Consider the following 286085-nt stretch of genomic DNA (forward strand, 5'->3'; position numbering starts at 1 on the left):
AGCTTTATGGAGGTAATGATTGCCAAAATGTTGGTAACAATATAAATCACCGTAATTAGCCGATTCTAAATACAAATCTTCAGCATCAAAGGCAGCATAATATTTCAAATCAGAAAACAAAGCTTCTACGGCCTGAACATCCCAATCATCAGAACGTATATTTTGTTTAATTACATCCCCCATAGAAACTCTAAGCACATTAGGGACATTTATAACCTCAGTGGGCCCATGAATTTGAAATCGAACGGCATCCCATACAATCCCATCTAAGACAGGCCAAGAAGTAATGTTAACAAAGGCCAAATCTCTCTTCAATCTGTGCGATGAGGACTGGGGAGCCAATGTTCCATTGATATGTCGGATGCATGTTCTCCTCGACAGTGTCCATTCACGAGTCGGAAAAAATACACCACAAAGCCAATTGGCATAAAAAGGTAAATTGAAAAAAGCACCAGCCAAATGTAGGTCCAAGGGGGAAATCAAAAAATGTTTTTTAAACAGTCTTGCCAAAACAGAAATTCTTGAATGTTTCCCCGGTGTGTGTGAATCAGTGTTAAATGAAAATCTGGATTCTGTAGCCAAACGAGTTTGCAAATCGGGCATCGATAAGTCAGTTGGGTAAGTGTAGTCTGTTTCATTAAGTTGAGTACCAGGTAGTGTACTCCATAAAGGACTAGAAATTGTAGGCATCTCGATGGCAACATCAGGCATTGGATTAGAAGCCGGAGCCAAAACAGAATTTCTCAAAATCGAAGGACATGAGACCGCCGGTGTCATACTAAGAAGAATCGGCCACTCTGTGTATCTTGAAATTGTCAATGGAGATGTACCTGTTTTCCTTACGACCTGGAAGTGGTGGTAAAATGACTGTTCTAGTGCCCTTCACACCAAGCACTGGAACCGGCTCTCGATAAGAGGGACCAAATTCTTTCTTGTTTTCGATCTTCTCTCGAACCAGTTCTCCAACTTGGGGTAGCCAGCCAACTACCGGGATCTGCAACGCATCATCCGAGGTGGAGGGCAAATGTTCCTTTGCAAGACTGTCTCTTGTAGATTCTGTAAAACATTGCAATGTTCATCTACATCAAAGGATACAGCAACAGCTGCCTGGTCTAGACCATCAAGGTCCGGTACAAACATCTTGCTACCAAAGAACATTTCGTATGGGGTCCGCCCACCCTGAGACCTTCTAGGGAGATTATTAAGAGCACGCTGCTCGCCATTGAGGTGGGCCAGCCAGTACCTGCCAGTGCCTATAACTCTAGCTGTCAAAGACTGCTTTAAATTTCGGTTCATTCCTTCCACAACGCTATTACCCTCAGGTCTGTATGGAGACGAAAACTTGGCTTGGACCCCCAACGAAGTCATGGCATCCTTATACGCCTTAGAGGCGAAAGCCGGACCCTGATCCGAATGGAAGGTACCACAGGAAAAAAATCCCTACAAAGACACGCAAGTCTCTTATGACAGTTCGTGAATCAGCGCTGCGGTGTGGCCACACCCACACAAAGCATGTGCATGAATCAACTGCTACTAAGATGTACTTATACTCAGTATCAGAAGAAAAAGGACCGCTGTGATCTAAATAAACACATCCAAGTGGTTTATTAGAAATGAACAACTGTGTCTGGGGCAGACGCGTAGCAGTTGAAGGCTTAATCTGCTGGCAAATGTCACATTGAAGGACATAATCACGCATCTGTTTGTACAGTCCCTGCCATAAGAAACGTTGTTGTAACTGAGCTACAGTAGCCGAAACGCCCGCGTGCGCAGACGCAACACCTTCATGGGCTGCAGTAAGCAGTTTGGCCCTGCGGTCTGCTTTGGGAATTAACCTTTCACCAACGTCCGGTATTTTCACATTAGGAACTTTATCATGACTTAAGGGGTATGAATACTTCGAAGGGAACCCTTAAGGATATTTACTTCCCCTCTCAGTTGCAGCAACAGCTGGCAAGATATCATCGATCTTACTTTTGGAACGTGTAACTGCTGCAACCAAACATGTCGATACTGCTGATTTTGCGGCCTCATCAGCCAACGAATTGCCAACAGCGTGGACTCCTATGCGCTGATGACCGAGAGTGTGAATTACAAACACGAGTGGCAACTGTTCTTTAAGTTAAGCCACTCAAACCCAGATCATTTTATGTTTGATTGTGCTACCCTTGGAATCACAAAAATCATTCTGAATCCCAAAGAACAAGTTTTCATTGTAAGACTGGACAAAATAATAAGAATCACTCACAATAAGAGTTGTCACACTAGGATCAGATTACTCCAATGCAAGCATCAGAGCACGAAGCTCTGCCAATTGTGCGGTACAGACCCCTAAAGTCTGCGTGTGCACGACTCTGGACTTGAACTCATCATGGCACCTACCACAATGGCGCAAGCGGAAACGTATGCGTGCTTGGACCCATGCACAACTTGCGCTGAACCATCAGTGTATATGATACAATGGAAATCCTCCAAAGGCCGCATAGCCAAAGGTGCAGGATGAACAAATTCATACTGTAAAAATTCCTGCGACTGGAAGGAGGCATAAAAAATAAACGTGACATCCGGAGAGGTCAATGATGCTGCCCATTGTATCCACCTTGGGTGCAAAGCTTTAGAATTTGGTACACTGGTCATTGTCACTGCCTCTAGTGCAGGATACGGGGGTAACAACCAATATGCGTTTTCCCTGCGACAGCGCACGTTCCTTAAGAATCGCCATTTGCACTGCTGTCAACTTTTTCCACAGAAGAAAACCGCATTTCAGCCGAAGTGTTCAAGTGTGACTTGTAAGCAATAGGTACTGTCTCCTTCGTTAAAAGTAAGGTATGTGAAACCCACCGCCCCAAGGATGATTCTTATCACCAGGTTGGTGTGGTTTTCACAAGTCAGTAAGAATTTAGATTCTAGAAGATCAGCCTGCAAAGATTGCAAAATAGCTGAATGTTCTGGCAGTCAGCAAGATTTGGTAAAAGTAGGTTGTATCAAAGCATACAAAGGCTTGATACGCTGGGCATATTCAGGAATATATGTACGCCCGAAATTCAAAAATCCCAGCAAGGACTGTAATTTTTTCAGAGTTTTAAAAGTGCGCAGTTGTGCGCATTTCTCCAAGAATTGAGTAGCCAATCCTCGACCTTCATTGTTAAGCTCATAGCCCAGGAACAACACTGTGTACTCTGCAATGTGAGACTTCGCAAAGTTGGACTTGTAACCAAAGTCCGCAAAGTTACAAATTATGCGCTCAACGCAACACAGATGCGCCCAAAGCTTGTCGTCTGTGAGATATGTCATCCACATACAAACATGCATCCGTGTCCACTCTCTCCAAGAGAGAGACAATGCGGGCAGCAAACACGCCTGGACTATTCTTATAGCCCATCGCTAAGCGTTTAAATTGGTGCTGTTTCCCGCTAGAGGTAAAACTGGTCCTTTGGGAACTCAGTCCATCCAAATTATGGGCAAAAAAAACATTGGAAATGTCAAGTGTGGTTTTAAACCGCTTTCGCACAAGACCATCCACAAGAGCAGAGATGTGGGTATTCTGTACTGCACAGGTACGGCAACGCAAGTTCCAATGCCGGTAATCCAATACCAAACGGTACCAGCCGACTGGCTTGCTCACAGTAAAAAGAGGGTTATTCATCGGTGACACACAAGTTTCAATTACACCTTGATATTCCAATTGTTCAAGGATTTCTACGACGGAAGCCTTAGCTTCACGTCGGATGGGATATTGAGGTTGAGGCTGTGGCATAGACCGCAAAGGAATTTTGTGGTGTGGGGAAAATGTATCCCACTCCCAATGTGTACGGTACAAAGTCAGCGCAAGAGCCTCAGCCTACTCTTCTGCAAAATTCAGTGCAAGCTCTTTCGAGACTGTGCGCGCGAAACTAGGGAGGATTACCTCCACCCCTCTCAGAGCCGCGAGCACAAAAGGTGGGGGCCACTCACCCTCCGCTAACAAATTGTCACAGGTAGTTGTAAGATTTTCCCATAATACCCCTTTGATGGTACGCTGTATGTCACCTTCAATTAAAAGGACTATTTCATAAACTCTATCAGGGGGAGCTACTCTAGTATCAGCTGTTTCCACAACATATTGGTCAGTCGCTGTCACCTTCAGTAGTGGGCGCAGGGTCTCTCGCACTATTGTAATCTCCGCCGCGCTGTCCAACAACGTCCGCGCCCATGTCAGATTATGAAGCCGCGTTCTCACCATCTGTGGCATATCTCGTTAAAGTGGCAACTTTCTTTTTCTGAAACTGGGGTCTTTTCGGTGTCGAATCGTCCTGCTTGCCTTTACTGTCTTTCGGGCGGGGCTGGTCGCGTCCCTGCTGGCCACCCGACCTCTGCCGCCGCCTCCTCCTCCACCACCGGTCGACGAGGCTGAGTCCTGAAAAGAACGAGGAGAGCGTTGTTCAGATACCTGAAAACTATCGGGTGATATTAATGTCGCGCAAGTCATAAACATGTTCTGTAGGTGCAGGCACTGGTGATGCAGGACGTGACCCCTGTTTCTGTTGCTTACCCTGTTTTTGTTTTTTCGGCCAATTTTGCTTTTTAGCCTTGGGCTGGTCGTCCGTTTCAGACGTCTGCGCTTGGGGTTGTTTTTTCTCTTTTGTAGAGAAAGGCTTGACACCCAAACTATTACGGACTACGGTCTTATGAGCAGCCGTAATACTTGTCGGTAACTGATGGGGCTTATCGGTATGGGGAACAGCCTGCAAAGCATTAGACACCTGAAAGCTCACCGCATCTCCCTTGACATTTGCAAGTACGAGATCGGAAACTAAGTCAAAACTGCTTCTGGTATCAAGCCTTTCGGCGAACAAATTGTCAGAATCCTGTGTTTCTCAACAGGAGTCGTGTTAGGAAATACTGCTTCCAACTGGTCAAATTTCTCGGCAAGCCAGAAAGGCATATCATCCTTATCCTGGGGGTGCTTGTTCATCACTGCATGTAATTATAGGTAGGTGTATCCGACACCACTGTCTTCCGGAATTAATAGCGAAGGGTTGTTAAGGACTGAATGAAGTACAACTCAAGTGTCATGTAATAAGACCACCAACGATTGGGCGCCATGTTGCAGGGATTCTGCTCCTACACAGAACTGTGCATAGAGACTTGGAACCTCAGTGAATTAGGGTGTGCCAAAACTCACCTTAGTATCCAAAATCCCTTACCAGACTAGCAATCAGTGTCTCATTGGTTCTTACAAACCCCCAATGATTAGACAACCCAGAACATGAACTTAGAACACCTCAGGTCACGTGGAACACATGAACACTCTTTCGTTATACTAACATACCAGTCCAGAACGAGGAGTAAATGAGGACACGTGCAAGTTTGAAATATTTATTTCTAATGCCGTGTTCTCAGGCGCAGTATATTGGCTAATACAAGCAAACCTATTCTAAGCAACAAGGTTATCAGCATAGTTACTATTCTAAAAAATACAAAGGGAGAAAGCATGGTAAAATGCTAAAGGGAAGAAGGCTAAATTACACCCAAGTCTTACCCTCCCTTACTAGTATATTATATCTAAAGAAGGTCTCTTTGGGTTTTAGCAGGGAGACCCCATACCTCTGGTTTTAGTAGAAAGGGATCACATCATCTTCTACACCAACTCTCTGCATGCGAATATTCATCAAGTGTGTCTGCATGCTCTGCGCAGTACATTATTAAACGCGTCAAAAGCCAGAGTTGGCCACAGCTGTACATGTGTTATGTCTAAGACGTTATGATCAGACCGAACAGCAACCACTGTGTTGAAATAACCTTGAAGGCCTCGGCACTCACTGTACTGACATAGATTACCAAGCAAAGCTGATACTATAGGAAAAACATATTATTCTCGTGAGAAGCAAAATAGTCTACTAGGCTCAAAGCTCTAATAACAATATGTGCCGTGTGCAGAAGCAGCAGAAAGGAAAGATGACGTTTAAACTTCTAATAAGCTCATAACACAGTGTGAAGGCAAAGCCTATCTCCATGACACTACGTGTTTCTTTCAGATACACAAGTTTTACCTTTGGTAACGATATATCTGTAAGAAACAAACATACTGTGAGCCACATTGCAAGTAAACACAAAGACATTTGTTTACCATTGGAAACAGTAATGAAAGCACAAATTACTTACCATTGGTAACGATATATCTGTAAGAAACATTAGTAGTGATAGATTCCTTACCGCCCCACCCATCCTCCCCGTTCTGCGAACTGATTTCTACAGTTAAGGTAATCCCTTTCAGGGCCCTAGTTTCCTGGCACAGAAAGTCGTGTACAAAACTGATGTCTGCATGTCGAAGTAGCTCCAGCGATGTCATCCCGGCGCCAACGACGCACACGAAGCCACACGACGACAGCTACTGACGTGCAGGGATACTGCTGACGAAAAACTTTCCGGATCCAGTCTGACGCCTGGGGTAATTCTAAGGTAAGGAATCTATCACTACTAATGTTTCTTACAGATATATCGTTACCAAAGCAGACTGGAGTGTCCCTTCTGTTTTCATTTCCCCTCTTCTCATTCCTGGTGAAGAGACAACTGCAGAGCACCTGTAAGAACGAGCTGGTAAACAGCACCGCGTCCACCAAATGAACATGATGCAAGAGGGGCCAAGTGAAAGGACAGAAATGGGGATGGACCAGAGGCCCATATGAAAGCAAAAGTTACAGGGGTAAAGTAAGGAGCTTTAATAAAAGCCCTCAATAAGATAAGAGGTGAGAAGCGGGCCAGGGCTGTCTCAGAGGGGTTAGGAAGGGCAGACATAGGGTGCACAGGGAAGGCAAAGCATGAAGGGAAGGAGGGGCACGAGCTGCATAAGAAGGGAAAGCAAGGCACTTTACTGTAGGCCCAGGAGGCGAGGGTGACGAGGCATCTTGGGGCCATATGCGGCCCAAGGGTGGAACATAGAATAAAAGACTGAGATAGCCAGGGCCTAGAAGCAGATAAACCAGCCTCTTGCATGTCAGTTGTGAGTGTTCTTGAGCTGCAGTTCTCGAAGTGAATTAAGGAGCCTCGAGGAGAAAGTAAAATGCCTGTTACCTGGTAATGTGGGTGTACCACAAGGAGCTGCAACTACAAGCTCCACTCCAACATGTTGGTCTTACGTTCTGGGGAAATGAAAGCGTAGACCGAAACTTTTGCACTCACCCTTTCACTGCCAATAAACTGCTCAAAGTCCAGCCCGGACCAGGAGGCACTCACAGAAAGAAAGGTGTACCAGTGGGGCGAGCTAAGCCCCCCTCTCATCCAAAGCCATTAGTGACTGTACTGCATGCCATCAGTGCAATCAGAGGCCACAACATTTCAGCAGGTAGTGAGTGGCATGTACTTCTTTTAGACTTATTGACTGACTTTGACCAAATAGGTTCAAGAGCTGTGTATTGGATTACAGCTAGTCTTTGTCTACTTGTCCTTGGGACAAAATAGACAGTAAAACGTCTTGCCCTTTTGAGAAATCTAGATGTCTCGGGTGTCTGGAGATACGATTCCCCACCCCTGCGGCTATTTCATAGAGCTGGCAGACACCACCAACAAACCTTCCGTAAACAAACCAGTAACTTCAATCCGAAATCAAAGAATTGAGATCAGAAATTAAAGAGCTTCTTCAAAAGCAAGTGATAAAAACTGTGCCAAAGGAAGGACATTTCAAGGGAAACTACTCACCATACTTCCTAGTTCCCAAGCAAGACCTTACACTGAGGCCTATCTTAGACCCAAAGTTCATAAACAAGTTTATTCTAATGCAGCATTTCAAAATGACTACACTTCAAGAAATAATACTGCAAATTCAAAAAGGAGACAACATGGCAACAATAGACCTCAAAGACTCCTATTTGTACACCCCCATCAACAAAAGCCACAAAGTCTCTCTGACTCTTACGTAAAGGAACATATAACCAGTTCAAGGTACTTACTTTTGGAATAAAATCAGCACCACGTGTCTTCAAGTGCCTAGCTGCAGTGGCAGCACACCTGCGAAAGGAGGGAATACATGTTTAGCCTTATCTAGACAACTTGCTTATAAGAGCAAATACAAAACAAAAATGTCACAGCCATGTTCAAACAGTAATCCTCACACTCCAAAGACTAGATTCTCAATATATCACAAGAAGTCATCCACAAAGTCAGAGCAAGAAAAAACATCTTCGGTGCAAGACTTCATTCAAAACTCACGCAGGCTTATCCAACACAAAACAGGATACACTCCATCAAGCAGGAAACTTCACTGTACCAGAGGGGTTAATTTCTGATGGTGAGGAGTCATGAAACTCATTGGCATGATGGCATCCTGCATCCCACTCATCCTTCATGCCAGCCTCCATATGTTATGTTCTTCTGACATTTATATTGCACACGGATACTCAGGAGTGTCCCAGTGCATGAGCCAGATAGGCGCGGACCAAGGGCCTGGGACGCGGATGGATGTTAATTAAAAAGCAAGGTTTTTAACTGCTTTTTAAGCAGCCTGAGGTCCTGGGTGTTTCGCAGCGCATAAGGGAGTGCATTCCAGGCTTTGGCTGCACTGAATGAAAGGGAGCTGCCCCCTGTTCTAACAAGGCAGTAACTCAGGATAACAGCGAAGCATTGCCCTGTGGAGCTTAGATATCTTTGAGGCACATAGAAATTGAAGCGCCTTCTAAGTTAGTGGTGACCGGATTTATATAAGGCACCATGGGCAAGAGTGAGGGCCTTAAACAGAACACGCTGCCCCACTGGGAGCCAATGCAAATCCTGTAAATGTTGCGTTGTACTAGACCTACCAGGAATGCCTAATGGCACTCTCGCTGCCACATTCTGAATGGTCTGAAGCTTTTTCAGCTGATAACCGGGGAGACTAATAAATAGCGCATTGGCATAATCAATGTGCGACAAGATGAGGGCACGAGTCAACATTTCTTTCGCTCATCTGGGCAGTAATGGCAGGAATTTTCTGAGTAGTTTCAATGTGCTGAACCATACTCCTGCCAGCCTTTCTTTTTTTTACCTGTGAAGAAAGGCTGAGGTCCTCGCTGAACCAGACCCCCAATTCTTCACAGGACTGCCCATTGAGTTAAGCATGGAGTATCCCTCAGGCCAGAGATTCTCCCTGAAGTGTGGAGGGAAGGACCCATAGAGGAGAACCTCAGACTTGTCCTCATTGCATTTGAGCTGGGCTTCCGCAAGCCATGTAAAGACTGATGCAAGGCAGGGGACAAATCTTTTTCCTTCCACGTAAAGAGGAGCTGGGTATCATCAGCGTAGGCTAGGATCTTAGCACCCAGCTCCTCCGCCAGATAGATGAACAGCGTGATGTATATGTTGAAGAGGAGGGGGCTCAAACTAGACCCTTGAGGAACTCCTGTGGTCACATTTCTTGGTGCTGAAGAGAGCGGAGGCAGCCAAACCTGCTGTGTTCTGTTCTACAGAAAAGATTCAATCCAATCCCATGCCGAACCAGAGATTCCGATGTTAGAAAGTCAGGCCAAAAGTTGTCGGTGAGGCACCGTATTGAAGGTGGCAGACCCTTTGAGGAATGGCTTTCCAACAATTGGTCACAGGGAGTTGGGAGGATCTAGCGGTTGTTACACAAACTGCAGGCATAAATACAATGGTAGACATCCAGGAACATAGCATTAGGCAGACTGTTCAAAAGCCCAACTCCCTCTGCAGCAATCACAACAGATGAATTGCACAGCGGATGGGGAGAGCACCTCAGCCAATTGAAAATGCGAGGCCAATGGAACAAACTCTATTCCATAAAACACATCAACTACCTGGAGATGAAAACAGTCCTAGCACTCAAAGCGCTCCAGAAACCCATTTGCAAAAAGACTACCTTGATTCAAACAGACAGCACCACAACATGTTCTACCTCCCTAATGGGGAGGTACGAAGTCCATCCCAATCGGCAAGCTAGCACAACAGATCTGGGAATGGGCAATTTCACAAAGAATCTGCAAACAATACACCCACCAGGAATATACAACACAACAGCAGATCAACTGAGCTGGCAGAGCAGCTAATCCCACGAGTGGGAAATAAAACACAAGAGAATAAAATACATCTTCAAACTCTGGGGTACCCCAGAGATAGACCTATGTGCGACAATACAGAACAAGAAATGCCAGTTCTCTGCCTCCAGGTTTCACCCCCACCTATCAAAAAGGAATGCCCTCTAGCTAGATTGATGCAAAAAGAACAATTGATGGACAGAATACAGAACAATGTCATACATTCACCCCAGTAGAGAGATCTGGGCCTAAATCCATTGTATGCTTGCTCACCATGCCATTCCTGTTTGGACCCAGTCATATGCAAATCAGTCTTGACCCTGTGCCCAATAGGAACAGTCCAGCCCGAACTGCGAGGCCAGGTCCTCCCTGGACTGGAAACCAGCATCCTAGGACCGGTTTCAGGCTTTCAGCCCTCATCAGCTAGGATAGGTTGACTCCAGTGGCATGGAGAGCACAGGACCCACGTCTGGGCATATCTGTCCCACTCGGGGTGACAAATGCAAAAAGAACAATTGATGGGCAGAATGCAGAACAATGTCATACATTCACCCCAGTAAAGAGATCTGGGCCTAAATCCATGAGGCACAGGGTCAAGACTGATTTGCATATGGCTGGGTCCAAACTGGGGTGGCGTAGTGGGCAAAAGAACAATGTATTTAACACCGATCTTTTGACTGGGGGAGAATGTTTGCATTGTCAGCATTCTGTCCATCATTTGTTAGCTGTAACACTTTTCGCCCTAAGTGGGATGGGTATGCCCAGACATGGGTCCCTTGCTCACTGTGCCATGGGATTCAAGCTAGCCTGGCTGAAGAAGGGTGACCTACCCTGAAACCGGTTCCAGGGTGCTTGTTTCCGGTCCTGGGAGGACCTGGCCTGGCAGTTCGGTCTGGACTGTTCCCATGAGGGACACCACTTGGTGCACAGCAAACAACCTTATGGACGCAATCACCAAACAAACTGATTTCCCTAACACTACTCCTAGACAGCCACATCGACTACTCAAGCCTAAAAGTACACCTCGCAGCTATCGTTGCCTACACCAGAGGAACATCATGCAACAGTTTCTTCACTAGACTGGTCATAAAAATATTCCTAGAGGGATCTAAAAGTATTGCACCCCCAACGACAACTCCAGCTCCCATGTGGAGTTTATATACAGTCCTCTCACAACTTATGATAGAACCATTTGAGCCCATGCACAAAGCGGACCTCAAACACATTACCTTAAAGACGGCATTACTAATAGCCATCATATCCTTACGAAGAGTAAGTGAACATCTGATAGAGACTACTAGCCGCAGATTCCTTAACGTAGAATTAGCCCCAGGCATGAGACTGGATCCGGAAAACTTTGGTGCCACAGCATCCCTGCGCGCCAGGGGGACGGCACCACGTGACTCCACCCTGACGTCCACATTCGTGATGTCAGGAAGGATACACAAGTCCCACCCCGGCGCGCCTACGTCAGTTTTTCCTCTTTTCTGCGTGCAACGCGGAATCTGGATTGTGCCCTGGCCTGTTTTCAGGCCTTCTATCCCTTTCATGCTTGTCGTACACTGGAACAGTGTGCGAATGCCTTCAGGCTTCAAGACGTGTACCTCTTGTGCACGTCCCATGTCGGCGACGGACCCTCACCAGATTTGCATGTGGTGCCTGGGTGAGCACCACGACTCGGAAAGTTGTGACACCTGCCAGCTCCTTAAGCCTAAATCACGGCGGGGGTGCCGGATGAAGTTGCTGTTGGCGCGCTTGTCCAGGTCTGTTATAGCGTCCGTCCCCTACCTCGGAGGCAAGGAGTCGCCGCTTTCGTCTGCGACATAGTCTTTCGCTGCGGCCCCTTGGGCGTGGCTCACCGGCTGGTAGGTCCTTCAATTTGTCTCAGAGGCCCTGTCCTCCTTCCGCGGTGGGCCCAGTCTCCCCCTGGGACGTGGGGCCAAATGACAGCGTACCCTGTGGTTCTACAGGATTCTTTGGCCCTTCCTCCACCTCCTGAGACTTTTGCGGATCCCTTGCCTCGCGCGGGGACTTTCGCGGAGTAGCCGGCGCCAAAGGTTTCGGCTCCAGGTCGTAGGAGAGTGGCGTCGTCTGAGTGTGGTCCTTCGGGGCTCCCCTCTTCGGCGCCTCGCGTCCCTACCTCACGACAAATCCTTACTTGGCTCCCTCTGGTGTCGCAGGTGATCGCTGGTCCTCTGAGCAGGCGGCTACCTCAGCAGAGGTCGACCCGGCACCGGGAGCCTTCCTCCCTGGCTCCGGTGGAGTCGTGGGTGGAGGCCAGGGCCTGGGACACGTTCCCGAGTCACTCTCGGTCCTCGGCGTGGGCGGCTACCCCATCCGAGGCCGAGCCAGCACCTTTTCGGCGCCACACCTTTGCTGGTCCGGCATCTGCCTCGCCCCATCCTCCTGGAGAGCACGTGGTGGCAGGAGTCGGCCCAGGGCCTTGGAGGCCCATTCTGGTGCCAGTCGACGCTGATCAGGTGCCGATGGTGGACTCCACGAACCTGCCGTGTTCTCGATTAGTCTCCTGAGGTGCCTTTGTCTCCTGAGGTCCGTCATCTATTGGTGTGTTCCTCCCCTGAGACAGGGTGCTGTGTAGTTGCCTTTTCACCGGCATCTTCCAGGGAAGACTTCGCCGTCACGATGGCCAAAATCCTCGAACCCTTCTTTCCGTGGCTTGCGGCTGGCTTCTCCACCGACCTCTCCACCTTCCCCTGAGGGCCCTCAGGTCCCTCATTCATCTGTGGATCCTCCTCTATGCCAGGGCTGGCTGCTTCCTCCTGGACTTGGGGATGGATGGCTCAGTCTGCAATAGTCACCAACGGAGGAATTGCTTTCACCTCCGCGGCGCCCTACTGAGGCCGGTGTTGCCTTTGTTCGGGCTATTTCCAAGGCTGCTGGTATTCTGAGGATGGGTTAACCTGTCACTCCATTTACTACAGACAACTTCTCGGAGATCCTCCACCAGGGCTCTGGTGGACGGGAGTTGTTCCTTCCTTTTGAAGCGTCACTCCATAATTCTCTTCTGGGGGTTTGGGGGCACACTGCCACGGGCGATCCTGTGCCTCAGGCCAACTGCACCGCCATCGTCTTGCTCCACACGACCCGGTCTGTCTTTCTTTCCACCCTTCTACTCAAGGCGCTCCACTGTGAAATGCCTTTCCGTGTTTGGCTGTGTTGTTGTTCCCTCCTTCTTTGGAGGCCCAGTGGTTAGATTCATGGGGACGTAATGTATTTGCTTCTTCCAATGCTGCCTTGAGGGCACTTAACCCTTTGTGTGTGCTGACCAGGGCTACTTCTAGCCTGTGGGATTCTGTGGAGTTTCTTTTTTTTCCATGTCACTCATGAGGGTGCCTGTGCTGATCTGCGGGCCATGTGTTGGATGGTAGAGAGTTGGCCACGTTTATTCTTCGTGCAGCTTTGGATTTTGCTGATGCTATTGGCCATGCTATGGCCACTTCTGTTGCTCTCCGCTGCTATGCTTGGCTATGCGATGCTGTTTTTCCTGAAAATATTAGAGAGCATCTGGTCGACCTCCCTTTTGACGGGGTCCTGCTGTTTAATACTCATGCAGACTCCGCCATTCAGCGTCTTCTTGCGGGGCTCCGTCCTCCTCCTCCGTAAGTTAGTTGCTGATCCTCCGGGTCTTGGTGGGAGGTGTTATCCCACTTGCTCCTGGTATTTGGTTTTTGGAGTGGCTGTTACACTTTCTGTGAGGGTTACTGTTCCCTCTGGGTCATTGGTTGGCCCAGCTCTTCAGTTGGCTGCTGGTCCAGCCTCCTTTGTTGGTACGCCTGTGCTTTCTGGCTGATTACTAAGCCTGCTGTGGTTTCTGCTGCTGGTCTGATTTTGTCCTCTGATGCAGGATTGTTTTTTCCCTAAGAGTGGTTCCCATGCTTTCTTGGGATGCGTTCTACCCTATGTGGGGTACATGTAGCTATTGTATAGCCCTGTCTTACGCGGGGAGGGTGTGGACTCCTCTTTGCGGGTTTGTCGCCCTTCATGGTGTGGCTGTATTACGATGGTGCGGTCTCTGGCCGTTACTGGGGCATGGCTTGGCCGTCTGCGACGTTGTGCTGTGGTGTTTTGCCCTTGCCTGCCGTTTCCTTTGTTGACGGCCTGGTCCTTCCTACTTGTTTGTTCTCTTCTAGCTGAACACACTGCTTTGTGGATCGGTTCTGTCCGGAGTGGTACCCTTACGGGTCGTTCGGGACGGTTTACTGGCCTTGTCCTTGTTTTGAGACCGAACTGGTCTGGGCGTTTAGTTTCGTAGCGTTGTCAGCGGCTGGCTGCCCCCACCTGCTCTTCTGTTCTGTGGCTGGAGGCCTTGGCGTGGGCCCTGGCTCTCCTGCTTCTGTCCTGCGTGGCCATTGTGAGATTACGTTCTTATTCTTCTGCCTGCCTTATTGCTGAGGCGTCGTTCTGCTTGTCTTCAGGCTGTGATGGGCTCGGCTGCCCTCGTCACTGGGTATGTTTCCCGGTGGAGGGCTCTGCCGTGCTTCTTCGTCTTCTCTTTGGAGTCTGTAGGTGGTTCTTCTTCCTCTGCGTTGTTGGTACCTTGGGGCTTCCGGTGTAGGTCACTGGTACGTTGACTGGTCTTGAGGTGTTTTGGCCTCCTTCGTATTACCCTTGCTTCTCCTGTTGGTGAAGGCTCGGTTGCCTTTTTTGTCCTAATACATCCCCTGTGGGGCAGGTGTTCCTCCACAATGCTGAGGTTCTCTTCAGCTTAGGGCCTGTGACTCATCTCCTGTTGCGGTGGCTGGGCTATTTTTCCCTGTCCCCGTGTCTGATCCCCTGCTGGGGGTCTTGTGCTCGTCTGAGCTGGAGAGGTCTTCTCACAGACCCTCCTCCCCTTTGGGTATGGCCAGGGTACTGTGTTCCCATGAAGCCGCGCGTCTGCGCACCTCCGTGCCCTGGAGCGCGCACAGCGGAGTCTGTGGTGCGCACACATCACCAAGAGCATTCGCGCCACCGCTGCATTTAGCAAGTGCTTCCTCTTGCTAAATGTCTTTTGTTTTCTAGAGTGCGGCTGTGGGAGCACAAATCCCGCAGCGACGCTTCAGAAAACAAAGAAATGCAGCACCAAACACAGCTTGTGCTTTTAGAATCATTTAAAAGCGCACGCTGTGTTTCTAAGCTTACACCACAACTGTCAGGGCATGGATAGGGAGCAATTAGGTAGTGGATTCAGCCCTTGGAATTCAGGTTGGCACTGCGACGTGCGAGGTAACTAACACCAGTGCTCTTATTGTTAATGAAGATAGGGACAGCGATTGATGACTGGGCGACGCGGAAAGAACCAGGCCAGGGGTTAATTCACATTTCCCCTTCAACTGGGACCCGAACCTAAAAGGCAGACGATAATTTCCCAGCGGCAGGAGGATATGGTCCCCACACTAAACCACCCAGTGGTGCCGAGCTCAAGGGGGATGCACCTGTACAAGTTGGAGTAGAGTGAGAGGAGGGCCCCGTTGCAGTGCTGACTGAGGACGGTGTCCCTGTCCCATGCTCAGTAACGGCAAAGAACAAGAACTGCGGCCAAACAAAAGAGAAGACTCCGTAAGGTGGAAGGAAGAAAGTGCACTGTGGGAGGGAGAAAGAAGATGATGGATGGCACCGGGTATTGAGAAAAGGCAGACCCGCAAGGCATGTAGAGGATGGGTACACAGATAGGAGGCAAAAAGCAGTGAGGGATTGAGGTAAAGGAGAAAACGGCAGGGTACGTAGATGTGGTGACATAAGAAGCACAAGGATAAATCAGCAGGGCACAGAAATGACCCTGCAGGGCACTAAAAGCAACCAGCACCCTAAAGAAAGTACCCAGAGCAATCATCTTTACATAGCGCCACTATGTACAGTGCCCAAGAGACACAGAGCCTGTGTACAGTAATCAGCTCTGTGCCACCATGACCCATTCAGCACCTATACTCCAAAATATTGATCTACCAGCCCAGGCCACGATCATCACCTGTACAAAGGATAGCTGGAAGGATCGGCTCTGAAAATGTCTTTGGCAAAACCACATTTATTAAGTGGGACACTGAATACATTAGACTTCGTAGATGAAGTGCTGCAATTATATTTTTATTGAGCTTTCTTTCAGTATTTAAGGTAATGAGGGGGCTAAGGAGAGCCCCATGTCAAACTTGTGTCCGCTATCCATGATAACTCTGTCTTACAACTGCCCCAGGTGCACAGAGGGGATTCCTGGGAAACTGTTGCTGGTTCTGCTCCTGCTCATCAGAGACCCAGCGCAACTGCAACCACCGAGCTTTGTGAGGCCATAGCGCTCACCACACGCTACTTGAGGATTTCCCCGAACTTATGTGATCAGTAGCAAAGGACCCCTGCTGTCTGTTGGGGGAAACCAGCAGCTCTCCGTGCACGCTAGGTATGCCAAAGTGTTCCTCACGTTGTAATATGAAATCCAGATCTCGCTACGTGCTTGTTGCACCAATGAAGGGAGAGTATAAAGCGCTCCCCATTCACTATGTAAACACAACATTTTGCTGCTAAATCTTTGTAATAGACTTTTACGCACCACTCACATCACAACTAAATTAAAGAGAAACAGTATTTAAAACAATCTGTGATGAATTATTCAAGGTTGTCGATGAATTATTCAAAGTCGTCAGGGCAAGCCTTGCAGAACAGAGCTGGCTCTATCAGAGGGCCAGAGCCCACTTTGCCCATGCCTTAAAATGCCTCTGTCCAGGTGACATAAGCTTAAAAGAGGAAGCACAAACCATTTGTCTCCGAGCCTTGCAGCTTCTGTCATCGGCACTTCTCCTCCCTTTTTCAACAAGAGCAGTTCAAGCATGAATGGCAAAATATCCTAGTTTGCAAATGTTTTCTATATAATTCTAGTTTTGCAATATTTACCGCATAATGCATCATATGCAGCATAATTTGATGATTTTAACAAACACAAAATTGTAGCGCAAACGGATCAAATGTTACTAAAAAAAATGTGACTAGTGTTTCTGGGAAGTGGACGGCCGTTTGCAAAGGTTATCTGATCACCTTTGTCGCTGCTGGATTTGTATGTTACACTGGTACTAATAAGGCAAAATTTTTCCAGAGACTGTTACCATCAGTAAAAATAATAAAGTATTGGAAAATATACTGCATTACGCTGCAGTCTTCCTTTTGTTGCATAATTTAGTCAACACTGTGGTATCATTTTTTCCTCCATTGCTTCATAGTTCCAGTGCCCCGAAAGCAGGCAGCACATGTTAAAAGTGCTTGTGCATGAAGCAGAGAGACAGTGAAGTTTGTGAACTTAGTTTGGTGTGCGTGCTAGTCCTGCATTGCTGACCCCTGGTGATTTACAGCTACTACTGCTGAAACAAGGACAATGGAGGTTCCAATGGATGAGGCGGACTGGCCTCAAGGGCAGGGCCAGTTTTAGAGCTGGTGGAGCCCTGTGCGACAATGTTTGTTGGTGCCCCCCAATGACTCCTTCCGCCACTGATTCCCTCACTACCACCCTTTAACAGTGCCCCTCAAGTCTCCATAACAATACTCTCGCTCAGATGAATTTAACTTGATTTACAGCACCACTGATACCAGTGTAGGGTGTCGGAGCACTTTACATCACACTCATTACACAGAGACAATATTAATCATATGTGTGTAAATCTCTTTATAGGAAATGTGACATGCCATTTTTATTGTTGCCGTAAAATAGCTGGAGGCCAGGAAGGAGGCAGCAAGTGCTTTTAGAAACATAATATACATGCAAGCATGTCACCCCACCCGAAGTCAGCGCCCGGTGCAATCACACCGCCCTAGAGCCACCTGCTTCATAGGCCTGCCCGCTAGACAGGAGGTGAACTTCGGTATGGATTGTGGTTGACAGGCCTTTAAGGTTAACCTACAGTTGCCACCGTTAAAGTACACATGATGGTGCAAAGACACCAGAGCTTCTAAGGTCTATAAAGGGAATGTGCTCCCTCAGGAGAGTGGTCTGGTGGACTGGTCTTGAAGGCTGAACCTGGTTCCCCAGTTCCAAATTTGGCAGCTCTGACCATAGTGCCACATCCTTTCTTCCACTGAACACCATACTGCCCCATTGATAGAAACTTGCACTGCCTTCAGCTACAACCCAATTGTGGCCCTCTATAAACTCCTGGATGCGACACAATTCAAATTATGCATTAGACGAGTAATATGCTGCCTAAAAAAAGTAACAAAATCATGGAAAAAGCAAACACTCATAGGAAATGCAAGTTTAAGTAAAGAATGTGAAATGTAAGCAGGAACAACATGGTTACCTTGACGCTTTTATATGAATTATTCAGATATCAGTGAGTACTTTTGCCAGCGGCAGAGCAGAAGTGGACACTGTCTCTTTCTTCTTGTCCAGAGAAGACAAGGACAGAGTCCTTTTCCTTCTCTACCCGCCCTGCCACGAACGCCGAACCTTATCTGTGGGCCTTGGCCTTGGCTATTTCTGCCATCCTGGGACACATGTTTAAAATAAAAAAGCAGGTGAATGGAATCTTAGCAATTTTAGTGTGCTGATGCTGCCTCATTGGCAGTGTGCCTCAATTGCAGTATTTTCAGAGGAGCGCTAGAATACGTGACTAATGCATTTTAATGCGGTGATGCGGACACTAGCATTAAAATGTTAGTCGAAAGCCTGATGCGAGCCTACCCTAACCCAGCCCTGAAACTGCGAAAAGTAAAATTATAATAACGTTATTATAATTTTATATTTCCTGCTCATAGAGCGCATTGGTTAAAGATTTCATGTTAATCGCAGCGCCCATCATGAGCTGAAATCAATATGAAAACTTGAACACATGCACACAATCACCCGCAGCCCAGCTCGATTAAGAAAAGGAATGCAGCAATATAGCTGCTAAGGTTTCAAATTGCTATGTGGGACGGTTTCAAACCTGCCTTAACACCGTTCACATGGATCTGTATGTGAGGAAACGCTCTGTCTTTTCACTTTTTTAAGCAAACGTTTGGAGTGATATAGAGCGCTGCACCCACACGCCCGCATGGTTACTGGTGCACACAGCCTTGGTTGCAGCGCACATAGACCTTACACTGCCGCACACAGAGGAAAAAAATTAGAGGGAACATTGCCAGGGTATCTATTCTACGTTAAGGAATCTGCGGCTAATAGTCTCTATCAGATGTACGAGTTACGTGCAGGGATGCTGTGGCAGAAAAGTTTTCTGGATCCAGTCTGGAGGTAATTCTACGTTAAGGAATCTGTGGCTAGAATCGTCTCTACCAGATACATCTTAACCGGAGGCAAGTAACTTGTACTACAAGCATCAACCATAGAAGAACCATACATTCAAATCTATAAAGAAAGTTCTCCTAAGAACTAATGCTCAATTCTTACCAAAAGTTGTGTCCAAGAATCACTTGAATCAAAACATTCTACCAGTTTTTTTCAAAAACCCACAAACAAAAACGGAAGAAAAGCCTCCCTACCCTGGATGTAAGGAGGCTTTAACTTTACTATGTACAAAAACTGTACAAGCTTGCAAAAGCAAACAGCTGTTTGTTGCTTACTCACATACGAACACAGGGACGCCTGTCGAAGGCAACAATTGCATGATGGATAGTCCAAAACGTCCAACTATGTCATGCCTCTGTGAGAAAAACCCTAAGTGTACGACCAAGAGCTCACTCGATTGGACAGAAAGGAGCAACTCCAGCATTTATGGCCAATGTGCCAATGGACACTATGTGCTGCAGCAACATGGGCATCCCCACACACTTTCACCAAGCATTACTGTGTCGACATACAAATAAATAAGGAATGGCAAGTAGGACAGAAGGTACTTCAACACCTGTTCGCTGTCTTCCTCTCACCACAGCCTCCCCTAAAGGGAGAAACCGTTACGTAATCTGATGCACAGCATGTGAATCCAGAAAAGGATTCACTCTGCAAAACAAAATGGTTACTTACCAGTTGGAGTCGTTTTGCAGCTTAAATAGTTTTTCTGGATTCACATGCGACTCACCCAGCCTCTCCTACAAGAAATACAAGCAGGTGAGGACATTTTTTTTTTACATATTAGATTGATTTTAATTTGTCAGAATTGGATCTACATTTGCATATGTTCCAGTACAAGTAAAACAATTATCAATAAACTTCAAAGTGATGTAGTCCATCATTACTTGACTATTGTCCCCCCTTTTTGACATTTCCATTTCTACCGTTGGTGAAACACCTAGTCCCGCCCCCCCCTGCGCGTTCCACCCGCTCCACTTGTCCCACTTTTTGGGACAACCCCTGGATTTAGACATCTTTTTCAGCAATCATACACTTGTCCATTTCTGCTACCCAACCCTTCGTCAGTGGTCGTTCTGCCGCATCCCATTTCATTGCGATTGCTCTTTTCACCAAAGTGTAGCCCAATGTGGCTAATTGCTATTCTATTTCTGTTTGGTCAGTGGCCTGCCAGATATTGAGAATCCCCACTGGTGGTGTTAGGGTGAGTTGTTTCCCTAGTGTGTCTTGTATCTGTGTGTTGTAGCCCTCTCACACAGGGGCATACTTGGGGGGCAGCCCCATAGAATATGAAAAAATGTTGCCTCCTGGTGACACCCACATAGACCGAGTGCATCTTGTCTTGCCCCTATTTTAGCTAGGGTTACTCTGGGGGAAATGTATGTAACTATTTACTAAAGTTCCATCTAAAGAAGTATAAGACTGAAACACAGGATAAAATCCAAAGACGGCAACTATTCACAACAACCTCCGGGGCGCCATTGGACATCACACTGTGGACAGACCTATCACCAAATGGTGTTAGTTTCCCAAGAAGGAAAAAAGACAACAGACTATTCCGGACCCAACCACTAGATGGTTGAAAGATGCACAGCATGTCAATCCAGAAAACTCTTCAAGCTGTAAAACTACATTTACTGGTAAGTAACCATTTCCTTATAACACTCACTAACACACTGGTATATCTCCTACACAGAGATATCAACACAGTGCACACAATATTTCAAAAGGAAACCGGGAAGTAAGCCCACGTTGCAGTTTTGGAGAAGGACCCTTCGCAGGGGACCCTGAAGAAACCATGTGGAAGACGGAAGGTTGAAGAGTCACCCCACCCTTGGATACACCATTAACCAGGATACCTACACTAGGGAAGCCGGGTGCATTGCTGCAGCGTGGAAAGACCTACCCGTACTTCATGCAAGTCAATGGGGTAGATGCAGTCGCAGTTTTGAAGAAGGACCCTGAAGAAACCCGGTGAAAGGTTGGAGAGTCACCCCACCCTTGGATACCCCATGAACCAGAGAAGCCGGGTGCATTGGTGCGAAGTGACTTGGGGAAACCGCCATACACCACAATGGAGGACTTCAGTGAAGATGCCGCTGGCATAGGTGAAAGAATCGGGTGGAATCCAAGAATGGATTCTTGAAGAGAAGTACCTGCAATCAGAGGGGACCGAATCTATGCCACTGTGACCAGGATGCACAGAAGACCAATGAGGATGGAAGATGCTGGAGAGTGGATTCTGATCTTGTCGCTGTGACGGTGAGGACCAGGCGACTCTGTGGAAGACCAAGAGCCTCTCACAAGCTTTCCCATGTCGGAAGTCTGGAACCAGGGGGGTGGTGTCCGGTGGGAGCACCAACAAGCCTTGGTGGCAGCAGCAGACTTTGTAAACAAAGAAGGTGCAGTGTCAGGACCAGCAAGGCCCATGGTACTCCTCAAAGGCAGGAGAGTTGTAGCAGGCCCCGATAAAGCAGGAGAGCCCACTGAAGACCCTCAAGAAGACCCACAGGGCGTAGGCACAGGAGTCGCAAGAGGACCTCGAGCAGCACACCAATAATGTTAGCCCACAATGTAGAGGATGAGGTGAGGACCAAGATCTTGGTAGCAAGAGATGCTGGAGCTTCTCTTAGCCCAAAGATCTCTGGAAGAGGGTTAACGAGCTTTGGCGACAGCAAGTCCATTCAGTGCACAAGGGTTCTGTTCCAGAAGTTCCGACTAGGGATACTGACTTCAAACTTGCTGAGAAAGACAGTGCAGGCCTCAAGAGAGTTGCAGAACCACCACCTGTGTTGCTGAGCCTATCTGAAAGAGCCTGTTGGAAAATGAGGCAATATTTGTGAGGCCTGCACAAACAATATGTCCACATTTGTCCTTCACCGGGAACCAAATACCCCATTGTAGTGCTGGACTCCCAGAGGGTAGCATTGCCAAGCAGTCTAAGGCATACTCAAGGGAGGTGATGTGGGCTAGTAATTGCCATTTACAAGTATACAGAAATAACCCTCAATAATTGATTGTCCAGTCTATTCTTTGCTTTATAAAAAAGGAAGAGTGTATTTATTTCACATACACACTACTCGATACTATGCATCAATTTACTGATATACATAAGCTGTTCGAATTACTTTGTGACTTTGCATAACATTCCCACCGCTCCCGTGGGGTGGGGGGGGGAGGGGGGGTCTATTACCACCAGTCCCATGTATGCACATCATTTTGCCACCAAATGCAGCGGGTTCACCATAACCTGGAGTGCGGACCCCTACCACTGGCACCATCCCAGTGCCTGCCCACCCTATTATCTCACCAAGCATTTACAATGGGAACACCTGCAATAGGGACACATAACCCTGACTGAGCATCTCATACTGACAACAGCATATGCACCCTTGAATCACAGTGGCGGACAGTCTGGGTTGTTCTTCAACTAACTCAAAAGCAAGAATACATGTCTGAGCATTCCTTGTGGGTTACTTCCATCCATTCAGCTCCCCATGGATACGTTGAGTGCCGGCCCCTGTTCTCAGGGCTGTATTAAAGCCTGCCTCATTAATACCAGATCTCTGAGGAAGCATCATGCTGACATTGCAGACCTGGTCTTGGACAACGATCTAGATTTACTATTCATCACAGAGACATGGCTTGACACATTCTCTAATCTTATCGTTGCTTTGGCCACCCCCTCCGGTTGTAAAATCCACTGGATAGACCGCCCAGCTGGAAGAGGGGGGGTTTGGCCATCCTATATAGAGAACGCTGAGCTCTCCATAGTGAATCTTTCACAATTTGGGGAGGCTGCGAGGTCATGGATTTCAATCTCCAACTATCTCCTCACTTCACATTGGTGGGGGGGTCATTATTATATCGACCACCGGGCCCAGCGAGTGTCTTTTTGGATTTCTGCGGAGATGCTTTGGCAGATAGTTTTAAGGTTCTCCAACTACCTACTTCTGGGTAACTTCAATATACAGCTCGACTCCATGGAGTCGGCTGACTCCGCAGCTTTCCTGGATAACCTCCAGCTGGCCATGCTCTCCCAATGGGTGACAGATCTGACCCACAAAGGGGGGTCATATTCTGGATCCTAGCTGTTCTAATTTCCCTGTGCTGGTCAGGAAGCCACTTCCGATCACCTGGTCGGATCATTTCCCCATATTTTCTTCATGGGCCGCCCAGCACCAGCAGCAACCAGCCAACTGTTATCGCGCCCCCACGGCCAGGAAGCTGGATGCAGGACTACTTAGTGGTCATCTGGCGGCCTCGCGTCCTCCCCGCCTAGGTGATCTACAGGATAATGTTACCACATTTTCTAGTTGGATCAGGGGTTCAGTCAATGCCCTCTCGGCCCCGGATCATCGCAAGTTGGGGAGAGAGAGGCTTCTTCTAAGCCTTGGTTTACCTCGGAGCTGAAGACGCTAAAGCATGCCTGTAAGGTTTTGGAGAGAGCATGCCGGGTCAGCGGCTATTGCCCCATTGCCAAACAGGCTCTTAGAGTCAAACAGAAAATCTACTATTCAGCTATTGTGATAGCCAAAGGCCAGCATTTTGCCACCCGCATTGACCGGGCTAACAATAATTCTAAGGAAATCTTCGCCATTGTGCAGAGCTTCGTAACTCCTCGAGCCCAGGAGGCGGTGGTCCCCTCATCTGATAATTGGTGCAATACTTTAGCAAAACATTTCAGGGATAAGATCTTGGACATTCAAGAATCCTTTCTGAAAACCCCTAAGTTGCCCTCAATTGTCCCGTCGGGGAGTCTGGAGAGGGATTCGGTCCATCGTCTCTCGGCTTTTAGCCCGGTTGACTCATTGTCCTCGCTCAGAATTCTTGGAGCATTGAAATCGGGCTCCCCTAAGCACCCCTGTGCGGCTAGGCTTTTGGCCGAGCTGTCCACCACGATCAACCCGGAAGTCAATCTACTGGTTAATCAGTCGCTTCGTGAGGCCTGTGTCCCGCCTTCATGGAAGCAGGCTCTCATACTGCCTCTTCTTAAGAAGCCGACCCTGGACCCGTTGCTTCCTGCCAATTATCGACCTATCTCGCTCTTGCCTAGTTTGGCTAAAGTCTGCCAGAAGGCAGTTACATCTCAGCTTACCAACTATGTAGAGACGGTGGGCCTGCTGCATCCTGCGCAATTGGGGTTTTGTGCTTCTTACAGCACGGAGTCAGCATTGCTGGAGGTGGCGGAAGCTATACGCGACCGTCTGGATGCCGGCGGGGGAGCAGCCTTGTTGATGCTGAATCTCGATACGGTGCCCCACTCTCTCCTTCTCGATCGTCTAACAGCTATCGGCCTTGTGGGTTCAGCTTGGAGCTGGATTAGATCCTTTTTGGAGGATGGATCACAGCAAGTATGGCTGTCCCCCTGCACTTCGACGCCATTGTCCAACGGTGTTCCGCAAGGTTCCTCACTTAGCCCCCTATTGTGTTATATCTATGTGACTCCCCTGGTTTATCTGGCAGAGTCTTTGGGGGCTAAGGTGATGGCCTATGTGGATGACACGCAGCTTATGTTCTCCTGGAGACGGGGTGAGGACTCGGACAGCACGGTGCAGCGCTGTCTTTCAGTGGTGTTTCGCTGATTGGCAAATGCACAGCTAAATTGCAATGAAGAAAAATCGGAGGTTCTCCTGTTCGGCTTGTTTCCCGGGGATTTCAGAGCAAGGCTGTGGCCGCCTGACTTCCCGCCCCCTTTGAGAGAGAAGGGCCTTGCCAAAAATCTGGGGGTTTGGTTTGAGGAAAACTTAAACTTTGCGACACAGGTGAGGAAGCTAACCGGGACATGCTTTGGCACCCTGAAAATTCTGAGGAAGTTTCTCCCCCTCTTGCCAGGTGGTGCCAGAGAGACGGTCGTCAGGGCTCTGATCCTTTCCTGCCTGAACTATGCTAACGCTCTCCTGGTGGGATGTCTGGGCTATTTGACTAAGAAGCTGCAGGTAGTCCAGAATGCGGCAGCCAGACTACTCCTGGGACTATCTCCAAGACAGAGTGTGCGGATCCATCTACGTCACTTGCTCTGGCTCCCAATTGAGTCCCGTCTTAAATTCAAAATGATGTCCATTGTCCAACGTGCCCTGTATGGGTTGGGCCCGCTCTACCTTCAGAAGCGCTTTGCCTTCTACAAACCTACAAACCTTTTAGGCAACTGCATTCCTCTGATCAGTTCTTAATACAGAACCCTCGTTTCAACTGCCACAGGCTGGGCGGGTGTTCTTTCACCCGCAAAGCAGGCCTAGCCTGGAATGAGCTTCTCTTAGGAGGGTGTCTGACCCTGTAGCTTTTAAGAAGAAATTAAAAACTCTGCTTTTTTGAGTTTTTTCTCTTTTTAAATGGGAGTGTGGTGGGCTTTCTGCATAACATAGAATGACAGGTACTTATCATATCTGATAAGTTATAATGCAATGCAATTAAAGCCCCTAAAAGGCATCACAGTTATAATCACAGGATTAAGCATTTACAACCAGGCAACCTAGCAGGAAGGCCTATAACATAACCCCACTTCGCTCATGATTTCACAAATCGCATGTGACTTCCAGGCACCAAAAGGAAGACCATTCGTAAATGCACAACTTCACCTCTAGGGGATGTCTCTCCAAGGCATCCCCAGTTCAGCCTTTCACACCTTCGTGCAGTCCCAAACACCCACACCCAGCTGCAGAACAAAAGTTCCAGCCAAAGGTTGGTGTTACAGCAGGGCCTTGAGGGTTTTTTTGTTAAGTCACCAGATATCTAGGGGGATTTTCCTCTTGTGCTTGTGGAGTCTGTGCTGCTCTGGCAGCTCCCCCTGCACTTTGTCCCTCATCATTTCCAGGGGGGCGTGTTTTTGTCAGGGCCAGGTTGGGCTTCTGGCACTCCTGCAGGCCACTTCACGGGGAGCGCGTAGTGCTCCCCCCCTTGACTTCAAGGGGGGCCCAGGGTGGAGAGCCTGGGCCCATGGCATCTTCACCAGGGGGGAGGGGATGCAATGGTGTTCCCCCGGCTTCACTTTCCACCCCGGGGCACATCCAAGACCGGCGGCGGAGCCCCACATGCTTCGTCAGTCTGGTTAGCAATCAAAGGTCACCTACATTCTGGGGGGCATATCTCAGCCCCAGGGGACCGATTTTCTCCATTGTGGCCTCTTCTTGCTCCTGGTGGCCAGCCCTAGCCACCTGGAGCACTTTTCACCACCCTCCTGGCCTCCAGGGGGGCGGGGGGTGGGGGCTCGACAAGGAGCTGCTTTCACTGGCTCCCTGCGCCAGACTTTTACATAGCTCTCCTTCTGGGCCTCTTTCCTCCTTGCTCAGAGTCAGAAACGTCTCCTCACTGTTCCTGGACTCCCTCAAAGGCGCAGTCCAGAGTCCTGCGACAGTCAGGGGGTTCCTCCTTCCAGCTGCCCATTGCGCCAGGCTCCAGCACCATTCTTCCTCAGCAATACCCCACCCCAGAGAGAGTGCCTTTTCCTGTGCAAGACCATTTAAAAGAATTTGGAGGGGGCTGGCAGCAAGGCAATCGCACTCAATCCTTCAGCGACACATCACCTCTCTATCCCTGCTCACTCCTCCCGGCACAGACCTCTGGGATACTTCAAGATGGCAGCATCCAGGGGTCTCATGCCACATTGTCTCTGAAAAGCCCCCCCCCCCCCCCCTTGGCCCCTTCATGGCCCTGGTCCGAAGCAGGCCTGGTGCCTGGCACCAGCTGCTGATGGATTACTTGCAGCTTCACCACCATCTCGTCCTCCTGGTGAGGAGACCTTCGACCTTGGAATGCTTGCAGTGAATGGCTAGGCCTCTGATACTACAGCTTGGAAAGGAATGTAAATAATGTAGCCTAGCAGGGTCACACCTGGCCAGGCTCTGGTTACCAGCTGAGTCAGAGGAATATGGCATTTCTGGAGAACCTATAAGCAGTACAGATATGGCTTTGGACTCAGCAGAGTACTTATTTTTACACAACTTACAGTGCACTTTCGTGTGTCTGGAATTTGTAGGCCCTAGGGAAGTGAAAATACACCATGCGGCCCCTATTTTCATATAAGAGTAATGGAGTGTTCCTACAGTGAAAACAGTAAAGCACACTGACTTTACCTTACATATGTCTCCCCACATTATAAAGCCTATTCCATGTCACCACCCAACTCTGCATAATTCCTGCCCCACCATTCTATCTGTACCTGCTCCTGGGCTGCGTACGACAGGAATCTCCCTGCACAGCCCTTACATGGGTGCACATGTGTTTACATGTATCCAGTCGGGTGCCCCTTACACTGGGTGCAGCTCGCCAGCCTTCTCTCACAAGGCGGACACCGGTGCAATCCACATACAGTCTGTTCCATTATGAGTTTAATGTAGGTGAGTCCCAGCTTTTTAGGCTCTACAACAGTAAAAGCTAAAACATTTGTTGTTCAAAAAGCAAAACATCTGGACAGCACAGATAGTCAGAACCACCTTCTAACAGAGACAGTTAATTGTAGATTCCTTACCTTTAGAATATCCCCCAGACATCAGTCTGGATCCAGGGATTTTTGCTTTAGCAGTATCCCTGCGCGTTGGTAGGTGGCATTGGTCAACTGTCTGCGTCGTAGTCTCCAGGACTAGGTCGCGGTGCCTACTGAAGACGCCACCCCTGCACGCTGATGTCAGTTCTTTCTTTTTCTGTGCCAGCCTAGTGCAGTTCCGGAGAATTTTTGGCTAGCTTTTCGTGACTTTTTATCTACTTTTTTTGTCTTTGACTCCTGGTGCACCCATACGTCGGACTGGTTTCAAGCCCTGCGGCAACTGTCACAAGATGTCTGACTGATCTGCACCTTGTGTGCTTGTGGTGTCTGGACCATGACCCGAAGTACTGCTCAGACTGGCGTGCCATGAACCCAAACACTTTTCTGGAGCTGTCCCGAAAGTTGCTGGAGGCCTGGCGGTCGGCTCCGCGTCGCTCCCGATCTTGTTTGAGAGTAAGATCTCGGTCGTCGGTGTAGCCCCCCACCCCTCGTCGCACTACAAGTCGTCGGTCATCGGGTAAGTTCAAATACAAGAAGGCGAAGATGCACAAGCGGTCTTCACCTTCTCCCCAGTCGGTCGGCTAATGCGACGTGGGATTCGGAGCCAGACAGCCGTCCGAACAGATGCCAAAGGGTACATTTGTTTCCCTGTTCATCCCTGGTGTTCCCTACCGACTAGAGGGTGGTGATAAAGGACTGGGAGGGGTTGCTGGACCCTTTAACAGACCAGCTTGAAGACCTGGACTGGTGAGAGGACCAGGGTGATGCTAGTGGTCTGGACACTTCTCTAGATGCTCGTTTGCTTTCTCACCCTACCGTGGCTATGGAGGAGGGAGCGTCCTACACTGTGGTGGTGAGAAGGGTGGCTGAGGTCTTGGGATTCGAGTCCCCTCCAGTGGAAGTCAGGACTAACCTCCTGACAGAGGTGCTTCAGCTCCCCGTTCCTCTTCTGAACCCCTATTGTTGTTCAATGAGGCCCTCACTGACGTTCTCCTGGGTACTTGGTCCAAGCTTAGCACAGGGGCACCTGTGGAGAAGACAGTTGCTGGCTGCCACTGCCTGGTTCCAGGCGACCCAGTGTTCCTGACCCAACATACTTCCCAGAGAGCTTAGTAGTCCAAGCCTCTTCTTCAAAAGGCACTTTCCTTCTGTCCCTTCAGATAGAGAATCCATAAGCTGTACCATTATGAGAAGCGTATGTTCCCTTCCTCCAGCTTGGCACTGCAGTCTGAGAATACAGCGTGCCTCTTGCATATGGATACCATTTGGGATACGGTCACGCAGATGCTGCCTCAGGGCCTGGAGGAGGCCTGGACGGTTTACTCCCTGGCAGTGGCGGACGGGAGAGACGCAGCCAAATTCGCCATCAGGTGTTGACTGGAGCACACAAGAGGTGTGGTGCAGCGGCCAGGGCGGCTGACTCCGGAACACTGGGGCTCAGTTCGATCCCCAACGCCGGAGGCAGGTTAGCCCAGCACCATGCGACTCTGGGCAATAGCTTGTTTAATCTTCCCGACGGCCCCCAGCGCCTTGAAACCCTTGGGGGTAATTGTTTGTGCTTTACAAATACCAGTATTTATTATTTATTTCACTGACTCATTTTGTAAAACGATTGCCATGTCGGCAGCCCCTAGGTGCTACATCTGGTTGAGGTTATCTGGCTTTTTGGGGGATGTGCAGTCGACTTTGATGGACATGCCTTTTGATGGCCATCTCCTTTTTGGTAAAAAAGCATACTCTGCGCTGGAGCGCTTGAAAGAATTTAGGACTGCTGCTAGATCTTTGGGCCTCACTTCGCCTTCTTGCCCACTCCAGTCTGCCTACTGTCCCTTTCGTGGCTACGGAAGGGGCACCCAACCATGTCCGGCCCAGTCGCCACAGATTCACGCAAGCTGCCCAGCCTCTGCATGACTGTGGATGTGGGACCCAGTCACAGAGCCACAGGGCAGACCTGTTGCATGTCAGAGGATCATTTGGCACTTCTCTTCCAGGTAGTCTCAGCTCTCTTGGCCAAGGGAGCTATAGAGAGGGTCCCTGTGCCAGAAGTAGGTCATGGTTGCTGTTCCCGCTATATTCTGGTTTCCAAGAAGGACAAAGTCCTGTGTTCTATTCTAGAACTCCGGGCCCTCAACCGCTTCCTCTGGAATGAGAAGTACAAAATGCTCACGTTCGCCCAGGTCCTCTCTGGCCTTGACCCCGGAGACAGGATGGTGGCGTTGGACTTGCAGGACACCTATTTTCATATTCCCGTCTTGCCAGCCCAGACGCGATCTACAGTTCACGGTGGGCGACAGGCACTTTGTTTACCATGCTCCCCTTTGGCCTTACCAGTGCCCCTCAGGTGTTCACAAAGGTGAAGGCGGTGGTTGCAGCTTCATCTGCGCAGATCAGGGGTTTCAGTCTTCCACTATCTCGATGACTGGTGGCTGTTGAAGGTGGACTCGCCTCAGTCTGTTGTCTCCAACCTCCAGACTATGGTGGACCTCCTGCATTCACTGGGGTTCACTATAAACGTTCCGAAGTCACACCTGACTCCCTCTCAGATGCTCCCTTTCATCGTAGCTGTTCTGGACACTGTGGAGTTTTGGGCCTATCCTCCCAAACAGCGAGCCCGGAAATATTTGAGCTGTGATACTGATGTTTCAGCCTCTATCTCGGATTTCGGTGAGAATGATTCTATGGCTTGTTGGCCTCATGGCGTCCTGCTGGTGGATCATGCCCGATGGCATATGCAGGCTCATGGGAATCTTTCAGACTATGCTCAGATATCAGAGGGAACTGCACAGCATCTGCAGTGGTGGTTAATGAACCAAGCTTTGGTCAAAGGCAGATCCCTCTCCATTTCCCAACCACATGTGTCACTCCTGGAATGGGGAGGCCATCTTGGTGAGACAGAATTCAGAGGCGTCTGGTCTCGAGCGGAGTCCGGGCTTCATATCAGCCTGCTGGAACTCCAGACGATCCAACTGGCACTGAAGGCATTCCTTCCCTCTTTCAAAGGGAAAATGGTGCAGGTGTTCAGACACCACCGCCATGTGGTACTGCAGCAAACAGGGCGGGGTGGGGTCATAGACCCTCTGTCAGGAGGCTCTTTGCCTCTGGACATGGCTGGAACATCTGGGCATGACGCTGGTGGTTCCCCTGGCAGGTTCTCTGAACGCCAGGTCGGGCAAACTCCACTGTCAGTGCTTAGTTGATCACGAATGGTGTTTTCATTCTCAGATACTACAAGTTCACTTTCAGTGGTGGGGATAGCCTTGGTTAGATCTGTTTGACAACTAAGAGAATGCGCAATGTCCACAGTATTGCGTGTTGGAGTTTCCAAGGTGGCACTTACTTGACAAATCTTTTGGTCGCCAGTGGAACTGCGGCCTCTTGTGGGCCTTCCTGCCTGTACCACTTCTAACCCGAGTGCTCAAGAAAATCAAGCGCGACCGGGCCAAAGGTATTCTTGTGCCTCCAGATTGGGCATGGAGAGTCTAGTACCCCAAGCTCCTGAGCATGGCCATTAATCCTCCAATCAGACTGCAACTTAGGGAGGATCTTCTGTTGCAGCAGCAGGGGATGGGTCTTTACCCGAGCATGTCCAGCCTCCACCTCCTTGCAAGGCGATTACGCGGCGACAGTTGACCACTTTTGACCTTCCGCCTGTCTGGAATGTCATCTTGGCAGCCAGGAGTCCCTCCACTTAATCGGTGTACTCCTGTAGATGGAATACTTTTGTGGCATGATGCACAGCAAAGTCTGTGGATTCTTTTTCTGCCCCTCTTTCAGAGGTCCTTTTGTATATACTTTGGCCTAGCAGGGCTCTGCTCTGGGCACTCTCAAAGGCTATCTTGCTGCTATTTCTGCTTTTTTTCGGCTGCCACATCAGCCATCCTTATTCAAGTCTCATATTGGTAATAGATTCTTTAAGGGCATTACTCATCTATTACCTTCATCTCCTTTCATAATGCCCCAATGGAACTTGAATATTGTCCTCATATATTGTGTGCTCCCTTCGAGCCTCTTCATAACTGTCCTCTCAGGATCCTTACTCTCAAAACTGCCTTTCTTGTGGTCATCACCTCTGCTCACAGGGTGAGTGAGCTTCAAGCTCTGTCTTCCAAGCATCCTTTCTTCTCTGTGCATTTGAACAAAGTGATGCCTAGAACGAGCCCTTCGTCTCTCGCTAAAGTAGTTATGCCATTTCATGTAGGACAATCTATCACTTTACCCACCTTTTTCCCATCTCTGCACCCTTCCAAGGAGGAGGAGAGACTCCACCATCTGGAGCCTAAATGTGCGCTGTCATTCTACCTTGACTGCACCAAAGATTTCCGGCTGGATGATCAACACTTAATTGTGTATGTAGGTGCCAAGAAAGGCTGGGCTGTTCAAAAACGCGCCATTCTTGATGGGTTTTCCTGTGCATAAAGATCTTCTATGCTTTAGTGAAGAAGGATACACCAGTGGGGTTGCATGCTCATTCAGGGCTGCCTGACAATTACTCAATCAAGCTGTGGCAGGAATTGAGAGAGGGGTGTCATTCCTGGCGATTTTCCGTTTTAGCATTTGTTTTTAAAACTGTAATTGTTACTCTGTGCTGGGAACTTGTGGAGCTCTGTTTAAGGCTCCAGGGGGCTCATTTAAAATACCATCCTATGTTAGGAGGTTAGCGGTTCTGTTTTACCGCTTTACTGCTCGCTATCGCACACTCCCTGGATAAAAGGGGGTGGATGACACGAGCGTGCAGCGGACGCGCACCGCTGGCTCACCAAAGGCAAGCCTGTCTGCACCCGTCCGCGTCTGGAACACAGCCAGCTCAAGCCACGCTGCCCCGGAAGGCTCAATACTAATAATTATTTGGAGTAAGAAACAATTACTTGCTCTCTCTGCCGGAAACTGCGATAGGCCTGCATGCTTGGTACCAGGATCAAAAGGATATGAGGAAGGCAGGCCCCGTGAGCACCGATGCCGTACTTGTAACTTCAGGTTGGACGAGGCCAGGGAAGATAAAGACAGGCAAGGAGTTCATTCATATAGGTTATATATGGACCCCTCTGAGAACACCATTAAGGCATGCCTTATCAACTGTAGATCACTGCCAAAACATGCCGATGATATTTGGTTAATTTAAAGACTAATGCCTGGGATATTATGTTCCTTACCGAAACCTGGCTGCGAGATAGCTCTAATCCTTGTATAAAACTAGCTACTCCAGCAGGCTTCAGGATTTCTACGGTGAATCGGGCCGAAAATAAGGTTGGTGGGGGCCTTGCAATCATTATAAGAGATGATGGGAGATTACATTTAAGGGAATTGAGAACTTGGGGCAAATTGAGGCTATGTCTTACTGTGTTAGACCTGCCAAAGCTTCTCATGTGGCAGGATTATTGGTCTATATACCCCCCTAATGCCCCTCAAGCCCAGTTGCTGAAACTGTGTGACATCATTGCTGCCTTATCACTGAAATATATCAACCTGACAGTCTTTGGAGATTTTAATGTCCATATGGACGTCTCCAATTGCTCCTTAGCAATGCAGTTGGAAGATTCTCTAAAAGGTTTTAATCTGACGCGAAAGGTAACTGCACCCACACACATGGCAGTCCATATGCTTGATTTACTTTTTACTAATTTTCAAACATTACAGGCAGAGGATCCGCTCCCTATAACATGGTCAGATCATTGGTTGATTCCTTTCAGTATTTGTGGGCCTCACCGCAATGACTTGGCAAGCACTACCCAGGTAGTCAGGAGGAACTGGAGTAGGGTCTCCACTGACTCAATGGGCTTCTTATTGCAGTCCACATCCCCCGTGCTTACTGATGATCCTAACCATTATGCACTGATTTTTAACCAGTGGGTTACCTCCGCACTGGATATTAAAGCCTCAATGACCTTTTCTGACCTGGTCAGAAACGGTCGCTCCACCCGCTCCTGGGCGTCCTTGTACCGCATCAACACTCTGTGCCAGACTGTGCCCCCGATCTCGCCTGCATCCTGGGATATATCGTATCTGTGCCCCCGATCTCGCCCTGCTTGGTGTGGTATCGTATTTGCTGCTGTAATTAGTTTCTGTGCCAGACTGTGCTTCGCGTGGTATCGTATTTGCTGCCTTCATTAGTATCTGTGCCAGACTGTGCCCCGATCTCGCCCTGCATTGCTTTGTTTGGTGCCATTTTGTTGTCCCAGTGTGTCTCTCCTCCCCGCTCCCTGCCGCTGCTCCCACGCGGCCCCACCCCGCTCCCCACAGCATCTACAATCTATCCCCTCCTCACTCGCCACCCCGCTCCCGCCTCCCAGCTGCTCCTCCCTCGCTCCGCCCCCCTCCACCCTCCACTTATGGCAGATACACTTACGCACAGCGGTCACGCGCAGCAGACGCGCCCTAAGCGCGCCGAAGGCGCGCCAAAGGTAAGCCAGTCAACGCCCGACCGCGCCTGGACCGTGCCCGGTGCCAGAACGCCTGGACCCCCGCAAAGGCCACCTCTCACGCCGAACTTACGACGCCGACACTCTCACTGCACTCAACACTGGCCGACTCCCCGACTGCCACCAAGCCGCCCCAGGACACACCCACGTTCCCTTCACCTGCCAATCATGCACGTTCTGCTGCATCAGGACCCACACTACATCCACAAATGCCAAACAGAGCTCCGACAACAACCACCTGAAGTGCATCCTGCTTAACACCTGCTCTGTCCACAGACACGCCGTGGAACTATGGAACCTACTCGACACCACATCGCCGGACGTCGCCTTTATCACGGAAACCTGGATGAACGCCTCATCAGCACCCGACATCGCCATAGCCATCCCGGACGGATACAAGATTATCCTAAAGGACCGCATCAACCAAACAGGAGGAGGCATCGCCATCATCCACAGGAACACCATTCGCATCTCGACCAGCTCCGAAGACACCCTCATAGCCACCGAACACCTCCACTTCCAGATACACACCGATCCCAAGACCACACTCAGAGGCACCCTCATCTACAGACCTCCAGGACCCCGCACACAATTCAGCGAAGACATTGCTAAATTTGTCAGCCCACACGCCCTCCCGTCCAATGACTACATTCTCCTAGGGGACCTCAACTTCCACCTCGAATAACAACGACAACACCACCACCCTGCTGGACAACCTCGCCAATCTCGGACTCAAACAACTGGTGAATACCCCCACCCACTACGCCGGACACACGCTCGACCCAATCTTCTCCTCCAGCAAGCACATCTCATTCAATCACGCCACGGGACTCCACTGGACAGACCACAGCTGCGTCCACTTCAGCTTCAGAAAGAGCACGACCCACCACCACCTGCAGCAAGCTCCCCCCAGAAGCTGGAACAAAATTACCACCGACCAGCTCACCACATCACTGAACCAAAACCCTCCCGCCAGATCAACGGACCCAAATCAAGCAGCCATCAATCTCGCACAGTGGATCACCCACTGCGCTGACGAATTAGCACCCATGAAAAACCATTCCAACAAGCCCGGAAGCAAAAAAGCCTCCTGGTTCACTGACGACCTCAAGAACTCCAAAAAGAACTGCCGCACCCTCGAGAAAACCTTGCGAAGAAACCCAACTACAGACAACATGACCGCCCTCAAGAACGCCACCCGCAAACACCACCAGCTGATCCGCACCGCCAAGAAATCAGCATTCAAGGATCGACTAGACAAAAATGCCCACAACAGCAAGGAACTCTTCAGCATTGTCAAAGAACTCACCAATCCCAGCGCCGGCAACAACGACATCACTCCCTCTCAAGACTTCTGCGACTCTCTAGCCTCATTCTTCCACAGCAAGATCGCTGACATACATAACAGCTTCGGCGACCAGTCCACTCACCTCACCACTGAATTGAAGCCCCCCACCACCACCCTTCGCGCCTGGGCCCCGATCAGCACCGAAGACACCATCCGCTTGATGAACTCCATCCACTCCGGATCACCAACCGACCCATGCCCCCATCACATCTTCAACAAGGCCGACTCCGTCATCGCACCCCAACTCTGGGACATCATCAACTGCTCCCTCAACACCGCTACCTTCCCAGAAAGCTGGAAACATGCCGAACTCAGTGCCCTCCTGAAAAAACCTACAGCTGACCCCACCGAACTTAAGAACTACCGTCCCATCTCGCTCCTCCCATTCCCCACCAAAGTCATAGAAAAGACCGTCAACAGTCAGCTCGCCGCTTTTCTTGAGTCTAACGGCTCCCTCGACCCCTCACAGTCCAGCTTCCAAGCCAATCACAGCACCGAGACCTCCCTCATCGCAGCCACAGACGACATCCGGACTCTGCTCGACAACGGGGAAACAGCGGCCCTCATCTTCCTGGACCTCTCCGCAGCGTTCGACACGGTCTGCCACCGTACCCTTGTACAACGCCTCAGCAAAGTTGGAATACAAGATAAAGCATTGGATTGGATCATCTCGTTCCTCGCCGGAAGAACCCAAAGAGTTCGCCTCCCCCCTTTCAGATCAGAGGCCACCGAAGTCATCTGCGGCGTACCACAAGGATCTTCGCTCAGCCCCACCCTCTTCAACGTGTACATGAGTCCTCTCGCATCCATCGCACGCCAACACAACCTCAACATCATCTCCTACGCTGACGACACACAGCTGATCCTCCCCCTCACCAAAGACCCAAACACCGCCAAAACCAACCTACACGAAGGGATGAAAGACGTAGCCGAGTGGATGAAGAACAGCCGCCTGAATTCAGACAAGACGGAAGTCCTCATCCTAGGGTCATCCCCCTCTGCCTGGGATGACTCTTGGTGGCCCCCGGCCCTAGGCAACGCACCCAAACCAACGGACCATGCTCGCAACTTGGGATTCATCCTAGACTCCTCCCTCTCGATGACCAGACAAGTCAATGCCGTCTCATCATCATGTTTTAACATCCTACGCATGCTCCGAAAGATCTTCCGATGGATCTCCACCGAAACAAGGAAGACGGTCACCCAAGCACTTGTCACAAGCCGACTGGACTACGGAAACACCCTCTACGCCGGAACCACTGCCAAATTACAGAAAAGACTACAACGCATTCAGAACGCCTCCCTAGACATACCCCGCCACAACAACATATCCGGCCACCTGAGAGACCTACATTGGCTCCCCGTCAACAAGAGAATCACGTTCCGTCTCCTCACCCACGCACACAAGGCCCTCCACGACCTAGGACCAAGTTACCTCAACACCCGCCTGACCTTTTACACCCCTACCCATCAACTACGATCGTCCAACCAAGCCCTCGCCGCGATTCCACGCATCCGGAGAGACACCATAGGAGGAAGATCCTTCTCCTACTTAGCGGCCAAAACCTGGAACTCCCTCCCCACCCACCTCCGCCTTACACAGAACCACCTCTCCTTCAGAAAGCAACTCAAGACTTGGTTGTATTGATCAGTAATGAACCCCCCTCCCTCAAGCGCCTTGAGACCCTCTGGGTGAGTAGTGCGCTATACAAATTTTTGACTTGACTTGACTTGGATTAAACCCTCTGCGCCTTGGTTTACGGACGAGCTCCGGGTGGAGAAGAGTCTGTGCAAAAGGTTGGAGCGTGCCTGTCGCAAACACTATGAGCCGGAAGACAAGTGTACTTATAAAACAGCGCTAAAAAAAGTCATGCTTTAAAACATAAGTCCATTAGAACCTTCTTTGCTAATCAGATTGGCGCCTCAAACAAATCAGCGAAATATATTTTTAATATTGTACAGGGCTTCATAAAACCGGTCGCATTGGAAATATTCCATCCTGAAAAACTTTGTGAAAATCTAGATACCTGCTTCATGACAAAAATTCAGGACATTTATTCCTCCTTTCCACTTCCGGGACTACCAGATCTTCCATCTCAGACATTGGCAGTGACTAGTATGTGGGAAGAATTTCGTCCCTTAAAGTTGGAATTGTCGGCAGGGGAGCTTATTAAGATAAAATCAGGCTCTCCCATGGATCCATGCCTGGCTAGATTCTTTAAACTTCTTGCACCCTAGTTTCTGCCGCTATTGTATGAAATTTGGACTGCATCGCTGGTAACCGGGGTCTTTCCAGCTAGTTGGAAAAATGCATTTGTCCAGCCTATCTTAAAAAAGGTAAATGCAGATCCTCTGGAGCTTAAAGAGTTTAGACCAATTTCTCTCCTTCCTGCTCTGGAGAAAATCCTAGAAAAGGAAGTACAGAAACGGCTTAAAGACTTTCTAGAATTAAACCATCTTCTTCACGACTCTCAATCCGGCTTTAGATCCGGGTGTAGTACGGAAACGGCTTTGCTGGAAGTGGCAGAGACTATTCTGGAAACCGCTGATCAAGGGAGTTGTGCGATGCTGGTGCTGCTAGACTTGTATGCAGCTTTTGACACCGTGTCACACATGATCCTTTTAAACAGACTTGGGGATCTTGGGGTGTCAGGCACAGTCTGGGCATGGTTTTGTTCATTGTTAGAGGGACGCACGTAGCAAGTGGTTCTCCAACCCTACACTTCTGTTAGCCCCCTAAAGTGTGGGGTTCCGCAGGGCTCAGCCTTGAGCCCAACTCTCTTTAATGTGTACCTCACTTTTTGGGGTGAAGGTAGTCTTGTATGCGGACGACACACAATTAGTGTTCTCCTTTAAAGACAATAGTGAGACAGCCTTTGTCAATTTTAAGAAATGTCTTCTGAATATCTCCTCATGGATGACCGAGAACTGCTTGAGATTGAACACAGAAAAGAAGGAGGTTCTCTTCTTCAATCAATATACAAACCCACGGTCAGAGCTCTGGTGACCGGGTGAGTTAAATCCCCCGCCTCTTCCAGTTACCTGTGCCAGAAATTTGGGCTTTAAGTTTGACACACAATTGTCTAGCAAAGTGTAAATTGCCAATGTCTCGGGACAATGTTTTTGGAAGATGAAGGCTCTTCGGAGCTTTCTCCATTATCTTCCCTTGGAGTGTAGAAAGACCGTGGTGTATGCATTGGTTACTTCCTAACTTGAGTACGCGAACAGTCTGTATATGGGACTTCCGGAGTACTTATTAGGAAGACTGCAGACTGTTCAGAATGCAGCAGCAAGGCTTGTGCGTAACGTGCCAATGTCGCACCACATAACTCCCCCCACCTGATTAGTCTTCACTGGCTACCAGTGAAAAGAAGAGTAGAGTTTAAAGCCCTTACATTGGCCCACAGAACAATGAATAACATCGGTCCTCTATATTTGAGGCAAAGACTCGTACAATACAGTAATAAGAGAGCACTCGGATCTAATGAGAAGAACTTTCTGGTCATTCCACGGTTTGCAAAGGCCAGGACCGGAGGTCGCTCCTTCTCGGTTAAAACGGCAAAGTTGTCGAACACCATGCCTGACTATTTAAGGAAGATACACTCTGAACAGATCTTCAGGAGAGCATTAAAAACGTGGCTCTATAATCTTCCTTAACTCCTTGCAGATGTCACGCAACTAGTTCAGCAGCACTATCAGCGCCGGGACATCTCCGTTAGTGGTAGCCGTGCGCTTTATAAGCCCCCTATTATTATTATTCCACTAGGGCTACGGCAGCAACCACTACATTGGCACGCGGAGTCCCACTTCTTGATATATGCCAGGCCGCAACGTGGGCATCTTTGCACATGTTTACCAGACATTACTGCCTGGACAGCCAAGTACGGAGATATGGTATTTTGCCTGTTCTCTCCTCCAGGACTTTCTCGTCTAAACTTGGTTTGCAGACCCTTCTCCGGGGATGGTATTGCTGGGGTATCTATTCTGAAGGTAAGGAATCTACAACTATCTCTTTCAGATGAACAAGTTACTTACCTTAGGTAACAATGTATCTGTGAGAGACATATGTTAGTTGTAGATTCTTTACCGCCCAACCCATCCTCCGCACTCTGCAAACTGATCTCTAGGGATAGGGACACCCACACAGAGCCCTAGTTGTGAAGCACCAGTGGTCAGTTACTTGCATGGCTCTGTGCTTCTGGCATGGAAAGTTGTCAGAACTGGCGTTGGTGCACATGGGTGGCATCTAAGTAGGCACCGCAATGTCCTCCTGGCGTCCACAACGATGGACGCGGAGGCAACTGATGCGCAGAGGAACTGCTAAAGATAAATCTCCATATCACGACTGACACCTCGGGGAAAATCTAAAGGTAAGGAATCTACAACCAGCATATGTCTCTTAAAGATACATTGTTACCGAAGGTAAGTAACTTGTTCTTTGGAGTCTGTGGGACATCAGGAGCAGCAGAACGGTCCGCTTCTTTGCGGTGCCTGCAGATGCAAGGGAGATTACTTCTGGTGTATTTGATGCGCACAGGTGTGGAGAAGAACTTGGAAGAAGCACAGATGACGCAGAAGACTGGCTCGACGACGAGACCAGGAGCAGCAGAAGTCTTCCTTGTTGCAGTCTCTGTTTCAGACGAAGTCCACGGTGCCCAGATGGTTGGAGTGGTTTCTGATCTGAATCTTGTTCCACAACAAATCTGAAGAGCCCCACACAGATAAGCCCTTAAGTACCCTAAGGAAAGGGTCAGATGATTTAGAGGTCCCTCCCAGAGGAGGGGCCGGACAGTGGGGAGGATACTCCCATGTCATTTTTCCAGTTTCGTGTCAAAGCGGTAGCCAACTGCTCCCTGAACTAGTTTCAATTGGAGTATGCAAGGAGGGCACCAAATGTGCCCTTCAAAGCAGTCTGTTGGTACGGGCAAGTGCCCCAGCCCAATACAATACATCCTGTCTGGGATGTGATTACACCTCCCTGTAACAATAAACCTATTCTACCTTCCCCTGCTCAAGCTCAGTAGCAGGAGGGCAGAATTGTGTCTTTGGTCGGCAGCAGCACTAGCTTGCTGTTAGACACTGAAATGCTGGTACCTGGAATACTGGGGGCTTCCTCGTGGAGCCCCGAGTACATCGGATCCTACATCCAACACTGGAATCGGTGTTTTGGTAGGATTACAACATGTTTGATACCAAACATGACTGGTTTCGATGCAGCCAATATATCGTTTGACATCACGTAATTGACTTGATGTCCACTATATGTATAAAATGGCTGACTGCACTTACAAAGCCTGGAGAATTGATTCCTGGGTTTGTAGGGCACCCTCACATTTTATAACCTAGCACCCTGCCTTCAGGATTTAAAGGCCTACTTTAGGGGTGACATAGGTTTTAAATGCTGTGACCTCACATATAAGGAAGCTTATATCTGTTGTGAGTGGTGCTAACTCCAGCTCACACAGGCTGCAATGGCAGGCCTGTAGTCACAGTTTGAGTGGTCTCTCATGGGTGACATAATGCATGCTGCTGCCCATGGGAGGCCCCTGGTGTACCTTTACCCTGGGTGCCTTTGTACTATATACTAGGGAATTAGAATGATACACTAGTAGCACATTGGGAAGGTACCAAAGCACTTACCATACTCAAATGTAGGGAGAGAGCACAGTGACTGGGGCCCTGATTACCATGACCCCAGTCAGACTAGTCAGAAAACCGAATAAAACCATCAAAAAGCGGGGGTATCAATGATAGCAGATCCTACTTTCTGACAACAGGGGTTTGTAACAAGTGGGAAGTCAAGCAGCTTCAACACCAAATTCTTCTCAGCCTACCTCTATCGAGACAACACTTACACATTTTAAGTGAACTCTGTGAAATGAAGCTGTCCCAACAACGCACGCTTCAGAAAACAAATGAACAGCTTGAGCAGATTAATGACAGTATTCAACAACTTGCCTCTCGAATGACCCAGGTGGAACTGAAGGGTTCTTCTGGGGTGGATACAAAAATACAGGAGGGTGTCTACTCAAGAATGCAAACTGAGCTAGAAGACCTCCAACTAAAGCTAGATGATATTGTAAACTGAGCCGAGTGTCCTAATCTGAGGTTTGGTGGTATACCTGTGAGAACGTGCCCTCTTTCTTGCATGGTATGCCCCACTTTTTGCTGAATTTCTGATGTGCTTTGACTGGGTGTGCCCTGGGCTCCTGCCAATCAGGTACCCAGGGTATGTGTTCCTTCCCTAAAACTGCATTGAAGCCTAAACCCAATTGGCATCTCTGGCCACAGGTTAGTCACTGGTGAATGGTACCACAGGTACCCAAGGCACTGTGACCACAGAAGGCCCCTAAGGGCTGCAGGACTTATTGTGCCACCCTTAGAGGCCATGTACCCTGAAGCTCACACTGCCTTTGCAGGCTGCGTGTCTTGGTGCAGAACAAAGTGAAGAGTCGACATGTCACACATCCCTGTGTGTCATTCCCACAAAACACTGCCCTGGCACACATCAGTCACCCCTCTAGCTGGGTGCCCTATGCCAGTGCGGAGGGTACAGGTGCCTGAGCCCTGTACCCCTACAGTACCCAGATCCATTTCTGGGCACTGTAAGTGCAGTGCTGCCATTAAGAGTATATGGTGCTGGGAGTCTGTCATTACAAACTCCACAGGACCATAATGGCTGCACTGAAGACTGGGAAGTTTGGTATCAAACTTCTCAGCACATTAAACCCACACTGATGCCAGTGTGGGATTTAATGTAAAATGCATGACAGAGGGCATCTTAGAGATGCCCCCTGAAAGTCGACCAACTGCCAGAGACCTGACTGAGTGGCTGCCTGGGCTGTCATCACCAGATATGTTTCTGGACCCCTGGGTCGAGAGCTTGCTGCTCTTGGGGGCCTGAATCAATGCACATCCTGGGATGAGGTGCCAAGCCTCCTCCCCCAGGAGGGGAGGGTTCACGAAGGAGAAGCTTCAAAGGCATGCCGCCTTTCTGAGCCTCTACAGACCATTTGCTGCTTTCAGCAACTGGTCCCCACTGGTTCTACCCCCACTTGGGGTGGGAGACCTGAAGGGAAAAACAAAGTGAGGAAGAGAGGTCTGCCCACATCGACCAACTCCACCCCTAAGGTGGGGGGAGGTGAAGCACAACCTTGAGTCTCCCCCATCTTGAGGATGGGGGGACCCAGCCACCCAGGGACAGGCCCCTGCCCCCTGCCACTGGAGAGTGGCAGAATAGGGGGTGTACCCACCCCAGGGAAGGGACCCATTGATCCCTGCCCTTTACCAGACCCTCCAGCTTTTCGCGATTCACGAAAAAATCGCGAAATCGGCGGTAAAGAGCAATGGCTGCGATTTTTACCATTTTGGCCGCGAAAAAGGGTGTCCCTGCTGCTATTTAAAAATAATGGTGGCTTCTTATTGGATGTACGGAAACACGCACGTCACTACGTGTTTCCATACAGCATTAGAGATGGGGCAGAGTGAAAGGTACACAAGAGACGCAGGAGAGGAGCAGGCGAAAAGGCACATGGGATCAGAGGCGCAACTAGAGCATTTCTAAGAAATCGGCAGAGTGGAGCTGCAGGGGCCTAAGAAGAGGTTGTTTCACAACAAAGCCTCATTAACATGCAAATGGTCTTTTAAAGACCTGTGGAGTGCTCGGGTGCGGCTGTGTGTCCCCCTGGGAAGCAGGCTCATCCCGGGCTGACACAAGCGATGGGAGGAAGGGGTTTGGGGGGGGGGGGGGGGGGAGGATGGAGCTGAAGCCTTTTTTTGTTGAGTCCAACAGACGTTAGACGCCTGCATGGGGTCCACAAACATCAGAGGAGAAAGGAGGGGAAGAGTAGTGGGGAGCTGCGAGAATGAAAGATAGTCTATTGCTGTTTTTATTTTTATTATCGTTTCTTCTGCCCTCTTGAATGAACAACCCGTCGCTGTACCTTCTTTAGGACTGAAATGCCCTATTTTCTTAGGAATCTTGCAAAGTTTGAACAGAAGAAGGGTGGATGACCTGGCTGTCTTGTCAAGTTGGATGCTCGGCTCCATGTCTGAGAGTTATATATGGTGTAAGATGTGCTTGTGGTATACTCGATCCCTGCGGATTGGTTTTGCTAAATGTTCTGCATCGGTGAAAAACACCTTTCTTGTTCACTAATAATCCAAACAATGTCCCTTCTAAAACAATTCCATGGAATACATGGAGAGGAAGGATGTGTGACAGTGATTAAAAAAATTCTGCAGCAAAGTTTAGTACAAAACTGTAGAGCTGGGAAATGACCTTCCACTCGGCACATGCCTGCATGAAGTTTGCTGCCACAAGGCCTTTAGAGCAAAAAACAAAGAAGATAAGAAGGCAAGTGAGCATTCACGGGTGTGTTTACTTCCAGAAATGTACGTCACTAATGTGCACAGTGATAAGAAAAGAAAGTAAAAGGGAATTAATAAAAAAATTATTGGTGGGCCTGCCGCGTGCCCAGTGTGCGGCATGCCCTGGGGGGATTGCTTTTGGGGCATTTTTGTTGTTAAATAACTGAAAAAAATAAGAAATCTGTGTTTGTTGAAGGAAAAAACGCCAAATAACATGCCGCTAAATTTCCGCTAAATTTCCATATTTGTGGCGCTAAATTTCAATTTTTGTGCCGCTAAATATGCTAATCCAAGCCGCTATATCCTGGGGGGTCTGCTTTACCTACCTTTAACAACCCTAAATTTAATATTTAGGGTGCACCCTGAACCTTCCTTCCTTAGATCCAGCAACCACAAGAAAAGAAGAGAAGGATGAGAAGCCATGCAGAGCTAACAAGAACGACGCCCATTGACTTTGCCCCAGCCCTACAGGCCTGTCTCCCCTCGAACCTGCTCCTGCAAAACCCTAGCGTGTCCAGCGGCCAGCAACCTCAAAAACCCTGGAGGACCTGCCTGCCTTCACTTTACAAGCAGTTTTTCCGGTGAACACCGGACGTATTTAAACTTGTCCTGGTGCCAGCCAGGAACCGCTAATCCAACCCACTCTGCACCCACCTGCCCAAGCTAGAGTGGAAAAACACCACAAGGAGGTCCCCCCCCGGAAATCCTTACCCGAGAACATTTGACCCCTGACCTGCCTCAAGCCTCCAGACGATGCCTGCAGCCTCAATCCAGAGGATCCCCCCTACCGCGACCAGACCGGGTAAGAAAATCTGACGTCCAAAGGCACCCCTGCACCCGACGCCCCACAGCCTTGTATGCCCAACCCAGCGGTGCCTAACCATCCCACTACATCCCAACTTACCAATCAAAGTAGTGGTCACTTCTGGAAGATCCTCGTCCCCTAGCCTGCAGTGTTTCTTTGTCCCAGAGAATGTCCATTGAAATCAACAGGGCACCAAACCTCAAAACACCACCCTGCACCCGGCCGCCCTAGTGCCGCTGAGGGTGCCCCTTTTGTGCTAACTTTGTCCCCAACTTGCCCTGAGCTTAACCCTAGGAGTTTTGCTCCCACAACCCTGTGACCTGCTTGCCAGCAGCCAACAACCAGAGTCCCCCATCCTCCATAGGATAACATTGGGCCACAACACTCTGTACCCGGCCGCCCGAGTGCCGCTGAGGGTGTAACAACAGTGCATCACTGACCCTGGGAGACCCCTGAGTCTAACCCCAGGACCCTAACCCCAAAGACTGATTACCTTTCTGGAAACTGATAACCTATTTTCCTCATAGAAGAACATTGACACTTTTTCTCCCAAAAGGTTTTGAAGTGTCGACTTTTCAAAACCAAAAATATTCCTTAAAAATCAGCCGAATAACCAAAACGCATTTTCCCAACTGTTTTCAGGGAATGTCCCAGTGCTGAATCTAGGTATCCAGCACTGAGTAAGAAAAAGTATTGTTAACATAACTTACCTGCTATGTAAATTTCCTTCCATAGGATAACATTGGTGTTTCTATGTGAAAATGTTTGTCAACTTTTGAAATGCAATAATATTCTTTAAAAATCATACCTCTAACTAAAACACATTTACATACCTGTTTTCAGGAAGTGTCCCAGTGCTGAATCTAGGATCCATCCCTGTGTTAGCAAAAGTAATCTGAAAAGTAATTAACTGCATTTTACCTAAAAAGCCAATTCATTTGAATGTACTATACCTGCAATCTGTTGCAAACTGCAGACTTAAAACTGTAACTAAAACCAGTACAAGTTGCACTGCAATTTTGAACAGTGTTCATACAAGTAATTTACTACTGAAAAGTATTTTTTTGCTTACCTGTGCCAGGCTTGCTTTGTTCTAAAAATAAAACAGTATTTTTTTGCTTACCTGTGCCAGGCTTGCTTTGTTCTAAAAATAAAACAGTATTTTTTTTTATACAAAACAATTGGCCTAAAGTTTAGTTCTTGAGTGTGTGAATTCATTTGCTGACTGAGTGTGTACATCAAATGCTTAACACTGTGCTCTGATACATCCTTGCTGCTCGACCAAGCTACCACAAATAGAGAGTAAGGTTCTATGTAACTTTAACCTCTGCCAAACCTCTGGTGACCCTTGGACTCTATACACACTGTACCTCCCTTTAGTGCAGTATACATAGAGCCAGTTTCTTACATTGGTGGCTCAGAGTTGGGATACAAACTTGCATTTGTTAGAATACTTGGTTACCATCTGACCACATGAGACCACTCTTAAATTGCCTTTAGAATTCAGATTTTTATAAATTGCCATTTATTTTACCAAACTACTAAAAGTCTTGTTAGGGCCTTGCTTAAGTCCCTTTAGAATTTCAGAAAATTAGTCACTTTAGTCAAGGGAGAGGGGTTAGAACTTTTTGTTAGAATGTCTCAAAAGAACCTAGCTAGTAATGAAGATAACTTTGATAACATACAGGACATGGTTGAGGAGCTCGACCTCACCCCTTACCTTTGTAGTGAAGGCAGGGCTTTGTGTACACACATTGCTATGTTAACCTAAGCCTATTCGATGTTTAAACGCCATTTTGCAGCTTTTGGGCATGACACTGTATGTAACTGTTGTTGTAAATTAGACTGCTTGAAATTCTTCACATGAGAAAGGCTTGGTTTCAACATCCTTAGACTTACATTGCAACCTTAGTCTGTGCAGTGTGTGCAGAAGCCTCCAAGGTTACCATACCAATGTATGCTGTTATTCGGGCTGATCGGCCCACGCTCTAGACACAACATGCTCACAGCTGCAGCTAACTGAAATTCACTAGCACCTTTAATATTGCACTGCATGCATGATTAGAACACTTGGAGAAAATCCTTTTCCGGAGAGAGAGAGAGAGAGAGAGAAAGAGAGAGAGAGCTTTTGCTGATCCTGATGTGATTCACTTCTGCTGATCTTGGAGGTATGGGGTTCCCCATTCAAGCCTAAGAGACCTTCTATTATTATTATAAAACCTAGTTCCTAGCTGGGGAGGGCAGTACACAAGGCACTATAGGACCTATTTCTACTATCATTCTAATATGATTTCTCCCTTTGTGTTTTATGGAATTGTAACAATGATGATCGTATTATTTTTAATCACATTCCCGCTTATGTTAGCAAAAATACTGCATCTTAGAGCATATCGTTAAAATAAATTGAAGGTGACATACAGCGTACTGTAAGAGGGATTTTTTGGGAAAATCTGACCTACAGATGACATTTTGTTAGCGGAGGAAGACTGGCCTCCATCTTTCGTTATGGCCGCTCAGAGAGGGGAAGAGGTAATCCTCTCTAGTTTTTCACACAGTGTTGAAAGAGAAGGCGCTGAATTTTGCAGAAGAGTGGCCTAAGGTGCTTGCATCAGCTTTGTACCGTACTCAATGTGGATGGGACAAGCTTTCGCCCGGACATGAGATGCCATTGAGGTCAATGCCACAGCCACAACCCCAATATCCCATGCGGCGTGAAGCGAAAGCTCCCTTTGCAGAAATCCTTGAACAATTGGAATATCAAGGTGTGATTGAAATATGTGTGTCCCTGATGAATAATCCTCTTTTTACTGTGACCAAACCTGATGGTTCTTACCGCCTGGTATTGGATTACCAGCACTTGAACTCTCATTGTCGGACCTGCGTGGTACAGAATACTCACAGTTGCCCTTGTGGATAGTCTTGTGAGGAAACGATTTAAAACCACACTTGACCTATCCAATGGCTTTTTTAGCCCTAACCTTTCCTTTATTAGAAGTCAATGGACAGTGTTTACAATATCAGTTCAAAAGATTAGCCATGGGCTATTAAAATAGCCCAGGCGTCTTTGCCGCTCGCATTGTCTCTCTTTTGGAGAGACTCGACCCTGATGTGTGCTCGTATGTAGATGATATTTACCTCACAGACGTCGAAATATGGCCACATTTGTGTCGTTTTGACAGCATCATTTGTATGTTTGCGGACTTCGGTTACAAATTCAACTTTGCAAAACCACACATTGCAGAGTACACAGTGTTGTTTTTGGGTTATGAGCTCAACAATGCAGGTCTAGCACCTCACTTCCTGGAGAAATGTGCACAGCTGCGCGCTTCAACAAGTTTGAAAAAACTACAATCTTTACTGGTTTTTTTTTTAACTTCGGGCGTACTAATGTTCCCGATGATGCCCGACGTTTCAAGTCGCTTTATGCCTAGATACAACCTACTTTTACCAAATCTTGCTGGCTGCCAGAACATTCAGCTATACTGCAATCTTTGCAATCTGATCTACTTGAATCTAAATACTTACTGACTTGTGACAACCACAAAGACCTGGTAATAAGAATTGTGCCGGGCTCAGTTGGATTCACGTACATGACTTTTAATGAGCGTAACACAATCCCTATTGCTTACAAGTCACACTTGTACAGTTCGCCTGAAATGCGATTTTCCACTGTCGAAAAAGTTTTGACTGCGGTGCCGATGTTGATTCTAAAAGAAAGAGCGCTGTCGCAGGGGAAATGCTTGTTGGTTGTTACACTGTGTCCTGCCCTGGAGGCAGTAACGAAAGCCAGTGTACCTAATTCAAAAGTTTTGCATCCATGTTGGATACAATGGGCCACGTCCTTGACGTCTCCGGATGTCATGTTTATTTTTGATTCCTCTTTGCAAACTCAGGAGTACTTGCAGTATGAATTTGTTCATCCGGCTCCTCTGACCTTGCACCCGCTGGAGAATTTCCATTGTATCATTTACACTGACGGTTCGGCACAGCCGGCGTTGGTTTTAAAGCATGCTTATTCAGCAGCCTACTCAATAGTGGTGGGCACAATGGTAAATGGAGAGTTCAAGTCCGATGTAGTACACGCACAGACATTAGGGGACTGTACTGCCCAATTGGCAGAACTGCGTGCTCTGGTGCTTGCACTGGAGTACGCTGATCCTTGTGTGACTACTCTTATTGTAAGTGACTCTTATTATTGTGTTCAGTCGTACATTGGCAATTTATTCTTTTGGACTTAAAATGAATATAGAGATTCCAAAGGTAGCACAATTGAACACAAAATGTTATGGGTTAGAGTGGCTGAGCTTAAAGAACAGCTGCCGCTCGTATTTGTAATTCACACTCTTGGTCACCAGCACGTAGGAGTACACGTTGTTGGTAACTGTCTTGATGATAAAGCAGCAAAGACAGCAGTAGCAACATATGTAGTAGTAGAGGTTACATGTTCCAAAAGTAAGATTGATGATGACATCTTGGTAGCCATTGCTGCAACAGAGAAGGGAGGTAATTACCCTAGAGGTTTCCCTTCTAAATACTCTGATCATTTAAGGCCTGATGAAGTTCCCTATTTGAGAATTAACGATGTTGGTGACAGACTGATTCCCAACGCGGACTGTCGACTTTCCTTGATAACAGTCGCTCACGAAGGCATGGCCTCAGCTCATGCCAGCGTTTCAGCGACTGTATCTATCTTACAGCAGCGTTACTGGTGGCGCGGATTGTACAAACAAATGCGTGATCATGTCCTTCATTGTAACATTTGCCAGCAGATCAAACCTTCAACTGCTGTGCGGCCACCACAAACACAGTTGTACTTATCTATTTAACCCCTTGGTTGTGTTTATTTAGATCACTGGGGTCCTTTCTAGGCATGGGCGGAAAATCCGTTCCGCTCGCGGATTTTGCGGATTTTCGGGAAATCCGCAATCCGCGAGATTTGCGAATTTCCTGAAAAATCCGCAAATCCGCGAGCAGCGGATTTTGCTCGCACTGCTCGCACTGTTCGCGTGAGTTCGCGCCCCGCGAATAAGTGCGAAATTGCAGAAATACGATTTTAGCAAAACTGAAAGTAACTACTTACCAGGTTCAAAAGTTCAGGCTCATCATTAGTAGCCATTTCCTGTAGTGCTTCCTGAGGGGCCCCTCCAGAGTTCAGTTGCCAGTTGCAACTATTATGTGACCCTGCTCTGAACCTCAGAATAGTTACACATATGCCACAAAGGTCCTGAATTACAGCTAAGGGAGACAAGCAGGAGCCAGGCTGGAAGTTAAAATCCATTAATCAGCCCCTAATTCATTATTGTCAGTTGGGGCAGGGCAGGTGTTGTAACTAATTTTGCAACAATGAAAGCACTTAGCAAGTGCAAAAGATCACTAATCAGGGCGCACTAAGGAAGCAGGTGCCAGCTAAAAAAATATTCTGTGACACATTAATCAGCCCCAAATTAATTCAGGTCACTTGAGGCAGGGAAGGTGTGCTTTGCTTTGCCAAAAATAATGTACACTGGACAACCAGAGGGTGTGGTGATGAAACAGAGGGTGGCATGGGTGGGCCAGAGGGTGGCATGAGTAGTCAGAGAGTGGCAGTGGTGACAGAGAGTGGCAGTGATGAAGAAGAGTGTCCCAAACAGGTTGGACACGTAGAAACAACAAGTTCGCAAAACTTGCGACCCGACAGGTAAGTTCGCAAATTGCGAAATTGTAAAAACCCTCGCGAACTGGCAGAAACACGGGCGAACACAAAAAAAAAAAAAAATCCGCAAATTCGCGGGAATTCGCGGATTTTGCGGATTGCGAGTTTGCAAATCCGCAAATTCGCGGATTGCCAATCCGCAAAATCCGCTCATGCTTAGTCCTTTCTCCTCTGATACTGTTTATAAGTACATCTTAGTTGCAGTGGATTTGTGCACACTCTTTATTTAGCTTTGGCCGCAATGGAGTGCTGAGGCCCGAACTTTCATCGGATTTGCGTGTCTTTGTGGGAATTTTTGCACTTCACTCAGACCAGGGTCCAGCGTTCGCCTCTAAGGCGTTCAAGGATGCCATGGGTTCATTGGGGTCCAGGTCACATTTTCGTTTCCAATAGCGTTGTGGAGCACATGAACTGTGACTTAAAGCAAATCCTTGACAGCTAGGGTTTTAGGTACTGGTAGGAACTGGCTGACCCATCTCTATAGCGTTCAACATGTACTTAATAATCTCCCTAGAAGGTGTCTGGGTGGGCGGACCACATACGAAATGCTCTTTGGCATCAAAATGTTTGTTCCGGACCTTAAGGGTCTAGACATGGTGGCGTCTGTCGCACCCTTTGACGTAGATTATCATTCTGCTGTATTACAGAACCTACAAAAGACCTGTGATAGTCTTGCAAAGGAACATCTGCCAAACACAACTGATGCTACACTTCAGATTCCGGTAGTTGGCTGGCTACCCTGAGTCGGTGACCTGGTCCGTGAGAAGGTGGAGAACAAGGAGAAGTTTGGCACCTCAGTCATTTTACCTCCACTTCCTGGTCACAAGGAAAACCGGTACATCTCCATTGACAATGTGAAATTACAGCGAGTGGCCGATTCTTCTTAGTATGACTCCAGCGGTAACTTGTCCAGCAATGCTGAGAAATTCTGTTTTGGCTCCAGTGAGTACCAACAGGCCTGACGGAGCCATCGAGATGCCTACAGTTACTAATCCTTTATTGAATCCACAGGCTTGATGATACGGAGTATACTTACCCCACAGATGTGTCATTGCCTGGTGTACTCACAGACACTGTTAATCAGTAACGTTTTTCATTTGACACTGACTGTACAACATCAAAGTCCCCATTAAAAGTTTCTATTTTTGCTGCTGGGTTTAAAAGACATTTTATGATACCCCCTTGGACTTGCATTTGGCTGTTTTCAAGTTGTATTTTTCCGTCTTGTTAATGGACATTATGTTAAAGAAAGATCTACAATTCGGTTAATTGATGGAATTTTGGCACCCCCCTCCTCATCACACAGAAGGAAAAGGGACCAGACTTTTGTTATCATCACAGCTTGGCCTGTACTAGATGAGATTGTTTGGGATGCTGTCAAATTTCAGATTCACGGCCCTACAGAGGTTATAAATGTTCCCAATGTACTTCGTGTTTCAATGGGGGATGTTGTAAAACAGAACATACACTCTGATGATTGGGATGTCCAAGCCGTAGAGGCTGTTTTTTCTGATTTTAAATATTATGCTGCTTTTGATGCTGAAGATTTGTACTTAGATTTGACTAATTATGCAGACTTACTCTGCTACCAACACTATGGCACTCACTTTATCCATAAGGCAAACACATTTAGAAATGTGGTTAATTATACACAATGGGAACATTGTCCAGCACCAATTGAGGGAAGCTCGAACTCTTTTGAAAGTTTACTTATTTTACTGATTTTAATCAATCTAATCCGGATGCATTTTATTTTAAGATGACTGCTAAGTCCTCTTCCAAAGTTAGACTCCCCCACACCAAATTACTGTATTCGAAGTCCTTAATTGATCAATTCGCTATAGGGGGTTATGAGCTGTGGAAATATACTATTGATCTTAAATCTGTTTGGGGTTCTAAGAGTTAGCAAGTACAGGGCACTGAACCTTTGCATTGTGCGTGTCTCATCCCGAACTATATGTTTTTGAACTCGACTATTTCACAAACGACTTGCTTTGGATTGGCTACATCTAAGAAATGTAATGCTCCTTCAATTCTTAATTTGGGAGAATACCCTACGTGGTACAATCGAACCGATAGGTCCATTGTTGAATTGCAGTCCCTGATAGCAAATTCCTCCTTTAATATTTCCAGCTTGGATCCTGAGGGTTGGTTGTTATGGCCGAAAAGTTCAGATTCATGCCAACATCGTTTTCTGGGTCTGGCCCCTGGCTATACACAGGTTAGGGTGGATCCCCGTTTTGAAACCGCCCATTCTGTTACTACCTATTCAGTAGGCAAGTTATGTCAGAACTGGCTTAAACATTCCACATCTGAAAAAGACATGTTAGTGATAGATTCCTTACCTTAGAATATTCCCCAGGCGTCAGACTGGATCCGGACAATTTTGCTAAGCAGTACCCCTGCGCACCGGTAGGTGACGTTGTGCGGCTCCGCGTCCGTCACTGGCGACGTGAGTCTCACGGAGACTACTTAGGCGCCACCCATGCATGCTGACATCAGTTCTTCCTTTTTCCGCGCTGAGAGCGCGGATCCGGATTGAGCACGTACCTCGGTCTTTTTTTGACCACTTTTTTGAGACTCTTGTCTCCTGGTGCATGTAGGGATGCCCGGCTTAAAGTCTTGTGGGTCGTGCCGCCGTAATATGTTGGTGGCGGACCCCATGGTGTCTGCCTCTACTGCCTGAAGACCGACCATGACTCCCAGGACTGTCGAGACTGCCGTGCCATGGCCCTGATGCCTTGTGGGAGCGGCGCCGAAAGATGCTCGAGGTCCGGCACTCCTCTCCCCACCGCACCGGGTCTAGGGACGTTCGCAGGACCACTCGCGGGACCGAAGCCGTCGCTCCTTGGGCTCTAAGTCTTCACCTTCATATTCCGGTAAGTGATGCCATAAGAAGTCGAAGAAGCGTGTTCACTCTCCGACGTCCCCCCGTCGCTCCTCGGAGGTGGACGAGGGGTAACGGGGCTCTGCCCCTGCTTCCTCCCAGGCTTGGGAGTCCCAGGGCCTACCCGCTATACCCGGGTCTGTCGGTGAATCCTAAACAGATGCAAGTTTCTTGCTGCTACGGACCACCTGTTTAGGCCTCGGGCTCCCACTGGCGCGCCTGTGGGCCCTGCGGTCCCGTGTCCAGATCCTGTTGGCACAGCGGCACCGCCTCTGGTGCCGGCCCCGGAGCCACTAGTCTAGACTATTTCTCACGGAGGATAACAGAAAGCAAAAATTCTTCAAAAGAACTATTTAAAATAGTCAAAGAGCTATGCAGCCCGGCTAATCTATCAGTAGATCTTACCCCCTCGCAAGAAGGTTGCAATAAAATTAATGAATATTTCTGTGTATAATCGATACGATCTATGCCTCTTTTGCCAACATCGAACCAAAGCAACCACAACCTCGTGTAACATCCCCAGTTCTGGCTAGCTGTCCTAGATTCGGCCCTTTTTCAGAGGAGGAAGTGGGCAAAGCTATGTTGGAAGTAAAATCAGGCTCACTACTGGACCCATGCCCGCATCATATCTTCTCACGACTAACACCAATAATTTGCTCAGCTGTAACCAAAGTCTTTAATCAATCATTGAATTCTGCTGAATTCCCGAAGTATTGGAAAAACGCCATAGTTACTCCCTTACTAAAAAAAGCAGGGTCTGATATTTATAACCCGGCAAACTATCGGCCTATTTCCCAACTTCCTTATTTGTCTAAGGTGATGGAGAAGTTGGTCAACAGGCATCTTTCAAAATTCTTAGAGACCAATGATCTACTGGACAGTTCCCAAACAGGGTTCCGGGCCAACAATTGCACCGAGACAACACTCCTGGCAGTGCCAGACAATATCAGAACCAAGGTAGATCAGGGAAAGACAGTCGCCTTGATTTTACTAGACCTCTCGGCGGCATTTGATACCGTCCCACACCACCGACTTCTGGAAATCCTAGCAGCCAAGGGTATCCGGGAAAAGGCATTAGGATGGCTGCAGTCTTTCATGCAAGACAGAACACAGTCAGTACGGATGGGTGATTTTGTTTCCCCTCCCCGGAACATCAAATATGGGGTCCCACAAGGGGCCTCATTGAGTCCAACCCTATTCAACGTGTTTGTCTCATCACTAGCCGAAATAGGGAGAAAGTGGGGTGTTGGGATCTGCTCTTACGCAGACGACACCCAACTAATGATTTCATTAGATGAAGAAGACGACCCTAAGGATAGGCTACTGAACTGCCTGACTGAACTAGCCAATTGGATGCACAACCATTGTCTTAAACTAAACGCAGACAAGTCTGAGATTCTGCTGTTTGGTAGACATACACACCTATGGGACAACAGCTGGTGGCCCACCACTCTGGGCACCGCTCCTATCCCAGCATCAACGGACAAAAATTTAGGTGTGATCCTAGATAATACCTAGAGCATGAAAACCCATGTATCTACAATTTGCGGCAAAGGCTTCGCACTACTCAAGATGCTCTGGTGAGTTTTTCCATGGATCCCCACTGAGTGTAGGAAGATATTGGTCCAGTTTTTATTAATGAGCAGGCTGGATTACGGAAATTCCCTGTTTGTGGGAATGGCGGACTATCTGTTCGCGAAACTACAAGTCGTACAGAACGCTGCGGCAAAGGCAATTTGCAATAAAAGAAAGTACGACCCAGCCAAAAGCAGCCTGCGTGAGCTTCACTGGCTACGAATGAGACAGAGAGCTATCTTCAAGCTAATGTGCATAACGCATAAAGCATTGCACAACACTGGCCCTCGCATCCTAAAAAATAAAATCAGATTCTATGCTCTCACGAGGAACCTGCGTTCCTGTACGGCTGCTAGAGCAAGCAACACTCGTGTGAAAACAGCTAGGATGGGTGGACGGGCGTTCTCCCACCTGGCGCCAAACCACTGGAACAAGCTGCCGCAGGAACTCAGACTAACAGACTGTTATTTGTCCTTCAGGAAGCAATTAAAAACATTTCTTTTCCCAAAATCTGACTAAATACAATCCTTACTCTGTTATGTGTTAACTGCTCACTACTGTCAGGACAGCGCCGTGATATCCCATTGGGGATGAGTGTTTGCGCTCTATAAATACCATTGACATTGACATTGACACTAGATCCAGTGCCCTTGGTCTGGCGCCACAAGGTACAGCACTGCTGTATCCGGCACTGGCACTGCCCTTGGCTCCGGCCCCAGCGCCGCCACTAGCTCTGCCACAGGCGCCGCATTGGGTGCAGTTTATCCCGCCCCTGCCCCGGTTCTCGGACCATTTCGTTCTGACCTGGGATCCACATTGGGATGTGGCTCTGGTTTGGCCCCACCCAGTGCCATTCCCAGTGCCGCTGGCCCCTTCTCCGGTCCTGCCGCCACAGCCCGCTCCTACTCCAGAGCCGAATGAGGAGGGCGCTTCCTACACTATGGTGCTGCGTTGAGCTGCGGAGGCTCTCCATCTCTACGGTGACCCTTAAGACCAACCTCCTTACGGAGGTGCTCCAGACGACGTCTACATCGTCAGAACCGCTGCTCCCTTTCAATGAGCCCCTTACCGAAGTCCTCTTGGGCACTTGGTTGCTGCTGGCGTCTGGGCCACCAGTGGATAAGAACGTCACTAGGCGTCATCGCCGGCGCCTGGTGACCCTGCCTTCTTGACCACTCACCCCACGCCTGAGAGACTGGTTATTCAGGCCTCGATGTCGCAGAGTGCCTTTCCCACGGCTCGGCCGGATAAGGGCTCTAAGAAGCTGGACCAATATGGCAAGAGGTCAGTGGTGTGCTCCCAACTCCGGAATCCCTTTTGATGGCTCCCTGTAGCCATAATAGCTGACGAGCTAGTTGGAGATGCACCTGCGCGCCAGAGGGGCAACAAGGCCCGTGATGGGTGTTTGGCGACCTGTTCTGCAACCCCAAAACTATCTCTACTGATGAGGGAAACAATCCCGAAACACGAGCTAGGTTCGTGTCTAGAGATGATCTAAACACAAGTACTTACTTGCACCGATTGTGGTGAAAAAACTTTGAAAATTGAACTTTGAACCGTTCCTGACAATACTTGAACTGCACAGACCATGATGCAGTGGGGCGATATGGCGGAAGAGGTCAGTGGTGTGCTCCCAACTCCGGAATCCCTTTTGATGGCTCCCTGTAGCCATAATAGCTGACGAGCTAGTTGGAGATGCACCTGCGCGCCAGAGGGGCAACGAGGCCTGTGACGGGTGTTTGGCGACCTGTTCTGCAACCCCAAAACTATCTCTACTGATGAGGGAAACAATCCCGAAACACAAGCTAGGCTTGTGTCTAGAGATGATCTAAACACAAGTACTTACTTGCACCGATTGTGGTGAAAAAACTTTGAAAATTGAACTTTGAACCGTTCCTGACAATACTTGAACTGCACAGACCATGATGCAGTGGGGCGATACGGCGGAAGAGGTCAGTGGTGTGCTCCCAACTCCGGAATCCAATATGGCAAGAGGTTGTTCTCCTCGGCCAGCTTGGGGTTGCGATCGGTTAATACCGCCGGCTTATTGGGCCGTTACTCCCATGCCGTGTGGGATTCGATAGCAGAGGTCCTGTCTCAGTGTTCCCAAGAGGTCCAGGCCGTCCTTTCCCAAGTGAATACGGAGGGCATGGACGCAGCAAAGTTTGCCATCAGGTGTGGTCTGGATATGGCTGATTCGTTGGGCAGGGCAATTTCCCCGACTGTGCCTGGTTGCGGTCTACTGCGTTCTCGCTTGATGTCCAGAGCTCGCTCATGGACATGCCCTTTGATGGCTCTCACCTCTTTGGCGACAAGGCTGACAATGCCCTGGAGTGCTTTAAAGACTCACGGGCCTCAGCCAAGTCTTTGGGTCTTAACACGCGGAGCCCTGCCATGCCCGGGTTTAGTCCCTTTTGTGCCAGGGTAAAGGTGCCCAGGCGCGCTCCTCCACAAAGCCTGCGCAGAACCTGCCCTAGCGTGGCCGCGGCTTCCTCAGGGGGGTGGGTAACCAGCAGGTGTGTCAGTCTACCTCCACCCCCACTGCTTCCACCTCCAAGCCATCCTAATCAGAGCTTCAGGGGGCACCCCACGCCGGTAGGAGGCAGGGTTCGTCACCACCTCCGCCAGTGGCGCAAAATCACATTGGACAAGTGGGTGCTGCAGATACTCTGCCAAGGTTACTCGCTCCCCTTTCTGTCCTCTCCTCCGGCCATGCCACCTCGGTACCACCTCATGTCTGGGGCTCATTTGGTTCTTCTCCATTAGGAAGTCTCGGGAGTGGTTGTTATTCCCACTACTTTCTGGTTCCCAAGAAGGAAAAGAGGGTCTTGCGCCCCATCTTGGACCTACGGGACGTCAATCGCTTCTTCCGGGAGGAGAAGTTCAAGATGCTGACTCTGGCTCAGGTCCTGACTGCCCTGGACCCTGGAGACTGGATGGTAGCGTTGGACTTGCAGGACGCTTATTTTCGCATCCCTGTCCTGCCGGCCCACCGGCATTACCTGTGGTTCATGGTAGACCAGGAAGATTTTCAGTTTGCCATGCTCCCCTTCGGCCTTACCAGCACCCCTCGAGTGTTTACGAAAGTGATGGCGGTGGTCGCAGCTCATCTGCGCAGGTCAGGGGTGTCAGACTTCCCCTACCTCGACGACTGGCTGTTGAAGACGGGCTCGCCCCAGGCAGTCTCCTCCCACCTCCAGGCTATGGAAGACCTCCTGCAGAGGATCTTCTGTCGCAGCAGCAGGGGACGGTCCTCCACCCGAACCTGTCCAGCCTCCACCTCCATGCATGAAGATTGAGCGGCAGCAGTTGACACTTTTCGATCTTCTTTTCGAAGTCTGTGATGTCATTCTGGCAGCCAGGCGTCCCTCCACTAAAACAGTATACGCCTGCCGATGGAATAGATTTGTGGCATGGTGCACAGCAAATGCTGTAGACCCCCTTTCAGCCCCTCTTTCTGAGGTTCTTCTGTTTCTTCTGTCTTTGGCCCAGCTGAGCTCTGCTCTGGGCACTATCAAAGGTTATTTTTCTGCTGTGTCAGACTTCCTGAGGCTTCCTGATCAGCCTTCTCTTTTTAAGTCCCCGGTTGTTAACTGTTTCCTTAGAGGCATTACGCACACGTTCCCTCCCTTGCCTTCCATAATACCTCAATGGGACTTAAATTTGGACTTGACTCTTCTGATATGCGCTTCCTTTGAGCCTCTTAATACCTGTCCTTTACATCTTCTTACTTTAAAGACGGCTTTCCTGGTAGCCATCACCTCTGCCAGAAGAGTGAGTGAGCTCCGGGCTCTTTCTTCTAAACCTCCTTTCCTTTCTGTTCATCCGGACAAGGTGGTTTTGAGGACCCGTCCTTCTTTCTTGCTAAAGGTTGTCATGCCCTTCCACATCGGGCAGACCATCACTTTGCCCACCTTCTTTCCACCTCTGCATCCTTCCAGAGAAGAGGAGAGGCTCCACCGTCTGGACCCAAAACGTGTATTTGCTTTCTATCTGCAGCGTACACAACAGTTCCGGGTTGATGATCAGCTCTTTGTTGGCTACGTGAGTGCCAAAAAAGGTTGGGCTGTGCACAAACGAACCATTTCCAGGTGGGTTCTGTGCGTCAAAGCTTGTTACTCCTTGGCCAAGAAGGATGCTCCTGTAGGGTTGTGTGCCCATTCAACCAGGGCAACTGCAGCCACTACTGCCTTGGGACGCGGCGTTCCCTTGCAGGACATTTGTCAGGCAGTTAGGTGGGCCTCGCTGCACATGTTTACCAAACACTATCGCCTTGATAGTCAGGTCCAGAGAGACGGCTTCTTTGGCCGTTCTGTGCTCCGTGACGTTTTGGTGTAATCCTGTTCGCAGACCCACCACCGGAGTTAATATTGCTGTGTATCTATTCTAAGGTAAGAAATCTATCACTAACATGTCTTTCAGATGCACAAGTTACTACTTGTCTAACGATATATATGCAAGAGACATTAGTTAGTGATGGATTCCTTACCGCCCCACCCATGCTCCACGTTCTGCGAACTGATTACTAGGGTTAAGGTCATCCCCTTTTTAGGGCCTTAGTTTTATGTACCAACTGTCAGTCTCTTGCATGGCTCTGCATTTCGGCGAGGAAAGTAGTGTACAGAACTGACATCAGCGCGCATGGGTGGCGCCTAAGTAGTCTCAGTGACGTCATCTCAGCGCTCACGTCGCCAGTGGCGGACAAGGAGCCGCACAACGCCACCTACCGGCGGGCAGGGGTAATGCTAAGCAGAAAACTTTCTGGATCCAGTCTGACCCCTGGAAAATATTCTAAGCTAAGGAATCTATCACTAACTAATCTCTCTTACAGATGTATCATTAAACAAGTAGTAACTTGTGCTTTAGCATCAGTTAAACTTTATTTATCCAAATTATCTGACGATTTTGATTTGAATGACTTTGTTAAAGGCCCTGTTGGAGGCAGGTCTAAAAGATGGGTATATGCTGTTTAAAATGAAGTTTGGAAACGGTCTCAAATTGAAGCTGCTTCTAGATTGTGAGCTATTGATCAAGCAAATTTAGAAAAAGTGCTTGCAGTGGTTGAAAATAGCATTAATACTCTTTCTTCCAGAATTTATACATTAGATAATATTGTTTCATCTGTTGTTGATATTGTTCAGGATGAAGTCTGTTTTGTACCATGGTCAAAATCAATTACGTTCCATTATGCAGTTTGCTTGGACTTTGCAAACCTTAAAAGCTGGTAAAGTTCCATGGGACTACATGAACACGTCCTCTCTATTTTTACAGTTTAATTTGACTGAAAAACAGCAGTTTGTCCATGAATAATGCTGCACATTCACTTTTGCATATTGAAAAGTTGGAGCCTTTATCTTTTTCTGTTGCCGTAAGTAATTTAGCTGTATGGCTCATTCATGGGTTAATAACACTGCCTTTCCCCCTATTTAAATTCAGTTCAAGCATGAAACATTGTCATAGGCCGATATGAACCATTGGGTAGCGCCTATCTCCATGAAGTTTGGCCTCTACCATTTACTTATAGGTGCCTGAGGGAAGGTAAATAGGTTTATTTAAAGGGAGAAGAGTGCACTTCTACACCTGATTACTCACTGGTTTGCAAAAACATCCAATTGCACGGTTCGTGCAACACGATGGCACCAAATTTAGCAGGCATTTTAAAAGGTAATTCAGTCCCGGCTATTACACCAACATTCATGTTGTTAGCTAACGGTGACTATTTACTTTAAAATAATAAAGATTGCTGTGGTATGTTGGCAGAGATTCCGTACATTGTGACCGTCTCCCAACATGTAGTCTGCTGTAAGAATGTGCTATTCCCGCCTCTGCATGGGAAGCTCGATGTCTCCATTTGGCCTTCCATTCGGACCTTGAAAGCAGAGTTCAACAAGATGAGTCGAATAAGGGCTCTATTGTCACAAAAAGAAGTTGCCCTTACTTCATCCCGTGAAACATTTGTCCTTCACGTGGCAAACACCCGCACTGAGGTGCATGCGCTTTTAAATACTGATCTCCCACTACATTTCGGCACTTTGATTCACACTATATTCAATGCCTCATGCCTCTTCGACCACAGGCTTGGCTAATTTTTTTAAAGTAGTAAGCTCTGGGCTTGTGGATTCATTCCGAACTATATTTGGTGTGATACCAGCATTTTTTCATTTTATTTTTTCCAGCCTCTTCTGCGGTTTACCGTTAATTCTCGCCTTGGCTGCTGGTGTACTGCTAATTTGCTTGCTCAAAAATGGCTGCACACCTTGTATCACAAGACAAGTTGCCTCGCTTGCTCCAGCTTCGCAACCGGATGCTTGAATACTATGGATCACTACCCCTAGCCACCTTGAGTGTAGCCTATGGATTGTCCTTCCGTTTTTTATACTTTACATGCGTGCAACCTGTTTTCCATTGCCAGGATTACTGTTTTGAGTGGGCTCTGGATTTGTGTGTCTGCAATACGGTGTCTCCTAACCCAGATTATGATCTACTGATGAGTCCTTTAGTTGCTCATGAGTTAGACTATTCTGGTATTGGAATAATGGCCTGTGCAGATGCACATGGAGTCCTAGGCAATTGGAACATATGGGCTGCAGGCCATGACTTTCTGGCACGCAGTTATCTCGAAGAACAGCCGAGTTGTCCTCTGATGGTGCTAGAGGCTCCGGCTGTCAAAGAACATGTATGTTCCTTCACGTTATTGAATTTGATGGCTGAAATGTTTTCGGATGATAACAATGACTTCCTCTTGGAGGTGGTTGTAACGTACTGTGCCTATACTCTGTTGGATTGATTTGGCATTTATCCATCTTCACCGCTGCCTATGCTCGGACAATTTTTGTGTTTTTTTCCTTTTTAAGGTTGGGTGGTATGCTCTCCCTTTTTAAAAAAAAAAAATGTATCTGGCTATTCAGAACTTATCACTCCTATTTATACGTTTTGGCTAATTTTGAACTTGATTCTGTCTCACTGAAACTTGAACTCAGCGTTCCTAAATTATCCCCCTTTTTGTACGTGTTCCGATCAGGGAAGGGTGTAGTGAAGGCAGAGCCTTGGGTGCACATATTGCTATGTTAGCCTAAGCTTATTAGATGTTTTAACACCATTTTGCAGCTTTTGCGCATGACACTGTATGTAACTGTTGTTGTAAATTAGACTGCTTGAAATTCTTCACATGAGAAAGGCTTGGTTTCAACATCCCTAGATTTACATCGCAACCTCAGTCTGTGCAGTGTGTGCAGAAGCCTCCAAGGTTACCATAACAATGTAAGATGTTATTCGGGCTGATCGGCCCACGCTCTAGACACAACATGCTCACAGCTGCAGCTAACTGAAATTCTAGTGCCTTTAATATTGCACTGCATGCATGATTAGAACACTTAGAGAAAATCCTTTTCCGGAGAGAGAGAGATTTTCTGATCCTGATGCGATTCGCTTCTGCTGAGCTTGGAGGTATGGGGTTCCCCATTCAAGCCTAAGAGACCTTCTAATATTATTATAAAACCTAGTTCCTAGCTGGGAAGGGTGGTACACAAGGCACTATAGGACCTGTTTCCACTATCATTATAATATGATTTCTACCTTTGTGTTTTATGGAATTGTAACAATGCTGCTCGTATTATTTTTAATCATATGCCTGTTTATGTTAGCAAAAATACTGCATCTTAGAGCACGTCGTTAAAATAAAGATTTTAAACTTTTCCGTGTCTCTATTTACTCACGTTGTGGACTGGTATGAGAATGACAAACGAAAGTGTTCTTGATTCCCACCATTCCTGAGAGTAACCTTAGTAGCATGTTCTGGGTTGTCTAATCATTGGTAACTTGTCTATAGGACGAAGAGCTAATGAGACACAGATGCTAGTCCGTTAGGGGTTCTAGGTACTGAGGTAAGTTTTTTAGTACACCACAATTCACTGAGGTCCTTGGTCTCTGTGCACAGTTCTGTGTATGAGCAGAATACCCACAATACCTTCACATGTCTTTTCAGGAGTTAAGGTTCTTATGTAGAATTAGAAACATAGTCATGGGCCAGCATCCAACCAAACCAAAGACCTATTGGCTTTGCCTATGCTTGTCTTACTTCATTCTCCCTATTTAGTTTATTTGTTTTTTTGCCAACTCAATAACCCCTTTATCTTCGCTGTTAAACCGTTGCACACTCCAATTTCCTTCAGGGTGGTAGGCAGATTTACCCACTCCTGCTCATGTACTGTTAGAAGGTTTCACCTTTAAATTGCCTCCACTGTCACTTACTATGACTTTCAGTAAACCTTCCTTTCTGAATACAGCATCCACAAAGTTCCCATTTACTCCGATTTTGTAATCCATACATAAAAGTAGTACTTTTTAAACGTAACCGCTCGTGCTTGCAAACGGTTTGAAATAAAGTTTGTAATGTGAAGCTTTTCAAAGAAATGAGGACAGTTTAGGTATCAAACCTCAAGGTCTGAATACTAATGAGGCCATTGCATAACAGATTTTTCAATAATCTAACTAAAACGCATTAAATGTATCAACCGCCTAAGGATGACATGCTGCTTCAGCCTGCCTTAAATCGAACCGATGGTCTACAGCCCATTGAGCCGTCTGTCTAGACTAAGAGTCTCTCCTGGAACATTTGCAAACCTGAGGGGCCAGAGCAGATAACGTCTTTACTGGGGAACCAGGTGCCAATATCACATTTTTGATTGGACTTAAGGTCTGTCCAAGGTTGATAAAATAGGGATCAGCGAGTGTGGTAACAAGATCCCTTCCTATTTAAACATGCAAGAAAGCAATTCAGATGCGTGGCGACGGTAAAAGCATAAATATAATACACAACTAGTTTATTGTGAAAAATAATATAGCTATCGCAAAATGCAATGGAATGGGTAATAAACAAAGGAACAAAAGTGGAGGAAAGATTACTGTCCTGAAGAAAAAATAAATACAAATCTTTAATCATTACAGAAAAATCTAAATACCTCAGAGACGAAATTAATACTGCTAAACACTCTGCTAAGGAGGTATTCAAAACAATAAAAATCGTATCTACCTGTAACAATAATAATGCCATCAGTCTTGGCCAATCTTTGTGTAACAAACTAGCAAAATGTGTCCAGTCTAAAATTGTATCTTTATTGAATTTATTACTAATCAAAATGTTACATCCATGGAAGTCTATACTCAAATGGTCATTTTGTCAGACTTTTCCAATGCTAAAATCTGTATCGTATCTAATGTCTTCACGGTTTTCCCCCTCTCCAAGGAGAAAGTAACAAACCTTATTTAAACCACCAAATCTGCACATCCCCCGCCCCCCCAGACAGTATAACAAGCAAGCATGAGAAGCTAGTCGTGCCGGCTTTCAATCCAGAAGTGTAGCAGAGTTTATAAATACCTGTCACGCCTGATGCATTTTTAATAAAACAGTCACCAATGACGAAAATACTTTTTAAATTGGAGAATACGTTTTCGTTAACAGGAGAATAAACCTTTTGGCCTCAGAAACATACTTCAGGCCCATTTCAAATAGATAGCTAACAGAAGACCGTACGTTCTTTTGTTATGTCCTGAACAGTGCCTCCCACTGCCACCCATTAGATTTTACAGCCCACCTCTCAGCCCCACTGTGAAAGATGTCTGGATAAGCAAATGACTCTGCAGACACACCCCTGCTCTGATGACTTACAAAGCAGCTCACGCTGTGTCCTGGTGACGAGCTCCATTGATTGATTCCGTGACATGCTTGTTAAAGTTGCTGCCGTGGTATCAGTTGAGGGATGAAGGGAGCGCTGCTCGATGAAAGTCAGGTCCCCATGAGTACTGGTACTCTCTTCGTTCTAGAAAAAGTGCCGGTACTCAACGGGAGAAAATGAAGAAGTGCCGGTACTCAGTACCGGTGAGTACCGGCCCATTTAAAGCACAGGATGGAATGGTACGAGGTGGCAATTGCCCTCTCAGACCCTCGGACGCTCCAGGTTCGCACAACACTCTGCCCCAGAACGCCTCTCTCAAAGCACCCGGCTCACCTTCAGTTCACAGGGCCATCCGTCCTAAAAATACTTTCTTCCAGTCAGCTCCTTTCCAGTGAACGTGCTCACGCTTTAATGCGCATGCCTATGCAGACTTTCGAGGCAGACTAATAGGACGCACACACTTCCACCTGATCACCATAGCTTCTGGTTTTCAGAAGGTCTCCTCCTTATGGCTTTCCTAGCAACAGCACATCCTCATGTGAAAGTCTTAGTCAGGGAGGGTTATGCCTTTGTTAAAGTGCAGCAGCATCGCCAGTATGGATGCATAGGCGCTGCTGTTTCCATCACACTGGTGCCCCACAAACAGTCTCACTACTGACTTAGTTCACCCAGACTCAGTGCGCAGGTGGTCAAGGCACTAAAAATGCGTAATAATGCATTTTAATGTGGACCACCACATTAAAATGTGTTAGTCTAACACCTGATGCATGGTACTTGGCAGGGCTGGCCAAGGCCCCACCAGGGCACAGGTAAGCTGTAGGCTCTACATATGGCACAAAACAACAGGTGTCTTACACAGCAGTGCCCAAATGTCATACGGCTACTGACCTTGCTACTGGGCGGAGCCGCGGAATCAACGGCGATCGGTCGCGCAGTCAGAGTCTGCTCCTTGAGGCAGCTTCCAAGCTCTGGGTGATTCCTTGTCACTAATGTGGCGGTGGGGGCCTACTTAGTACTGTGCTCTTGCCACTGGCAGTCATACCCTCTGACACAGTGACCCACACATGCATACATGCTCTAAGACCCTTTTACTTATAACCTCTGGCTATGTCTGGCCAAAGGATGCGATGTGAAAACATCCAGAGTAGGAGCCACCTATGTAGAGTCTGGGTGGGCATTACAGGCATGATTGGCTGGATCTAGATTCTGAGCTTGAGCTTGATAATTCTGGAGCTAATATTCAAGAATCATTGTCTTCCAACAGTACTGCATACATTCCACTAGACCCGATTCAGGCAGGAGACTTATTTGCAGGCCAAGAATTTGTCGGATTATGTATGCGAGTTATTGTACTGACATTGTTTTAGTTATTTAACACTCGTTTAAAATAGTATTTTTTTCAAATTGTACATGCAATTTTCATTTGGTAATTATTATATGCTTTTTGTGGTTCATTTGGTTGCTGTTTTTAGGTCTCGCGACCTATTAACGCGCGCAAGCGCATTGAGCGAAGCGAGAATTCAAGTGCTCAAAATCCTCGTCAAACCAAGGGCTTCTTGGTGCGGTTTTCTTTAAGTTCACATGAATCACGTGGCCAAACAAGCACGCGCATCAGCCTCCCTCCCTCCTAATTGCATTTTTTCACGGCCGCACAGCACATTAAAGGGCTTCACCCAGCGTGTGCTGTGCGGCTTCTCCTCCCCCATCCGGCGCTGTGGACATTTTTCTTAGCCCCGTATGGCAGCGCATCTTCCTCAATCGAGGCAGCTCATCTCACCCTACCCATCCCATCCCTCGAGTCCCCTGCACATCTCCCCCCTGCCACTTCACAGATTCTCACTAGTGCGCAGGAGCCGGCACTGCACCCCCAGAGGAAATCAGAAGCCCATGCAGAGAGATGGACGACCCCAATAATGCAGCGGCGACCGCAGCCCCATCAGCCATGACACGATGTTAGTTACAAAGATCACAAGTTGTGTACGAGTCAGAACAGTGCTGCGTCGAGGACACAACCTATAAACACACACGGAGCAGCCTGTGTTCAGCAGCCAGAAGTTCCGCTGCAGGACAACACAAACGAAAACAAAACGGGAACACAAAAACAAACTTTGTGAATAGTAGGCGCGAACTGCCAGGTCCTTCTTGTCTGCCAATTGGCCAGTTCATCTTAGATGGGGTTTCAATGCTTAAGGTTGTGTCGTCTTTCTCTTCTAAATGAAAAAAACCTTTTTGAACAAAAAAAGCTTCCAACACAAACTTAACGGGTGTAATTCGTCTACTTTCTCTACTCCGGTGATTTTCTTATCAGCTGCCTCCCCTCGCTCGCATTCCCGCCCCCCCCACCAGGCTCTCCCGCCCCCATCCGGCTTCCCTCCGCGCACATAAAACATCTGCTGTGCCTTTAGTCACACCGAACATTCCTGTGAGACATAGTTCTTTAGCTGTGTGATGCTGCCAGCAAAGTCCACTTGAGATTTAAAAAAGCTTTGCACCCTTAGCAAAACCAGCCGTCAATATTCTACAGCACCAGCCTTCCCACTCATGTTATGATAGATCCTTTCTTTAATTGTAATGAAACAGTTTACACTTTGCCAATACTCTGAGTAATACTCGACAGTAATAAACGATTAGATCTGAGGGGTTCCAATGCTTAAGGTTGTTGTGTCTTTCTCTTCTAAATGAATAAAAACCTTTTTGAACAAAAAAAGCTTCCAACACAAACTTAACGGGTGTAATTTGTCTGCTTTCTCTACTCCGGTGATTTTCTTATCAGCTGAACCAATGATTTCCAAGCACATAGGCAGGCCCTACATGCCACATAATTACACTGCACTCAATGCAACATACACTCCAACTACCACTCAGTGCCAATTAGTTACATGCCACATAATTACACTCTATCGCATCACCACAGCATCACTCAGCACCACCAAGGGGCACCACCACATCACTCAGCGCCACCACAGCATCTGTGCAACCATTCAACAACAACTGGTTCAAATATGTTCTCTCAATGTTTCAAACTTTATTACAAATGTCACATAAAGATGTTAATATTTCACTTCTGTTCTTGGATTTTCGTCACAATAAAATACACTGAACATAATCTTCACAAAAGTTTAATCTATTGCCATTATAAATTACAATAACTTTTATTAATTAAAAAAATTAAAATCAATGGTTATTCGTAATATCAATACATCCAAGTCACGTAAATACAACACATATTACATTACAAATGCTATAGGTGTCACATTTGCGAAAGTTAAAAGTATTGTCTTTGTAAATGACAAAGCTATTAATTTCGCTAGTTTCAAAACCAACACATAAATAAACAAGCACTGGCGTTGCCAATAGGTCTCGCAGTAGGAAAGTTGGAGCTATTACAATTGCAAATAACAATGCCTTTTATTTTTGTTTTCATTTTAAAAACATAAAGGGCTTTGTTATTTACAAAACCAATAGCTCCAACTTTCCTACTGCGAGACCTGTTGGCAACGCCAGTGCTTGTTTTGTTATATTTTTTATTTACCGGTCCTGATGGCTTTTGCCACTTGGATTGATAACTGTAATTCTTTTTGCATGAAAGCACTACCTGCAATGCCGAACAACCCAGCAGTAAATTTAAAATGTAAAACATTTACCGAAAGGACCACATGTGGGGTTAATTAACAGAGTGCAGTGAGTGAAGGAGGAACCAAGTAATCTGAAAGTGTTTTTTGAAATATAGAGTGGCTTCGCAACTGCTGGGCCCTCCCAAAAAAGAAATAAAATATAAATATTTTATTTCATGGATCACAAGAGGTATGGTAGCAGGTAAAGGAACAAGCATTTGCACGGCCAATAGATTTTGCCTTTGTGACGAAACGGCTTTGCCAAGTTTTTTTTATCTTTGATGCTATCCAGCATGATTAAAGTTTTTTTTTAAAAAAAGCCTAATTTTGTTGGTGAGCACACCACATACGTACACAGAGGAGAGAAGGACTGTAGGTGAAACAAACACACCAGAAGGAAGACTGGGGAAATGGAGGCAACGCGGGGAGGGTGGGAGGTGGGCGTAAGCAACACAGAGGAGAGGAGGACTGTGGGTGAAACAAACACACGAAGGAACACGGGGAAAATTAAAGACCGGGTGTCATCCATTGTTGAAGCTAAACGTGGTAATAGCCAAAAATAGGCACTCAAATCTCTTAAAGCAGCGATCTCAACTGCTAATGCAGAGTACTTCTGGTGTCGTGTCTGCACAAGGCTGCTATTAAAAAAGCACTAAACATTCGCCATGAACAACGCGGGATCGGTCGTCTTTTATAATCATGTCTTGTTTGGAGCAGCTGAAGGTGTCACTAAAGTATGAAAAAAAGTTTATACCTCCACCCCTGTTGTGGTCTTTCAAGTTGAGAATAGTCAACGAACGTGTCAAATGAAAGCGCCTGGTCACGACACAAAAAGCATTCAAATTTCTCATTTGGTTGTCTTTATTTTGCTAGCGACATGTGGTCCTTGAAGATGTAGAAAACACTGGAAGCATCTGGGCAAAATTCGAGAGGTGGAGATGTATAGTTAGCCGAGTTTGTCGTTTTGAAAGCTGCCGGTGGCAAGATTTCTATTTCACAAGCAACAGGGGACCTAGAAGCAACACAACGGAAGATGGGGGAAATGGACGTAACGCGGGGAGTGTGGGAGGTGGGCTAAAGCAACGTAGGACTGTAGGTGTCAACCGTGTGCAGGGCGCACGGCAAGGCGGCACCGTAAAACAGGGTTTATTGACGTGCTCTTGCAATTCCAGTCAAGAGCCACCTCCCTTTGTGCCTCTCTCGTGCACCCCCTCCCCCACCTCCCCCCCATTGCAAAGCTCTTAGAGTAACAAACAACTGGGGGCTTGGATGATCTTATATGCAGCATTCTAAAAGTAAGGCAGCTCAGTTGGTCAATGCTCCTGCTACGATAATCTGCATTCAATTTGAAGATCCAGTGATCAGATACAAGCACGGTCAACCAACTCGTTCATCCTTCTGGAGTAGATACAATAAGCACTGTTGGCTAAGGTAGCAATGGCGCTTATTCAACTTCTCTGAAGATACCAGACTAGCAACAGAGGCTTTATTATTATTTTTTGTTAAAGAGGAGATCTAATGGGCAGAGCCTAACATCTTTAAGGCCATATAGGTTAGTGCAGCGGGAATCAGGTGCGATCTCGACTCCATTTCATTACAGACATTTTATTGGGGCCGTCTCTCTCTAAAGCAACCCTCTAACTCGCACCTCTCAAACATGTCTCTGAAGCCAACACATACCCCACTGAGAATGCACAGTGCCCCGCAAACAGTTCAAGAAACAAACGCGCAGCTATGGCAGCCCCTATGGAACTATAACTGCAAACACAGACCGGGAGTGCCCTTTCACCCCCGAGTGGGGAAAGAGCAAAAGAAAATTGCGTGTTCTGTCTCAAATCGCACCAACATTGATCTCAAAATCCCAGACTCCCAGCGCCGCAACGTGCCGCAGTGTGATCGTGTGCGGCTCCTGGAATTGTCTGGGGCTTGTCTTTAGCGGCACCTAGAGGGCTGTGGTGGGGCTCAGCCCTGCATTCTGTTCCTACAAATCCCGAAAACATGCCATAACACAGGTCCGCCTTCAGCTTTTAATTTACCATTCTGAAAGCCTAGGTTATGACTGGGGCGGTAAAGGGATTTGTTGCCCGGTACCCGCAAGTGGAAGTCAGTGAGATGGCGGTACACACAGCACCGCAAGCCCCCGGTCTAGGCAGGCCCCACCCAGCCTCACATACTCCTTCTTTTAGAAACCCTAAGTACTCGCTGTCCATAAAACATAATTGCGTGCTGGTGATGTAGTGTGACACACATGTGACTGTGCGGTGCGGCAGGTGGAGGGCTGCTGTGTGCAGGGCTACAGTACCATCAAGAAATGCACCGTATGGGCACAACTCACTGAGCTTTCAAGGGGTCGACATAAAACGAGTCTTGGAGACAACATCTCCTGAGTTGTCTTCAGGTCTTTACATCTCATGACGCTTACACGGAGCACAATGACATGGGGACACGTCTTCGAGACACAGGCACTGACCTTGACAGGGCCACCTGGACACTAGCACTCCTCTGAAGCTCCCCGAGCACAAATAATGATAAGAGTAAAACCTAAAGTAGAATCGAGTTTTAGAGGCCACATCTGCAGCATTGTCTCCAGCTCTGGAGGCTGCCATGCCTCAGTGAGCGAGTCTGCCCTGATCCCACTCTCTGCTAACGGGTGGTATGCGTACTGCGTAGCTGCTTAGGCAGGTTGAGACCTGCACAGGCAGCAAGCCCGTCCTGCCGGTGAAGACACTAGGAGACAGACAGCGCCTCCGAGGCACATCGGTCTACACACCAGGGAGGGCGACTGGGAAGTATGGATAAAGAAATTATAAGTGAAATGGAGGAAGGAAAAGAGGACAGAATGTAACAAATAAACGGTAGCAAGGAAGGTAGTGAAGCTTGGAGAGGTGTAGGGAAGCAGGAAGAAAAGCAGGACAAGGAAGGTGAGAAGTAAGGTAGGTGGGAATGTAGGTAGGGCAAAGAATGAACGAGAAGGAAGCAATATGCAAGAGAAGAAAGGTACAAAGGGCAGAGGAAAGGAAAAAAGGGAAGCGAACACAAGGGAAGAAAAGAAAGAAACAAAGATGAATGAAGGAATGGCGCTTGTAAGAAACATTGAGAAAGAAACAGTTTAAAAGTGTAAATGTAGGAAAAGAGAGGAGGATAGTGGAGGAGCGAGAAACGACATAAGAGAAGGAGAAGTATGAACTGCGGCTGCAGTATGAAACAAACACAAAAAGAACAAGTAAAGCATCAGGCACAGGAAACAGATTACTTGTGGAGTAGGGGTAAAAACATTGCAGAATAACAAGAGAAGCAAACTGAAAGCGCAGGCCGGCCATGAATAATTAGGGGAGGAGAAGCCCTTTGGGAAACTGAAAGTACGGCCGGCCGCCGGCCATGAATAATTAGGGGAGGAGAAGCCCTTTGATGTGCTGTGCGGCCGTGAATGCGCGTGCTTGTTTGGTCACGTGATTCACGTGAACTTAAACAAAACCGCACGAACGAAACCCTTGGTTTCACGAGCGTTTTGAGGACATGAATTCTCGCAGCGCTCAATGCGCTTGCGCGCATTGATAGGTCGCAAGACCTACAAATGTGTCATTTACTATACCAATAGCTCAAACTTTCCTAATGCGAGACCTATTGGCAACGCCAGTGCTTGTTTAATAAGTTGTTGTTAAGAGGGAAGAATCGGTAGTTTTTAGGTCTCGCCTGTTGTCGATGCGCATGCGCATCGAGCAAAGCAAGACTATTGCGAGTTATCCACTCTTTATCCACACTGCAAGGAATCGTGGCGATTCCTTGCAGTGCACGATAAATTTAAGGTCAATGCGCATGCGCATTGAGCTTATGCGCATGCGCATTGACCTTAAAAGTCACGGGCGCGTGCACGTCCGTCTTTGTTTACCCCTCCGCCCCCTCCCGCCGTGTCGCATTTCTCCTCCCCCTCCCCTCTCTTCCTTTCGTCTTCCTGCCGTGTCGCACCTCTCCCCTCTCCGCCCCCTCCCCTGCCCGCCCCCTCCCGCCGTGTCGCATTTCTCCTCCCCCTCCCCTCTCTTACTTGCGTCTTCCGGGCCGTGTCGCACCTCGCCTGCACGTTTTCGGCAAGGAACTTTGTCAGCGCTTGTCTCTTTTTGCCCACTGAAATAACCGTGTTTTATGTTCATCAGGCTACGTATGTGAGCGGAAAGAGCTGCTGGCAAATGGCTGCTGCAACATCAATGTGCCAAGTTCGCAGTTGCACAGCTGCAAGAGCTGCCTGCCAAATGGTTGTTGCAGTGTATATGAGTACTGTGTCTCCTGCTGTCTTCAACCCAATAAGGTTTGTGGGCTCCCGGCTTTTGATTGTTTTTCCCCTTTTCAAGGAGTTAGCTTGAATTAACTTGTGAGCACCTCTGCTCTTTGCCAGCAGGTTAGGTTGGAACAACATCTGAACCGGACATTTGTCATTCAGGTAGGTTAGGACTGGTTATGGCAGACTCTTCAGTAGGTTAAGTTAAAAATGTGTGTTCTTCCGACCAGCCTCAAGAGAAAGTGAGTCTACCATAGTTCTCTTTTGTCATCTAAGGGATTAGTTTAGAAACGTGTCTTGCTTTCTTTGTAACCGGCTAACTAGACCTGTGACTCTTTTATATATAAGATCTCACTGCACATAAGGAGAAAATCTCTTTTCTTTAAAATAAGGTTGGTGCAAACCCTTCTGCTGGCAATTATTAGTGTTCAGTTCTCTTCTCTTAATTGTTTTGTTTAAACAAAGTCTGATACAACACAGAGTAACTATTTCTCAATACCGACTAACGAATACTGAAAATTAATTTACGCCCGGGGAAAGTGGTGGCAGACCTCTCCGACTTACGTTTTCTCGATCTCCAGCTCCACTCAAGCTTCTGCTGCTACCTGTACTTCCCAGTAGGATAAACAGACAAAAGTCCGTGCGGTGCTGTCAATGCCGGTTCCGCTCATTGGCAATGACGGCATCCCAGAGCACTGAGCGTTGCCCTTTTGCAAATAACCCTTTTTTTATCTACTTTATTTTCCATTAAATTCTGAATGGAAACTAGCCTTTTTGGTTCTTATTACCTCACTGTAATATATGCACTTTTTGTGAAGTGCCCCTCTTGTGTGAACATGTAAAGGATAGATTTTGGACTGAGAAGGACCCACATTTTAAAGGACGTTCAGTACCTGGACTGTGAATTTACCTGTAAAAAGCAAACTATAGGTTTTCTTAGAAACTGTTTTATGGTATTTTGTGGTCTTTCTCCAGGCACCAAGAGGCTTAAATTAATATGGCTGGGAGGACAGGTGCTTGCAGGTCGTGGACTAATAACCTTAGATGAGTTCGAGCTCCTCAGAGGGTTCATATTCATTCCTACAGAACAAAGACTTCACTGGTCACTTTCCTAAGACGTGCTTCCATTTCAAATATTTGTAAACCGCAAAGTATGCCACTTACATTTCTTGAAATGATTACTCTCAGGATACACTATTCAGGGCAGATGCTGCATTCATCCAGGATGTGTTTTGCTCAGTTTATTTGTTTGAAGGCTAGGCAAACATATGCGGTCTTGCTTTTTCCCAGTTTTTAAGTAGGAGTCGTCAGTTGTGAATTTCAACAAGTTAGAAGGAGAATGATCCATTCTTCCAGCCATCTCCGCCTACTGACACTGGAGCGCTTCAAAAAGCAGAGCAAAACCTCCAAATACAAGTTAATTTTTTCTTTCTTTTTGTGTTTTTCCACAAAATGCATGAAGCATTGCCGTCTGTTTAGACTGGGTAATATATCCCCCGCCCCCATCATAATCCTAATCAGCCCTTACTGTAAAATTGTACTGGTAACCAGCCCACGTTCAAATTTAGAATGAATTATTGGCAGTCTGGATTGTCTGCCTCTGAGGTGTTCTTCCTTTCACTCTCCCGTTCATGTAAAAGAGGCCTGTCTGGCAACAGTAAACATCCAAATACAGGTGTTAATTGTATAATATTTTGACCTGTGTGTAATTTAAATGTTATATTATTGGCGGTCATATAATCTAATTAAATATCTGAGTACAAAACAGCGGCTATGATTAAGATTCCTAGTTTTCCATATTTTGTCACAAAAAGTGTAAATTCTAAAACTTTTTAAAGCTGAGATGGTAATTCATAGCCTGGCATGCCACGGTTCAATGCTAGAAGTGTTTGCAGTTCTAGCTTTGAATCGGGGTTATTCATCTAGCTTTGAATCGGGTTTAGCACAAGGGTTGTGCTTGCCAATGGCACTCTGTTCTGTGTTGGGATTACAAATGTGCAGCAGTTCACCAGTTGTTTCCCACGTCGAGTCTCTTTTCTGCCAGTGATCCATGCAGACTACACAGCCACACCATCAGTCCGATCCAGAACAGAAGGGTGCTCTGGGCTGACCTTGCCTTTACTCACAAGTCTTTAGTCTTCTGTCTTAGCGTGCAAGAGTAGATGGTGAATGTTTGGCCATGCCCTTGTAATCTTCCACTTAGTGTTCCATTTTTGTAATTCTAGAGGTGGAGGTAATCTGTGTGTGCGACAGTAAATCACTGCTAATAATCTTGGTAATATTCCCATACAGCAGTTGCGTATGTAAATCTGTTGTACACCTTTTAGACTTAGTGCCTCAGTGCCATTGGATGAGTTATCTCCTTTTATTAAAATCGAACACAGCTAGATATCAATGTTGTGCAGAAACTTTGCCTCACTCACCCTCACTCACCCTCACTCACCCTCACTCACCCTCACTCACCCTCACTCACCCTCACTCACCCTCACTCACCCTCACCCACCCTCACTCACCCTCACCCACCCTCACTCACCCTCACTCACCCTCACTCACCCTCACTCACCCTCACTCACCCTCACTCACCTCACCCTCACACAGTGCAATAGGTCTCGCAGGATTTTTAGTTAAAGCTTTTACATTTGCTTATTGCTTTTTTGATTTGTAATTCTTTTGCATTGCCTACAAAAAAATAAAATGCAAAAGATTTACAACAAAAAACCTATAAACAATTCTAAAAGCACTAACTCTAATGCTGCGAGACCTATTGCATTTCTAATGCTTGTTTCTATTTATTGTTATACCTTGATATCATATTCGCCAAGCCCTTGCCAAGAGAAGCATTATGCCTATAACGGTGCTTTGTTTTAAGTTTTAAAGATAATGAGCGGCACCAAGCTACTCTGTAATGGGCCATCACTAATGTTTTGTCATTTATATCCTAACTGGGAGAAGGTGTCAAAAGGGAAGGGACACCAAATATTCTTCAAACTCTCCACCCTACTTCTAATAATCACACTGTAGATACTTGTACACATTAGTAAGGCATGCCTGTCCAGAATAGTATGTTTGCCAATCATGCATTTGTTTGCATTTTTAAAACAGCAACAGAAGGTAACTGTAATGTCATATTTAAACATTGCCAATTTGATAAAATAACTGTGAAAGGGCTCCCGATTCGTTTTTCCAACTTTGGGTGGGAGGGAGTGGGGGCATTAAAAAGTTTGAAGACCGCTGCTCTAACTAGAGTTAAACGTTGGCAAGTATTAAGCAATACGGTGGTGGTCCCCTTCAATCTAGTCCAAGATGGCGGTCGCTAATGCTTATGACTTCCCCGATCCAAAATGGCTACATTGTTGTAGTGTTATGTGACGTAATCATACCGTGTCGGAAGTGTTGTGCTCCCTTTTCTAGCCGGTATCCTTAGCGACGAGAAGCTATTAGGCAGGAGGCAAGACGAGCGGCTGAAAGGTATTTATATGGAAAAGAAAAAGGGAATGTGTGGATTCCGGTACTTAGCTCCAGCACTTACTTCCCAGGCTGGGTCTACACGTGATATTGTCTCACTAAGTTCACACGGTCTCCTTGGTGAACAGCTGATAGCGTACAGTAAATCCAGGCCTGCCTGGGTTTCAGGGTTGCCTGATTGTGCTGGATTTGTGCATAAAATATTTACATTTGGATGTGGCAGCCACCTGCCTTATCATGAGGCTCACGGACGGCAGGCACACACCGCCAGAAACTGCTTGGGTGAGGTCCCTGCCTCAGCATAACAAACAGCAATCATAGCGCTAGTGCACTACCAATGACCAATTTAAAATGAATTATTAGCATGTCCCATTCCTCCTTGGTGCTGAATCGTCAAATTTTTCCTCGAGTTGCACACATTTTTTTTAGTGTCCCCACTTTTCGCCCACCCCAGCTTTTCTGCGCAGCTGCAGCGCTTGTCAGTCTGCTCAAGAAGCAAGCAGAATTTCGCTCAGTAGCAGGCATATCATTAATAGTTTTAAAACCTAAAGGCAGTCGGTAAGTAATGATTTAATTTTGGTAACATGCACTACTTGTGTGACGCAAGTATGTCTTGTTCAATAGTTGAAGTTGATGCCCGGAATACTGCAACCTGTAATTTCTTGCGCTTGTATTTATGTAAAAGTAGCATCGGTTCGTTTGCAAATTCCATTGCAGATGACCTCCTGTACAATCCTGATTGCCGGTCTACTGGAGTGATAATAAATAATGTGCCTGCATGTTATTATTACAGCAACCATGTTTCCAGCTGCCTGCCCTCTTTCATTTTTTGATCCTCACTGCGATGTGTTCTTTCTTACTGTATTATTCAGACATCTAAAAAAGGATGCTGAGCCGAGAGCTAGGGCTTATAAATATTAATAGAAAGTGAAACCAATGGTGATTGAGGACCAGGAGGATGAGTTTGCTTGAAATGTGGATGCTGGAGATTGCAGTGGTGGTGACAGAAGGATGTTCAAGTTCAAAGTTCAAAAATACTTTATTCGGATAAGGCCATATCCATAAAAGCACATCAGACATAACAATTAAAAAGCACAAGTACATAATCAAAATAAAAGTTCATTGGCATTAGGCAAAGATACCCAAAATTTAAATGTTTGAATAAAAGCACATACATAAAAGAAAGAAACATTTCAGGGGTTGCAAGTCATATTGCGGGCCCGCACGGCAATTCTCAAAAAAGTGCTTTTGCAGAAAACTAACTCTTCGTCTGCCAATGTAAGTATCCTCCTGTAAGCATCTACCAGACTGATAGGCATCTTTTTATTAAAAAAATGTTTTTGAATTAAAAGCCAATTATCATATTTTGTATAAAACTTGCAGATGAATAAAAAATGGTTTGGCCGCTCTGTCCATCACACGGGCAGGGTAGGGAGTCATAATTTGCGTTGTAACTGAGAGGGAAACAGCAAAAATGTTACAGTTCCTGCCCCTAAGCGGAAAAGGAGACCCCTCTCCCAGTGACTTAAGGGTAGGGTAGGGTAAGGTAACTGGCCAAAGGGTGTACAACATGTTCAATGGTCATAAAATGAGGACCAGAGCATTTTTTAGATTCCCTCTCCATCCTTTCCGTGCCATAGCGTGTGTAAAGTGCATTCTTGAGGACGTTTTTGTGTATAGTCTCAGCTGTGCTTGGGGTTAAAAAAAGCCTTCCTAGGTTAACACTGCACAAGCTCCAATTCACTCCAGGCAGCAACGGGATATCCTGCCCTTTCTCACAGCTAATGCAATCACCTATGATCTCTCTTGTGAGGGACGCTGCCGGATTTTACCATATGGAAAGCCAGAATAGGGCAGGTCGGGCCCTTATGAAATCCTCTATTTAATTTAAATTAAGTTCTATGTGGCAGACGTACTGAGCGCTGGAGATTGGTGCACCTAATAGTCTCCTACAAAAACTATTTTCTTCTTGGTGGATACTATGACGCTTAGCGATAACCCAAACATCTACACTGTAGATGGTTGTTGGTATGCACTGGGATTTAAATTTTTCTAAAATGACATCTGTTCTTTTGGGCCGTGGGAGACTAAGAATAGAATTGGAGGCCTTTGAGAACTTGCTCCTGCAGAACGCCATGTGTACGGACCAGGAGCCGTTCGCAGCAAAGACCAACCCAAGGTAAGAAAAAGTACTAGTACTTTTTAGTTTCTGATCTCCCACAGATATAAAATGTAATTTGTTTTTCCTTGGCCCACAGGACATTATAAAAGATTTTTTAAATTAGTACTTAGATCCAAGCTAACCAGGCTTGCGTAAGGCATTGGGTGTGCAGCCCATAAGGACCGCGTCATCGGTTTACAGTAGCACGGGAGTGTTTTGCCATGTACTTTGGGGACATCATTGCTCAGTGTGGACGATGATTTATGCAGGCCATTAATGTAAATGATGAAAAGGAGAGGGGCTAGGACACATCCCTGTCTCACCCCTCTGCTTACTCTAATGTCATCAGAGACTCCACCCCGCTGCTGATCTTAACCCAGGTCTTTATTTAAGTGCGCTAGGAAGTGCACCAGTGCCTTATCCAAGCCAAAGGTCAAGAGGATGGATCATAATCTTGACCTATTAAAGTCGAAGACAGAGATCACATCCATAAAGGCCAAGTATATTGGCGAGCACCGGGCTATGGTGTATTTGCCTATGATTAAGTTAAGGTTTAGGCATTGTTCTTTAGTTCCTACTTCGCTTCTAAAACCAAATTGGCAGGCCTCTAAAATGCCACTGTCCTCAGTCCAAGCTAAGATCTTATTATATAGGACTCTGCCCAGGATTTTCAAAGTGTTATCTATTAGGGAAATAGGCCTGTAGCACTTGGGTTGGGAGCAATCACCCTTTTTGAAAATCGGGACAATAATACTTGTTGTCCATGTGCTGGGTAACGGGGCATGCATTAAATTATTAAAAACATTTAAAAGAAGTGGCGCCCAAAAGTCTGGTTTGTATTTAATGAGATCAATAGGTATTCCATCTGGGTCCGGGGCTTTGTTGCCCACGCTCTGGTGGATGGATTCCTCAACCTCAGGCAGCGTTATCTGGATCCTAGTTAGAGGCCTATGCTTAAAATGATCTACTTCTTGTACAGGGGCACTAGAGATCTTTGAAAAATGATTTTCCCATGCCTCACTTATTATAGTGCAGCTTATGGGAGTTAATAACTGCCCTGTTGTTCTCAAATCCTTAACAGCTGCCCAAAAGGTGTTCCCCTTTTTTATACTTGCGCTTTGGCAAATGCTTCCCAGCGATCTTTTAATATTTCTCCTTTCCTATTAACAGTCGCTAGCTTATACCTCTGCCTTGCCAGATTCACTTCAGAGATACACCTTGGACTGGTTGACAGTGCCTTGCGTAACAGTCTATTGGCCTCAGAACACTCATGATCAAACCATCTAGGTCCACTTTGAACAGAGGAGATAGGCTTCGATAATAAGAATTTAATAGCCAAACAAAGTTTGGTAAAATCGTAAACTGCTCCAGGGTGCGGATCAAGGGCTGATAGACAGGAGTTAATAAGATGCAGATTAGCCTTAGCAAATATCTGGAACAGTTTGGTGTTGTTAATGCCAAATCAAGCTTAGGTTATCAGTGGAGGGTAACAAATTCTTGGCACCGCATTCTGAGGTGAACATGGGCCGAGGTGATAGTCTCAACACTATTTTAATTGGATTGTGGTCCCTATGAGTTGTGGCAATGACTTTAGCTTTCATTAGGTAGTCTTCAAGGACAGGGGGAAAAAAACATAATCTATAGTGAATGCACAACCCCTCCCTCTAAATGTCGGCTCAGGATGGTTATTGTCTAGTTTTACGCCAGCAATTTCCATGGCATTGATAAGATTGTGTGTATTCAAATGTACTGCCAATTCCGTGCCCCTGTGGCATATTTGCCCACTGCTACCGGGGCCTGTACTGTGCGTCGTGTCTAATAATTTTACATTAAAATCACCTCCCAGACAATTGCCTGTGGTTTTAATGGATTCTTTATGACAGTCTAAATAGGCAATAAAATAAAATCGTTTAAGAACATTTCCATTGGGTGTCGAATGGAAATCATTATTATAAAAAATTAATTAAATAGAAAGAGAGGCCCCTGTTATATAATAAGACTTATAAATTGTTGCTTTTGGACCATAGGACCTAAATACTGCCGCCTCCGGCAGGTATTTATTCAATTTGATAAGCCCCCCGAGGGTCGGCTAGACTTGGGGATTGGGGCTACAATGTTATGACATTCAAAACCATCAATATGGAGTTCCTGAGTCGCCAATGTCTCTTGGAACATAACTATGTCCTGCTGTCGTACCAGTTTTAACCAGTCTGTGCCCCCCAACCTAGAGTGGAGGCCAGCCATGTTCCAACTCAAGATGCTCAAATTTGTATCAACTAAGACCTTGAATGGTGCTTGTTGATCATCGGTCTTAGTTGCGGGGGATGGGAGCACAAGCCCAAAGGGAATATCAAGGAGTTCCAGAGAGCGCGCTAGTCAGTCCTGGGTATCAAGATCAGATAGGGCCTGAAACATGTTATGTAAAATGGGGAATACACGCTCATTTGCAGGGTGCCCCGAAATTGGTTTGTAAAAAGAATCCAGCGGTAGGAGACAGATGTAAGTGCTGTGGTTAAATGTTGACTCACAAGATCTCCGTACAGATCGCACCATGGATGGCTTGTGGAAATTAATCACAATGCAATATCCATCTATATTCTTGGGGGGCTTGCCAATCCACAGACTCTGCGGACCAAGATTATCTCATTCATGTCTGTCTGGTGGAACCTCCTGTTCTTTGTTAGCCAATCCACATATTTTATTGCGTAGGTTAGCCCAGGACTCCCACTGTTCCTTCTTGTGGGTTGGGACTCCAGCCAACACGAGCACATATGGGCCGGTGGCCGGGGGCCGGTGGCCGGGGGCCGGCTTAAAACATCTGGGTTATGCCTTAGGTGATTTCTACTCAGGGTATCTATTGTGCTCCTGCTTGGGTTGCCTGGCACTATTCCAGCATGTGTGAAGCCGAAATTATTACTACGCCTTCGGTTCTGGTCGGGGGCAAAATTATAGCTGGGCCATCTATGGGTAATATGCCGCTCTTCAGATTGAGGTTTGATACTGCACTGGACCTGGGTAGGAAACAATCCCTAACTTGTCTACATGTAAAGCATGCGCTGCTGCCGGGAGATTTGACAAGTGAGGGAGTAGTGGGGGCAGGGGTGGTAGCGAAGGCAATTGGGCATTAGCTGTCGCTAGCAATAGGTCCAGCCCCCGGGGCGGCCGTGGGTTGTGCTGTCACAGCTGGCAGGCTAAGCTTTCCCACAGCTATGTCTAACTGGTGTAAACGGTCGAAAAGGGAGGTAAGTTTGCAATCTAGCAAATCATTAATTTGCTTATGCATAAGTGTCAATAACAATATTAGCGATACTATCTCCAGCCCCCCATTGCTCGCGTTTTCTCAGCCTGTGTGCTGATGGAGCGGTGCGAAATCCCATTTAATCCTTCCTGTGTGATGCCAGTGCTTAGGGATGACTGCATCCATGCCGACAAACAGTTACGAGATGCGCCCATTCTGGGTGGTTGTTTCCTTTTGACGCAAACAGGGTTCCCGCCCTTCCACTTGCGTTTAGCAATCAGGTTTTCCACAATTGTAGGAGTGTTGGTGGTGGATTGAGGCTCGGGTATGTTATGGCCAGATGAACTTGCACTAACATGCAATGTATAAATAGTGCCAGAGTAATGGAGCTGCAGGGAGTCCTGTACAATTGCAGGGCCCAAATCAAATGCAAAGTCAAGAGAAGGTGGAGCCCCTGTGGGTTGTGAGTTAATCAGTGAGCTCTCATTACCCAAAGACAAGCTGCATTCAGTATGTTAGTTTTCCCCTGATAAGATGTTAACCACCCTTTTAAGCATGCTATTGATGCTGCTGGTAATGGGGCGTGCACTTGCTGACCCAATGCGCTTCCCCATAGTCTGTTTAAAACGAGTCGTAGCAGCCAGGGCAAGCCAAAAGACTAGGCCTGGAAAGCACTCACCTCGTTGCGGCTGACAACTTGAAAGGGATGTGGCCCTGCCCTGCTTCTTCTTGTTGCAGATGGGCCCACCCTTGGCCAGGCCCCGGCCGCGCCCGCGCCCATCTTGCGCTGAGCTAGTGCTGGCGGGCTTTTAAAGCACTTCCAGGCACAGCTGTGTCTCGTTGGCGGCAGCGGCCTCAAGGAAAGTTGGGACCCGTAGCCCTGGCCCCAGCAAGCAGTAAGGAAAAGCGTTCTGCAATGCGGGAGTGCTGGCAGGCTTTTAAAGCGCCTCCAGGTGCAGTTGTGTCTTGTTGGCAGCTGCAAGGAAAGCTGGGACCCGTAGTCCTGGCTCCAGCAAACAGGGCTAGAAGGAGGTTGTTTAGCTGTCTGATTGTGCTCTGCCATACAAGAACAGGGGGTTTCCCTTTTCAGGACAGTTCCCCTCACACGCCAGAGGTGTCAAGTTTCATCATAGGCGTGCCTCCTCACGTGATATACCTAGTATTCACTTGGGCTACAACCCCCTTTCTACAAAGAAGGAGCTCAGGGATGTTTTTATTGAGTCAGGCGGGATGTACTAAACCTCTATGTGAGACTGGCGTGTGTTTGTGATAAATTGCCGTGCTGTGATGTTATGGCTACATGGTTAGCTATATGTGACTTTATTCAGCTACCCGGTGTCAGGATTAAAAACAGTGAGAAGCAGATAACACAAGTGCCGACATTAGAGACAGATGTGTAAATCACTCGACCAACATGTTTTGGCCAAAAAAGACCTAGCTAGTGTCACGGCCTTTTCAGGGTCAGTTGTTCAGCTACTGCAATAAATAAGTGCAACTACTTGAAAAAAACATGAAAAACACTTGAATAAATCAAAAGTATGATACTGAACCAGTATTTACGGCATACAACCTATAAAAAAGACAAATAGTCATGTTGTCACAGATTGCATTTACTATGTATAGATAGCATGAATCAAACATACAGTTTTAAAACCTCCTGAGTGGGAATGTTCTCAAACACATGTACAAGTTAGAACAATGTGTTGTCGTGAAGGACGTGTGACTCACCACTGTCGGTTGCTGTATTCACCACGTCTGTCCCGGCATATTAGCCATGCGGTGCGTGCACCAAAACGTGCCGAAAGGAGGCATATGGTATTAAAAACAAGAGATCCCGAGAGAGGGAATCAGAGATAGAGCGCAAGTGCGACTAGGATGTCATATGGCCAATGATAGAAATGGCCAAAGGATGTGTGTAATGATTCACTGTCAATGAGAGGTTCTGGTGTAGTTGTGCACACAGACAAGCGTCCAAGCAGAAAACCCCAGGCGTTTGCCATCAACAAGCAAGATTCTCGTAATGGCTGTTTGGTAGCAGGCAGTAGGACTGACTTACAAAACTGCTGCAAGAAGAGGGCCAGTGCATTGAGTGGCTATGTGAGGCTGAAGCAGGAGATCCCTGCCTGTCATCAACTGGCTAGCCAGTTGTATGGGGGCTAGAAGGGGCTTGTGTGAGCCCGAAGTGAGGTATGCAGGGTCGCCATCTAGCTGAGTGATGCAGTCTGATGGCGCTGGAGAATTACCGCAGCACTCATCCTCCTAGACCTCTCTGCCGCCTTCGACACCGCCTGCCACCGCACACTACGCGCACGCCTCCACGCCGCAGGGATCTGAGACAAGACTCTGGATTGGACCACCTCCTCCCACTCCTGCAGAACCCAGAGCGTCCGCCTCACTCAGTTCCGTTCCAAAGCCTCCAAGATCATCTGCGGCGTACCCCAGGTATCCTCCCTCAGCACGACGCTGTTCAACATTTACATGGCCCACTCACACACGTAGCCCGACAGCACGACCGCAACACAATCTCCTACGCCGATGACACTCCGCTGATCCTCTCCCTCACCAAGGACCCCATCACTGCCAAAGTCAACCTCCACAAAGGAATGAAGGCCGTCGCGACTGGATGAAGACCAGCCGTCTGAAGCTGAACTCAGACAAGACGGAGGTCCTCATCCTCAGCTCCAAACCTTTAGCCTGGGACGACTCCTGGTGGCCGACGGCACTGGGGGCAGCTCAGACACCCATCGACCATGCACGCAACCTAGTAATCATCCTCGACTCAACGCTCTCGATGACCAAGCAAGTCAACGCCGTCTCGTCCTCCTGCTTCAACACCCTCCGCATGCTCCGCAAGATCTACAGATGGATCCCGACAGATACAAGAAAGACGGTCACCCAGGTCCTCGTCAGCAGCAGACTCGACTACGGAAACGCCCTCTACGCAGGAGCCCCGACCAAGCTCATCAAACAACTACAACGCATCCAAAACGCCTCGGCACGACTGATCCTCGACGTACCACGCCATGGCCGCATCACCCCCACCTGAGAAACCTGCACTGGCTCCCCGTCAACAAGAGGATATGCTTCAAGCTCCTCACCCACGCACACAAGGCACTCCACAAGACCGTCCCAGCCTACCTCAACAGACGGCTCTCCTTCTACATTCCCAACCGCCAGCTTCGCTCTGGTGACCTCTCACTCACCACCGTCCCGCGCATCCGAAGAACAACCACCGGTGGGGGATCCTTCTCCCACCTCGCCGCCAAGACATGGAACACCCTCCCACTGAGCCTACGACAGACCCAAGACCTGCTGACCTTCAGGAGGATACTCAAGACCTGGTTGTTCAATCAGTAGCGCCCCCCCCCCCCCCCAGCACCTTGAGACCCTCGCAGGTATGTAGTGCGCTTTACAAATGATTGATTGATTGGTGCCAGTCGCGGCAAAGGACTTGCAGGATGGAACAAGCACCATGGGGGAATAGGTGAGCCCTTGGAGCTATCTCACTTTCCTGGTTTTTGGACAGGGTCCACCTGGTCCGCTTATAAATTTCCAGCAACATCCACAAGCAGGGTACAGCCCGGTCCAGAGGCCGCTGATGCTTCCAACAACAGGTACACTGGAGCTCCCTGGTAACCCAACGAAACACGAAAAGCATGACCAAAACCAACCCACAAGCAGGCCCAAGCAGGGACCCAGTCTGATTGTTAACCTGAGTAAGCGAGTACTCACACCCGAAGAAACAACGGTACTCAACCCAGGCTTAGGTATTGTACCTACAAACAAAGGTGACCCTTTTCAAATACAACAAGAGATACATTGATTCTTCAGGAAAGTGAGACTGCACTTTTTCTTTGCAGACAAAGACCCGCTGACAGACAGCCACAGACTACCAACACAAATCTACGCCCAAAATCGAAATTCAATCCATCGATTGGCATGGTTCCCTCTGAGGTAGCAACGTTTGAGAAGGCTGTTCTGAAAGACCTGACCACCGGACTGTGTACGCCACCTAGGACCTTCAACAACACTCCAAAAAAGAAACTGACAGCATTATGTTCACTGACCACGGATAAAATTATTACCATCAAAGTTGCGGATAAGGCCGGGGCCACTGTAATACTAGATACAGATACCTACAGAGCCGAATGTCTGTGACAACTTAACAACAACACCGCCTACCGACGACTGGATCATGACCCCACAGAAAAGATCACGGAAACCATCTCCATCCTAACCAAGGAAGCATATTACAACGGCTGGATTACACAAAGGGAGGCAGAATTTCTTTGCACCAAGATACCGACGACCCCCTATTTTTATGTATTACCAAAAATACATAAGCCACAGAGGCCCCCACCAGAGAGACCCATTATCTCCGGGATAGGGTCCGCCCTCAAGCCACTGTCACAATTCGTTGACTTCTTCCTCCGTCCATTGGTCAGCCAAATACCAACGTATCTCAAAGATACGACTGATGTACTTAGCCTACTTGACAACATGGTCTTCAACCCATATACCGACTACCTGGTGTCATTCAACGTGGAGTCGCTGTATACTTGTATACCTCAGGACCAAACTCTTGAGACAATCAAGCAACTACTGACAGACCATCCACCCGACACGATCACACCGATCTCATTCATAATGAGCTGCACATGAATGGCCATGAAAGAGAATTTTTTCCAGTTCGAGTCCCAGTTATAATACAAATCTCTGGCACTTCCATGGGCAGCACCATCGCTCCTATTCTAGTGAACCTCTACATGCATGCGTCCAAAGAAGGTGTTGTCCTGTGCGGACAGAATCTGTTTCGCGCGCAAATACTTTTATGGAGGAGGTACATAGATTACATTTTTGCCATCTGTCTAGGTCAACATCAACCATTTTCACAACTAGTTAAACAGCAGGCACGAATATCTCTGTTTCACCTGTGAATATAACAAGAAGATACTGACCTTTCTGGATCTCCGTATCTATCCAGCAGGGGGTATCCTCGAAACAGAACTTTACCAAAAGCCCATGGCCCGCAATGCACTCCTCCAGTGTGAGAGCTACCATCCCAAGTCATTGTGGGACAATTTACTATAAGGACAGTTCTTGCGACTCCGTCGTAACTGCTCTACAACTGAGAATTATAATACACATGCTGTAAACCTCAGAAGCAACTTACTTGACAGGCACTACCCTGCGAAATTGGTAAAAAAATCAGCCAAAAGGGCTCTCAACACCAACCGCGAGGCCCTCCTGGACCAACCTCCTGCCAAGGTATGTTATGGTATGTTATAATGTCTTGTAAAGCGCAACAGCTGCCCCAGCAAAGGGGCGTCCCAGCGCTGAAAGGAAACACTGATAGACAGCAGAGTTAACACCAGCTAGTTTGTGGGGAAAAGAAAAATCTTAATGGCCTTCCTAAATTCCAAGTAGTTATTGAGTCTGAGAATCTGTGCAGGAAGTGTGTGCCATAGAGTGGCAGCTCTATAACTGAAGGAGGGGCCATCAGCCCAAACTCTTCGTATCCGAGGGACCACTACCAAATGCTGGCCCGCAGGGGCTGTAATGGAACATACTGTGAAAGAAGATTGGCCAAAATAGGAAGGCTAGCTGATTTCAAACCTTAAGAGATACATAAGGCCTTGAATTCAATATGCCTGGCCACAGGTAGCCAATGAAGACGACGGATTGCACTGGACACAGAACAAGACTTGCGCAGGCCCAAGAGTGTTCTGGCTGCTGCATTTTGTGTTCTCTGCATCCTCTGAACCTCTGCTTTATTGGACCCTACGTAGAGGAAAGAAGCATAGGCAAGTCTGGACAGAACCATCGCTTGAATAATGACCTGGCGTGTAGAGGCATCAAAGAAGCCCAACAATGGTCTGAGCCCCGTAAGAGTCCAAAGCAGGTCCATGCTGTTTTTTTTGGGTTTGGACTCGATAATTTAAAGATGAGTTCAACCAAAGCCCTACGTTCTTTGCCGCTTGTTTGGTTGAAGGGGGCATACCCACACTAGCTGGCCATCAGAGATCACTCCACAGACCATGGTCCCTGCCTACCAACAGTACCTCCGACTTGTTGGAATTCAGTTAGAGGCAGTTAGCAGTCATCCACTCGGCCACTGCCACAAGCTCGCCCTGAAACTTAAGGGCGTCCTACTCGGTGTTATTAGAGAGTGCCACAACTAACTGAGTGTCCTCAGCATATGAGACCATGGTCAAGCCCCTACTCATGGCTACAACAGCCAAAGGCTGAACATAGATGTTGAATAGTAGGGGACTCAGGGAGGAGTCCTGTGGCACCCCTTGTTTGATACAATAGTCACTAGACACAAACGGGGGTAAAATACCGAAAGTGACCTCTCACGAAGAAATGAGGCAAGCCACTCCAGTGCCAGGCCCGTGACTCCTACCTCCACCAGGCGTCTCAGCAGAATATCATTCGACACCGTATCAAACGCGGTGCTCAAATCCAACAGGATCAGCGCCGATGGTTGCCCCTCATCCATGGCTGACCACAGGTGTTCTGTCGCAGCCAAGAGAGCTGGCTCCATGCTGTGACCTGGCCTAAAACCATTTTGGGAGGGATTCAGTATGTTGTTAAGGGTGAGAAAATCCGACAGGAGGGAGTTCTCATATGCCTCTGAGATCTTAGCTGCCCAGGGCAGCAAAGAGATGGGGAATAGCTTTCTGCTTTTGTTGGATCAAGTGCAGGCTTTTTAAGTAGCGGAATTATTTTAGCCTGTTTCCAAGCCCTGGGCGCCGTAGCTGTACTAAGAGACCTATTGATCACCTGATTCAGAGAGGATAAAATAGTCGGCAGTACCTTCTTAATTTGGTCAGGTTGGAGAGGGTTGGCAGGGGAGCCCGACTTGATCCTACTACACAGTACTTGTAGCTGATCTACCGAGATTGGAGGAAAAGTATGAGGGTATTTAGCCGCTGACAACAAAGTGCAGACGGCAGGTTACTGTGTGTGGTCGGGAAGGAGCTACAGATATCATCCACCTTTTTAACAAAAAAGGTGGCCAACTCCTTGCACTGCTTGTTGGACTTGATAGTAGACCCGGCGCTCGTTTGCTGGGATTGCAAACTGGCAAGTATAGAAAACATGCTCTTGGAGGGATTGGCACTTTCACAGATTTGTTTGGAGAAGAAAGCCGCTCGTGCCTGATGTATGGCTTTATTGTAGTTTTTAATTGCTGCCTGATAGATGTCCTTGGCTACCGTGCAGAAATCTCTTCTCCATATCCGCTCCAGTTTCTTACATCCCTTGCGCATATCAGCGAGTTCAGTCCTATACCAAGGCCTTGTTTTGGTTTTACGACTACCTGACCACTTCATAGGGATTGAACTATTTAATGGATGCCTAATCCATTCTGAAAATAGCCTATATGCCTCATTGGTGTCCTCTGCTGGTCTGGCCGAGTGGCCAGGAGACCAGTCTCAAATTGATCCCAATCCAATTTGTGCCAGAGCCGTTTCAGCGAAGTCAACCGACCCTCAGACTGGGCGGGGATGACTCCATAAAGGAACATAGAGACCAAAAAGTGGTCCGTCCAACCCATTCTGATGGGTGCCAACATAGTGATATGGGGTATATTTGTAAAGACAGGATCTAATAAATGTCCTGCACTATACGTAGGAACTACGACCAACGGAAGCAGTTAACACGATGCGAGGCCAGCTTCAAAATTCATTATATCAGTGTCCTCTGTATTATCCAAATGGAGGTTCAAGTCCCCCATCACTGTGAAATTAGCAAAATTGACTGCCAGTGTGTTAACCTAATATATACAAGGGCCTCCCTAAAACCTGGGGGCGGTCCTGGAGGTCGGTACACAAGGAGCCCAGACATAGTATAATTCGGGCTCAAGGTAACCTTAAAATGAACACTCTCACAGCCGGTAACCGACTGTTTAATGAAGGAACAAGAATAACAAGATTTAAAAATTATCGCTATGCCCCCCCCCCCCCCCTAGATGCTCTATTCAGAGAAAGAATGCTGTAGCCCATAGGAGGCGCAAGGCCGGGTTCAGCTGTTGTGGCATCAGAGAGCCACGTCTCAGTAAGAAAAAGAGCATCCGGAGAAGCCTCCTCCAGCAGGTCAAGGATATCGGCATGATGTTTGACTAATGAGTGACAGTTAAGTCTGAAAATGCTCGCTTGCATCCTAGGCTTAGGCGGGCGGTGGCACTGGGGAAGAGTATGTATGGCTCGAAAGCTACATAGTGAACAACAAAAAGGGCCCTCAACAAGAAGCCCACAAGCCTGCGTACACCCTCTCACAGAGGTCCTCAGCTCTAACAGGTCCTCCAGAGTGTAGGTAATATCCCTCCTGGAAGAGACAGCATGCCTGGAGTCTGGCGTCGTACTGGCACAGACGGGTGCTGTTGGGCTTGCCTTTGGCGCGCGGCAGTGCTATAGCTCTCTTTTTATACAATGATGCAGCAGAGAGAGACAGAAAGACTAGACCGCCCCCTCCAAGATGGCCAACACATCATCCAAACTGGTCTGTGTCAAAACTTACAGCGCCATGTCTAATGTAGTCAAAAAGTCAATACTACACAATTGGGAGAAACTGCAAAGATGATGGACCCTTTCTAGACTAAGCACCTGACTAACTATCCCCCATGTGATGTTTTAACCCTTAAGTTCAAACAAGGGGACTGTGTGCACACTGAGTGGCACCCATCATCACTGTGCCTTTTCCCTAGGGAATTTTTTATAATTCAAACAACCGCAAAGGTGCACCACAAATATTGTGACAGTTGTAATAATAATGATATATCTTGAAGATGTTGGAGTTCTTCTTCAAATCCTTTATTTTCAAAACATTTAGTCAAACATAAACAGCCTGTTTATGTTTGACTAAATGTTTTGAAAATAAAGGATTTGAAGAAGAACTCCAACATCTTCAAGATATATCATTATTATTACAACTGTCACAATATTTGTGGTGCACCTTTGCGGTTGTTTGAACTACACAATTGGGTTATCTTGAACAAAGGACAATTGACCCTGGAAAAAACACTCTTTGTTTTCAAGAGAGGACGCAATTTGAAAGAAACACTTATCCACACAAGACCGACTGCACCAGAAGCAACAAGACCCAATACGCTCTGGAACTTACCACCTATTCAAGGTCATTACCCATGTGGATCCTGCACAGTATGCGTCCAAACCAAAATGACCAAGAGCATAGATATAGGCACTTCCAGACCCTGGGTTTTAGAACAACACACCAGCTGTAACCGTGAGCGGTGATCTACCTTCTCATTTGCCTTTGCGGCTTGAGATACATTGGTATGACCACCAGGATTTTAGAACACAAAAGTATGATAAGGTGCGCCAAACAAATTACCAAAATGATAAAACTCTTTTTCGACATGAAATACGGACAAGATTGTCTGAGCTGGACGGTTCCAGATAAAGCAAACCTGAATGCAAACACTCCCAATCTCACAACCAAGCTCCTCAGACTTGAACAAAGATGGGTTTACATGTTAGGGACCTCGGAAACGGGCCTCAACGACGAGATTCCGTGGTTGGCACTCTCTTGAACTCCTGGTCACGCCTCCTGAACAACACCTCCTACAGTGCACTCCACACTAGTTACACCCAACCCACCTAAATTGGTGCACTCCTTTTCAAGCTGCACCAGGGCGCGCCCTCTCATCCATGTGTAATGCCCGCGCCACACCATAGCGCTAGTAGCCCCCAACTACTTTTGCCTTTTAGTCCCGGGGATGAGGACTAATTCTTCCATCAACAGCCTGCCTTGCCAGAGCAGGACGCCCATGGCAAGCAGCGTTCTACTTCTTACTGTGTAGCGCCTGATGCCCACACTAGAGGCACCCTAATAATGGTATTTACATCTTCCATTGGTGTCCTCTACACCACTAGCACTTCCTGTATTTCCAGACCCACATGCTCGCCATCACTCCCCTGCCTTCCCAGGCATAGGCTTAGGGACCCAGCAGCATTGGACTCCTCCACCGCTTGCCCGTAACTATACTCCATACATTTTCAGACCTTTTCCATGCGTCTGTTTCCAACTTCAGCTCCCATGAGCCTCTTTCCCTGTCTGCAACGTACTTTTCCGGAAGTTTCAGACCCCCAGTGTCTGGTTAAACATGAGCCTCTTCTCTTCCGGGCCACGCCACGGAAGCCAGTGGTACCCTATTTCAACACACACGCCCTTCATATAAACAGGAGCCGCGCCGGCATACATGTCTCCTGCCCCTGGACATGTGCTGCCTTTGGAAGACTCCACAAACTTGTGGTAAGTGTTCCCTTAGCACTTCCCTGCACCGAGGTGCCACACACTTCTCCCCAGCGCCGCACCCCGCCCTCTCCCTGTACCTCTTGCCCAGCATAGTCCGGGTCTCTCACTCCGTCACCAGCAATTTTCATTTCTGCGCTGGCCCCTGCTCCTGCGCACCCCTTTGTTTACCCGCTAACAGCCATGCCGTGCCCGGCACTGGCTTGCCCCGCATTTCGAGCGCCGCTCAGGGAGCTTACACTGAGTGCCTTCTTCCATGGTCCCAAGCGCCAGCATAGGCACTCCTCATCACTGTGCCTGCCCCTGCGATCCACCCCGCGCCCTTCCCTGCAACTCTTGCCCAGTTATGGTTTTACACACCGCCATCGGTATTTCGTATTTCCGCTCTGCCCCCTGCTCCCGCGGCCCCCCCCCTCGTTTTCCCGCTGATAGCTATGCCGCATTTCGAGCACCGCTCAGGCACCAGACACTGAGTGCCTCTCCTCCCCCAGGTCCCACGTGCCGCCAATGGCACTCCCATCCTCACGCCTACCCCTGCTCCAGCCACCTTCGTGTGCCTGATGACAGCTCAGCACTGGTTTCACCCGCACCCCAAAGCCAGGCACTGTAATTCACCCCGTGCTCCTGCCCTGCCATCCCAGACCGGCTCACCTATGCCCGCTTGGCGCTTGTTCCATCCTGCAAGACCTTTGCTGCGACTGGCACCAGCATTCTCCAGCACCACCGGACAGCATCACTCAGCTAGACGGCGACCCTGCATGTCTCACTCCGGGCTCATACACGCGCCTTCTAGCCCCCATACAACTGGCTAGCCAGTTGATGACATAGAGGGATCTCCTGCTTCAGCCTCACATAGCCGCACAAAGCACTGGTCCTCTTCTCGCAGCAGTTTTGTAAGCCACTCCTACTGCCTGCTACCCAACAGGCATTACCAGAATCTTGCTCGTTGATCGCAAACGCCCGGGGTTTTTTGCTTGGACGCTTGTCTGTGTGCACACCTACACCAATACCTCTCATTGACAATGAATCAATACACACCCTTTGGCGATTTCTATCATTGGCCATATGACTTCCTAGTCGCACTTATGCTCTATCTCTGATTCCCTCTCTTGAGATCTTTTGTTTTTAATACCATATTCTTTCTTCCGGCAGTTTTTGGTGCACTTACTGCATGGCTAATATGCCGGGACAGATGTGGTGAATTCAGCAACCAACAGTGGTGAGTCACACGTCCTTCACGACTACACATTGTTCTAACATGTACATGTGTTTGAGAAAATTACCACTCAGAAGGTTTTAAAACTGTATGTTTGATTCTTGCTGTCTGCACATAGTATATGCCATTCTATTTCCAAGCTTTATTTTGGTCATTATAGACCATAAAAGCAAAGGGTAAAATACATACATCACTAAATTTAGGCAGTAAAAACATCATTAAACATTTCAGAATATGACTAAAATACAAAGGCGTTGATCAAATTTCATAGCAGTTAAAAAGATATTATAAGTTAAAAAGAGGTTAAAACAATGATTTCAAGAATGAATAATGTTAAAACAGTGGGAAATAGAAAAAGGACATTTAACATGTGCGAGGGGGGAGGGTTTAAAAACTTGCGGAGCCTATGACACATAGAGTTGAGGAAACGGGATCCAGCAAAAACAATCGGAGGATGAGTGTCAGTTCTCAAAACTCTAAAGGCCGCCAGGCACTGCCTATACACCAGAATCCTGCATAGTGGTAGGAGTCAATACCTCCTGGCTGCGTTATAGCCAGGACAATAGAAGAAAACATGAATGACTGACTCCTCTTGCATGTTACAAGCAGGATATCCAATAGGAGAGGCTTTTGACCATTTGCTTGTAAATGCATGAACCGGCAGGCAACTCAATCTGAACAGGGTATAACTTTTCCTCGTCGTGGAAGGATGAACAACATCAAGGAAGGCCTCAAATAAATACTGATCTTTAAAGTTGAGGTAGTCAGAAGTTAGATTGCCTAGTTTTATGCCCCCCTAGATTTTCAGCCAATCTAAACAGTCTGTAAGCTTTAACTAGTTCATGCTGCGATATTGTCTGGGACACTTGCTCAGGGTGGGTCCATAGGTTTTGCCGACCTAATCTAAAGCACAGGTCTTTTATGTGTACAAACCAGGATAGTTTTCCCACCCCTAGGAGTCTCAAGATCGCCTTGATTTCGGACCTGTAGGCTGTTAATTCGGGAATCCTATAGTCTATGCCAAAAAATCAAAGGACGCAGTCCAATCTCTTCCTCTATGAGTCTAATCCCGAGGTCCATGCGTTAGGGGATGAGAGGGGTGCTTGGCAGTAGACCCAAGAGCTGCCTCATAATCTTGCTCTCAGAGTTAACCAGTCCACCTGCCAGAAGATGACCCCAGAGTTCTGGCCCGTATATAATAGCACCCCTGATTTGGACTTTATACATCTCGGTCAGTGGGCCCAGTATACATAGTATATGCAATCTGTGACAACATGCCTTTTTGTCTTTTTTATAGGTTGTATGCGGTACATACTTAACAGTCAATTATACTGGTTTAGTGTCTTACTTTTGATATATTCATGTGTTTTTCATGTTTTTTTCACATAGTTGCACTTATTTATTGCAGTAGCTGAACAACTTACCCTGAAGAAGGCCGTGACACTATCAAGGACTTTTTTGACCAAAACATGTTGGCCGAGTGATTTACACATCTGTCTCTAATGTCGCACTTGTGTTATCTGCTTCTCACTGTTTTTAATCCTGACACCGGGTAGCTGAATAAAGTCACATATAGCTAATCCTGTAGCCAGTTTGAAACTCTCAGATCACAGCACTTCAATTTATCACACACACGCCAGTCTCACATAGGGGTTTAGTACATCACGCCTGAATCAATAAAAACATCCCTGAGCTCCTCCCTCGTAGAGAGGGGTTTGTAGCCCACGTGAATACTAGGTATATCACATGAGGAGGCAATGAGGAGGCACCCCTTTGATGAAGCATGACATCTCTGGTGTGTGAGGTGAACCGTCCTGAAAAGGGAAACCCCCTGTTCTTGTATGGCAGAACACAATTAGACAGCTGAACAACCTCCTTCTATTCCGGACCAGTGGCCCCTTTTTCTGGGTGACATTAATTTGGTGGGGAGTTGGTTCACGCAGGTCCTTAAAACTCCTCAAGTACCCAAGTGTATTGATTGCCCAGCAAACAGCCCCAGCAAACAATAAGGAACAGCGTCCCATGCTGCCGGGCTTCACCCCCACATCCCTCAGGCGAGATGTAAGTACTGAGGGGGAGAGGGTGTCGAAGGCTGCAGTTAGATCTAGCAGGACCAGGAGGGTGGTCTGGCCCCCGTCCACTGTCGTGCGGATCTTATCGAGCACGATGGTGAGGGCCGACTCGGTGCTATGTTCCCTCCTGAATCCGTGCTGGGAGGAGTCCAAGCAGTCCGAGCTTTCCACAAAGGCAGCGAGATGCTTGTTAAGATGTGCCTCAAGCATCTTCGCTGGAGCAGGAAGCAGCGAGATTGGACGGAAGTTTTTTAGGACCTCCGGATCGAGGGAGGCCTTCTTTAGCAGGGGTTTCACTACTGCGTTCTTCCACTCCGAAGGGAAGATACCGTCTCTCATTGCTAGATTCGTTATTTCTAGCAGCGGTGGTAGGAAGGTCTCCCTACACTGCTTGATGATTTTCAATGGGCAAGTATCCAGGGGGGAACCAGATTTGGTCTTATTAAGCAAGATCTCCAGATCTTGCAGAGCCAGCGGGGGAAAGGAGTCCAGAGTGCACAATGGGGAGATGTCAGTGGTGGTCAAATTCATCTCAACCCGAGCAGAGGGCACACTGATACAAGCTCTTTGTTCCACAAGAGCCAGGTGGATATCCTGTATTTTGGTGTGGAAAAAGGAGGCAATCCTATCACATAGATCTTGCGATGGTACAACAGGGTCAGGGGCTTGTAGGTTGACTAAAGAATCAACGATTTTAAAAAGCTCCTTCGGCGAGGAGAGCGAGGTTGTCAGGGCTACAAAGTAGTCTTGTTTGGCCTGCACAATCTCAGCTTTATATTTCCTGACAAGAAGTTTGTGGGCTTCCTTGTTCTTAAGGTCCCAACTAGAATGCCAGAGCCTCTCATTCCTCCTCACTTCTTGCCTGAGGAGTCTAAGGGAATCTGAGAACCATGGGGCAGATGGTCTCTTTCTGGCTCGGCGGTGGGTCTGTACTGGGGCCAGTTCATTCAAGGCCTCAGTGGTAACCTGCTCGAAATGCCCAACTGCGGTCTGTACGCTGTCCATGCCTGTAATAGAAAGGCTGGCAGCCCAAGGCGCAAAGGAGTCACTGCGGATATTCCTAAAATTTCTGGCAGTTTCCATTACGTGATTCCCTTTTTTGCTTCCATCCACCCTATGGTATTCCAAGAAAAATGGAACCGCAAGGTGATCGGACCAAGATAGATACACCGGATCCTTGGTGGTCAAACGATGGTCATTGGAGAAAATGCCATCTAGTGTGTGGCCTGCACGATGTGTGGCCCGCTAACTCGCTGCGTGAGTCCACAGGACGCCAGAGCCTCAGTGAGACATGATGTATCAGATACATCATGCCGTTCTAAATGGTAATTAAAATCACCCAGGATGGAGAAATTTTCTCGATCAAAGTAGGGTTCCAGGGACTGGAGGAAGTTGTGCGTAAAATCGGTCCTCGGGCCTGGAGGTCGATATAATAGGATTCCATTGAAGAAGGGACATTGTGCTTCCTTTATTGTGAAATAAAGAGCTTGGAAACAATCCGGGAAGTCGGGTATAGGTACAGTATGGCATTGCAGGTGGTCTTTGTGAAGGATCGCCATACCCCCTCCCACTCGACCCTGTCTGTCGAGTCTAGCCAGGCAATACCCTTCAGGGACTGCTTCGATTAGGTCAGGACCAGATGAGTCTTTGGCCCATGTTTCGGTGACAAACACTAGGGCAGGCATTCTATCTAGTACCATCTCCCTGAACATTATCTGTTTGAATCTCGTCCTGCATATAGCGCTACGCGCTGGAAGCCTGCAGTTATTTTTAAAGCCCCGTTTTGTCCTTTCTGTTGATTAAATTGCGCTCGTTATACCTTGTTTTTAAATTGAGATTAGAATTGTTTAGACATTACTAGCTGCCCTACCTGTGCCCTTAGACCCGGATCGCACTGCTGCATTGTAAAATACTATTGCATTCACCGCCATTTGGGCGGCCCGGTCCCCGCGCTTTGTTTTCCTGGGACACCATCTTGGGTGTGTCAGAAGCGCTCCTCAGCCATTCGCTGAAGCCGACACGTGGACTGGCTAGAGGCTGTAATTGGCGATAGTACTTAAGTTGGGTAGGAGAGACCTTCACTCCTGTTTGAATCTCGTCCTGCATATAGCGCTACGCGCTGGAAGCCTGCAGTTATTTTTAAAGCCCCGTTTTGTCCTTTCTGTTGATTTAATTGCGCTCGTTATACCTTGTTTTTAAATTGAGATAAGAATTGTTTAGACATTACTAGCTGCCCTACCTGTGCCCTTAGACCCGGATCGCACTGCTGCATTGTAAAATACTATTGCATTCACCGCCATTTGGGCGGCCCGGTCCCCGCGCTTTGTTTTTCTGGGACGCCATCTTGGGTGGGTCAGAAGCGCTCCTCAGCCATTCGCTGAAGCCGACACGTGGACTGGCTAGAGCCCTACATAATCAGCAGGGTATGGCGCGCAGCGTGGACGCCACAGTGACGCCGGAGTCACGCCAGAGTCCAGCCCGTCTGCGCCCGTCCGCGCCGAGGACGCGCTGGAAGGCTGGACCCTGGACTCTGACGAAGCCATTTCACCCCCCCATAGCTATTCTCACCAGGAAATGCTATGCCTGAAACCCCGAAGATTAGGGTGTTCGCATTCCTATGAGCCTGACGAACTTCTTCTTCCCTTACGATGTGGCTGTCATCACACGCGTAGGCCTTCTAATTCCGTCCCTCACCACCTTTCCTCTGGCCACCCCGACGTTATCAGTTCTAGGACAGTGGGAGTAGAAGGCATCTTGATTAATGCCCGCTCCCTTGTCAAAAACAAGATAATGTTTGCGCCGGCCGTAATTTCACTTTTTTTATTCATGGCTTGCAGCATAGGTTTTTATGAAACAAATACTGTGCTTGCCTCACTCGTATTAGGATCAGAGCCCTTCGTGAGTGCTCCCATTGGATTTTATTCATGGCTTGCGCTGGCCGTAATTTCACTTTTTTTATTCATGGCTTGCGCCGCCCGTAATTTCACTTTTTTTATTCATGGCTTGCGTCGGCCATAATTTAACTTTTTTTTTATTCATGGCTTGTATACTCTGGATTGCTATGTTTGATGCATCCACTTTTGCTGTACTTTTTGTTCTTTGCTCTTGTTGGAAAGATGGCTTTGCCGGGGTCTCTGAGCCGCGTCTCTTCCTGCACTTATTCGCTGCCAGCCATGGTCCTGCTGCTGTCCCTGTGCGCGCTGGGGGCAGAGGTCTTCATTTTCCCACAGCAGCCCACGTGAGTACCTCCCCCCGCCTCACACTCACCCTTTGACAGTCTCCCTGGATGTCAGTGTCATTACTGGCACTGGAGTAATCCCCATCACTGCCAGCAGCATCGCCGCCAACTCTGTAAGCGTCGCTCCCACTACTCTTGCTGCCAAAAGCGCCGCTGCCTGTACTGCTGTCCGTACCATCTTTCTCAGCAGTACTGCTGCCACCGCTACTACTATAACGCTGCCAAAGCGTCACTGCCCGTACCACTGCACTTACGATCTCTCTCAGCAGTACTGCTGCCACCATCGCTGCTACTACTGTCAATGCCAAAAGCATCACTGCCCGTACCACTGCCCTTACTAGCAGTACCACTACCATGCAAGCATCGGTACTACTACTATCGGTACCAACGGCGTCACCTCGAGTACCACTGTATTTACGATGTCTCACAGAAGTATTATCAGTACCACAACTACTGCCCCCAGCATGCGCGCCTCACTGGCAGCACCGCTGCCCTTGCCATCTCCCTCAGCAGTGCGACTGCCACCTGCACCAGCATGCACGCCTTTACCACTGCCCTAATGCTTTCTCTCAGAAGTACCACTGCCGGCATTGCACGCTTCTCTTCTACTGCTGCCAACTCCGTCACTGCCAGTAACACTATTCCGGTCATCTCTCTCAGCAGCATTTCCGGTACCACTACTATCAGAGGAGCCAGCATGCTTGCATTCAGGCCAGTACCACTGCCTCTCTGGAGTATTTTCTGTGTCGCTGACTCCAGCGTGCAATCCTAACTGTTACTGTCGCTGCCGAAAGCCTCACTCCCTGTAGCACTGCCCTACAGATATGTCTCTGCAGTATTATCAGTATTTATTCCACAGCCTCGCTGCCAGTACCACTGCTCTATAGACGCCTCTCAGCAGTATTATCGGTGCCACGACCACCAGCATGCAAGCCTCACTGCCAGTACCACTGCCCTTCAGATACCTCTCAGCAGTATTATGGGTATCCCTGCCACCGGCATGCAAGCCTCACTGCCAGTACATCTGCCCTTCAGATACCTCTCAGCAGTATTATGGGTACCACTGCCACCAGCATGCAAGCCTCACTGCCAGTACATCTGCCCTTTAGATACCTCTCAGCAGGATTATCCGTATGTATTCCACAGCATCACTGCCCTTACCATATTTACCATCAGTGGCATCGTTGTCGGTGCCACCAGCACTCCTACCGCCAGCCTTACTGCCTATATCACCAGCAGTGCTGCCACCATCCGTACCTCCAGTACCCTAGCATCTTTGCCAGCAGTACTAGCTATACCATAAACAGTGCTACCAGGATCAACAGTGTTGGAGCAAGCATCGGTGGTAGCTTCGCCAGCAGCAGCGCCGGTGCCGTCAGCATTGCTGCCACCAGCATCACAGCCAGTGCACCCAGCACTCACTGGCATAACTGCCACCACCCTCCGGTGTTATCACCGCTCCCTCCAGCATCACTTCATGTGTCTTTACCATCAGTGTTAACACCTGCACTGCCTTCCTGGATACCGAAAGCATCAAGTAGACACCTCACTGAAAAGGGTCTCACTGCCAGGTCTGTGCCCACTGCCATGACTGCTGCATAAAATGTCACAGCATCTCTGCTAGTGCTGCTGATGCCTCAAGCAGCAAGCCTCGTTGCCACCATCATGCTAGCTGGAGCAGTGCTTTCTTCACCCAGTGCCTCAGCCACCACGGACACTTCAATCATTGGCTAGGGCTACCGACGTCACTGCCACCGTCAGCACTGGCAGCATTGGCATCTAGATAAAACTGAGGCCTTCTCCATCATTAATGCCAGGTCACCATCAACTGCTCTGCTGGTGACATTGACCACACCTCTGTTAGGCTCATGCACAATCACACTGACCTAACCACAAATGTCAGTGCCACCATAATCAGTTGTAACAACATAATTATTCATGCCACAAGAGCAATGTTTTCAGTGGTCTCATCTTCACTGAAAAAACGACCATTTCAGTGCCATCACGAAAATCACTTTCACACAGGCCAGCGCTGATGTCCATATCATCTCCACACAGTGAACTTGGTACGATTGACAACCCAGTGGCGATAGATCCCATCCATCAACTGGGTACCAATCCATGGTCACCGCTGTAACTCATGATGTGCAACAGCACCTGCCATTGAAAATCATGATAGGCAACAGCACCTACCATTGACACTTGTGATGGTCAACAGCACCCGTCATTGACACTAGTGATAGGCAACAGCACCTACCATTGCCACTCATGATAGGCAACAGCACCTCCCATTGTCACTCATGATAGGCAACAGCACCTCCCATTTAAACTCTTGATAGGCAGCAGCACCTGCCACTGACACTCGTGATGGTCAACAGCACCCGTCATTGACACTAGTGATAGGCAAAAGCACCTACCATTGACACTCATGATAAGCAACTGAACATAATCTTCACAAAAGTTATTTACAAAAGTTTAAGCTATTGCCATTATAAAATACAATCACTTTTATTCAAGTATTAATTATTTAAAACAATTAAAAGCCATTTTTATTTGTAATATCAATTCATCACGTAAATACAAAACATGTTGCATTACAAATGCTATAGGTGTCACATTTGCGAAAGTTATAACTATTGGCATCGTAAATGACAAAGCTATTAATTTAGCTATTTTCAAAACCAACACATAAATGAAAAATTGTCATTTTCAAGACCAATAGCTCAAACTTTCATAATGCGAGACCTATTGCATTGCAAATGCTTGTTTTGTACTTGGTGTTTATCCAACGCTGTATGTTTCAAAAGAGTCATGTCGTTACTCGTAGCTAGACTATGTCTGCCCACCAAAATCTCAGACAACAAGGCTGGTACTATTTTGGTCCTGGCATCCTTATCCAGGAGAAGCTTATAAGGGGCCACTCCAGTTGTAGAATGTGCAGTAGTGAGATACGCCCATATCTTGAAGAAACTGAGCAACATCATTATTGGCTTCTATCGTAGTTTTAATACAATCCTTCAAAATGCGATTAGCCGTCTCAACCAAACTATTGGATGAAGGGCTACATAAAGCCATTTAAAAATGTTTAATATTTCATTTTTTCATAAATTCAGTCATTTGTCTAAACACAAAATGCATCCCATTGTCAATAACAATACTACACGAGGAACCCTCTACCAAGTAAATGCTTTCTAGGAAAGAAATGACTGTATCAGAGTTTGCAGCTTCCACAAAAGAATAATAGATCAATTTTTTAAAAAGAATAGCCACTTTTGGATACCTCTTGTTTTTTGGGCAACAAACTAAATGGGCCTGAAAAATCCAAGGATAGTTTTTCCCCAGCTTTTTCTGAAAAAGGAACAATGAACAAAGGTTTGATGGAGGTTATCCAATGTTAATCAGAAACTATGCTTTGTGGGGGCACTAGAGGGCGCACTAGCAGCATGGCCGCACTACTGTGAGGCTCCTGCAGCTCCATAGATCCGTGAATCCTGGGAGAGGCTGACCTGCTACGCCTCCGACTCAAGTTTCGGCAGGTTTTGATGTTTTTGGCCGAAGTTGCAGCCGCCTGAAGATTTCCCCGAGCGGTGCCCTGGAGACCCCTGGCGCTGCTTGCCGGACTGCCGCTTCACGTTAGCCCGCGGCGCACCACGAGGTGAGAGGGCCTTAGCACCCGCCCCTCGGCTGGGACCTCCCGGGCCGGGGCTGACCTGAGGTGACCATCGCCAGAACGGAGGGACGGCTATTTGTGACCGTCGCTAGCCGCTGGGTGCTATGCTGTGCAGCACTGCAGGAATTACAGCTTCTGAAGCCGCGTTGCTGCCCCCGGAGCCGGCGGCCGCGAGAGGAGACGGCTGTTGCATGGACGGGTGAGGCGGGGTATGTTGCCTGCTCGTGCCCCTGTTTGTGGTGTCACTCGCTGCTCCTCCGGCCTGCTACTTGTACTGAGCCTGCTGGCCCTGCCTCCCTGGGTGTATTGCGTGGCCCTACACTCTCGTGTACTCCTGGTTTGGGCCCCCTGTGCATTGAAGTGCCTATGCCTGAGTGCTGCGTGAGCCCGAGGACGCTCACCGTGGAAGGCGCCACTCCTGGCCTTGGATATCGGAGATAGGGAGGGCCGAGAGCAGCATGAGGAAGACTGTCTATCATACTGTGCTTAGCTGACTCTCGTCACGCGTGGGAATATTGCGGCGACGCTGCGGGGCACTGTCTCGCTGGCTATTACTGCTGGTTGCAGTGCTGGTGATTGGGGTGTACAGCCTGTTGCCCCGAGCTCTCTCTTGCTAATCACTTGTGGAGCGGATTGCGGAGGACAGCTGGCGTGCTCGCCACTCGGATCCTGGACCATGGTGCTGGTGGTATCCTCCTGATGTTCGGGGTGTGCATGTGGGGGAGCTTGCTGCTGGTGATAGTGGCCCCGATCCCTCTGCTGCTCTTGGACTGCGTTGTGGCCTGTTCGCTCTGTCTGTGAGGGTGGTGGTCCCTGCGTGCTGTGACTTTCTTTACACCTCCTGCGGACAGTGAATACTGGGCATCTCCTTCACGCTTGTACTGCCTCGTGGTTTCTGGCTAATCTGTGCATCCTCTTTGCCCCAGTGCTTGACGTGCACGACCGCAGGCACCTTGCTATGGGTAAGCCGGACAACAAACAGCCAAAGCTGTCCTTTGAGTCGATGACGGCTAAGAGAGGTTCGCGCCTTGTGCAAGATGCGGGTGGTTCCCGCTCCACCCCTGCTGTGAATGATGCTGTTCCCCAACAGGTTATCCCTGACCTTCAGCAAATGATGCAAGAAATGCGACAGGGGTTTGCTACCATTGTGGACAAGGTGGATAAACTGTCTTCCCGGATGGATGCTGTGGTGCAAAAGTTGGACGTTCATGAGGAGCGCATCACGGCGGCGGAACAGCGTATATCTGACCACGATGATACGGCGGCTACCCACACTACTCAACTGGCCCGCATGGACAATGTGCTCCGGGTCATTGCTGCAAAGAATGAGGAGTTGGAGGCCAGAAGTCGGCGCAATAATATACGCGTGGTAGGTGTACCGGAGACGACCAATGTGGGTAGAATGGAGACCTATGTGGAGAAGATTCTGATTGGCGCGATTGGCTCGGAAGCCTTCTCCAAGCAATTTATTGTGGAACGGGCACACCGATCTCTTGGGCCACGACCTGCCACTGGAACCCCGCCGCGACCGATCATCGCCCGTCTCCTGAACTACCGGGACCGAGACACGGCACTTCGTGCGGCCCACACCGCCCGCACACTCTCTTATGACGGAGTCAATTTTTCCATATATCCGGATTTCACGCCTGTGGTGCAGGAGCAAAGGCGTAAGTTCCTAGATGTCAAGAAGAAGCTTAGAGATTTGCAGGTGGACTATGCCCTACTATATCCTGCGAAGTTGAGAGTGACACATCAGGCAAAACAGCACTTCTTCACGAACCCGCAACAGGCGGAAGACTTTGTGAAGCGACTCAGGAGGGAGCGTGCTGCAGATCGACGTCACGGAGATGAGGGGCAGGAAGGATTCCACTCGGCCAATGAAGATGAGTGATGCAGGCCATGGATTGGGATATGTTTGGCACTTGGACTTCTGGGGCTGCGCTACAGTGCCCGCAATTTATTTGCTTTTTCTCCTTCCCATTTTTTTGGCTGCCTGTTCCCGATGTGGAGAACTGTGAGATGGCCTTCATGCATCCGGAAGAAGGACTCTAGAGGAGCGCTGGACTATGGTGGTAATGTACTCCAGGCACCCCCTCCCCACTACCTGGGCCGTACTTGATGGTAACACGAGGGCCTAAGGCGAGGTGTGGGGGGTGGATATGGGCGCCTCTAGACTACACCCTGAAGGGTATTCCCCAATGACTTCGGTGTTTCTGATGCAGATGTTTCGATGGGTTGGTTTTGCTGTGGGTGGGGGGGACGTGGGGTCCTGGCAGGTTGGGGTTGCTCAGGTGGGTGGTGGGGGGATGCACTTGTACTGAAGTGCGGTGGACTATTGGGACTGTTTTTTGCCGTTTCATTGGTTGCTGCACTGCTATGGTTGTGAGTGTCGCTTTGGCCCGGGGGTGTGGACAAACAAGTAACGTGCCAAGCCTTTATTGTCATGCTTTGCTGTGGGGTGGCATTGTCCCTGGCGCCCGTACCCGGCCTAGCTGCCAGCGGGGGGTGGGGCGATGTCGGGTGCCTAGTGTTTGGTTTGGTATGGGTGCTTGCCCTGAGGACGCTGCAGTGTTTGCACTATTCCTGATGCTGTTTTGCGTTCTACGGCAGTGTGTACTTGGTTTGGGATGGGTGGGGGTTGGCGAGTTGAGGGGGGAGGGAGTAAGGGGGGTGTTTGTGGTGTGGACTGGGTGCAGAAGCGAGTGCATAGTGTTTTTATACTACGCTGTTCTTTGCCTGGAAGGCGACGTTGGAGCATGGATGTGTCTGAGTGGATGGTCTTTTGCACGTATTATGGCTGATGGTGCGCTGGATAAAATATCGGTTATGTCCTGGAATGTGCGGGCCTTAATGACGCCAGAAAATGCAGGAATGTGCTGGCATACTTGGATAGACATCAGGTGCAAATCGCTCTCCTGCAGGAGACACATCTGCGCCCAACACATGACACTAAATTTGCTAGTCATTGGGCCAACGTTCGGAAATTCTCATCATACTCGTCCTATGCTCGTGGGACTGCGGTGTTGATCAAGAAAACGCTCCTTTTTCAGGAGTTAGGGGTGAGAGTGGATCCTGATGGGCGCTATGTGATTCTATGGGGTAGAATTGGTTTGGATGTTGTTGTGCTTGTGAACTGTTACGCGCCTAATGTGGACACGCCTGACTTCTTTCTTGAGCTCTGGGGCCATGTCATTGCTGTGGACGCCATGCATGTTATATGGGGCGGTGATTTTAACGTGGCACTGCGAGCTGTGGAGGACAGGTCTAACGGAGCCATCAATATAACACTCAAGCGAGGGATGTCTTGTGGGGCATTCTGGAGGAAGCAAGGTTGGTGGATACTTGGAGATTTACTCATCCTGGGGGTAGAGAGGGCACACACTTCACGACACATACGCGCACCTGGGCGCGGTTGGATTATGTTTTTCTGTCACGGTGGCTTGCCATGGGACTGCATAGAGTGGAACACCTCCCCAGAACCTACTCAGATCACTGCCCGGTTAGGGTTGCTATGTCGATACCGGGTCTCAATAAGCCACGCCCTTCCTGGAGACTGTTTCCCTCAGTGCTGCTGGATCCCATCTTCAAGGCAGAACTTGGGGAGGAAATAGAGGCATTCTTTCCCAGGAATAAGGGTTCAGTGGACAGTGTTGAAATGATATGGGAGGCATTTAAGGTGACCATTAGGGGGATTACAATCTCCAAAAGCTCTGGGGTGCTCAGAGATATTGTTAAGACCATTACGAACTTAAAGGCTGATTTAAAAGAACTGGAGAATAGAATGATCACTGACTCGGACCCAGAGCTCGCTCATAAGTTTAGGGGCAAGTTGTCGGACTTTGAAGAGGAGGCTGCTAGGGAAGTGAAGTATAGGGGGAAGTACTGGACTGCGAGAAAATACTGCGAGGGCGAGAGACCGGGTAAAGTACTCGCTGCACTCACGAGACACCCACGCTTTAGCACTGGGGTTCTTGAGCTGGTGCTGAAAGACGGCACCCGGTGTCAGGATGCGACGGGGATTCAGAAGGCCTTCATGAACCACTATGAACAACTATACACTACACAGCAGACGGGGGAGGTCAGGTATGGGGGCTTTCTTGATGATCTTGCATTGTGTTGGCTGTCTGATGATCATAGGGCTTTTCTTGGTAGACCCCTGGAAGTGGAGGAAGTCAGAGACGCTATCATGGCTCTGAATAATGGAAAGGCGACGGGGTTGGACGGACTCCCTGCCGAGTTCTACAAATGTTATGTAGATATTATGGCCCCAGTGCTTAAAGAGGTCTTTGAGGAATCCCTGGAGGTAGGGATTCTGCCGGGATCTATGAGGGAGGTAGCGATTATGAAATACAAGGAAGAAGCTTGATATATATACAAAAACTTTCAATGATACGAATGTTCAAAATTGATCATGGGAAACGAGGATATTGCAGTTATCAATCTCAGCAAAGCAAGCAAATTTTATTTGTCCTTAGTGTGAGATCGCAAAGAATATCGATGTTTCCCTGGACGTGTCTGCTCGTCGAACAAAGGATCTGTTGAAGAGACAGCGTCCTGCTGATCAGTTCGTTGATCTGGTCTTGAGTCTTTTGCTAACAAATGTTCAACAGTGGCTTTCTGCTGCGCTGAGGGTTCTCCAACAAGCTGTGCGTCGCTAAAAGGTACAAACGCCGGCAATGTTTCTGTTTCTGTTGACGCGATGCCTTTCCTTATCCACGGGTCTGCCGGCAAAGGAATAGGGACTCGCTTACAATGGGTAGCATGTACCCAATTTTTCCGCCCCTCAAGACGAACGGCAGTCCTCGTGGCCAGGAGCACCTGGTAAGGTCCGGTGAATCGGGGGTCCAGATTGTTTTTTCGTGAGAAGTTACGAGTAACCACCCAGTTCCCGGGCTGGAGCTGGTGGCCTAGACCCTCCGTCTGCGTCGGCAAGGCGTCGTAAACCTGTTGATGAATTAACCTCAGTTTAGCAGTCAAGTCATGTAAGTAATCGATCAACATCGGAAACTCAAGATCAGAGAATATTCCTGGCCTAGGAACCCCCCACACATTCGCAGGACGGCCGAACACTATTTCATAGGGACTAAGCCCTATTCGGGAGTGTACAGTCGCCCTAGTTGACAGTAATGCTAGGGGCAAAGCATCAGGCCACGAAAGTCCAGTCGTAGCTTGAATCTTCGCTAATTTTAGTTTAAGGGTGCCATTGTACCCTTCAACCAATCCAGCTGACTGAGGATGATTGGCGCTATGGAATTTCTGATTGATTCCAAGGCCCTTACACACACTCTTCATCACACTTCCAACAAACTCACTTCCGTTATCTGACCACACGACTCTAGGCATTCCATACCGAGGAAAGTATTCCTTCAGTAGGATTTTCGCAGTAGACAAAGCAGTATTGTCTTTGAGGGGATAGGCCTCAATCCATCGGGAGAATGCGCAAACCACAACCAAAACGTATTTCAGGTTATTGCATCTCTCCATATGGACGAAGTCCAATTGGATCACCTCAAAGGGATACGAAGGAGGAGCAAAACTGCCAGGAGGAGTTGGGGTTCCTTTGCCAGGATTGTACATTATACACACCATACAATTCTTCACCAAACGTTCAGCACACTTAGTAATTCCATCATTCTTCCACACATCAGCCAGCAACTTGCAAATACCTTTCGCGCTAATATGTGCTAACCCATGTGCCATTTGCACAACGGCCAGTACATACGCATCAGGCAACATCCATCTTTTCTGATCCGACAAATCAATCCAGCAACCATTCACATCCAATCTTCCCGTACTTTCTTTCCACTTCATCTTTTCAGTGTCGGTGGCCTCATTCTGAATAGCTTTCACACTCTCTATGGTATTTTCACACATACTTGATTCTGTAGGCCACCTAACCGAACTTGTCACATACATTCGAGTGCTAAGGTTCCGAGCAGTCTCCTTAGCAATCTCATCTGCAAACGCATTACCACGACCAACATCATCCGTCACTTTACGATGCGCACTACACTTAATAATTGCAATTTGAGCAGGCAAAGTCAATGCATCCAAAAGATCGTTCACAAGCTGGCCATGCTGTATTTTCGTGCCATGCGACGTCAAGAAACCACGCTCTCGCCACAACCGTCCAAAACTATGCGCTACACCGAAAGCATACTGACTATCGGTGTACACATTCACACGTTTACCTTTTGCTAATACACATGCTCTAGTGAGAGCAATCAGCTCTGCAGCTTGGGCAGAATTCTGATTCAATCTCGCAGTCTCAACAACAGTATTCAATGTCACCACAGCATAAGCAGTAGTCACATCACCATTCGGCAACTTAAAACATGACCCATCCACATACAGGGTGCCATCCGGGTCTTCCAATGGGGTGTTTTTAAGGTCCACACGACCTTTTGTTTCCTCCTCTGTCCGCAAGTAACAGTCATGTTCTGCTACTTCATCTGACTCTGCACTAACTGGTAACAAAGTTGCCGGATTTAGGACATTACAACGTTTTATCTGAATGTGGCTTGCCAAAAGCGTCAATTCGTACCCAGACAACCTCGCACTCGTCAAGTGCTGAGTTTTCGTACGATTCAAAAGAGTATCGACTGCATGCGGAACCATCACCGTAAGCATATTATCCATGACCAATCCTGCTGATTGTCGGATGGAGACCGCAGCTGCCGCAGTTGCTCTCAAACAACTCGGCAATGCTCTAGCTACTGGGTCTAAGGTCGAGGAAAAATATGCACATGGACGTTGTTTACCACCAAAAGGTTGCGTTAAGACACTCAAAGCACAACCTTCCCTCTCGTGAACATATAACGTGAACGGTTTACTGTAATCAGGAGTACCTAACACAGGAGCCGAACACAATGAATCACGTAATTCAGAAAAACTATTCTGGCATTCTTCCGTCCATGGTAAAGGAGTCGAAACATCCTTGCACGTAAGAGCCACCAATGGTTTCGCTAGCAATGAAAAATTAGGAATCCACTGCCTGCAGTACGACGTGATACCTAAAAAGGCACGCACATCTCTTTGGGTTTGTGGCACAGCCATGCGTGCAATCGCTGCAATTCTCTCCGGGGTCAACCTCCTTCCCTCCTTTGACAATAAGTGACCTAGGTAGGTGACTTCTTGACAACAATATTGGAGTTTAGAAGGTGACACCTTGTGATTTAACTCACAGAGATGTTGCAGCAACGACACTGTAGCGATTTTGCAGATGTCCTGAGTATCAGCCGCCACCAATAAGTCGTCGACGTATTGGATTAAAGCCGCACCAACCGGCAACCTAAACGCATCTAGTTGACCCTTCAAAGCTTGACTGTAAATCGATGGACTTTCACAGTAGCCCTGAGGAGCGCGTTTGAACCGGAAGCTACGTCCACCAAGAGAGAAACCGAAAAGGTCCCTACTCTCTTCGGCAATCGGGATGCTGAAAAATGCATTTTTCAAATCAATCACCGAAAACCATGAAGCAGTAGCTGGAATCAGAGTCAGTAGCGCCGTGATGTCAGGCACAACAGGGAATTGAGGAACCACAATTTTATTTACCTCCCGTAAATCGATAACAAAACGATAAACAGGCGGTTTGGTAGGATCAGTACGTTTAAGAATGGGCAGTACAGGACTATTGCACACGTTTCCCCGAGTTTCTTCAATGACATCTTTCTCGATCAAATCATAGATGATCGTTAACAAAGCTCGTTCACCATCAAGGGAGATACGGTATTGGGGAATACGTGGCAAGCGCACATTAGATTTCAACTGAACAACATAAGGGGAGATATCAAGTAGGCCCACATCATTTGGACCCGTCGCCCACAAAGACGCAGGAAGAGAATCCAATTCCGGTGGAAGCTTATCGAGAGACAAGTACATGGGAGAGACTACTCTCTCTCCTAACGTAAGCTTTACACCCGCAGGAGAACAATACAAAGTTGCATACAAGCGTTTAAGCAAATCCAGACCCAAAAGATTTTCGCCACAACCAGTAGACAAAATCAATGGAGCTTCGAGCTCACGAGGCCCAATTTTAAGGGGCAAAGGGCGCGAAACTGGATTGCTAACGGGGGCGCCAGAGAATCCAACGGAAACATTTGTTAAGCCAGACAAAGGTGCGCCAGGGAGTTTCGAATGCATGATAGAACTTTTCGCTGCACCAGTGTCCAACAGAAAAGGCTCAACGACGCCCGATGTAGCAACTGCGACGTAAGGCCCTCTCTGATCAACCGGAACTGATACCACTCCCTTTCCTTGTCTTTGGCTGTCCTAGTAATTACTATCGTCAGTTCCCTGATCGACGTAATAATCGTCTACATTGTACTGCGCAGATCGTCCTTGCGATGATCCACGTTGATCGAAACAGTTATTAGAATTTGATGAATGGTCAGAGCGATCATTCTGAGCACCACGACCTCTACCACGTGATGCATGCTGTGCACCACCACGGCCTCCTCTAGACGAATTACCACCACTACGGTCATTTAAAGCAGGACAATTGAATTTAATGTGTCCCTCCTGTCTACAATAAGCACATTGGTTGTACCCTAATGAAGATCTTTGGAAAGAAGAATCATTACGCGGCTGCGATCGATTCAATTGCGACTGCGATCTATTCTGCTGAGGCGCATTCTGATTAGAACGCGGCGGATATACTTGTTGTAACAACACTTTAGTTTTTAGCTCCTTCGTTTTTTTATCGGCACGGTCATTTTCCTCTTTTTCTCTATTTTCGTAATATTGTGCCGTAGCCAATATCTGAGCTGAGGTAGAAACGGCCCACGCACTTTCAGAATTCCTTAATTTATGGCTCAAGTCGGGCAATAAGTTTGACACAAACTTATCCACAAACAACCTCTGTCCACCCTCAGTACCCATATCCTGTCCACTATGATCAACGAATGCTTCCTCGAACCTCGTAAAGAAGTCCGAGACACTCTCATCTTTCTTTTGCTTACAGGCTGACAACTTATCCCAATTTACCTTCATAGCTGGCATAAGCGTTTTCATTAATGTAATGATTCGCTGAGGAAGTTCAGCAATCAACTGATCGGGTTTAGTGGCAGCCACTTGTCCAGCGTCTGCCGCTGTAATGGCATTCCAATCACCACCTAATTCATTTGCGTGATCTTGGTGACGAATCTTCGCCCATACCGGTTGTGGTACGATATTACCGAACAACATGTCGATATCGGCAAGATTCATTATCGTAGCGTCTACGAGCTGCGATAATTCCTTGTAATACCCAGCAGGATTTTTGCGAGGATCGGGCAAAGTTTGTTTCACCTGAAGCACTTCCGATCGTTTCCATGGGAGGTGTATCCACACTCTCTGGAAATGTGCCGGAACTGGCTGGGCACCAGTATTATCAATTGGTATCCAAACTGGCGGAACTTCACGCATAGGATATTGGCCAGACTCGGTTTGTTTTTCAATGTCCTCAACAAACAATGCATGAGGAATAGGAGCGGGACGAAGAGATAGTAAGTGCTCAACAGCACGTCGAACATTAGTGTCGACTATCAGTCCAGTTGCGAACTGGAGCCGAAGTTCAGACAGGGCGGTCAGCACCTCGTCAGGCGCATTAACCACTATCTGATCATGTAAAAACTTGCACATTTCATCAAACACATATCTCTGAGTTGGTATGTTGAATTGATCAAACGTTTCGAGGACAACACGAGGTGGATTTCTAACAGGGTTTATCATCCAACCCATCGCCATATTGTATAGCGCAACACGTTCTCTATTACCAGGAAGCTGGCTACGTCTCTGAGGACCATCAGAACCAGCAGACCCAAAAACAGGTCCGAGCGACTGGAAGAAGTTTGTCGCAAGGGGAGAATTACGATTACGAGTAGAGGGAGAAGAATAAGACACAGGACTAACAAGAGAAGGAGTAGAGACATTAGCAGCAACAGGGGTTAACAACACAGGAGCAGTAGCGGGAACAGGAGTATGTGGAAGCGGAGGAGCAGTAGGAATAGAAATAGGCAAAGGAGCAGGAACAGGCGGAAGAGCGGGTGCAGGTTGAGGAACTGGTGGAGGAATAACAGGTGGAAGAACAGGTACGGCAGGGACCACAGGAGCTGCGGTACCCTGTACGTACGGAGGTGGCGACTTCATAAGATAAGACATTAAAGAATCCTCAACTGCCTCTTCCTTCTTATCCGACTCCGTAGGCAAAGCAGGATAGCATTTGTCTATGGACATACGCTGTAATCTCTCAAACACTTCCTTATCCTTATCCTCCTTATCACGCTGAAACTGCTCAGCTTTCTTCACTATAGTAACAACAGTATCTCGCTGACTACGTTTATTTTGTCTGATCTCTTTCTGTCGGGCTTCTTTGCGCCAGAACCGAAAGGCATCAAACATGGCCGGCCTAGATTTGCGTTCGAACAACTTTATTTCCAAATTATCTAAGATCGACGCTTCGAAGCTACCGTGAGGTGGCCAACGAAGATCGCCGTCTTTCTTTGTATATTTTATCCAATAATCGTTAAAAGCAATCGGGCCTAGCCCATGTTTGCTATATAAATCATAAGTAGGAGTTCCAACCGGAGGTATCGGACACGAGTCCTCCAGCAGGGAATCCGCACCACAAGGTCTAAAGCAACTGAACAAAGTACTACGACCAGGCATCTTGCACACTAGCCGAGTTTCACAAACTTCAAGGGTTACGGGATTTCGGGATTTACCAAGTCCCAGCAAAGAACTAAACCCTCGGTCTTTGGCGGCTGCAGTCGTCAAACAAATACAACAACAACAAAGTACGCTAGCAAAGTGTCACCGACAAAAACACTCACACAGCGTGTACAACAAAGACACCCGCTAAAGTGTCTACAACAAAAACACTCGCTAAAGTGTTTACAACAAAGACACTCTGGGAGCGACCCACAAATACTTAACTCAAAGATCAATGGCGTCCTCAGGAAGGCCCGTCAATCGTCTCGCTATACCAAGGTCTACGCCAGGCGCCAAAACAGGTCTACAGTCAGGGCAGCAGTCCGTCGCAGCCGTTAGGAGGCGGGAATCTTCGCGGGAAAAGTCTTCGGGCCACTTATTTCGACAACAGGATCGATGAAGCGGGGTGCACCTTCCCTCGGAGATTTCACACGAAGTTCCTCACGATCGTCGGGCTTGGACCGATACCACTGATGAAGCCCCACGTTGGGCGCCAACTGAAGGACTGGGTTCTTTTGGACCCAGCGGTGCCAGGGCACAACACCTGAAACCTTCGTGGGTAACCTGCTCCGGCGTACAAGTCACAGAGACACGGGACACTTCCTTCGGCGTCAAAGAGTCAAGGTTTATTTACTGCAGGGAACACAGAAATCACAGGAAGTACATCGATTGTAGTTCGGGGAGACTGCTTCAAATTGTATTTGTGGATCGCTCCTTTTATACAGTTTTTACCAATAGGATAACATGCTACACAATAGTTTACAACCTGGTTCCCACAAGTCGCTCTCAGAGGGGTCGCTTTGGTCACTTTGAAACACACAAGGTCCAGAACATAAGTGCGGAAACATTTGGCGGTTCCCAACTGTAAAAACCCATCTTCCCACCATTAGCAAATTCCAATCAGCAGTAAAGTAGATCGAAATAGGAACGAAGACAGGTGCAGAGGAAGACGGAGACAGTAGGGAGATCGGAAAGGGTGTAAAAAGGGGGGGTATCGAGAAGCACGAGATACAGGCATCAAAGGGACGTGCCTAATGAGATGCACGGCTGAGACAATAAGTCCGTGCGGCAAGATGAGCCTCGAGCGGCATCATCTGTCTTACAGCAGCAACCCCCTCATCATAAAGACACTTTCAAAGAACATGTGTCTTCCGCAAATATCTTGGGAGTCCCAGGGTCGCGAAGCGGACAGCGTCCGTTCGCTGGCTACTTGAGGGCAAGAGACAAAATGGATGCCGTATCTAAGATGGAACCCGTGGGTACAGATGAAAAACCCACGTAACAAACGAACGGTTTAAGTTAGCACAGCGAAACTGCGCACACTTACTAAACTCGTCATTTGCGGTTCATAGATACTAGACTCGCCCATATTCGTGCGAGTCGAAAACACCACTTACAATTGTCACAGAACCTCAGGATCCCCTGGACACAGATTCCTACCGTCCTCTGTCACTGCTTAACTGCGACGCAAAGATCTTAGCGAAAGTCCTAGCGGTGCGGCTGTCTTTGCTTATGCCCACTATAGTGCTGCCTGATCAAACCGGCTTCGTGCCGGAACGCGCGACCTCCCATAACCTTCGTACTCTCTTCTCTTTACTTCCGACTATAGCTCCTGAACTCCCTGTTGCCGCAGTCTTTCTGGATGCTACGAAAGCATTCGACTCGGTGGAATGGAATTACCTCATTGATGTACTGTGTAGAATGGGCTTCCCTAAGATATTTATCTCGTGGGTAAAATTGCTGTACACCCAACCCGTGGCCAGAGTGATAGTTAATGGGGCTCTCTCCCCTCAATTGCCTATAACGAGAGGTACTAGGCAGGGCTGTCCTCTCTCCCCACTTTTATTTCCTATCGCCATAAAGCCGCTGGCTTGTCGCATCCGGCAATTGCATAAACACAGTGCATTTAACTGCTTCCAACGCAAAATAGGTATATCACTGTATGCGGATGATATCACAGTATATGTGAAGGATCCGCAGGCGAATCTCAACCCAATATTGCGGGAGCTTATCGTTTTTGGCGGGATTTCTGGCATCCACATGAACCGGAAAAAATATCAATTCTTCCCGCTCACTGCGGCTGTTGAGAGGTTTTCGCTGGATTACCCCCTAGAGCAGGGGTCTTCAAACTGTGGGGCGCGACCCCCAGGGGGGCCGTGGAGCGATGCAAAGTGGGTCGTGCCTTCACAGTCCTACTTCTTCCCAGGCCCAAGGGCTTCAGCCCCCTCCTCCCTCGTCATGTCTCTCAGCCCGGCTGCTGCAATGTAACTCGAGCTGTGGGCTGGGCTGGGCAGTGTCTGGAGTCATCTCCAACACGCCCGAGTTTTTCACAGGTCTTTAAAGACCATTTGCATATTTACATGCCTTTGTAAACTGATTACAGAGGCTTAGTTTTATTACTGGTTTCAGTACCCCCTGGGCCCCCACTGTGCCTGTTCCTTACACTTGTATTTTACAATTACTGCTGTAGTGTGAAAATGTATTTAATGAAAAGGAATATAAAGTAGGGTTTGCCAAAAGAAAAATGACTGCCTGTTTTGTTTAAAGAGCCGGCAAAGATCTCCTCTTGACACTAAATAGACTTTTAAATACAAAATTATCTATGCATTAGTTATGTGACTTTTCTGTCTTTGTCAGTCAGGGATCATTGAGGCAGCCCTAGAATACAATTAAAAGTGCTTCCCATTTATATTTGTTGTTCGAAGTATGCACAGATAAGTGCTTAAAAAAAGCTTTAGGTGTCTGCTTATTTTTGTACCGACTGGGCCATCAAAATAATCTGCTGGCAACCCTAACCATAGGACTGAAAGTTTGTTGCAGGATCAGCACACTATTTATTTCCTCCACCCTCAATCCCAGATTAATGCTGCAGTAGTTTAACTTAGATCTTAAACCCTATGCCTCCGTCAGAACATGCTGAGTTACTTCAAGTGTATGGAAATGCACCCTGCATTCAGACAACTCGCTCCTCATTCTCGCTCTTCACTTTCAGGCTCACTGTGCACTCACACTGATCACCCTGCACTCACACCATTCACCCTGCTCTCACAGTAATCACAATGCTCTCACACTGATCACCATGCACTCACACCATTCACCTGCTCACCCTGCACTCACAGTGATCACTCTGCACTCACAATGCACTTGCGCTGTTCACCCTATACCTCACCCTGCAGTCACACGAGTACACTGCTCATCCTGCAATCATGTGACACTTCACTCACCTGACTCCTCACTGCTCAATAAGCAACTCACTCAAACATCAGTAATCATACATTCGTTCGTCCCATTCTGAACTTGCATCTGCACCCAAATTCATACGCCACCTCACTCACCCTGCAGTCACTTCTCTTACCCTACTCTCGCACTGTTGCATTGCTCACTGTGCACTCACATGGGCACTCTTTTCACCCACACAGTGTGCAAAGGGTTAATGTAACTGCTACAAAGTACGTGTATCATGCAGATCACAGAATTGAGTGTGAGTAAACTATGAGTAGCACTATAAAAAAATTAAATGTTTGTCAGAAAGGTGCTATAGACAGATGAGGTGCATTTTTAAAGTGAGAGGTTGAATAGGGAGAGTTCAGATGTTGTAAAAAGGGGTGAAAGAAAATGGCCAGCAAAGTGAGAGAAGGATCCGGGGTTAGGAGAGGAGAGAGGGATGGAAGGGAGGGGGTGAGAGGAAATCTGCATGGGTAAACTGCTTAACTCTGCACAAAACCGCCAGGCTTTTAAGGGACCCTTGCCTCTCCTGGCCAGGGCCAGGTGAGCTTCTAATGTGGCAGCACGTATTCCTGCGGAGTGGAAGGCCCTTCTCAGAGGTTGACTAGAAATCTTTCTGATGTTAATTGCTGTATTTTGGTTATAAACGGGTACTGATGGGGTGAAATCTTTCCTCAGTGTAACTGCGTGTAAAAAATGTCAAAATAATGAAGCAATGCTATCCCAAAATACGCAGTATCAGATACCACCGCTTACATTTTCTTCCCACACAATTTAGTCAAACCTGTCACGTAATTTGTTCCTCACTTGCCTCATAATTCTAGTAGCCCTGCCTACAGGTTTAGAAATTTTTGTCAGGAGGGGGTCCTTATGCCTCAAAATGTTGACAGGGGGGTCTCAGCATTAAAAAGTTTGAAGACCTCTGCCCTAGAGTGGTGCGACACTGATCTTCGTTATTTGGGTATTGTGATTTCTCTTGATAGGGAAGAAACGATTAGGCTCAATTACGGTGTTGCTATTTCCAAATTGGCGGACAATGTTGCGCGATGGATGTCATTACCGCTTTCTATGGCGGGTAGAGCTTCGTTGGTAAAAATGGTGGTACTCCCGCGGTTCTTATATATGTTCCAAAATATTCCATATTACCCCGGCGCATATTTTTTTAAGCGCCTTAGGTCGGAACTCCTTCGATTGTTCTGGGGGGGGCAAGCAGCCGCGGTTGAAGTGGTCCACATTAACGTTACCTTATGACAAAGGGGGGTTTGATGTCCCGGATTTCGAGGTATACTATCTGAGTGCTCAGGCGCACTATGCTTATCATTGGATGCGGCCCACGCCGTTTATGCCACAGATAGCGGCTGAGGAATGGATTGTTCATCCACTTCCGCTAGCTGGTATGATCCTGGGGAAAGTCAGTGATGTGGATACGCAACCCACCACGGTCACATGCACGATAGATGCATGGACTCGTATTGCAAAGATGTTGGGACTAAAGTTACTTTACTCGCCGGCGCTGCCGCTTGTATACCACCCTGCATTGTCAGTGCTGCGGGAAACGGGATTCCAGAACTTGTGCAAGCGGAACAAGTTGTTCACTTGGGGGGATCTGTTTCTTGAAGGTAATTTTCGTACGAGAGAGCAACTCCTCCGCGAGGACAATCCCTCTCCCTTAGATGTTTTTTATTATGTGCGGCTTCGACAGGGGCTTCGTGCTTTGCTGCCTCAATTTCCGCGGGAACCTGAGGTGGTTTTGCCGCTACAGACGTTACTGGTGTCTGATGGTCGGCATTTGGTCTCAAAGTTGTACAACACCATCAGGGTGCAACGAGGGGTACCTACTAGTTATGCGCACGGACAGTGGTCTCTTGAGCTTGGCGTTGATATTCCCGACGAGCAATTGGCCTATTGTTGTGGCGTTACTGCCAATATATCATCTAGCTGCTGGCTGAAGATAATTCATTATAAATTTGTACAGAGATTTTACTATACTCCGGTTAGGAAACTCAGATTCGGACTGACGGAAGATGATAGATGTGCTCGTTGTCGAGCGGAGGGGGCTGGCTTTCTTTATTTGGCGTGGGAGTGCGGTGCGATACAGGACTATTGGGTTCAGGTTCACGCTGCCTTACAAATCATGACTGAGGAGGCGGTGACATTTGACCCCATGGTGATGCTGTTGGGATACACGAAGGAGGTGCCGGTACCTTATCGCAGGTTTGCAGATGTGGCTTTGCTGTTGGCGAAAAGAAGGATCGCCTGTAGATGGGGCAGAGGCAGGGCTCCCAAATTTAAGGAATGGCTGGACGATATGATGTATTGTCAAGACCAATATAATGTGTATGCAGACATGATGCCTGTGCGGTGCCGACCTTAGGATTTCTGGAGCCCGCTGCAGGTTTACTGGCTGACCAGTGTTGCACAGCATGCAGACTCGGATAGTGAAGGTCCTGATGACCTGGTGTGAGTGATAACATTTCTTGTTGGTTCTGTATCGCTGTGAATGACTGGCTTGCACTGGCAGCATGCGCTTTGTATAATCTGTATTGACTTACTGGGAGTGTGATGGGTGCTGCTGCTAGAAATCTAGAGGTGTCATGGGATACCGCTGCGTACTATGACACGTTTACCATGTGCCTTTTCTAAGATATCTGCTGGCTGAAGCTGTTGGCTGTTCTCTACTGATGCTGTTCATTGTTTGATGCGCTAGGCTGGGGCCTCTGACGGCTGTACTGTTCCTTCCTTTACTGCTCAGTAGCACTGATGTGCGGTGATACCTGCCTTATATGTTGACCAGTCTTACCGCTTGTCATATATGCCGCCCAGTGTAAAGAACGTTATCCTTTACTGTAAGACTCTAGCATTGTGCGTTTGCTTTTTGTGCCCGATCTGTCTGTACACCACTGTATGGTTTTCTTTGTGCTCAATAAAAGGTTAAAAAAAAACCTATGCTTTGTGAGCCTTTATCAATGTAGTTAGATACTTGCTTGTCTAAACCTGGCCATCAGTACATCTGCCTTCACTTCTTCCAAGTAGCAGAAACACCCATGTGTCCCTCATGATCAGTTTTTATAATTCTGTCTCTTCGTTCAGAAGGTGGAACAAACACACCCCCTCTTAAACAAATATTGTTCTTGCGCAACAGTTCCATGGCTATCTCACCAAAACTCCTGAGTACTCCTGTGAGATTTTTCTCAGTAGGCCAACCCGTCTTTATAAATAAAGTACCTGCTACAAATCTTCATCTTTAGCCCTAGCCTCACTCCAATCATTCTCTGTGATACTCCAATTGCAAGCTAACATATTTTTGCCCCCTTGTAATACTTGACAACCAAATAATATTCCTGTAGTTATGTATTAAGCAAGCAGATGCTTTAACCACTCAAAAGATACACCAAAGGTTTAGGGTCCATGTACACATCACAAGTGGTACCCCAAATGTAGGTTTTACATTTCTGGGTAGCCCATGCACATGCTAAAGCCTCCCTTTCTATTGTACTGTAAATACTTTTATCATCCGACAACTCTGTAGATGCAAATGCAACAGCGTTTTCCTGCCCCTTAACCCACTGACCAAAAACAACTTCAAGACCTCTGAAACTGGCATCAGCTCTGATAAACGATTTTCCGAATTGTAAAGCTGGGGCAGTGAATACGTGAATAAGTTGATTATACGTGTACTCTTTGGTCATTTCTGCCTTTGTTTTGCGGTTATTAACTATATTAAAGTTGCAATGGCCATTAGAAAGTGCTATGAGCTATAGGAAGCTTAACAGGAATGTTGCAATCTTTTAATGTACAACTTTTATACCCTTCACATTTTATGATTAGTGATATATCTTGCAGTGCCAGATCATTTGTACTGTGTATTATGTTTTATCCGTGAGATTTCCATGAACCTTTCTTTTTAATAATTATAACTACATCTTGTTACAAGATGTTATAAAATTTAAAAATACTGAATAAAGGTATTTGAATTGAATTGAATAGTAACCCTTTGATTTCCTAAAATGCGGTACTTACTTGACTGTTCCACTCAAACGTGTTACCTTTCTTGAACAGTGCTGTCAAAGGTTGCACAGTCAAAGCATAACCAGGTACAAATCTGCATAGTATTCACAGAGACCATGAAAATAACTCAGGGCATCTTTATTAGTAGGCGGAGGAGCATTAATAATAGCTTCCAAGTTACAAAAACGTAGGTTTTATGCCTTTCTCCGAAATAATGTGGCCTAAGTACTCCACATCTCGCACCAATAGCTTACACTTATAAGGTTTCACTGTCATACGTCTGGATTATAATACTTGCAACCCTCTTTCCAGTGCTTTGCTTGTGTTCTTCTTTAGTTTAATTGAAAACCAATATGTCCTCCTAGAAGGCTTGGACATGGGGCACATCACTGAACAGGGCATCTATCATTTTCTGGAGCTTTCGGGAGGCACGCGACAGCTTCCCCATTTCCTCAATGTTGCATTCAGCATTTTGTTCGCACTACGTGTTTCGAGGCCGTTCTGCCTCTCATCAGGGGCTTTTCAACAACAAAACAACTGCCAGTACTGGGTATTGTTCAATTAATTTTAGATCTAACCTATATGAAAAAAACATAAAGGTGCGTTTTTTTGGTTTACGTCACTAGTTTATTTATTTATTTGAACACTAGTGGATTTTTTTTTTCTTTTGTTATATTTTCATTAGAAACCAATGTTTGGTGTATAAACACAAGATCAATACAATAACATATTTACAAGTAATACAAAAAACAATTTACCAACAATTTTATGACACATCCAAACTTGCACACTGGCCAAAACATTCATCCATCTACATTCATCCAACACAAACAGTACAAATCCTAAAGGTCTAATGTCAAAAAAAGTATAGACACAAATCTGTATATCAATTTCTTTAGATGTACATATATACAATATTCACATTTTAACGATTTTTTCTGCTTTTAAATGAAATATTTACACCTTGCTTAGTTGAACCTATTTAAACAAAATATTTCAATTTTTTGACAAAACGACCACACAACCGGTCGACGCGTTTCGAACTCCCCAATACGGAGTTCTCCTCAGGACCAACAATCTTAATGTGGTGAAAAAGCGCACTCGAAGGGTAGAAGGTATGGAAAACGATAGACAACTTAAACCAGAGAAATGAAGGGCATAGTCGTTCTTTGAAGGTTTAGCTCGGTTCTAAATATCCGGCGGCGTGCAATTCAATCTCCCGAGTCCTAAAGCTTTTGGACGCCAGCACTCGAAATCCATGAGGAAATTGGATTTCGAGTGCTGGCGTCCAAAAGCTTTAGGACTCGGGAGATTGAATTGCACGCCGCCGGATATTTAGAACAGAGCTAAACTTTCAAAGAACGACTATGCCCTTAATTTCTCTGGTTTAAGTTGTCTATCGTTTTCCATACCTTCTACCCTTCGAGTGCGCTTTTTCACCACATTAAGATTGTTGGTCCTGAGGAGAACTCCGTATTGGGGAGTTCGAAACGCGTCGACCGGTTGTGTGGTCGTTTTGTCAAAAAATGGAAATATTTTGTTTAAATAGGTTCAACTAAGCAAGGTGTAAATATTTCATTTAAAAGCAGAAAAAAATTGCTAAAATTTGAATATTGTATATATGTACATCTAAAGAAATTGATATACAGATTTGTGTCTATACTTTTTTTGACATTAGACCTTTAGGATTTGTACTGTTTGTGTTGGATGAATGTAGATAGATGAATATTTTGGCCAGTGTGCAAGTTTGGATGTGTCATAAAATTGTTGGTAAATTGTTTTTTGTATTACTTGTAAATATGTTATTGTATTGATCTTGTGTTTATACACCAAACATTGGTTTCTAATGAAAATATAACAAAAGAAAAAATGTTTTCCACTAGTGTTCAAATAAATAAATAAACTAGTGACGTAAACCAAAAAAACGCACCTTTATGTTTTTTTCATATAGGTTAGATCTAAAATTAATTGAACAATACCCAGTATTGGCAGTTGTTTTGTTGTTGAATAGTTTGGACTCAGCCTTGCTGGTTAGGAGTCACGACCCTGTGTCGTTGTGATCTCATCAGGGACTGGCAGCTTCCCTCTCTGTCACTCGAAGGTCTCTTATCGTGTGCCTCCCGAAAGCTCGGACCATTGTTTCAAAATTAATGTACACGCCTGTCCCTGCGCGTGGGAGAGCACCATCGTAAATACCAACGAGGCTGAAGGTTGGGACCATGTCCAACTTGGTCAGCACAGCGAAGTCCAGCACCTACCAAGGAGATTACCTCGTGATTGCCCACCTACAAAGGTACAATTATGCTGAAACTATTGTCGCTTGGAACCCACTAAAGGTGAAGACTATCTCTCTAGGGACCACATGTCCCAGCGTGCATCAGTTTCACAACACGCTTAGCGCTGCACACTGGGTGTATTTAATTAATTATGCACGCAGATAAGAGACGTTCGAGCGACAGAGAGGAAAGCTGCCAGCCCCTGATAAGAGGTAGAACGGCCTCGAATCGCGTAGGGCGAACAAAATGCTGACTGCAACATTGAGGAAATGGGGAAGCTGTCGTATATAAAACTTCACAAGGTGCCCCGGATCATAAGAACGCCACTCCGCGAGGATGGATTCAATCCTTTTATTGGCAAAAATACGGTCACAGCCCCAGCCAATATGAATCCCTGACGGGTTTCGTTGCAACATACAACTTTTTCATAGGGAATGGGAAACATGCAAAACCCGGTATTGTACTTCAACCTGCTTTTTACTTTGCGCTTTTTCCCATAATGCAATAGTTTTTCAGTTTTCCAGTAAACTGTATGCTGGGATTTGAAGTACCCAATTTTTCCTTCCAGTAAGGTCTGATTTTGGAGAGCAGCTTTGGAGCCCACTGAAGGGCAATGAACTTTGAAAATAAACATTTGGGTTAAAACATTAAGGCTTAACCCTTCCCCCTCTCAGGGTGTGTGACGGACCTTGCTCCTTATAGGAGAAATCCCTGGATGAGTAAGCCCATCTTTACTTTACCTTGCACCTTACGGGAACCAGCCACCACTGCCATGTGCTGCCTCCTCGCCCCTTCTCTCCTCCCTCATCCCCCTGTCAGCCCTAGGACAGCATACCTTTTCTGTTTATCAGCAACATAAATAAGCATATTATACTTTTGCAAATACACATACTTATTTCACATACCACACAGGGCAAGAGGAGGATGTTTTTCACGTTTCTCTGGTCCATGCATATGCAGCTTCAACAGTCCAGGGCTTCTCTTTGCAGTTTTGTCCTTGTGGTCCCTGATTTATATTTGTATTCACAGAACCACAAGACCTAGGAAACTTGAGACCTCTGTAGCTGACACTGAGAGGGGCTAGTACACTAATAAGGGTAGACCAAACTAAACTAAAAGGGATTAAAGGTGTAATTTGAGCACTTGTAGAATACTGGGTGTAGTTAAAATAGTAATAAGAGAATTAAACAAATAATACTTTTCCCCGGTTAGGGCCATTTTAATACCCTATTGCAAGAGGTAGGCAGAAAGGGGAGAGAACGTGTGATAGAATGTACGACAGCTGTACTGAGGCAAGGGGGAAGGTTGATTGTTTAAGAGATGGGGAAATAGGTTACTTTGGGAGTAATAAAGTGGTTATATGCATTCACAACTCTAGAGAGGGAAGAAGAATAGGACTGAAATGGTTCTGTCAGTTCAAGTAAAGAGAGCATAGAAAGATATTGGTAAAGGCCCTAAAATTATATATCGCCCACTAGAACTGGGGACAGTGTGCAGGTAGGAATACGGTGCTAGGGAGATTATGGCTGGCAGTGTCCTAGGTACTAGGGGCTTCTTGGAGGACAAATGCATCAGGGTTCAAGAGCAAAGCCCTGTATGTGAAATTAAACAAACACTGCATACTCCTAGTCCTGAGTAGCCTGGTTTAGGCTGCCAGAACTGTAGCCTTTACCACATGCTGTTGAGGCGGCTGCTCTGGTAAGGCTCAAGTTGGGTAGTCTCACTGATGTTTGTGTCTGCATTGACAACATTCAACGATACATTTATCCTCCAGTACTTGAGAACCTTCAGCATTTGAGTTCACTGGGCTTGTCTCCTGTTCTAAGAGAAAAAGTATGAAAAGGACAGACTACACCTAAAGACAAGGTGACACGTTGGCAGGGGATACTCCTCAAGGAAGTAGAACAAGTGTGGGAAAGGGATAAGTGAACTGGAATGGGGATTGAAATGTGTGTAATTATGATAAATGGGTATCAAGAGAGGCCCTCAGCAGGACGAGTAAACAAGGCAATTTACTTTAATTCTAGATGAATGATTTTAGCTTTGTTTTGCATCACCCTGCCACCTTTGGTCTTCTTCAAGATATTTCAAAGCCTTGGAGAAAAAAAGGGAGGTTCAAAGCAAAGATAGAGGGTCTGGGAAAATGGTAAAGGAAAAGGTTTGAATGAAAATATCTAGAGAGTGGAAATGGGTAGAGAGTGTTTTAGGACTCTTCAGTGTTAAGCAGTGACAGCTGGAAGGTGGTTGGGTGCAGAAAGAAAGGTTTGCCAACGGGAAGATAATATCAAGGGTTGGAGCTAAATATGGGGAGCCAGCAAAAAGTATGCCTTTATATATACTGGTCTGCTTCTTAGATGTACTGATTTCTGTTTGACATTTTAGGGTATCATGATGGATGGTGCACCAGAACTGCATGACAATGCCCAGGGGTCCGACAATGACTCTGACTCTGAGCTCAGGGGTGACCCGGATGCACAAGCCCAAGAATACCTCAGCCGTGTGCGTGGCTTCAACCACAGTGAGAGGGTGTGCTCAAACGTTCCTGAATTCCTTCCTGTTTCTGGGCGCCTCCAGGCGCTAGACTCCAGCTCTACAGTGGATCTGAAGAAGTCTCCAGCCAGTGAGGATGCTGGGGCCTCTCCATTATTGCTCCTTCCACTAGAGTTGATTTTGGAGATTTTTAGCCACCTGCATGCTGGATTTGTCTTGGGTGTTTTGCCATTGGTCTGTCGGACATTGAGGGACATTGTGCAGGACAAGGTGACCTGGAGAATTCGGGTCCAGAAGAGGGTCCATGGCTGCTATCCTGTGGTGGAAGGTAAGCAGTTGCCTTTCACCTGGAACACAGCACTTGGTTGCCCAGCGGGTAGCCATGGTCCCTACAGGCTTGAGCGTTGGTAACCATCTGGGCACCTAGTACTCTATATCCTACTCTGAGTACTGACTTTCTTCATTGTATCTGTTTAACCAACTTGCTTGTGGTCACACTCTGCAAACTCTTCAAACGTACTCTGACATGACATGCTTTCTTTCAGTCGTTTGGGCTCTCTCTTCCGTACAGTCTTTAATTTTTAGCGCTTTCTTGCTTTCTCCATCATTCACTTTCTTTCTCCATCCTTCACTTTCTTTCTCCCTACTGCCAATTCCTTTTTCTGTCACTCATTTTTTCTTAGTTTCGTTCTCTTCTTTTCTCTCTTTTAATGTCTCTTTGTTATGGTTCAGCACTTTCATTCACAATTTTGAGTGACTGTATTCCCCTTGTTTACTTTTTGTGTTGCTCCTGTATCTCTAACATGACGAAATAAAAAAAAAGATTATATCCATTCTTGTACATTCTTCTGTGGCGTTTAGCTCAGTGGTATCCAAGCACCTGCTATGCCTTTTTGTATGTTGAATTGGACCAGACGAACCTAAATGCTGTTAGTGACTTGAATGTCATTCGCATGATTGTGGACATCCGTTGTCGATCTCCCACAGCCTTAATTCGTGGTGTGTGCTGCTTTGCTAAGTGTGATACGGGAGTAGTTTCACATAAAGGGATTTCTTAGCTAATAGTTCTTACCCCCTTCTCTGCAGATGCAGATTTGGACTGGTCAGCTGCCTGTTTGGATTTGGAAGAGTTGTTGGATCACTGGGCAGATGGCAAAAAGAAAGCAGAGCATTTCTCTTTGACAGATGGGCACTACGCCTCGGTGGACTCAGTGCTTCTACTGAAAGTAAGATCCCCTTTTTGTAAGGCATATCACATTTATTTAATCTTTATGAAGCACTCATGCTTCCTCGTACAGCTTCAAGGCACTGTACCTGTAAGGAAATCAGCAGAGTTATTTTACTTTTGCATCTTGGCATCACCATCTTATCCATTACTTTTGTTTAGTCGGACCCCAGCCTACTTTTAAAATATTTAAAATCTGAAGTAAGTTTACAAAATGAAAATAAACTATAAACTTTTTCTTGTTTTAAGAATTAAGGAACTAGTTGTCTGCTTTTTAATTAGACCAGGGTTTGTGCACCAAAAATGTCTTGCCCCCAGTTAAATCCATCACTTCTATTTTCAGCTTCGCATGAGAGGCTCAGCATTCAGACCTTGCTTTTGCCTGAACCTGCTGCCCCCTTTTTTTGCCTTTTACCTTCAACTTTTTCAAAGTATTCCTATGTTTAAAAACTGGAAAAGTGCTCCTAAGATCTGCAGACAGAGTGACAACTTCCAGTTCCCTTTCTGCCTTTCTCAGACCGTGTAAATACTACAAAGAGGTGAAATATAAAACTACTAGAGAAGATAGGCTCCCCCTCATAGAATGAGCCACCTCTGAGAGAAGTTCAACCGAATTAGCTACGGCAATACAGTAAAAAAAAGATAAGCTCAAAGCCCAGCCACCTGCCAAGTAACCAAGCCATATCTCATCTTTAGTCTTGGTTTCTCCGGAGTCTCCATGTACATAAAAGCGACCGCTAAAGAGTACCATTTGTTTGTCAGTGGCAATTGTCTTCAATCTACGTTGGGGCATCTTAATCAACGAGACCACCTTCAGCACTGAGCCAGCTGTTCAGCAACCTTCTAGGCGGAGCAGGTAGGTGTTCACCTTCTAGAGGCTCATTGTCTGCATTGGCACCCTTATGCTCCTGGTTGAATTATGCGTTGGCACAGATAACCCGATTTACACCCAGAAAACAGCCATACTTGGGGGTTCCAGTTGCAGTGAAAGCAATTCTTTACGTTTTACAGTCCCTCTAGGTAATATAACTGAGACTTTTAGCCACCTTGAGACATTATCTACGTTTTTAAACAGAATTAGACTACTGCCAAGAAGGGTTCCCTCTTTTTTTCCTGCCTCCTAAATTTAGAGTTCTCGTTGGATCTTGCTGTTCTTTATCTGCAAGGCATGCAAAGTTACAGAAGCCCGAAGAGAGTTTAATCAGTCTTCTTTTTTGGAGAGTAGGAGAGAGTTCTAAAGAAAAACTGTGAACGAGTTGAATCAGATGTAGGGAGGGATTTAATAGCTTGAATTACGGTTTCACTGTTTGTTAGAAGGAATGTCTTTTTAAGTAAGGCTACTATTTTTGTTACTATTTTCTGTTGAGATTGTAGATTCTGAGCAGGGATGCACTGCTGAACAGCCCCATAGTGCCTGCACTGTAATCACAACATCATCGTGAAAGATTGGCACTCCCTGGAAAGGACAGAGGGAGGCCTGTCTCTCCTGGTAAGAGGAGGGGGTCTGTATTCACAACCAGCCAGGGCTGGATTTCCAGGTGAGAAAGGTTTGCCAACCTCTGGGAGGGCATAGGGATATTAACTCAGAGCGACATATATTCTGACATCTTGAAAGATCCGTAGAATGGTGAATTCTTGAATAGATTTGCAGTTAAGCAACTGAAACTTCTGCAAAAAAGGCTGGTTTTACTGTGGGAAAGTGTATGGATTGGATTAGGAGTCATCCCCAGCCACTGGCTGTTAGTCATTGAAGAGAAAGTTTCCCAGCACCAGCTCCTCAGAAATGAACTGGACTTGGAGAAAAACTTAAAAGAGGAAGGAACTGCTGTCCATGTGTTTGCAGGAGGATGTAGGCTTGGTTTGTTGCACAATTATACTCTGGGACGGCAAGGTATTCACAAAGGTCAAACTAGCCTGCCCCCTGTAACCTCATGGACCGAAAAGGTATAGAAGTGCACCTTGGAAGAAGAACTAGCCGAAAGTTGTCACTGGCATCTGAGCTAAGCTATTGCTGGAGGAAGTGGTTGACAACAACACAGAAAGAGCCCTTTAGGCAAAAGTATATTTGTGTATTAATGGAAACAAAAGGTGAAAAAAAGATCCCAACAGAGCATACACACTAATGGAAAAGAATATGGGGAAAATAGGAGGAATATGCTTAATCCAAATATTGCTATTTATTATCTAAAAATAGTAAATGTATAATTCATACTTCAATATTATGGCTCTATCCCCACTAAAATATCAACTCTTATATACAAAACACAGACGACAAAATAGTTGTCTCAATGAGAAGACATAGGCAGTGAGCAAATCCCTCGAGATCCTTTCACAAGGACACCCAGAGAGATATTCACACCACTAGCTCAACCCTTTCAGTGATGTAATATGTCGACTTTTCGGTCCACTTTGGGTAGTACATAAATGCGTTTATCTAAGCCAAGGGGCTGTGTTTGTTTTCTTTTTTGTCCTCATTTGCCTCTATCACACCATTTCGCTTTTTTTGCCAGCCGAAATGTCCATAACCTCACATGCTGACATGAGTTACCAGAGGTGGAGTCGCTTGGAGATGCCCTGGAATAATAACTCACACCGTCCAAGACCCAATGCACACATCTGCACACAATACATTTCTCACCATAAAAATTGCATCTACATAAAAGTAATATATATTCTGTTTCAGATTACCCATTTAAAATCATAAAATCAATACTTTTTAGACGAACATTTTTAAATGAGATTCAGCTTGAATTTAGTGTCCTTTAAGAGCCTAATGAAGGGTCAAGTTTCAACATCCTCTTTTCCACCACCTTCATAAACTTCACCAAACTACAGTTCAACTGCGGGTCGTTGGGTGCAAAGCAGGCAAGAACTGCCTGTCTGCGTGAGAGTATTCCTCGCTGGTTATATTGAAATTTTAACAAACGTTTCTGTTCCTTCAGCAATTTGTCGCAGGAACACAGATGTGACATATCCTCAGGCGCCATGCCACATAAGCGACAGAGGGAACCCGCTTTATCCTTAAGCCAGTGTGGAAAATGGCATATACAAAGTAACAGACCCAGTCTGTACTTTAAAAACTTCAGTTTTGTAGTTTTTGAGTACCCCAAATCAAGGTAGCTCTGTTGACCTTGTTTGGAGTAGGAGTTTGGGGTTATCCATCCATGTGACCTTTTAGCAAGAGATGCCTTATCTTCAATCCATGAAAGATGTTTAATTGTTTTCTTTACTAATTTTTTAACCGTTGTATGGTTAGTAGTGGTATTCCACAGCTGCTGCAAGCCTAGGTTCGCCAGGCTGTTTTTCAGATACTTAAAGGATGGCTATGGCGATTTCGCTCTAATTCCGACCATAAGTGGTCGTTTAAGGTTCCCTTTTTAGCTTTCCAGACTTTGTCCCAGGTGGTTATGTACGCCCCCTGTCTTGCCAGAAGCTGTTTCTGGCCACCAAACTCTAGCCTAATTTGGGCCGGGGAAGTATATTTTGCCAGGCTAAAGATGATCCTATATGCAGCTGTCACAGTATTTTCCAAAACTTGCTGCATCTCTTCCTCTCTGTACTTCACTCTCATAAGTAATTGTGGGCAAGAGTTTGGCTCGTATAACTTGTGATAGGGGTAGAAGAGATGGACTGGCAAGTCTGCTATTTAGTTTTTTTTAGAGAAATTGCTATAGCAATGCCTTTAACTCTGATGCTGGCTTTCTGAGTAGTAAACTGGCCGCCATTGTCAATTTAACTCCTAGATATTTATACACGGTCGTATCTTCTATAGGGATGTTGTTCCAGAGCCAGCTGTGCGGATTTTTCCCTTTCTTGTTAATTGACATTGTCTGAGTTTTCTCCAGATTTATTGTCAATTGGTTTGCATCCAAGTATCTCTGTGTAGCATCCACAAGATGCTGCAGCCCTATTTTTGTATGGCTGATTAGAACGATGTCATCCGCATAGAGTAGGGTTGGCAGTATTAGTCCTCCTAGTTTCGGTGCGTGAGAATTACAACTATTAAGGATCGGAATAAGGTCTCCTAAAAACAAATGAAAAAGCATTGGGGCCAGAACACATCCCTGTTTGAGACCCCTATTAGTTGGAATACGTCTTGACAAGTGGGAACCATCGCCCAGCTTCACCTGAATCCATGTCTCAGTATGCAAGTTAATCAGCAGGTCTAGTAGTGGCCCTGGTATACCCCACCTCTTCAATTTGGACCATAAAAGATTCCGATTAATATGGTCGAAAGCAGCCTTATAATCTATAAAGCACAAGTGGATTGGCATTTTAGTAGTTTTGGCTTTGTCAATTAGCAGACTCAGTCTGGTTAACAGGAATTAGGGATTTTTCTGTAGCCCAGGCCTGCAATTCCTCCAAAAGTATCCCAGCAAAATACTTTGCCTCATTATCCATAAGGACGACCAATCTGTAGTTATGTGGTAGCGACTTGTCCCCTGACTTGAATATTGGAGAAATAATAGAGCCCTTCCAGGAACCAGGTAGTATAGCATGTTGAACTGTTTAATTTCCAAAAATAGTGGCTCGAGTGCTACAGTCCATTCACTTTCATTCTGTTTGTAAAGAATGGGAGGGATTCCGTTAGGGCCTGGCACCCCCTCTCTTCTTCCTCTTTTGATTTGGCGCGTAATTATTTTTTGTAGGTTTGCCACTCCTATGTTCATGGTTGCAGTACGGCCTTCTTGTTTGTAGCGAATCCCGTGCAGTGGCTTTAATTTGTTATTATCAGTTTCTGTCTCCAACTTGAAGTCTCTGTGTTGTTTAAAATGATCTTTAAGATGGTTTGCCCATACTTCGGTGATGTTAGAGGAGACTCCGTCATGCCTTGGTTTTATAAAGGAATTGATTGTTTTCCAAAATCTTGCCCCGTCATTCTGCTTGGTATCTGCATGTAGTTTTGCCCACATGCTGTCCTCCATTGCTCTGTTCGCTTCCCATTTTGTTTTTTTCAAAGATGCCTTTAATTCCCGCATAAGGTCATGTTTCGCCATATCCATTGGGGAATACCTAAGTTGTCGCATTATGTGATAGATACGTTTTTTTGTATACTTCGATAGATACGTTTTTTTGAGAGAGGGAGACGGAGGGAGTCAGGGGGAGACGGAGTGTGGGAGAGGGAGACAGACAGAGGGAGAGAGAGGGAGCGGGAAGGAAAGGGAGACAGAGAGAGGCAGACAGAGAGAGGGAGATGGATGGAGTCAGGGGGAGACGGAGTGTGGGAGAGGGAGACAGACATAGGGAGACAGAGGGAGGGAGACAGAGAGAGACAGAGGGAGGTAGAGAGAGAGGGAGACCGAGAGAGAGGAAGACAGAGGGAGGGAGACAGAGAGAGAGGGAGGGAGTGGGAGGGAGGCAGAGGGAGCGAGTCAGGGAGAGACCGAGGGAGGGAGAGGGAGATAGAGGGAGACAGACAGACAGAGGGTGGGAGATGGATAGAGGGAGTGAGAGAGATAGAGGGAGGGAGATAGAGGGAGGGAGACAGATAGAGGGAGGGAGACAGATAGAGGGAGGGAGAGAGATAGAGGGAGGGAGGGAAGGAGACAGAGGGAGGGAGACAGAGGGAGGGAGACAGAGGGAGGGAAACAGCGGGAGGGAGACAGAGGGAGAGAGAGGGAGTTGGAGGGAGACAGACAGAGGGAGCGAGTCAGGGAGAGACAGTGGGAGGGAGAGGCAGACAGCGGGGGGGGAGACAGACAGAGGGAGGGAGACAGACAGAGGGAGGGAGACAGACAAAGGGAGGGAGACAGACAGAGGGAGGGAGGGAGACAGAGAGAGGGAGACAGAAAGAGGGAGGGAGATAGAGGGAGGGAGATAGAGGGAGGGAGGGAGATAGAGGGAGGGAGATAGAGGGAGGAAGATAGGGGGAGGGAGATAGGGGGAAGGGAGGGAGATAGAGGTAGGGAGAGAGGGAGATAGAGGGAGGGGGAGAGAGGTAGAGAGGGAGGGAGGGAGATAGAGGGAGGGAGATAGAGGGGGAGGGGGATAGAGGGAGGGAGGGAGACAGAGAGAGGGAGGGAGATAGAGAGAGGGAGGGAGATAGATAGAAGGAGACAGAGAGAGGGAGGCAGAGAGAGGGAGACCGGGATGGAGACAGAGGGAGACAGAGGGAGACAGACAAAGGGTGACAGACAGAGGCAGACAGACAGAGGGAGAGAGAGTGGGAGACCGACAGAGGGAGAGAGACAGAGGGAGAAAGACAGAAGGAGGGACACAGACTGAGGGAGAAAGACAGAGGTAGGGAGACAGACAGAGGGAGGGAGACAGACAGAGGGAGAGAGAGAGGGAGACAGGCAGAGGGAGACAGACAGAGGGAAGGAAAGAGAGGGAGGGAGACAGAGAGAAAGAGAGAGAAAGGGAGACTGAGTGAGACAGAGGGAGACAGAGTGAGACATAGAGAGGGAAGGAAGGAGGGAGCGAGAGAGAAAGAGAGAGAAGGAGAGAGAGAGGGAGAGAGAGGGAGATATATATATATATCTTAGGTCTGTTGGCTCAGTGTATGAAGGCTTCCGCTGCAGGGGCCTGTATTCAACCTCGTGGTCACCGTTTTTTTTCTCTAGCCTCTCCCCCACTGACCCCACCTCCACAGGTGCGGCCCTCGGCCATAAACCACTCTGTAAATTCGGCTTGAGAGAAAGTTTATGAGTACCCATGCTTTAGAGCCTTCTTTAGAGCTTATATTTTGGAACTGATACTTGGTACTCCACAAGATTGATAGGGAATATTCCCCTTACAGGGTCCCTGACTGTAAACCCTCCATAAACCTATCCACTTCTTCAACAAAACGGAAGGAATGCATCTTATTATTGAACATTACCTTTAGCATCGCTTGAAATTTTTATTGCACAGATGCACCCAGCTTCCTAAGAGGGTCAATTCTCTTGCCCAACTCCCATTGCCTATTGGAGGTTTTGGTCAAAACGTCTGATCTAATTTCAAACTTTACTCCATTTATCTCCATCCCCTTTTTTGACAGGGCACGAGATAGAATCTTCTCCTTAAGGGAGTATTTAAAAAAATGTACCAGGATTCTTCTAGGTTTGGCTCTATTTGGGTTAGGTCTATAAGGGTCCCTGTGTATCCTCTGAATATCCTTGCTGATCTCCTCCTCTGACTCCTCAATAAGTAGCTCTTTTTAATCAAAGGAACTATAAAACATTTACTCTTCTCCCCTTCTTTGCCCTCTGATATTTTCAGAAACTACAAGTTATTTCTCCTCTGAAAATTCTCTAACCTTTCTAACCTTTCCTGTTGTTCTTTAGCCGCCCTTTTTAAGACTTCTAATTCTGCTGCGTTACCCTCTATTGTTTCTTTGAGAATCTTTACTTCCCCTTCAAAGATCACAGTTCTTGAACGTAGATCATCAAATTTCTTCTCCAAATTATCACAGACACCTCTGATGTCTTTCTGGTTGCACTCAGAGATTTCAAAAGATTTTTTATTTCCATTGTGAGAGTTGTGAGAAGACTGGCAATAGACGTATCTTCTTTAGCAAGATTTTTCGGGAGGGGAACGTGGCTCCTTACTAGTTGCATCATTAATAATTTCATCTTCCACAGGGTTTAGAGGGCTTGAAGGATCTTCAGCCGAACATATGGAAACCTCGGCAGGAGCAAATTCTGTAGCCAAGACCTGATAACGGTTTGGAGAGACATCTTTTGACCAATTCCCCATACTTGGGGTCCGTTTAGAGGCAGAGGCAGAAGACGACAGATTGTCGCTACTCTAGAGTGGACACTGTTCAGTCCTTGAATCCATCTTAGCACTAACTGTCGGAAGGCTATTACTCAGGATGATGGTCTTTGGTAGGATTTTAAAGCAGGTCCTAAGTGAGGGAGTGACCTTAATTTTATGTTCCGAAATGATCTATTTTTAGTTGGTTTAGTTGGTTTATTACGTGTCACTGTCACTGTCCCCTTTATTGCTCTAGCAGGTTTTTGGCTATCCCTTATCGCCTGTTCACCTGCTACCTTAATTTCAGAATCAATTTTACTTGGGGTCGCCACTGCTGCTACAACCCCAAGATTGGCGGCTTCAGCACTTCTCAGAGTATACCTGGATAATCCTGGACCCTCCTTGGCTCCCTCCTGCCCCTTTCTCCTACCTCTATGTGATTTGATGGTCATAAAATTCAAATCGGGGACAGGGGGTCGAGAGGGTTTAAAGCAAGCACTAGGCGAAATAAAGTCCAAAACCCCTACCTTGTTCGAGAGTTTGTTCTGCTTTGAAGTAAGCACCGAAACAGGAGAAGTGATAACAAACTTTTCTGCAGCTTCTGTTCCTTCGGCGTGTGACAGCTAGATGAACGAGCTTCAAGGGACTGGTGCTACTATGCCAGTCTCCAACTCCCTTCCCCTGGAAGGGAATCCGGGAGGAGGCACGCCTTCCTCTGCGGAGCTCCAGCGCCGCACACATCCACGGCTGATCCCCCGCCATGCTGCTGACCTGAAAACGTCACGAAGGAGAAACGCTTAAGGGGTAATTTTGACTGGATATATACTTTTCTGCTTTCCCCTATTATTCGTATATTTCTATTTCATGCACTCTCCCCAGCTATGGGCATCCTTCCTCCGGGCTCCCGCGACCTGCACGCTAGCCTTAGCGGAGCTCGTAACCACGCTGTGCTGCCGATCCAAAAACCAACTACAGATGAACAGCTCTCAAGGAGATATTTAATTAATGTGTGCTATTTATCAGACATTGTCTTCCTACTTTCTCCCTTTTTAGGGCTCGCCCCTTTCCTATTCCGCAGGAATAGGAAAAGAGCCCTAATGCAGGCAGCTAAACCAAACTTCAGGCCCCAGAGGATTTTGGACAGTTCACGTGAATCACAATCACGTGACCTGCTCTCATGCACGAGCCTTCCCCCTGGCAGCAGCATTTCTCCTTTCACGGCCGCCAGGCCACTTCAAAGGGTTCCGCTGCCCCGCCCCCTGCTTCACGGCCATCTGTTCCTCTCTCCCTGCACCCAGCCTTACTCGGATTTCTCCTCCCCCCTCTCTTTCATCACTGGTTTCTTTGCCCATCTAGCCATAATAATTTCTTTCCTCCGTTCTTACCTCTTTAATTCTTTCTCTCCCCCACTGGCTTTCTCTGTTTCCTACTCTCTCTTTCATCCCTCATTTTCATAATGTCTGTTTCTCCTCACTCATTTTGTCAGCCCTAGTTTAGGTAAGCTTTCGCTTGTGCAGAATCAACTTTAAAATCGGAAGATAATGCTATGTATTTTTCTTTTCTACAACTCACTAAGTTTGTCCCATTTGTTGCCTCCTCGCACTCCTCCCTCCTCCCACTGTTCCTGCTCCTTCAACATGCCTTCAGCTGCACACAGCGTGCCTGCCAGCAGCAAAGAGCGTTGTGAGGAACACATGATGGGGGTGCTGGGTATAAAAAGACCAGATCGTATTGCTTCTTGTTGTTTTTTTGCCATGTTTTTGTTTTATAAAACATTGTTAACGAAGTTGCAGGGGTCTAGCCAAAAATGGTCTCAGACAGCACACATGTCTGTAGTAGTCCCTGTCACTGAATGGAACTGCTTTGTGTACAAATGTGCTTCTTGAGAAAGGACAGAATACTGTATATAATGTGGTACTATTAACCAATTCAACGTTTCTCGTCCAATTGATCGCTTTTATGTTATGATCTCAAATGATGACATGTTCCACAGGACCCAAAACGTTGATCTGCCACTGAAGATTTTACACATATAACTTGAGCCACTGCTTAACTCGCTGAGGTCTTAGCACGCATGATTGGCAAATGCTTGTTACTAAGAGGAGTCAGTCAGCGAGAGAGGAGCAGGGCAGACAAGCTGGTGCTCTGATGTGTCCCAAATGGTCCCAGAGCATTCAACCATTGGCTGCATGGATCGGCCCACTGGTGCGCTACAGCCCATTTCCTAACTCCCTCCGCCCATGCCCTAATGATCATTTAACTTTCCACTACCCGGAGGAGAGGGGGGGGGGTGGGGGCTCTGATCTATCTCGGCCACAGCATGAGGCCGTGTATTCCCTGGATACCCTGTAGGGTGATAGCACAATTTCCAGCTGAGACATGAATGTTCAGAATCTGGGCCAGGGGGCGCATTAGATCCCGGTCTATGTAGTTTAAAGTGCAGACACTTGGGAAAGTAATTACGTAAACATGAGTTAATGGCCATTTTGCGCACTGGAAACGGCATTTATACTTTGAAATGCAAAATGCACAAATTCGTGAAATTTTCCGAGCACGCCCATTAAATTGAAGGGGCTCGCCTTGTAAGAAGCTGAAGAGCGGGTCTTTCCTTGTCACTGTGCACCGCCACGTGCAAGCACTTGAAAGCAAAACGGGTAATTGTGTCCGACTCTTTTTGCTTATTTGCACTTTCAGGCTGCTCTTTTTCACTATCTGATATTGTTTCCTGCAGTAAAACAGACGCATCACAACAGAGGTCAGACGCAGAAAATCATCGCAGGACCCTGCACTTTTGCAGTATTTTTGCACATTTGCATTTTGTGCTCCTCTTGTGCATTATGTAGTAATGTTTCCTACATTAAACTAGGCCTAGCATAATTCTTGTCAGACATTGAACGTCATTGCAAGACACTGCACATTTGCCCAGTTACTCTTGCACATTTGCATTTTATGTTCTATGCAGCAATGCTACTTACAGTAAGATAAGCCCAGGACAATGGTCCTCAGACGCAGAACAGCATGGCAGGACACTACATGTCTGCAGCAGTATTTTGCATTATCTAATAGTGTTTCCCACAAATACCACAGCCAATAACTTCCCTGCACTATATAACAATATGGCGCAAAATGTTGCGCATAAGCTTTTTTGCCCCTGCAGTGCTCTGTGTACTTTTCAAGTAGGGTACGCCAGAGACATGGACATCTGTCCCTTAAGCAATGAAATTTTTTTCCTTCAAGGATGAATGGCACACTGATCATTAATTGTCACTCTCCAAAGCCTTGCAACTGTAGTGCCCGCTTCCATCAAGCACATCCCAGCACAGGAAGAACAGAGGGCTCAACGTTGGTTAGTAGGTGTGTGGCCTCTCGGTCTTTGGCCTCTCTGGGGTGAGATCGGAGCTCATTCAGAGCGCTGCTCATGCACTTGCTTCTCTGATGCAATCGCATTTAAGGGGTGAGCTAGGGGAGGCAATGAGTCTGATGGTGCAATGCACCTTTCGTGACGTCACTCTCTGTCGTGACGTCAGCATCCCCCCACTTCTTTTTTTGGACTTGTGCCCTGGGTGTTTGGGTAACACATAAGGACTGGGGCTCCCAGAGTGTCACACTCCAGTAGCTGTTCGCGCAATATTGTCCATGTTACTGGATTTCTCAAAGCCTCAGATGCCATAGCTTCAACCAATGTTGTAGTTCTGCTTTTCCCACTTTATGAATAGGCTGCGAAGTCCCAGAATGCTTGGCGCTGCTATCTGAAAAGCTGTGATTGGTTGAATTCACCCCCATGACATGAGGTCCGCTGACATCTCGGGAAACAGCCACCTGTCAGCTGAAAGTACTTCGACTGCTTGGGGTCTGATATTATCCCACTGTATAAAATTAATATTTAATATTCAGTCAGTCAACACTGAGCGAATGTGAGGAGATGATATGTATTTCACAGTATCGTAATTCTATTTATATAGCACTTAATACCCCTGATGAGGCATTGACGCACTTTATGGCAAGTATTACACTTGTAATGCCATGATATTGTGACTCTGCACAATAACATACTGTGTACTTGTTAGGCACACATTCATCCTGAAGGGTAGTTTGTCACTGAAATGATGGATGTTGATTGCTAGAAACTAATTTTATGAAACTTGGAAGGTTAAAAGGCTGAGTAGGCCTGCCAGGATTTCAAACTACGACTATGAGATCGGGCATAGTTCCCCTTAGTGAATGCTTTAATCCACTTAACCGCAAGACCTAGCAATCATGAGTCACTGCTTGACAAATGTATCTCAGCCTGTATTGCAGTGGGATGTGCGGTGTCTGACACGTTGCTACTGCTTAAACAATTTAATAAATCAAACTCCTGGATTTGGATTTGTTACTCGCCATGCTCCTTACCCATCCACTCTCTGGCACTGGCACCTATCCACAGTATTTAAAAAGCATTTGCAATGCAGTAGGTTTCGCATTTGCGAGAGTTTAAGATATTGGCATTGTAAATGACAATGCCTTTTATTTATCTTTTAAAAACCAATACATAAATAAAAGGCATTGTCATTTAAAATGCCAATAGCTCAAACTCTCACAACCGCGAGACCTATTGCATTGCAAATGCTTGTTTCTGTTTCATACTTTCTCCTAAAATTGCAAACATTATTCCTCCGGTTTCCGGGCTCCCACGACCTGGAAGCTAGCTGGCCGCCATGTTTTCCAAGGGGCTGTGTTTATGTTATACTTATCACCTCAGCCTGTTGTTGGCTCTGTAGGGAACTTTGTTTTGTATTTAGATGGAGTTAGTAGTGAAGCTTTCCTTCTCTACTGCTTTCTCTTGGCTGGTATTTTAACAACTTCCGCCGGAAGTCGAGGAGCTTTGGGTGAGGAAGATATTCCGCAACTGGAGAATTTCAGGAAGTTTGACTGTAACTGTCTTCTAGACAACTGCCCTTGTCCTTTCTTCCAGTGTTAAGTACAACAGCTGACTGGTAAATATATTTGTTTTTGGTGCACGAGTGTCCTCTGATGGTTGTTTTAGGGAATAAACATATCCAATATGCAGTTTCGTGGTGGTTTTTGATGTAAACTTTCAAAAATCTTTAGGAGCTTATATTTTTGTTTTGATTTTTAATTGACTAAAAAAAAAATTAATGGCCATAAGAATGGCCTGTAGAATGCCTTCTTGGCTAGGGAGGAGGGCCGACAATTACATATTTCCTCAGCAGTGAGTAAAGAAACTGCCAAAGAACAAGGTAAAGAAGCCAGAAAGGGTAGTGGAGGTGTAAGAGTAGTCTTGAAGAAGAACTTAAAATGATTCCTCACCTACACCATCAAGGGCTGAGTGTAGTGTGTAAGTGCACAACATGCCTTCTGGAGTATTAAGACAATCAGTAGGGATTTTGTGCATCCACTCAAATTCTGGAACTGTCCCTCACAGAAATGGGAGGAAAATACTTTTTATTGCAAATGTTTGAGGTTTGAAGTGCATTGTGAGTAAGAAAACATTATAGGATGCACACAGGGCAAATTACACCACCTTGTGTGCATCTACATGAATGGGACCTTGCTGAACTCAAAATGTTGTCTAGTCTTCAGAAATGTATAGCTTCCTTGGTTCACTGATGAGTTTCACACCTTTTCCCACCACAAATTGCATGTAGGTTGGAACAGCAAAAAATAGGAACAATGACTTGTCATTTAGAAAAATTAAAAAACCTGACTAAAAATATTTTTTCTTGAACTTATGAACTGTATTCTTTCCATCAATTGTTCTTTTTGTATTTGTCACCCCGAGTGGAACAAGTATGCCCAGAAGTGGGTTCCGTGCTCTCCATGCCACTGGAGTCAAGCTATCCTGGCTGATGAGGGGTGAAACCCCGAAACAGGTCCTAGGATGCTTGTTTCCAGTCCGGGGAGGACCTGGCCTGGCAGTTTGGGCTGGACTGTTCCCATTGGGCACAGGGTCAAGACTGATTTGCATATGGCTGGGTTCAAACTGGAATGGCATGGGGAGCAAAAAAAACTATGGATTTAGGCCCAGATCTCTGTACTGGGGTAAATGTATGACATTGTTCTGCATTCTGTCCATCAACTGTTCTTTAGGTCTCGCCTAGACGAAAGCAAAGCGAAGCTTTGCTGTCTAGGGCGAGACAACTTATGTAGTTACTTTTGGGGGAATGTGGACAGCAAAGTGCCACGCGCTTTTACTTGCCGAGATTGTACCTCGTGAGAGCGCACGCCGCCGTGCCTCATATTCCCATGCGCAAAGAAAGCCTCACTCACGCATGCGCACATACACACACTGCATACACACACGCACCCCCCCTTAAACAGACACACGCGCACACAGACAGACAGTCGCACGCACAGACACACTCAAACAGACACACGTGCGTACACCCCACCCCCACTCACCCCTCCTCTCCCTCAACACACTCACCCGTTCTGGCAGTGCTCGGCGGCGGTTCTGGCTCTCGGGCGGCGGTAGCGCTTTGCGGGGCTCTCTCACCACATGAGAGCCCCGCCTTCCCCATGCGCCCGGCCGCTCTTCACCCGGTCCCCCATCTCGGGACCGGGACTCAATCAGGAGCCTTCGTGGCTCCTCGGGCAGTAGTTTCTCTCTCGCCGCGATGGGGCGGGACTTCCGGTTGGGGCCGCGATGGGATTGGCCGGCTGCCCAACCACTTCCGGGTCGTCCCAGGCAGCGCGGCGGCCCGGCGGGAAGTTGAACAAACTCCCGGGCTGCGGTGGTGAATTAAAGGCACACGAGGGGTGGGCTCCTTCCCTAATGTAAATATGCCGAGAGGAAGGCACTCGCTCATTTTCTTGTTGCTTTTACGATTGCTTGTTATTGTTAGTGTTGAGTCAGTAAACAGCAGCCCAGTGCGGGCTGCCGTTGCCGCATGTAAAGGTAAACCGGGCCGTATGAGTATCAGAGGATTGCACATGTTACCTGAAAGGCCAGTTCCGGTGACCATACAGACCTATTGGCATCAGTACATGACATCTCATCGATATAGTCCACGGTAACAGTCGCAACTCAAGTATAAGGGAAGTTGCAAATCCCCCTGCAGTGGGATTATTAAAAGTAACTTTAAAAACGGTCTATCAACACAAGTCAAGTTTCTTTCCAAGCCTAAAAATAAAAGAAAACAAACAAAAAACCACAAAAGTGACATGGGTGCCAGAGGGTGACGTGTTGATCTATTTTGGAGCCGCCGATTCCACCTGGGACTATAGCCCTGCGGGTGAAGGCCTGCCACATCCCGCCGCCCCCGGGAATTGACGCGTTTCCTTCCCGTGGACCAGATTTAGAAAGTGAGGCCTTTCGTGGTGTCATGGCCCGCGTGCGAGGCGGAAGAGGGCGGGCCACAGCGAGTTCGTGTTGTCTCTCTTTGTCTCCTCTCTCTCTCTCTGCAGTGTGACGACATTGAGCGCCTGATACCAGGAAGAGCGAGTGCACTAGTGCAATACACTGCACCGTTGCACTTGACCGCCGAAAATGTGCGTGCCCCTTTGTCATGCAACCCGCCCGATTCCTGCACTGGCTCAGTGCGAGGAAACGCCCCCGACGCTGCAAGAATACGACGACACAGGCAGCCAGCCACTGGGTAGGCAGTTTGTCTCTTGACGGCTGTCGGTAGATGATAGTAGAGCTAGTGAAACATTAAGTCGGTTTCTTTGTAAGGTCTACCACGTCAGGCCACCGTTCTGACACACACAGCAGGGACAGAGTATAGATCTGGGTAAGTCTAATTTGTCAGCCAAGTATATCTTAGACAGGGTTGCCGAGTTTCCAATCTGCTTGTGTGTGACATTTCCAGGTTGCATTGTCCTTATGTGTGACATTTCTCTTTCTCATGTTTGACACTTTGACTGACTTCACCCACCAGTAGCAGAAACATCCTCTGGGGATAAAGTGAATTCCCAACAGCATGATGAGTTAGCACAGCCATCAGTAGAAAATTACTTCATTGTGCCCTCTCACATCATCAGGAATTCACTGCTAGCAACCTACCCCTGATGCAGCCTGCCACCATCACCTGCCTTGTATTACCAAAGGCACAGCCACCTCCTAAGATCCCTGGACCTTGAATTGCCTTTTGCCTTTATACTCACAAGAGTTAGGTCTGGTGTTGGAAACCTACAACTAAGATAACCAATGCTGAGGCATATTCCTGCTTTGGTGACCAAAAGTGAACATTTCACATTCACTCATTGAATTGTCATACCGGTAGCCCCAAAATGGTAAAAGCAAAACCACTAGTCCTGGAATGCAAATTACAAAAACAGGATTCCTACCTCATATTATCACATTAGATCATTTTAAGTTTTCTGCTAACAAAACGAAAGCTCCCATCAGCTTCTGCACTGCATTGTGCTTTCAAGGCTCTGAGGCACCACTCACAACCCGGTCAGAGCAGCAGCACTTCTACTGCGCACACAAGTCTCCTTTAGGAAACAATCTGGTGCTGTGAGGGAGGAGGCAGGGTGTCTTGCATTGAAGAAAAGATTCATTTTTTAATTATATGGATCCAAAACCGTGCGGGACTGTTGGAAGTAAGCCTATACACCAGATCTACGGATCGGAACACTTCATTACACTTCACTAGTTGACACCCCCGGAGCTTGAAGGAGAACTTGCCCTATGGGCAGTTCCTCAGAATCTGTAGAAATTGTACTCCTAGAGAGGACTACTTCAGGAATGGTGAGATTTTAAACAAGCATTAAAAATACAATAGGTCTCACCTTTGATTAAGTTAAAGCCATTTGCTTTGCTAATGGTATTGTATAGCAAAGCAAATGGCTTTATCTTAATCAAAGGCGAGACCTATTGCATTTTTAATGCTTGTTTTGCATTTGTCACCCCGAGTGGGACGGGAATGCCCAGATGTGGGTCCAGTGCTTTCCATGCCACTAGAGTCAAGCCATCCTGGCTGATGAGGGGTGAAACCCCGAAACCAGTCCTAGGATGCTTGTTTTCATTCTGGCGAGGACCTGGCATGGCAGTTTGGGCTGGACTTTTCCCATTGGGCACAGGGTCATGACAGATTTGCATATGGGTCGGTTCAAACTAGAATGGCATGTGGAGCAAAAAAACGATGAATCTAGGCCCATATCTCTGTACTGGGGTAAATGTATGACATTGTTCTGCATTCTGTCCATCAATTGTTTGTGATAACGCATAAGAAGCATCATAAAAGATACATCACATAAAGAAAGTTATCAAATAAATGTTCCACTAAAAACCTCTAATAATATAGATTCCATAAAACAAGTAAAAAAATGCAGCAGCAACAAACACTACATAAAAATAATCATACAATTTTAAGAGCTTAGCACCCATCGTTTTCTTACAAGTATAGTAATATATAGCAACCGAGAAGCAAGACCTATAAATAGTGCATACAGTATTTAAAATGTAACTTCCGACTTTTTCCTGTATAAGCAAACTGCATCTAAGTATTGGCTGATTCCTAATGTCTGCAAAATTTGATAAGCCTCCCTATATTGTCTCACATCAATAGAAATGCATAAACGTTTGAGCCAGCTCTGCCTAGGCCTATCTTACTTAGGGCAAAATCAATGTTCAACATCTTCTCTTACATGATTACAAAATACACAAGCTGCCGAGGTAAGTTGGTGGGATTTCCAACTATTTGTAACCTTTATTGACGAATAGCTAGCCCATCTTAAATTTTATGAATAATGTACGAGCTGAGCTATCAGATGGTTGAATCATGTCTAAGTACATTGCTCTTGCAGTAGTGGGCTTAAAAGATAAGAAATTTTCCACCGGCCCACAGATTTAGCCTTGCGACGGCTCCAAATAACAATTTTATTCCAAAACCCAGCCTTAACGCTGCCCTGGGCTCCATTAGCAATTGTTGGAGTGCTCCAGTACACACCCAGGCCTAGGTCATTAAGACAGACTTAGATATAGTCAAACCAGGGTGATAGCTGTGATTTACCCAGGCTCAAAGCTTCAGCTGTTGCCAGCCTATAGTGATGTGTAACTCTAGGGTGGATCACAGCCTAACCCAATATAAAATGGGTTTCAGCGACTCGAAATCACCGACCCCTTTAAGGCCTGTATCAAAAAACAACGGTAAAAAATAGGGGTGCTCTGTAGTAGTCTCAATGAAGATCTCAAACAATTGTTTTCTTTTGTGTTCAGACTTTGGTGTTTACAATCCTCGAAACGTCTGCCTCATAGAGTGCCGCAGCCTGAGCTTTTGCCCTATAAACTTCAATGGCAGGGGATGCTGTTTTGGTGGGTAATTGCCTCGAATCTCTTAGTAATTGGTGAGGCTGAGTGTAACTACACGAATTCACCTTTCTTCTGATTGTGTGATGTCCTAATTCTGCTCTTATCAATTCGGATCCCCAGATAAGAGGCACCCACTTCAATAAAAATGTACCTTAGCAACTTCTATGTTGGTCGAAAATCCTAATCTTGTTTTCTGCAGTATTCACCTCCAGGTCACTGATATCCCGGGAACTCAGAATTTGAAGCCCAGACAGGGTTAGACAAAGTAAAAGGGTGCCATCTACGAAGAGCAGTGTGGGGATGGAACAACCACCTAGCTTTGGGTAATCATGAACACAGTCGTTTATGAACAGTGGGAACAGTGTCGGTGCTAAGACACACCTATGGCGCACCCCTCGCTGCAATGGAATGTGATCAGTTAGGTCAACGCCCAGCCCCAACTTAACCTGTGTAATGGTATTATCATGTAATCTAATGAGTAAGTTCCACAAAGCATGATCCACACCCAGAGCCGCTAAAAAGGACCAAAGGTACTGCATAGGAACTAATTCAAAGGCCGCCTAAGATCCACAGAGGCCATATATAGGTTCCTAGAGATCCTGAGATATTCTGCAACAATAAGCTCAAAGCAGAAGATTTAATCTATTGTGCTCACCTTGAAGCGAACACCAGCCTGTAATGGGGACAGGGTAAAGGCATCGTCAATCTAATCCAGTCATCTAACCAGAATTTGGCAACAGAAAACTTTCTGGAGGGTATCTAAAAGGCTGATAATCATTTGGGACTTCTCTATCATGCTTTTTGTAAAATGGGATACTCTCTGCATTTTTCGAAGAGTCTGGGACTTTCCTGCCTGCCAGTAACTTATTACAAGGTACATTTATATATGCTGCCCATACAGATGGTTCAGATCGAAACAAGTCACTGGGAAATCTTCCAGGGCCCGGTGCCTTCTCAAGGCAGCATACCCTGGATAGCTCCAATGACTTCTTGAAAGGTAAACAATATAGGGTGATTACAGTAACGTTCTCCAAGTCGAGCACTTTTGTCACAGGTACAACCAACTCTGTACTAGGTTGAGATTAAATTGCAGAAAAATGTTCCACCGACTATTGTTGGTTATATTACTAAATCTACAGGGTTGGGGGATATAGGGCAGCTGTGTGCAAAGATGTAGCAAAATGTCTGAGGAACTTTATTTTGTGTTGCCTTGACCAGAGCCAGCTAATTAGGGTCTACCCAGCTCTGTTTGGTGGATACAATAATAGGATTGTAGTGCTTACGAGCAGCACACATTTCCTCATGGACTCGCTTTTTGACAACTTCAATTAGTTGGCCTTTCACCTTCGGACACTCCTTGGAATACCATACCGGAGTCTGTTGAGAAGGGGCTTTTTTTTTTTTAACCTTTTTGGGCCTTAGTACAGTGGAACCTCAGAGCAAAGGGCAATAAATAAATCATTGTGCTGGTCCAACAATAAAGATGTATCACAAGGATATTCAGTTAATGATTCAAAAGTATTGTGAAAAGCATCATAAATATCTGTTAGAGTTCCCATATCAAGACACAGTTTAGACCATTTTAATTGATTTCCTGTTATTGCCCAAGGTTACAACTGTCTCTGACTTAGGACCCAGGGTGGTAGGGTTCCTCAAAGAGAAACCACCCAGAGTAAGCCTCATTGTATTGTGATCACTACATAGTGCCTGATTTAAATCTCAGGTGACGGGTTACTCTGTCACAACAGTGATGGATATCCCATCCGCCGAAATATAAGTCCCATAGGATATAATGAGATTTACATTTTGGCAGACGGGATATCCCGTCCGCTGAGATGTAAATCAGGCCCATAATCAATTCTACTTTGTAAAAGGCCTCGGACAAATCTATGATCACACATTGTATCAGACAAAAACCTCCCATTTCATGCACGCATACCATAATTCAATGTTCTTGCCAAAAGCGGTGTAGCTACAGCTGGCCAGGATGATAAGAGTTTGCTCGCTAATAAGGGCATGCCTCAAGCTTCAAACCAATTACAGAGGCTAAACCATCTAACGGCTCAGAGATGGTATTATATAACCAGCAATTAGGAGTGGTGAGCTATCTACTCTAATGGCAAGATGATTGGCGAGTAAATGTAATGTAGGAGATCCTTTATTACACTTTACTGAGCTTTTGGAACCATTATAAAGATCTAGTACCATTTCTACCCCAAACGGACAGTCCCAAGTTGTCATTACCATTAATATATATATTTTTTTTATAGTTGTCTGGTATGTTTTTAACCCATATTAGAAGACCACCTGATGGAAGCCCGGCCTTAGAGGCTACAGATTCAATACTGAAATTAGGATATCACAACCTAAAATAATATTCCACAGCCCATTTTTCTTTCAGAAGTATAATATCATGTGAATTGAATTGATGTACGTTCCCCACTCGGGATTCATCATATTCTCCTTCAAACCCAAAACATTCCACGACAATAATAGAAAAGGAGACACAAGTTCATTTGGAGTTGTGCCCGGCTCATAAGGGGGAATAAGTGGAGTTATCTTAGAAATAAAGTTAGCAATATGCTTGTGATCGTGGTACACGTGGCACAGTAATAAAGTGAGTCGAAATTGGGCTTTCTGGATCATACTCTATTAGCGAAAAGTTTCTCTCTAGTTGAACACCCTTGCCTTCATTAATCCCGGCAAGCATAAGTCTCCTGCGAAGTATAAATTTGGAATGGCTCTAAACAAACAAGGTCTCTCGCCGAATTGTTTTTTTTTTTACAACTCCGCTTATTCTTGAGAGCTGGCAAGATGGTGATGTTAGCACTGCATACCTTTAGATGATGCCCTATTTTAGGGAAAAACACATTCTTTATTGCACAGCACATTTTTCCAACAAGAAACAACATATGGCTACAGAGGTAACCTATTTGGCTACAGATCATAAGGTTATGATGCCACCCTCAAAAGAGCGTGTTTGTTATTGTATTTATTTCTAAATTATGTTAATTTATTTTTATATATGAAATATTATCTGCTTTTTTGGGATGTACGACGTTACGACGCGTACCATAACAACGCGTGCTTTAACAACGCGTCCCTTACAACGCAAGTCGTTACCACGACTTGCGTTGGGGGCGCGGATTGAGAATAGTATAATTTACTATTCTAACACCAGTCCCCGTGGACACTAGGGAAGGTGTTGGAATAGTAAATATACTATTCTTAATCCTCTAGCACCCTCCAGCGCAAGTCGTGGTTACGACTTGCGTTGTAACGGACGCGTTGTGAAAGCCTTGCGGAGTAAAATCCGCGTTGTAAAGGATGTTCCCCGCTTTATTGATCTTTGTTGATGACTTTTAAGGTCCATACCAAAAAAGTACATTTGAATAAACAGCATACAAGATGTCTTATCATTCTTCTTTTTTTACGCGAGACTTCGAACTTAAGATCAAGAGACAAGACTGACCTGTGAGGGTGCAGAAGGTTTGGGAGTGACACAAAAAATGTTTTCACAGCTTGAATGCATGAAAGGTTTTGGCTGCTTTGGTGTAGGCAAAAACTGTAAGCGGTCAAGCAAAAAAGGTCCTGCGACAGAAGCAGTACTAAATAAGGAATGGCAACATTGAAAACCTTGTCTGTGTGTTGAGGAGTCTACTTGGGCAAGAGGAGGTTCATATTTTCTGCTCCCGGATATCTTTTACTTCCCTCCAATTCATATTTCTGATTATTTACCTTGGGTATGGATTTGGATGTGGTATTGAGAATGGATGCACTACTGCAGCACACCAGGCAGTTTGCTGTTGCTTTGACAGTGCAAGTAAGGGTGTAACAACTTGTAGAACTGAATGTGGTTTCATGAGTGCATGCACTGGTGCAGCACATTAAGGAATTGACAGTCGTTTTAAGAGTGCAGACAACGTTGTAGCACAGAATGATGTTGGTTGTAGCTTTAAAGTGCAAGATCCTGTGCCGCACAGAATACAATTTGCCATGGTTTTGGAAGTACATGCTCCATGAGATACAGCATGGTACTGGCCATGGTTTCAGTCTGAGCACTGGTCCAACAGTGTGGAATTGGCAATGGTTTTGAGAATACAGGCACCATTGTAGCGCCGTATGGTTGTGGCTATGGTTTTGAGAGTGCCCGCACCAGCGCAGGACTAGATGGTGTTGACTGAGTGCGAGTGCAAGTTCCAGTGCATCACAATATGGTGTTGCCATTGTTTTGAGAGTGGCTGCACCAGCACAGCATGGCATTGGCAGTGGTTTTGAGATTGCAAGCACCAGTACAGCGCAGTGGGTCGTTACCTGTGGTTTTGATAGCAGAGTCGTAATGAAACACAGTATGCAACTGGCCATGGCTTTGAGATTGCTGATACCTATGCAACAGAATATTGAATTGGCTTTAGGTTTGAGATTGCAGGCACCTCTGCAGCACAGTGTGGGGTTGCATGAGGGTCAGAGTGGACCAGGCATACACCATTGTAGCAGTGACTTCCGGTCATTCCTTAGGAGTATAACATTGGCTGGGGTGCTGGAGAAAAAGACACATTGATCCTGCCCGAACTCCTGGTAGCTACTCCATGTACAGTACTGGATAAGGACTTGGTGAGCTTCAGTACTCTTGCACTTTGCGGGCAGGTCATTGTGCTGGCCATCTCGTCTGTCTGAAGGAGACATTGCCGAGTGGCTCTGAAAAGAGTAATAACTTGCTGGAAAAGACGGCCTGTTTCTGATCCCTGTCATCTGCTACCTCACTACATGGTCACAAAGTGAACAATACTGTCTGAGCTTTAACTCATGATTATTACTGTTGTAGTTTCTCACATTGTTTCATTCTCTTCTTCCAGGGAGGATCAATCTGTGTTTCGGGTTCGAGGGATCGAAATGTCAGCGTCTGGGATCTAAAGAAGTTGGGCCAGGATGGTGAGAAAGTCCTGGTGAAAGCCCTAGGTGCCAAGAGTAGTGGTACCCACAAGGTACAGTATTAACTTCTAGAGTGTCCCTGGTATTGGGTGCTTCAGTTCCATGAGAGGGCGGGGGAAAGAGGTCTGTTAATACCCAGGGGCACCAGACTCTTCCTTTCACCTCTGAAGGCCTTCCTTCAGAGGTACACTGCACCCAGTTTATCACCTATGGCATCGTGAACCAATAGGTGTGACCACCTTTCCTCTCCTTCTTCCTAGGGCTGGGTGTGGTCTCTGGCATCACGTGAGAACAATCTGTGCTCGGGATCGTGGGACAGCACCATCAAGCTCTGGGACATGGGGGCAGAGGGGCAGCTGTCTAGGGAGATAAGGTAACTGCACATTGGCACGTCCCTTTGATACCCCACTCCCTTTATAGCTAAACCTCGGCACCTAAGGGAGTCTCCAGTGATCCCTGACCTAAGTCGGGGACTACTCTTGGCGAAGACCTTAGGAATTGCTATGTGAGGGTGGCTTGATCCTCCAGCGTACCCCAAAGTGCTGGACTTCAGTCAGTGTCCTCATATCTAACTGGCTTTAGTACTGTACCCTCAATTCTATAAGCAGACACTGGCTTATTAGCTAACTGTAGACCCTTAGGGTGTGCCCGTTCAGGGACCTGTGGGCTTTTTGCTCAGATTAAATTATTTCTATACATTTATTCTACTTATTATTTCATACATCTTGTGTGGCCAGGGTCTCTTTGTGTTCCTATGACCTATTATGTATCTGCATTTGGGCAATGATGCACTAACTCACTGCACATATTTACATCCTTCTTGTTATTAAATATCCATTTGCCAAAACTGGGAGGGGATCTTTCCATTTAAGGAAGCAGAGAAATTATGCTCCTCTGTGTTCTTAACATAGGGAGTCATAGAGGCTCCATAGATGGAAAGTGAGATTTTAAACCAGATGTTGGAGGGTAAATTGGGGAGGAAGGAGTTTTCCTGTGCATGATTAGAGTGTTCCATTCACAAAGAAGGGATACTTTCCAGTCATGCAGAGCAGGGATTCTATGCTCCGGGGATAGGATCGTATCCACTCAAAACTGATGTTTTTCTCTCTTCTGTGACTTTTTAGAGGGAAGACTGCTGTACTGTGCCTGTCGTACCAGCCGGATATCCTGGTAGCAGGCTCTTACGATAAGAGGGTCACTGTATATGACCCCCGAGGTGAGGTCTTTTACATTCCAGTGCTGTAAGTTTAAAAGATCACAAAATGTCTGAAATCGAGCAACTTGTTTTAAAGATAATACCTCTTAAAACTGAAATGTCAACCTAAAGCTCCACAATGACCAGCTAGCTGTGGGCGACGATATGTGCATTTCAGAATAATAAAAAGAGTTAAACCATAAACCTAATACCCCATAACACCTCCACATTCATTGGTGGTGCTTTTTGCCAGCGGAGTACTTGAGTGCATAATCCCTCTTGAGTCCTTCTGTAATAAAACACTCTTGTTCAGATATGCTTAGCATTTCCACTTCCTTTTTTAAAAGTCATAATAGCGGCTGGGGTATACACTTAGCAACTGTCCGCCTGACTTGGCCTTGCCCCTCCGACCATCTTGCAAATTTAACCCAATGACACTCTGTGATTTCTCGGGCTTGCTCTGTCACCATTATATTTCAGAATAGGAGAGGCATCCGTAATGATCTGTGCCCTGTCAAAAAGTTAATTGCCATGTTCACCTCGGAACTGGCTCTTCTAGTGAGCAGGAAAACATAGCAGAAGGTAGTCTAATGTGTACTTTCTGTTCAACAAGCCCCAATCACACAGTACCGTGAATTTGTGGACCTTTAAAAAAAGATAGAAAATCGAAACTTTATTTTGGGAGCCCCACTTTAAAGATTTAACACCCTTTTTATCTTTTTACTTTGCACCTTCACAGAAAAAAACGGTAAATGGCCAATACATATTACATTCTTACACCAAGCACTCCGTTACCACCATAGTTTGCTGTCAAGATAAAATGTAGGGCGAATGTCTGTTCCACCAGTCTAGAGCTGACCTAGAGAAAATACCTCAGCTATCTATACCTCATGCCCCAGCATATCAGTGATGATTAAACATTTACCGTTCAGATTAGGGACTGGTGTAATTTATTGCTTTTTTTTTTATAATACATTGGTTCAACAATTGGCTCGCAAGAATGTAGCTTTTATTATAAAAAGTCAACTGAAGGGCTTCCATTTAAATAAATAAATAAAAACATCTAATTGGACGTTTGTTACAGGAGAGTAAGTGGTATTACTGATGCTTTGTGTTGATTAATGACTTATTGGCTAATTGTGTTATGCGAATTTCTTGAACTATGGCTGAAGCTATTAGATACTTGCTGTAAGTGATCTATTTGCTGGTGTTCAGGATGTGGGGAACACACAAAACGAATTTATTGCATCATAAGAACATTGTAAATCGAGTTAAGCCCTGAAGTGATTTTCAGGGCCCCTGGACTTATAGTGGAGGACCACATATTTGGCAGGATTGACTAAATTATCCTGTAAGAAAAAGGCAAGCTAATTATGTGTCCTTCTGCGACTGATTTCTTTAGCAATATTATCTTACTATTTTGTCTTATTAACAACATAGATACAAAAGGGATCCCAAACTTTATGCAAAATACAAAGGTTTCTTAATTAAGAAAAGTATGCAATTTATTTTATGCATCACCCATACTAACACTCCATACGTCATAAGGCCATGCTTTACTTTCTGTGTGCCTACGACTGGAGTGATCGGTGAGCCCTCATTTTGTTGTCTAAGTCCATTTAATCATCTAATGATTATTTTCAGCTGTTCTTTTATATTTGCAAACTGTTTTTCCCTACTGTTTTTAGGGTAAAAACACATCCCCAAATACCCATGCTCCTTTATTTGGTCAACAGGTCTGTCCACAGTGGACCACACAAATGTTTTTAAGACTTACATTTTTGTTTTTTTAAGTATTGATCTTGAATGTGTTAACATGAATTAAGCATTCGAACACTGAAAGTAAGCATTGGAGTCCACTGGCACTTAGCACAAATCAGAACCCCCAACCATGAAGGGAAACTGGGACTCAGCCAACCCGTTCCGCCCTTAAGCAGCTTGTATAGATATTTTTGAGGTTATGCATACTATTGTTTTATCCCATTTTCTGTTGGTTGTTGGAATACAGCTAACAATCTTTGCTCAACCTTCACCAAGCATAGGTATCACAAGTTTAATTAATAGTGATTAACAGTGTCAGGTGCAAGTAATACAAGATCGATGAACTTTGAACTTCATTTGGCACTGGGTTCACACACATTATTGTATTACTTTCTTTTAAATAACATATCTTATTAAGGTTTTTCATTTTTAAAATAAAAACTTTACAGAATGATTGATACATATGTAGCAATAATCGTATAAAAACAAGCATGCTGATCAATGCAAAAGCATAGATTATTTACCTGCATGCAGGGCGGTTCACCATGGATTAACAAGGTATGGTGACTGTTCTCCTTCTCTTATTTTCTATCAGTTACAATCAATAATAACCTGTCTGTATAGAGATCTTTCCAATTTCTCCTCTAGCTGTATGTAAAAGGGCCTACGTTACCTTTTCTGTACATACTTTTCCCTGTTCAAGTTTGTAATGATTCCCATCCTACTTACTGCCTGTTTTACTTGTTGGTAGAGAGCAACCCATAAAATTATTACGGGTGAAAGCATCTTTACCCGACCTGGTTTTGACCATAGGAATAGGTCACAGTTGTCGTTCTACAGACCACATGCTCAGTGCTCTTTTCAGAATTTGCATACAGTGTATAGTTTCTTGATGGAAATGAGTAACACATTGGAAATTATTATAAACAAATTAAGTTTATGGATTAGTTAATTACCATCATCATTACAATTAATTCATAGCAAAATATAACAATTGTTTAACCAGAATTTAATAAAGTCATGGTTTTGAAATTAGTTATAAAATCAGACCATTTGTTGGATGTTCAAATGCAATGACTAATAGGCGGGTGTGTTTCTACCCAAATTGCTGAAATAACATTGTCAACTAATAAGGCGTGGCCTTAAATATTGCAATGGCAAGACCTCTAGGTCCATTCGAAAGAGAATTCTGGAATAACCTAATCGACGATACTCTGGTGTCACAATGATTGTAATAGCAGCCCAAAAGAAAAATCTTCTGCATACAACCCCAGTAGAATTATTAATGGTAGGCTTGACCCTGTTTGTAGGGTCACCCCAGATTATTGCCTTCATGCTGAACACGTTTTTGTTGTCTTTTAAGACTCTGTGCACTTTACGTCTGCTAGTGGTAAAGTGCTTGTGCTCTCCCTTGAAAACATGGTAACATTTTTATACACCTGATTGGTACCTTTAATTTCCTTATAAGTCCCTAGTGTATGATACTATAGAATATAAATAGAAGTTTATGCCAGGCCCAAACCTTCACTTTTTATATTTGCACCTAAGGAAGGCACTTAAAACTCATATTTATGTCACGTTTGATAAACATGTTCTGAAAGGATGCACACTCCTGTACACATTGTGATTTTAAGTGTGTAAAAGTTCTATAGAAGTTTTTAAGTATTGTGTGTTTTGCAAAGATTCTAATTACTCATGCAAATAAAGACTATTCATTAATCATTTCTTTAAGCTCACAGGGCAGGGTGCATGATATTTATAATTTAAGAAATGTGCGGGGTACCATAGAGCAGGGTTTGAATTTAGCCCTCATAACTGCTAAATATACGCACGCTAGAGCTAATAACTTGTACATTACATACGTAGATCTTAGCTTCGCTTTCGACTGCGTAAGGCATGACCTTTTATGGCAAACACTTGGGGACATAGGGCTGGACATAAACATTTTAAATTTCATTAAACAACTTTACTTTGGTGCGGGCCCGTGTTAGATATGGAAAGAAGGGGGAATGTACAGATTTTTTTTGGATCCACAGAGGTGTTAGACAGGGGTGTATTTTGGCACCTCTGTTGTTTAATCTGTACATTAACGGTGTGGGGGCTAAATTGGTGCAGAGTTATAACGATTACCCTGTTATTAAGGGAAGACCCGTACCGATATTGCTCTATGCCGACGATGCGGCTATCCTTTCACAGACCAAGAGGGGACTTCAAAGGGCCGTTGATACCTTTGCACTTTTTATGACTGAACGGGGCCTCAACATAAACATTTCAAAAACCTTCACAATGTCCTGTGGTATGAGGAAAGTGAGAGCTCCTTGTAGCATCTTCTTAGAAAATAAACCACTGGAAGTAACAGATACTTTCTGTTACTTAGGAGTTCTCTTTGATCGTCGCAGCATCTAGAAACCTGCAGTGAATGCCAGAGCCCTTTTGTTTAATAAAGCCATTGGAGCTCTTTTAAACTTTTCCCAAAAAATAGGCTTAAGACCTCCTAGGGAGCTCCTTCAGGTATATAGAGCAAAATGTGTTTCGATAGGTACATACGGTGCTGGCCTGTGGGGATGGTTATCGGCTGAAGTAATTCAATGTACAGAAAACAAATGTTTACGCTACCTTTTAGCATTACCGCCGAGCACGTCTACTTACGTACTTCACGAGGAACTGGCAGTAATGTATATCACTGACATCATAAGGGTGGCTCCAATATTACTCTGGCATAACATCTGGACCAATCCGGCCACCTCCCTTAATAGAATGATAATAGAGGACTGTCTACAAAGTCAGGGAGTAAAAAATGTAAAGTGGTTCTCCTATATTAAGAGCTTTGTAAACAACATCGGCCACCAAGAATATTTCCAAAATCCTTCATCATTGGACCTGGTGTCGAGGCCAACCTTAAAAAAGCTCCTGATGGAGCACCTGGAAATTAAGAGATGGGGTAATGAGAGGTTAAAAATAACAGTAAAAAATCATGATGCTGTCATCCTCCACAACACTATCCAGCTCTATCTCTTAATAGTTCAACCTTTTTATGACCGTAGACTACTAACTTATTTTAGGTTGGAAACATTTTTTAGGATAATTATGCTCCCAATATGTAAGGAATGGTCCAAGGAGAAAGTAATCTGCCCATGTGACATGTCTTCCTTCCAGTCTAACATGCATTTTACCTTTTATTGTACCTTTTACGCACATCCAAGGAGACAAATCTTAAGGCCCCTATTGCGTACCTGGGGAGTGCGAAAGTCTCGTGAGGCTTATAATAAATTGCGTTGTTTGTTTGGCCGATCACCATACAATTGTCACAGTAACGGCTTTTTTGAAAGTAGTATTAAGATTACGACGCTCTAATGTATTAGATTAACTGGCCTCCCATCCCAAAATTTTAATGTATTTTTGTGTAGTTTGATAGGTGGTTTCGCTATTTTAATCTAGATACTAAATATTTTAATGAATCACTGTGTATTTTATGACTTTGTTTGTAATTATGATGAAATTCAAATAGATGTATTTTATTGTATGCTTTTATGAACTGTTTTTACAATTCGAATAAAGCTTTTTGAACAGAACAGAAATTAGTTATAAAATCAGACCATTTGTTGGCTCTTCAAATGCAATGACTAATAGGCGGGTGTGTTTCTACCCAAATTGCTGAAATAACATTGTCAACTAATAAGGCGTGGCCTTAAATATTGCAATGGCAAGACCTCTAGGTCCATTCGAAAGAGAATTCTGGAATAACCTAATCGACGATACTCTGGTGTCACAATGATTGTAATAGCAGCCCAAAAGAAAAATCTTCTGCATACATCCCCAGTAGAATTATTAATGGTGGGCTTGACCATGTTTGTAGGGTCACCCCAGATTATTGCCTTCATGCTGAACACGTTTTTGTTGGCTTTTAAGACTCTGTGCACTTTACGTCTGCTAGTGGTAAAGTGCTTGTGCTCTACCTTGAAAACATGGTAACATTTTTATACACCTGATTGGTACCTTTAATTTCCTTATAAGTCCCTAGTGCATGATACTATAGAATATAAATAGAAGTTTATGCCAGGCCCAAACCTTCACTTTTTATATTTGCACCTAAGGAAGGCACTTAAAACTCATATTTATGTCACGTTTGATAAACATGTTCTGCAAGGATGCACACTCCTGTACACATTGTGATTTTAAGTGTGTAGTAGTTCTATAGAAGTTTTTAAGTATTGTGTGTTTTGCAAAGATTCTAAGTACTCATGAAAATAAAGATTATTCATTAATCATTTCTTAAAGCTCACAGGGCAGGGTGCATGATATTTATAATTTAAGAAATGTGTGCTTAATAGAAAAGTTGAATTTTAAGTTACTAATCCTGAAAATGCCACTATTAGAAAGTTAAAGTAGACGAAAAAAGTGATAATGGAATGCTTGAATTAATCTCATATACAAGTAAATCTTGCCCCTGCTCCAACGAGAACAGTCCAGCCCAAACCACCAGGCCAGGTACTCCCTGAACTGGAACAAAAGCAACCCAGGACCAGTTTCGCCCTATTTAGGGGAGCCAGGTATAGCTTGGTTCCAGTGACACAGTTTGCATGAGACCCACGTCTGGGCTTACCTGTACCACTTAGATCGACATAACTAAAGTTCAGAAAAAGTAGTTGATGGATTGCTTGAATTAATCTCAGCCACTGGTAATCTCTCAGGCCGTATCCCTTTCCATCGTTATTTTGTAAAGCATGCCTCCCCAGTTTGGACACAGCCACATTTGTAAACTTTTCGAGGCTGGCATTGTTCTTCCTAAACAAAATGTGCCTGCCCTGCCACTGACAAATGCAGCTCACACCTAGGCCTGCCTGCCTTTGCCCCCCTAGATAGATTGGAGCCAGAACCAAGGAAAAGGGGAGGTTAGACAGAAGGGGGCATTCCCCACCCGCAGGCTGGCACTAGGTATAAGAATAATACCCTCAGAACCACTCATCAGAACACTCTTGAACTGTGAAAGATTCAGAAAAAGAACTGCCATGCTGTCTGAAAGAAAGAAGACTGAACCTGCTTCTTGCTTAAACCCAGGATCCACAGAGGTGACTCCGAGGGTCATTTAGCTGACCTGCTGTTTCAGCTACAGAAACACAAGACGTTCCAGAGGGCATCTTACAACTGCCCAGCTGACCCGTTCCAACTGGACCTGCAGGAGCCCTGCTGCTGGCCTCTGTTAGAGTGAGTTGTGATCCCCAAGAGGCGCCCCACTAGGTCCTGGACCCTTGGCTAGCATCAGAGTGTACTCCTCCTACTCAAGACTACAACTACAGGTGAAAATCCAGACGCTTGGCGCTGTTCGCTACTTTGAGCAGGCTCCTCTTGTCAGCAATGATCTCTGCATCTTCCTCTTCCCACCAAAAGTCTCCTGCTAACGCAAAGTTTCAGTGGCAACATGCTCCTTGCGCTGACAATGATCTCTTTGTGGGCCTTGCTAACGTGAAGCTCCAGCTAAGGCTCCTTGTGTGGACCTGGATGGAGGAAAGTAAACTCTCCATGGGCCGTACAGGAGCCCTGTATCCGACCGTTGCAACTCAATTTGTGACTTTGACCCGGTCCAGCGCGATCTATTAACCACACGTGGTGCTTTGTGGCTCTATTTTAACCACAAAACTTTAAAAATGTATAACTCTGGTTTTACTTGTTGGAGTTTCGTCATTTTGGTGTCACAGTATTTATAAAAATTTACTCTGTCTAAATTGGATTAGGATTATACTAGTGTGGTGTTTTGACCTTATTATTGTTTGAGTGCTGCATAAATACTATATATGTCTCTAAACTCTGGAAATATCAAAATATTACAGTCCCTGGTGTTAAATATCTTATTTATGCTAGTCCACGGGTCACAGCTTCTTGAGTATAGCCTGTGACCGTAAGACTGGGGAATGTGAATCACTCTATTTTCCTGTAACTGAATGCGTAGGAAAACCTTCAAATCACCTCCTTCCGTGTTCACTAGTGATTCTGCTACATAAAACCTCACACTCTGATCGCATTAGTGTTTCCTACTGCTATGCCTGATCCTGGAAAGTTAGGCTCTGAGAAGTTGCGATCCGCAAGCAGCAACAAGACTTCCTGTTCCAAGTATGTTTAAGAACTGATTGCAGTATCAGCATATCTACTCTCAATTGTTTTCTGAAATTTCTTTTGAACTGTCCTCAACTAATTAATGTTTTTAAAAACAGAAGACATATTATTAATCTACTAGGTATTACATTACCAGATATTTAATTAATACCAATATTTATGTATTTAGTTGTGATCTTATTTTTGGTGCAACTTACACTTCGAAAATGTTTCTTAGTGCTACAGAATGGTGCATTTGACTGGCTGTATGTCTTGCACAGAGGCATGTGCATGAGAAAAGCCAGCTTTTCAGTGAGTTCCTGAATTTAATCGGAGAGTTTTCAGAATGGTTTCAAAGGGGAGTTACTTCCACAATAAAAGCCCTTAAACACAGGAGGCTCCACCACCACATTTAAAGTTACTTGGCCAATGAAATTTCCAAATTGGCGGTATTTTGTGATCCTTGATCGAGGGTCTGAACATGTGTACTGATTTTCTTTTCTAGTTATTATTTTTGCCAAGAATCTTAGGCATAATTTTGTGAAAGATTTTATATTTAAAGCAAGCTGACTTGAAAATGATGGATTTTTGCACATGTAGCAAGTAAAATTAATGAAGATAATCAGTCACAGGCAATGTATTAGGTTAAACTGGCACCTGGTTAAAGCAGCTTGGGTGTTATTGTCAAAGTTTCTCCAAGACTGTATGAGTTTATTGGGGACGACAATTCTGTTAGAGAAGGCTAGAACTGTGAAAATTCAGCAGAGAGCCCATAGTTGATAGCTGCATGTCTTTCTAATGGCTCAATTTGCTTTTCAAGACATAATCTGGTATCTAGTAACACGCCTAGATTTCTGACTGTAGGGACTGGGTTTGGGGCATTGTCCCATTGGCAGGGTGGGGTGGAGGTGGGAGGGGGTAGAAAGTTGAGTCCCAGTGATTGAATTTGTATTTTATTATTTGAATTTCAGAATGCATTGGTTTGATGTGAGGTAGTTTTGAGTTTTGAGTCAACTGGAACTGACAGCAAGCTAGTCTAGCAGATCGGCTGCCGGGGTCATCCTTTAAGTTTATAATTAGTTGGGTGTCAACTGATCAAAAGTGATCAAATTGAACTGATGCAAAAGTAAAGCCAAGTTTTTAAATAAATGTTGACCAATAGTGGAGGCAGGGTCGACCCTGTGGGACTCCTCAACAGGGAGGAAACATAGCAGAATAAAAAAGCATAATTTATTTGTTGAGTTTTGTTGGTAGTAAAAGATTTTAGCCAAAGGAGGGCTGTGTTTTTTTTTTTATGGCCAAAGCCAAAGGAGGGCTGTGTCTTTAGTAGCCAAACGCTTTGGGCGACACAGTAGGGTGCCAAAGACAGGGGTTAAATCAAGGAGTATCATTACTCAACATTCACTGCTATTTGCTAGCATATTAAGATTGTCTGTTACCGAAATTAAGGCTGGTAGGGTTCCAGGAACTGCTCCTAAGCCTGCCTGAGGTTTAGCTAATAGTTTTTTTCTCATAGATGCCCACCTTTTCTAGGAGTTTTGTCAACTAAGGTAGCAATCATATGGGGTGGTAATTGGCAGGGTCCTTAGCATTGTGGGAAGGTTTTTACAGTCCAGGATGCCCAACTGCTGATTTAAATTTATGGCCTCTCCGGTCATTAGAGATGTATTCATATTTTTCATAATAAAAGAGGTAATAATTCAGCTAGAAGATTTTATTCTTTCAGTTTGTCAAGCAGGAAACCTGGGATGGGTTGGTCACCATTAGTGCTTTCGATCCGCGTGAAATGTAAAAAGATTATATAGTGGTCAGTCCTGGGTAATTAATTTTTTACTCTATCACTTGTATCCCCTGGTCTTTCTGCCCACGATCAGGAAGGCAGGATGGAAGTAAATCCTCCAGTCTCCCCCTCACGGGCAGGATGAGGAGAAAGATTTTTTCCCTCCAAGGGGGATAGATTGGAGGTAAACCCATGACTAAGATCTCATTTGAGGGGTTAAGCCAGATTCCTGGACACGTCTTTTTGAAATAATATCCATGTTTTCTATTGGGCTGTCTGCCCCCAATGTTGGCGGGCGTCAGAAAGGCTGTGGGGCTCTTTAGGAGTGGAGGTCAGTCCTGCTGTAAGGTGGGCCCTGCCATCCAATTTTTTAAAGCCATTCTGTGTGGGCTAGTGGGCTTTCTGGAGTTATGGTAGGTACGGGATATCCCACTGTTTTGTTTATTTAGGTGGTCGCAACGTGATATCTTATAATTACATGGGACCAAATCCTCGAAAATAAATCAGAGATCCATGTTTCGATTAAGCATAGTATTTCAAGGTGGTCAATGTTATTTAGTGCATTTATTAGTGCACCAATTTTAGCCTGCTTTGACCCCTTGATTGACTTTAATTGTATTGCTAATATAAATATAAAACATTGTGGCCACTTTGTAGGCGGTTTACTGTTGCCTCCAATTCATATTGTGAAAACTGTGTTAATAATTCATGAAGGTATAATCTATGTAATCTGTAATTGAACAAGTAAAAGGTGATTGATGTGTATAAAGCGCTGATGAGACAGAAATAATTTGACCATTCTTTTCTCATGCAGCTATCCAGCCTTTAGTAAAAAGCCGTAAGGTCCACTCCAGCGCTGTGCTTTCCGTCTCAGCTGATGAACATTACATCCTGTCAAGCAGTGAAGACAGGACTTTAGTTGTCTTTGATCGGCGGGCCAACAGTGTGCTGCAGCGGCTCCAGGTACGGTAATGGTCTGCTTTTGACAGTCTTACAGTTGTTAGCAGTTGCTTGGTGAGTTTCTGTAACCTTAATTTTGACTTTAGGGCCTCTTCTTTATATTTTACTAATGCCCCATGATTAACTTGTGCTTGTGCATCCTGCAAGAGCAGATGGAATATGAGTAAAATCCACACCTGCCAATCAGTTTCCATTATGTCTCCAGGTATTTGCTGTTAGGGTGTCTCATTTGTGCTATTATGAGTATGTATGAATGGATGTCAGAAGTAATATGTGCCATTGCTGGGTTCTGGCTCATATACAGAGATAGAAAATGTGTATGATTTTAATGAAACTACCAATGCCAGTTTCCCTATTTGCGTACCGGCCACATACCGAAATGTTATTGCAAATTTTTCTTTGGGTCAGGCTCTAGTTATTTCTCACTCTATATGTATGCGCGGATGTGTTTTTACTTCATAGTTTGACTTATGGTAACTGCTATGACCTAGAAGGCTTCAGGATTATTTCATGTATCAATTGCTCGATGAAACGGAAGTTCTGCCATTTTTGCCTAAAGTGGTCTTGATATTGATGCAAGCCTTCTTACTTTCTGACTTAAATTTCCAGCTGGAGTCCTACCTGCTGTCTATGTCCTACCAGTCTCCAGAGATCTGGGCAGGTGACAATCACGGACTTATCCACGTCTTTGAGAACAGAACCGGCAGCTACCAGCCCATCAGGGTTTGTATAGGCACCTCATCGATATTCTGACTTAAGAACCAGCATAATTATTTACAGGACAGTCTAGCTATCATGTACATATTTCCCCAAGAGCCACTCACTTGGGTATTTAAATTTGGAGAAGTGTATTTCTTTGAAAAAATTTAGTTGATTGAGCTACACCCAAAGATGGGTTCCCTTTATCTTGTTTCCCTGGAACTTGTTTCTGGCCCAAAGTCCGCCTTGTAGTATTTTTGTGTTCAATTGTAATGTGTTTGGAAAGGCAAAAAGCAAATGATTAATGTACTGCTTCCTCTGTGGTGTCCTGTCCCCTGTACTGTACTAGCTACTCTGCCCCTGACTCATTTGGATTTTGATGTAATGTCCCCCCCAGCCTCCTTGCATCTCATGAATTCATATCTAGTGGGGATATGTTCTGACCAACTGCTATTGAGTTAGAGCTAAGACATATTTGTATAAGTTTGATTCTGTCCTGTGATAACACTCCACGCTGTCCCCATCAGAGAGTAATCAATCGATCAATCAGGTAGATCTTGTCTAGCACTGCTAATCACCTGAGAGGGTATGCAGGTGCTGTGCTGCAGTGTCAGTTGAAGACCCAGGTCTTGTGTCCCTTCCTGAATTAGGTCAGCGAGGGTGAAGTGCAGAAGTGGCGGGGAAGGGTGTTCCAGGGCTTGGCTGCGAGTGGGTGAAGGAGCGTCCTCCTGTGCGGAAGCAGAGGATGTGTGGTATCTGGGTGAGTTAAGTGGAGGTTCCTGGGAGGAAGGTGGTTCATGTAGGCGGGTTCTTGGCCGTGACATGGGTCAGGAGCTTGAATTGGTATCTTTCTAGATGGGGAGCCAGTGGAAGCCTTTCAGGTGCTGGGTGATGTGGGTCCACTTAGGCAGGTTGAGGATCAGTCTGGCTGCTGCCTTCTGAATCATCTGGAGTCTTCTCATGAGTTCGGTCGTGGTGCCTGCATAGAGTGCGTTGCCGTAGTCCAGCCAGTTGAAGATGAGGACCTGCGTCAGTTTTCCTGGTGCTGATGGGGATCCACTTGAAGACTTTGTGGAGCATGTGGAGATTGTGGAAGCAGGCTGAGGAGACATAGTTGACCTGATGTCACATGGTGAGTTCGCTGTCTGGGATAATGTTGAGGGTGCAGGTCCGATCTTTCAAGGTGGGGGCAGATCCGAGTTCTGATGGCCACAAGAGTCGTTCCAGAAGGTGGTGTGTCTGCCGAAGATCAGAACTTCCGTTTTGCCTATGTTGGGCTTCAGGTAGTTCTTCTTCCAGGCTGTGACTTTTTTCATACAGTTGTGAAGTTGGTCTTCGTTGTGGTGTGGTCTGCTGAGAGCGAGAGGAGGAGCTGTGTTTTGTCGGCGTAGGAGACTATGTTGATTTTGTGGGTTCTGACGATGTCCACGAGTGATGTCATGTTAATGTTGAAGACAGTTAGACTGAGGAATGAGCCTTGAGGGATGCCACAGATGGTGTGCTTGGGTTGAGAGGTGAAGGGAGGGAGGGAGATGGATCCTCTGGGTACGCCCGATGAGAAAGGAGGCCATCCATTTAAATGCGTCTTCTGTGATTCTGATCTGGTGTAGTCGGTCAATGAATGTGTTGTGTGAGATGGTGTGGAAGGCTGCAGAGAGGTCAACCAGGATCAGGGAGACTGATTCTTCTCAGTCGAGTAGGGTGAGGATGTCGTCTCTTGCAGCGATCAGGGTTGTCACTGTGGTGCGATTGACTCTGAATCCTGATTGGGAAGGATCCAGCAGGTTGTTTCTCTCCAGGTGTTCGTGAGTTGGAGGTTGATGGCCTTCTTCAGGACTTTGGCAGGAAACAGGGGCAGTGAGATGGGACAGTAGTTCTGGAGCTCGCTGGGGTCTGCAGAGGGTTTCTTGAGGAGGAGGTCTGACCTCTGCATGTTTCCAGGTTTCGGGAAACATGGCTGTGGCGATGGAGGTGTTGGGGATGGTGGTAAGCTAGTGGATGATTTAGTCTCTTCGGAGGTTGAAAAGTTGGTTGGGATGATGGGGTCGGTAGGTGCTCCAGAGTGGATGGAGTTCATTTAAGTTTTTGTGTTGGATGTCCTGAGCTGCTCCCATGTGGTGTGCGGTTGCTCTGCTGCAGTGGTCAGTGGGTTGGGGATCAAACTTTCTGTAGATGATTGCTATCTTGTTGTGGAAGTGGTCGGCGAGGACGTTGCAGAGTTCCAGTGAGGAGGGGATTGAGTTTTCAGTGGCTGATGGGCAGCTGAACTCTCTGACAATGGTGAAGAATTCCTTGGTTTGACTGGTACTGGTCTCAATCTGGTGTGTCAGGACCTCCTTTTTCACAGATTTGAGCTGTCGGTAGTAGTTGTTGAGGGCCGACTTGAAGGTGGCTCAGTCTGAGTTGTTCCTGCTGTACCGTCACCTTCTTTCCAGTTGATTGCATCTGCATTCTAACGTGCTACGTTCCGGGGTGAACCAGGCCTGACGTTGGGTTGGGTGCTGCTGAGAGCTTTGGTCCATTGTTGCTGAGTGACCTTGGTCCAGCTGCGGAAGTGGGCGCTGTGGCATTTGCGGTGCTGTAAGGTCCACGGGCTTTTCAAGGTATATCAAGTCATCTTTGATAGATATGCCATTCAGTGGTTCCTGCCATTTTTGGTGAGAGGGCAGATTCGGCCCTAGAGTGACTCCGAGTCATGTCACAGATCACTCCTTAGGTCTTTCCACACCTGTCAGGAAGTTCAAGCAACAATTTTGTCTTTTTCGGGGACAAACCAGGGGTTAGGCATATTGAGAACGTCAGACTTCGCCTCAAGTGCAACAAGCCACTCAACAATTTCAAGGTTGTGGGTGTGGCTCCCAAATGCAATTTACAGAGCATCAGGGACAATGCACTGGTCATACCGCCATCCCTCTGGTAACAACTTCAAAACCGCTTTAGTGTTGCAGTGTAGTTCCTATATTGCCAATAGGCTCTGCGCATTGTAATAATATATCCTATAGATGTGACGTAGGACTTATGTCTACTAGGTCTCTATAGAATTTATTAGACTTAATTGTGAGTGCCAGCTAGCTCAGAGGTCACTAGAAACGTTCTCGAGTTCACAAGAAGGGATTTAGTTTCTGACAACCGCATAAACATGACAACTTTGTTTCCCCAAGATAAAACTGATCTTCAGAGTCATGGAAACAATGGATAAATATTTTACTCAGTCATTCGTGCATGCTTCGTTTCATCAGTTTGCAGAGAAATAGAGAGACTGGCGTTTTCAATAAAAGTGTTTATTGAACAGTCTTCTTTCTCATGCAGAAGAAATTAACTGCTACAATCGTAATACTGGTTGCAAAGAATAATGCATACAGTTGGAAGAGTAGAATAAAATAATACTGTAAGAGTATTGTATGGTTCCTAGACCATAGAGAAATACATACATAAATAACAAAGGCTAAAAAAGTACTCAATTGGTGCTTCTAAAATATGCCTACCCCGATGTACCTAACCTAAGTCTAGTACAAGGGAAGAAGTAAGTGAGGTGTAGCATAAATTTAGTATTCTTTTTCCAAGAATCTATCCAAGATTTCTCTTAGGGTCTAATCAGCTCCGTACCTTGGTTTAGAATGAAGATGGTCAATCTCATGACTCGATTTCCCAATAACCCGCAAGGGTAGCTTGGAAACACTGGAGCTGTATTTCTCAGCAAGAGAAAAGACAGTGTCTCTCTCAGTGCGTCTGCTGGAGGGTCGGCTTCCTTCGGCACTTGCTGTAGCAGGATGCGTCGGGCAAGTAGATAGTAGATAGTCAAACTGCTCCAAACCACCGTGTGTTTGCTATGGCAAGTGTGGGCATATTTATACCTTGAAGGTGCCGAGTTTGACGTAAAGGTGGACATAATAACGTCATCACAGAGTCTCAGTTCTTTGAAAACTCCATGATTTCGTGGATAAATCAATATGCATGCAAGGGGAAGTCCTTAGCTGCTGAAGTCGAGTTTTCCAAGAAATCGTTGTGGATTTTCGAAACTAGTAAGTAAGTAAGTAAGTTTATTTATGTTTTGGAACTCGTAAGAGGTCCACATAAAATTTACATACACAATAACAATCCAATAGTATACAAAAAGAGAAAATAACACACATGATTAATACAAATCTAAGAAGCATTTAAAAAAGTTAAAAATTCTAGAACAGAATATTTCATTAGGGGGCGAAAGAATGGCATCAGAAAAGGCACTAGCAGATAAAATTCCAAGTTCTAAACAAATTGGTCTCACCCATTTACGACGGGATTTTATCAAAGCCGGACATATGAATAAGACATGGGTGAGATCTTGGATCGAGACATTGCACAAGGTACATTTGTTAGAGGAACCATTCCACTTGGCTAAAAGGTTATTCAGTGGTAATATATCTTGCCTTAATAAGAACCAGAAACGGCGAATGCCGTGTGGGAGATTCCAGGTAGTGTAGAGTTGCATAGTTTTAAGATTAAGGGAATTAATAACAGGCAAATCACCTTTCTTTGTCCTTATCTGATCTCTATCCAACGAGAAACTTAGCTTCCACGTTGCAAATTTTAAGGAAGCTTTTAACTGATAAAGGGATAGAGAAAAAAGGGTAGATTCCTCCAATTGCAATAGCATGACCGCCTTTCTGAAGTTTTTTACAATTGGTGAAAACTCCTTTAAAGGACCTAATAATTCCTTTTGGATAAGATGTCTTAATGAGGATGGATCACATTTAGCTAGATGAAAGATCCATCTCACTATTCCAGCTAGGCCCTGAACCCAACTACTTCTCATGCCATACTCAAGCCTAAGAGAGGCTACAGAGCAGGCGGTATTAACAGAGGTCAGTTGACGCAGGAGTCTACCTTCAATAGTGTGAAGAAAACCCCAACTACTCACTTCAATAAGTTCAATGCCATAAAGCAAGGAAGCCGGGATTTTTGCGCGGAAAGCTTCAAGCAAATAGGGAAAATGCCGTTTTCCTGTGGCTTTATAGAGTGCATTTAGGCCCTTACCCTGCATCAGAGCCTTGCGCATGTTATTCTCAATATGAGCTTTATTGCTCATATTACCACATATTATTTTCCCTAAAAACATATAGGATTTCACAATTTCTAACTTTTGGCCGCCTATTGACCATGTGAAATTCCCATGAGAATATCTTTTCTTTCCAATTAAACACATAACCTTGCTTTTGGAGATGTTAATCTGTAAAAAATGCAACTCTGCAAACACCTGTAATGCATGCAGACGATTTTGTAAACCTTTCGGTGTCAGATCTAATAACAAAATATCGTCGGCATACATTAAACATGCAATAGCTTTATCTCCCAAAACAGGGGCAATACCACTACTCAGAGACAAAGCTTGAGGGAGATCATACACATAGAGGGAGAATAATAAGGGGGCCAGTAGGCATCCTTGTTTAAGACCATTGGCGGAAGGGATGGGGTGCGACAAACCTCTTTCCCCTCCCATCATTATACGGCACCACGTATCCGTGTGGAGATCCTGTATTAAATCCAGCAGTATAGGTGACATGCCTAAGGCTGATAGTTTCCTCCACAGCAGAGGGCGGTCAACTTTATCGAATGCTGTGGAGAAGTCTATGAAGGCTGCGTATACTTTTCCCCCCCGGACCGTGATATATTTATCCATAATCACCTGTAAAGCTGTTAGATTATCCAGGGTACCGTGGTCTTTACGGAAGCCCGTTTGCTCAAGAGGTAATATGCCGCATTGATCCACCCATTCATTCAATAGTCCTAACAGGCATTTAGCAAAGACTTTGCCAATGGCGTCCAGGAGAGCAATCTGGCGATAATTTTGGGGAGAAAGTCGATCGCCCTTCTTAAAGAGGGGGACCAAAATACTCCCTTTCCACGAAGGAAGGACTGACCTGCTTAAAAAGCAGTATGCAAATACGGGATAGAGAATTTTACTCCATTTTAAACTGCTCTGCTTTAGAACAGAAATAGGCAGCTCGTCTGGACCCATAGCTCCAGATGCGCGCATTTCCAATATTGCCTGTTCTATAGACTTTTCAGATGGAGATTCCTCTACGGCCAAAAGAGCCGCCTTGAAACTTCCAACGGGAACAGAAACGCCATTACTTGCATAAAGATTTTTTATATGATCAACCCAGACACATTCCTCAATGGAGATGGGAGAGGGCATCATCCTTGCACCACAACCCCTACCTATTATGGACCAAAATGTTCTCGCTTGGCCATGAAAGGTTGCCTCCCTCAGTTGTATCCAAAGTTGGTCCTCCCTATCTTTACGTAATCTGAATTTCAACCTTTTCCTTCTTCTTTTCAACAGGGCTATATATCGAGATCTTTCTGGGAGAATATTCAAATATTGGTCCCTTACCAATTTGTTTATTTCTTTGTTTAACAAACTAAGGGAACTAGGAGGAGGGATCGGGGGCCTATCTCTTTTGGGATATCTAGCTAAAGAGGTCACTTTCATCAATAGATCTGAAAAACGTACAGTTACAGCCCCCTCCCAATTGACCAAATCGGAGATTGCTTCATCAAGGATGCTCTCCAGTCCACTAAGGGCCTTTCTATCCCAATGACATCTCCCTGATGCGCTACCAAAACTGACCAAGTCCTTATTTAGCGACCAACGGTCAGACATGGGGGGGAGAATGTTTAAAGAGATGACCAAAGTGGAATGATTTTCGAAACTAGTAGAAGTAGCCCTGCCGTATTTGGACTGCATGAGCTATGTCTAAATATGGTTATGATTTCTATGCCTATATAAGGATATGGTGATTTATACCTACTTAAGGGCATGAATCGAAAAAATTACAATAGGATCCTAAAATGCTATACAACAGTGTGTCCTTTTCAGCACACAGCCATCTGGTACGAGGTAGGATCTGCCATTTTCTCTAGTGGGGTGGCAGGACATCACTTCTAACAGATGGGTCCTCCTGATCATCCAACGGGGCAACGCCCTCACATTTATTTCTACCCTGCAGTACCCACCTCCATCATGGCTGACGAGCACTTGTCTGTTTTGCAGCAGGAGGTGCAGGTCCGTTTGTCTAAAGGGGCCATTGAGAGGGTTCCAGCCACAGAAGTAGGAACTGGGTGTTATTCCTTGTGCTTAAGAAGGTCGGAGGCGTTCATTCTATTTAATATTTTACCCTCTCAACACCTTCTTGCAAAAGGAAGGGACTTGGCGGAACAAAGAACTTCTAGAAGTCCAATCAACCACTGATTGGATTTTCATGCTGCACATACACAATGCTTTATTGCCTGTATTGCCACAGCCGACACAGCGCCCGCATCTGCACTTCAACATCTCTTTCAATATGATGAATCTTTTTTAACCCACCATCTTCTATAGCTAAAAAAATGGTATGATGTTCTTCATGCTATTCTGACACAAACATTTAATTCTATGAACGATTCAATACTGGAGAAAAAAAAGTTATATCCTTATAACTACAGTTCAGTTAATGTTGTGCCCAGATCAGTTTTACACTTATCGTATAGTCTTGCAGATGCAGTCTAAGTATAAACCAAAAGGAAAAGGTTACTTATCTGTAACTACAGTTCTCCAGCGCTATTATATTTAAAATATTCACATGCCTATATCTTTCGCCATTGACAAAGTGGGAGGTCCAGTGTACTCTGAAAATAGCAGGTGAAAGAAAAGTCATGCATATAAAGGCTTGGCAGTGTCATTTTAGTTGCACACTCGCCTCACCTCCAGTCATTTAACCCCTGCCATGCTCAAGACGAGCTGAGCTCGTCATGAACAATGGGAGTCAAGGGAGGTCAGCATCCGGGAGGATTTGCTGTAGCATTCAAGGTGTTAAGTGAAAATGCACTGAACTCCACTCCCCTTGAGGCCACCTAACAGCAGATTTTAGCATGAGATTGATAGGTAATAGAGAATTAAATATAATGAGACCCAATCTTGGTGAGGAAGGAGGTTTGCATGTGAACTTATGAAAGACACCAGTGTAGGAGAATCAATGAGGAAGGCTACATATTGTTTAAGAGCAGTATTCTTATTCTGCCAGGTATTACCCGAGTGCTCTGCTACTTGGACTTGGCGCATGAGCTGATAAGGACCAAAAACTCCTAGATGTCGCAACCTGTCAAGGGCCAGATTTTGAAGAAGACTCTTTACTTTCTTGAAGAATTGGCAGCCACTTCCTGAAGGCACATTCTCTCTTTAGTAGCATAGGGTGCAGATGGACAAACACTGGAAAGTTATGTCCAAAATAACCGTAAGAAAAAAAGGACAAAGGCATAAAAACGTTTTCTATCTTCCTTGCTTAGCACAACACATCCAATGTGTGTGTATATATATATATATATATATATATATATATATATCAGGGCTAGAGGACTAGTAGACGATCAAGACTGAAATGCACCGACAGTAGTACAAAGCTCAGTCTTGTAGTTAAGAACTCAGTGGCCTGAGAGAGCAAACTTTATGAGGTCGGATGTGGTGAATCACATCTCTAAGATGGCCACAAAAGAGGAGCCACTCAATCAGAAGAGACATATGGCCTAGCAGCCATAATAGCTCAGTCCTGATTCATTTGGTGTCAGGTACTCAATGGCATGAATGTAAATGGAAAAATAAGTGGTTTATGAAAACATGAATTATACTACATGCCCAAGGGCAATTTTGAGGGGAACTATAAGAGTCATCACCACTACACCCTATGAGCCCAAGCTTCCACTCTACCTCAACTGCTCCCAGCTGGACTGAACACCAGTGAGCTGTGCAGGCACTTCAAGTAAGTACACAAATGCGCTGGCATTCATTGAATGTTCCCAGCATGTGTAAGTGCAGGTGCTCGGACTGCTAGTGCATGTGCAGTTGTCCAGGGCAAGTGAATACGTGCAATTGCGCATCTATAATCAAAGTGAAAGTAACCAAGAATATTACTAGTACTAGTGGGTAAAAAACAGGCCAAGGAGTGACTCCATTTATCCCATCACATCAAAACTTGGTATAAATCAGAGTAAACAGGAGCAGTTTTGATTTCTTGGTAACTGCTACATTATTTCCTGGCCACATCTACCATGTTATCCAAGAGTTCCTGTCGCTCACCTAGTGTGTGTGCCCTCATTTCCTGTGCTCCACCCGTTTGTGATTTTTCATTTACATTTTGTGCCCCTTCACACTTGGACATCTGTGCCTCAACCCATTCATGCTCTCTGTATCTTTTTCCCCACACATCTGTGCACTTTGGCGGCACACTCTAAACCCCTTTCGGATTCCTTGTAATCCGCTCCTGCGGTAGAAGTTGTGATGCAGTAATAGAATTGTGCTCTGTGGCATTCCAAAACCTGGAATCTTATCTCAGCAGTCACACCAGGCCAAAGTGTGTTGTTCTGGACAAAATCCTTCCTCCCTAACGATCAGTTTTCATGTCCTCGAAAACCTAGTGAAACAAAAACTGAATAAATATCCTGCTGAATGTCGTTGTACATACCTGTTAATTTTTCTTTACCTAGTAATATTTGTATTAGTCCGTGGAGACCAATTTAATAGCAGAATAATTTTACACAAACGGGACAATCAACAGCTTATAAAGTGCTCATCTTTTATGTTATAAAATGCCCTCATTTTAGACCTCACATCTGATTTGGAAAAGCATAAAGACTTGAAATTGACAAGCAAACAAGAACACAAGCTTCAGATAAACAGGCATGTTTGAAATGTGTACTTCTGAAGCCAGCAGTGCTACTTTATGTTTTATTTTCTGTTTGTAATTCATGCTTTTTCTTGTTTTCTGTTTCCTCTATGTGTCTAGATTACAGATAAAAATGCAAAAGCTGTATAATTTGAATTTGCATTATTGGCAGGGGAAATGTTGGCTCAGCTGTATCTTTTTTTCGGGCACGAATTAAGCACACAGCATGTTCTCATGGTAGCGTTCCATTTGCAGCTCACAAAAATCAACACAAATGTACCAACGTGTTATGGCTGAGATACCCGCCACCCCCTCTCAACACAATCCCCAAAGGAGGGAAACCGGAAACAGTTCTTGAAGTTTTTGGAAGAGGGAGGGAGTGACCCTCCCGGCCGTATTTATTAAAACAAAAAATTAAAACATTAAACAGTTTCATATTAATGTACAATTTCATTACCACATTGCGATGTTTGGCTAACCTTAACAGATTCTCTAATACAGAGGTTCTCCTAGCCGAACTAACATCCTACAAAACATTTTCTTGAAATATTGAAATTGTACATCCTAACGTTTAAGGGCCAACGGCAAGGTCGTAACCGGTGTCAAGATCCCTAACCAGAAATACCCCCCCCCACTTGGGAGGGGCGACAGCACTGAGGCGTACCTCAAGTGCAAACTACCAATTTCCCTTGACTTGACGGGGGCACCAATAAACTCGACGCCAGTTAAAGGTCGTTCGAGGACTCGTGTGAGGTTATCTAGAAGGTATCGTAGACCTCCCCCCAAACCCCGCACAACTTACCACATCTGCCGTCGCAGACGTTACTGGCCCTGGGAAATTCCCCAGGAGGGGGCTGTAACCCCTCCTACACAGGAAGGGGCCTTGACCGCCTTTCCTTTTCTTTCGGCGACCCATCCTTAGAAGGGACCGCCTCCCCGTTGAGGGGCCAAAGGCCACCTCTCCCGAGCGCTCCCATCCGTGTTGGGTGACGCCCACTCATAGGGATCTTCCAATTAGTGCTCACCAATCATGACCTTACCGCCCGACCAAAATAAATACGACAATTCTAACTAAATTACTAAATGACTAAATTACTTGAAAGACAGTAACAACAACCACTTTATTAAAACATGCTTACTGATGAACACTAAAGCAGGATTACTTTATTTGCAAAACATACCACAAATTGACCATTCTTTATTGCATATTCAAAGTTATCACGATACTAATCACACCTGTAAACAAAGAATTAGAGTTACCACATCAAACTTTATTCAAACAACTTGCTGTCCTCAGGGGCTGGTGGGTGGGTCAAAATTGGCTCTTCGTTCCGTCTCGAGCTCACGTACAGCGAGGAGGTGCAGCTTCAGAGCACAGGAACAAGAGGATGCCTTCGGGTCTTGCGTCCCTTTTTATCCGTCTTCAGGGCGGGCGTAAACCCGCCCCTGCCTGCCCCGAGGGCGTGGCCAGCCGCGTCAGTGTCTAGGCCAGCCCACTCTAGGGCGGGAAAAAGCGCGCCCCGGCTACGCCGCTTCGGGCATACCAGCCGAGACGCGCCTCCCGCCCAAAATGGCTTCCCGGGGGGATCGAGGTACTCCGCCATACGTTCGGGGGGACCGAGTGGTCGCCCCTTTCCATATGGCTGAGATACCCGCCACCCCCTCTCAACACAATCCCCAAAGGAGGGAAACCGGAAACAGTTCTTGAAGTTTTTGGAAGAGGGAGGGAGTGACCCTCCCGGCCGTATTTATTAAAACAAAAAATTAAAACATTAAACAGTTTCATATTAATGTACAATTTCATTACCACATTGCGATGTTTGGCTAACCTTAACAGATTCTCTAATACAGAGGTTCTCCTAGCCGAACTAACATCCTACAAAACATTTTCTTGAAATATTGAAATTGTACATCCTAACGTTTAAGGGCCAACGACAAGGTCGTAACCGGTGTCAAGATCCCTAACCAGAAATACCCCCCCCACTTGGGAGGGGCGACAGCACTGAGGCGTACCTCAAGTGCAAACTACCAATTTCCCTTGACTTGACGGGGGCACCAATAAACTCGACGCCAGTTAAAGGTCGTTCGAGGACTCGTGTGAGGTTATCTAGAAGGTATCGTAGACCTCCCCCCAAACCCCGCACAACTTACCACATCTGCCGTCGCAGACGTTACTGGCCCCGGGAAATTCCCCAGGAGGGGGCTGTAACCCCTCCTACACAGGAAGGGGCCTTGACCGCCTTTCCTTTTCTTTCGGCGACCCATCCTTAGAAGGGACCGCCTCCCCGTTGAGGGGCCAAAGGCCACCTCTCCTGAGCGCTCCCATCCGTGTTGGGTGACGCCCACTCATAGGGATCTTCCAATTAGTGCTCACCGATCATGACCTTACCGCCACAGGCCGGATAGTTGACCGGCTATCCGGACCCCCCCACAAAGCTCCTACCTAAAGGTCATGTTGTAACGTTTTTAACCATGCTAAGAAGTCTCCTATGAGTAACTCATTCCCTACCCGAGACAAATGCACACCATCCCCCAAATACATACTGTCATCATTAATACAGCCATGCGAAATAGAATGCAATGTCCTGGAACGGAACAACCTACTCACTTTGTTATTAAGTTTTCTAACAGAATGATTCAAAGCAGAAATAGAAATAGCCCCCCGCCACACCTTTCGTGGGATCATATGGGACCACGCAATTGTGCACCCCGGAACTCTCCTCGCCAACCAACTTACAGTGGAAAGCATTGCCTCCAGGAGAAGTCGTCTACCGGTGGTGACCAAATCATTGCCCCCTAAATGCACTATAACTATAGCCGGCGGTGACCTCGTCCGCCCTAACAGACCCTCGAAAAATGACTGAAACTGGTCAATACAGAGGCCGCCTCTTCCGTGGAAGGACACCCTGTACCCGTATTCCCCAGCTACGTGAATCATATCACCTGCCTTGAATACGTCCGCGGCACGCCTCACGTATGAGTGGCCCACGACCCACACCTCCTTTTTCACAGCCGGTGATGTCTGACCGCTGGCCCGGTGTTGGGTCGACTGCATAGTCCGCCCCGCCTCGTAGGCTTGCGTAACTGAAAACCAAACAAAACAAGAAGCGTGAGTACATTATTACAGCTTCACAACATGTGCAACCGCACGTATCTCTTATAACAATTGGAGGACCAACGCCCCACTCGTTTCACTTGTTCAACATTAAGACCCCTGGCTGTAGCTTCCGTAGCAGCCCCTATCCGAAAGGAATGGGTCCCAAATTCGCCCGGGTTCACGCCCGCAGCGGCAATTGACATCGCAAGCACCCGCTGAAACTGAAATTTCGTCAGTGGGGTGGCGTCTGCGTGTCTTAACAAAGTCCCCCCCCATGATGCCACCCTTCGTGCTAGGTAATCTTCTAAACACTTTACCGGACACATGGAGGACCCGGGAATCCTGCGTATGATTACGCAGTCACCCATCCCATCTTGATCAGTCTTGGACCTTACAAAGGAGACAGTCATTGTTTCTCCCCTGATCCGAACGTGTTCCTGGCACAAACCCCCTGCCACATCCAGTTTGTTCCTTGCAACTAGTTCGCTTACCCGCATCGCCCCGTGAAATGCTAGCGTAAAAGCGGCTCGGAACAGCACCGCCTCAAACTGAGATGAACATGTGGCCGGGAGTGTGGCCAACAACTGGGACAATCTATCCAAACCTATCGGGCGCCTTTCATCTACTCTGCGACCCTCAAGGCGTTGCCACCCACGCAGCGCTTTCTGTACAACGAAAGACGCTGTCGGGTCCTGGATAGCGTGTGCTCTGGCAACAAACGAAATGGCAGCACGATGCCTCTGGGCCGTAGCCACCGATTTCCCAGCCCTACGTAAGGACATCAGAAAATTCACTACCCATTCCTCGTGACCCCAAAGCCGCTCTCTATCAGTCCCCAAAAAGGCTAAATAGGACCGAAACGCCCCTTCGTATGCCTTCCTCGTCCTTGGTGCTAGACTCTCTCCCACGAGGTGACGAAGTTCGGGGCACCGAGAGACCAGAGAGCTTCGGGAAAGGGTGCCGGCTCTGGGTCCGCTGAGGGAAGGAAACCCGAGAAAGCCTGCATTTGAAAACGAGACAGTGCATCAGCCGCCTGATTCATTACCCCTGGGACATGTTTTGCTCTGAATAGCACATTCAGTTGCATACACAGTAAAACAATTTCTTTGAGCAGTCTTAAAATCAGTTTACAACGTGCTGCCTGACTATTGATGCACTCAACCACGGTCATATTGTCAGACCAAAATATGACAGAGTGATCTTTGAACCCTTCGGGCCAGGTTCTCAGGGCCACCAAAATGGGAAAAAGTTCCAGGAAAGCAATATTAGTTGTCAGACCACTGTCATGCCACCATGTCGGCCACCTCTGTGCCGACCATTTTGTGCCAAAGATGGCACCAAAACCTATGCTTCCTGCTGAATCTGTCCATAGCCCCAGCTCGTCAGAGGACACGGCTGGTTTGTTCCAGACCACTCGACCATTAAAATCCGCCAGAAATGCTAACCAAATACGCATGTCCTGGCGGACCTCAGCCGATAGTCTCGTGCGATGATGGCCCTCCTTTAGGCCGACCATAGCTTGGGAAATTGACCGGGAAAAGGGGCGGGCCATTGGTATCACCCTCAGGGCAAAATTCAACTGTCCCACCAACTGCTGTAGTTGATGCAGCGTAACTTTAGATGCATTTATACATACTTGCAGGGTTGCCCTGAACTTCCCCACTTTGTCAGCTGGCAAACGAAAACAACCCTCACTGGAATCTAACTCGATCCCCAGAAACTCAAGGCAAGTCGCAGGACCCACCGTCTTACCTGGTGCCAATGGCACACCAAACTGTTTCATTAACACACAAAATTCGGCCAAGGCCTGGCCACATTCGAGATCCCCGGCTGCCCCAAGGAACAAAAAATCATCAAGGTAATGCATTACATGTTGGAAACCCGTCTTCTTTGTGAAGACCCATTGTAGAAAACTACTAAATTTCTCGAAATATGCACAAGATATAGAGCACCCCATCGGCATACACCTATCCATGTAATAACAACCTTGAAACATGAATCCCAGGAGACGCTGGTCGTCTGGGTGTACCGGGAGCAGTCGGAACGCTGATTCGATATCTGATTTCGCCATCAGCGCCCCGGGCCCCAGGCGATTCAAAATGGCTACGGCCTCATCGAAGGATGCGTACCGCACCGAACACACTTCTGGATCTATTGCATCGTTTACAGAAAGACCACGTGGAGCTGATAAATTATGAATCAGTCGGAACTCGCCTGGATCCTTCTTGGGGACCACCCCTAAAGGGGAACAAACAAAATTCTGGACCGGGGGTACACTAAACGGGCCGGCGACCCGACCTCGAGTCACCTCTTTCCGGATCTTATCCTGTACTACGGTCGTATGCCGCAGGACGGAAAGTTGATTTTTACATTTTTTAACACCCTGAAAGTCCCCTACCGGGATGCGGAAACCATACGAAAAACCGTTCCGCAGCACCCCAGCAGAAGTACGATCCGGGTATTCACTGAGCCAGGGAATCATCGCCAAGGTATCAATCGGGGTAGGTAAAGGCGCCCCTCGGACTATATTAGACCTGTTTGGCGCCTCCTCTCCCCCCATTATCACCCGTTTTGGCTCTGCACGTGGACTCAGGATGGGACGACCCGCATCCACTACATTCATGTTTAAATTTACACGATCCCTGCGGCCTAGTACATTTACCTCTGTTGAAATTAAAGCAGAACCCCCTTTTTCCTGTATTGCCGGCAGGTCTCGAGTAATCTTCGGTACCCGTACCTGAACGAAAGGGCGTCCCCCCATAATGGCGGGAGGATTCGCCAACATTACTTCCTACCAATGGCATTTTCAACATACCCGTCTCCTTCATTTTATCCCATGTCAAAGAATCGTAACAATCCCAGGTTAAGCTTTTGTTATGCTCCTTCGCCTTTCTAAACAGATTATCGTAGCAGAACCAATGGTTACCCTGGTGCGATGTCGAGTACCCCATGATTCGCGACTGATAGGTTGGCAACTCGGAAAGCAACTCAGGCCTACGTTCCCCTAAGATCGACGTAAAAATCCCCATGCCTTGCCCCAATTGCCAATATTCTCGTTCACTTTAAAGGCGGCCATTTTCGCGCGCCAAACACTCGGGTGCATGAGATCCTTCTGACCCTTAACATGCTCCACCTCATAATGATCAACAAGCAACGAGAAGATGTTCACATATTCCCCTGCCCAAATTTTTTCCTTAATCGCCAAAGGAACATGTTGACCCAATCTTTCTCTACGAGAGGGTGCTGACTCATCCCTCGCAATCGGCAATGGCCGCTTACCTGCACCGGACGCTGCCTCTGCGGTCGTACTCGTCCCTGGTGTCTTGTCCACTACTGCAGCCGGCACGGACACCTTGGCTGCCTCCCGTTTCTCACGCAGTTGCTTCATCAGCGCCTGCGCGTCGACAGCCGTGGCGCCCTCGTTACCTTTACCCAACCACGCTGCCAATTGTGCTGCCAGCTCGGGCGGCATATCGTCCTCGGACACGGGGGTGACCACAACGGGAATCGGATTCCCCTCCTCCGGCACGGGAGTTGGTGCCTCGAGCGGGGCACTGGGACCCGGGATGTCTTCTCCCGCTGCTCCCCTCCTGGGCCTCTTGTTTTTCCCTCCCGGGGCTGCTCCCGCCAAAGGACGTTTTGGTCTCCCTTCCTGGTTCTTATCCACCCGCTTCTTTAGTTCGGACATCTCCTTCATGAGAACACGCAGCATCTGTTCAGTAGTCATGCGTTTTCCCGCCTTCTTCGGCATTCTCCAACAGAGTAACTGTAAAACAAACAAGAACGATTAAAACGCTCAAAATTGGCTCTTCGTTCCGTCTCGAGCTCACGTACAGCGAGGAGGTGCAGCTTCAGAGCACAGGAACAAGAGGATGCCTTCGGGTCTTGCGTCCCTTTTTATCCGTCTTCAGGGCGGGCGTAAACCCGCCCCTGCCTGCCCCGAGGGCGTGGCCAGCCGCGTCAGTGTCTAGGCCAGCCCACTCTAGGGCGGGAAAAAGCGCGCCCCGGCTACGCCGCTTCGGGCATACCAGCCGAGACGCGCCTCCCGCCCAAAATGGCTTCCCGGGGGGATCGAGGTACTCCGCCATACGTTCGGGGGGACCGAGTGGTCGCCCCTTTCCAGAATGTGTGTGTAAAATCTTGGCAGTTGGGAGGAATGTGGGAGCCCCATGGTGCATGAAAGTTCTATCATTTAAGTCAGTGATACTCAAAGTACGGCCCGGGGCCCTCTCTACCTTTACATGCGGTCCCCCTGGTGAACAGCAGCACAAGCTGCTGTTTAGTTGCTCAGCACTAACAATCTGAGAAAAAATGTTAAATAAACGGGCAAGCATTTATTAACCTGCAAATAAATGCTTTCCCGTCTATTCAACTTTTTTTTAGACCTCCTTACATAATCCCTGAACCACACAGACCACTACCACCACCGTGCTGGCATCAGTGCGGCCCTCTGTCACACCACAGACTGTACTTTGTGGCCCCTGGGCAAATGTTTGTGAGTACCCATTTTTTTTTTTTTTGTTTTGAAAATAATTTTTATTGTAGACATACCTGTACAGGCCAATAAACGGATAACAGTAGCAGTCTAAATGTCAGCAGATATACAGTACATTTCGTTAATCATTACACAGCCTTCCGGCCCACAACCCGGGGGTCGGGCGGCGGTAAAGTATCTGCACTGCCATGCCTGACGTTCCGTAGAGAGAAGTGGTTAATGTCCGGAGGAAGTGTATGCCTACTTTTAGTACCCTACCAAACTGCGCGCTGAACCCCAACTCCCCCCTACCCCGCGCTAGCCCCTAAATACCCCCCCCCCCTCTCACCCCAACCCGCACACCATCCCCCGCCTAAGGCTTCATCAAAACTACTTCCGGGAAGCTAGCCTCATGTTCCCCGTGTTCCTGCTGTTCCTGGGGCCTCAACTCTCTCCCTCTATGCCCTCCCCTCCGGGAGTTTCCTCCTGTGCTTCAGCCTCGCTGTCCCTGAGCGCCTGCACCATTACTTCCCATGCCGTCGCGGTGTCAGCTGCTGTCTGGCTAGGGGTCCTGCGCGCTACCTGGTATCTATGTGTGCTATCAGCCGAGGCCCATTTCAGAAACTCCTGCCGCCACCTCCGTGGAGTAGGCCCCAGCCGCGCCTTCCAATTCCTGGTAATCTCTCTCTTCGCTATCATCAACCCCATGTCAATGAACTTACTCGTGAGCTTATTTTTGGGAGTGTGGGGGAACCAGTGCAGCAGGCATTCGGCCGGTCCATACTCTAGCGATCGCTCCGTCACCTCATTCAGTACTTCCCCCACTTCCTGCCAAAAGTCCTGCAGGAGCGGGCACGCCCATAGCATGTGTACTAACTCAGCTCCTTCTTCCGGGCACCGGGGGCAGGCTGCTGTGTCGTCTCCAAAGTACCGCCGTATTCTACCTGGCGTCATATATGCCCTGTGCAACACATAGTAGTGTATCAGCTGGAACCTGGCGTTCCTTGTGCTGTTACGGGCCCTGCGGACAAGTTGCGCCCAGGTCGTGTCTGGAATGTCCTTGTGCAGATCCGCCTCCCATTTGGCTTTCAGGGATGCGAGAGGAGGGATATTCTCCCTAACCATTCGGTTATACAGGCACGTAACTGCCTTAACCGTGCCCGCCGCCATCATGGCATATTGGCAAGCCGCCGCCGTCTCGGGCTCTCCAAGTCCCGTGCCCCAATGGGCATGCATCGCCCGGGTCACCGCTGCGTGCAGCAGGAATCCCCCTCTCGAAATATCGAATCGGTCTGCTAGCTCCCGGAACGGGAGCAGTGTTCCACTCTCAAAGAGGTCCCCAACCATCTGAATACCCGCTACTTCCCACTCCTGCAGGCACGACCAATCGCCGCCATGTGGCAGCGCCGTCAGCATGGCCAGTGGTATCTCAGGCGCATAGGGGCGTCGGGAGCCCGCTCTCCTCTGGGTCCGATTCCAGCATTGCCGGTATGTGCGCTGTTCCAGCGATAAATCCCGACTGTCCAGCCGCTGCTGGAGGGTTATGTACGCTAGGACGTGCCTGGGCGTTCCCCTCGAGTTTTCCTCCTCAGGGCCCCGGAAAACCCTCGCAACCTCCTGCGTAAATACCTGCAATTGGGCCGCCAGGTAATAGAGCTCGAAGTCCGGCACCGCCAGCCCCCCCTCATCCTTCGGGCGAGAGAGCGTGGCCAGCGCTACTCTGCACCGTCCCGCTCCCCAGATGAACGACGTGATCTGAGATTTGAGGAGTTTAAAAAAGGAACCAGGTATCCAAATTGGGAGCGTCCGGAAGTAGTACAGTAATCTCGGCAGGGCTACCATCTTTAGCAGGGAAATCCGGCCCGCTACTGATAGCGGTAATGTGGACCAGAAGGACATACTGCCCTTCAGTCCGCGCACGCACCGTCCCAGGTTGCCCTCGAGTAAGTCTTCCGGCTTGTGGTAGATATGAACCCCCAGGTATTTCATGCAGGTAGGGTTCCAGGTCGCCTCCGACTGGTGCTGCGGCTGGGCAGTGCCCTCCAGCAGCGGGAACAAGCCTGTCTTGGGCCAATTGACCCGCAGGCCCGACATCTCTCCGAATCTCTCAAGTAAAGCTTCCGCCTTCCTCAGGTCCTCCCCTCCGTCGCGGAGGAAAAGCAATAAGTCGTCAGCATATAGCGAAATGAAATGATGTCCGTCACGGGTCTGCACTCCGTGGAAGTGCCGCCCCGTCCGGGCCGCGGCCGCCAGCGGTTCAATGGCCAGCGCAAAAAGGAGCGGTGATAGGGAGCAGCCCTGTCGAGTGCCCCGCTCCACCGGGTACCGTAGGGACACCGCCGGACCTACCCTCACTCTCGCAATCGCTTCCGCGTAAAGGATCTTAGTCCAGTGGATATAACCAGCTCCCAGGCCGAAGCGCTCCATGACAGCGTAGAGGTAGTCCCACTCGAGGCTGTCGAAGGCCTTTTCAATATCAACCGACAGGACCAGCTCCGTCCCTGTCCCCTCGGTGAGCCCGTCCATGATGCGGATGAGCCGCCTGATATTGGCCGTGGTGTTGCGGGTCGGTATAAAACCGTTTTGGTCGTCATGCACCAGCCCCGTCATGTGCGGTAGGAGTCTCGCCGCCAAAATGGAGCTCAGGATTTTATAGTCTGCGGTGAGCATAGACAGGGGCCTATACGACGTGGGGTCAGTGCTCTCTCTGCCGGGCTTCAGCAGTGGGACCACCAGCGCCTCCCTCATCGATTGCGGTAGTCGACCCGTTGCCTTTGCCTCCTTGTAAACAGTCTGGAGACGGGGGGCCAGTATGTCCAGGTGTTTGGCGTAAAACTCTATGGGGAGTCCGTCTATCCCCGGCGACTTGTTCCTCGCCATCCGCCTCACCGCTAGTCGTATCTCACCCGCGTCAATGTCCGTCCCCAAGTCCTTCGCCTGCTCCGCCTCTAGCTGGCCTAGGGGCAAGTCAGCCAGGAAGGGACCCACCAGTTCCGCCCTGCCGCCCGGGTCGCTCTTGTACAGGCCCTCATAGTATTGCTGGAACACGTTGACTATGCCCAGTTGGGTCTGCTGTACCACTCCCGTCGCATCCCGCAGCTGGAGTATGGGAGCGCATCTACTGGAGGGGTTCGACAGCCATGCCAGGAGGGTGCCAACCTTATCGCCTTCTACATGGGAGCGTAGCACGTACCGCTTGTGGTCAAAAGCCCGAAGCCTTTCCACCTCAACGGCCACCGCCTCCTTGGCCGAGCATAGGGCGTCCTGGAGTTCGGGCCTCCCTGGCCTCCTCCTCTCCGTCTCCCTCAGGTCCTCGTCTACCTTCGTCAAATCCCTCAGCAGTACCTTCCGCACACCCACATAGTCTCGGATGCAGATGCCCCTTACCACTACCTTAAAGGCATCCCACTCCACCGCTCTTGAGGTAGCCGTTCCTGCGTTCTCCGCGAAATACGAGGTCACGCCCTCTGCAAGGGCCTCCCCGAAGAGGGGGTCCTCCAGTGTCTCAGGCCTCAGTTTCCAGAGCGGAACCCTGGGCTTCCCCATAACCCACGCCAGTCGGACCAAGAGCGGGTTATGGTCTGAGATTGTCCTCGTTAAATATTCCGAGCTGGTGACGCACGGCAGCACTTCCCGGGAGCAAAGTATGGCGTCTAGTCGGACGTGCAGGTCATGGAGCCCTGAGAAGAACGAGTAATCCCGCTCAGTCGGGTGTTGCCCTCTCCAGATATCTACGAGTCCCCAGTTCTCCTGCCAGTCCCTCCTTCCCTTAGAGAGTCTGTGTACCGGGGAGTCACGAAGGGGGGGGTGAGACCTGTCCAGCAGGGGGTCGGCAATGGAGTTAAAGTCACCCCCCAGCAGGACCGGGCCCGCAAGGGGGTGGGCCAGCGTTCCCGACAGTGTAGCCAAGAAAGCCAATTGGTCCGTGTTCGGGGCATAGACGCTAGCTAACACTATATCCCTACCTTCGAGTTTCCCCTCCACCACCACATACCTCCCTTCCTGGTCAATCCAATGCCGTGAGAGTTGGAAAGGTGTGCCCGCCCTAATCCATATGAGCACGCCTCGCGCATAAGCTGAATAGTTAGTGTGGTAAACCTGGCCCCGCCATCTCCTTTGTAAGGCCTCCCCCTCCCGTTGTGTGAGGTGCGTCTCCTGCAGCAGCGCGATGTGTACTCCTCTCCGTACTAAGAAGGCATGCACTTTGTGTCTGCGTTGCATAGTGTGAAGGCCCCGGACATTCCAGGTCATACAAGTCAAAACATTTGCATTAGCCATTATCCCAGTGATCCGGTCGAAACCCTCCTCCCAGGTCTAGCCCGCCGGCGGTGATGGTGCCCCCTGTGTGAAAAACAAAACTCCCCAACAGCCCTGTCAATGGCGTACCCAGGGTCAGCAGTGTCAAACAAACAAACCAACAATCCCCAACTGTGGGACCCCCCCCCTCCCCCAGAACAGGCCCCAATATCGAAATACCAGTCCCCATCCAAACTCCCGCACCTGGTGGCCCAGGTCTCAACTACACAGCCGCAGCTGTGGGTGCCTTAAGGGCCTACGGAGTGCGGCCTTGTCCAAAGGGAGGCCGTGTCGCCCAACTCCGTCCCTCCCCCCAGTTCCTCATGGATCAACCGCCCCGAGTCCCGCCGTGCACCCCGGCCCCCATTGTGTGCGAGGACAGCTACCCCCTCACCCGTACAGCCCCAACTTTACCCGATCAGCATCGACAGTAGTTCATATATTGTGGACCTCATCAGCCGTTTGCGGTGTCACCAGTGGTCCTTCCATACGATGCAGTCCCGACAAGTCCGATTCCGAGCCAGAGGCCGAAACATGAGTGTCCGAGTCTGAGGCCCCTCTGGACTCGGAGCCCTCTGCTCGGCCGAGCTTCCCCACCTCCAACAGCGCCGCCTTCCTCTCCGCCTCCGTTTGTGAGGCCGTTGGGCCCAGCTGCCCCTGGCCTCTTTTCCAGAGTCTTTTCGATTTCCGCTGCCGCTTGGGCGATCGTTCCCGCTCTTTCTCCCGCTCTTCTCTTATCCTGGCTCCATCGGTCCCGGCCTTGTACGTCTCCCACCAGTCCCAAGCGTCCGCCGATGTCGTGAAGAAAAGCGCCCTGCCGTCCACCACCACTCGTAGTCTGGTTGGGAATAGGAGGGAGTAGGGGATGCCCTCGGTCCGCAATTCCCTCTTGATCGTGAGGAAGGAGGCGCGCTGTTTCTGCGTCTCAAAGGTGAAGTCCGGAAAGAGGGTGACTTTACTGTTGGCAATCTGGAAGGGGCCGTCCTCACGGGCCCTACGCAAGAGCAGATCTCTGTCCTTGTGATGTAGCAGCTTGGCAATGATCGGTCTGGGTGGGAGTCCAGGTTTGGGTGATCCTGAGGGGACTCTATGGGCCCGCTCCAGAGTGAAGAATGGCGATAGTCCTTCTGGCGCCACCACCGTCTTCAGCCATTCCTCCATGTAGGCAACCATGTCTCCCGTCCCCTCCGTTTCCGGCACACCTACGACTCGAATGTTGCTGCGTCGGTTTCGATTTTCGGCGTCCTCCGCCCGTCTCTCCAGGGTGCTTATGCGGTCCAGGGCCTCCGTCAGCTTACTCTCCATCGCCTTGTGAGCTGGCGCCATGTCCCCGATCGCCACCTCCGCCTCCTTAACTCTGTCCTTCAGTTTATCATGGTCAGCCCGGAGTAGGCCCAGCCCCGACGCCACCTGCGCTATGTCGTTGTGGAGCGCATCCCTGGTGGCCGTTATGGCGTCCAGTATTCGGTCCTGCAGCCGCTGTAGGTCCGTCTGTTCCGCCGGGCCCCCTTCTCCTGCCTTCGACGCTGCCGCCTCCTCCGCCTTAGTCCTCGGCTTTCCCATCGTGGCCGGCCCGCTGCTCTCGGTCACCCCGACTGCCCCCTGGCTCCGGCGTCGTGTGTCGCCCCTTTGCTCCTCGGGGCTTCGTTAGACGGCCACTGCGCCCCGGGATGGGCGTCGCAGTTTGTGCTTTCTTCGCTGTGTCCAGCCCCCAGGTGCCGTGGGGTAACGCGCACTTCGTTACCGAGGCGGCGTAACAGGCCGTATGCCAGGGGCCCTCTCACCACTCGCTGCAGCCTTCGTGGGTTCACCCAGCGCCTCCACGAGACGCGTGTGTCACTGCCGTGGGGGAGGGGGGGGGGGCCCAGAGTGCGCTGTAGCTCTCACCGTCTCCCTCAGGTCCCCTGCTCTCCAGGGGGTCCTCCCTCGCTCACCGGGCCGGCCGATGCCTAAGTCCGGGCCGGGCTGCCAGATCTCTGCCGTACGGGGTCACCAGGAGGCCACGCCCACCTCGCTTTCCACCGGTGGCGCTGCTCGCCGCGGCCGATTGCCGAGAAAAAACAATCCTTTCCGTGCGGTGCACGGCACCCTCAGCTGTCGCGCCCCCACCCTGCACGCCGGCAGTGCGAGTTTCAGCGAGCCGCCGCTCTCCAGGGTTTCGCTGCGGCCGCCATCTTGCTCGGCGCCAGTCCCTCAGCTGCTCCAGAGGCCGCCGCGACCGGCGGCCGTTCTCGGGTTCGCGGAGTCGCCGGCTGCCCAAATCACGCCCAGGCGGTCACCGCCGGGCCACCATCTGGCGCCGGGGTACACACGGGCTCCACGGGCCCTGGATCAGGATTCTTGCGGGGGAAGAGGCGCGGAGCTCCGGGCTCACGCCGCCATTCCCTTCGGCGCTCAAGCCACGCCCCCCTGTTTGTGAGTACCCATGATTTAAGTTGAACCTAGTGTAAAGTATATGACACGAAATTGTCAAAAAACCTATGCTTTCCCTCCAGCCCTAAGTACTCTTTTCAAGACCATGTTGGGCAATTCGATAGTCTCCTTGGTGGGATTTACCTGAAACTCTGTAATGCTTGTTATTCTGGAAATAAAAATGATAAGAATGTTTAATAATAAAAAAAAAGCCAATAACTCTGCCCTTTGACCTACTGACCGTAACTCTTGCAGTGTTTTGATGTTGGACATGGATCACAGATCACTGGAATACGACATTCACTGGGAGCCTTGTATACTACATCCACAGACAAAACCATCAAGGTGAGATGGGTGCACCAGGTTTGTAAGGCGTGTTCCCAACTTGACACTCTTTTGGTGAATATGTTGTACAATTGTCTGTATTTCTGTGTATCCCTTGAAGGTGCAGAGACCCAGGGACCCTCTCTGTTGCTCAGCTTGAAAGAAAGTTGTACAGAATAGGCTCCTTACTAGCACTTACAATCCATGATGTGATGTACTCATTCGCAGGAATCCCGTCTGTGTGTGTAGAGTAAAATAGCTTGAAATGTGCTCTTCTTGGTGGGTGGGAAGTAAGATTGCTTCCGCCACTCTTTCTTCTTGCAGGGTGAGTGAGTTGGTTGTCCTGCTACTCTTTCCCAACGTGACTTATAAAACGTTCTCTTTTGGGGCGCTAGTTGGATATCTTCCAGTGTTCTCTCCTGGGTGGGAGAGAGAAGAATGACTTCTATTACTCTCTCCCAAGAATGAGGGAGTATGACTTTCATTGGTATCTTAGTTGACAGCCTGGGATAGTCTCTACTATGCTGTGCTTGCCAGAGCTAGCTTTCCCTCACCTGTGGAGGCCCAACATCTGTGAATAGCCTGTGCAAGTTATCTTGTGCTGCTAGCACCCACATCAGTTATTCAGAATCCAAAGAAGCTCAAAGTATGTACTTTAGACGAAGAGTAGACTGTGATTCTTTGTAAATGTTTCCTATTATGCTGTACAGCACAGATATGACAACTAGATAACAGTTGCATTTAGAAGTAAACATCTCGAACAAGCCTATTTTTAGGTCTCGCTGAGTCAGCGCATGCGCTGCTCTGCGAGACATTTAGTCACAGTGGTTTATGGAAATGCTTCCAAAGGCTGGTGCCGGCCACCAGCTTTCGGTTACGCGCACAAGTGCACGCGCCTTGCTCCGCCTCTGTAATCAACGCTGCTGCGCGCGCATCCCTCGCATGCTGAGCACCGAGTGTGTCATTGGGATTGCGATCACTTTCCCTTTCACCGCAATGACTTTCGCTTTCACGGCTGCGCGGTGTTACTTTTACGGCCGCGCGGCCAATGCCCATTATTTAGAAGTTTAACATAAAATGTTATTTCCCCCATTTAAAAAAGTACAAGTATACTTAAACGTCATCAAACGTAAAAAAAAAATCTAATAAAACTGTTTGCGACAGTATGGTCACGTTTCTTTAAGTATCAACATTAAACACCGGAACACCAGGTGCATACATATCACCCCATAGAGGGTCTATTTCCTCATCAAGACCTGACAATATTTGTAGCATCACAGAATGTAAAATTACATTGTTACTTTTAAAAAAAAAACAAGGAAAAAGCAGACATCAAAGGACACTGAAGTTTGACGCACTGATGTAACCGATTGGCGGCAGATGTGAATCTTAAATCCAGACCTTTAATTTCCTTATCGGAAATCCCAGCTAGTAAACAGACTCTCGGCACAGACGCAATATGAACTCGGTAACACTGGCTTTCAAGATCCGCTTCAGCAAAGGGACCAGCAGAGAACAATGGGAAGTCGGCACTGCGTTGAAAAATATTTACTTGGGAAGACATCAAGTGTTCGGGTCATGAGTTTCAAAAACATGTTGGCAACCCCCCGGGTAGCAAGGCGCGTAAGAAGCTCTCAACGACTTCCAGGCTAGAGATTTACCCGTCAAAATCGTAAAAAAAAGCTCAAAACCCCAAAGCTAGAGGGATTTTCTCTTCCAGTGACCTCTGCCTACTGTTCACGGTTTGAAAGAAGGTCACAGCAACTCAACTGGCAAAAGGGAAACGTCAGCATCCATTCCTATGACGAACACAAATAGTTATTATAAATGTTCCTTGCCTTTTCTTTTTAAACCAACTAAAACAGCATTATACGGGGAAAGTTACATTCGATCTAAAGTACCTTGTGCCACGCTGTTCCAAAGTAAAATCCAGCTTTATTTACAAGCATTTAAGTTTAAGTGGACATTTAATGAAACGCATTCCATTCTAAACCATAAAAAATTGCAATTATGACAAGCTCATTATCCAGGAATGAAAAACAAAAGATTTTACGCGCAGGATGTAGAGCAAAAACAGGATTCTGTTATTTAGGGTCAGGCCTGGAACCGGTCTTTCAGCGACTCCTATTTTTATTATCCCTGCTCAAACATATTCAGCCTTCAGCCTCATACAATTTATTTTTACTTACAATTTATTTTTACTTCTTACTATGTGCCCAGCCTTACGCTTTTAAATTTACTTCATCCCTGTGGTTTCCGAAGGTATGCAGCTGTACACAACAAACAAGCTTGAGTCCTTCTTAGCATCAGACAGGCTATTCATGAATAGAACCAACACATGGGCCAGCAGACACAGTGTAGGCCAGAGGATTCCCACTGGAAGTTAAACAAGGCGTTCCATGTTCATTCAGTAAACAGGTCCATAAGACACACTCTAGACACAACATCCCAACTTTCGACCCTTGGCAGATTCCTGCCCGCTTCCATGATAAACCTAAAAAGCTTGCTCCTTTGGGTGAATAAGATCTTAACCTGCAATGCCGGTGAAAACAACGCATAGAGAAGCCGGTGATCTCCATGGGAAGAGTGGGAACGGTATAAACCGCCTCCCCCTCCCATACATGATCATCACTTACTGCTCACCCAAAATTATTGAGCAGCACTTTTGACCATATCTTCTCTAAATCAAGTACAGAACTATAGAAATACATCCATTGGGCGCGTGTTATAATTAGGGTCCCGGTTTTATGGTATTTCGTTTTTTTAACATTTCTGTCTGTATTTATCCATATTTATTTTTTGGCCTTTTTTCTGTATTTATGCATATTTATTTTGTGTTTTGTATATAAATGAAGTTGAAAAACTGTACATTCCCATATTTATTTAACTGATAGATGTGCACTCATACATGTCTGTTGTGTTTTTAGCTATTTAAGCAGTCAAATATTACATAACAATACGAGCGTTATACCATAAATGTATACATATGCCATTATTTAAATACATTTCATCCTGTTTTTTAATTTCCCATGCTGTCCATATGCTCAGCTGCTGGCCTATAATTCCTCAAAGACAGCATGGAGAGTCACTGAAAAGGAGCACAATTTTCTGTATTTATCCACTTTTACAAGTAAATGCAGACAGAAAACACATTGTTTTCTGTCTGTATTTATCTGTAAAAATCTGTAAAAACGGAAAACAGGGAGCCTTAGTCATAATTAAGTATGTGCATGCGAACCCGCATCATTGCGAATGTAGAAGTCTTAAGACTATTTTCCAAAAACAATGGTTATTGATGCACATTTTGAAATGAGAATCTCAGTATCATACAGAATACACTGCTAAGAAAAGGCAGACGAACATCTGATTAAGTGGTCTTAATGGCTGCATCCGATGCCATAGAGGAGGGCTGAAATTAATGTTTAAAGATTTACCTAATAATTTTACCTAGGGTGGACCAGCTATTGATGCAGAATGTATCAAAACTGTTTAAAATCGAGCTGCACTGCTGTTTTTTATGACCTTTTTATAGCGCTACAGGATATTACTGGAAATAACATCTTGAAGAATTAACGTTAATATTTACTCCAAGCAAGGTAGAATGAGGCTTAACACAACTCACTTTGCTTCCTGTTTTGCAAGATGGAAATAGTTTAAAGTTCGTTTATTTCCGTTTTCTCACTCTCTGGGTCCCAGCTCAGCTCAACTGAGGTGTCTGCTTTCTTCCCTGTTAGATACCAGTGGACAGTGGTAAATAGCATAACTTGAGATGCTTATTTCAAAAAGGAGGTGCAGGGAATGCTGCCATGTTGTCAGCGGAGATTAATTTGTCATTTAACAAACATGTTGCACAAGTATATTTATAATAGTACAATACATCCTTGGTGTTTGCATGCTTTGTTTCGCACATTAAAGGGATGCCATTAATAATTAGTGCTAGTTTGTTAAAATAGCTTTTGCCACAACCGTTAGCCTTTGAAGCGCTTATCTGATGTCACTGTAGTCCTCCAGTACCACTACTTGCACGCTATGATTTGTAAGGACACACAGTGCCTATCCCTGGACACAGCCACAGTGCCCTGGAGCAAAGGAGCAGAGCGGTAGGTGATCAAGGTAGGAGGAGCTGTAGGGAGAAACAGCCTTTCTGCTTCCAAAGAAAACAAGCAAACGCAATGCAATACGTCTTGCATTTACGTGAGTTTGAGCTATTGGCATTTTAAATGACAATGCCTTTTTTATGTTTTGGTTTTTAAAACATAAGTAAAAGGCATTATCATTTACAATGCCAATTGCTTAAACATGCGTAAATGTGAGACCTATTGCATTGCAAATGCTTGTTAGGTGTAAGCCTACTAGACAGCACAAATGTCTAGTTGCGAAAGACATGTTGATGACATGCAAAAGCTGACCCAAGAATGCATTCCATCCTTTGCTTCCTATTGGCTTTTCCTTTTATCATTCACATTTGATTGTGTTCTATTTGCTGTTTTGTCTCTTTTTTAGCCCCTACAGTTTGTGTTTGTCGTCTCGTGGAACACAGCCTCTTTACCACTTCTCTCTGTGGTAGCTCCTATTCTTCCACAAGTATTTGCTCTCCAGGAACTATTTTTGAATTACACAATGAGTCCGTGTGTTTTTTATCTCTCACTTGTGCTTTTTCCCCCTGCTAAATCGGACACACTGTGCTTTGTGTTGCAGCTGTTATCTAATTTTTTCAGCTTTGGTTTGCTTTGGTTTCATGCTTGCTTTGCACAGTAAGTGCCTTTGTTGCTGCCTACATTTATAACTTTCTTTCATTAAAAGCATAACACTAAACTCTATATTACTTCCTTTTAACACTGCTTAACGACATATGGATTTTTTGTCATCCTTCACACTTTAATCCATATTAATGCATTTTTTTATTAGGTCTCGCCTGGCAATGAAAGCGCTGTCGCCAGCGAGACCTATTGTTATCCTCTTGCCTCTCAAGTGGTACAGACCGGGGCACGCGCAGGGCTTTGGCGATTGGGGTCTGTGGACGCGCTTGCTTCTAAACTGTGTACAGCTGGTGCTCGTTAATTAGGCTGCAGTCAAAAGTGTGAACGCGCTCTGGAAGGCGTGCTTTCTGCAGCGTGTGGTGTGCCTGGCGGAATGCCAAGATAATTGTCTTTTTCCCTTCCGCCTTTGTTGTAAGAGCATGAGCGGCCGACTCACTGGCGCCATGTTCTGGAAAGCTCCTTTTGCCATTGATTCTTAGCTTATATTACAAACGCGTTAATTAGGCTGCGGTCAAAAGTGTGAACGCGTGTGAACGTGCTCTGGAAGGCGTGCTTTCACTGCAAATCCGGCTATATAGGTGTTTTCTTTTACCGACTGTCAGGAGAGGAAATAACTGGAGTCTTTCTGGCGCCGTGCCTTCAGTAAAATACACACGCACGGAGCAATTCCATTCAAGGAATGGAAGTGTGCTATAAAAAAGTGTGCTTAATCAGCTTTTCTTTTTCTGTAACTTTCATAGCAGCATCTACAATTCGTCATACGCAGTCTACCCGGTTATACGCAATGTCCAGTAATTATTTTAATTCCCTTTTTGTGCGTTGCACACAATTCTTCTCTCCACTTCCTCTTTGCCATGTGTACTATTAAACCTCCCCCCACCCACCTCTCTTAAAAGTCAAGTCAAGTCAAGTCAAAGATTTATATAGCGCGCTACATACCCATAGGGTCTCAAGGCGCTTGAGGAGGGGTGGGGAATTACTTGTCGAATATCCAAGTTTTAAGTTGCTTTCTGAATGCTAGGTGGTTCTGAGTAAGGCGAAGGTGAGTAGGAAGAGAGTTCCAAGTTTTAGCTGCCAGGTAGGAGAAGGATCTGCCTCCCATGGTGGTTTTGTTGATGCGAGGTACAGTGGCAAGGGCTTGGTTTTCCCTCCTTTGTGGCCTTCATCATCTCTGTCAATACCATATTGCTCTTAATTCTCCTAGCTGCACTAAAACAAAGCGACAACTGCAAAAAAAAACGTTAACATGCAAATTAGTATGCTTTATTAGCGTACTGTGTAAAGATTGCCTCATACATGTTGCAGAAAAAGAGCACAACCGCATTTTACAGTTTTACACAAACTACTCACACATTGCATAAACAGCACAACTAGCATTTTAAGAAAGGTCCTCAGTCATTATATTTGTGCAAATTGTTGCATGCGAAATTGGGAAAGGAGTAAATAAGTGCTTCAATAGCAAGGCCTGCACAGAGTAATACCATACAAGAAATGGAAGTGTCCTTTCACAAACTGCGCTGAAAATACAGCTTTATTTTATATTGCTAAGTTACAGCAAAGTAAATAAGACACCCCTTGCTAGTGCCATAGCTTTAATAAACAAGGCGTGCACAGAGCAAAACTTCTAAGTGTGTTTTAAATGTGGCCTTTGTGTTAATTACTAACAAGCACATGAAAAATAGAAGTGTGCTTTACCAGCGTTCGCTTTGAATCCGGCTTTATTTGTATTTTCTTTTACCCACTGTCAGGAGAGGAAATAAGTGGCGTCTTACTGGCGCCATGCCTTCGGTATGGAACACGTGCACGGAGCAATGCTATTCAAGGAATGAAAGTGTGCTTTAAGAAAGTGGGCTGCAAATACAACAATTTTTTTTTTCCCATAAGTTTCACAGCATCATGCCAAATTCGTCATACGCAGTCTATCTGCTCATAAGCAATGTTTAGTAACCATCGCATACAGCATGCCGTGCGCTTCACACAGATAGCATGCCGCGCGCTTCACACATACAGCATGCCACGCGCTTCACATATACAGCATGCCGTGCGCTTTACACATACAGCATGCCCCACTTACCGGGCGGGGTGGGCTTCCGTGGGACTTCTCTCTGTGGAGTGCGCTCCTTTACGCGGGCTCCCTCAGCTCAGAGGAGGCCCGGACTCTGCCGCGCGCTCCATCCCCGCTCATGTCCCAGGCAAGGTTGGCAGCGCGCATGCTCAGTACGTAAGCGTGTGTGCACGAGTAGCTATTGTGCCACGCGCTTTCAGTTTCCCTCCCCACTCGCTTGTTTAAATACCATAAATACCTACTTAACTAAAATGTTTCCTAGGCGATTGGCCCTGGTCCAATACTATTCATATTTACTATATATGTACAGTGTCATTGGCCAAGGATAATATTTAAAGCTAAATATGCACGGGCGGGAACAGTAACCCGGCTCTGCAGCTGAATGTCCGCATTGCTAAAAATATTCGCTCCGAATGCTGTAAAAAATGTGCGACAAAGAGCTATCAGCGAACTTGTGTGATAGGCGAGGGGCTGAAGGTATGATTAGAACATATTAGTAATTCTTGAGCTGGTTACCAAAGGCTTGTAACGTTTGTGGTAAAAGGCTGGAGCGTGCGAGCGGTTCCCATGACTTCCGCCGGCGACCTCTGACCTCCGCAAGGCTATGGCCGCGTCCTAGTCCGTCCGGAGCACCGAGGGTGGAACGTGGCGAGCAGTGCACTTGGCAACGACACCTAAGCCGGACTTCTCTTTCGGGAGGTATGAAAGTGTATTTTATATGACACATAATCTGTAAGCAAGGGAACAATAAAGAACAGATGTATCAACCCTTTGTGCCTGCGTGGTTCCCAAAGGGGGTGCACACCTGCACAAAGTGTTGCTTTGAGATTTACTTTCCAGTTGCCTATAGGGTTGCCACCTGTATAACAAGCATTTGCAAGCTGGCTCAGGGTCATTATTTAATGCTGGCCAACGTATAAAAAGCCAGCAACATCAAAGCCTCTACCTGCAGAACTATAGACCTGGCAATATGGAGCTACAGCCTACTACGAACCTGACAACTGTGTCACCTTGTGCATCTTCGCAACCATCACACTGCAGGGCCACCTTGTGCATACATACAAACCTGGCACTGCAGAATTAATGTTGTGGAGCCAAGATGTGCTGACAAATAGACCTAGCCCTGGAAGCTACTACCGTCATACTCATGGACCTGACACGGAAGTTGCACCTCCTTAATCTCTCTAACGTGGCACTGTGCTGCCAGCTTGTACATACCTATGAACCTGACACTGCCTGGCCACAGAGGCCATACCCACGAAATTGAAGCAGATGTTACACTGTGCAAAAACAAGGCACAGAGTGGTTCGTTTCAGTGAACCCATTGTTAAATTGTGACTTTAAAATGGCTAGTCTTTAACATTTCAATGTCTCGTCACTCAGACCCCAAAATGTACTTAAACACACACACACTCTTAGAATTTGGTCTAATTGCTTGTTATAGTCCCTGATGCGTCCTTCTATTCTACCGCCTCCTCGGTCACATCCCAGGAGTGTATCCAATGCTTCTTTCACTTGTAGTATCTTCTGCAATATCTCCAAACACGTGCTTTTGGGTCATTTGCGAGAGTTTTACCTATTTGCATTGTAAATGACAATGCCTTGGCGGAGCAACCGGTTCCTGCGGCGGCGGCTCGGGTGAACGGGAGCGTGCCCGTGCTCTTCTGCTTCTCCGTCTTCGCCCAGCCCTCTGCCGTGCCGCACGGCTCCGGGTATGAGGTGCTGATCCAGAAGTTCCTCGGCTTGTACGGAGACCAGATCGACATGCATCGCAAATTCATCGTGCAGCTCTTCGACGACGAGTGGGGCCAGTACATCGACCTGCCCAAGGGCTTGCTGGTGAACAAACGGTGCAAAGTGCGGCTTGTGCCCCTGCAGATCCAGCTCACTACCTTGGGAAACCTTACACCTTCAAGCACTGTGTTCTTCTGTTGTGACATGCAAGAGAGATTTAGGCCTGCCATCAAGTATTTTGGAGATATCATCAGTGTAGGACAGAGGCTGCTCCAAGGAGCTCGCATTTTAGGAATTCCAGTTATAGTCACAGAACAATATCCCAAAGGTCTTGGAAGCACAGTTCAAGAACTTGATTTAACAGGAGTTAAACTTGTGCTTCCCAAAACAAAGTTTTCTATGGTATTACCTGAAGTTGAAGCCGCCTTAGCAGAGATTCCTGGTGTCCTCAGTGTGGTATTGTTTGGAGTTGAGACACACGTATGCATTCAACAGACTGCACTGGATTTGCTTGGAAGAGGAGTGGAGGTTCACATTGTGGCTGATGCCTCATCTTCGAGAAGTATGATGGACAGAATGTTTGCACTAGAGCGCCTTGCCCGCAATGGGATTATAGTTACCGCCAGTGAAGCAGTACTTCTGCAATTGGTAGCTGATAAAGACCATCCAAAATGTAAAGAAATCCAAAACCTTATTAAAGCCAGTGCTCCAGAATCCGGACTCCTTTCCAAAGTTTAGAAAAGAGCACAGTAGTGGAACTCGTAGTGAACATCAAGCGAGAACTAAGAAACTCAAGAAACGTACACGCCGCATTGGAAGACGTGGTGGTCTCTACAACTGTTACTGATGTACTATCTTCGAAGACTGTTCTCTGTAGTCATTCTCTAATTGTCATATAATTTGTAAGTGGAACCTTGTAGTTTCCCAATGTTTACTGTAATTTATTTGCAAGTAAGTCAACAGATGTGCCTGTCCAATGTCTGTGCTGTACCATGTGATTGTATCACAACTTGACACCTGCATATCATTTTTTGATAAACCTTTTTAACCCCTTCGATGCTCATGACGAGCTCAGCTCGTCATGCAGCACAGTGCTCCTGTGCTCATGACGAGCTGAGCTCTTCATGACCACACCCATTTTTATTGCTGTCCAGCACAGCAGAGGAATAGGTGCAGCATCGATGTGGCTAACACTGAAGAAAAAAAAGTAAATTACAATGCCTTTTATTTATGTGTTGTTTTTCTAAATAGATAAATAAAAGGCTTTGTTAATTACAATGCCAATAACTTAAACTCTCGCAAATGCGAGACCTATTGCATTGTAAATGCTTGGTTTGTGTGTGTGGCTCTGTGTGTGTGTGTGGCTCTGTCTGTGTGTTGCTCTGTGTGTGTGTGTGTGTGTGGCTCTGTCTGTGTGTGTGGCTCTGTGTGTGTGTGTGTGTGTGGCTCTGTGTGTGTGTGTGTGTGGCTCTGTGTGTGTGTGTGTGGTTCTGTCTGTGTGTGTGGGTGTATGTGGCTTTGTGTGTGTGTGTGGGTGCAAATGCAATAGGTCTCGATTAAGCTATTAGCATTGTAAATGACAATGCCATTTATTTATCTGTTTTCAAAACCAACACATAAATAAAACCTTTGTCATTTACAATGCCAATAGCTCTAACTTTTGCAAAGGCGAGACCGTTGCATTGTAAATGCTTGTGTTTAGTCTCGTAGCAACAACTTTCTTTTTCTAAATATGCATTCGTTTTTTTGTAGTTTTGTTTTAATATTTTTAATAACCACTATTTAAGATTACACGCACTCCTGTACGCCGTGTCTGTTTTTAACATACTGCTTTAGCATTAATTCCTGTATGTTAAAGTCCTGCAATGCACACACAATTCGGCTTTGTTGTCTCTTTTATATCAACAGCAATGAAAGAAGTATTTTAAAAGACATAGCACATTTTGGTTCCACGCTTGCATACAATTGTTTGGTTTTATTGTCACTCATTTGCGTGCTTGCTTATTCTTTAAATGAAACAAGCATGCACAGACAAAATGACTTGGCTGCATCATTGCACCTTTCCCCCTCTTCCTTTTGTTCACGCTGTATGGTGTACAACATAGAAAAAAGGCATTGGCTGCGCTAATAGGTCTCAAAGGCAAAATATATTGACTTTGCGAATGCTCATTTATTTAAACTTCCTTTTGTCAGAACTAGGGGCCATATGTATCAAAGCGAATTGCGATCGCAAACGCTGAAATTCGCAGAATTTCAGAGTTTGCGATCGCAATTTGGCCTAGTGCTATGTATGAAAGCACAACTGTCTCTCAAAATTGTAAATGCATTTAGGGAATCGCAAATTGCGATTCCTTAAATGGAATGTATGAAGCACCCAAGTTGTGCGAATATGGCATAAGGAATCGCAAATTACCACCTACTACAGCGATTTCTTTAAAAAATGCAAATTTTAGCCTTTTTCAAAGTGGCATGAGGCGCGCAAACATGTGAACCCATTCTCATTTCAGGGGTGCAACAGGGTGTCCTTTTGACATCCTGGCACACTTGAAATTTCATCCTTAATTTGTGATTCTCTAATTGGGAATCGCAAATTGAGAATGTCTTCCCAATTATTCCTATGGGCCTAATGAATGGGGAGGTATTCCTTAATTGCGAATTGCAATTTGCGATTCGCAATTAAGGAATATGTAGGATTCACAAAATGTATTGCAAATCCTGCATACATATCGTTTTGCGATTCTCAAATATCGATTCTCAAAAATTTGCTATTTGAGAATCGTAAAACCTAACATTGATACATATGGCCCTTGGTCACTTAGGGTCCACTTGCTCATTAGAGCACCCTTCCATGCCACTCTAGTGTTCAGTACTAAAACACAAGCACTAGTTTATATATCTTAGCAAATGCTGCTGTGTAAACACTTCAAATAAATGCAGAGTTTCGATCAAATCAACTAAACTACAAATTGCGATTCATCAAGGATTTCGTTTGCTTTTTCCCCACGTTTCCAATTCCTAACTTGGTCTTGAATTTATTCTGTAATTTCTTTCCCTTCCCTCATTACCTTGTGCTATCACACTCCCCTTTGCTCCACTCTCAGGCCCCATGAAATGGAATGATCTCCGTTTTGTCTCATTTACAGGTTCATATTCCAACAGACCCTCCGCGGACGCTGTACTCCCGGGAGCACTGTGACGTGATGAATGGGGTAAGAGTTGCACAATGAAGAGAAAGCAAGGATCCTAGGGTGATTGAAAGCACTCACTGCGGTTTTTACCTGTGGGAGGAGATGTGTCCCAAGTGAACCTGAGCCCCATAAGGACTCAACATGATTTAGGGTCATGTGCTTGATACCAGCCTCTGACTCTAGTGTCATGGACAATAGTCCAAATTAAAGCATTATGGGTCAGGGGCTCACTGCAATGTCAGTCCCTTTTCAGCTTTGGTCACACTGTTCGCACATGCTGTGATCCCATTTCATGTTTATTTGAGTGTGGCTAGTTGTCATGGAAAAGTTAACTTTCTTTTAAACTGGGAAATGTTTATTCAAAGCAGTAAGTAAAAAAAACTGTATTATACTGGTTGTCTGTAGTAAAAATAATATAATATCTTAGTATGCAATTAAGAGAAAATAGTTTTGGGGGGGTATAAAATACTATGTTAAGGAACACATTTTGTCTGTGGATGTCTGAGACTTTATAAACTGCTGCCTGCAGGGTGCAACGAACAGTGAACCCTCATTGCACTACGAATGTTCATTTTTTGATGCCTATCATGAAGAGGATGTTGATTAAACCAAGGATAGTAGTTTCTTTTCATGTTGCAGCCAGCCAATCTGAGTGTGAGGTCCCGTGTGACTTGCAGGAGCTTCTCACTCCTGCTAGAAAGAGGCAGCCGACGGGTGGAAAACCCTCTCGACTGATGAGATTGCTCTATTTTTTTAAGTTGCATGCCAGCGGAGTTCCACAGGACACCCGTGAGCACAGCCATCCAGATGTTTATACATTTTGAACCTCAATTTCTCATTTCTGCAAAATGCAGTGTGATTCCATTCAGCTGTTTTGGCTGTAGCAGTGTTTAAAATTCCCTCTGGAAACTACATAAGGAAATTTTGTTTGGGACCCTCCCGCCTTTTTCTCTGCCCCCACTTGACGTATGATGCCAAAACTTTCCAGGAAGGAGGTGAGGTGTTGAAGATTCAGCAAATGCCAATAACGTTATTAGTGAAACAAAAAATGCTTGTACACACAGTGACATTCATCACTGATCCTCTTCTGGGATTTGATAAACCTCATTAAGGTTGTTTGAAGGTGCTCCAGAAGCTAAATGGCATCACATTTTCAAAAAATTCACACTATCTTTCCCCGATACGTCAGGATACAGTCTATTGTTCTGAGTAAAGGGTACTTCCAACATCAGCAGCAATCTGTTAGTTAACTTCAATACAGCGTTCAATTAACAACTAAAGCTCTAAAATTCTGAATTCATAACAGAAGTGTGGCACACCTGAAGGCCATCTTGATGGATTCATAGCTGTAAAACTCAAACAGTATTTCTTACATTGGATACAGTTGTCTTATGAATTATCTTTAGTGCACTTTGTCAGTTGTTGTGTAAACTGGTTCTCCAGTTGGTTACTAGCTATGTGAAAGTCTATATTAGTTATTGATTAGTATTTGTATGGGAATGTGAATGCGTGTGTGGTTCGGTGGGGGGTGTGTGACTGCCCAAAGATGTGTGAATAGTTGATTCACTAGATATATGAAGTTAAAACTACATGTTCTAACAGTTGTTTGGGTGAGTGAATATCTTTATGGGTGTGGTGATGAGCAAATATATTTCTCAATGATACATGTCCATCAAACTAGCAAAATAAAAGGCAGTGTATGTGTCAGTTGTTGTATATAAATAAGTATACATAAGACTCAATGATTGTGTGAGTGACTGTATAGATAACTTTATACTTGTAATAATGATTTTATAATTCGCTAAGTATGACTTACTATCTAAATGAATAGATGAAGTTGTGTTTTTATAAGTGTGTAGCTAAGTAAATATGTAAGTATGATCCATTGTTTGCATAAGTGAGTAGGATGACTTCATATGCGAATAGGATGTGTGCTGGTGTGTAATGTCGATTTAGGTGTATAAGTATTTTTGATAGTGTTCTATTGTTCATTGACCGCATATATGAGTGAATCTACAGGTAAGTGATTAAATGTGTGTATACATCTATGAATCACTGAGTGGGTTTTTAGATACTTGTATTGCTGTAACAAAGGATTCAAATATGATACTCTGTATTTTACAAAGAGTGATGAAAGATTTTACTAGTGTATGAAAAGATGTATGTGATTGTCACGTGGATGATGTCATCAGTGATGTCATTTGAGATGTCATCAGTGATGTCACTGACCATGTCATGAATGATGTAATATGTGACATCATCAGCAGTGGATTGCGGATGCGCGAAATATAGTTAGTACAACTAACTATATAGGAGCAATTTCAATGGTTTTGTATGAGTGAAATGTCCAGCTAACTATAACACCCCTAATGCTAATTCCTAACTATATAGGGCCTGAAACCTATGGTTTTTTTTCAGTGAATTTCAAAGGTTTTTTTAAATGCTAATTCCTAACTATATAAGGCCTGAAACCCATGGTTTTTTCAGTGAATTTGCAAGGTTTTAAAATGCTAATTCCTAACTATATAAGGTCTGAAACCTATGTTTTTTTCAGTGAATTTCAAAGGTTTTTTTAATGCTAATTCCTAACTATATAAGACCTGAAAACCCACCAGGAATCTCCAGTATGCACCAGGGGACTGCATTGCAGAGAGGTGTAATGAAGCCACGCCCCTTTTCACACCTCTCTGCAACGCAACCCCAGTGCATGTTTGAAGAGGGGGAACTAATTCCCCTTGCATACTGGGGGTCCCTGGGGGCCAACTAACCCACCAGGAGCCTCCAGTATGCGCCAGGGGGCTGCATTGCAGAGAGGTGTAATGAGGCTATGCCCCTTTTTACACCTCTCTGCAACGCAGGCCACTGGCGCGTTTGCAGAGGGGGGACTAATTCCCCTTGCATACTGGGGGTCCCTGGGTCATATCTGCCCAAACGCCGATATTCCGAACGATTGAAAATGACTTTTCTTGAGAAACATTTGGATTTGGATTATCATGTCCTATACTTTGGAATTTTTGAAAGACTGACTTTGAGGATGCTATAAATTACTCAAGTCTGCCCGAATTGTGTGGGTAAAATTGATACCTAGTCACTTTGAATAAGAATGTACTTACGTCTCATCTAACATTTGGAAGAAATATCTAGTTATATGACAACAAGATAACGACATAACTTGAAGGAAATAAGAACGCCCTGAAGAAGTTCTGTTGTACAGAACGAAACGCGTCGGCTGGCTGTGGTACATAAACTTAAGGAAAATAAAAGCATTTGAATATACACCAAGATTCAGCGCTTCAATAAGGACTTAAGTGATATGATTTGATTGGACTTATTGTGCAAGTGGTGCTGTGCCAAACTTTGGAATATTCTCCACTACTCTCTACTACTTACTCTCTAATACTCCACTACTCTCTAATACTCACTCTCTACTACTCATTCTCTACTACTCTACTACTCTCTCTCTACTACTCACTCCCTACTACTCACTATCTACTACTCCCTACTACTCCCTCTCTACTACTCTCTACTCTCTACTACTCACTCTCTACTACTCTCTCTACTACTCACTCTTTACTACTCACTCTCTACTACTCTCTCTCTACTATTCTGTACTACTCACTCTCTACTACTCTCTACTACTCACTCTCTACTAATCTCTCCCTACTACTCTCTACTACTCACTCTACTACTCACTCTCTACTACTCTATACTATTCTCTCTCTCTGCTACTCACTCTCTACTCTCTACTACTCACTCTCTACTACTCACTCTCTACTACTCTCTACTACTCTCTACTACTCACTCTTTACTACTCTACTACTCACTCTCTACTGCTCAGTACTACTCACTTTACTACTTACTCTCTACTACTCTCTACTACTCACTCTCTACTACTCTCTACTACTCACTCTCTGCTACTCTCTCTACTGCTCTCTACTACTCACTCTCTACTCTCTATTACTCACTCTCTACTCTCTACCTCTCTCTACTTCTCTCTCTACAAGTTTCTACCTCTCTACCTCTACCTCTACCTCTCTACCTCTCTACCTCTACACCTCTACCTCTCTACCTCTCTCTACACGCACATATACACATATATACATATGCATATATATGCATATGCATTTAGATATATGTATATATATATATATATATATATATATATATACATACATATATAATCTGCATATCTATATAAATGCAAATATAAATGCATGCATACATATACATATATGCATACATATACATGTTATTTACATGAAAGTTTTAAAAACACTAATAAAAGCAAAGCTAAAAAGCCACCTCATTACAAACAGAATGGCTTTAACGTAAACGAGGGCGAGATCTATTGCATTTTCAATGCTTGTTTACTTTGGTTCCATCAAGAAGGCATTCAGATGTGTCACACATTTGCCATAAATTCTGAATGTTAGCACTCTAGTTGCTCATTAGATCACTGTAGTAAAGCTACTGCTCACCAGGGAAGTCTGCTGCTGGTGTTCAAAGTGCATGTTTCAGTCTGCATGTCAGAATTTTTTTAATGAAATAGAAGAGGATTTGAGAAGTCACTCAAAATGTGCCCAAATTTTTCTTTCTGAAGCACTAATCATACTTTCTATGGTAAAATATACCCCCTCATTTTGTTCCTTTTTAAATTAAATGTTTTAAGAGTTACCACTTTATTCCAATCAAGATGGCTTCAGGTGTGCCATACCTTTGTAATAAGTAGGACTGTTAGCGCTCTAGTTGTTCTTTAGTATTTACAACAAGGGGTGGTGAGGGACAGAGTCTCTGAATTAAGCAGAAAGCTCTCACCCAGTCAAGAGATCAGGGCTAGATCCAACACCGTTTTTTAGCTCACTGCACCATCCCAGTTTCAGAACCTGGCTGTATGCAAATTAGTCTGTTCCTGTCCCAGTGCATGATGGGAACAGGGCAAACCAAACTACAAAAGCCAATTCTTACACTGGGAAGGAAACAAGCTCCCGGGGACCGGTTTCTGGCATTACAGCCGTCTTCGGCCCGGTTTGCTTGAATCCTGAAATTTACAACAAGGGGTGGTGAGGGACAGAGTCTCTGAATTAAGCAGAAAGCTCTCACCCAGTCAAGAGATCAGGGCTAGATCCAACACTCAGACACTCTGTTCATCACCACCCCCTTTTTGTAAATCGTTTTTGGCCACTATAGGTGTGGCAGGGTATACTCAGACATGAGTCCCTTTCTCACTGCTCCATCAGGATTCAAGCAAGCCGGGCCGAAGAAGGCTGAAATGCCAGAAACCGGTCCCCGGTAGCTTGTCTCCTTTCTGGTGAAGAATTGGCTTGGTAGTTTAGTCTGCCCTGTTCCCATGATGCACTGGGCCAGGGACTGACTGATTTGCATATAGCCAGGTTCTGAGCTGGGATGGGGCAGTGAGATAAATAACGGTGATGGATCAAGCCCTGATCTTTGGACTGGGTAAGAGTGGTCTGTTTTACTCAGACACTCTGTTCATCACCACCCCCTTTTTGTAAATCGTTTTTGGCCACTATAGGTGTGGCAGGGTATACTCAGACATGAGTCCCTTTCTCACTGCTCCATCAGGATTCAAGCAAGCCGGGCCGAAGAAGGCTGAAATGCCAGAAACCGGTCCCCGGTAGCTTGTCTCCTTTCTGGTGAAGAATTGGCTTGGTAGTTTAGTCTGCCCTGTTCCCATGATGCACTGGGCCAGGGACAGACTGATTTGCATATAGCCAGGTTCTGAGCTGGGATGGGGCAGTGAGATAAATAACGGTGATGGATCAAGCCCTGATCTTTGGACTGGGTAAGAGTGGTCTGTTTAACTCAGACACTCTGTTCATCACCACCCCCTTTTTGTAAATCGTTTTTGGCCACTATAGGTGTGGCAGGGTATACTCAGACATGAGTCCCTTTCTCACTGCTCCATCAGGATTCAAGCAAGCCGGGCCGAAGAAGGCTGAAATGCCAGAAACCGGTCCCCGGTAGCTTGTCTCCTTTCTGGTGAAGAATTGGCTTGGTAGTTTAGTCTGCCCTGTTCCCATGATGCACTGGGCCAGGGACAGACTGATTTGCATATAGCCAGGTTCTGAGCTGGGATGGGGCAGTGAGATAAATAACGGTGATGGATCAAGCCCTGATCTTTGGACTGGGTAAGAGTGGTCTGTTTAACTCAGACACTCTGTTCATCACCACCCCCTTTTTGTAAATCGTTTTTGGCCACTATAGGTGTGGCAGGGTATACTCAGACATGAGTCCCTTTCTCACTGCTCCATCAGGATTCAAGCAAGCCGGGCCGAAGAAGGCTGAAATGCCAGAAACCGGTCCCCGGTAGCTTGTCTCCTTTCTGGTGAAGAATTGGCTTGGTAGTTTAGTCTGCCCTGTTCCCATGATGCACTGGGCCAGGGACAGACTGATTTGCATATAGCCAGGTTCTGAGCTGGGATGGGGCAGTGAGATAAATAACGGTGATGGATCAAGCCCTGATCTTTGGACTGGGTAAGAGTGGTCTGTTTAACTCAGACACTCTGTTCATCACCACCCCCTTTTTGTAAATCGTTTTTGGCCACTATAGGTGTGGCAGGGTATACTCAGACATGAGTCCCTTTCTCACTGCGCCATCAGGATTCAAGCAAGCCGGGCCGAAGAAGGCTGAAATGCCAGAAACCGGTCCCCGGTAGCTTGTCTCCTTTCTGGTGAAGAATTGGCTTGGTAGTTTAGTCTGCCCTGTTCCCATGATGCACTGGGCCAGGGACAGACTGATTTGCATATAGCCAGGTTCTGAGCTGGGATGGGGCAGTGAGATAAATAACGGTGATGGATCAAGCCCTGATCTTTGGACTGGGTAAGAGTGGTCTGTTTAACTCAGACACTCTGTTCATCACCACCCCCTTTTTGTAAATCGTTTTTGGCCACTATAGGTGTGGCAGGGTATACTCAGACATGAGTCCCTTTCTCACTGCTCCATCAGGATTCAAGCAAGCCGGGCCGAAGAAGGCTGAAATGCCAGAAACCGGTCCCCGGTAGCTTGTCTCCTTTCTGGTGAAGAATTGGCTTGGTAGTTTAGTCTGCCCTGTTCCCATGATGCACTGGGCCAGGGACAGACTGATTTGCATATAGCCAGGTTCTGAGCTGGGATGGGGCAGTGAGATAAATAACGGTGATGGATCAAGCCCTGATCTTTGGACAGGGTAAGAGTGGTCTGTTTAACTCAGACACTCTGTTCATCACCACCCCCTTTTTGTAAATCGTTTTTGGCCACTATAGGTGTGGCAGGGTATACTCAGACATGAGTCCCTTTCTCACTGCTCCATCAGGATTCAAGCAAGCCGGGCCGAAGAAGGCTGAAATGCCAGAAACCGGTCCCCGGTAGCTTGTCTCCTTTCTGGTGAAGAATTGGCTTGGTAGTTTAGTCTGCCCTGTTCCCATGATGCACTGGGCCAGGGACAGACTGATTTGCATATAGCCAGGTTCTGAGCTGGGATGGGGCAGTGAGATAAATAACGGTGATGGATCAAGCCCTGATCTTTGGACTGGGTAAGAGTGGTCTGTTTAACTCAGACACTCTGTTCATCACCACCCCCTTTTTGTAAATCGTTTTTGGCCACTATAGGTGTGGCAGGGTATACTCAGACATGAGTCCCTTTCTCACTGCTCCATCAGGATTCAAGCAAGCCGGGCCGAAGAAGGCTGAAATGCCAGAAACCGGTCCCCGGTAGCTTGTCTCCTTTCTGGTGAAGAATTGGCTTGGTATTTTAGTCTGCCCTGTTCCCATGATGCACTGGGCCAGGGACAGACTGATTTGCATATAGCCAGGTTCTGAGCTGGGATGGGGCAGTGAGATAAATAACGGTGATGGATCAAGCCCTGATCTTTGGACTGGGTAAGAGTGGTCTGTTTAACTCAGACACTCTGTTCATCACCACCCCCTTTTTGTAAATCGTTTTTGGCCACTATAGGTGTGGCAGGGTATACTCAGACATGAGTCCCTTTCTCACTGCTCCATCAGGATTCAAGCAAGCCGGGCCGAAGAAGGCTGAAATGCCAGAAACCGGTCCCCGGTAGCTTGTCTCCTTTCTGGTGAAGAATTGGCTTGGTAGTTTAGTCTGCCCTGTTCCCATGATGCACTGGGCCAGGGACAGACTGATTTGCATATAGCCAGGTTCTGAGCTGGGATGGGGCAGTGAGATAAATAACGGTGATGGATCAAGCCCTGATCTTTGGACTGGGTAAGAGTGGTCTGTTTAACTCAGACACTCTGTTCATCACCACCCCCTTTTTGTAAATCGTTTTTGGCCACTATAGGTGTGGCAGGGTATACTCAGACATGAGTCCCTTTCTCACTGCTCCATCAGGATTCAAGCAAGCCGGGCCGAAGAAGGCTGAAATGCCAGAAACCGGTCCCCGGTAGCTTGTCTCCTTTCTGGTGAAGAATTGGCTTGGTAGTTTAGTCTGCCCTGTTCCCATGATGCACTGGGCCAGGGACAGACTGATTTGCATATAGCCAGGTTCTGAGCTGGGATGGGGCAGTGAGATAAATAACGGTGATGGATCAAGCCCTGATCTTTGGACTGGGTAAGAGTGGTCTGTTTAACTCAGACACTCTGTTCATCACCACCCCCTTTTTGTAAATCGTTTTTGGCCACTATAGGTGTGGCAGGGTATACTCAGACATGAGTCCCTTTCTCACTGCTCCATCAGGATTCAAGCAAGCCGGGCCGAAGAAGGCTGAAATGCCAGAAACCGGTCCCCGGTAGCTTGTCTCCTTTCTGGTGAAGAATTGGCTTGGTAGTTTAGTCTGCCCTGTTCCCATGATGCACTGGGCCAGGGACAGACTGATTTGCATATAGCCAGGTTCTGAGCTGGGATGGGGCAGTGAGATAAATAACGGTGATGGATCAAGCCCTGATCTTTGGACTGGGTAAAAGTGGTCTGTTTAACTCAGACACTCTGTTCATCACCACCCCCTTTTTGTAAATCGTTTTTGGCCACTATAGGTGTGGCAGGGTATACTCAGACATGAGTCCCTTTCTCACTGCTCCATCAGGATTCAAGCAAGCCGGGCCGAAGAAGGCTGAAATGCCAGAAACTGGTCCCCGGTAGCTTGTCTCCTTTCTGGTGAAGAATTGGCTTGGTAGTTTAGTCTGCCCTGTTCCCATGATGCACTGGGCCAGGGACAGACTGATTTGCATATAGCCAGGTTCTGAGCTGGGATGGGGCAGTGAGATAAATAACGGTGATGGATCAAGCCCTGATCTTTGGACTGGGTAAGAGTGGTCTGTTTAACTCAGACACTCTGTTCATCACCACCCCCTTTTTGTAAATCTAGTTGTTCTTTAGAACACTCTAGGAGGCTGCAGTAGAACACAAAGGAATCAACTGACAGTCTCTGTCCTTGTTGTATGTACATGTTTCACTGAGAATGTCAGACTTCATTCTCACATGACTGAGAAAGATTATGTGAATTTACAGAAAATATACTTTCAGTTTAGCTTATAGACCCCCTTCCAAACCACTGTGGAAAAAGCATGAGATAATAGTTTTCTTTCAAACATGATTCATGATATCCCAGCAGAAGGCTTTTTCACATGGTAAAATCACCTTAGAACACACCACAATTCCTAAAATGAGTACGGTACCATCAACAAATGATTTATAATGTAACTATTAACTACAATGCTTTTTAATGAGGTGCTATCATTTATATTGGTTCCAAGATGGCTGCCAACACTTCTTGGATGAAGTGCTGACAGCCAATCAGATCTCACGATGAGATGTGTGGTTAGGCTCCGCCCAGATATATATGTGTTTTTTTTTTTTTTTACAAAAGTTTTTTATTACAAGCCGTAGGTAAAGACAATACATTGGTACATAAATTTATTCATAATTAAACACATTTAAATCCAAGAGACAACCCTATATATATGTGTTTTTGAAGTTAATTTTCATAAAAACCACTGGAGCAATCTTCACCAAATATAGAAAAGGCACTTCTGCGTACCAGTCCCTACAATTTTGCAAAGTTTGGTGTAATTCCATTCAGCGGTTCGGGCTGTAGCCTTGTCTATTCGTCCTATGGAAATTAACATGGAGAAAACACGTTTTGGGACCCCCCTTTTTTCTCGGCCCCTGCATGACGAATCCCCCCGTAACTTCCAGGGAAAAAGCGGAGCGGAGCTGGCCTAAATTTTGGAAAATTACACGCAAATTCCTCAACCGGCGCCAAAGTTATTCCCAATAGAATGTTGCGGATTTCCTATGGTAGCCAGGTCCTAACTATATATACCTACTGGCTATCGCCAGTAGGCAATATATATATATATATATATATGTATATATATATATATATATATATATATATATATATATCATATTTAAACTTTACAGAAACAAACATTCACTGGATGATGTCATCAGTGAGGTCATCAGTGATGTCACTAGTGATGTCACTGAGCACGTCATGAGTGATGTAATATATGACGTCATCAGTTAGCTCTACTATCCATAACGCTGAATTTCTCTGGTTTTGTATGAGTGAAATGTCCAACTAACTATAACGTCCCTGAAACCCTTGGTTTTTCAGTGAATATATATGTGTGAACAAGCTCTCTTGCAGAGTGAAACGCGTCATCCTACATTAAAACGTCTTCCCTGTTTTCCATTGTTGGATGTATTTTTTTCGAGGCTTTTGTGGGCTGCTGGATACGAGGTGTTTTGAGGTCCTGACCTTTGGTTCTGATATCTACTCGGAACCTGGACTGCTCTTTTTATATATATATATATATATATGTGTGTGTGTATATATATGTATATATAATTAATTTTAAAAACAAAAGTTAAAGTGACTTTGGAATGAGACAAACGCTAATGTAAAAAAAGAAAACACAGAAATATACTATTTAGTTAATTGAATTAACTATAATTGCACCCCATCATACACTGCTTATGACTTCACATGTTACATCACTCATGACATGTTAATAGACATCCTTGATGGCATCACTGGTGACATCACAAATGAAATCTGGCCAGGTGCCTATGTTAACTAATTAAATAATAAACTGGTGAAGACAAATTATCTGTAACAAAGACATACATAAACTTTATTCCCAGATCGTATTTGAGGCCACTGTATATGTCCATAGTCTGTGCATGGTGGGTGTTGGCTGCTTGTGGCAGGGTGGATGCAGACACTTACCACAGGCTCAGCCATGTGTTAGACTTGTCCTACGTATGGCTGAAGATTGTGTGCAGTGGAGGTTTGCTTCTTGAGGAGGGTTGGACGTAGGTTGCAGTGACCAGGCACCAAGTCCAAGTCTTGGTGCAGATTTGATGTAAGTACTTTAGTAAAATACACTACACTCATTCCTGAGATGAGCATAATGTTATAGAAGCTTAGAGCCATAATTACATCACTGTGAGTTAAACCACCTCTGAGTGGGTCACCCATACATTCTTCAATAATCTACAAAAGCGTTTCCCAAACTGTGGTCCCGGACCCCCAGGGGTCCGTGAGACTTTCCCAGGGGGTCCGCAGGACTCTTGTGCCTGCCGTCATAGTGAAAAATGAAATTCCCATGCGTCCTCACGCACACAAGAGCTGTGAATGTTGGCGCAGGGGCCGCGAGACCACAACAATACAATCAGGAGGCGGGTGCAGCAAATGGGCAGTCAGGAGGGCGGGCCGCAGGGGGCACAGTGGCTGGGTAAACAAGTGGAACGGAAGGCAAAAGGGGCACAAAAATAAGGAAAAAACGAGTGGCACAAAAGGCAGAAGGGCAGAAAAAAACAAGTGGAACAGAGGGCAGAAGGGCACAAAAAAGGAGGGAAAAACGAGTGGAACAGAGTGCAGAAAGGCACAAAAAACGAGTGGAACAGGGCAGAAAGGCAAAAAAACTAGAGAAAAATGAATGGCACAGATGGCAGAAAGGCAAATAAAACGAGTGGAACAGAGAGCAGACAGGCACAAAAAACGAGGGAAAAACGAGTGGAACAGGGCAGAAAGGCACAAAAACGAGGGAAAAAAGAGGAACAGAGGACAGAAATGCACAAAAAATGAGGGAAAAAGAGTGGCACAGAGGGCAGAAAGGCACAAAAAACGAGTGGAACAGAGGACAGAAAGGCACAAAAAATGAGGGAAAAACGAGTGCAACGGAGGGCACAAAAAATGAGTGGAACAGAGGGCAGAAGGGCACAAAAAACTAGGGAAAAATGTGTGGAACAGAGGGCAGAAAGGCACAAAAAACAAGGGAAAAACAAGTGGCACAGAGGGCAGAAAGGCACAAAAAACGAGGGAAAAACGAGTGAAACAGAGGGCAGAAAGGCACAAAAAACGAGTGGAACAGAGGGCAGAAACGCACAAAAAACGAGGGACAAACGAGTGGAACAGATGGCAGAAAGGCACAAAAAACGAGGGGAAAATGAATGGAACAGAGGGCAGAAAGGCACAAAAAACGAGTGGAACAGAGGGCAGAAAGGCACAAACACAAGGGAAAAATGAGTGGAACAGAAGGCAGAAGGGCACAAGAAACGAGTGGAACAGAAGGCAAAGGGGCACAAAAACAAGGAAAAAACGAGTGGCACTGAGGGCAGACGGGCACAAAAACGAGTGTCACAGAGGCAAAATACAGAAATACATGGGCAGCTAAGAACAAAAGGCAGAACGGGCAGAGAGGCACAGGGGCAGCAAGGGGAACAGAAGGGAAATCCGGGCAGAGACACGGGGCAGCGAGGGGTACAGAAGGAAAGACCGGGCAGAGAGAGCCGGGACAGCGAGGGGAACAGAGGGAAGAAAAAGGGGCACGGACCACGTACAGGCAGCTGGGGAAGATCAACAACAGCAGTCACAGACACAACAATGAAAATACAGGCAATACAATAAAAGTAATAAAGCGTTGAAAGGCACATGTGTATAGGTTACCGTTACTTGGCAGGCAGGTAAAAATAGATGGGATCAGCAGTAGGATTTTCGTGCTGCTGTCTGATTGCTCACTTTCCACAAGCCCTTGGGAGAATTATGTGTGCTGTCAAGCTTTCATATATCAGACATATCAAGCTCTGTTTCTGTGTCGCCTTTGCAGTTTGTTGTTGGCAAGAGACGGGGCAGTGGGCAGCCTAACAGGAGAGGGTCATGTCAGGTGCTAAGCGAGGCCTCTCTGAAATATGCCTTAACTGCACTGCTCACCCCTTGGTGTTAAAATGTTGTCCTGCTGTCTGTGACTAAAGATTATGTCTAACAGGGGTTTATGGTATTTGGCATAGCATTGTTCCATGATCTCGCTGAAACAATATGCCTCCTGTGCAGATACCTTCCTGCCATTACTTGCACTTCCATGATGAACTCCTAATATAGACCTTGAATTTGCTCTATACACTGGACTCATCGCTTTGTGCACTACCGTGTTAGAATTTTCACAATATTCCTTGCTCCTTGGGGCATGTCTTCATTATAAAATGCTTTATAATTGTATAATATTTTAGACCTTCTTAAACTGTGAATAGGTAAAAATGCTAATAATTCACAATCATTCAACCTGTTGCTGTAAGGAAGGGGCACCACTCCAAGGATTTGGAATGAGAATGTAGAGGTGCTGCTATGGCTTCCAGTAGTGATTCAGTGGGGGTCCTCAGGAGTCAAAAGTTTGGGAATCACTGATCTACAATGCTCCCAAGTTATGGAAGGCTTTTGGGTATCATATCCTCATATGATGATTGTGCCCATGCCACAGAGCACAAGAAAAGTAAATGCACTCCAAAGAGAAAGGCAGAAGACTACATAATACATAACAGTTGTGCGAATAGCTGTCCTTGATTCCGAGCTGGATCTGGGTTTAAAGGTCTAGTTGCACTCAGAAAAAGGTAACATGGGTTCTGAAATAGCAAAGCCAACATGGACTCTGCCTCAATTGGTTTCAGGTGTTATAATTGAAGTGCATCCTGAGTTGTTGCTTAGGAAGTATGTGGAGTAATGACAGAGTAAAGTGGGCATACATCTATTGATACAAGATCTGGGGGTCTCCAAACTTGCCTGTGTTGGGTTTCTAACCCTCTAATACAAGGACTTAGTTCAATGCATCGACAATTAATTAGAAAGCCAGCTGGACCACAGCATTGACACTAGCCCTCTGAGCATCACCGTACAAGCAGTGTTTTCAGGTTATTATTAGTCCTTCTAGATGAGTTCTGGGACAAAGTGGCATTCTAAACTATCTTTCGTTTATAAATAACACGCTCAAAGATGGGACTAAGACATGGGGACATGTAGTCTAAAATATTTATTTTATAATCCTCAGCCTAGTGTATAGAATATGAACTGTAACCACACAGAATTCCAAAATAAAAGTAGTTAGGCATGTAACTATGAGCGAAAACAAGATAAATATTTCTAACATTGTAAGCGAGTTTCTGACATCCTAACATCCTAATACTATTTCCATACACTATGCTAAACCTCGCCTACATTATTAAATAGCAAAGTCTGCCTTGTGAGTTTCATAAGATAGATCGCACAGCATACCTATGAATAGCTGGTTGCAGATATTCCTTATCAGAGCACTTACGCAGAAGCAGGATATGTGCTCTAGGTGAAAGACACCTTCAGTATGGCTTCTGTAATCAACTCTCTGACTAAGAGCAGGGGCTTGGCAATCTGGTGTTACCTCTGGTGTTCGTTTTTACGCAAAGACCTCTCCTAATCATTGGTCAAATCCTGTTTTTTTTTGTACCATTTGACACTGATTTTATGCCAGATTTACAAAATAAAACCGGTTTTGGAGACACTGAACCTACTAAACTAACGTAGTGCATAATGCTTTAGCTGGATCCAAATGCTAATATTAAGAATCCATCTTTGCAACAAACAAGCTTGTACTGCAACAGGCCAAATTGTAATGGCTGCACCCATTAACATAGACAAAAAAAATGTCAGCATACTAAGTTGTCAATCATGATGATATCGGCATTTTTGCGTGTAATCTATGAAATTTATTTATTTTATTAACGATAAAGAAAAGCTCACAGCAAGCACGGAATGAAAACAGACTAACAGAGTTAACACTGTCCCATAGTTTACTACAAGCCCCAGATTGTGGGTTGAGTTAGACTGATTTTTAGTCCTGAATTGTACTAAAAATATTACATTTTATAAATTATTTCACATGAACAAATTTGGATAAAACATTGAACTGCCTAAAAAGACATTTGAATAACATTTAGCATATAATAACATTATATATGAAAGCATTTTAGGAAGTTTTGAATTATTATTAATATTTTTTTGCAAATTTTATTGTTGAACAATTTTCAGTTAGCATTTCAAACATAATAACAATGAAAGGAGCGGCTATCTAACACCAATAATAATATCAATCTCCTTTAGTCTTGCGTTGCATGACCTGTCATTTAATCATCCAAGTCTTCTAAATTCCGAAAGGATCCCTACACTTGTGACCCACTGGGTGACCCATCTTCACGTGCCAAGAACATCCGGAGGGGTATCTATATGTCATTGGGCCTAGAAATTAAGGGCTACAGTTTAGCCTATATCTCGGATCGCTTGTTACATATGTTCAAATTGTGTATCCAATAATCCTTCTTAGGAATATGCATCACTCCCCCTGTGCATGGCTACCCAAGGTTTGCAGGTAGAAAAACTTCTGCTGCAAACCACCTACTGATCTGTGGTATCATTTTGACATACATAGCTTAACTAAGCCACCAACAGATCAGGTTCTACTGCGATTCCGTCATACAAGATGGAGATATAAAAATGTCACACAAAACCTTTTATGTTGGCCCACATAGTCATTCTAGATGTATAAAATCAGCATGTTCTGCTTGACAGTGGGGCATGGATGTTATCTTCTTGAATCTATCCTCTGTTGTTTTGCCGGTGTGAAGTAGGCCTACCATAGGATTTATAATACAACACCTTATGCCTATAGTTAGGTGATACCATCTGAGTTTGCCCACAGCAATATTCACAATTTTTTGCAGAAAATTAAATCCCAAAGTCTGTCTCCCTTGCCTGCATACACGCCCCATCATCTGCTGTAGCATCCGGAGTCCTAACAATGTGTGTCAGAGGTGTAACTTCTTGCAGCTCTTTGGGAATCTTGGCAGTCAGTCTTGTGTGTCTCAGCCTATGATATGTAAAAATGTCTCTGGGGGAATGCATCACTGCCATTCTTGAAGTGGTCTATAGTCATAAACTACCCCCCTATGTGTAGATTACCTATATCAGTCAGGCCGGCCTTCCAGAGGGATTCTAAAACTTTACTCTCGCTAGTCAGCTGTCAGCTAGTCAGCTGTAAAGTAGGATTACTCAACAATAGTAGCACGGGCAAATACACAACCGGGACCCCAGACTTTCTTTCTAGGCCCTGCATGCCAATGGTACCATAAGAACCGCTGCTTTAGGGTGAGACAACCAGTTGGCAATAAGAAAATCAAGGGCATCGTGTCTGCCTGTTCTTTTCAAATCTCCCTGATCAAAGGAGGTAGGTTTCTGCCAGAGTCTCTGATAAAGAATAGGATGTCATCTGCATACATGGAATGAAGCAGCCCACCAGCCCAAAAACTCAGGCCTCTGTGTATGTGATGTTCCTGCAGATGCTGGGCTAGTGGGTCAATATCCAACACAAATAGTAGAGGTGAAAGTGGGTAGCCCTGCCTTGATCCCGTAAACATGTTAGCCCATCAGCCCGAACCTTGACTACTGGCTGCATGTAAAGTAGCATCAGCACCATAAGAAACTAACCAGATATATACCATATCGTGCCATTGCAGTTTTAAGAAAGGTCTACTTCAGAGAGTCAAATTCCTTTTCTGCGTCCAGTAGGGCTAGATTTACTTCCATTACGGGATTTAATTAATGTAAAATAGCGAAGACCATACTAAGATTGTTCATGACCTGTGTGGCACAAACTGATTTTTCCATTGGTAGGGAGAGGTGATTCACCAGTACCTTGGCCAATAGTTTATTGTCTAGATTTAACAACCTTACAACAGAAAGGAAATGAGAAATCAAATGTACGGGATTGCTCCACTTCCCGTTGCTTCAAACCATAATATCAAAGGCGAGAGAACTTGTATTGCTAAGTAATTAGCCTCCCTCTCAAAAAAATAATAATGGGGGTGGGTAAAGAAACCTCTTTATTTAAAAGGACCCTCACCCACCAGTTACACTAGTGGTATGCTTCATCCTCTGATGCATTTTGGGTTAGATAGATGTCACACTTGAAATGTATGACGGAATTCTGAATGCGTTTTTCACGCATGTCTTCGGAACTCCATCATTTGAAAGAATGCATCTTCAGCACGCGTTTGTTCTGCACACAAGTAATTTTAACTATTTGCCTTAGGGGGCGCTGGATATTGGAATAGTTTAATTTACAATTCCAACTCCAGTCTGTGCAACAGTAGGGAAGGTGTTGGAGTTTAATTCCAACACCACTCCACCATTGTGCCCCCCTAAAGCAAGTTGTTGTAACAACTTGCGTGCAGAACGAATGCGTGCTAAAGACGCATTTGTTCTGTTGTAGGCTCTGTGAAGGCACAGAGTGATTCCGGCTTCGTCCTAAAAGACGTTTCCCCACACTTCACAGGAAGTCATCACTAGGCGGGAGGGGACCTGGTAGCACATTGGCTAGTAGTTGCCACATCCCCCAAGGGCACAAACTAGGCATACAAGTAATGCTTTTAATTTGTCTAACCTCTTAGGTAGAATTCCAACACATGTTTTTTTGCCAACCATACCACCTCAGTTTGGACCCAGCTGCATGCAAATCTGTCTTGACTTTACTCTATAGGAGAAGTTCAGCCCGAACTGCCAGGCCAGCTCCTCCCCAAACCGTAACACAAGCTACCAAAGTCCGGTTTTACCCTGATTGGGGCTCTTCATTCAGGTGTAGCCTGGTTCCATTGGCAGAGTGAGCACAGAAACCCATATCTCGGCATACCCTTGCCACTCAGGGGGGTACATCAAAACACTAAAGGGGATGGGAGCAATGCTTGCAATTGGGTGGTTCTATTTGTTCCATCAGTCTATCCAAGAAATTCAGGTGACTATTCAAAGGCGGTTCCTGCCAGTGTTCCCACTGTGTGTAGATGTATATCTCTGATGGATAACTAGTTCTGTGTATGTAGTGATGGCAGTACATTTCTCCATAATTATCAGCATATTAATAAGGATCCTCAATATCAGGGGCTGTTTATTCGTGAAGGTGTTATATCATACGTTTAACTGTTTTGCTGTCCCATGTGTCTGAAAAAGAAACCAGCATTATTATATCATTCATTGAAATGTTTAAAACGTAGAGGATCTGCAAGAGTTCCGTAGCTCCCTCTTGTTGATAAGCAACTTTTTCCCACACTATGCCATCTGGCACAGGATATGCGGTGATAAACAAAGCTAGATGATCTCGTTGTGCTTTCTGAGAAGAAGAATTTGGGTACAGTTCGCTAACCACAGGTAAATTCACAGTTTAAGTTGGAATGTAATGTCTATTTAACAAAAGTAAAACAACAGTCAGCATGAAGAGCCACATTAGAAGAAAGAACACTCCAGTAGCAATCCAGAAGTAGGATCACGGTGGTATGAGATACCTGTCAGGAAACCTATAGTAAGCATAAAGCAAGCTATGATATTGAGTGACTGAGGGGTGTGTTGGCAAATCATTTATTTCAAAGTAAGAATCATTTTCATAAAAAGTTATTTTTTGCAGGAGCATCATTCCAACTAATGTTTGCTCATTCGGGGGTTTATAATAAACCAATGCAGTAGTTTAGTCTATTGCCAAAAGTGCAGCTTCCAGTTTCTCTGTGGAATCTGGCTCTAGGTGTGAAGTTGGGCACACAGCAGTCTAGTGGGTCCTTGGATTGGAAGTTAATTTATCAGTATTGCTGTATGTTTCTTGGGGCAGCTCCTTCGGAGTAGGGAGATTTCATGAGGCTCTGTCCAAAGGCTTCTTGCTGTCAAAGGTGGTCTGGTGAACAGAATCAGCCGCATATTGATTTTTAACCCCTTGGACGCTGATGACGGAACCGCTCTGTCATCAGCTGCGGGTGCGCTGTGCTGATGACAGAGCGGTTCCGTCATGGCCCGCTCGGAACGCCTGCGCGAATTCCGCGCCTGCGCTGAGCGTTCTATTGAGCGGGGTGGGCCATGACGGAACCGCTCCGTCATGAGCACAGCTCAACCGAGGCTGGTGACGGAGCGGTTCCGTCACCAGCATGCGGCCGCCGCGTGGCCGCCCCGCCCCCTTAGCACTGCGGCAGAATAGCCGCCGCAGTGAAGGGGTTAATGTGATTAATGGACACCTTTCTCTTTTTCTTAGGAAAAGGCATTGGAGGCAAAATTACAATTTGTGTGCCTTCTACCTAAAGAACTTGAATGGGTGGCTATAGATGATCTAAATGCTAGTTTATCTGGGATTTTTATTTGGAACTAGATCCCCTAATTTGGGGGATCCTCCTGTCAGCATTTTTAAAGACCTTCTCGTCACTGGTGGCAAACTCAAAGACTTCAAATTAGAAAGCTTGTCTTTGACCTCTTGGACAGTGTGAGACAGTAAAATGCCTAGGTCAAAATGTTGTACCTCCTCCAACTTTCCAGGATTATCTAGGTCTGGTTCATAGATATTGCAAAAAGCATCTTGTACAGGGTGTGAACACCTAATACACATCTAGGCAGGTTATTTTATGTTCTTTGGACTCCATACAGAATATTTAGCCAACTAAAACCTCTACCTAACACCATATTGGTCAAGACTTGTTTAATCGTATCATTTACACACACTATTAATCCGTTGCTCTGTGCATGAAAGGGTTGCGAGTAATGCTGACTTACTCTCAGAGCAGACATAGCATCTCTGAACACCTTTGTAAGGAACTCAGAACCATTGCCTGAATGGAAAGTATGTACTGCCCCCATGACTACTAACACTGCAAGTCCTTTATAACTGCTCAAGCATGAGCATCTCTTTGTGGCTAAACTAAGCATGGGCGGAAAATCCGTTTCGCTTGCGGATTTTCGGTAAATTCGCAATCCGCGAGATTCGCGAATCTCCCGCAAAATCCGCAAATCCGCGAGCATCGGATTTTGCTCGCCCTGTTCGCGTGAGTTCGCGGCTTCCCAGTACAACTTCGCGCCCCGCGAATAAGCGCAAAATTGCAGAAATACGATCTTAGCAAAACTGAAACTACTTACCAGGTTCAAAAGTTCAGGCTCATCATTAGTAGCCATTTCCTGTAGTGCTTCCTGAGGGGCCCCTCCAGAGTTCAGTTGCCAGTTGCAACTATTATGTGACCCTGCTCTGAACCTCAGAATAGTTACACATATGCCACAAAGGTCCTAAATTACAGCTAAGGGAGACAAGCAGGAGCCAGGCTGGAAGTTCAAATCCATTAATCAGCCCCTAATTCATTATTGTCAGTTGGGGCAGGGCAGGTGTTGTAACTAATTTTGCAACAATGAAAGCACTTAGCAAGTGCAAAAGATCACTAATCAGGAAGCACTAAGGAAGCAGGTGCCAGCTAAAAAAATATTCTGTGACACATTAATCAGCCCCAAATTAATTCAGGTCACTTGAGGCAGGGAAGGTGTGCTTGCTTTGCCACAATAATGTACACTGACTGGACAACCAGAGGGTGCTGTGATGAAACAGAGGGTGGCATGGGTGGGTCAGAGGGTGGCATGAGTAGTCAGAGAGTGGCAGTGCTGACAGAGAGTGGCAGTGATGAAGAAGAGTGTCCCAAACAGGCTGGACACGTAGAAACAACAAGTTCGCGAAACTTGCGACCCGACAGGTAAGTTCGCGTTTTGCGAAATTGTACAAAACCCTCGCGAACTGGCAGAAACCCGCGCGAACACAAAAAAAAAAATCTGCAAATTCGCGAGAATTTGCGGATTTTGCGGATTGCGAGTTCGCAAATCCGCAAAATTCGCGAACGCGAGATTCGCAAAATTCGCCCATGCTTAGGCTAAACCCATAGGAATTGGAAGCTAGAATTAATCGCAACCAATATATATTTATACCCATCAGCTGATATTATTGGCCCACAATGATTTGAGATAAATTGCACCAAATAGGCAATTGGAGATAGGGGAGTCTGCGCTGACCTTGAAATAGTGGAATGTTTCATTTGTTGCATTGATAGCTGCACTTAGTTTTTTAGATTATTTAGATAAATATGGCCACTAGTATCTCTTCTGTAGCATAGGTACGATAGCGCTTGTGCCAGCTTGTTGGAGACTTGCTCTCTTCTCCCGCAGCTCCGCTGTTGTGCCTCTGCTGCTACTGTGCCACTACCCTGTGTGGGCAGGGTTTGAGTCTGCTCTCCGCTGGCCTGCCTTGTAGTATTGTGCCTTCTACTGTTGTGCCGTGTTTACTTTTGTGCCGTGTTTACTGTTGTGCCCTTTTACTGTTGTGCATTTTTTTTAACCTTCAGTTACTTTAGTTACTGTGATTCCTAGCTGTCCATGCCTGTTGACCTTGTCCACCAGGCCCACTTCGCCGCCTTCTTTCCTGCCACTGCTGCCCCAGCGGCCCCTGCCGTCTCCCACTTACGAGCTGTGCTCCCCCTCCCTTATTTAATGGCATCCGCTGCAAGGGTGGCTGAGCAAGACCTCTCAGCTCCGCTGTTGTGCCTCTGCTGCTGCATCGCTGCTCTGCGTGGGCAGGGTTTGAGTCCTCTCTCCTCCGGTCTACATCGTGGTATTGTGCCTTCTACTGTTGTGCCGTTTTACTGTTGTGCTGTGTTTACTGTTGTACCCTTTTACTGTTGTGCTTTTTTTTACCTTCAGTTACTTTGGTTACTGTTACTGTGACTCCTAGTTGTCCTTGCCTGTTGCCCTTGTCCTTCGTGCCCACTGCCCCGCCCGCTTTCTCACCGCTGCGGCCCCTGCCGTCTCCCGCCTTAGCTTCTCTCCCATTTTTAATGGCGGCAGCTGGTGGGCCAAAGGCAAGCCTGTCTGCACCCGTTTGTGACTCGACAGGGACCCTGGATCTCTGACCACCCACCGCTACGACTCAGCTGCCCTGCTCGCGCTCAACCCCGGTAGGAACAACAGCTGCCAGCTGCCCACTCCGAACACCACCCACAGCCAGTCCTACTGCTGCCACTGCTGCCGACCTTCACCCCCCTCCGCACCACCATGGCTGCTGCCCCCACGCCAGACATCAACACCACCGAAACCCTGAAATGCATGCTCATCAATGTGTGCTCCCTGCGCAGACATACCATAGAGATCTGGGACCTCATGGACACCCTCTCGCCAGACATCGCCTTCTTTACTGAAACCTGGACCAAGCCTCCTCCGCCCCCGACATCGCCATCGCCATTCCTAACGGCTACAAGATCCTGAGGAAGGACTTGCCATTGCACACAAGAGCTCCCTCCAATTCTCCACCTCCACCATGAGCGATGCCTTCACCACCACCGAACACCTTCACTTCCAGATCCTTCCCAGCCCTAGAAATACACTGCGCTGCACCCTCGCCTACAGACCCCGCACTTCGTTCGCCACTACTATTGCCAACCTCATCTCACCCCTCTCCATCACCTTCATGGACTACATACTCATCGGAGACCTGAACTTCCACTCGACAACCTCCGCAACCCCAAGTCCACCACCCTCCTGGACAACCTCGTCAACATCGGACTGAAACTGCTGGTCACCACCCCTACCCACAAGGCAGGATACACCCTCAACCCCATCTTCACAGGTGGGAACAGCATCCTCTTCAGCCACACCACGGAGCCCCTTTGGACGGACCACCACTGCCTACACTTCTCTTCACACACCACCACTGCCTCAAACCCACTGCTCGCCCTCCGCGAACGAACTGGAGCAAACTCACAGTGGAGCACCTCAACTTCAACCTCATCCACAACCCGGCCCCCTGACACACACCCCCCTGCCACGACTGACGCCAACTCTGCAGCCAAGGAACTACACCGCTGGATCACCAACTGCGCAGACAAGCTTGCCCCTCTCCGCACCACCAACAGACAAAGCGCTCTGAAGGCCACCTGGTTCACCACTGACCTCCAAGAAGCCAGATGCTCCAGCAGACATCTCGAAAAATGATGGAGAAACAGCAAAACCACGGAATACCTGACCACCTACAAGAACGCCATGACAGAATACCACCAACGCATAAGATCCACCAAGAAGACCTTCGTCCGGAACAAAATCCTCACTAACTCTAGCAACTCAAAGGAACTCTTCAACATCATCCAGCAACTCACCAAACCCCCCAGCAAGCCACGGACATCACTCCCTCCCAGGACCTCTGCAAAAAAATTCAGCGAGCAGACTCCGGAAACCACCCTGCCCCCCAGCTACGACAGCCAGCCAACCATCACCAGCTGGACCCCGGTCACCCCCGAATATACCACCACCACCATGAAGAGCACTCACTCAAGAGCTCCCGTGGACTCCTGCCCAACGCACATCTTCCACAGAGCTGCCGTCGCCATAGCACCCGGGCTACGATGCACCATCAATGCCTTCTTTGAATCAGGCACTTTTCTCGATGACTGGAAACACGCAGAAGTTAAGTCCCCCCTTAAGAAACCCTCTGCTGACCCGGCGAATCTGAAGAACTACCGACCCATCTCTCTCCTTCCCTTTGCAGCCAAAACCATCGAGAAGATCGTCAACGCACAGCTGACAAACTTTATCAAAGAGAACTCCTTCCTCGACTCCTCCCAATCCGGATTCCGCAGTAACCACAGTACCGAGACCGCCCTCCTCGCCGCCACAGACGGCATCCGCACGCTCCTCGACTAAGGCCACACCGCAGCCCTCATCCTACTCGACCTCTCCGCAGCTTTTGACACCGTCTCCCATCGCACTCTCGCAGTCACATTCCATGACGGCGGAATACAGGGAACCGCTCTTGACTGGATCCACTGCTTCCTCACTGGCCAAACCCAAAGAATCAAACTCCCGCCTTTCCTCTGCGAACCCACAGAGATCAACTGTGGAGTACCCCAAGGACCATCGCTCAGTCCCACACTCTTCAAAATCTAAATGCCACTCCTCGCCGCCATTGTCAGATAGCATGGACTCAGCATTGTATCTTACACCGACGACACCCAACTCATCCTCTCCCTCACGAAGGACCCCAAAACCACAAGACCGCTTCCAAGAAGGAATGAAGGACGTCGCAGTTTGGATGAGCAGCAGCTGTCTGAAACTCAGCTCTGAGAAGACAGAAGTTCCCGTCCTTGAACTCACCCCCTCTGCCTGGGACAACTCCTGGTGGCCCTGCGCAACCCCTCCAACCCGACGGACCACGCCCAGAACCTCGGCATCATACTCGATTCATCCATCACCATGACCCGACAGATCAACGCCGTCGCCTCCACCTACTTCAACACCCTCTGCATCCTCCGCAAGACTTTCAAGTGGATCCCCCCAAAGCCAGAAAGACCGTCACCCACGCACTCATAAATAGCAGACTGGACTACAGAAACGCCCTCTACGCTAGAATCAACAAATCCCTGCTGCGCAAACTCCAGACCATCCAGAACACCGCGACCTGACTCATCCTCAGCAACCCACGACATGAGCACATCACCCAACACCTGCGAGACCTCCAGAGGAGAGTAACCTACAAGCTGCTCACCCCGCCTACAAATCCCTCCATAACACTGGACCCAAATACCTAAACAAAAGAGTCTACTTCTATGTCCTCAAAAGGAACCTCCACTCCGCCGACCTCGCCCTAGCAGAAACCCTGCGCATCCGCAGAACTAGAGCGAGTGGAAGAGCCTTCTCCTACATCGCGGCCAAAGCCTGGAATGAGCTCCCAGTCCACATCAGACGCTCCCCCACTCTGCACACCTTCAGGAAGAGCCTCAAGACCTGGCTCTTCGGCTGAACCAGAGCTGCACCCCCTCCGCATGCCCTCCACCACCCTGGGACTCTCACATGTGAGTAGCGCGCTCTAAAGCCCCCGATTGATTGAGCTTGGGCAAACATTAACCTCTCATGAGCTGTTTTCATTAGTTCTAGTCTAACCAGCTCATTACGTCTTACTCTGGCTCCCATTCCAGGCAGGATTGCCGTTGGAGAGTTGAAGAGTTATGTGAATTAAGAGTGTAGGAATATTTACAGGGCAAGCCATCTGAAGTATTTCCCCTATAGCTGTTGTTTGTGTCGCTGCCGAAATGTCTGTGTCAACGTTCATTTGAGATCTGCTTACTGTTATATGAATCGCTGTCTTTGCGGCTAAGTCGTCTGCTCAGTTTCTTTTAGCGTGAATTCCCTCACTTTTATGTCCATGGTATGTTGAACATGGAACAAAAAAATCTTGTCTTGTAGGACATCCACCTTTCCACAGAGCTGTCTATTTTGTATTGGTTTTCATTTTGAGCCTCTGATTCTGTTCAGGTGCCAATATGTTAAATTGACATTGTAACCTTGTACACAGAAGAATTAATCTGACATGATTTGTGTGAGAACTGCTGGACTAGGCTTCTGTAGAACAAGTAACATTTCACAAATTTCTGTGAGTTGTGCAGTGCAATTATCTACGGTTTTAGTGTATGTCAAGCGGCTTCAATTCACTGTTTCTGAAAATTCCCTGCATTGCAGTACAAGCTAGGTTTTTCTGTTTAATACCAAGCTCCGGCTATACAGAGCCATCTGTATAATAGAGGCTCTAATAGTTCTTAGTTGGTAACACATAAGGAGTCGTTAGCATGTTTTGTGTATATTGGAGGAATTTTTGCAGGCAGAGTTGGCTCATATTCAAATTTTACAACAACTGCAGTTAACGTTCAGGCACACTGCACCCAACGCATTTGTGGAGAGCAAGCGTTAGAAACACTTGTTTGGTCATTGCGTTTCAATGGGAAAAACTACAATTATAAATTTTCCCTGCACCCAGGGATGCTCTTTCAAAATTACTGTCTGCACTACACTGCAGCAAGATCTTTACTGTGGGAGTGAACCTTGCCTCAGCTGTGGAGTATAAATGTGCTTTGTAGCCTGTAAGATCTGTCTGCCCCTCATAGTAAACTAAATAAGTGTAACCAAAGGTGCTAGGAACAATCCTTATAGCTAGGTTTGCTTTGTATTGTATTGTATTGTAACGGTATTTGTTGAGCGCGATTGCTGCCCATGGGTGTCCAAGCGCTGAGAAGCCCAGAAAGTGACGGAAGGGGTGCTAGGGTACAGAGGATTTGACAAACAGCCATGTTTTTAGGTTTTTACGGAATGAGAGAAGATCTGAGTTGGACCGGAGTGAGAGGGGAAGGTCATTCCAGAGCCTGGCGGTATTCAGCGAGAACAGTCTTCCCCCGGCTCTGGCTCGCTTTACTCTGGGAACAACGGCAAGGAAGGCCTCCCTTGATCGTTGGTTCCTATTGGGATGGTAGGGGGTGACAAGGTTTCTGTTGATCGCTGGGCTTGTATTCCAAAAGGTGCGATGCGCCAGGCACAGTGCTTTGAAGGCCACTCTCTGCCTCACTGGCAGCCAGTGGAGACTTTTTAGAGCAGGTTTGGCAGACTGAGTGCGCGGGATTTCCAGCAGGGAACGTGCTGCACAGTTTTGGACCACCTGTAGTTTTCGGAGTGTAAACTCAGGTGCCCCCATGTATAGGGCATTGTTCGAGTCCAGGCGGGACTGGATAAGGCCTTGGACCGCAACCTTTTTAGCTTCTAGCGGAAGCAACGGAAGAACTTTCCTCAAGGTTCTAAGTAGGCCAAAGCATGTGGCAGATAGTTTTGTGGCCTGGGTGGAGAAGGAGAGTTTGTTATCCAACCACACTCCCAGGCTCTTCACGCTTTCCTTGGGGGTGGGGGGGGGGGCCCAGTGCATTGGGCCACAGGGAGGTGAACGGCACTGGGGAGGGTGGGCCTAAGAGCATGAGCTCCGTCTTATCTCCATTTAATTTAAGGGAGGAGTTGGTCATCCAACCCTTTATGTCCTCTAGGCAGTGTAACAAATCGGCTGAGGAGTGCCTGCTGTTCTCGGTAGCCAGCGAGACCACAAGCTGGGTGTCGTTGGCGTATGACACGATTTTAATGCCATGCGGTTCGACGACACTTGCCAGCGGCCTCATGTAAACGTTGAACAGCACAGGGCTCAGGGAGGAGCCCTGTGGTACTCCGCAGCTCAGGGGTTTGCTGGTGGACACTGTTACACCGTCGAAGATCTGAAACGACCTCCCAGACAGAAAGGAGTCAAACCACCTTAAAGCGTCACCTGAAACTCCGATGTTGTGGAGACGGTCCAGCAAGGTGGAATAGCTGACCGTATCGAAGGCGGCACTTAGATCAAGGAGGATCACTGCCACTGAGCCTCCTTGGTCCAGAATCCTTCTAGTTTCTTCGGTGACTGCTAGTAAGGCGGTTTCTGTCCCGTGCTGTGGTCTAAAGCCTGTCTGGGATGTGTGTAGCAGCGAGTGGTCCTCCAGGAACTGCACCAGCTGTGTATTTATGTGCTTCTCTAGCACCTTGCTCGCCCACGGGAGAAGTGAGATGGGGCAGTAACTGGACAGGTCGTTTGGGTCTAGGCTGGGTTTTTTTAGCAGCGCCCGTACCAATGCCTGCTTCCAGGCTGTGGGGACAGAGCATGCGGAAATGGACGTATTTAGGAGATCCAGGATTACAGGCAGGGTGGCTTTACTTGCCTGCATCAGGATGTCTGGAGGGGCAGGATCACGGGGAGAACCTGACTTGACCGAGCGGGCCACTTTACTTAAAGTGTCGAGGTCGAGAGGGAGAAAATGCTCGAGCGAAGGCTGGTCTGGACGAGGAGGTGGTCTGAGGAAGAGTGGTTTGATCGCTTCCGGGGGTGTAGCTGCAGGTGAGAAGGTGGAATAAATTTTTAAAACTTTGTCATGGAAGAAATCTGCAAGCTCGTTGCATTGCTCCTGGGTTTTAATAGGGGGGGGAGCCGTATTGGCACTAGAGCATTGTTTTATAATTTGGAAGATTTCCTTGGGTTTAGATTTCGCTCCCAATATTTTCTCAGAAAAATAGGTTGCCTGGGCCGTTCTTATCCCTTCTTTATATGCTTTGATTGCCTCTTTATAGGAGGTCTTTTTATCTGGGAGGAAATCTAGACGCCAGGCTCTCTCACGTTGTCTGCAGGTGCGTTTAAGTTGTTTTAGGGAGTCAGAAAACCAGGGGGCAGATTTATGTAGTCTCTTCGAGGAGGATTTGCGAAGCGGGAGAGTCGAGTCTAGTGAGTGAGTGATCCAGTCTCTGTAGTTGTCATTTGCCACATTAGGTTCTGGGCAGGGTGAAGGGCGAGTGGAGTCCAATTTATGCAGCCAGGATTCCAAGGGGAGTTTTGACCAATTTCTCCTGATGGTAACTTGGGGAGGTGCTTGGGGGGTTTTGTGTGTGGCTCAGGAGAAGGGGACCAGAAAGTGGTCTGACCACGGGAGGGGGATGGGTTGATCGACAGTTAGGTCCAGGCAGTTACTGAATATGGGATCAAGTAAGTTGCCTTTTCCATGGGTCGGAGCGGCCACCAGTTGGGGGAGTTGGAGGGCTTCCAGATCTTCTAGTAATTCCTGTGCGATGTGGTCTGCAGGGGAATTGAAATGAAGATTTAGGTCTCCTAAAATCGTGTGGTTGGCGGACGTGAGGATTCTTTCCGCAATGATTTCTGGCAGGGACCTGTGAAACATTTTTACAGGCTCAGGGGGGCGTTAAATCAGGGTACCTGAGAAGGAATTGTTTGCATTGAATTCTAAGCAGAATGCTACGCTCTCACAGTCAGGAATAGTGTCTGCTGTGGTACGGCATTGGTACTGGTTTTTCAAAATGATCGCCAGACCTCCGCCTCTGCCGACCGGTCTATCCAATCTGAGGATGTGGTAGCCTGCGGGTAGTGCTCGAGCCACGTCTGGATCGGAGTGAGCAGTGAGCCATGTCTCTGTCAGGAAGATTGCGTCAGGCTTTTTCTCCTCAAGCAACATGACAATCTCAGTATGGTGTTTTGGTAGGGAGCGGCAGTTTAGTGCAAACATATGGAACACTTGAGCCTTGGCAACGGGGTTTTGCGAAAGGGGTGCTTGCATCCCAGACATAGGCCGGGTAGTTCGGTGGGGGCATATATATGAGGGCATTGGAGGGTAGCCTTCCTACCTATATTGTGTAGGGCCGCCGAGCTGTAGGTCCTGCTCTGGGCAGGGAGGGGGCCAGGGTTTGTGGCCCTGGGTCCCGGCTGGTCGCGGACGGGCGCAGACGGGCTTGCCTTAGGCGCGCCTTCAGCGCGCAAACGGCGCTCGTCCGCTGCGCTTCCTGTAGATGCACATTTGTAGAGCGATGGGGCGTGGCCTCTAGTGGGCGTGTCCGGCGAGCGCGCCTGCTCTAATGGCGGCCGCTTTGTTATTAGGAATAGCGCGACAGCGTATGCACCGCTGTGTGCTTCAGGGAGTAGTTGGCAGTTTTAAAAATACAGAGCAAATAAACAGTGACACCACACAAAGCTTAAAAACTTGGTTTTGCCAAGTGTTAGTTACAGTACCTCCAGCTCCCGGCTTCCGCCTCAGGACTGGGTCAAATGATCGGTCGTTGCGCTGCAGAGCAGCGTTTAAGTAGTCAAGGGGGCGTGGCCTCTAGTGGGCGTGTCCGGCGAGCGCGCCTGCTCTAATGGCGGCCGCTTTGTTATTAGGAATAGCGCGACAGCGTATGCACCGCTGTGTGCTTCAGGGAGTAGTTGGCAGTTTTAAAAATACAGAGCAAATAAACAGTGACACCACACAAAGCTTAAAAACTTGGTTTTGCCAAGTGTTAGTTACAGTACCTCCAGCTCCCGGCTTCCGCCTCAGGACTGGGTCAAATGATCGGTCGTTGCGCTGCGGAGCAGCGTTTAAGTAGTCAAGGGGGCGTGGCCTCTAGTGGGCGTGTCCGGCGAGCGCGCCTGCTCTAATGGCGGCCGCTTTGTTATTAGGAATAGCGCGACAGCGTATGCACCGCTGTGTGCTTCAGGGAGTAGTTGGCAGTTTTAAAAATACAGAGCAAATAAACAGTGACACCACACAAAGCTTAAAAACTTGGTTTTGCCAAGTGTTAGTTACAGTACCTCCAGCTCCCGGCTTCCGCCTCAGGACTGGGTCAAATGATCGGTCGTTGCGCTGCGGAGCAGCGTTTAAGTAGTCAAGGGGGCGTGGCCTCTAGTGGGCGTGTCCGGCGAGCGCGCCTGCTCTAATGGCGGCCGCTTTGTTATTAGGAATAGCGCGACAGCGTATGCACCGCTGTGTGCTTCAGGGAGTAGTTGGCAGTTTTAAAAATACAGAGCAAGTAAACAGTGACACCACACAAAGCTTAAAAACTTGGTTTTGCCAGGTGTTGGTTACAGTACCTCCAGCTCCCGGCTTCCGCCTCAGGACTGGGTCAAATGATCGGTCGTTGCGCTGCGGAGCAGCGTTTAAGTAGTCAAGGGGGCGTGGCCTCTAGTGGGCGTGTCCGGCGAGCGCGCCTGCTCTAATGGCGGCCGCTTTGTTATTAGGAATAGCGCGACAGCGTATGCACCGCTGTGTGCTTCAGGGAGTAGTTGGCAGTTTTAAAAATACAGAGCAAATAAACAGTGACACCACACAAAGCTTAAAAACTTGGTTTTGCCAAGTGTTAGTTACAGTACCTCCAGCTCCCGGCTTCCGCCTCAGGACTGGGTCAAATGATTGTTATCCTTAGTCTGTAAAGATTTTGTCTCTCGGCATAGTGTGGTAAATAAGTCCTTGTAAAATTAAGAAATCCCATCAGGGGTTGTAACTTTATTAACATATGTGTAAGTTTCAAGTTACCACACTTCTTTAAGAAGTAAGGTGCAAGACCCTTGAATAATTCATACCCATGGAAAATGACATTCAAGTATGTGATTTAAGACTTTTTAAAGTTAATTTTGTAACTGTGTGTGGTAAGTATTGTAATTAAGGTCTACCCTAGTCAGATGTGTGTTTAAATCATCAGTGATAAATATTGCTCTCAGTGTAAGATAGCACCTCAGGATCTGGTTGTAGGATTTTCATAAGGCATGCTGCAAATAAGCCAGGACTATTCATATAGCCAGCTACAATCTTTTGAAGCAGAATTGAAGCCGTTAAAGTGGAAAGCAGTTATATACTTGGTTTCGGGTGTTGTGGTTTGACTAAAAAACCTGTTGGAAATATCCAGGTTGTTTCCACACCAGATTTGCTATGAGCATTTTGTACAGCATAGGTGTACATAGGAGTTTAAATTCCTATAATCTAAGACTACTCTATAGGATCCTTCTGGTTTTAATATAGGAAAAAGAGGGGTGTTCTATGTTGAACTACAAGGTGCTATAATGCCCTGATATGGTACTTGGTTTAAAATAGCTTTTGTATTGTGTATTGCTTCTAGCTTCAGAAGATATTCAGCCTGTATTTGCGCTCACTCCATAAAGGATTGACACGGGAAATAGAATATTTATCCCACCTCTTGGTTTCTAGTATATACTTGAGCCTGTTTCTGAGCCAACTCCTTGCACATATTTCCCTGATATCTTCAGGGACTGTGGAGGAAAATGCTAAATGTATTATTTTCTCAGCTCAAGGTACAGCTGTAATAAAGACTGGAGGGGGACAGTCAACCTCTGTGAGAATAATCCTGTAAGCATTAGAGAAAGGTGGCTAGAATACTGCTTTAATTGGAAGTGATATGTCACCTTCAATTGGGAGTTTTACATCATAGATTCTGTCTAGAGGATGTAAATGTCTATTTGGAGTTACAGCTTGTATGGGTTCATCAGTCGAACTCACCAGAACCTCTTGGAGAGTCTGGTGAACTATTGTCCATTCTACTTCGTTATGCAAATGTTGTCCACGTCCCGTGCCACAGAAGTATCTGTAGTTTGTGTGACATATTTTTTAGCTAACCCTGCTAATTTCTTCTTTTATGAAGTATGTCTTGGAATCAAAATCTTTCTCTTCCTTTTGACTCTAATCTTGGCTTTGTGCCCTGGTTCCCCTTTCAGCTTGATGTGTTCTTCTGTTCTGCGATACTCTGTTTTCCCACTTCTCTCTTCATTTTACTGTCCTGAAAAGAACGGGAGCAATACCAGTCCAGCTTTTTGATCTTATTACAGTCTATCAAATTGTAACCACCCCTGATGGATTCCTGAGTTGATGGAGATCCAGTCAATGTTTTCTGTTTCACTGTAATGCTACAGGCAATTATGCATTGTGAGATCGTGTATTGACCATTGACTCTAACTACATTTTGTGAGCACGGGTTCATCTGGTGTCTGTCTGACCCTCCCTTTCAACTGCGAACATAGGCAGGCCCAAGTTACTTGTGCACCCAGATTGTTTGTTTCTCACTCTACCCAGCAAGAAAGATAAGCTGTTAGAACAGCGTGGGATGCGTACAGTGTCCAAGGATGAGAAAGTGAAGTAATCTTTCTCAGCTCTCATCGGAGCCTGACCAGCTCCGTTGAGTGACACTGACGCAGAGAGTGTAAGGGGCACCTACACCACAGTTGAGGGAAGGGGAGCTTCTAGAAATCTTACACTGTGTTAGTAAAGATTATAAAGACGGAGACCTCTTGGCGCTTTGACAGGAACTCTCCTGAGAGTGGTCGCACTGCCCAGGGCTTTTGTACCCGGTTGAGACCTCCTGCCTGATACTGTCAAAGGGTTCCCCAGTCGTGCTGGCAAGATGGTGCTAAACAGACAGCTGGTGAAGTTTCAAGTTCTAATTATTTACTCTTGTGTGCATACAGTTATCTTTCTACGCACTAAATGCATTTATTTTACGTGTGCATTATTGCCATTTGATATACGGGAACTTGCTGCAATAAACATTCTCCTTTACTTTGCAAATGAGTGTTGAGCTTTATCCATTTTGTATTTTGTCATTCTTAAGTGTAAAGAGCCCTATTTTGAAGAGTGTTCACCTTGTGTTCTGGTATTTTGAAGTCTTGCCTAGGTGCTCTGGAGAGAAAAGCGAGACATTCACCCTTTGTTTCTCTTTAGTTTCAGGCATAGTTTTTTCCCTAGCAAAAAGAACAAATGATGGACGGAATGCTAAACATCAAACTTTCACTCTAGTCACAGATCTGGGTTTAATCCATTGTTTTTTTGCTCACCACTCCACCCCAGCCATATGCAAATCAGTCTTGACCATGATCCCCATGTGAGCAGTTCAGCCTGAACTGCCAGGCCAGAGTCTCCGGAAATAAGCATGCTAGGACCGGTTTCTGGGTATCACCGCTCATCAGCCAGGCTATCTTGAATCCAGTGGCACAGCGAGCATGGGAACCAACGACTAGGAATACCCTTCCCACCTAGGGTGACAAAAGCAAAAGGAACAAATGTTGGACGGAATGCTGAACAAATTGAACAATCGTCCTCAGTCATAAAAGTAAATGTAAATGTAGAGGTACTTGTATAGCGCACGACTACCCGAAGGCCTCCCGGCGCTTGTACGAATACCGCTGAGGAACCCCTCCTACCCTTTCCCTGTGAGGTGCCCACTCCTGGGCACCCCCAAGGTGAAGCCAGGCATCCTAGCGTTGTTGGGGCCGTTGTGGAGATTAAGCAAGCGATTGCCCAGAGTTGCAGAGGGGGACTCATGATTAGTGATTCAGTGATTCAGTGAATGACTTGTTCAGGATTCTGTCCATCATTTTTGTTCTGTATTGCTTTTGTTGCCCTAAGTGGGAAGGATGCGGGTTCCTTGCTCACTGTGCAACTGGATTCAAGCTAGCCCGGCTGATGAGGGGTAATACACCAAACTCTGTCCCAGGATGCTTGTTTCCGTTCCAAGGAGGACCTGGCTTGGCAGTTTGGGCTTGACAGTTCCCATGAGGAGCATGGTCAAGACTGTTTGCATATGACTGGGTCCCAACTGGGGTAGCGTGGTGAGCAGAAAACGATTTATTAAGCCCAGCTCTGTGACTGGGTTGAATGTTTGTTCAGCATTCTGTCCCTCATTTGTTCTTTCTGCTTTTGCCGCCCTAAATGGAAAGGGGATACCCAGACATGGGTCCCATGCTCGCTGTGCCACTGGATTTAATCTAGCCTGGCTGATATGGGGTGATACCCCTAAACCGGTCCCGGGATGCTTGTTTACGGCCGAGGGAGGACCTGGCCTGGCAGTTCTGGTTGGATTGTTCACAATGGAGCAAGGTCAAGGCTGATTTACATATGGCTGGGTCCAAACTGGGATAGCGTGGTCAGCAAAAAAATGATAGATTAACCCAGATCTGTGAATGGGGTGAATGTTGTATTTGTTCAGCATTCCATCCATCATTTTTTCTTTTTGCTTATAATTTTTTCTTTACCTGAAACCTCAACCTCCCGTTTTCTTTTGAGGTGCAGTTTGACTTCTTGTGATCCCAGAGTGTCACAGTGCACAGATGTATATGTTTCCAAAATTATTTTTTGTAACTCCTGTTCACGCTCTTGAACAGGAACCCCTGAAAGTCTCTAAGCGCTTTAAGGACAGCAGGGCCACTGCCTAATCGCTGCCCCACTCTGCCTTTTGTCCTGTCCATGGCATTGGTAGGGGCTACCAACCACATTCATTCATTCATTCAGTCCCAGCCACCATGGCATACAGGCTACCCAGTATTTTTTGTGGCACCACCTACCTCAATGGCTGTCCATAACCACGGACAAAGGGGTGCTCCAAATTTGTCAGTGGGTTTCCACCCTCCAATTCACAGAAACCCCAAAGCCCATGTCACCATAATCAGACTGGCTTGCGGAGGCCCAACACTCTCTGCTGCATCAGGAAGTGTAGCCTCCTTTGGCCATAGGAGCCATTGAGAGAGCGCTGATAGAAGTAGGTTGTGGTTGCTATTCCTGCTACTTTCTGGTGCCGAAAAAGGAATGGAGTCCTCAACCCTATACTAGACCTACACCCTCTTAACTACTTCCTGAAGATGGAGAAATTCAAAATGCTCAGGTCCTGTCTGCCTAAGGATCTGGAAGACTCCTATTTTCTCACATCCGTCCTGCTGGCGCACAGACGTTACCCGCGGTTCATAGTGGGCCACCAGCACTTTCAGTTTGCTGGTCTTTCTTTCTTCACAAAGGTGATGGCGGCAGTTGTGGCCTATCTGCGGACGTCAGGGGTTCCAGTCTTCCCTACCTCAACAACTTCCTGTTGAAGATAGGCTCACCCCAGGCAGTCGTCTCCCACCTGCAGACTACTACGGACCTCCTGCATTCACTGGGGTTCACTGTAAACATGCCGAAGTCACACCTTAGTTCCGCTCAGATGTTCCCTTTCATCTGAGCCCTTCTAGACACAGTGTAATTTCGGGCCTATCCTCCAGAGAGGTGAATCCAGGATATCCAGACTATGATTTCAATGATTGAGCCTCTATCCTGGATTTCAGTGAGACTGACTCTGAGGCTGCTGTGCCTCATGGACTCCTGCGTCATGCTGGTCACACATGCTCGCTGGTATATGTCGGCTCTGCTGTGGGACACACAAGGTATGGAAGGAATGTTGCACATTGGCAAAACATTCACCCCCAGTCACAGATCTGGGTTTAATTTATCGTTATTTTGCTCACCACGCCACCCCAGTTCAGACATGGCCATATGCAAATCAGTCTTGAGCCTGTGCCTCATGGGAACAGTCCAGCCCGAACTGCCAAGCCATGTCTTCCCTGGACCAGAATCAAGCATCCTAGGACCGGTTTCTGGCGATCAGCCGTCATCAGCCAGGATAGCTTGACTCCAGTGGCGTAGTGAGCCTCTGGAGTGGGACCTGAAGTTCCAGTGGGCACAGCATCATGGGAATCTCTCTAACTTGGTCCATATATCGAAGGGAACTGAAAAAGATCTGCAGTGGTGGCTGACGAGCCACAATTGGGTCAGTGGCAGACCCCTCTCCCTTCCCCACCCAGAGCTCAGAGTGGTGACACTCCTGGGTTGGGGGCGGCCATCTGGGAGAGGTGGCGATCAGAGAACCCTGGCCTGCGGCCGTGTCTTAGCTCAAGAGGCCCGAGTCTCTGGACATGGCTGGAATGTCAGAGCATTTCCCTAGTGGTTCAAGACCAGGCGGGATCTCAGAACACTAGAGCGGATCAACTCATCCATCAATGCCTCACGAATCATGAATGGCAGCTCCTGAGGTGGTGCAAAATCTTTTCAGTGACTGGGTCAAATCTTGCTTAGATCTGCTCGCCACGACTGAGAACGCACAATGTAAACACTTATGTGCACTGGAGTTTCCAAGGCAGCTTTCGCTTTGAGACACATTTCGTCTTGATTTAACTCAGGCCTCCTGAACACCTTCCCACTGATGCCATTTCTGTCCAAAATTATCAAGAAGATTGGGAACGACTGCGCCCAAGTCACTCTTGTGGCTTCAAATTGGGCACGGAGAGAATGGTATCCCGAACTCCTGAACATGAGCATTGGTCTTCCTATCAGGCTGCCCCTCTGGGCGGATCTCCTGTCACAGCAACAGGGCAGGGTTCCACACCAGAACCTACGCACTGTCCGCCTTCATACATGGAGATTGAGCATCAGCTGCCAGTCTTCGGAAGTCTGTGTAGTCATTCTGGCAACCAGCTGTCCCTCAACAATGACAATATCCTCTGCCATGGGGACAAGTTGGTGCACTGACACCCATCTTCATCCTCTCTGCACTTTTTTCTGAGGTATTGTTTGTTTTATTATTAGCCCGGTAAGTCTTTGTTTTGGGCACAGTTAAAGGGTAACCTGTCTCCATATCGGCTTTCTTACGGTTGCCGGATCTGCCCTCCCTGTTTAAGTCACAAGCTGTGACTCGTTTCCTGGAAGGACTTAAGCACGTTTCTGTCAAAACCCTTCATTATGCCCCAGGGGGACTTTAATTTAATTTTAATGTTTTTGATGCGCTCTCACTTCGAGCCAATGCATAATTGCTCTCTACATCTCTACGTCTCTTGACAATCAAAACGGTATGTATTCTTAGTGGCCATTACATCGTCCAGAAGGGTTAGTGAGCTTCAGGCACTTTCTGTGCACCCTCCATACACCAACATCTTTCCAGACAAACCGGTTCTCTGCACTTATGCCTCTTTCCTACCAAAAGTGGGGACGCCTTTCAATGTCAGCCAAAGCATCACACTGTCTACCTGCTTCGCTCCACGTCACTTTTCCAAGGACAACGAGAGACTCCATCGGCTGGATCCGAAAAGAGTTGTCATTCTACAGCGATCGAACCACAGAACACCGGGTGACCGATCAACTCTTCATTGGATTCACAGGAGCAAAGAAAATGAAAACAGCTGAAGCGGACCATCTCCGGACAGATTGTGCTCTACATTAAGATCTACTACGCAATAGCCAAGCAGCAAACCGCCTGAGGACTTGTGGACTAATTCCACCAAAGCCAAGGCTAGGCCACTGCTTCAGTTCACAGAGTCCCCATCCTTGACATCTGTCAGGCTGCTACGTGGGCATCTCTGCACACGTTTACTAAACACTACAGTTTTGACTGTCGGGGTTTTCACGATGGATACTTTGCCCTGTTGGTCCTCCATTACTTCTTCGTCTGAACCTGTTCACAATCCCACCTCCTGGGAGGTATTTCTTAGGTATGTATTCTAAGGTAAGGAATCTGCGGCTAGAAGTCTCTGTCAAGTGGACAAGTTACTTACCTTCAGTAACGCCTTAACTGGTAGATATTCTGACTGCAGATTGCTTGCTAACCATCCCATCCTCCAGTCTTCTGCAAACATTGTTTTCTATCTAGGAAGGCATCTATAGGACATTAGTGAATCAGAATCAGAACAAAGCTTTATTTCGATTGTAAAACAACAATCATAAAAAGCACAGATATAAAACATTAATAAAATCAATTTAAAATGCATCACGTGTTCCTAAAAGACATATTAAAAGTCAATTAATAGTACATATGAAGGGAAGAAAACATACTGATTCTAGATAGCAATACTCTTTCTCTGGTTTAAAATTATTTTAGAAAAACATAGATAGCCTCCAAGCAACGTGTTCATTGTCCAGGAGCTGAAGCTTCATGAAAGCAGGGCGACATTGTCTCAACCCCTATTTCCGTAGAATTGGTAAGATCCAGACCTTTCTAGTCTCCCGGTATAGTTTACAAAATAAAACAATATGTATAGGTGATTGGGACGACCGATTGTCACATGGGCAAGGTTGTAACTCATTAGCCCAATCATTCAAGGTGGGAAAAGAGACAAGCCTATGTATTGTGCCCAGTGTGAATCTTGTTAATATGAACATGTTGTAAAAACCCAGGTCGAAAACAGGATAGGCTCTGCTTTAATGAGGTCTGATATGTGTGGAAGACCCAGTTCAGCATGTGAAACATAAGTGGGGGTACTGGAAGGGACTGGTAAAATATTTTAAAAAGTTGTTTTCAACTAATTGAATCGAGTTAGTATTCACAAAGCCCCAAATACCCACCCCATAAGTGGCAGTTGGTGCACACTTAGCTTTATATATTTTTAAAAGTTCTAGAGGTTGTTTACGTCCCAGTTTTTTTGTGCAGCTGGCTAGAGTGGACGTGGTTCTAACTAGCGCCAGCTTCTGTGCTTCAACGGCCTTAACCTAGGTATCATTATTACTAAATAGGATACCTAGATAGGAAAAGCTCTTGGTGGCAGTAATCGGATTTCCCTCCACGAAGATATCCCTACGCTTTTTAATACCATGACCACATCTCATTATAAATGTTTTTGAGATATTAATTCTGAGGTCAAGATCCTTCATAAAATTATGGAAATTATTTAGTCATCTGCAGGCCATTCTGGGTACGTGACAAGATCACAGCATCGTCTGCATATACCAATGCTAAGGATTGTGTGATTGCCTATCTGTGGAAAGTCATTGGCATCTTTGAGAAGTGCCTGCCCTAGCCGGTTAATATAAAGATTGAAAAGAAAGGGGGCTAGGACACAGCCTTTCCTAACCCCCCTTCCTATCAGGAAAGCGGCAGTACGTTCTTTTCCCAATCCGAATTGCACGCTTGATTTGGCTCCATTATAAATGAGACGGATAAAGTTAATAATATTTCTATCGACCCCCAGCAGTGACATGATCTCCCAGAGCTTTGAATGCCTTACGCAGTCAAACGCTGCAGAGAGATCTACAAAAGCCAGATACAGATTACCCTTTTTCACCCTGGTATACTTTCCCATGAATATCGCTAGATTTAGGCTCTGTTCCACAGTCCCTAGGCCTTCTCGGAAACCGTATTGGAGATCTGATAAGATTCGGTTTTCCTCAGCCCAGAGCTGCAGGCGCTCTAAGATAATGCGTCCCACGACCTTAGCCATCGAGTCCAATAAAGAAATGGGCCTATAACAAAGTGGATCCTGTCGATCCCCCTTTTTAAATATGGGGACAATAGTGGATTCCACCCAAGTTGGTGGGAAAGCGGCCTTACAGCTGGCGTTAATTATTTGAGTAATTATTGGAACCCACAAAGTAACATTGGACTTATACAGGTCCACAGAAATCCCATCTGGCCCAGAGGCCTTCCGACCCGCACTTGCGGAGAGAGTCCTACTCACTCCGTCAATATTAAAATGTAGGTTAAAAGGCTGATTAATCAGTCCTAAATTTTCACTAACTTGACCAATGCCAGTACTTGCCCGTTGTATATTTTGGAAAAATTATCAATCCATTGAGCCCCTGAGATTGCTACTTCGATTGTTGGGCCCTCAACCCGGGTCAGCAACAGTGTTTTAACCGCTTTCCAGAATGCGGCACTATCTTTTGAGTGTGCAGCTTCGGAAAGCTTCTCCCATGCCTCTTTTATAAGAGCATTCTTCCTTTCTTGGAGAGCCAGTCTATAGTTCTTCCTCGCCTGTCTAATATTGGTGATGCTCCTTGGTACGTTATGCAGTTCTTGTTTCAGGTGGGTATGTGTACGAGACCAATTTAAATCAAACCATCGCTGGATGGCAGGCTTTTTACCTCCACGTTTGAACATTACGTCCCTAACCACAGTTGCCAAGTTTTGAAATGAGAACAGTATACTCTCAGGGGATGCTAGCTCGTTCAGACAGATGTCAATCTCCGAACTACACCTTGTGATTATTGTTTTATTAACTACCTCAGGGTCCATCATATTCCAACGGAGTGTATAACCATTCGTTTGTCTAGTTTTAAATTTACCAGGGCATCATCTATCTCCAGGTTCTTTCTTCCCTGGCCATTCACAACAAGTGTCAACGTGATACATAAAGGAAAGTGATCACTCAGGGAGATTGTGTCAACTGTAAAAGTGAGTAATCTAGGGGCAAGACTGTTCGACAGCAAGATATAATCTATTGTGGAGCAGTGGCCCCCACCATTATAAGTCTGCGGCATTGGGACTGATTTTATACATAAATCATTGGCAAAGCCTAAGTCTAGGTTGAAAACTAGTTTGTTAAAAAGATCACCTGTACCCTGATGGCAGAATTGTATATTGTGTGTGCCTTCTAATTTATTAAGACCACATATCCTTTCGTCCTCAAAGGGACACATGGCACAATTAAAATCCCCACATACAATGAGCATATTTTCGAGGCCCTTTACATTACACATAGTATTTAGCTCTTTGCAGAGTTTGTGAACCACCTTAGAGGTACTATCAGGTAAAATATTATTACAAAAGTTAACCAGAGTTATTGAGTTGGAAGCAGATGAATACAAGGTTAAAAATTGGTACCAAGGGGACGTCAATTGAGAGACAGGTCTAACAAAATGTAGCTTTTTACTTACTTACATACAAAGACCACCTTTAGCTCTGCCGTGAGACCCCCCTATCTCTTGGGTATCAAATGTTCTATAACTATACAGGTGGATTGGTTCCTTTGACCAGGTTTCTTGAAGGCAAATGATATCCTGTTTTAAAACATATTCAGTTACAATAAAACAAGGACCCCCTGATTCCACATAGTGTTCCTTGGAAAGGGTAAATACAGATTATTCAAAATTTCCTAGGCAACACGTTACCTAAAAATGTCTAGGTTAAATAAAGAACTGAGGATATAATGAAGCATCAATGCACTGACCACAACCAATTACTTGATAAAAAATATGTATATATATTTATTCAGAATTACAGCATGTACATCATATCGAAAATTATTTAAAAAAAGGAGCAAACCTATAATAAGACACATTAGTAAACAATATCACTCGTTCAATATTAAAAAACAATTCGAATATACACAATAACATAAAAAGAATACAGTGCAGATTTATATTTGTTGAGCAATGTTCCTATAGTTAAAAACACAAAGTAACCGCCTTCTTCAGGAGAATAGCTTGTTTTTCGATCTGGAAATTTGTTGATGCCTTTCACTTAAGGTGAAATATTTCTGCGATATGTAGAATATCTGTTCGTCTGTTATTACTTGACTTAAAATAATCTGTTGGTCATATATGGATAAAAAAGCGAAGGGATCTCAAACTATGGTCGATTCTAGATAGAGTGCTTCAAACTTTCATTGATAGGATGCGGACATATGTATGTTAATGTCCTGTGAAGTGTTGACTCTTCCAACCTTGGATTAAACAAATCTTTCTATTTCTTAGCAGAGTATAATGAAGATGAATGTGCCTTCTGGCTGCCGTTAGTTATATATAGTAGATAGTGTCCTATATGGAGAGAAGCCTTTATCAAAGAGCCTGGAGAGGCGAAGCATGGATATATGTCGCCTCTGTCTTGATCAGGAAATAAGGTGATAGCGGACCGGCAAACACGGGAAGGATAAAAATTGATGTGATGTGCGTGTGTACCGTGCGCCATTTTCCTATAGTGGTATAATTGGTTTTTGAGTGTTCCAACAAAAATACGCAAAAGCTCCGAAACAACCAAGGCTGGCTTTGAGCGCCAACCTATACAAAAGCTGTGGGGATCCACAAAGCCAGTGGTCTGTTTTCTAACCCTTTGATGCAGGAGCTTAGTTTGATACCTCAACAAAAAAATAGAAAGCCAGTTGGAACACAGCCCTGGCAATAATCCACAGAACAATCATATGCAAGCAATGTGCTCAGATTGCTATCAATCGATATAGATGAGATCAGGGACACAGTGGCAATATAAATCCTGGGGTTTTTAGACCATTTGACGCTGCTTTTTACTTTTGTTTACAGAATAAAACAGATTTTGTAGCTACCAAGCTTACCGTCATTCCAAACTAATGTGGCACAAAATGTACCTGCTTTATCCACATGTTGACATTAACCCTTTGTGTGCTAATGACGGCTCCACTCCGTCATAAGTCATGGGCGGCATGTGCTCATGACGGCATGGAGCCGTCATGCCGCTGCGGCTCCGCCCACGCGGCACTAATTTCCTGCCTGTGTGGGCGAATTAATGAGCTGTCACAAGTACCGGAGCGCCACGCACACACCCCTAGCCCCACCCTCGCCGTGGCGGATTTCGCGGTGCAGGGAAGGGGTTAAGAATCCATCTTTGTAAACAATAAGCTTACACTGCAAGGGGGCCATATTGTAATGGCTGCACCCATTACACAAACAAAAAAAACAAGAACTTGAAACTTTCTATTAAGAAGTACAGACTGAAAACAGACTACCGGAGTTAGCACTGTCACAGTGTTCGTGACACCATGTGCCGTTTGTAGACTACTGAGTTGAAGTGCTGATTGAGCTGGGCACAATTGAGATGTTTATCACTAGATTGCTTTCTGTTGCATAGTTGAGTGAATCTGCTGCCGCATAGTTATGCAGCCCTGGACAAATGCGAGGCGTCATGGTCTTCTGTTGTTGTTATTGAAGTCTAATATGCCCTTGCGGTGATTTCTAACTTCTTATTGCATCTATATCCATATATTTTTTACAGATTAGCGTGGAGGGGAACATAATGGCGGCTGCCTCGGGGGCAATGACTGTTGAGATCTGGAGGATGGCAAACTGACTGGACAAGAAAAGCCCCTGTCCAGTGTCCACAGCGGAATAATGGAGAGGAAACGTGCCTGGGAAAGAACAAGCAAAGGCTAGAGATAATAGTGGCAGTCCAGCTCACTTTTTCAATTTCCTTTTATGAACATGGCATTGAGCTGTTGGCGTTGGGTTCTCAACGAATTGTGTTTCCTGCCATAGTGACACGTAGCAGCACTGGACACTCCCTCCAAATGAGCTCTGAACACTTTCCAGGGATACATCTGGTGTCTGTTGTACGTCCACATGAGTTAATCGAACCATTCCTGTTCAAAAAAATTTTGGGATGTTCTTGCAGTTTTCCATTATTTTTCTGACTTAATGAACCGGTGCTATTTGTGGCTTCTTCTAACTGTCGTGACAGAGCAAGGCTATTGTGATGTTTTTATTGAGAAGTGGTGCTGCAAAATAGTTTTTTTAAATTGTAACAAAAAAGCTCGATAAGCTTTTGCCAAAGTTTTGTGCATGCAAGCGAAGATGGTGTAACACTTGTACGCGCACGCCAACATATGCGTAATCCAAAATCTACAATTTCTTTTTTTTATTGAACAGCAGCCCGTCAACTATTCTCTCCTTACTAAATATCCACAATTTTCCATTCGATCTGAGCTCACCACTAATTGCCCAGAAGGAAATAAAAGAGTCTTACTGTGATAGCTTATGTAAAACATTTTACACACACACAAGCACTTTTGTGGCAAACAAGGTATGCCAAGCCCGACATATCTTGCACACAGACCTGCCTCAGTAAAGTTCGGCCTTAAACTGCTTTCCACTGGTTCTTTCGGCCTATAAAATTGTTCCTAAAAGAAGGTTGCTTTGTTTTCTTGAAAGCCAGCAGCCTAAAGCGTTACTAAATGTAGAAAAGTGTCACCGCTACAAAATTGCATGCTGTTAAAAAAGTGGTTGCAGGAGAGGAAAACTTGCATACTAATTACGCTATTAGCACATATAGCTGTGCTGATGTATGCATGTCCTATGCACAATATGTCCATAAGTGACTTAACACTATCATTAATGGGCTTGGCTGGCCCTTCTACCGACAGACATAACAAAGAAGGCACTGGCACTAAAGGAGCGTTTGTCATTGGATGAAACCTGTTAAAATTAGGATGCCTCAAATCAGAAGCTGGTGTAGTAAAAAAAACGTCTCATGAAATAGGAAAAGGGACCGAACTATGAGGCTGGACCAATTTAGCCAATGATGGTGGTCTTTTGAGCTCCTAAGCTAAGCAGTTGTGCTGATGTGAAGGGGGAATACTAGAGGGAGCTAGACCGTCCAAACCCAAGGCCGAGCTATCAGAAAGGCTGTCCAGATAGACTGATTCTTCATGGACGAGTTAATGGTTGTTGGTCTCCCATAAAAGGGATAGAAATAAGCAGGATAAGGATCCCAGTCGTCAGTTCTACATGGTTCAGCGTTGTGAGCTTGGAAGCAGCCAGCCATGACTTTTCTCATGGTGCAAGCAAACCTATTCATTTGCTGTTCCTTATATATTGAAAACACTAATAAAAATAATTGAACTCTCAAAAAAGAGGACCATGCTTAAATGAGAGCAAATATGTCAAGTTAGTTCTCAGTGGAGGGGCTAGGCAGATATGTATGCGTATATACTTATTATTTATGGCTGTGTGCCATTACCACTCATTCCTTTGCCGTGCACGTTTTTACAATGCCGATTTAAAAACGCATGCCACTACCACGTATTTACATTCACTCGCATGTGAAATACCTTTACACACAATCCACTACCACTCATACTTTACCACACTTACTGGTACAGAAAAATCCAGCCACAGTCTAACATTGCCACCTACTGGTCAAAAATTATACATCGAATCTGAATACGAAATTGTAAACAAAATACATAATTTAATTGTTTTCCTATATATGTTAATTACAGGTTGCTACTATTTCTAATTTTATATATTTTTTTCGGGGGTGGGGCCCTCCAACCACCTTTTTTAATGACCCTTAAAAATATATAAACGACTTACTGCATACTCACCAATACAATCGTATATGCGTTGTAATTGTAAAGACTTGTGTGGTAAAGGCTTGTGTGGTAAAGCGTGTGCTATAACAAATGTGTTATAATTGCATTTCGTGGCAAATACTTTGTGGTAAAGGCTGTTGCCCATTATTTATTATTGTAAATAGTTTGCAGGGTTTTGTTCATTTTGGTAATGGGGAGATTTCAGTCAGCAGAGGTGAACCAAGAGTGTGTGTTAATGCGGGCTCATGGTGTACACTAAATAATTCTTTCAGGCTGCCTTTTTAGGTCTCGCCTCGGCAGCGCTTGTGCTGTCTCTTCGAGACATGCTGCATTTAGGATATGTGCATAAATCTCCGCCCACTTTCTGCCCATATTTTTAATTGGGTCCTGTCCCTGCCCTTTGTAAATTGTGGCTTTTCATTGGTCAATAGGCTTAGTAGTCCCTCCTTAATACCGCCTTCTCTCTTCTTGTAACCTTCCATGAGGACATCCCGTGTTAACTTGTGTTGTTTCTCCTTAGGTTTTAATTGCAGCCTCAAAGCACTATTTTCTTAAAAGGCTTCAGGCAAGGGATGTGTTGTTTCTCCCTAGGTTTTAATTGCAGCCTCAAAGCACTATTTTCTTAAAAGGCTTCAGACAAGGCACTCACGTGGGCCTAACCTAAGCTGGCAGTGCTTACTTTGCTCACTTGAACATGTCACATTTATATGAGACCGTCTATAAATTTTCCTTCATGAGCTCCACACAGAGTACAGCCTAATCTGAAATGAATGTAATAATTATTTTGTCACATTTGAAAGCTACTAATTGTATATGTGGACATACTTATTTTAATGTACTCTTAGTACTGCCTTGCATGCAATGCATCATGGGTAGGGTAGATGTACCATATCTTCAGCAGGGTGCAGTACCATATGTGACCAAAAGAGGTCCTCAGTGCTGGTGCCTTGCTCACTAGGGACCTCTAGGAGCAAATTGCGGTACTGCACCTATGCATGCATTGCGGATGCCTTGCTCCCTAGGGACCTCTAGGAGCAGCTTGCGGTACTGTACCTAGACATGCAGTGCTGATGCCTTGCTCACTAGGGACCTCTAGGAGCAGTTTGCAGTACTGCACCAAGACATTCAGTGCTGGTGCCTTGCTCACTAGGGACCTCTAGGAGCAGCTTGCTGTACTTCCCTGAGACATGCGGTGCTGGTGCCTTGCTCACTATGGACCTCTAGGAGCAGCTTGCGGTACTGCACCGAGACATACAATGCTGGTGCCTTGCTCACTAGGGACCTCTAGGAGCAGCTTGAGGTACTGTACTGAGACATACAATGCTGGTTCCTGGCTCACTATGCAAGCATTTGCAATGCACTAGGTCTTCCATTACTGAAAGTATGAGCTATTGGCATTATTAGTGCCATAAAGGATTGACACGGGAAATAGAATATTTATCCCACCTCTTGGTTTCTAGTATATACTTGAGCCTGTTTCTGAGCCAACTCCTTGCACATATTTCCCTGATATCTTCAGGGACTGTGGAGGAAAATGCTAAATGTATTATTTTCTCAGCTCAAGGTACAGCTGTAATAAAGACTGGAGGGGGACAGTCAACCTCTGTGAGAATAATCCTGTAAGCATTAGAGAAAGGTGGCTAGAATACTGCTTTAATTGGAAGTGATATGTCACCTTCAATTGGGAGTTTTACATCATAGATTCTGTCTAGAGGATGTAAATGTCTATTTGGAGTTACAGCTTGTATGGGTTCATCAGTCGAACTCACCAGAACCTCTTGGAGAGTCTGGTGAACTATTGTCCATTCTACTTCGTTATGCAAATGTTGTCCACGTCCCGTGCCACAGAAGTATCTGTAGTTTGTGTGACATATTTTTTAGCTAACCCTGCTAATTTCTTCTTTTATGAAGTATGTCTTGGAATCAAAATCTTTCTCTTCCTTTTGACTCTAATCTTGGCTTTGTGCCCTGGTTCCCCTTTCAGCTTGATGTGTTCTTCTGTTCTGCGATACTCTGTTTTCCCACTTCTCTCTTCATTTTACTGTCCTGAAAATAACGGGAGCAATACCAGTCCAGCTTTTTGATCTTATTACAGTCTATCAAATTGTAACCACCCCTGATGGATTCCTGAGTTGATGGAGATCCAGTCAATGTTTTCTGTTTCACTGTAATGCTACAGGCAATTATGCATTGTGAGATCGTGTATTGACCATTGACTCTAACTACATTTTGTGAGCACGGGTTCATCTGGTGTCTGTCTGACCCTCCCTTTCAACTGCGAACATAGGCAGGCCCAAGTTACTTGTGCACCCAGATTGTTTGTTTCTCACTCTACCCAGCAAGAAAGATAAGCTGTTAGAACAGCGTGGGATGCGTACAGTGTCCAAGGATGAGAAAGTGAAGTAATCTTTCTCAGCTCTCATCGGAGCCTGACCAGCTCCGTTGAGTGACACTGACGCAGAGAGTGTAAGGGGCACCTACACCACAGTTGAGGGAAGGGGAGCTTCTAGAAATCTTACACTGTGTTAGTAAAGATTATAAAGACGGAGACCTCTTGGCGCTTTGACAGGAACTCTCCTGAGAGTGGTCGCACTGCCCAGGGCTTTTGTACCCGGTTGAGACCTCCTGCCTGATACTGTCAAAGGGTTCCCCAGTCGTGCTGGCAAGATGGTGCTAAACAGACAGCTGGTGAAGTTTCAAGTTCTAATTATTTACTCTTGTGTGCATACAGTTATCTTTCTACGCACTAAATGCATTTATTTTACGTGTGCATTATTGCCATTTGATATACGGGAACTTGCTGCAATAAACATTCTCCTTTACTTTGCAAATGAGTGTTGAGCTTTATCCATTTTGTATTTTGTCATTCTTAAGTGTAAAGAGCCCTATTTTGAAGAGTGTTCACCTTGTGTTCTGGTATTTTGAAGTCTTGCCTAGGTGCTCTGGAGAGAAAAGCAAGACATTCACCCTTTGTTTCTCTTTAGTTTCAGGCATAGTTTTTTCCCTAGCAAAAAGAACAAATGATGGACGGAATGCTAAACATCAAACTTTCACTCTAGTCACAGATCTGGGTTTAATCCATTGTTTTTTTGCTCACCACTCCACCCCAGCCATATGCAAATCAGTCTTGACCATGATCCCCATGTGAGCAGTTCAGCCTGAACTGCCAGGCCAGAGTCTCCGGAAATAAGCATGCTAGGACCGGTTTCTGGGTATCACCGCTCATCAGCCAGGCTATCTTGAATCCAGTGGCACAGCGAGCATGGGAACCAACGACTAGGAATACCCTTCCCACCTAGGGTGACAAAAGCAAAAGGAACAAATGTTGGACGGAATGCTGAACAAATTGAACAATCGTCCTCAGTCATAAAAGTAAATGTAAATGTAGAGGTACTTGTATAGCGCACGACTACCCGAAGGCCTCCCGGCGCTTGTATGAATACCGCTGAGGAACCCCTCCTACCCTTTCCCTGTGAGGTGCCCACTCCTGGGCACCCCCAAGGTGAAGCCAGGCATCCTAGCGTTGTTGGGGCCGTTGTGGAGATTAAGCAAGCGATTGCCCAGAGTTGCAGAGGGGGACTCATGATTAGTGATTCAGTGATTCAGTGAATGACTTGTTCAGGATTCTGTCCATCATTTTTGTTCTGTATTGCTTTTGTTGCCCTAAGTGGGAAGGATGCGGGTTCCTTGCTCACTGTGCAACTGGATTCAAGCTAGCCCGGCTGATGAGGGGTAATACACCAAACTCTGTCCCAGGATGCTTGTTTCCGTTCCAAGGAGGACCTGGCTTGGCAGTTTGGGCTTGACAGTTCCCATGAGGAGCATGGTCAAGACTGTTTGCATATGACTGGGTCCCAACTGGGGTAGCGTGGTGAGCAGAAAACGATTTATTAAGCCCAGCTCTGTGACTGGGTTGAATGTTTGTTCAGCATTCTGTCCCTCATTTGTTCTTTCTGCTTTTGCCGCCCTAAATGGAAAGGGGATACCCAGACATGGGTCCCATGCTCGCTGTGCCACTGGATTTAATCTAGCCTGGCTGATATGGGGTGATACCCCTAAACCGGTCCCGGGATGCTTGTTTACGGCCGAGGGAGGACCTGGCCTGGCAGTTCTGGTTGGATTGTTCACAATGGAGCAAGGTCAAGGCTGATTTACATATGGCTGGGTCCAAACTGGGATAGCGTGGTCAGCAAAAAAATGATAGATTAACCCAGATCTGTGAATGGGGTGAATGTTGTATTTGTTCAGCATTCCATCCATCATTTTTTCTTTTTGCTTATAATTTTTTCTTTACCTGAAACCTCAACCTCCCGTTTTCTTTTGAGGTGCAGTTTGACTTCTTGTGATCCCAGAGTGTCACAGTGCACAGATGTATATGTTTCCAAAATTATTTTTTGTAACTCCTGTTCACGCTCTTGAACAGGAACCCCTGAAAGTCTCTAAGCGCTTTAAGGACAGCAGGGCCACTGCCTAATCGCTGCCCCACTCTGCCTTTTGTCCTGTCCATGGCATTGGTAGGGGCTACCAACCACATTCATTCATTCATTCAGTCCCAGCCACCATGGCATACAGGCTACCCAGTATTTTTTGTGGCACCACCTACCTCAATGGCTGTCCATAACCACGGACAAAGGGGTGCTCCAAATTTGTCAGTGGGTTTCCACCCTCCAATTCACAGAAACCCCAAAGCCCATGTCACCATAATCAGACTGGCTTGCGGAGGCCCAATACTCTCTGCTGCATCAGGAAGTGTAGCCTCCTTTGGCCATAGGAGCCATTGAGAGAGCGCTGATAGAAGTAGGTTGTGGTTGCTATTCCTGCTACTTTCTGGTGCCGAAAAAGGAATGGAGTCCTCAACCCTATACTAGACCTACACCCTCTTAACTACTTCCTGAAGATGGAGAAATTCAAAATGCTCAGGTCCTGTCTGCCTAAGGATCTGGAAGACTCCTATTTTCTCACATCCGTCCTGCTGGCGCACAGACGTTACCCGCGGTTCATAGTGGGCCACCAGCACTTTCAGTTTGCTGGTCTTTCTTTCTTCACAAAGGTGATGGCGGCAGTTGTGGCCTATCTGCGGACGTCAGGGGTTCCAGTCTTCCCTACCTCAACAACTTCCTGTTGAAGATAGGCTCACCCCAGGCAGTCGTCTCCCACCTGCAGACTACTACGGACCTCCTGCATTCACTGGGGTTCACTGTAAACATGCCGAAGTCACACCTTAGTTCCGCTCAGATGTTCCCTTTCATCTGAGCCCTTCTAGACACAGTGTAATTTCGGGCCTATCCTCCAGAGAGGTGAATCCAGGATATCCAGACTATGATTTCAATGATTGAGCCTCTATCCTGGATTTCAGTGAGACTGACTCTGAGGCTGCTGTGCCTCATGGACTCCTGCGTCATGCTGGTCACACATGCTCGCTGGTATATGTCGGCTCTGCTGTGGGACACACAAGGTATGGAAGGAATGTTGCACATTGGCAAAACATTCACCCCCAGTCACAGATCTGGGTTTAATTTATCGTTATTTTGCTCACCACGCCACCCCAGTTCAGACATGGCCATATGCAAATCAGTCTTGAGCCTGTGCCTCATGGGAACAGTCCAGCCCGAACTGCCAAGCCATGTCTTCCCTGGACCAGAATCAAGCATCCTAGGACCGGTTTCTGGCGATCAGCCGTCATCAGCCAGGATAGCTTGACTCCAGTGGCGTAGTGAGCCTCTGGAGTGGGACCTGAAGTTCCAGTGGGCACAGCATCATGGGAATCTCTCTAACTTGGTCCATATATCCAAGGGAACTGAAAAAGATCTGCAGTGGTGGCTGACGAGCCACAATTGGGTCAGTGGCAGACCCCTCTCCCTTCCCCACCCAGAGCTCAGAGTGGTGACACTCCTGGGTTGGGGGCGGCCATCTGGGAGAGGTGGCGATCAGAGAACCCTGGCCTGCGGCCGTGTCTTAGCTCAAGAGGCCCGAGTCTCTGGACATGGCTGGAATGTCAGAGCATTTCCCTAGTGGTTCAAGACCAGGCGGGATCTCAGAACACTAGAGCGGATCAACTCATCCATCAATGCCTCACGAATCATGAATGGCAGCTCCTGAGGTGGTGCAAAATCTTTTCAGTGACTGGGTCAAATCTTGCTTAGATCTGCTCGCCACGACTGAGAACGCACAATGTAAACACTTATGTGCACTGGAGTTTCCAAGGCAGCTTTCGCTTTGAGACACATTTCGTCTTGATTTAACTCAGGCCTCCTGAACACCTTCCCACTGATGCCATTTCTGTCCAAAATTATCAAGAAGATTGGGAACGACTGCGCCCAAGTCACTCTTGTGGCTTCAAATTGGGCACGGAGAGAATGGTATCCCGAACTCCTGAACATGAGCATTGGTCTTCCTATCAGGCTGCCCCTCTGGGCGGATCTCCTGTCACAGCAACAGGGCAGGGTTCCACACCAGAACCTACGCACTGTCCGCCTTCATACATGGAGATTGAGCATCAGCTGCCAGTCTTCGGAAGTCTGTGTAGTCATTCTGGCAACCAGCTGTCCCTCAACAATGACAATATCCTCTGCCATGGGGACAAGTTGGTGCACTGACACCCATCTTCATCCTCTCTGCACTTTTTTCTGAGGTATTGTTTGTTTTATTATTAGCCCGGTAAGTCTTTGTTTTGGGCACAGTTAAAGGGTAACCTGTCTCCATATCGGCTTTCTTACGGTTGCCGGATCTGCCCTCCCTGTTTAAGTCACAAGTTGTGACTCGTTTCCTGGAAGGACTTAAGCACGTTTCTGTCAAAACCCTTCATTATGCCCCAGGGGGACTTTAATTTAATTTTAATGTTTTTGATGCGCTCTCACTTCGAGCCAATGCATAATTGCTCTCTACATCTCTACGTCTCTTGACAATCAAAACGGTATGTATTCTTAGTGGCCATTACATCGTCCAGAAGGGTTAGTGAGCTTCAGGCACTTTCTGTGCACCCTCCATACACCAACATCTTTCCAGACAAACCGGTTCTCTGCACTTATGCCTCTTTCCTACCAAAAGTGGGGACGCCTTTCAATGTCAGCCAAAGCATCACACTGTCTACCTGCTTCGCTCCACGTCACTTTTCCAAGGACAACGAGAGACTCCATCGGCTGGATCCGAAAAGAGTTGTCATTCTACAGCGATCGAACCACAGAACACCGGGTGACCGATCAACTCTTCATTGGATTCACAGGAGCAAAGAAAATGAAAACAGCTGAAGCGGACCATCTCCGGACAGATTGTGCTCTACATTAAGATCTACTACGCAATAGCCAAGCAGCAAACCGCCTGAGGACTTGTGGACTAATTCCACCAAAGCCAAGGCTAGGCCACTGCTTCAGTTCACAGAGTCCCCATCCTTGACATCTGTCAGGCTGCTACGTGGGCATCTCTGCACACGTTTACTAAACACTACAGTTTTGACTGTCGGGGTTTTCACGATGGATACTTTGCCCTGTTGGTCCTCCATTACTTCTTCGTCTGAACCTGTTCACAATCCCACCTCCTGGGAGGTATTTCTTAGGTATGTATTCTAAGGTAAGGAATCTGCGGCTAGAAGTCTCTGTCAAGTGGACAAGTTACTTACCTTCAGTAACGCCTTATCTGGTAGATATTCTGACTGCAGATTGCTTGCTAACCATCCCATCCTCCAGTCTTCTGCAAACATTGTTTTCTATCTAGGAAGGCATCTATAGGACATTAGTGAATCAGAATCAGAACAAAGCTTTATTTCGATTGTAAAACAACAATCATAAAAAGCACAGATATAAAACATTAATAAAATCAATTTAAAATGCATCACGTGTTCCTAAAAGACATATTAAAAGTCAATTAATAGTACATATGAAGGGAAGAAAACATACTGATTCTAGATAGCAATACTCTTTCTCTGGTTTAAAATTATTTTAGAAAAACATAGATAGCCTCCAAGCAACGTGTTCATTGTCCAGGAGCTGAAGCTTCATGAAAGCAGGGCGACATTGTCTCAACCCCTATTTCCGTAGAATTGGTAAGATCCAGACCTTTCTAGTCTCCCGGTATAGTTTACAAAATAAAACAATATGTATAGGTGATTGGGACGACCGATTGTCACATGGGCAAGGTTGTAACTCATTAGCCCAATCATTCAAGGTGGGAAAAGAGACAAGCCTATGTATTGTGCCCAGTGTGAATCTTGTTAATATGAACATGTTGTAAAAACCCAGGTCGAAAACAGGATAGGCTCTGCTTTAATGAGGTCTGATATGTGTGGAAGACCCAGTTCAGCATGTGAAACATAAGTGGGGGTACTGGAAGGGACTGGTAAAATATTTTAAAAAGTTGTTTTCAACTAATTGAATCGAGTTAGTATTCACAAAGCCCCAAATACCCACCCCATTAGTGGCAGTTGGTGCACACTTAGCTTTATATATTTTTAAAAGTTCTAGAGGTGGTTTACGTCCCAGTTTTTTTGTGCAGCTGGCTAGAGTGGACGTGGTTCTAACTAGCGCCAGCTTCTGTGCTTCAACGGCCTTAACCTAGGTATCATTATTACTAAATAGGATACCTAGATAGGAAAAGCTCTTGGTGGCAGTAATCGGATTTCCCTCCACGAAGATATCCCTACGCTTTTTAATACCATGACCACATCTCATTATAAATGTTTTTGAGATATTAATTCTGAGGTCAAGATCCTTCATAAAATTATGGAAATTATTTAGTCATCTGCAGGCCATTCTGGGTACGTGACAAGATCACAGCATCGTCTGCATATACCAATGCTAAGGATTGTGTGATTGCCTATCTGTGGAAAGTCATTGGCATCTTTGAGAAGTGCCTGCCCTAGCCGGTTAATATAAAGATTGAAAAGAAAGGGGGCTAGGACACAGCCTTTCCTAACCCCCCTTCCTATCAGGAAAGCGGCAGTACGTTCTTTTCCCAATCCGAATTGCACGCTTGATTTGGCTCCATTATAAATGAGACGGATAAAGTTAATAATATTTCTATCGACCCCCAGCAGTGACATGATCTCCCAGAGCTTTGAATGCCTTACGCAGTCAAACGCTGCAGAGAGATCTACAAAAGCCAGATACAGATTACCCTTTTTCACCCTGGTATACTTTCCCATGAATATCGCTAGATTTAGGCTCTGTTCCACAGTCCCTAGGCCTTCTCGGAAACCGTATTGGAGATCTGATAAGATTCGGTTTTCCTCAGCCCAGAGCTGCAGGCGCTCTAAGATAATGCGTCCCACGACCTTAGCCATCGAGTCCAATAAAGAAATGGGCCTATAACAAAGTGGATCCTGTCGATCCCCCTTTTTAAATATGGGGACAATAGTGGATTCCACCCAAGTTGGTGGGAAAGCGGCCTTACAGCTGGCGTTAATTATTTGAGTAATTATTGGAACCCACAAAGTAACATTGGACTTATACAGGTCCACAGAAATCCCATCTGGCCCAGAGGCCTTCCGACCCGCACTTGCGGAGAGAGTCCTACTCACTCCGTCAATATTAAAATGTAGGTTAAAAGGCTGATTAATCAGTCCTAAATTTTCACTAACTTGACCAATGCCAGTACTTGCCCGTTGTATATTTTGGAAAAATTATCAATCCATTGAGCCCCTGAGATTGCTACTTCGATTGTTGGGCCCTCAACCCGGGTCAGCAACAGTGTTTTAACCGCTTTCCAGAATGCGGCACTATCTTTTGAGTGTGCAGCTTCGGAAAGCTTCTCCCATGCCTCTTTTATAAGAGCATTCTTCCTTTCTTGGAGAGCCAGTCTATAGTTCTTCCTCGCCTGTCTAATATTGGTGATGTTCCTTGGTACGTTATGCAGTTCTTGTTTCAGGTGGGTATGTGTACGAGACCAATTTAAATCAAACCATCGCTGGATGGCAGGCTTTTTACCTCCACGTTTGAACATTACGTCCCTAACCACAGTTGCCAAGTTTTGAAATGAGAACAGTATACTCTCAGGGGATGCTAGCTCGTTCAGACAGATGTCAATCTCCGAACTACACCTTGTGATTATTGTTTTATTAACTACCTCAGGGTCCATCATATTCCAACGGAGTGTATAACCATTCGTTTGTCTAGTTTTAAATTTACCAGGGCATCATCTATCTCCAGGTTCTTTCTTCCCTGGCCATTCACAACAAGTGTCAACATGATACATAAAGGAAAGTGATCACTCAGGGAGATTGTGTCAACTGTAAAAGTGAGTAATCTAGGGGCAAGACTGTTCGACAGCAAGATATAATCTATTGTGGAGCAGTGGCCCCCACCATTATAAGTCTGCGGCATTGGGACTGATTTTATACATAAATCATTGGCAAAGCCTAAGTCTAGGTTGAAAACTAGTTTGTTAAAAAGATCACCTGTACCCTGATGGCAGAATTGTATATTGTGTGTGCCTTCTAATTTATTAAGACCACATATCCTTTCGTCCTCAAAGGGACACATGGCACAATTAAAATCCCCACATACAATGAGCATATTTTCGAGGCCCTTTACATTACACATAGTATTTAGCTCTTTGCAGAGTTTGTGAACCACCTTAGAGGTACTATCAGGTAAAATATTATTACAAAAGTTAACCAGAGTTATTGAGTTGGAAGCAGATGAATACAAGGTTAAAAATTGGTACCAAGGGGACGTCAATTGAGAGACAGGTCTAACAAAATGTAGCTTTTTACTTACTTACATACAAAGACCACCTTTAGCTCTGCCGTGAGACCCCCCTATCTCTTGGGTATCAAATGTTCTATAACTATACAGGTGGATTGGTTCCTTTGACCAGGTTTCTTGAAGGCAAATGATATCCTGTTTTAAAACATATTCAGTTACAATAAAACAAGGACCCCCTGATTCCACATAGTGTTCCTTGGAAAGGGTAAATACAGATTATTCAAAATTTCCTAGGCAACACGTTACCTAAAAATGTCTAGGTTAAATAAAGAACTGAGGATATAATGAAGCATCAATGCACTGACCACAACCAATTACTTGATAAAAAATATGTATATATATTTATTCAGAATTACAGCATGTACATCATATCGAAAATTATTTAAAAAAAGGAGCAAACCTATAATAAGACACATTAGTAAACAATATCACTCGTTCAATATTAAAAAACAATTCGAATATACACAATAACATAAAAAGAATACAGTGCAGATTTATATTTGTTGAGCAATGTTCCTATAGTTAAAAACACAAAGTAACCGCCTTCTTCAGGAGAATAGCTTGTTTTTCGATCTGGAAATTTGTTGATGCCTTTCACTTAAGGTGAAATATTTCTGCGATATGTAGAATATCTGTTCGTCTGTTATTACTTGACTTAAAATAATCTGTTGGTCATATATGGATAAAAAAGCGAAGGGATCTCAAACTATGGTCGATTCTAGATAGAGTGCTTCAAACTTTCATTGATAGGATGCGGACATATGTATGTTAATGTCCTGTGAAGTGTTGACTCTTCCAACCTTGGATTAAACAAATCTTTCTATTTCTTAGCAGAGTATAATGAAGATGAATGTGCCTTCTGGCTGCCGTTAGTTATATATAGTAGATAGTGTCCTATATGGAGAGAAGCCTTTATCAAAGAGCCTGGAGAGGCGAAGCATGGATATATGTCGCCTCTGTCTTGATCAGGAAATAAGGTGATAGCGGACCGGCAAACACGGGAAGGATAAAAATTGATGTGATGTGCGTGTGTACCGTGCGCCATTTTCCTATAGTGGTATAATTGGTTTTTGAGTGTTCCAACAAAAATACGCAAAAGCTCCGAAACAACCAAGGCTGGCTTTGAGCGCCAACCTATACAAAAGCTGTGGGGATCCACAAAGCCAGTGGTCTGTTTTCTAACCCTTTGATGCAGGAGCTTAGTTTGATACCTCAACAAAAAAATAGAAAGCCAGTTGGAACACAGCCCTGGCAATAATCCACAGAACAATCATATGCAAGCAATGTGCTCAGATTGCTATCAATCGATATAGATGAGATCAGGGACACAGTGGCAATATAAATCCTGGGGTTTTTAGACCATTTGACGCTGCTTTTTTCTTTTGTTTACAGAATAAAACAGATTTTGTAGCTACCAAGCTTATCGTCATTCCAAACTAATGTGGCACAAAATGTACCTGCTTTATCCACATGTTGACATTAACCCTTTGTGTGCTAATGACGGCTCCACTCCGTCATAAGTCATGGGCGGCATGTGCTCATGACGGCATGGAGCCGTCATGCCGCTGCGGCTCCGCCCACGCGGCACTAATTTCCTGCCTGTGTGGGCGAATTAATGGGCTGTCACAAGTACCCGAGCGCCACGCACACCCCCCTAGCCCCACCCTCGCCGTGGCGGATTTCGCGGTGCAGGGAAGGGGTTAAGAATCCATCTTTGTAAACAATAAGCTTACACTGCAAGGGGGCCATATTGTAATAGCTGCACCCATTACACAAACAAAAAACTCGTCAACCTGCAGAGTTGTCATCCATGATGATCTCAGCATTTTTGTGTGTGCACTAAGAACTTGAAACTTTCTATTAAGAAGTACAGACTGAAAACAGACTACCGGAGTTAGCACTGTCACAGTGTTCGTGACACCATGTGCCTACTGAGTTTAAGTGCTGATTGAGCTGGGCACAATTGAGATGTTTATCACTAGATTGCTTTCTGTTGCATAGTTGAGTGAATCTGCTGCCGCATAGTTATGCAGCCCTGGACAAATGCGAGGCGTCATGGTCTTCTGTTGTTGTTATTGAAGTCTAATATGCCCTTGCGGTGATTTCTTACTTCTTATTGCATCTATATCCATATATTTTTTACAGATTAGCGTGGAGGGGAACATAATGGCGGCTGCCTCGGGGGCAATGACTGTTGAGATCTGGAGGATGGCAAACTGACTGGACAAGAAAAGCCCCTGTCCAGTGTTCACAGCGGAATAATGGAGAGGAAACGTGCCTGGGAAAGAACAAGCAAAGGCTAGAGATAATAGTGGCAGTCCAGCTCACTTTTTCAATTTCCTTTTATGAACATGGCATTGAGCTGTTGGCGTTGGGTTCTCAACGAATTGTGTTTCCTGCCATAGTGACACGTAGCAGCACTGGACACTCCCTCCAAATGAGCTCTGAACACTTTCCAGGGATACATCTGGTGTCTGTTGTACGTCCACATGAGTTAATCGAACCATTCCTGTTCAAAAAATTTTTGGGATGTTCTTGCAGTTTTCCATTATTTTTCTGACTTAATGAACCGGTGCTATTTGTGGCTTCTTCTAACTGTCGTGACAGAGCAAGGCTATTGTGATGTTTTTATTGAGAAGTGGTGCTGCAAAATAGTTTTTTTAAATTGTAACAAAAAAGCTCGATAAGCTTTTGCCAAAGTTTTGTGCATGCAAGCGAAGATGGTGTAACACTTGTACGCGCACGCCAACATATGCGTAATCCAAAATCTACAATTTCTTTTTTTTTATTGAACAGCAGCCCGTCAACTATTCTCTCCTTACTAAATATCCACAATTTTCCATTCGATCTGAGCTCACCACTAATTGCCCAGAAGGAAATAAAAGAGTCTTACTGTGATAGCTTATGTAAAACATTTTACACACACACAAGCACTTTTGTGGCAAACAAGGTATGCCAAGCCCGACATATCTTGCACACAGACCTGCCTCAGTAAAGTTCGGCCTTAAACTGCTTTCCACTGGTTCTTTCGGCCTATAAAATTGTTCCTAAAAGAAGGGTGCTTTGTTTTCTTGAAAGCCAGCAGCCTAAAGCGTTACTAAATTTAGAAAAGTGTCACCGCTACAAAATTGCATGCTGCAGTGGCGTCACTAGGGTTGGTGTCACCCGGTGCGGGTAACTCATGGTGTCACCCCCTCACGACTTAATAAAATGTAATATTACTTAACCCGTAGTCTGTCGGCTTCCACCACCCCGCCCCCCTGCTCATATCTGTGCAAGCCGGTACTGGGTCTAACTCGTGAAGGCACAGTACCATAGCTGCCAAGGTTTCCGATTGCTAATGTGGGACATTTTCATAATTGCAGTGTAATTATGAGTGACATTCAACGACTATGAGTGACACTTTCTCGCAAGCAACATCAAGCAATGAAGAAGTACTAAACATATAAATAACAGACATTACACCCATTTGGGCAACGAAAAACTCAGATCTTAAAACTGCTGTAAAGTGGTAGAAATGGAAGGGCACTAACCTAGTAAAAAGCAATAGCTCAGATTATCCTCATAAAATATACAGTTTTGTGAACGTGTGGTGTGGTCCATGTTCTTTCTTTCCTTTCTTCTCCCCTTTTATCCTCTTTCTTGCTTTTTCCCTCCTTCCCATTGTCTCATTTTCCATGTTCCTCTAGTAAACTTTTTTTCTTCCTCACTCAAAAGGTAACCGTGGTAAAACGGGTTAGCCATGTGGCATCATTTGGGATCAAAGCGTGTATGATGTTACTTCCGCTACTCCAGGTGTTTGGACTGACACTTTATAAAACTTCCTCTGTATGCTAATAGCACCAAGAGGCCTTATTGATCCAGAGCCCCTGTGCAGGCGTCCCTGGAGGGCGAAAGGACGCCGTAAGCTGCCATCGACCCTGGCTGACTTTAGCACCCCTTTCGGGACACAAGCACAGCTGTCCACGTGCCGCTGTTAATGTATATAATTGGTCTAGTTACTGCCAGACACGGTGATCAGGAAGGTGCAGCTAAACCTGCTCGAGCAATGTGCTGTAAAAAAAAAAACGTCTCTGGAGCGTCCAGGCAAAGAAGCACTTTCCTGGCTCCATTCATTAATTGTAATGCCCCTTTTCTGCAGTCTTGGCCACGGTGCCCTGCCCCACATTAAGTATAGATAGGTCAGTTGCCCTCGCTGCCTGCACCCTCCGATCGCTGGTGTGTGAAAGCTGCCGCCTGCTATAGCAGACGCTCTAAGTATGTTTTGCAAGGTACAGGTGATGGCGATTGTGCTTTTAAACTTGTAGCGCAGCAAATAAAACAAAATGCTGCACAATCATTCAACGTGCGCCAAACAGCCGCCACTTTGGTGTAATATCTGCGAAAACACCGTCCTGTGCACAAGACCCAGCAAGACCTGCAGGCAGGCAAAATAAACTAAAGCAGAAACCACTGACCCCCACAGGTACTGGCCTCTCGGAACTCCAGCAGTGCCGGCCGGGGTACTACCGCACATCAGCACAGCGCGACTACCCTTCAGACCCTTAAGCACAGTTATTCGACTGGAGTCTTGGAATATTTGTTGGACTGTCTCCTTCCCTGTCATTTGCAATTCGGGGTCGCGGTGACTCGGCAGCGCCCGAGGCCACTCAGGTGCCATGTCAGCAGCGTAAACAGATTGGTGTCACCCCCATGATGGGGTGACACCCGGTGCGGTCCGCACCCCCCCGCACCCCCCTAGTGACGCCGCAGGCATGCTGTTAAAAAAGTGGTTGCAGGAGAGGAAAACTTGCATACTAATTACGCTATTAGCACATATAGCTGTGCTGATGTATGCATGTCCTATGCACAATATGTCCATAAGTGACTTAACACTATCATTAATGGGCTTGGCTGGCCCTTCTGCCGACAGACATAACAAGGAAGGCACTGGCACTAAAGGAGCGTTTGTCATTGGATGAAACCTGTTAAAATTAGGATGCCTCAAATCAGAAGCTGGTGTAGTAAAAAAAACGTCTCATGAAATAGGAAAAGGGACCGAACTATGAGGCTGGACCAATTTAGCCAATGATGGTGGTCTTTTGAGCTCCTAAGCTAAGCAGTTGTGCTGATGTGAAGGGGGAATACTAGAGGGAGCTAGACCGTCCAAACCCAAGGCCGAGCTATCAGAAAGGCTGTCCAGATAGACTGATTCTTCATGGACGAGTTAATGGTTGTTGGTCTCCCATAAAAGGGATAGAAATAAGCAGGATAAGGATCCCAGTCGTCAGTTCTACATGGTTCAGCGTTGTGAGCTTGGAAGCAGCCAGCCATGACTTTTCTCATGGTGCAAGCAAACCTATTCATTTGCTGTTCCTTATATATTGAAAACACTAATAAAAATAATTGAACTCTCAAAAAAGAGGACCATGCTTAAATGAGAGCAAATATGTCAAGTTAGTTCTCAGTGGAGGGGCTAGGCAGATATGTATGCGTATATACTTATTATTTATGGCTGTATGCCATTACCACTCATTCCTTTGCCGTGCACGTTTTTACAATGCCGATTTAAAAACGCATGCCACTACCACGTATTTACATTCACTCGCATGTGAAATACCTTTACACACAATCCACTACCACTCATACTTTACCACACTTACTGGTACAGAAAAATCCAGCCACAGTCTAACATTGCCACCTACTGGTCAAAAATTATACATCGAATCTGAATACGAAATTGTAAACAAAATACATAATTTAATTGTTTTCCTATATATGTTGATTACAGGTTGCTACTATTTCTAATTTTATATATTTTTTTCGGGGGTGGGGCCCTCCAACCACCTTTTTTAATGACCCTTAAAAATATATAAACGACTTACTGCATACTCACCAATACAATCGTATATGCGTTGTAATTGTAAAGACTTGTGTGGTAAAGGCTTGTGTGGTAAAGCGTGTGCTATAACAAATGTGTTATAATTGCATTTCGTGGCAAATACTTTGTGGTAAAGGCTGTTGCCCATTATTTATTATTGTAAATAGTTTGCAGGGTTTTGTTCATTTTGGTAATGGGGAGATTTCAGTCAGCAGAGGTGAACCAAGAGTGTGTGTTAATGCGGGCTCATGGTGTACACTAAATAATTCTTTCAGGCTGCCTTTTTAGGTCTCGCCTCGGCAGCGCTTGTGCTGTCTCTTCGAGACATGCTGCATTTAGGATATGTGCATAAATCTCCGCCCACTTCCTGCCCATATTTTTAATTGGGTCCTGTCCCTGCCCTTTGTAAATTGTGGCTTTTCATTGGTCAATAGGCTTAGTAGTCCCTCCTTAATACCGCCTTCTCTCTTCTTGTAACCTTCCATGAGGACATCCCGTGTTAACTTGTGTTGTTTCTCCTTAGGTTTTAATTGCAGCCTCAAAGCACTATTTTCTTAAAAGGCTTCAGGCAAGGGATGTGTTGTTTCTCCCTAGGTTTTAATTGCAGCCTCAAAGCACTATTTTCTTAAAAGGCTTCAGACAAGGCACTCACGTGGGCCTAACCTAAGCTGGCAGTGCTTACTTTGCTCACTTGAACATGTCACATTTATATGAGACCGTCTATAAATTTTCCTTCATGAGCTCCACACAGAGTACAGCCTAATCTGAAATGAATGTAATAATTATTTTGTCACATTTGAAAGCTACTAATTGTATATGTGGACATACTTATTTTAATGTACTCTTAGTACTGCCTTGCATGCAATGCATCATGGGTAGGGTAGATGTACCATATCTTCAGCAGGGTGCAGTACCATATGTGACCAAAAGAGGTCCTCAGTGCTGGTGCCTTGCTCACTAGGGACCTCTAGGAGCAAATTGCGGTACTGCACCTATGCATGCATTGCGGATGCCTTGCTCCCTAGGGACCTCTAGGAGCAGCTTGCGGTACTGTACCTAGACATGCAGTGCTGATGCCTTGCTCACTAGGGACCTCTAGGAGCAGTTTGCAGTACTGCACCAAGACATTCAGTGCTGGTGCCTTGCTCACTAGGGACCTCTAGGAGCAGCTTGCTGTACTTCCCTGAGACATGCGGTGCTGGTGCCTTGCTCACTATGGACCTCTAGGAGCAGCTTGCGGTACTGCACCGAGACATACAATGCTGGTGCCTTGCTCACTAGGGACCTCTAGGAGCAGCTTGAGGTACTGTACTGAGACATACAATGCTGGTTCCTGGCTCACTATGCAAGCATTTGCAATGCACTAGGTCTTCCATTACTGAAAGTATGAGCTATTGGCATTGCATTATTTTTTTTTAATAACATTTTTTAAAACCTTTATTGAAAAAGTGCACACAGCTATTCAGCCTGACATCCCAGAGGCAAGGCAGCATCGTGAATCAGAAGAGCAATAGTGCAAGAGCGTTGAACACAGTACTGTGAAGGTTGTTTTTATATTTTATATAATAGAAGGAACATTAGAACAAAGAGAGGAAAAGACGCCAAGGGCGCCAAAGAGTGGCAATGGAGCAGGGAGAGCCTACGGGGTGCCGGAGCGGGGCAGAGAGTAGCATACACTGAAGCACAAGTACAGAAGAATAAAGCAGGATAAAGGGGGGGAAAAGGAAGAAACGGGAATCAGCAGCGTATCTAGAAACAGTTGGTGTCACAGGTTATGGCGACAAATGTTCATCCAAAGAAACAGGTTCAGGGGGCAAGCAAATATCTCCCCTGTAAGCGTTCCACGCCCCCCATACTTTCGACCACTTTCTGGGCTTACCCCTGGCAGTGTAGACTGTCTTTTCCCTAAACATACACCAATCCATGTTGGCTTTCCACTGTACCACCAGGGGAGCCGTCGCAGCCCCCCATTTCTGCGCAATGTCGCGTTTAGCCACCATGTTGCCAAGGTTTACCCACTGCGTCTGAGCCACATTATAATCGGACGGCTCCCAGATGTTAAGGAGACATCTCCTAGCCTCTGCAGTCGCCGCTACCCCAGTCACCTCTTCCATAACCCGATGCACTCGTCTCCAGTAGGAAGCTATGACGGGGCATTCCCAGAGAATGTGTAGGAAAGTAGCAGAGGCGCCACAGCCACGGCGACAGAGCCCATCGGCCGAGTAGCCCATATGTACAAGTCGGGGGCCAGTCACGTACATTCTGTGCAAGATCTTGAACTGCACCAGTCGGAGACGAGAGGAAATGGCGACCTTCTTAGGGGAAGACACAGCGCTTTGCCAATCCTCATCATCGATTTCCAGGCCATCGCGCACCCATTGCTCCCGCACACCGAGGAGGAGGTCAGTACGAACGTTAATCAGTTTCTTGTATGACAGTGAGATGGCACTGTCAGGCATATGACCGTCCAACACCCTATCCTCCAGCGGGGAGCTTTCTGGGATCGCCCCCTCTGTCGGCTTAGCAGATAGCAGCGCGTGTCGCAGCTGGGCATAACGGAAGAACTCCGTGCCGCCCAGCTGGTACTCGGCCTGTAGCTGGGAGAAGGTCTTAATCTCGCCCTTGGAGATCATATCGTCCACTCTGGAAATTCCTATGAGGTCCCATTTATCAAAGCCCTTGGTGTGCCATAACTTGCCCAGAATATCAGAATCGTACAAAGGGGTAAATCTAGTCAGTCTGCCCTGCCAACCCAGCGCCTTGGTGATCGTGCGCCAGATGTGGACCGCAGTCCTCGTTAGACCCGACAATCGCCCGTCCAGAGACCTCGAATACAGCGCCCTGTAGTAGTTGCCGCCCCCTAAGAGCCACCTGTCCATGGCATAGCCAGGGTTGTGTTCCGGGCCGTAAAAACCATGGTTGATAGCCGCCAACTGGGAGGCCCAGTAGTATCTACGAACATCCGGCAATGCAATACCCCCGTCGTACCACGGGAGCGTGAGCTTCGTGGTGGCAACGCAGGGACGGCCATCCCAGAGCAAAGCACGTTGGAGGCTCTCAATCTCTCGATAATAGCGAGCGGGAACCGGATCCTGAGTGTTCTGCAGGGCATACAAAAACATGGGCAAAGACATCATCTTGAATAGTGCCGCGCGACCAAGTAAGGAGAGTGGAAGCTTGCGCCAACCCTCCACGTCACGCCGAAGGCGCTGAAGAGGGGGAAGCAAGTTGTGGTCGTATCTCACCCTCGCATTACTGGAAATATAAATCCCCAGAGACTTAAAACCCTGGCTGGCCACCTGAATGTTGCAGCCTCTAGGGAGGCGCGGTGTGTCCCCCTTCAGCACGTACAGGAAGGACTTGGCCCAGTTGATAATAAGGCCAGAGTACCTGCCAAAAAGTCTGAGTATATCGCATGCCACAATGAGCGACTTGCAAGGGGAAGTGAGGTAAAGCAGAATGTCGTCAGCGTAAAGCGAGATTCTGTCCTCGAAGCCAGGAGCCCAGCTTATGCCATGCAGATCCGGGTGAGTGCGCATCATGGCCGCGAGTGGTTCAAGCGCGAGCGCAAACAAGAGAGGTGACAAGGGACAGCCCTGTCTGGTGCCTCTATGGAGGGCAAAGGACGCTGAAATGCGGCCATTGACGGCAACGTTAGCCAACGGGTCAGCATAAAGGAGCTTTACCCAGGCAATAAACCCCGGGCCAAAACCGAGCTTCGACAAGACCGCCCAGAGGTAGCTCCATTCGAGAGAATCGAAAGCCATTGTGGCGTCTAAAGAGGCAAGGATCGCCGGCTTCTCCAGGGTGTGAGCCCTGGCCATAACGCCATGGAGTCTACGCAGGTTAAGGGCAGTGTTGCGATGAGGAATAAAGCCCGACTGGTCCGGGTGTACTAAGTCGCCAATAAGTCCAACCAGCCGATTGGCGAGTAGCTTGGCGAGGATCTTAGGCTCGGCATTGAGAAGGGAGATGGGCCGATAAGAACGACACAAATCCCTCGGCTTCCCGTCCTTATGGATGACCACGATGGTGGCCAATCTCTGGTCCAAGGGAAGTAGGCCGGTGTAACGTGCTTCCAAAAACATGTTACGAAGGTGTGGGGAGACCACATCCGGCCTGATCTTATATAGCTCAACCGGGATGCCATTAGGGCCCGACGCCTTGCCCGATCGAAGTGAGCGAATCGCAAGGGCGATTTCGTCGACCGAGATGTCTCTGTCCAAGTCGTCTCGTTCCTCGTCCGAGAGGCAGGGAAGCTCGACTGTCGAAAGAAGCTCTGTCGAGTCGATCTCAGACCGGTCTGAAACAGAAGTGTAAACATCTCGGAAATAGTCGGCAAAGGACTCGGCAATGGCTCCGGGGTCAGAGACAACAACACCGTCATCACCCAAAATCTCGGGTACGACACGGCTAGCCATCTCCCTCCTATCCAACCAGGCTAGCAACTTCCCAGCCTTATCGCTGACGTCATATATACGACCCTGCTGTTCTTTAGCTATAGTAAGGGCCGCGTTCGTGGCAAGGTCACGGTATTCCGCCTGTTTGAGGGAAAGGTCGTGCAGGAGAGAGGGGTCGGGGTCCAGCTCCAGTTGGGAGTCTAACTCCGCGAGTTCCTCCTCGATATGCACCAAGTCGGCATCCCTGGCCCTACGGTAAGCATGAGCGAATTTTGCGGATCTCGCGTTCGCGAATTTTGCGGATTTGCGGATTCGCAATCCGCAAAATCCGCGAATTCCCGTGAATTTGCGGATTTGTTTTTTTTGTGTTCGCCCATGTGTTTCTGCCAGTTCGCGAGGGTTTTGTACACTTTCGCAAATTGCGAACTTACCTGTCGGGTCGCAAGTTTCGCGAACTTGTTGTTTCTACGTGTCCAGCCTGTTTGGGACACTCTTCTTCATCACTGCCACTCTCTGTCACCACTGCCACTCTCTGACTACTCATGCCACCCTCTGGCCCACCCATGCCACCCTCTGTTTCATCACCACACCCTCTGGTTGTCCAGTGTACATTATTTTCGGCAAAGCAAAGCACACCTTCCCTGCCTCAAGTGACCTGAATTAATTTGGGGCTGATTAATGGGTCACAGAATATTTTTTTAGCTGGCACCTGCTTCCTTAGTGCGCCCTGATTAGTGATCTTTTGCACTTGCTAAGTGCTTTCATTGTTGCAAAATTAGTTACAACACCTGCCCTGCCCCAACTGACAATAATGAATTAGGGGCTGATTAATGGATTTTAACTTCCAGCCTGGCTCCTGCTTGTCTCCCTTAGCTGTAATTCAGGACCTTTGTGGCATATGTGTAACTATTCTGAGGTTCAGAGCAGGGTCACATAATAGTTTCAACTGGCAACTGAACTCTGGAGGGGCCCCTCAGGAAGCACTACAGGAAATGGCTACAAATGATGAGCCTGAACTTTTGAACCTGGTAAGTAGTTACTTTCAGTTTTGCTAAGATCGTATTTCTGCAATTTTGCACTTATTCGCGGGGCGCGAACTCACGCGAACTCACGCGAACAGTGCGAGCAGTGCGAGCAAAATCCGCTGCTCGCGGATTTGCGGATTTTGCGGGAGATTCGCAAATCTCGCGGATTGCGGATTTCCCGAAAATCCGCAAAATCCGCGAGCGGAACGGATTTTCCGCCCATGCCTACCCTACGGGCCTCCGCTATGAGAGCGAAGGCCGCACCCCTCAAGACAGTTTTAAACGCCTCCCATAGAGTCGCAGCCGAGCGAACCGAACCCTCATTCTCAGAAAAGTAGAGGCCGATAGCCTTGGCCAGTAGACTACGAGTCTTGGGGTTGCGGAAGTACCATGGATTGATAGCCACCGGCCGGTCTGACAAAACAATGTTAAAGTCGAAAGAGACCCACATCGGGGAATGGTCAGAGATGCCCCGTGCCAAAAATTGGGCTTCAGAGACAGCGGGCGCACATGCAGCCAACGTGAGGACATAGTCAATCCGGGATAGACTGCCATGGGCAACGGAGTGAAAGGAGAAATGACGGAGCGCGGGATGTAACAGCCGCCAGCTATCCACCAGTCCCATAGTCTCAAGGAAAGAGGGCAGCCAGAGTTGGGAACTCCGGAGGTCTCTAGGCGGTTGGCGATCCAAAGAGCCGGAGCAGACCGAGTTAAGATCACCCCCCAGTATCAGCAAACCAACAGGCAAATTCAAAATGGCGCCACCAAGGTCTTGGAAAGTGCTAGCTTGCAGGCCCGGGGGAACGTAAACTGAAAGTAGAGTCAGGGCACGCCCCTCCCACCGCCCCGTGACTGCGGCGTAGCGTCCCCTCTCATCTATCAGAGTGACGTCAATCTCAAAAGGAAGAGACGTGCGAACAAGAACCCCCGCCCCCCGAGAGCCCGATGTGAACCCCGAGTGGGCAACCATTTTGTATCCCTTACGGTTAAGCGCCTTACACGTATTACCAACCAGATGCGTCTCTTGAAGAAGAACGACATCAGGCATGTGACGTTTAATCAATTGAATCACAACCCCCCTCTTGATGTGGTCACCCAACCCGTTAACATTCCAACTGAGTACATGCAGTTTCCTACCCCCATCATCGTGTTGCCAGCCCCACCCAACCCCAGCAAGCCTCAACAGCAATCGAAACTGAGCAGTGTGTACAACCCATTGCCTAAGAGATAAAGAGGGAAGTAAAGAAGCAAACAAACAAACTGTCCCAAAACCACCCCCCACCCTGCACCCCTGCAGCAGACTAAAAAGCCCCCCCAACCAGCAGTGTGCCTGTCGCCCCATTAACTAGTCTACAGAAAGTCCCCAGAGGAGTAAGGAATCTCCGCAGACCCCTCCCGCCACCCTCCTTGTAAACGACAGGAGAGTCATCAACATCGAAGTAACGTTGGTAGTAGCAGTCACAGGGGCACCAACCGCAAAGTTCTGCATAGTAGAAACAAGTCCTAGAGATCGGATCCACCAGTTGCGCCTCCGAAATGATCGTCCTGGCCTTCCCGGCGTTGTGACAAAGTGTCCAGCCAGTCGCTTGCATTGTCCGGCACATCAAAGAACAGGGCACGGCTATCATACTCTATCCGAAGTTTGGCAGGGAACAGCATTGAATACTTGAGGCCCATTTCTCTCAGGCGCCGCTTCACACCTACGAAACTCTGGCGCTGTCTCTGCACGGCTCTGGTGAAATCCGGATAAAAGTGCACCTCAGAGTTCTGGTATTTGAGCGGTCCATGCCGTCTGGACGCCTGAAGGATAACATCCCGGTCCCTAAAATTAAAGAGCCGGGCAATGATGGGTCTGGGCGCCATGCCCGACTTCGGCGGGCAGCCCGGGACCCGATGGGCACGCTCCACCGAGAAAAAGTTGCTCAGGCCTGAAGGTGCGAGATGCGCCTGCACTAAGTCCTCCACAAAAAAAGGTCCAGTGCCGCCTTCTCTGCTCCCTCCGGAACACCAATAATACGGACATTCTGCCGCCTGGCACGTCCTTTAAAGTCCTCCAGCCTTCTGGAAAATTGGTCGTTGGCCAGTCTCAGGGTCTGGACCTCCGTCTGCAGGTCCGACACGTCGGTTGTTAGACTGGAGGTCTTGAGATCTAGGGACTTCACTCGGTCGTTAGTTTTCCCTAAATCAGCCCTGATAAGAGTTAGGTCCACAGCCAGAGTGTCCACCTTGTGAGTCAGGGCCTCATGTTGCTTTTGCATTTCTGAGCGAATGCCCACAATGGCTCCCATAACGTCGCTCAGGGTAGGCTCCGAGCCCTCAGGCGAGCCCGCACGATGAAGGTCTTTAGAGGAGGCCACCACAGTGGGCGAGGTCCGTTGCTGAGCATATCGGTCGATTGTATTAAACTGCTTTTGGGCCGTCCTACGAACCCCTCTGTTCGACGATCTGTCGGGGTCCCCTCTGCCAGCCATCTTGGGTCCCAGAAGAACAAAGGGCTACTTCGCCAGAGCAGGGGACACTCGAACAGCGTCAAGGCAGCGTCAGTAATCACACCAAGCAGGCAGTAGGCAGCTCCGCAGCCACAAGCACTCCGTCAGCAGGGGCCTCGAACAACCGCTTCGCATTCCAATCGTGCGGAGCGTCGGTGAAGGCAGCAGCCACCCAGGAGACAATGGCGCATCCCTGGCACGGAGTTCAACTCGACGTAGTTCTGTCTAGGAACCACCGATTTAAAAGCGGAAAGCTGCTCCCGCGTCTGCGACCAGTCACCAGGTAGATTCCACTAACGTGGATCAGGATTTCCAACAGGATATTTGCGGAGGGTCGGAGGGTCCGCGGAGCTCCGAGCTTACGCGGCCATCTTGGTCGCCCGCGAAGCTCCTCCTCCTGGCATTGCATTATTATTTGCAACGCCAATACCTCATACTGTTAGTAATGCTTGACCCATTGCATTGCAATTCCTTGTTTATGTATGCAGCAGTATCTAGCATGTCTGAAAAGGAAAGGTTTTACCTTCGAAGGGGTTTGGCGGATTAGATGTAAATTTCAGAAGACTGCAATATTGAAAATTTTGATTATCCTGTAGCTGTCCTCCATGCCCCTTTCGCAGTACCAAATCAAAGGTGTGAACATTACCAAGAAACACTTTGTTCTTCTGTTAATTTTAGAAAAAACCAAGTTCAGAAACGTCACAAGCTCATGCTCGTTGCCACAGTCAGAATACCCGCAGTTTTGGCGCGCAAGGCAGTACTAACCACAATTACAGTTTCAAATATTAGTACCTTCCTTTGAAAAAAAAAGTTGTTGTTTGGAGACAGATACAACCACTGCCAAATATCAAGCAATTACCATAGTCAAGTCAAGTCAAGTCAAATGATTTATATAGCGCGCTACATACCCAGAGGGTCTCAAGGCGCTAAAAGAAAGGAGGGGAATTACTTGTCGAATATCCAAGTTTTAAGTTGTTTTCTGAATGCTAGGTGATTCTGAGTGAGGCGGAGGTGAGTGGGAAGTGAGTTCCAGGTTTTAGCTGCCAGGTAGGAGAAGGATCTACCTCCCATGGTGGTTTTGTTGATACGAGGTACAGTGGCAAGGGCTTGGTTGGAGGATCGTAGCTGGCGGGAGGGGGTGTAGAAGGAAAGACGTGAGTTGAGGCATTCGGGTCCAAGTTCGTAAAGTGCTTTGTGCACGTGGGTTAGGAGGCGGAAAGTAATCCTCTTATTGACGGGGAGCCAGTGGAGGTTTTTCAGGTGACCAGAGATGTGGTCTTTACGCGGGATGTCTAGTATGAGTCTGGCTGAAGCGTTCTGGATGCGTTGGAGTTTTTTCTGGAGTTTTGCGGTGGTACCGGCGTATAGGGTGTTTCTGTAGTCCAGGCGACTCGTGACCAGTGCGTGGGTGACCGTTTTTCTAGTTTCGGTGGGGATCCAGCGAAATGTTTTTTTGAGCATGCGAAGAATGTTGAAGCAAGATGATGAAACAGCGTTGACTTGTCTGTTCATAGAGAGTGAGGAGTCCAGGATGACGCCCAGGTTACGTGCGTGGTCCGTCGGGATGGGTGCTTTTCCCAGGGCCTCTGGCCACCAAGAGTCATCCCAGGCGGAGGGGGAGGTACCCAGGATAAGGACTTCTGTTTTGTCTGAGTTCAGTTTCAGACGGCTGTGCTTCATCCACTCGGCTACTTCTTTCATTCCTTCATGTAGGTTGGTTTTGGCAGTGTTAGGGTCTCTGGTGAGTGATAGGATCAGTTGAGTGTCGTCAGCGTAGGAGATGATGTTGAGGTTGTGTTGGCGTGCGATGGCCGCGAGGGGGCTCATGTACACGTTGAAGAGGGTGGGGCTGAGTGAAGATCCTTGTGGCACGCCGCAGATGACTTCAGTGGCCTCTGACTTGAATGGTGGGAGGCGGACTCTCTGGGTTCTTCCGGTGAGGAACGATGTGATCCATTCCAGTGCTTTTCCTTGGATTCCGATGTTATTGAGGCGCTGTAATAGGGTGCTATGACAGACTGTGTCGAAGGTTGCGGAGAGGTCGAGGAGGATGAGGGCGACTGTGTCTCCATTGTCCAGTAGAGTTTGAATGTCGTCTGTTGCTGCGATGAGGGCGGTCTCAGTGCTGTGTTTGGCTCGGAAGCCGGACTGTGAGGAGTCGAGGGATTTGTTGGTTTCGAGGAAGGCGGCGAGCTGGTTGTTGACAGCTTTCTCGATGACTTTGGCCGGGAATGGAAGGAGCGAGATGGGGCGGTAGTTTTTGAGTTCGGTGGGGTCAGCTGTGGGTTTTTTCAGAAGGGCGCTGAGTTCAGCGTGTTTCCAGCTTTCCGGGAAGGTGGCGGAGTTGAGGGAGCGGTTGATGACGTCTCGGAGGTGTGGTGCTATGATGGAGTCTGCTTTGTTGAAGATGTGATGAGGGCATGGGTCTGTGGGGGATCCTGAGTGGATGGAGTTCATCAGGCGGATGGTGTCCTCAGTGGAGATTGTGTTCCAGTCATTAAGGATGTTCAGGAGGGGTGAAGGTGTGGCAGAAAAATGTAAATGTAAATGTACATGTATTTATATAGCGCAAATCGCCCACATCGCAGGCATCTATGCGCTTGCTTAGGGAACCCGTCCTGGTATTCCCCTGTGAGATACCCGGCAGGGTATCCACAAGGTGAAAGCCAGGCATCCCGCCACGAGGGGCCGTTGTGGAGATTAAGCAAGCTATTGCCCAGAGTCGCAGAGTGTGAACCCGTGAGTCGAGTAGGCACCGGAGTGAGAATTATCGAGTCCGTGGAATTATTGAGCCCAACCCCCGTTGGGGCGGGGAATTGAACCCTGGTCCAGGGCCGATCTCAGCTTCCGGGTCTGCCGCCTCTAACCCCTGAGCCACACTTCTCCACTGGATGGGTGGGTTGGTCTCCGGGTTGGTTGTCGAAGCTGTTATGGATGTCTGCGATTTTGTTGTGGAAGAATGAAGCTAGGGAGTCGCAGAGGGCTTGGGAGGGGGTGATGTCATTGGAGTTGGCAGTGGGGTTGGTAAACTCTTTGACGATGTTGAATAACTCCTTGCTGTTGTGGGCGTTGTTGTCTAGTCGATCTTTGAATGCGGCTTTCTTGGCAGATCGGATAAGTTGGTGGTGTATGCGGGTGGCGTTTTTGAAGGCGTCCTTGGTGCTGGTGTTTGGGTCTTTTTTCCAGGCCTTCTCGAGGGAACGACAGAGTTTCTTAGATTTCTTAAGATCATCGTTGAACCAGGGGGCGTTTTTGCTGCCTAGTTTGATTTGACGTTTTTTCAACGGTGCTAGGATGTCAGCGCTGTTGGATAGCCATTGGGTGAGGTTAATGGCTGCTTGGTCGGGGTTTGAGGAGTGGGCAGGGGGGTTTTGGAGAAGCGATGAGGAGATCTGGTCGATGGTGATTTTGTTCCAGTTTCTTCGCAGAGTAGGTTGAGGATGGTTGTGGGTTGTGGTCTTATTGTAGATAAAGTGAACGCAGCTGTGGTCCGTCCAATGGAGAGCTGTGGTGTGACTGAAGGAGACATGTTTGCTGGAGGTGAAGATAGGGTCGAGTGTGTGACCTACAATGTGGGTGGGGGTAGTGACAAGTTGTCTGAGTCCGAGGTTAGCAAGGTTGTCCAGAAGGGTGGCGGCGTTGCTGTCATTGCTCTTTTCCAGGTGAAAGTTGAGGTCTTCCAGTAGAATGTATTCCTCGGAGGGGAGGGCGTGTGGGGTGATAAAGTCAGTGATGTCGTCACTGAATTGTGCACGGGTCCTGGAGGTCGGTAGAGGAGGGTGCCTCTGAGTGTGGTCTTGGGGTCGGTGTGGATCTGGAAGTGAAGGTGTTCGGTGTTGGCAAGGTTGACGGCTGAACTGGTTGAGATGTGGATGGAATTCTTATGGACGATAGCGATGCCTCCTCCAGTTTGGTCGGTGCGGTCCTTTCGGATGATCTTGTAGCCTTCCGGGATGGCAATGGTGATGTCTGGGGCTGATGAGGCGTTCATCCATGTTTCTGTTAGGAAGGCGACGTCCGGTGAGATGGTGTCTAGTAGATTCCAGAGGTCGATGGCGTGCCTGTGGACTGAGTGGGTGTTGAGCAGGATGCATTGTAGGTGGTTGGTGTCAGATGTCTGTTTTGTGTTTGTGGATGAGGAGTTGGTTTTGGTGCCGTCGAACTTGCAGGAGTTGCAGGAGAAGGGTCCATGGGTGTGTCCAGGAGCGGCTTGGACGCAGTTGGGGGGTCGGCCGGGGTTAAGGGCTAGGAGGGTGGTGGCGTCGTATGTAATGCGGGTGGGGTGGGTGGTACGAGGGCCAGGGGGTCTGGCTCTGGGTGCGGTCTTGGCGCGGACGGGCGTAGACGGGCTTACCTTTGGCGCACCTTCGGCGCGGCCGCAGCGCGTGGACGCTGCGCGTTGGTTCATCTACTTTGAATGGAGAGAGGAGGGGGCGGAGCGTGGGAGGGTCAGCTGGGAGGCGGGGAGCGGGGAGGAGCCACGGGCAAAAGAAAATAAACAATAAGATGGCCGCTCGGTAGCAAAATCAAAACTGGGGCAGAGCCGGAGTTCGAGTTCGTGTAAGGTTCCCAATTAAAGAATTTAGTCACGCTTCTTAGCCGCACTACAATGCTAGGTATGCAATTAATTAAATACCAAATAGAACGATAGCACGCGCACACAATGTCACATAAACAGCGCTTCAAAACTGAATAGTAACGATACCAAGCGCTATAAATTGCGCAGTGCGCTGTGTCAGGGCAGGCAGGCAGCAGGTCTCAGGACAGGCAGGCAGCTGGGAGAGAAGCGTCCGATGTGCTAGCCGAGTGCAGGGTGACTTGCATGCAAAATATTACTTTGGAAAATTTTGCTGAGCCATTTGAAGAATGGATGTGCGTACTTAAGTTATTGTTAAGAACGGCAATGCAATAGGTTTACCAAGTGGCCAGTGTGTTTTCCTTGTTTTAGGGATTTTGTTTTACGTTGTTGTATGGATTTGACGTTAAACCAAAATTGAAATACAACTCTATTGGTTTTATTCTTCATTTTTGTTAAACCGCATACACCATCATATTTGAAGAAGGCATTACGTACCGTAAAAGAAGTAGATAAAAACTTTAAGGGAACAGAAAGATGGATGGATTATCCTAACAATTACATAATGTCTAGCAGATGCTAATTTGCTCCTGAAAACTCAACAGTTTTTCAAGAGATTCGAAGATACTTAAAGAATTTTGCAAAGGCAAATCCAACTCCGCATTGTAGATTATGAACCTTAACCAGGTATGTCATACTCCGTTGGGGGGGCACAGGGCACTCATGTGCTATTGAGCTTAAGCTGTGGTGTTTGCGATAGGTTGCCACAGGTGTTCCACAGCCCATCCTATTATGGCTCTGCAGACTGGGCCAAGTACAATCCCTTTCACACTCTACTCTCATGGTAGCAGGAAGCCAACTGTCTCGGGCTTCTCAGGGAGGCTTGAGCTCGCCACTCAAAAATCAAGCAACAGAAGCAATAATTGCAGCCCTAAGCTTGTCTTATCTGAAAAAGAAAATCACACAGTTGTACTAAATACTACACAATCGGATGTATTGCTTACTAGACCCTCTAGGGAGCCTCCAACCAATAGTCTCGCCCTTTTGGCAAGTCAATAAAGTGTGTATCAAGCACAGGTACAGGGTTTTTGTTAACTCACAGTCAAAGGTGCACTTAATTCAAGGCTACCCTCTTCAATTAATTGGATAGGCAAAGATTGAATCTTTGTTCTTTTCGGCCTGCTGGAGTGGGCCCTCTGGTTATTATCTGCTGGGGCCTTGGTGATCAGGAAGTACACAAAGCTGCTAGCACCTTAGCTGCTTCGCAAATATCCCTCCCCAGTGCTGCGCTGTCCATTGGAACTAGTGCTGAATGGACGTCCAATGGTCGTGCGCAGCACTGGGGAGGTAGCGCTCGTGACGACCGTTGGCCGCCAGCAGCGCTTAAGAGGCTAGGGAAGCTAGGTTCGAAATGCGTCTGACTATTCACCCACCCACTTTGAATCTTTCAAGGCTTTGACACCGCTACACCTGTGGCATTATCTAGTAATTGTGGCAATGCAGCCATGCCTAAGCCAGTGATAGCCCCGATTAGGCCAAAAGTGGTCACAGCAGCTGCTGCCCCCATCAGGCCGGTGGTAGGTCCAGCAACAACCAGGCTCATGATTCTTCTAGCAGTTGCAGTCCCTGTCCAGGCCCACGATATCACCAAAGTTACTCCACCAACCAATCCGGGCCGATGATTATCACAGTAGTTGCATCTCCCATCTGGGCCTACGATCACGGCTGCTGAGCCCTCTTGCGGACCAGCAATAATTCTAACAGTAGGGGACCCCATATGGGTCCATGATGATCACAGCAGTTGTGGTTCCCATCCGGAACCAGTGTGTGACTCTCGTCACAGGGCGCCCTACCAGCTTGCTCTCGGTCAGCCATGTCTCTGGATGGCCCTCTACCACTGAGGACATGCAGGGCGTCACTTCTCCTGAAGAGCCTCTCGCCCTGGAAGACGCCTTCCCTCTCTCAGCAGGCAGGCAAGCTTCTAGGCGCTTCCAGCAGATCCACTCCTCCAGCAAAAAGTGCAGACTTCAGGTGGTGTCCCCTCACCCCTAGGAGACTAGCTGTTTGGCACCAGTCTCTGTTGCACAGCAGTTCTTTGAGTACTCTGCAGAACACTCTTCCATGGTCATAAAGGACTTGAAACTGGAAAAAAATGGGGTGGTTTGGGTCCCACTTTTATACACAACTGTTCATGGGACGTGGGTTCACTGTCTCAACTTGCAGAACTGGTCGGGGTGGTTCTTCATTCTAGTGTCCACCTCTGACTGCTCTCCAGACACTACCTTTATGGGTGATGGTTCTCACAACAGGTCACACTGAGGCTATCTGCACCCTGTAGCATCCAAAACAGGCACCATATGGTCTGAGGTTTCTAAAGCTGACCATCATCAGGCTAACTGATTGAGTAATTTGGAATAGACAGAAGGGCAGCCCGGACCTAGAAACGTTTTCACCTCACACAAGAGAGACTGCAGTCCCACCCTTCACCGCTACGATCCACTAAATAGCAGTGCTCTGGAAAACTAAGCAGCGTCACAAAAAGCCTCTGAATTTCTATATGTAGCACTGTCTCCATCTCCCTTACTTTGGTGTCTGTTTCTCTTTCCTATGGCTTCAGGAACATAGGCAATACACTTCCACTATCTGTGAACGGAGTCCCCCACCCTCCATATTGTGCTATGCAGGTCACCGGCATCCAAAATGGATCCCACTGGCACCAATCACACAAAGGTTATAACTACGCAGGTGTTAGTTGGACTACACATGTAGTTAGCAAGCAAAGGGGATGTCAGAACAATGTTCTGGCCACACACATATTAGAGGAACGTTAAACAAGTGGGTCAGTATGTCATATTCCCAATGCCACACAAAAAGATGAAGTCACAATACTGATCTTTTGTAAAAAGTGCTAAGCTGCCACCTTCACCTTATGAACAATAGCAGGACTGGGACAGTAGCAGTCCCATGTCCATAATAAAGGCACTCAGTGCGACTCTCCTAGTCACAGGACTGGTCCAGGACCTCACATAGTCAGGGCCACGCCTAGCCTTCTGCATACATTCTTTGATGCCAAGATCAAAATAAAAACGTCAGAACACCCAATATTCATACAGTTGGGCACTATACGCTCTCAAACTGGATAACCAAATATTCCCCTTTAGCACTTGGCTCTCAAGATGTTAAGGCACATGCCAGAAGCCTTACTCATGGAGTTGATGTAGGCTAGAGACTTCAAATCCTGTTTAGACCTTAATACCTACAAATAAAGTCAATGTCAGGTCAGTGCTCTCTTTAATCTATTAATATCCTTCAATGCACATTAGGAAGTATATTACACATATAACTGAGTAAAACAGAAAGGCAGGAGTCTCTTTGACCATTTGGGACAGGGTTCTGACCCTAAGACGGTATAGTAGCATTTAAATGGTACAGAACAATATTGTTTGGAGTCTATGGAGAATGTTACATAGTGCTATCCTTCATAGCCAAATACAATATCATTGTTACAGTAGCTGAACCTGAGATTTTCATTACCGGTCAAAGTTAAACATCAGGAATGATGGCGGTATCCCTGCTATACTACTCATATAGCTCCAGACTGCCCATTATCCCACCACCCAATGAAATGCATAGGCCCCACCTTTTTCTTTCCAAGCAGCTCTTTCTACCACCAATCAAAGAAATGAAAAGCACCCGCCCCTTTTCTTGGTAAGGCACTGCTCGTGTGGTGCCTTATGTATGGTATGGGGTTATGGTTCCTGGTTTGGCAGGAGAGTGGCAGCCCACAGAGGTTTCTCTCCTGTATCTTGGTTTTTTCATCCGCATTTGCCAAGCACAACATGCATGAGCAAGGCAGCAAGACAGTTTACAATAACTACACTAGCCCACCAGTCTGTTGTCGCCCAGTAAAATACACTCCCTCCACACACACACTACAGACCGCTTTCACACCACGTGCTGCGCTATGGGAGACAAGACAGACTTTGCAGGAAGAATCTTGTAGGCCATCCTTGACTATAGAGTGATGTGGTAATTCTACCACAGCCTAGGTGAAGGGGGCAGTAACCACTCTGTAAGAGGGGTGCACTTTGGATGACCCCACAATATCAAAGCTATCTCTGATGTCTTAAGACACTTTAAAGGGCAAAACGTCAGTGGGCCCACGATTGTCAAACTCACTGATGGAAAAACAGCAGGCTCACTAGAAAAAAAGCATGCTATCTACAACAGCCATAACCACAACTGGTTTTCAGACCATTTGTAAGGGCCTTGCAGACTTGATAGCCGTGTTACCTGTCAGTCATTCTCCCTTCATGATTCTTGAATACTTCATCCTTTTTCCCCTGCTTCCTTAATCCCCACTAGTTAAATCAAACCTAATAGCCTTGTCAGATGCTATTTCTAGAAGTTTCCTAGCTAGTTTTAATGGCTCGCACCACCAAGCCTTTGATTTTTCCATCTGTTATGGACACAACACTGTCCTCACCCACCAAACTTGATATGTCCACCACCAACAATACTTCTCCTTCAAGCTGAAGTCAGAACAGATGAAAGAGGCTAACACCATGGTGGCGTCACACCAGAGGAAATGTTTCCTGGATGGCAAGACAAAGCCCTATCCCTCCATTAGAAAAGAGTGCAAATCTACTATTTGGGAATGCTAGGCTTGGCACGGTGGATGGGAGCTGCCTTCACCAGCTAAACAAATGAAGATCTACTATTCTTCGTCTCAACATGTTAGTAATTGGGAGAAGCAGCCCATTCTTTGTTTGACTACTGCAACTTAGCTACAGTGTGCTGGTCTCCTAGCTCATCAGATTAACTACAAAATGCTGACACACTCCTAATCTCAGGGTCCATCTGCTAAACTCAGGGAGCCTTTCACGGGTTTTGTAAGACTGCCTTCAAAAGAAGCACTTGAAATACAGCTATTTTATGCTCCATTAGTGTAGAAGATATGGCATAGTGGCTAAACTGCTGCGTCTGGAATCTGGGGATCTGGGTTCTAATCCAGGTTCTGGCACTTGACTGTATAGCATGTGATTCTGGGCATATCACTGAATCGCCCTTGCTTAAAACTGTGTAAACCACAATGCAATTGTAAATATGTGGTATGTAAGTCATTGCAAAATGCAGTGTGCAAATCCCCAATGTATTTCTCTTTGTTGTTACCCAGCTAGGTTTGCGCTTTTTTGATATCAATACATGTATGATCCACGCCTTATATTTCTGTTTTAAGACTGTTTAAAGGGGGAATAACGTTGTTATGCTTATTCTTCCCTTTTTGTTTTTAACCTACCTTGACATAAAAACTGCCATATAAGTAAAATACACCCACAGAGCACCATGGGTAAAATCAGTGAAGGGAAACATGCTGAATACAGTGGGTACTCGTACAGCTTACAGCTTTTTGCTGCATAGGAGGAGACCTCTTGAAATCGATTCGCTTTTTAGGCCGAAAACGTGCATGCATTGCTTTGCTTTCAATGGCAACGCGTGCAGGTTTGGCGAATCCCTTGCGGGAGCGAGCTTTGGCAACATCAGTTTGTAATTAACTTGCAAACAGATGGTGCTCCTGCTCACTCCTGCAAGGGAAACGCTGTGTGTGCTCTTGGCCGCACTCCCCCCCACCCCTCCCACTTGTTAACCATGCTGCCACGCTGCAGAAGGTCATAATCAAAGATTATCTGCTCACCTTCAGTTGCTGTATTTAGGAGTTTAACTGATACTAAAAAGGGAAAACCTTTTCCTGAACAGTGTTGAGATGTGAAAACAAAGGAGAAAATAACGGAGTAATTCTGCCACAAAATATGATCCGTTACACCACATAATTTGGTGATCCCACCGTATAACTCCGTCCTCACTTGCCGTATTATTCCGGTGGTCCTGACTAATAACCAACAAAACTTTTGCCTCCACAATGTGATTCTTTGAGAATCTGTCCTTCTGATAAACTCGAATGTAGCCAACCATCAAATGCGCCTACACCCATGGGCGTAGGAAGTGTGGGGGACGCGGGGGATATATGCCCCCCAAATTTTAAAGTGGGGGGGACACGGGAACCAAGCATGGGGGGGGCGAGGGGACAAAAGAATTTCCCCTCGCCCTTCTGTTATTCACAGGGCCATTAGCGCGCGAAAGCGCTACCTAATGGCCCTGCATTTGACCTGCCTGGAGTCAGAGAGGCCACCCGCCCTCTGCCCTTTGTTATGCTTCAGGAAGGCTCGGTGTCCTCAGGGCAGAGAAGGAAAAAAACTCTGTCTCTTTTCCTTCATGCTCACAGAAGGCAAGCAGAGTGTCAACTTCTCCTGATCTGCCTCTGGCAGCGGCCCTCCTCCCCCTCTCTCTTTCTTTACCCTCTATCTCGTTCTGTCTCTGTTTCCCTCCTAGTACGTTCTGATTTCAAGAGACAGCTCTTACGTTCTCTCTCTTGCCTCTCCTAGTCTTTATTTGTTTCCTTGTGAAATGGATCCAAAATAGGAAGAACACTTTGGCTAGAAATGTCCTCATTTGCTGATCGTTTTATAATTCCAAAGAAAAACCTTGGGACGGAGAGAAAAAATTATTAAATACCTAAATAAAGCGATACAGAGTGGTCAGCAGACAGGCCAGATTGTTATTTACACCCACACACATTAGCACCACTTTACAGAGTTTGCCAGTGAAAGCACAACTTTCTTTTTTTCTTCTTTCTTTGAACAACATTGTTTTTCCAGGGCGGGGAAGTCTTCCATTCCTAAAGGGACTGCAATACCTGGTTGAGTGGAGTAGAAACGTTTCATATGATCGTTTTCAACTGTTTTAATTATTTTAGCTTATAAAATGTGTACTACGGCTCTGTGTTCGTGGATGTGGTGTTTTTTAAACCAAACTGCTTACATTTTGAAAGGATATAAGCAATGGACATTGAAACAGGTCCCTTCCTGCCTGGGCCTGTAGCCATGTACTGAATTTTACAGGAAAAATCACTTACTGATTTCTGAATAATACGTTTAAAACTGTTAAGGTAACCATGTTGTTCCTGAATACATTTCACATGCTTTGCTTACTCTTGCATTCCTAATGAGTGTTTGCTTTTTCCAGGGTGTTATTCGTTTTTTTCAGGCAGCATTTTACTGTTGTCTAGAGCATAATTTGAATTTAGTCGCAGCACAATTGAGTTGTAGCTTAAGGCAGTGCAAGTTTCTCTCAGTGGGGCAGTATGGTGTTCAGTGTGGGAGAGGATGTGGCACTCTGGCCAGAGCTGCTGAATTTGGAACTTGAGTACCATTTTCAGTCTTCATGACCAGTCCACCAGCCCACACGCCTGACAGAGCTCATTCTGATGCTACACCTTAGAAGGCCCGATAGACCTTGGAAGCCCTGGTGTCCTAGCACCCGCAGGTGTACCCTAACGGCGGAAAGTGTGAGTTAGCCTTGAAGGCCTGTCCACCACAGTTCACCTCCAGTCTTGCGAGCAGGCATACAAAGAAGCACACCCTAGACACACCATCGACAGTGACTGTCACTGAGGTCACAAGATCCTTGAGGCCAGTCCACCGCACCCATTGGTACCTCCATTGGCCTCTTTCAGCAGTAGTTGTGCAACTCACCAGGGATCAGCAATGAAGGATTTGCATGCACACCAAACTTAGGGGGTGATTATAATGGAGGTGGGACTGCCACGTCACCCCGTCAGTGGCAGTTCCACCACCATCGATGACTGCATTACCGCTAGCCATATTACAATGGCGGGTGGTTCCCTGGCGGTCGGAAAGACCCCCGCCACGCATCCAACTGGTGCCTTGAGCCCGCCAGTGCGGCGGAAGGGCTCGTGGTTCCTACAACACTGGTGGTGCCTACCAGCCACCACAGTAGGGATTATGATACCCTTTACCCGCCAGTCTATCCATGGCTGTTCACCCCCCATGGAAAAGTTGGTGGAAAGGGACATTGGGGGCCGTAGCAGGCCCCTGTCCCCCCAACCCCCAGACATGGATCTCTGTGGGGCGGGGGAGGTTTCTAAGATGCCCCCTACATATCACTGCACCATGTGGCAGGCACCTCATTGTGCCTGCCACGTAGAGCAGTGATATATGTAACATGTCCTTTTTAGGTCTCGGCCTGCATAGGCTGCGCTGGCGAGAAATTTTGTTTACAGTATGGGGGCTTGAACCTGCTCCTCCTCTCCATTGGCTGGCTTCCTAAACAGAGGCCAGCCATTGGACGAGAGGGGCGTCTGTCCGTTCAAGCCCCGTCTTTTTGGGATTGAGGGGTGTGTTTTTTCATTTCTTTCTATTTTCTTTCTTTCCTCTTCCCATTGGCTGGAATTTTACATTCCAGCCAAGGGGAAGAGGAGAGAAATAAAACACGCCCCTCAATCCCAAAAATTACACTGGTTTCTCCGAGGCATTTCTGCCTTTCCTCGGAGAAATGTGGTGGTGTTTAACTCTTGTGCTCACGGCATCGTGTGAATCTGACGGCTAGTTGTTTTTTAGCTCCCACAGGCTAGGGGTAGCTTCACTCTACGATCTCTCTCCCTATCTCTTAGAGCGGCAGCCACATGGGTTCCACTTATCCAGACAGCGCCGCCCAGCCGCGCAGGCCCATTCCCATACCCCCAGGGCAATGTAGGCATCTCTCCGCTGGCCTCTCAGTTCTTGAGGCGGGCCACTGCTAGTGTCCGCGCCAGGTGGGTCGGCTTGGCAGGCGATATACAGCCCAGTCCTTCCCCTTTTGGTCACTAGTCAAGTGAGGCCTCAGGCGCCCGCGCGAGCCCACAAGACCCCGCTGTCCTCATGGCGGCAGGGGGCCCCGTTCACCTCCTCACAGCAGCTCTGCCCCCTACACAAGTCCCAGGCATATGCAATATGCAGCGTAGCCCCCCTCTGCCAAGTCTCCTCCGCATGCAGCATCTTCGGGCCTACCCCCTCAGGGGGAGTCTCAACTAGCGCTGCTCAGTAACTGGACCCTTACAGTCAGCCCTCCTGCCCGGGTAATCTCAGTATGATTTCTGGGCTAGGGCCAGCGATGGCTGCCGATCTTTACCCCCTTTGGGTCTGTGCACCAGTACCTGTCCGGCATTAGCACATGTCTGCTGTAGGTGGCTGCCGGCTCTTTGCCGCTCTACCGGCACTCGCAAGCTTGCTTGTACATAAGCTCTGCTCGCATCAGCTCAAAGCCGCTGCACGTTACCCCTGCTGGGCCGGATCTCTCTGGTGCCCAAGCCAGCGAAGGGGCCCCCACCCGGTGGCTGCCCCTGCAGCAGGATCTCGCCGCACAGATGGGTTGCTTAGAATTCGCGGGTCACCTTCCCTTCCGCCTCGGGGTCACAGTCGGCCCCGGCAGCCTCACTTCATTGCGGCGGCAGAGTGGGTCGGTCCCTGATCTTGTTTCATGTGCGCTTTCAGTCCCCACTGCACTCTGACTCCCTCTGCCAGACTCTGTTAGGTCTTCCAGGCTCTGCCATCTTGGGACCCGAAGCTACGGGTGGATCAATTTGGTGGGGCGGATTCCAGGCCACGGAGCACCTTCTAATTGGTTGTGCTGCACTCAGCAACGTTCTGCCCCCGCAGTTCTATAGGGCGAGGGGGGGTTCAGGATGTCGCTGGATCGGGCGTGTCGTGAAGAGCTCCGAGGTGAGCTACTCACTCCATCAGCGTCAGGCCACCCCTTCCCCTCCAGACCCCCCCAACACCACCACTTGTCTTGCCTCAGTTCTCTGCTTGTCATCGTTTTTTCTTGCCTCTGTTCTCAGCCTGTCATCGTTTTTTCTTGCCTCTGTTCCTTGCTTGTCATTGTTTTTTCTTACCTCCTCGTTCTTTGTGCTTACTCTCCTGCCCACTCGTTGGTTGTGCTTGCTCTCCTGCCCCCTCATTGGTTGTGCTTGCTCTCCTGCCCCCTCGTTGGTTGTGCTTGCTCTCCTGTCCCCTCGTTGGTTGTGCTTGCTCTTCTGCCCCCTCGTTGGTTGTGCTTGCTCTCCTGCCCCCTCGTTCGTTGGGCTTGCTCTCCTGTCCCCTCAATGGCTGTGCTTTCTCTCCTGCCCCCTGGTTGTGCTTGCTCTCCTGCCCCCTGTTCCCTCGTTGTGAGCGTTTTTTCTGGCCTCTGTCCCCTGTGTGTATGGCTCTGTGTGTGTGTGGCTCTGTGTGTGTGTGTGGCTCTGTGTGTGTGTATGGATCTGTGTGTGTGTGGCTCTGTGTGTGTGTGTGGCTCTGTGTGTGTGTGTGGCTCTGTGTGTGTGTATGGATCTGTGTGTGTGTGGCTCTGTGTGTGTGTGTGGCTCTGTGTGTGTGTGTGGCTCTGTGTGTGTGTGTGGCTATGTGTGTGTGTGGCTGTGTGTGTGTGTGTGGCTGTGTGTGTGTGTGTGGCCCTGTGTGTGTGTGGCTCTGTGTGTGTGTGGCTCTGTCTGTCTGTGTGTGTGGTTCTGTCTGTCTGTGTGTGTGGCTCTGTCTGTGTGTGTGGGTGGCTCTGTGTGTGGGTGGCTGTGTGTGTGTGGGTGGCTCTGTGTGTGTGTGTGTGGCTCTGCGTGGGTGGCTCTGTGTGGGTGGCTCTATGTGAATGACTCTGTGTAGGTGGCTCTGTATGTGTGTGGGTGGCTTTGTGTGTGGTTCTGTGTGGGTGCAAATGCAATAGATCTCGCATTTGCGAGCGATTAAGCTCTTGGCATTGTAAATGACAATGCCATTTATTTATGTTCTAAAAACAAAAACATAAATAAAAATAATGTCATGAGCAATGCCAATAGCTCCAACTTTAAGAATGCCGAGACCATTGCATTGTAAATGCTTGTTTACATTGCGGCAGATGATGCAGCCAGCAGCACCTGCTGCAATGTAAAAGATATGCAAACAAAACAGGTGATGGACCGAATGTGGATCATTGTCACACATTCACCCCAGTCCACTGTCTAACCCAGGGTGGTGTGGAGTGCAAAAAAACGATGGATTTGGGCCCAGATCTTTGGACTGGGGTGAATGTGTGACATTGATCCACATTCTGTCCATCACCTGTTTTGTTTGCAAATTCCGCCCTAAGTGCGCTGGGGATGCTCAGACGTGGGTCCCAGGCACTCCACACCACTGGAGTCAAGCTAGCCGGGCTGATGAGAGGTGTTACCTCGAAACTGGTCCGGTCCTCGGATGCTTGATTCCGTTCTAGGAAGGACATGGCTTTTGTAGTTCGGACTGGACTGTTCCCATGGGGCACAGGGTCAGAGCTGATTTGCATATTGCCATTGTCTAACCCAGGGTGGTGTGGAGTGCAAAAAACCGATGGATTTGGGCCCAGATCTTTGGACTGGGGTGAATGTGTGACATTGATCCACATTCTGTCCATCACCTGTTTTGTTTGCAAATTCCGCCCTAAGTGCGCTGGGGATGCTCAGACGTGGGTCCCAGGCACTCCACACCACTGGAGTCAAGCTAGCCGGGCTGATGAGAGGTGTTACCTCGAAACCGGTCCGGTCCTCGGATGCTTGATTCCGTTCTGGGAAGGACATGGCTTTTGTAGTTCGGACTGGACTGTTCCCATGGGGCACAGGGTCAGAGCTGATTTGCATATCGCCATTGTCTAACCCAGGGTTGTGTGGAGTGCAAAAAAACGATGGATTTGGGCCCAGATCTTTGGACTGGGGTGAATGTGTGACATTGATCCACATTCTGTCCATCACCTGTTTTGTTTTCAAATTCCGCCCTAAGTGCGCTGGGGATGCTCAGACGTGGGTCCCAGGCACGCCACACCACTGGAGTCAAGCTAGCCGGGCTGATGAGAGGTGTTACCTCGAAACCGGTCTGGTCCTCGGATGCTTGATTCCGTTCTGGGAAGGACATGGCTTTTGTAGTTCGGACTGGACTGTTCCCATGGGGCACAGGGTCAGAGCTGATTTGCATATCGCCATTGTCTAACCCAGGGTGGTGTGGAGTGCAAAAAAACGATGGATTTGGGCCCAGATCCTTGGACTGGGGTGAATGTGTGACATTGATCCACATTCTGTCCATCACCTGTTTTGTTTGCAATGTAAAAGATAGGCACTTGCGAATGCCATAGTGGCGGTCGCATTGTAATGCCTATCGTGAGGCCGCCACCTTGAAGGCCAGCTGTCCCATTCCCCGATTCGATGGCGGACGGACTGAAGTCCGCCTGCCATCGTAGTCAGCCCCTAAGTTTGCAAACTTCATGGTCTCTGCTTCATGCACAAACACTTTTAACATGTGCAGCCTGCTTTCGGACCACTGGTGTTAAGCAGCAATGGAGGCCAAAAAGATGTTGCAGTGTTGACTAAATTCTGCAACAATAAAAAGGCTGCAGTGTAATGCAGTGCATTTTATGATACTTTATTATTTTGACATATGTATGCATACTAACAGCCTCTGCAAAGCTTTTGCCTCATTAGTACCTGTGTAACATACAAATGCAGCAGTGGGAAAGGTGACCAGTCAACCTTTGCAAAGGGCCCTACACTTCACAGCAACATAAGTCACATTTCTTTTAGTAATTTTTGATCCGTTTGAGCAACAAAATTGTTTTGGGTCAAATCGTTAGATTATGCAGCAGATGATGTATTATGTAGCAAATATGATACAGCCATAGGTAAGTGGAAAACATTTTTCCACTTAACTTAATTTTGCCCCAGCATTGTAGTTGATCAATTTGCAAGTTCCCCAAACCCAAAAGTCAAGTTTGGGCACAATTAGCATTTTAAAAGCAGTCCTACAACACAGGGCTACTTTTAAACTGACCTCAGGCTTCAGCAGTGTATAGTAACTGACTCCACGCAGGTAGATGAGTTTCATGAGGATTTATTGAAGTTAAGAGGGAGATCAGAAGTACATTAGTATTCAGCCCCACCAGGAGCAGCCAGCAAGGCGCGCTCAGCCCTTCTCCAACTGTGTGATTCATACACCAAAATTCAAAGTGACATCATCTTAAGAGTGTTCCACTGGTGAACCAGTGGAAGACATGTAAAACATAATAACCAAGATGCTACATATCCTCCTTTCTTCCAAAGAAAACAAAAGAGAAGAAAGTATAATCAGATGTATAAGCTAGTAGGAAGAACTAGAGAGGAGAGAGACATCATCTTAAGAGTGTTCCACTGGTGAAGCAGTGGAAGACATGTAAAACATAATAACCAAGATGCTACATATCCTCCTTTCTTCCAAAGAATACTACACAGTGCACACATGCAAACACAGAAAGGGCTGCTGGCCTCAAAACTGCCATGCCCTATTATATTCTAGGGACTTAAAAGTAGTTCTAATCCCCCTGCCCTATTATGTACTAGGGCCTTATAGGAGAGGTCATGCCAATGATAGGGGTACCCTAACCCATAGTGCACGCTAGTGTATGTAGGTGTTTTCACAGTATCTTTAGGTGTCTCTTTAGGAATAGCACTGGCCCTGTAGAGGCCAGGGTCAGGTACCACCAGTACCAGTCAGCAAAACGTTGGGGAGTGCCCAGGGCAGAGGATGGCTTTGCACCACTAAAGAAGCACAAACTCAGAATTTAAAACATAACACCATGGTTGTGGGGTTCTCTTTAACCACTTGGCTGCTAAGGCAATATTTTACTTTTCATTGAATTTCCATTGAAATCAATGAAAAGTGCATGACGAGTTACCCTTGTCATTAGCGGCGAAGAGGTTAATAATCAGAATTGATTTCTATCCTAATGAACCCATTTTCCAACATTAGGATAAGGAAAGACTGGGGAAAAATCATAACGTTCTAATCTATACCTTGAAGTTTTCATGCAGCTCTTTGATGACTGTTAATAGCTCACTGTTCTATGTTAGGATTTTAACTTATAAACTGCAAATACCAAAAGAATCTCTCAGACAAAAGCAGTAACTCACTAACCTATTTACATGATATGTATGTTGTGATCTGCGTGGTACACGTTCTTTGCTGCAGGCATATTACCCCACTTTGGCTACCTTACCAAGAGTCAAAACCTCCACTAGACAAACCTCCGATCTCTCTCAATAAAGGTTATTAATCACCAAAGTTATGTTCACATTTTTATTGTTGCCTGAAAATTTCTGGAGACCAGGAATACAGCAGCAGGTACTTTTCAAATCATAATGCACTTGTAAACACGATGTCCACACCCTAAGTCCGCGACCTTTGTTTGCTTGGTGCATGAAGATGCAAGATTCATATACATGTTTTTCTTAACATTTGGTCTGATTACTATATAAAATAACAAAGAAGCATACATGCAAACTGTGACAACATGCCTGCTTTTCTCAAAATTTCACTTCGAAGGTATGCGATTGTATTTGGTTAACGGGCGGTGATTTGTATAGGGTCACTGGGAAGTCCACGAGGTTGTCCCTGTCCCCCCCCCAGAATTTTAGTGTCTCCTACGCCCCTGCCTACACCATATAATGCCAGAGGTAACCTTACACGCCCGCAAACAGACCAGCTGAAGCTCTGATTAACTGAGGCAAACAGGTTACGAAAACCCAATTACACCCTGTCCTGAACTGAATTCCAGCTCTCATGCTTGTCACTAGTGTAACGGGGCTGGAAAAAGCAGCAGAACAGCATTGCTCGCTCACATTCCCCCGTGACTGAGCTTTTCGAAAAAATATTTTAACACCATTAACCTTTTGACCCACTTCTGTTGCAACTTTCCCTGACCTGGCTGTTCTCTCAGGACCCACAAGGCACAGATTTAAAAGCCAAGTTACTGAAAGACGGTAATGCAAGAGCAGCTGACAGTTCAAAGGATCTTGAGCAAAGATGCAATCTTGCCCCACGTCGCGTGTGTGATACTTACAGCCAGTTAAGTTTTTTTATCCAATTGCAGTTTGGAGCAGCCACAGAGACTGCTGGGAAATCCCCCAAAGTTAAAACTGTTGTGTGTGTTCACTTTTTCCCAGCATTTTTTCAAATAATTTGCACGTGGATATTTAGTTCATAAGATAGAAGGGTTGTAGGAGCACTCCGAATTTCTCTGAGTTTCTCTATTTATTTACACCGGTGCTGCGATCGTTAAGGGTTGTCAGTCCTGGTTTTAAAAGCTCATTATGGTGGTGTTGAGTTACCACCCAATCGCGCACTGTTCACGTGGCGCTATGGCGCTTTGTGGAATCTTATTAAATCAAACTATGTTTAGAACCACTATTATCTTGTATTCCACACTT

At 46.6% G+C, this 286085-nt stretch overlaps 1 protein-coding gene and 1 pseudogene across 3 annotated transcripts; both read left to right on the forward strand.

Annotated features, from left to right (window-relative positions):
• Positions 1–75785: 75785 nt before the first annotated feature.
• On the forward strand, positions 75786–241926 carry FBXW9 (F-box and WD repeat domain containing 9). Of its 2 annotated transcripts, none has more exons than XM_086950643.1 (11): positions 75786–75870; positions 124321–124756; positions 125515–125654; positions 148445–148573; positions 148781–148893; positions 149645–149736; positions 160161–160309; positions 160916–161029; positions 185220–185309; positions 196991–197056; positions 239817–241926. In XM_086950643.1, the coding sequence occupies exons 2-11, from the start codon at positions 124327–124329 to the stop codon at positions 239889–239891; spliced, it is 1398 nt and encodes a 465-aa protein (XP_086806769.1). In that variant the 5' UTR covers positions 75786–75870; positions 124321–124326; the 3' UTR covers positions 239892–241926. The 2 variants fall into 2 exon arrangements, with proteins under 2 accessions (XP_086806769.1, XP_086806770.1); XM_086950644.1 differs by lacking the exon at positions 75786–75870 and adding an exon at positions 92692–92763.
• Positions 186748–194890, forward strand: LOC147663148 (isochorismatase domain-containing protein 1 pseudogene; annotated as a pseudogene). The gene is made up of 3 exons (XR_015305422.1): positions 186748–186756; positions 189792–189872; positions 193635–194890. The product of XR_015305422.1 is annotated as an isochorismatase domain-containing protein 1 pseudogene (transcript).
• Positions 241927–286085: the final 44159 nt, after the last annotated feature.

This window comes from Lissotriton vulgaris, unplaced genomic scaffold (genome assembly GCF_964263255.1).
Source record: "Lissotriton vulgaris unplaced genomic scaffold, aLisVul1.2 SCAFFOLD_562, whole genome shotgun sequence".
NCBI lineage: Eukaryota > Metazoa > Chordata > Amphibia > Caudata > Salamandridae > Lissotriton > Lissotriton vulgaris.

Excerpts from the sequence above, each read along its gene's own strand:
- FBXW9 (XM_086950643.1), top strand. The coding sequence starts at position 124,327 with ATGATGGATGGTGCACCAGAACTGCATGACAATGCCCAGGGGTCCGAC. Across the intron at positions 125,655-148,444 it reads ACTCAGTGCTTCTACTGAAA|GGAGGATCAATCTGTGTTTC; the intron begins GTAAGATCCCCT and ends CTCTTCTTCCAG. Across the intron at positions 148,574-148,780 it reads AGAGTAGTGGTACCCACAAG|GGCTGGGTGTGGTCTCTGGC; the intron begins GTACAGTATTAA and ends CCTTCTTCCTAG.